The following is a 244,947-nucleotide window of genomic DNA, read 5'->3' on the forward strand; positions in this document are numbered from 1 at the left end:
TCTCACCTTATCTCTAAGGGAGAGCCCGGTCACCCTGCGCAGAAAACTTATTTCGGCCGCTTCGCCCATTTCGGTTTTCAGAAATGAGGTTTATATATTCTAGCCACATGTGATAAAAGGTGCTACACTATTTGTTTTACTCAGCTCATTAAAACCTTGTGATGATGCAATAGCATGCTATGCTAACTTTATAAGTTTTTTAATTAAACCTTATTTGTTAATTTTTTAATTTATTTTAATTATTATTTTCCTTTACTTGTTTAATGCTGCACTGCTGGAATGATTTCTGCTGCTAATTCTGACTCTTTTAACATCTGTTATGATGCCATGCCAGTCGGGAAGGTGTTTATATCTTTGATCAGCTGTGAGCGCTACAAAGCCAGAGAAATCCCACTGAATAAGAACTCAAATCTAGACAAGTTGAAAAGAAGTTGTCCTGGATAGGGATTTAAGATTTTCTTGATATTATTATTATCTGGGGTCTCCTGCTGCTGCCTTCCTGGGCGGGCGAGTGGTCGTCTCTGTGGACCGGTCGGGGTCTGTTGCCTGCGGGGGGGCTGGTGGCCTGGGTCTCGGGACCGCTGGCCTGACTCTGGCCTCTGTTCAAGTGAGGTGGCATCTGCATGATCACTCTGCATGGTCACTCCTTCCTGAACGTCTCCACACAGTCTTTGCGTCGCCGTGTGGCCGAGTTCTCCAACACATCCACACAGGTTTCTCTGCGCGTGTTCTTGAATACAGCAGTTTCACTTATATCTATTATCATATTTTGTTTCTTTTTTTAATTATTTCTGTTCTTATTATTATTATTACTCTTACTCTTATTATTATTATTGTTACTATTATCAACTAGTTGTGTAATGGCCTACTGGCTAGGATGATCGTAGCTATATATGTTGTAAGTAGTATGGATTACATGGTCTTCTGTATGATGTTTCAAGTCCCCACCCGCACTCCCCACACCCTTTCTGTCCCTCTCTCTCCCCTCCCTCTTCTCTCTACTTTCTTTTCTCTCTCTCTCTCTCTGTCCCCTCCGGTCGAGTCCAGCATTAAGAGTCTGATTTAATAAAGTTTTTCATCAAGAGGGACTTTATACATGTAGTATAAATCCCTGCTTGATAGAGTAAAATTGCCCAGCACCAGACAGCAGCCAGACAATCATTCTGTTTGCAACGATGCTGGACAAGACAGGTTAAAAAAAAAAAAAAAAAAAAAAAAAAATTATTATCAGTAAAATGATCAAGATTTCATGATTATCATTATTATTTAGTGTTAATTAGTGTCTGTACACTATGAATGTGAAAAATCACATGAATACTTTTTATCCCTTTATCGGACACTCGTTTAAATACTTGGAAATGAAAATTTTCACCTACAGAAAAAAGTTTTATCATAACAGAGTTAGAATGTTAGAAGACTTAAAAACTTGGATACTTTTTCCTTTAATATAACAAAAAATATACAGTAGTAAATGGCCAATACTAACAACATTTTCAAATTTTTATCCTGAAGACCAATCTCAATGTAGTAGCTGGGATGTAGCCTGATCTTTGGTGATTGGTGTGGAAAACTCAGTGTGATTTTATGTTTTCATGGACTAGCATGCAGATGCATTTTGTATGTCCAATGATGTGTACAAAAATGTTCATTTGCCTGACAAAGGGCTACAGGTCTTTAAGTTTTATTTATTTCTATCTTTTGATGCCTTCAACAACCATCAGTAAAGCAATGAAGACACAGAAAGTCATTTCAAAACTTGGTGTTTATCGTTCCAAAATAAATACCAAAATCCAAAAGAATGAATAAAGTAGCTGGCCCATAAAAGAGGTCAACTAAATATGACAAACCTCAAAAAGGGTAACTTACACACTGACCTGTGAGACATGAGGTTAACTTATCTAATGGTTTAGACAAAAAATAACACACACACAAAAAACGAAATGGCTAATAACTAAAAAAGACTAAAAACTAAATTTGATAACCCCACAATCTTTTGGCTAGGGCCTGACAAGCCGGCACCCAGATTTTATTATTTATTTTTGGTGGATATCCAACTCTGTAAAGTCCTGATGCTGTAAAACTTCATCCTTTACAGCCAGGTTTCATTAAAAGAAACAATGCATAACAACATGGCTAGTCATGCATTTTGTTGTATTAAATCTAAATAACTCTTTATCCCACACCTGCCTCTTTACCCAATAACTAGGCATAAACTATACAGGAGTAAATTCTTCCTTCATTATGGCTATAAATATGTGCTTTTTTCATTCCCTCTCCAATGTGCTTTCCATTAACCTAAAAGCAGCCACCCTCCAGATACCAGCTGGCATCTGGAACATGCTCTTCTGCTGATGTTGGCATCCAAACGAACAGGCTTTTGCTGTTAATTAGCCTGCTCACCAGCAGGCCAATGAGCAGCATCCATGGCTCGTCATTTACACACTCCACAGCCACAGTTCAAACTGGTCTATTTCATTTTATACTTCACACCCTCACAAGCCACACACACAAACAGACAAATGCATCCAAATTTTAAAGATGCCAATATTTTCAGTCTCAAAGTGGTAAAAAGAGGAAAGGAGGCAGTACATTAGCATAAATTGAGATTTTTATGCATGACTGTCACTTCAAAGATAATCAAACAAATTAGAAAATTCTTCTAGTGTTCAAGAATGTTTGAAAGAGTCACAGATAATCCACTTTGCTTTAATTTATTTATTTAATTTTTTTCTTTTTGTTTTTTTGCCAGTCAAGAACATTTGATGTGTTTATATAACTCAGTATGAGGTTTTAAGATGAAACTGTTGGAGTAAAAATAGATGAAGAGGGGGCAGCAGGGGAAAAGGGGAAAGGCAAAATCAGACAGAAGTCTAGACAAGGTAATGGATATGAGCAAAATCCAATAAGCAATGTACACCCACTATTATGTGGTCATTATTTGCTTTCCTGAGCAGGTCTCTTGATTGTGTGTGATATTGAAGATGAACAGGGTAGCTGCAAACTGAATATGTTATTGCCATGATTAGTGGGTATGACTGGTCAACACTGCTTCATGAATTATGAAGAGCTGCTGAGGAGGAAGTTGGTAAATCTATTAGTTAGCAGTTATTTTGTTAACATAGTCTTGTGTTTATATGTTTTTTCCAGCTAATCAGGTTGCACTCCATATTGATCTTTGTCCAGACTTCTAGTTGTGTTGTTGCTTCATTATTTCATCAAATTAGGCATGACTCTGGTATGAGTGTGCTGGAGAACAGCAGTGGCTGTGCAAAATAATTATAAGACCTGTTACTTAAAGCTGTTCTTCATTAGGTTTAGGCACCAAAAAATTGTATGACAAAGTTTAGGAAAAAAAAAAAACTACTAAGTTTAGACATAAAATACACTTGCTTAGGCTATGTAAAATGCATGTTCTTAACAGAAGAGTGTTGTACAGTACCCCTCAAAAGTGTGGATGCGCCTACCCATTAAAGTATGTTGTCCACATTTAGACTGTTACTGTATGTAATAAAAAATGTCACAAAATGAAAAAAAAAAAAAAAAATCACATCTCACATACAAAAAATAAAAGGAAAATTGCTTATTAATATAAAGGGGTTATTATTTGACTTGATAAAAGAATTCATCTTGGCTAGAAATACTGTTTTCACAGGGCAGGCTTAAGGTAAAAAATAAACTTTTTTGCCTATATGTGACCCATGGGGCGGCAGTGGCTCAGGCGGAGGAGAGGGTCATCTAATCATCGGTTCGATCAGGTCGTCAGTTCGATTCCCACTCCCCCAGTCATCTGTTGTTGTGTCCTTGGGCAAGACACTTCACCCTCCTTGCCTCCAGTGTTGGCATCGCTGGTGTATGAATGTGGATGAATGTTCGGTGATAGTCGGAGATGCCGTAGGCGCAGATTGGCTGCCATTTTTCCGTCAGTCTGCCCCAGGGCAGCTGTGGCTACATACGAAGCTTACCATCACCAGGTATGAGTGAGGAGTGAATGAATGGTGGATATAATGTAAAGAGCTTTGGATGCCCTGAAAAGCGCTATATAAATCTAATCCATTATATGTCCTTTTTTTTTAATGACAACAAAACAGTTCAAATCCAGTACAAATTCATTGATACCTTCAGGAATTTACACTCATACACCCTGAAACCAACCCTCTCACACACAGTTGAAAAATGCTAATTTACCCCCAGCTGACCTTCAAATCAATAATAGTTAACAGCATGCCTGTTTGCCCAATAAAACTATTAAGATTTTTGCCTCACTTTGTGTAACAACTTCCTTCAGGATGATACTGTTGTCAACTTGCCCAATTAAATGTCTACTATATAGTAACATGAAGAACTAAAACAACCTCCCCCTCCAAACTGAAAAGTAATCACGTCATACAGTATCTAAGCGCTCTAGGCCTCATCAAACAGCCATAAAGTTTAACAAAGCGCAAAGAAAGGTGAATTTCACATGGTGCAATTCATTTCCATAAGCCCTGCCTTTACTACCCTCCTGTGTCGCCATTGTGTCGTTGGGGTTGTAGAAGCTAGGGGCCTCATGCAGCAGTTTCACAGCTCCAGTTTCATTGAGTGTCATTAGAAATCCAATTCGCAGCAAATGACATTTTAGAATTTCACAGCAGTCCCCTAAGATGTTCTTGCATAACCTACTTTTGTCTCAAGAAGCACAAGCTTCTTTTCACCAACAGAGCACAAGATACATAAATATTTCTAAACTGCCCCATCTGAATCCATGTATTCTCGTCTATCTGTGTGAGTTTTTCATTCCATACCTCCGAGGTCAGCACACAGAAAAACTAGATGATCTCCCATGATAATTCAGGGATATTTTAGCAGCTGGTTATATATAACAGCATCTGCAACCTATGTCACTTTTTCATTCTTCCTAGAAACATAAAAAGAGAATATTATACAATGACACTTCTACCCTTGGAAAAAGGGTATCTTTAGCCTGGGGTCCAGCTTCTCTGTAAAACTGCTGATGTAAAGTTTTAACACCATTTCAAGTTTTTTTTAGTATGTTAAGCTTTCAACTTGGTTGAAAACTGATTTAATTATTTTGTTTTGATATTAAGATACAATTCTCAACATGATGAGTCAAAAAGTATTTTTTGGAAGTGTTTCAAATAATAGACTGAAATATCTTAATATAACTTAATTAGGAGTCTCCTACTTCAGTCAATGGTCTCAAGATGCTTCTAAAATTTTACTTGAGTATGTCTGTGTCCTACTGAGTTAAAACTAGGAATACAAGAAAAATGTTTATAGAGTTGCTAAGCGGTATTTTGTGTTAAGGCACCAATTATGAGTAAGGATATAAAAAAAAAAGTTTCTGTAGCATTTAAAATCTCCATGAGCATGGGGATGGTGGTCTCACTGTTTCTATTCACACTATACACCTTCAGTTACAACTTCACCATCTGTCATCTGCAGAAGTTCTCCAGTGTCAGCTGTGTGCCAGCACAGAGTAATCATCACTGGACAGAACCACCTACTCCTGAACGCCAGCAAGACCATGGAAATTATCATATACTTTTATAGGAAAATATTCCCTCTCACACATGACATCCTCCCTACATCCAACTCCACCCACCCAATGCATCCCATTGTGGAGACCTTGAGCATCTCTTTCAGCACAAGACTCTTACAACCTCAGTGGAGGAAAGAGTGCTACCAAAGGTCATTCTTGCCCTCAGCCATCAGGCTGCATAATAACTTCCTGTAATAATAAATACACTTAACCTTGCTCTACCTCAGGTACAATACATGTTAATTATTTTTTGTTCCAAATTTAAATTATATAAATATGTTATCATGTTAATAGTTATCTAAACAATGTTGTTGTTGTGTGCTGTCATTTTACTTTTTGCGGTGTCTAATGCAACTCACAAATTTACTGGCTGTGTGATCAATAAAGTCTTATCCTATCTACTCTTATTATATGTTTATCTCAAAGGAAATACTGCAATGTGGCTTTAGGGAAACTCTGGAATAGGCTTACAGTGAGTCAATAAGAGTCTGAACCCGAACATCCAATCTGGTTGAGCTTGAATATTTCAATTTATGAAGATGGGAGAACCTTCTGAAGTATAGATGTATCGAGCATGTAGGATGATTCCCAAGAAGATTTGAGGCTCTCATGATTGCAAACTATTCTATAAATAAATCAAGCTTATGTGTAAGTTAAATAAAAGAGCTCTATTCCCTCATGTCTGCCCTTATTCCCTGCCACTTGGGCTTTTCATCTAACTATTCCATTTTTCTCAGTTTCCAATTTTTCTCATTCTTAACTCCATTGTTATGACTCTGACCCAGTGGTCTCATTGCCTGTTATGTTTTAAACAAATTAGTCTGTTCACAATACTTTAAATCTTAAAAACTCTCTTCTACTCTGTCATTCCCCCCGTAGGCTGAATTTCATGCAACCTAACTTGTTTTCATCTTTACAGCTTTCTTAGACCAGAGGAGCCTCATCCAAAGTCACCTGCTCAATTAAAACCAGGGAACTCCAGCCCTCAAGGGCCACTATCCTGCAGCCTTTTTAATGTTTCCCTGCTTCAGCACACCTGACTCAAATTAATGGCTCATTATGCAGAACTTGCAGACGAGTGGACCTTAAGGGGTTTGAGATCCCTGGTCTAGATTCTGGGGATCCAATCCTGTTACTCTTTCTTTGCTCATGTTCTCCCTCCACTGTGATTATACACTGAAGTCTCACTAAGAAATAACTAGAGGATCTGAATGCTTTGGAAGTTGACAAAAAATTATATATTTAAACAAAATTTACATTAAAAACTGAAAAGGTTCTTAAAAGAAATTATAATCCTAAAATAAAAATTGAGTTGGATCACAGGGACATTTTAGTCCTCTGTGTCTCCTGTACATGAATCCTCTTTCATTCTGCTGACTGCTCACTTTAGGTGTAGCGCCATGTTGAGATTATGTTCTGTGATTATTTAATCTGTTCAAGTTGGATGATAAAACAACAGCTGATCTGTCTTGGCTACCCTTTAGAGATAAGTAGGATGTGGTTACAGCAAACACTTCAAACTTTAATCATGAAATGAACACACTGACTTTTCTGTCTGTACAAACAAGCCTTAATAAAGATGATGGGCTATAAACCTGGTGCTCCACCTTTTTCAATTTCCTGCTCCACTGAGCATCCTGTAGTAGCAGGGGACGACCTATCCCTTGGAAAATCCTGCTCAAAGTGGCATCACGTGTGCTGTAATGCGACATATATGAAATGTGTAGAGATAATGATTTCACGCTTGGGAATTTGGGACACTGACCAAAAGTAAATTAAGGCACATCAAAAAAAGCAGATATGGGCCATCAGCTAAAAAGAAAGTTGACAAGTTGAACCCCAGAGGAAATATCAGACACCAGGACATAAAATGAATGATGATTTCAACAGAAAATCACTCTACTCGGGTCAATTACGCTGTTACCCCTTGAAGATTTAGAGCTAATGTATCTAATGAATGCATCACAAGTGAGTTTATGAAGCATATATCCTTGACGTGAAGTCCACTGCCCCCACGTTGATCTTAAGTATCATCAGTTGTGAGCCTGCTGACTCTGACAGGTGGTCCTGTATTGCGGAGCAGGTGACCTCCCCTCTTTTCCCTAGATGCTGTCAGTCACAGTGAAAAAGGTGACATTAAGTGCAGATCCTGCCATGATGGAAAGGGCATCTGCACAGCATGCACATCTTTTAATAGCCCCAGCTCAGATCAGACATGCAGATACAGACACGCAAATGTACCCACATTTTACAAAAGTACACGCTCGGTCAAATGCAGGGTCTCTCTCTGGTTTGAATACACACACTCACGCATATCACACATCAGTAATTTATAAGAGTAAGGTGCCCTCCTGAGAGAAGAGGACAAATAGGTTGTAGTTAATGAGCAGAAGTAATAAAAGTAGCACATGTACCATAAAACAGTGTCTTTAAATCAGTGTGGTGGTTCAAAGAATAATGTAGCTTTATAAAATTAGAACCTTACTTCTATTTTTGGCTACGATTTCTTATATTTTGTTTAAAACAAAATAATCCCTAAGATCTGGCAATATGAATAAATTATTAGGGAGTCTCTTCATCCTTTCAACAAATCGATCAATTCGGACTTTGAACATTTTAAAGATTCATATAGTCCGCTGTAAGATTCTTAGTTCCTCCTAATGTCAGTGTTTAAATTATTCAATCCAAAATTATAGAAAAAAAGTTTATCAAATGACTTCATCAGACTTACAACGGTTAAAATAAACAAAGTAACCACAAAAGCTTGCAAACTGTCTTTGGTTGTGTTGCCTCTTGGGCTGTGTTTGAGTCATTCTCTATCTTTATGGAAATTTTGTGGTCATTTGCAACTTTTTTAGTGTTCCATTGCACCAGTTTTGTATTTTAATTGTTGCTATGGTCAGTTATTGTCTTGTAGAGATCAATATATGTCTTTATGTCATTTTGTTTTTAATTGTGATAATTTTGCTTGCATTTAGCGATCAATTTATTTATTTTTTTTTATCTTATTAGGGCAATTTTGGCTCTCTTTCTTGCCATTCTGCATTACTTCATTATTCTGTATTTTTTATAGCTGTATTTTTATTATTATTTTATTTTTTTCTGATAAGGTTTGGACATTAATTGGATCTGCGGGAGAGCACTATAACCTGGGTGTTCCTGTCAACACAAAATTGGACTTAAAAACACAAAACAAACACATCTAAAGCCTTCTCCATCTGCTGAGGAGACTTAAATCCTTCAGAGCAGGCAGGTCACTGTTTGCAGTATTTCATGGCACTGTGGCGTCATCTGCACTTCTCTTCACAGTGGTCTCCTACAGCAGTGGAAGCACTGAGAGGGACAGGAAGCAACTCTGTAAGCTGGTTAAGAGGGTTCCTTCTGTCCTGGAGTATCCTCTGGACTCTACTGAGGAAGCAGAGGATGTTAGCTAAGTAGACATCTGTCATGAACAATTCCTTTTACTTCCTGAATGATACTCTAGGTACATTAAGAAGCTCATTTAGCAGCAGATTGTTGCACAAAATGGTTCAAAAGAAGCACGATCACAGGTCCTTCATCCCATCAGATGGGAGAGTCAGTTAATATGGCAGCATGATTAATACTGTCTCTCAGTCAAGACATAATAACAACCACTTCTGTGTTGATATCCTATAATATAATATTAAAAAGAAATTAGGCAAGTTTGTTGAATTATATTTTTGTACTTCTCATGCCTGAGTCTGTTTGTTTTAGTTAAGCAATTTATATCTTTTCCTTATTTTGTTCCTATATTTCCATTTAATTTATTCATGCTGCTGTAACGTGTTAAGTTCCTTGGCACCAGTGTCAGAGGCATATACTAAAAAAGAAAATTAGCACATATACTGCTATGATAACCATGGTCACATTAGAGAGACATCAGATATAAAACATCTTTACATTTATAATCTGGATCACCAAGTAGAAATAACTGCAACAAGTTCAAAAAAGGTCCATAGAAAGGCAAGTTTGTAGTGAAGAATGTGGATGTGGTAGTAGGGGATCAATGGCTTCTCCTCCCAACAGTTCTGATTTACCGTGTAGTGGTGCTACACTGGATCCATGTGCAGCTAGCTCCACATTGGGAGCTGCTGATACTGGGGCTGGGGTCTGTCTTGGCCTGGGTTCGTTTGAAGTTAACCAGGTTAAGAAGTAAATGTGAATTTTGAAGCTCATGGCTGGGTGTTTGGTGGTTAAGTGTCAATCTACTGCATGATGCAAAGGCCGTATTTTTGTGCACATTCCTTTGTTCAAAGATCCCAAGAAACATAATAAATTTAATTCCGAAAGGTAAACTTTCATATATTATCTACATATACATTAGATATTATCTAATATTTACATATATGATAGTTTTCGGAATCAAACCGTTGAAAAATAAAAAGAAGATTTTCATGATGCTCTTTAATTTTTTAGATGTTAATTTAAACATTAAGAAACACAACCCTGAGATCTTTTATCAGATGTTAATATCCTACTATTCATTTTGATTCACAAAGTCTTGAAATTTAATGTTTTTTTTTGTTTGTTTTTTTCTGTAACTGATGTGTTTTGGTTAATGTTAGGTTTGGTATCTTTGGTATCTATACATTTCACTTGTGCCTCCATCAGACCAAAATCTACAAATGACTGCCCCCCGCTACCTGTATTCAAGTGCCTGGTTGCTTTATTAGATATTAAGGACAATAAACAGCTCCAAACTTGATTAACTTAGTTGATGTGAAGTCCCTGAATACACTCACTGAAAAGTAAATATGACACGGTTTCTCCACATTATTTTAAAACTAATATGGTGCTAACACATAACTAGATTAGCACTGCTACATAACATAAAGCTAACACATGTAGTTCCTTCACAATAGAAATCTATTGGGAAAATATTTTGACAGCTTGTGTCCTTGGTAACAACTCTATATATTTTCTTTTACATTTATTTTCATCTTGTTATGTTCATATATATCATATTATTTTCCATGGGCCCTGTCCCACTGTGCCCACTCAGTAATCTGTGCTTTGCTTCGCAATGATTACAGTTCATAAAATCAGTGGACTCATGATATCAGCAGCTTCATATGTGGTTGGTGTTTACAACAAACAGTTTATGCTTTAATTATAACATTCACCTTCATTTTCTCCCCTATTTTTTTTTTTTTTTTTTTTTTTTGCTGAGGGGGGGTGCTTTAATCTAGCTGTTTGTTTTAAATCCCATCAAATCCTCTGCCTGTCTGAGTGTTGGCCCTTAGAGGCTTATTTTTCAACTCTGTCAATATGTTCCAAGATATTACAAAATTATTGTATTAATTAAAAGGTTGAAGCAGCAAAATGCCCATGAGGCAACAAACTAATTTTACTTTTTTTTTTTTTTTTTTTTTTTTTTTTTTTTTTTTTTTTTAAACTTGTCTTGTCCAGCATCGTTGCAAACAGAATGATTGTCTGGCTGCTGTCTGGTGCTGGGCAATTTTACTCTATCAAGCAGGGATTTATACTACATGTATAAAGTCCCTCTTGATGACATGAAAAACTTTATTAAATCAGACTCTTAATGCTGGACTCGACCGGAGGGGACAGAGAGAGAGAGAGATAGAAAAGAAAGTAGAGAGAAGAGGGAGGGGAGAGAGAGGGACAGAAAGGGTGTGGGGAGTGCGGGTGGGGACTTAAAACATTATACAGAAAACCATGTAATCCATACTACTTGCAACATATATAGCTAAGATCATCCTGGCCAGTAGGTCATTACACAACTAGTTGATAATAGTAACAATAATAATAATCACAATAATAGTAATAATAATAATAGTAGTAGTAATAATAATAAGAGTAATAATAATAATAAGAACAGAAATAATAAAAAAAAAAGAAAAAAAAATATGATAATAGATATAAGTGAAACTGCTGTATTCAAGAACACGCGCAGAGAAACCTGTGTGGATATGCTGGAGAACTCGGCCACATGGCGACGCAAAGACTGTGTGGAGACGTTCAGGAAGGAGTGACCATGCAGAGTGATCATGCAGATGCCACCTCACTTGAACAGAGGCCAGAGTCAGGCCAGCGGTCCCGAGACCCAGGCCACCAGCCCCCCCGTAGGCTACAGATCCCGACCGGTCCACAGAGACGACCACTCGCCCGCCCAGGAAGGCAGCAGCAGGAGACCCCAGCAGGAGCCGCCCCGCGGACACAGGGCACCGGCCCCGGCAGGCCGAGGCCAGCAGTCCCCGACCCCCCCGGGCACCGGCCGCCCGGGACAGACGGGGCAGAGGGCCCGGGCCCAGGAGCGCAGGGACACCCCCCACCCCCCACAGGCCAAGGGCCAGCACGCCACCCGGGGGGACCCGGCCCGCCCAGACGGCCACCGCCAGAGGCCAGCCCCACACCCCAGCGCCCAGCCGCACACCCCGAGAACCAGTCCTGCCCCCCCCCCCCAGACCAACACACACAAACACACACACTCTCCTTCCACTCCTCCATTCATCCTCCCACACATACACCATCCAACCCTTACATACTCTGTCCTCCCACACACACACACCATCCTTCCACCATCCATCCTTCCACACACACACCATCCTTCCACCATCCATCCTCCCACACACTCACCATCCTTCCACCATACACTCTCCCACACCTACCCCATCCTCCCACACACACATCATCCCTCCACCACTCATCCTCCCACACATACACCATCCTCCACCTTCACACCTCCCACACACACACACACACACCATCCTTCCACTACCCATCCTCCCACACATACATCATTCTCCTACACATACACCGTCCTCCCTCTCCTACACCAAACATCCACCTTCACGTACCCCATCCTCCCACACACACACACACCACCCCTCCATCACCCACTCTCCCAAACATACACCACTCCCCCACACACACACCATCCTCCCTCCCATACACCATCCATCCTCCTGCACACACACCATTCTTCCACCATCCATCCTCCCACACACTCCCCCTCCCTGCACCATACATTCTCCCACACATACCCCATCCTCCCCCACATACATCATCCCTCCACCATTCATCCTCCCACACCCACACCACCCCCCCTCCCACACACCACACATCCACCGCCACACACCCCACCCTCCCACACACACACACCATCCCTCCACCACCCATCCCCCCACACACACACCACTCTTCCCCCCCCCCCCCCCCCCCCCCACATACACACACACACACAAACAAACACCATCCCCCCACCACCATCCTCCCGCCACCCCACGCCGCGGGGGGACAGCCCCAGCCAGGAGGCGAGGAGACACGAGCCAGGCCCCCACCCCCCCCACCCCGCCCCAGTCCCCCACTCCCCACCCCCAAAACAGCACCTTCCCCCCAGGGCCAGCAGCCAAACCCCCCGGGACAGCCCGCCCACGCCCCGGGCCAACGCGACAGGCCACCCGGCCCGCCCCGCCCCCGGGCCATCCATGGAGACAGGGGCGCTTGAAGACCCCATCGCCCCTCCCTCCCCCACTAGTGAGGGAATATATTATGTGCTGTTTGCAATTAAAAAAAGAGGGTTAAAATTGGGGGGCAGTAACTGCATTGAGGAGGGGGTGGGGCCACCTGAGCAGTCCCACCCACCTGACCTCGCATGTTCCACCCCCCAAAACGTGTTTGTATGTTGCAAATGTTATTTGTGCTCAGTGACTAAGTGGAATTAAAAGCTGGGAGGCATGCTGCCGCTCGGCGAAGCAACGGGGCCACTATGATGACCCCCCCTGCCCCGCCCAGCGCAACAAGCACACCCCCCACGGCCCTACCTGTGTATGTAGTGAAGAGTGGGGAGGGGAGGGGTCAGGAGATGTAGGTCCAGAGGGGGGTAAGCCTCCCCCCTGGAAGACGACCCGCCAGTGGCTTAGGGCGCCCCCGTCCCCCGCCGGCCCCGAAGGGCGTCACAGGCCCAGAGCAGGCACCCCAACCCAGGCAAACTAATTTTACTTTAAACAGAAAAGGAAAATGCATCTTCTGCTTTTTCTGTTGGTATTCAGACACCCTCCAGACCATCCATGGGAACAGAAATAGCACATTCGAGTCAAGATAAATTGCAAACATGCTGAATCTTTCACAACCTTGCTCTGAAAATAATGGCGAGCTTTGAAGAAATGAGAAACGGCTGATGTGTTGGAAAAAGCTCGAGCAGGGCTGCAGTGCAACTGTGAGCAGAACTAAATGGTCTCCCCTGAGCAGCACAACAGCAATCACCTCCTCCTCTTGTTCTTCCCACTGTCATACTTCACGGCCACTGTGGAAAATGTGCTGTGGGAGGAAATGGATGTCTTTTCATCATTTTCTCTTTGCTAATTGATACAGAATCTGTGGGTTAAAAGGTCCATTTGGTCAGACTAGGCTTTTAACTGCAGTTAATGCATAGAGATTTTTGCATGAGAATGTTAGTAACTCAGTGTGGTCTGCGACTCAAAAAGGAGGTTAGCTTGTTTCAGTCGGTCAGTCAGTCTTTTTTTTCATTTTAAGGCTTTATTTCCCAATATTTTGCCAGCAAAGGACAACAAAAACTAATAAGAAAAATATCTGATGTTCACCTTGTCAGTAATGTCAATTATGTATCAAGCTGTTTATCTAAATCTTTTCTTAATATACATAATAGTGGATAATATTGCAACAGTTCAGTTTAGCCAGATGCAATGTAAAGTAACCAGTGTAGCCCCCCTCTCAAACAAACAAGAAAGAAAAAAACTAAAAGATTATTTTCTATCATGTAAACAAACACCAAAATGGCTAAATGAAATATGATGTCATGCATAAAAGATTATATGTGCATTATTCACAGCAACTAATGGTTTACTCCAGGGGTCTGATGTTTGTCAAGAACACATAACAAATCTAGCAGATTTTTTATGAATACTTTATGAGAGCTGAGCTGTGTCAATTATTCATGAGTACTGGAATGACATCTTGACATTAAAACCTGGACAGTTTGTGAAGTTCTGTTTGTTAAAGAAGTTAAATCAAAGATGTACAACAAAATATCAGTAGATCAAAACAAAATAGATTTCTTGTAACTCAGAGAGAATATCTACACTTTGATAAAAATGAAAACATTTTCAAGACTTCAAATTTGACTGGATCATCAACAACAATTAGATCTAACTGCATTATATCTTCCTGCGAAAGAAAAACAAAAAGGTTTGTGCAGCATTCCTTCAACTGGACAGTGGACATCACCACACTACAAGAAAACTTTGGGAACAGCTCAAGCAACAACAGAAGAGATTCATCAACAGTAAAAAAAAAAAAACAAAGAAAAAAAAAAACGTAGGTCAAAGTGGAGATGGAGCATGGTGTTACATCTTCGTCTTTCCAACTGCTGGACAGCGTGATGGGCCATCAACCAGCAAACCAGGTAAAGGACACAGAATTCAGCCACCCCAGCAGCCCCAACTGAAGAAGAAAAGGACCGCGTTCCACCTCCCACCCCTGGATGGTCTTCCACAAATGGAGATTGTGTACACACAGAACATAAGATCTCAGACTGTCAGCGCAAATGGTCATCTTCCGCAATTACTTCCACAGTAAACTCCTCCCACTTTGGTTCTGGTTAAACTTGTTTTAACATGAACTGCATTGCCAGAAAACACCAAAGTTCTCAGACTCCAGAAAGGAGCCAGAGCTGGAGCCAGAACCAGAACCAGAACAATGTGTCACATGAATGTAATCACATGAATAAACAATGTTATTATAACTGAAACTCTGAGTTATATAAATGTTCAGGTTCCCCACAGTCAGAATAAATGTGGAAGTTAGTTGTAAACATTCCTCTTTTTTTAGAGATGATAAATTTCTTTTTTATATTGTGAATTTGGGGACTTTAGGGAACATAGAGATCTATGGGGTTAGACTAACATTTGGCTATTTAAGGAGCTGCAGTTTTTATATTTCATTCTTCTTTCATTGAGGTTGCAGCTGCAGCTTAGCCAGAGCAAATCTGGGAAGAGATGAGCAACATTTGCTACTCCTTAGTTTGATGGAAGTAACATACTTCAAGACAAAAGATCCCACAAATCCACAGACACCACTGGACACACGTAGAAGGTCCCTGAGGTTTCTGATGGATCATAGCTATGTTGTAAGCAAGAAGAGGACATGAGGTGGTTTATGAAGTAAAGACCTAATATGTGCTTAGTTCCTGAGCCTTATAGTATGTTATGCCTTTGCATACTGCTGCACTGTGTTGCTCCTCTGTCCTTGATTTTCTTTTAATATTATTCATCTTCCTTATTTTTATTTTTTGATGTGGGTTGATGTGTTTTATAAAGCTATACAATGAGCTGCAGATTACCATGTAATAGTTATCAACTGTTGTTGCCTTGTTATCTAAGTGGTCTCTACTGAAAGGCTGAGATTATTGTGCTGTCTGCAAGTAAATAAAAATCGCTGTTTTCAAAGAAATCATTTACCTCTACTATTGGTTTAATGGGTTGCAAGATGGTGTTCGCCACACAAAGAATGTGTTGTCAGTCCTTGTCTCACACAAGTAAACTGCTGAGCTCCTATTTTCCAGTTCGTTTATGCTACTCTCCTCTGCAACCAAACTTCAGCCTAGATGGATATGTTTCTTATTACATCTACATCACCTATAAATTTGTGTCAATATATGTTATATTGATAGTTCTGCTGTGTTGCTGCATGTAGCTATGAGATAATAACTCAATAACACTCAGGAGAGTTGTTCTCAGCAAAACATTTGCATATGATAGCTTGTTAGATGTCAAAGCAGCAGTTTACAGTATGATTAGGGGATGTTACAGTTGGGAAAAATTCCTGTGATAGCAATTTCATTGTCTTTCTGAAAGATTGTAAGTTAAAAAGCAGAATTCCCTCATTTACATTTTGAAGACGTTAACCAGAAATGCATGAGTGTGTGTTTTTGATTGGCTAGCTCCATGAGCATAGGTATGCAGGTGCAAAGGCACAGTGACCAAATAAGTCAGGAGTTCCTTTAGCTTAATGTGAAATAAATATCTTCTAAAAATAGACATACAACAGAGAAACTATACAGTAAAAGAGAGACACTGAATAATCAAAATAACAAATAAAATAAGCATGAAGAAATACAAAAATTGCAGTAAGAATGGCCACAAAGAGATGAAAACAAAAGCAGTAAAACACACAAAAAAGCCTCAAAATGATCTAAAACACATGCAAATGACACACAAAATGATCATGAAGATAACAATAATAATAACAATATTAACCATATGAGTGCAAATAACAGAACTGAAACTCAAAACAACCTAAATTAGATACAAAATACATAAGAAGGGACACAAACTAATCCAAAATGTGAAAAGTGGCATGTAAAACACAGCACCAGTCAGAAAAGAAAATGCAAAGGATCACAAAGAGAAACAAAATCATCTATAAACAATGAAATGAGGGGGAAAAATAGGCAAATATTGCGACATGAAATGACGCACAATAAGACAAAGCTTCAGCAGCGGACATGCAAAACAACCAAACTCCTTTTCTCATGGTTGGTGTTGGCGTCAGTAAAACGATCTGTGGACCTTCCACACATGCTGTTTCATAGTCCATGCCTGACCAACAGGGAGCTGGCAGATGATGAGCCTAGTTAAAGCCTTTTTTTCTTTTTCATTTTGCCGCCTTTTAATCTTCTGTAGGAGCCCTCTGTATGTGTCAGCGCAATGTCAAATTAAAATAAATTCTGTTTGCTGCTAAATGCTAACACAATACCCTGTTGCTACATATCAAAGGGCTGATGGCTTTAGAGAGGTTGCTGCCATTCTTTGAGCGTTCCTATTTGTCCACTGAACCGTGTCCCCAGAGGAGAGTTGTGTTGTAAATCAGCCTTAAATGTCTTGCACACAGCCCATGCACAAAATTCTCTCTCTATTGTCTAGGCTTCATGTGGGAACTCAATGCAGTATCACAACTACAATACCTTTTAAATGTCCAAAGATCTAGTATAGTATGAGCTGTCTTAAACAAGACAACATGTATATTTCCAAATGTCCAAAATCTGCAGCTTTCAATTGACAAAGCATGCAAAGTATTTCTCTAATTTCAACATGGATTAGATCAGCTTTGCAAGTTGTACAAATTATTTTGAGGGGTGCAATTTCAGATATACCATCAATAGTGGCAAGTGAAGGATCTGTTTATTGCCTCTGTTACACTGATATATGTCACAGCAAACACATCAGCGCATTAAAAAATAAAGCTGTGTAAATCATTTCCAACAATCTAGACGGTTGTACTGTTTAGGGGTAAATGTGACAGCCTTTTAATGATTTATTCAGATCATGTTTCTGCACAGTAAATACTCCGGATAGTATGAATTCATCAGGGAGAGAAGAGCATCCTGGCACATGAAGAGAGAACAATCATGGCCCTTAGCAAGAGCACTAGATGAAGCTGTTTTGATACTCTTTATTCACTAAACATTAAAAATCATAATGTACAAGTTCCTCTTGCTATGATCCTACATGAATGTTCAGACAAGCAATAAAAAGAGTAGAATTATGAAGCCGATGAGAAAGAATTCAGTGACACAAAGAGGTTATGTACTTGATGGCAAATATGACAGCATTGACTGGGTCATTTATAAATGTTGAGTTGAATTGTCAGCTTAATACATTAAGGCAGAAAGAATAGCATAATGTGATTCATCGAATGCTCAAAACCATGTACAAGCCACAAAATCCTCTTGCAGGTAAAGTGATTGACTGTTGTCTGTGTGGAGCAAGTGAGGAAATACAGAATTTATAAAGCCTTCACAGTTTTTATTGGTTCATATTTTATTCCCCAAACAAACCTGCATTTGGTGTTGACTTGAAATATCTAGGAAACACAAAGGCGATTTTTCTTGCTCTGCCTTATTGACTTGCTACAGAAAACAATCACCAGTTTGCTCTAAGTTAAGCAGTATTTATTCCTCAAGTGAGCAAACAAACTTTCTGACCACTTCTAAAAATGTTGTGGTTTGTGGCTATGAAAGTAACCAAGAAAATCTGACTCACACATCTGGGCCGTCCACAGCTGAACTGCAGAGGATCACAGCAACTGGTCTCATTGAGGCTAGTTCAAGCCGAAGCAAGGTTAAAGAATTTTATTTACTGCTAGAAAAAGAAAAAAGATGTGTACAAGTCCGCACATTTCCTATCTCTTTTGAAACAGTATTTTTAAAATCAGCAACAAGCTTGCATGCGGTGGTTGGAGAGGTCACACTGGAGTAAGGTACCTGATATTCATTCTGGTGGTCCAACTTTGAGTCCAGAGTGAGGTAGTTGTTGTGGTTTAATTTGGTTATTATTTTATTTGCCATGGACACAGTAGCTCCTGTAGTGTCTTAAATCAATCATGTCTACTAAAGAAACAAACTTTGGCCAAACTGCTAGTAGGGTTACTGAAATAACTGAAATAACAGTGTGACTGAAATAACAGAGCAAGACTTCAGGAGTTGTGGGAGTAGATTGTATCATCCATCATCCCATCGTACACTCAAAGCTTACCACAGATACGAAAATATAAATACTATATATGACAGTGCTGATGACTAAGATAACATTGTCAGTAACAAAGCATGTGATGCAAAGGCATACAACAAATGCAGACTGTAGTGTGCCGCAAAAACTCTGAAGACTTGCAAATATGCTCAAAAATGCTGAAAGACAGCACAGACTTTAACAGGAGCTGGACATGTAAAAGTTATGGACCAGATGGGAGCACACTTGTTTTTTACTTTGTGAGTTTCAAAGTTATTGAAACTTTAGTGGTGAGGGGAAATGAGCCAAAAGTAAGAAAGAGGAATTTAACATCTCTTTAGCTCTATTCCATGCGTATTACCTCGTCCCTAGAAATGCTTTTATATTTGTCTGTGCTATCTGCAGTGTTGCTAAACTTGTAATTCTCTGTCATTTTGCCACATACATGTTAAGTTGGGTCATCTATCTGAATGCATTTTTCTTCATTCAGCAGAGTACTGATGTTTGTTTTCTGACCCTGCTAAAATGATTCCTTTAAGCCCTCATTTGTATTGCTAACTGACAACAACAGAGGAAATGGTGTTTCCCTAATTACATTGAAATAGCGATATTGTTATCGATGTTGATAGGTTCTCTAAACACAACCAAGTCTTAACAACAGAGCAGTCACACTGACAGTTTGTTATTTTACAAGAGTTTTGAAACGTTGAAGGGTGCCAGCAAATGTGTTAGAAAACAGTTTGGTTAATCTAAAGAGCATCCACAGACAGCATACTCTGGCATTTATTTTTGAGATTTGTTGACAGTATCCTAATGCAGTCCCATGTAATTGCCCTGGTAATGTTTGTTTTGTTTCCATAAAGTGAAAATTGTAATTTGAATCCTGCAGAGGTGGCATGAACAATAGAATAGAAACTTAAATGCACAAAACAGCAAACTTAAGGTCATATAATGCAGAGTTTTTAATAAATAGAATGAAAATTAGTCTCTTAGACAATTTTAATCCTTGTCCCTGCTGCTGACCCTTCTGGCCTTGGTGGCTTTTTGGACAGGAATGTGCTCATTGCTTCCTGACAGATGGCCAAGTGTAACAGTCATTTCCTGACTTGGGCGAGGGGAGGTTGTATGTACACACAGGAAACATGCAGAATGCCCCATGATGTACCTTTCATACAATACCAATGCCACATTCATTTGAAAATAACTACAAGACTTGCACAGTAGCACAATATTAAAACTAAACTGACAAAGCAAAGTACTATAAAGATCATGCTGTTAGTGTTGCATCAGCCTATATTGCAGTAATCTGACCAATGAAGGTGGTAAAAAGGGAAAACTTAAAATTTTGAACTGTCACTATTTGATAATAAGATGTGACTCAGCATGTAAACAGTAATCAACAGCAGAACAAAAATCTGTCTGAAATACAAATGCAAAAAAACTCTTGAGAAATAATCCACCTTGCATGAATAAACAGCTGGAGACAATCAACCCCTTATTGAGAACCAATGAAAACATTCCCTGAAGTCATTTTTAAAAAATGATCCCCACCAGTATATTAATAGTTCTGGGGACAACAGCAGTGATAGAGACATAAGGTTAACAGCTACCAGCCCAGTTAGACTCCTGAGATGCAGAATGACCAATTATTGCATTTAATAGGGTCTAATTAAGTAGTATTACTCCGAAATATTGCCTGTAATGTTTTCAGTGTAATGCAGTTATAGAGAGATGTCGCTTGTTTTCCCATTTTATTACTCTCATGTTGTCCACGTATGTGAATCTCAGAGCTGTGGGTGGACTGCCTGTGCCTCTCATACTGAAGCACATTATCAGTACTTGCATGCAGACTGATGGGAGTGTGTTTGTGTATTTTTGTGTGTGCATGAGGTTGTTTATGCTGTGTTCCCTCATCTATCAGTAGGCTGCCCTTCTCTGATGACCACTGAAGCTCCATTAGTAGCCACAGTCCTGATTGATGTTGCACGGTACTGTGTTGGAAGGTTAGGAGTGCTGTTGTGAACCAACAACATGCTTATTACAGCAACAGTTCGCCACAGGAAAAAAAGGAAATTGCAATGCTGATGTCCTGAGGCTTAGATTTGAATCAGCAGTGAGCTCAGAAAATGCAAAAAAACTTCAGGTTTTGGAGATTTCGAAAATGTGTCACAGCGCTGGCTGAGTGTTTTTGAAAACAAGGCTGTCAAAATAACAGGGTAATTTATGAGTAAATGTAAATAACTATTAGTCATTTGTTGCAGAGTTGTTCAGGATTTTGGATGGCAGCTGCAAAAGCTCCCCTGATTAAGGTTATTTAGAGCTGATAAGTGGTTACACCTAAGACTCATGCAGGTTCAAATATCACAAACCTGCTAACTGAGATGTTATAAAAGTGGATGAAATCATCTTTATACCAAATAAAATTAAAACCACTTATCTGAATGACACAGCTTTAACAGAATGAAATAGATGTGTCAGACATCATAGATGAAATAGTAAATGCTCCCTGATGAAAAACATTTCCCTGTGATATTTCTCTACGTCTTTTCTCAACCTTTTCTATCTCTTTTTTCTGTCTATGCTTTCAAAATTGCCTGTCCTGAGAATAAAAGCCTTAGCTATGTTGCTACGTTTTAATGTGGCCTTTGAATTCATGTCTGCATTCATTAGCAAAAGGGAATGGCACCACGAGCACCAGGGCCAGCTGCCAAGACATCTATGCCGCGAGACAATGAGGGAGATTGCTGGCTCTGTAGCCTGCTGATGAGTACACAGTCTCTTTGATTTTGCATTTGAAACAGAGATGTAAAGCTTGTAGCCCATGGCCTGTCACAGTCAAGCTGAACAGAATCACTCAAGTTTGATTTTATTTGTGGCAGCTTTACTTTTGCTCCTTCTTCTTGACATTATTAAGGTCATAATGAGTCAGAAATTGAATTTAATATAATTTTCACTTAGTCTTCTCCGAGTGTCTGAGGAAGTTTCGTTAAGGATTATATGCCTGAAGTGGATGTTGTTAATGCTGATTAAGATGATGTTTGAGATTATTTATCTGTACAGAGATGGAGGCAAAATTAAAGAAAGGGGATGACATGCAGGAAAGGCTGAGTCAGATTCAGTCTGACATCCTTAACTAGCTGAGCTTCCCACACACAAACAATTCAGTTTTACTGTTGAATTCATGCTGTTTTGGCAGATAGCTTACTTTTTTCCCACCTTATTTTCTTGCCATTGCCTTTCGCACAATGACACAAGACAAAATGTATGATTACTTTGCTGCACACTGAAAGAACCATTTTGGTATTCCAGTGCTGCACATTATTACACCCATTTCCTCACATTAACCTTTCTCAAGCTCTTTTCTTACTGTTGTGCTCATGTGTGCCCAGACTATGATTAATATGCCTTTGGTCTCGTGTGATAAAATCTTGCCAATCTCCCTCCCTGCCTGCCAAGAACTGGAGCCACCTTATTATTTCAGAAAGGTTGTGTGGTCACTGAGCTTAGATTATTCCATTCCTTGCTCTGTATCGTATGCTCAACATGTCCCTTCCTCATTCAAATGTGTTTTGTCTCCAGGAATGGAATATGGAAATGTGTTTTAGCCTACGTGTGGGGGATGTTTCACTATATCGTGTAACCATTTCATCAACTTCCCACGAGGGAAACTTGTGTCAGATTCCTTGGTGTGCCAGTGTTTTCTCAGATGGTCTTTTATGGCTACATTGCAGATTATGACAAATGGAGGAATTGGAGCAAACTCTACACATATTGTAGACTTGAGTGAACATAAGTGCCACGAGTCTCATTTAATTTTCAATTTTACCTCACAGAGCTGACTAAAAGAGTCTTTCTTGGATTGCCAAGACAGATCATATTTCTTCTGTTTTAGCCACTAGCTCCCTGTTAAATTTAGAAGACAATGTAAAATTATTTTTAGTACATACAACACCCTAATAGTCAGGTCTCATATGACACTAAAGAGCTTATTGTTCCAAATCAGCCCACAATAACCCTTCATTCTCAAACTACTAGCCTGCTTGTGGTTCCCAGAACTCCCAAAACTAAAACAGCTTGGGTTTGATATATCAACACATTTAAAGACATATTTTAAAGGATAACTCTTTGAAAAAGCTTTATTTTATTTTATATAAACATTTCTCAGCCACATTATTTATCATCTTTTAAGGTTTGTTTGTGCCCAGATAATTTTAATGTGCTTCCTTTGTTTATTTCTAACGCTTCTGTTTTTATTTTTCCTATTTTTAACTTTTTGGATTTTAATATTATTTCAATTAAATTGATTTTATGAATGGTTTTAATCTTTCCCTTTTCTTTTTTTTCGAAGCATTTTGTGTTACACCTGTATTTGAAAGTAGCTAGATAAAGTCGAGTTACTGCACTCACCTCCAGAGCGACTGCCTTGTAGGTTTTAGATGTCCCCTGCTTGCACTTACCTGGCCAAAATTAATGACTAATAAATAGCCTTGTGGAGAACCTTAGAACAAAGTGTTTTGGAGATCTGTTTCATTTAAGGACAGTGTGTTGAATAAGGTAAATAACTAAAACCTGCAGGGCACTGGCTTCGGGGACCAGAGGTGAAAAACCCTGATTTACAGCATTAAGCTGCTATTATTCTCTTATAAATTGTCCAAAAATCCAAATAAACCATGCTCCAGTTGGTCTCTAAAGGTTTTCTGTTTTTGTATCATTTTGTTTGTTTTTCTTTACCCTGTTAATGCTGCTCTACATATTTTTTTATGGTTTGTTCTGCCAACAGTCTCTCATTCAACTGTTTTCAACTTTTTGTAAATATGATTTTTTATTTATTTACTTATTTATTTGGCAGGAATATAAAGCTTGCAATTTTGGGAGATTTTTGTGCATGAAATAAGCTTCAGGAAAGCTTATATCCCAACAAAAAATGAACTTGTGTCATTTCAGATGCTACAAATATGCTTCACTGGCATGATTTGTACTCATATCCAACCCAGCTGCAAACCAAGAAGAGTCATGAAAACTTAACCTATTGATTCTATTCACAGAAACAACTTTCAGTGTTTTTATGCAAGAATTGTTGCATGTGGAGGTCAACGGGGTTATCATTAGTAGGCTGAAAAAGCTGAGGGATGGAGTTATACACAATTGTCAAGGAAAACAAACAAACTCAAGTCAAAGTTATTTTAAGCCAACTTTACTTTTCAGAATGGGATGCGTCCCGCTCAGTACGAACGTATACCGTACCTACCCCTGTCCTGTTGTTTTTACCTCTGCCAAAGCGGAAGTTATGTTTTCAGCGGCACACACTTGTCTGTCTGTCTGTTAGGAACATAACTCACAAAATATTGGACTATCAATACCCCCTAGTACTGCTAGATGGGGTCATTTTGACACCATCCAATGCAGCATAAAAATGATATAGGTGGCGCTTAAAGAGGTCAATTTTTTCCCCCTTCGAATCTTTTTTATCATTCAGAAGCAGACAAAGCTTCAATAAATAAATAATTAATTGATTAGCATGTGGGATTACTTTGCTTGTATTTCAAATAGAAACTGTATCATAATACTTACGAGCTTACAGTTATCAGCTAAATTATAGCTAAATAAAATCATTTTTAATGTGTTTAGATTTTTATCAATTATTTGAGGGGAAAAAAAATCATCTTCCTTATGTTAAGGAAACAGAACGCTGATATTGATATACTGTATCGCACATCAACAGTTCAACAATGAACACACGCTGGATCATTGCAGCATTGATGAAGCTCCGGTAGAGGACCCTTGCATTCAGTGTAGCAATGCCCAAAAGATTGTTAAACACCACAACAGGCCATCTTCTAATTGTATCTCGAGATTAATACTGCTTCAGCATCTTGTTACGGATGTCTAAACTTGGGCCTATTGTAGAGAAGCTGATCATTTCTCCCACATCTGAGTCTTCCTCATTCATTTGTTTGGAGCATAACCAAAGCTTTTTCTGCACTCACTCTTCTGCTTCTGTTTATGTTTTGTTATTTTTTTATGCGGCATTACTTTGTCTGTCTGTCTGTTAGCAACATAAATCAAAAAGTTATGGATGGATTTTCATAAAATTCAGGAATAAAGGAATAAGGAACTAGTGTTAACATTTTGAGGGTGATCCAGATCACAGCCTGGATCCAGGAATCTTTTAAGGATTATTTCCTATTGGGCAATAGGGATGATGTTGCCATTACAGCTTCTCAGTCATCAGATAATGCAGAGAATTGTTGGCAAAAAAAACAAAAAACAAGTACCCACACCCAAAACACCCAAAATTTCATCTGGTTTCATGTTTTCCACATGTTCCTTTTTTTTTCCATTTTTGCTTTTGTTACCTCTGATTTAACCTTTTGGATTTAATTTTCTTTGATGAATTTTTTGGCAGTCATTCTCTTGGACTCCCCAGTTGCCTTTAGTTGGAATTTTGTTACAGCTCATAATCTGCAATTCTTCACTAAGTCTGATGATTAAAGCCTTTTGCTTCTGCACCTGCTTGTCTGCCTGGCTTTGTATGCATTTCAGTCCTCATCTTGCAAACCCACACAATATCTGCATTTACATCTTTAACCTAATTTAATTTTAAAAAAGCTTGATAAATAGCATTGCTCTCCACTGTTGCCTCCAAGTTTTTAAGAATTCATACATCTTCTTGTGGTTTTCAAAACAACTAAGTTCACAAGTCCTAATCACAAGCACTGCAGTTCCATTTGAAGGCAGCATGTATGCAGCCAGCTGTGACAAAGATGTGTGCAACTACAAAGTGCTATGCCAGAGAGAGATGTTACAACAACAATTTCAGAACTACAAAGCTAAAATAAGTTGTGGTAGAACAACCATGAAGCCATCAGATCAAACTTAATTGGCCACTTAAAACACCAGTGCCTGGCCATACATGTCTGATTTGAAGAAGATACCCACGCCTAAGCAAATGTAAAGCTAGACAGAACTTAAATGTTTCAGTAGATAAAGTTGGGTATACTGAAGTTTACTTTCAGATGAATTTTATTTGTATAAAAATGTTCTGTTCAGGAACTCTGAGCAGTATTTGAGATTTGGTTTACTTGGAGTGAGACTGTTACCGTCTACAGTTTTGGACAGTTAAAGTACCTATTAAAAGTTTGGACACAGCTACTCAATTAAAATGAATTGTATATGTGTCTAAACCTTTGTCCCATACTGCTCCAAAAACAGCATTTTCTTACACAGTTGAATTTGCATTAAAAGAGAAGTTATAAAAGTGTCAATCAAAGTTAGACAGAAAGAACAAAATGGTGTATGTGTAACTGACTCATGGTGACTTGAACTGAATTCAAATGAGAATATCTGAATAAGTTAAATGAGGAATATACAGTATTCCTCATCCCACCAATTTATTTCACTGATGCAGTCACACGTGTCTTTTAGATTCCACTTGATCAGATACAAAGTCAGGCAGATGCTGAATGAAATTCTGATACATTTCATTCAAACTGAAAACTGAAATACCTGTCTGTAGCTCGAAAAAATTGGTAAAAAATGCCCCAAGAAGTCAGATTTCCTTGTTGGTAACTCATGTAATGTTTATCAATCCAAACTTAAATATTCTATTGCATGTCATTCCTCCATATGGGCAAATGGGCAAGTGAATTTTGCATATTTACTGAGTATATGTGAAGTATTTCACATTATTCATTTCATGCAGGTATTCTCAGCAGGTATTCCTAGCTTAGAGTTATATATATATATAACCAGCCAAATAACAGATTTGCGTTGCCAGTGATCAGATACCAGATCCTGAATCCTGAGACTATAAACTAAGCACAAAGAAGAAGGCCGAGGACTAGTGAGCATTAGAGCCACTATCCAAGATGAAACATCCAAGTTCCACTTATACGTCGGGAAGATGGCCCCGAGGGATGAAGCACTTAGTGAATGTCTCAAGCATTGGAAACATGGGGAAAAGGAGCAGACGGAACCATCATGGGAGGAAAAACCTCTGCACGAAATGTACCCCCGACAGATAGCTGAAGTGGCAAATATGAACAAGTCCTACCAATGACTAGAGAGGGGTGGACTGAAGACAGCACACAGGCACTAATCATGGCAGCACAGGAGCAAGCCTTGAGTACCGGGACAACCGAGGCCCAGATCTACCACACCAGGCAGAATCCTGGGTGCAGGCTGTGCAAAGAGGCCCCTGAAACCAGCATCCAGGAATACAGAGCGGTGCAAGATACTAGGAATCACCTGACAGCTACACGCAGCTGTGAAGTTAAGTTGCATTTTAAAACATTGTTGTGGACTAATTTTACATGAATAACCCAAATGCTATGATCTCGGAGCAGAAAGAAATTTAACTTTTTAAATGTCCTGATGTAGACAGTTTCATTTAGTGGTCTCTCTAAATATTCTTAAAATTAAAATGACATATTAAGTCATAATACGTCTTAGAAATGACTACAACTACAATATGCACGTTCCTGTGACAGACGTGACGTTATCAGCATAACACCAGAGCAGGAGAAATACTCCACCTATGTTTGCTGAAGAGCTTTCCATCTTCACCTCAGTGGTGAGTGCATACACATGTCAAAAAAAAAAAAAAAAAAAAAAAAAACATGCTATTTATATATATACAAATCTTTTACTTTTTTTCCTTTCTTGAGTATTTTCACTCTGTTGCTGAATTCAAAGTTATAATTCAGGTTCCATGTATACAAAATGCAGCATCATAACAAGCTGAAATATGGCATAATAATATGTCAACTAAACAAATGTGTAAAATCATCTTCATATTCTCTTGAGTGAGTAAAGTAATGTGATATGAAACAAAGTGATTCTTTATTTTTGTTGTTATTTCCAATTAAAGTTGTAAAAATAAACCCCCCAAAAATAAACCAGCAATTGCAAAACAATCATATTTCATCTGATTCAGCTGAGGGAAGACAGCACAGCAGCACTTGCCAATGAAAGTTGAGCTTTTCTCTCCCTCACTTCCTAACTCGAATAACAGATTTCATTACCTTCATAACTATAGAGAGAGGCTGAGCTCATTATGGCCTATAATCCAATCTGTGAGCTCACTGAATTGGCAGTGCAGTGACATAACAGTATTGTCCTTGGTATAGCGAAGGTAAAAATGTTAACAAAAACCCTGAATAGGAGGGGAGAAAAACATGTCTGGCTGTAAGGCAGTATTAGATGTCATAAAGCCAGACAAGGTTGTAGCAGCTGAAAAATGACTCAAATATCCACACAGCCAGTTGTGATGCAAAAGACACAAAGGTTTTAAAGTACACTTAAATAACTTTTGAGAAAAGTTTATACAAAGACATTTTTAACATCGATACATATCTAGGAATACATGATGCATGCCATGCCAACTGAAGGACTGGTTTTCTTGGAAAAGGCATGGAGATATTCTGCCAAGCTGTAGCCGGTGCCAAAGACATGAACTTTTTATTGTTCTGTGACATTTATGCTTCTATATTCCTCTCAGAGCATATTAGTCAGAACAAGCAGTTAAACTATCAGGCATTATGCTGTAGTCTCATAACCAAGCCTAGCATGAGCTGACTGGATGCTGGCAAAATATGCTTTAAATCAGATTACATTTCATTACTAACACTGACACTCCCTTCATCCACCATTTTTCATGTTTGATTAAAAGCTGCCAGATGTGATAGCTGTCAAGTCTTTCCATTCACAGCACCTGCCAAACGGTAACAAATAGCCTTTCACTTTGTCAACTGACTTTTGTTGTTTTTTATCATCCAGAATTTAATTTTAATCCCAACTTTCATGCATTTCTTTTTAAACCCAAATCAATGAACAACACCCAGAGAGACATCCCATGTCAAGCAGTTAGCTAAAATTTCCTTTTATTTTATGTTATTTGAGCATTTATTTGCTAATAGGTGATTAAACTGCTCTAAACACCCAGTATCTTTGTGGAACACATTGCAGCCCTGCCCAGGACCCACATCCTTGAACAATAACAAGCTTCAGGAGAGGACAGAATTAAAATTCAAAGACAAGGCAGTTGATTTTAGTCTCATAAACTGCTATGCAAAAAAGAAAAATAAATAAAGAAATAAAAAAAAGGGGGAAAAAACACTTGACTGATTTTAATCACATTCTTATTTATTTAGCTCAGAGCTTGGCAGAACTGTTTAGACATCTGTGGTGGGTTTCAATGTGTTTTCACAGTGTAACAGCACCATCTAGCAGGTTTGCATAGGTATTAGAGACTCACAAAGTGTAGTCCCTGCAGTCACATCACTGCTTGTATAGCAAACATTCATTTGCAGACTAAACCTTGTACAACATACAGGTAAAGTATCTGTTTGTTACACACTCCATTCAGTCAGGATTGCTGTATACATGCGTCTGCACTATTCAGCTATAAGCCTGACAAAACAGGGGGAGTGAGTCATTAAATATGATCGTCAATTTAGCAAATACAAGAAAAGAGACAAAAAATAGTTTAGGTGCAATATATATATATAATATAATTGTATTGGCTGTGAATTAAAAGTGTAATTATACAATTTACAGTGACAAATTCCTAGGTTACTTTTACATGGAAAAGTTTTCTCCCATTAAAACAAAGTTGCATCTGGAAGTGATAATAAATAATTATTACTCTTTACTTTTCTGATATTGGAAAGTAAATTAAAATGCAAATGCATGCTGAAACAGTCTTTATGGAAAAAAAGCCCAGTTTACAAAATTCTGTTCTTCTTTGTTTCATCACATGTCCTGAGATCTTATTGTTCTCTTGTTAATGACAGATATAATTAGTGATCTCTTCTCTGTCTTCCTGTGTTTTCATCAACACCACTCGCAGATGGTGTTCAGTGTGTGTGTGTGACCAGCATTAAAAATGTATAACATCTTTCCAAACAGTGTCCTGACAAGCCTCTCATGCTCATTGGATATCAGTCATTAAAATTTAGCAAAGAGGGCAAAGCCAGGCCTGTAGGCAAGTATCAGGTTCCTCATTCAGGCTGTGGGTGAATTTTTCAAAGTCCTATGTCCTCAAGGCTGTTCGCTGTGACATCGCTGTTTGTGTGTCTGATGGAACTGCAGGTGAGGTGTGACAACAGCCAAATCCACAATAAAGCAAAAATGTGCCTCAGGGTGGCTATATTGACTCATTTACTACTGCTTGTTGACAAGGCCGATTCTAAAAAAGGTGAGTTTGTCATTTGTTATCTTAATAGAGCTCTGCTCAAATTTCACGAGTGGTTTATTTCTTGGCTACTGTATATTCAGAGAATGTTTGGCTTCAGTTTTTCAATGTCAGCGTGTAATATACATTCATGGGCTGTATTTGCTAAAAATAAAACAGTCAAATAAATCAAGGATGAGCAATAACCTTTACTCCAATTTCTTACTTCTGGGCTAAATAAAACTTTTTTTATTATAAGGTGTAAAATGGAGGAATCCTCTCTGCCCCATCTGGTAATATCTCCAGTCCAAACTTCCCGGGCCTATATCCTTACAACATTGACTGTTCCTGGCTAATAGTGGTGGCAGAGGGCTCCTCCGTCCTCCTCACCTTTCACCACTTTGAGCTGGAATACCACACAAGCTGTGCTTACGACTACATCAAAATATATAATGGCATATCTGAGGATCAGGGGAACCTCCTTGGGACATTTTGTGGTGACATCTCTCCACCTCAGTTCACCTCTTCTTGGAATGTCATGTCTATCATCTTCCATTCAGACCGTTATGTGGCCTACAGAGGCTTCAGCGTTGGCTACAGGAAAGGTAACTTGTTATATTTAATGTTATATGACAGGGAGAGGTTGGCTAACTGTTCTATGAACCTTTTGCTGACTTTGTCTGGCCTTTGGCAGCAAAATAACTCACAGCTTTGAGCTAAAACATTTTGGCTTCAACTTCGCCAAAATATTATGCTGAGAAAAAGACATTTTATTAGCAATGAATGGTAAACATGTTATTGACTGAGCATGTTACCAGGGTTACTTAATGCTTATAGGTAAAATGTTGAGGTCAAAACTATTAATTTCCTCTTTGAGATGTTTTTTTTTTTTTTTACAGATACTTGATTGTATTCAGGTCTGGACTTCAAAATGTTTTTCCCTGGTAACCATTCCTTGACTATGGCAGTAGTATGTTAATCTGAGAAATTCTGGTAACAGCTTCAGAAGACAGGGAACCCAGCAGATATTTAACGAAAGGTTTTTATATTTCTGATTGAAATCTAATCAAACATTCAACACATATTGTTGTAGGACCACCTTTGCTGTCACCAGTTTCCTGGATGCTTCTTAAGCTTTTTTTTTTTAAACCAATAACTGCCCTTCTCCAAAAGGAAACTAAAGGTGTGCTTCATATCCTCTCTAGATATGTGTGGTGGGGTCCTGACCGGACTATCAGGTGTAATATCCAGTCCAGGCTACCCTCAGGAGTATAACAACAATGCCGACTGTTCCTGGACCATTCATGTGTCTAACACGAGTGTCATCACCTTGGTCCTTTTGGACTTTCAGCTGGAAAACAATGAGGGATGCAATTTTGACTTTGTTGCCCTGTTTGATGGCCCGACAATAACGCACCGCCACATCGGCAAATACTGTGGGGCAGATAAACCCCCCAACATAGTCACAACTTCCAATCAACTTCTGGTAGTCTTCAAGTCAGATTTTACCATTGGAGGACGGGGTTTCAAGGCTTACTATTACTCAGGTAAGAATATTAATTTGTGGTTTTTCATACCAAATATCTATTCCCCTATAACTGTTTATGTTTCTATTTCACCTCTGAAAATGCTTTGTTCAGTTATCAATAAGGCTACTTACTGTTCAGATTTATAGGAGACTGTGTTCACCTAAAGTATACTCACTCACAAAATCAAAACCTGGTTTTAAGTCCAAAAACACATTGAGAATTCAGAGCTAAAAACTACCAAAGAAGTAAAGAAATGTTTAAATGAATAAAACATTGGGTTTTAGAAATATAAACAATGGGATCTATAATTTGCCTGATGTTAGAATAAAACTTCTTCATCATGTAATATTGGAGGTCTGAAAAAAGTGAAAGACCAAAATTCCTTAAATAAAAAAGCATTTTAGCTCCACTCCAAAACACTGTCTCTTACAAAAATTGGGCACACACACACACACATAGATACATTAACACAAAGTCCTTGAGCGGTCTAGCAAAAATTCATACCTGAAACCAATCGAAAGTCAGCAGGATAACTTTTAGACAGCAGTTCAAAGCCTCTCTGTGTTGAGAGGTAATATAGCGTGCATATCTATAACTTTAAAGTTCATGGATGAAAGTTATATCTAGCATGTCTAAATTATACACTATTTAAAAGGGAAAAAAAACATGCAATTTTGCCATGTCATGGTCTGGCCCAGTGAGCAGAACAGAAATTTGCTTTAATTTTCCATTTATATTGTAAGCTTATCTACCAGTAGGTAGCTTTATCTTCATACTGACCAACTAAACATGAGTGCAGAATATATTCATGCACGTTTTGCCAAGAAAACAATATAGTTTCCCAAAACTATACCTATGAACTGAGCAAGAGTTCCCATAAACCTAAATTACCAAATATAAACACTAGTTTTTTCTTTGGTAATGCTTGCTTGTTTTAAACAGCATCCTAAAAGAGAGTAATAAAGTGAACAAGCAGCAGAGCTAATATACTCAGTAAAGATGATTTATGGAATTTATTCTAATAGGTGAATGCCAGCAAGCCTTGTCAGCTGTAAGTGGCAACTTTAGCAGTCCACATTTCCCCAACATCTACCCAAACAACATCAACTGCCACTGGAGCATCACCCTAGCAGCTGGATACCGCATCAAACTCTTCTTCACTGTCATGGACTTGGAAGACCGCAACAGTCTATCAGATGAGTGTGACTATGACTCTGTGGCAGTTTACGATGGGAACAGCCAGACAGACACCCTGCTGGGACGCTGGTGTGGGAGGGAGCAGCCTCGGTCTCTCGTCTCAAAGGGAAACAAGCTGCTGGTAGTACTCACCTCAGACAGAAATGAAGCTCACAGAGGGTTCAGCGCTTATTATCTTGGAGGTAAACGTACAGACATCTGATTGATTTTCAGAATGCAGAACTTTATTTGTCTCACACTATTATAACAGGAGCTATTGGACTATTAAACGTAATCATCCTGTTGGGACTGCAGATTTGAGATGCATACACCCTACTGCTTACAGCATTTACAATCTAAATCTCAGCTAAACTTGTTCATGGCATAACTAAATGTACAGCATTCATCCATGCAAACAACTCTCACCCAAGTCATTCTTAACTGCTCCTTAAAAGGTTAAACTTTCTTTTTGCCAGTGGTGCCTGTAAATATTAATTCTAGATTGTGATTAAATTTGTACTAAACATGCATAACACTGATGATATCATGTACAAACAACTGCTACTAAATTTTATATAGATCAACTAAATTGCAACCTGGTGTAGTTTTATCACATGTGAAAGTTTTTAGGTCCTGTAAAAAGACAATAAATAGATCATCACAGATCTTGCTTGTTAAAAATATCAGATATATGAACAAATATATAAAGATGCAATGGCAATTCTCCATTATCTAATGTTTAATACAGACAAGACCAAATATTTATTTATTGGTGACTATAATGGAAATTCAGGGGTAATAATTCTAATTAATGTTTAATGATGACCACACTAGCATACTCCACATAAAATGCTAAATACAAGGAAGATATTTGGAAGTAAAGCTGTCCAGTTCAAGACCCATTTAACTATAATAAAGTAGCACTGTTAGCCTTTAAATACCAACAAAGCTACAAGATGTGGATTTCAAAAAGTTGAATTTGTTGACTGTGGAGTATTTCAAAGTGATTACTAAGTGGCCAATGAGCATTATTACATAGAAAAATATGGTGAAAGGAATGCGAGATTGGCAAGTTTTTAAAGTAAATTACTACATGGAGTGTTAACATTTTTAAAGGAACTAAAAAGTTTAATTATAAAATAATAAAATCATTTTCAGCTGCAAAACTTTCATTAGCAAACATTTTCTTTTCATTTTTATTTTAAAAGTTTGAAGGTACTTTCTATAAAATAAGTATCATTAATTTGTTTTTAAACTGGGCAGCTTTTGTCTCAGAAGGTAGAGTTGACCATCCACCACAGTGGTTTCAGTGGTTTAAATGCTAATTCCTACACTGAGCATTGCTTAAACACTGAACCATCACTGCCACTGATGTATGGTGGGAAAATGATTGTACATATGTAATCAAGAATTATGTCATATAAATGAGTGTATGAATTGATGAATGTCATGTTTAGTGTCAAGAGATAAGATAAGACAAGTACTAAAAAAGTTCTTGAACAAGAGCTTTAGCTTTCTGCATAACATCTCATTAAGTGAAAACTTCTATTAGTTTATTTGAAGATGTGAAGTTTTTGCACATTTTTATTTTTATTTAAATCCCAACAAGGACTGAGAGCAAGTGATTGTTGGGTATGGTCTGACCGAATCTATCAAAGAATGAAGTTCCAATGTTGAAATTATCACATTTTCCATTTTTAAATTATATTTTGTACAAAAATGTTCATCAAGATTATAAAAACAGAGCCTTTACTGGCAATAAACAACAACAAAAAATGTACAACACATTTCACATTGATTTATGTGTAGTTTACAGAAAGAATTGTGTGAAGGTATGTGCTGCAAAATGTAAGAGTTTTGCATATTTACAAAAAACAGAAATGATAGAAAAAAACTATTTTATAAAAGTTTACTTTAAAAACCAATGTGCAGCTCAGTCTAATATTGAGTTATTCTTTGTATTTAGACACCAGCTGGTTGACTGCCATTTTACTGCCCTTAACTTGACTTCTGATCTTAGGGTTGTGTTTGAAGGCAAACACCAGCGCTGTAACACGTCTGTATGAGCCGCTGACCAGTCGGGAGCTCCGATGGAATCTTCCCTTTCAATGTTGTCTGTAAGGCCAGAATCCTCCTGTGTGTCAGGAACAAACGGCAACCTCTGTCTGTAAAATGTGAAGCTATGTGGAAGTGCTAAAAAAATTGCAGTCAGCCCTCATCCACTAGGGGCTGCTCCAAATCCCCATAGACTCCCATGTTATAAAGACAAACTTCACAGCAGAAATAAACATTTTTAAAGCCTGGTACAAAAATCCATTTTAGGATTAATAGGTCAAGTTTACCTTCGTTGGCCACTGCAACAGAGGAAACTGTTGGTTTATTTTGTCATAATCAATGGTGAGTCTTTATTTTCTATTTGGATTCATGACTGGCCAACGAGGCACCGAATAGGTGCTATTGCACGGCCGGATGATACTTTTTTCCAAGAGATTATCAATAATTTCTTGGACAGGTTTGTATGATGCCAATGGAATTTTGTACTGGCGTGGGAGGGGTATTGGGTGGAGTTGGTATTCACACCAAGTGAACTGTAGTCAGACCATCCAGAGAATCTATGGAAAAAGCTTCTTTGTATTTGAGCAGTACTTTGTGCAGTTTCTCACACTCCTCATCGTTAGTAAGGGCATCAACTTTTGCTATGATTTCTTCAATCTGATCTGAAATTTTTGTAGCTGAAGGTTTTTCTTTAGCTTCTGTCTGCAGTTCAGATTTTTCAGAGGTCGAAGAAATTTATAGAGTGTAACGTCATTTGTTCGTTTAGGCTCAAATCGATATGACTCACTGCATCAGGGTCCAGATCCAAGACAGAGAAGAGTGTGATTGCCTTCGACAGTTTATTGTAGACCACTTGTGGTGTCTGGTCTTCAGGCAACAATGAAGGGGCGGATGCTGCAAATTGTTGTGATCTTCAGCCTAAAATCATGGAACTGTGAGCTGATGAGCCAGCCCAGAGGCGTGGCCTTGGGAATCAGGATAGTTTCAGGAGGAGGGTTACATGCTGCTAAGAACGTGACCTTGGAATCCAGGGCATGACCATAATGTTGCCTGTTTGTTGTGTTTTTGTCTCCTCTTTCTTCTTTCTGCTTTCCATTTTGCTTCTTTTAGCTGTCTTCCTCCTTTTTCTGACCCCTCTTGTCAGGTCCAACAAGGCAGCCTGTCAAGAATAAGCTTGGTTCGGCATCTGAAATGACCCATGGCCCCAGCTTTTTCCTAGTAAGAAGAGTTGACTCTGGTGTTGGAACACAGTAATTCCAGACTGATTCCCTCAATCAGAGCCTCCTTTTGTTCTTGCTTCCCTTTTTCTAAGTTTCTTCCTAGTATAGTTTTAGGTTACAGCAGACTTAACGCCATTGTCCAATCATCTGTATCTGACCTGTATCCAACCTACCATTTAAACCAAGTAAAATCATAGAAAAAGTTGTTTTTATTCAGTTAAATTACTTTTTGGATAAAAACAATATCTTGGAAAAATATCAATCTGGTTTTAGGACAAACCACAGTATCGAGCTCTTCTAAAGATTGTTAATGACCTCAGGTGTAACTTTGATGCACGGAAACTTTCAGTTCTGGTTCTACTGTCACCTTTGACATAGTAGATCACCAGATTTTATTAGACAGACTCAGAAGTCTGGTCAGCCTCTCATGTACTTCTCTTAATAGAAGTACCTGAGGTATGATAGGAGTACTTTACTCCTATCTCACAGATCGACAGCTTTATGTAAGTATGGATATATGCTTCACAAAGACCCATAACATTCAATGTGGGGTTCCCCAAGGATCAATTCTAGGCCCACTTCTTTTTAATTTGTACATGTTGCCTCTTGGGGATATCACTAGGAGGCACACCATCGATTTTCACAGCTATGCTGATGATATGCAGCTTTACACGGCAGTGTCTTCTGATGACCTGGAGCCAGTTAACACTCTTTTAAACTGTATTTTAGATATAAAGTCATGGATGGCTGAGAACTTCTTACAGCTTAATCAGGACAAATCTGAAGTTTTAATTATCGGTCCTGAAGACAAGAGAGATCATTTTACCAAAATAAACAAAACTTTAAATATTCTCAGTGTGTGAGAAATCTAGGTGTCTGAGCTTGATTTTATACCATACATTAGAAATGTTACAAAGACAAGATTTTATCATCTTAAAAACATCTCCAGAGTCCGCCCTTTTCTCTCCTTTTCTTTCTGCATGCTTTTATTTCTAGTAGAATATATTTTTGTAATGTCCTGCTCTCTGGTCTTCCCAAGAAACTATTTCTAACCTACAATTACTCCAGAACTCAGCAGCACGTGTTCTGACGAGGACCATAGGGTGGGAACAGATTGCACTAGTTTTAAAATAGCTGCATTGGCTCCCCATGCATTTCAGGATCGATTTTAAGGTTCTTTAGTTGTTTATGAATGTCGTAATGGTCTTGGACCTTCTTATTTATCAGACTTACTTTTAGATTATGAACCCTTGTGGACTCTGATATCCTCTGGTACTAGCCTCTTAGTTGTTCCCAAAGTCAGAATCAAGACTTAAGTGAGGCATTGTTCAACCACTACAGGCCTCGACTGTGAAGCAGCCTGCCAGAGAACATCAGGGCTGCAGGGACTGTTGATGTTATTAAAAACAGGCTCAAGATCTTTCTTTTTAGCTTAGCTTATAGCTCAATTTTATTTGATTTTGTTCATATTTTTAGTTTTTTAATCATATATTTTTTATTATCTTAAATACCACCTATTTATATGACTTTCTGTCTTATTGTTTCATTGTTCTATTTTTACCCAGTTACACAGTTTTTGTGAACTCCTCTTTTTTATTTTATTTTGTTTTTATTTTATTTTTCTGAACTCCTCTATCTGTATTTTTATTCTTGTCACTCTTATCAGTTCTTATTGTCTACAAGTTTTATTTAATCTTGGCTTTACTTTTTAACTCCAGTGTTTTCCTCCTGGGGTTCCAACACACAGGTAGCTTTACTTAATCTGTCTGCAGGGTTGTTGCCATAGTGACTGCCCTGATCTGGGTGGTTCCTGTGATGGCGCCCTCTGTGGTCACAGGTGGGCTTGCTTCTGGTGTGACTGGAGTCCCAAGATATTGTTTCCTCACAGCAGCGTCAATCCAGATGTTTTGATTCTATTCTTATTTTTATACTTACATCCAGTTAAGAGACAGTAACTTGGGATGGGAGTTCATGTTCGTATAGAATGGTGTATGGATGGGTGGGTGGAGTGTACATGTGCTTTGTTTTCATGTGTGTAAGTTTATGTGCGATTGTGTGTGAACTACTGTGAGGTGTGTTTTAATTTTTTGTTATAGGCTTTGGTTTGTGAAGGCTTTTAAATTTTGTTTTTACTATGCATAATTTGTTTTTATTATTTAAAGCACTTTGTGTTGCTTTGTGCATGAAAATTGCTCTATAAATAAAATTGATTTGATTTAAAGTACCCTTGACTTTAGCTGTAAGTAAAACAAACACATGGTTAACACTGAAGAGTTGACAGCAAAGATTAATTAGTTCATTAAACAAAAAAATAAAATTTTTGAATACTTTTCACGGATAAAAATATGCTGTCGTCCAGGGACCTGAAGAGAAATTAAGCACTTAAACTAGGATACTCTCAGTTTGTAGTTAGGATATTTCCGGATGTCAAAGGAATGCACATTTCCTTAAATCCATCTGCAAATAAAATACATTTATAAAAACCAAAACTCTTGAAGAATGTCCACTGGATGGCGTTCTAACTCCATGTCAGAACTTACCTATCTACAACTATGTGGTAAATTGTCCTAGAATTGTGAATGAAATTACTGTCTATGTTTCACTGGTAAATGGGATCCTTTTTAATCAATTACTGTGGGAGAAATCACAACATTTAGTACAGTCAGGGTGAAGTATATATTTCCCACCATTCAAAACAGCAGTTATCCTGACTGCAGGATGTCGAGCTTACAGCTACAGGAAGAATTAAATCGGAACAGACTAATCTTAAGGCACACATGTGTGGTGGTACTGCTCTACTCAAGATTTCACAACTGATAAGCTGAAATAAAGAGCTACAGATATGTTTAACTGTAAGTAATTTAGCTCTTCTATCTCAGCTTCTTGCATTAACAAACTCACTAAATCATACGTCAGAAGTCACTAAAAAGACTGGACAACAGGTGCATTTTAAAATAAATGAGTCCTCAAATATTTCCTACCCCTGTATCAAGCACTCTCTGTCAATCTGTCTCTTCTCTTTCTCTCTGAATCACTGAAGTGGCTGTTGAGGCTGTTTTTTTAAACAAATGATCTTGTCAGCTTCACCATTCAAAACAAGAAGAATAACAAGAGCTTTAGACACTGTGAAAGTAAGATGTATGCATTCTTAAATTTTGTGATATTTTTATTTGTTTTTTGTTTTTTTCTTGACTTAGTCATTTATATAATGACGCAGGAGGTCTTCTATTACAACCACCCTCTTAAGAAGAAGAAACACAAGAGTCGTCTAGCTCTATGTACATGTTATCTATCCAATTCAGTTACATAGATGTTCAATAGCTCACCCAAAGAGATTCAGTTGTTGTTTGTAAACTCTTTCATCATTCTTTGGTTGTGTTGATGTTTCACCCATAGATATCTACAATGAAGGCTATGCTTTATGGCGGAGATTTGAACATCCTCACCTGGTGACCATCTTGCCGCAGGCTTGCTTTCTCGTGGGATCTGTGGTATCTGAGGGAAGGTGAGTGAAAAATACTTTTATTTCACTGAAACCTTGACGGATTTACAAACAATTTGGTTTCTTATAAAAGTTATTAACGTGGCTATAATTCTGGATACCTGAACATGTTGAAATTGCAGCTTTTGTTTTTAAAAAAAAATTACTTAAATGTGCAGCATAGTTGTGTTCTCCACAGTAAAGATTATCAGAGCAGCAAAAGCAGCTCATTCGCCAGGTATTAGCAAGTTCCAGACAATCACAGCCCATCAGACTGCTGGAGGTTCTGTACATTGTACAGAAGAGGATTGGGTGGGTAGGATGTGCTTTTACTCGAGGAGCACACAGTATCTCATAGACAGTCACCACCATATGCTGTTGACACTAGTTGTGTCTGTTTTTTAAGCTAAGGCTGCACCACATTGCCAAGATGACTACACTTAATTTACAGAGAATCAACATGCACCAGAAGCTCAACAAAACAGTCCTATTCAAAGGAAATTAGCCAAGCCTTGTTTTTTGGGCTGTATTGGTCTAGTGAAATCCTAACTTGGGTCATTATTGGGTTATTATTGTATATCAGTGTAACTCAAAGGTGTTTTCAGTGTTAAATTTAATTCCACTGTTTTACTCACACATCTCTCTGCTTCTGTCTCTGTCCTCCATGTGTAAAACTCCACAATAGTCTAGTTCTCTGTACAGGGTGGGGGTTTCAACAAGCTGCATTCCTTTATATATATTTGTCACTTTTATGTCCAAAATGTTACATTGAATAATGAATTGAATAATAAGAATAATGTATTATAAATGTATTATAATGTGCTATAATATAAATATTAGTAATATAATAAAAGAATTTGAATTATTACATGTTTAAACTAAACATATAACAAACCAAATTATTTATATTGTTGATATTCATACATACACACACACTCACACACACACACACACACATACACACACATATGTCCATCTGTACGCTGAGTTTTAGTAGCCTAAATATTGATTTAACATAAATATTGTGTGTGTGTGTATTCATTGCCCTTATGTTTATTTTCATATGAAAGTCCATGTTTAAAGCTCCGCTCTAGAATCTTTGGCTATAATTATTTATTATCTTTATTCATAAGTATTATTCATAAGTATGCATTTTCATAACTACATCTCTGGTTTTTATAACCAACTAAACTCCAAAAAATCGCTATAAAACTGAGCAAGTTATGGTTATTTAAAAATAATGACTGGATGTGTCTGAACTTTCTTCAGTTAAACAAAAACAAAACTGAGATGATTGTCTTTGGCGCGAAAGAGAAACGATTAAAGGTCACCACAGAACAGTCTATACACCTAAAACCCACCGACCAGGCCAGAAATCTGGGTGTATTGATGGACTCAGACCTTAACTTTGAAAAACACATTAAGGGAATTACAAAATCAGCCTACTATCACCTTAAGAATATATCAAGAGTTAAAGATCTGATGTCTCAGCAGGACCTGGACAAACTAGTCCATGCTTTCATCTTTAGTCAGCTTGATTATTGTAACAGTTTTTACAGGTCTACCTAAAAAAATCAATTAGACACCTGCTCGAGTCCTCACTAAGACCAAGAAAGTGGACCAAATCAGTCCAGCTCTGAGGTCTTTACACTGGCTGCCTGTTCATCAGAGAATAGACTTTAAAGTTTTGCTGCAGGTCTATAAAGCTCTGAATGGTTTAGGACCAAAATACATCAGTGACCTCTTGACCCATTATGAACCTGCCAGAAGGTTCATAATGGGTCTCAGGTCATCTGGTTCCAGTTTATTATCAGTTCCCAGAGTCAGAACCAGACATGGAGAAGCTGCATTCAGCTTCTATGCTCCACATGTCTGGAACAAACTCCCAGAAAGCCTCAGATCAGCTGGAACACTCAATTTATTTAAATCCAGGTTAAAGACCCACCTGTTCTCTGCTGCATTTCAGTAGTTTTTATTTAAAGTCAAAATCTACATCTGGTTCTTTTAAGCTGGAATCATGTTTTAATATTGTCTTTCCCCACACTGAAATTTTATTTCTTGCTTTTTATCCATTTTATTTTAGCATATTCCTTCTGCTTTTATTTCATTAATTGCATTTCTTTTAATCTTTATTTTTAATTTTATTTCTTATATTTTTTAATGCACTTGTATTGCTTTCTGCACCCTGCTGTAATGATTTATGTAAAGCACTTTGAAATGTCTTGTACATGAAATGTGCTATACAAATAAATTTGCCTTGCCTTTGACAGTGTTTATTATTTAGTTATTATTCACTTACTTGTTTATATGCTGTTATGTAGTTGTTAAGTTTTCCAGCATAGCGTAGCTGTTTTATTATGTTTAAATGAAATTTTTACTCCCTGTCTCTTTAGTGGCTCACATCCATGTACTCATCAGACAACACAGCAGCCCTTCTCGCATGAAATGCCATGTCTTCTACTGGTACCAGTTGTGCACAGAGGCTTTGCCACAAAGAAGCAGCTTCCCACAGCCCTGCCTCAGTTAGATTCAGTCCTTGGTGGAAGGTAAGTTACATGAACAAATCAAGTCATTGGTGGAGTTTTATGTTATTTGATCATATTCAACTTGCTGACAGGTTGACTTGGAACTGTTTTCACACAGGTATGAAGCAGTCACCATCACTTGGGTGACGCAAACCACTTTGTGGTATTCCACAGACAAACTGGCACTTTTATGATGGCCTGAAATAAGCAAAAAAGCCAGATGTGGGAATACTCCCATCACAAACGCAAACATGGAAAAAACACTTGGGGAAAAAACCCATGTTGGCCATGTTCTCATGGTCAGAATAAGTATGGGCAGCAATTTACTAGGAAGGGGCAAAAGTTCTGAGGCTGCTTACCAGATAACATTAATAATTTATATTAAACCATTTTATTAAAAGAAAATGTGTTATTTTTCTACTTTAGGACAAAGCAGCTGAAACGAGGGAGGAAAGACAAAAGAAAAACAAAAAACTTGTCAAATTCATTCCTGATGATGAAGGTGTAATGGAAATGCTGAGGGTGAGCATGTATTTCATTTAATCTTATATAGCTGAAATCCTTTAGGACTTGCTCATTATACTAGCAAACTGTCCAGGATGTACAATACCTCTCACTAGACAGTAGCTAGGAACAAATTTTGACCAAACAGGATCATTCTATTGTCTATTTGAAAACTAGGCAATCTCTAGTTTTGCTATAAACTCGTCTGCTAGAGGGCAGACGGGTTTATCATATAATATAGAAAGCTTATGTTTAATGATTAATAACATGTGCCAGCTGTAGGCTACCATGCGTTTAAGATTCACTTATGTATTGACTTTGCTGGAAATCCTCCACTGAGTCTCACAGCAGGTGATGGCGGGTGTAGCTGTTTTCCCTTTTTTGGTCATTTTCATCGTGATTTCAGGGCTCACTAGGTGATGCCTTTCATAGTTTTTGCTTAACCACCACGGGGTTGTGATACCTAAGTCAATGTTTTGGAACCGACAATGCAGTTAAGACGTCAGAGGACTGGGCAACCTCGAGCACAGGTTTTATCACAGGATTTGTTAAACCTCCTTTCTGGAATACCCCCCAGTTGGACTAGCTGTCCCAGCTAAGATTCTGCAAATGACATTTCTTCCCTTGTTAATATTAAAATATAATTCAGAACAATGAAAAAGTTAGCTTTGTTCTGCTTAACAGGCCGAACCACAAGTCAAGCTTTTCTCCCAGACTGAACTGGAAAGAGATGTAAAAGAAGAGCCACAGAAGAGCTGTAAGCACTCCTCATTGTATTCTTTGTATTCATTGTTGTGCAAATTAGAAAAATAACCACACACATTTCAGTCAGTCTCAGGAAGGTATTTATTGTGTTGTAACTTAAAAATGATATTGTACACAAGCTCACAACAAGACTTAATACTGAGTAAAATAACACATTAGTATAAAAGATTATTGTGTTTGAAATCCTTTCATAATCATGGCTTTTCTTAGTGGCGTATGTCATTCACAGAGGAGCAGGCTTACGCTTTGGTCTTTTTCTCCTCAGGAGCCCTTGGCTGCCAGGGTGGATCCTAACCACGATCTTGATCCTGTCCATGTTGATCCTGATCTGGATCTGCTGGGCCACATTGGCAACTGCTGTGGATCAGTCTGTACCTGCTGAAGTAAGCAATGTAATATTCTTTATAGTTTAAATCAGTCAAACCTAAGATTCCTTCTAAATGTTTAAAGATTTTCTGAACATAAAACTGCAAACTTCTCGATTTTCTAGCCTCTGAAAAATAAAATTAAATCATTTGTAAAACTTTTTTGTGAATTGCTTACTTTGCCATTATGCATATGCATGTTTGGGGAGTTTTAAAGCAGGAATTTTCAACTCTGGACCTTTTTGGCCAGTGTCCAACATGTATTAGATGTTTCCCTGCTGCAACAGACTTGACTCATATTAATGGTTCACTAAAAGGTTTGTGCAGAACTTGACAAGCTGTTGGAGAACCATTAAGTTGAATCAGGTGTGTTACAGCAGGGAAACATCTAAAACATGCAGGACATTGGCCCAAGTGGTCCAGAGATGGAGATCCTGGTTGGTTGCTGTTTAATTTGTCGTTGACCTCAGGTTAAAATTTGCTCATTGTGAGAAAGGTTGCTGAACACAGCACAAAAAAATGGAAAATGACAGTGTTTACAAATTATTTTAAGTTTCACATCTATGCAGTAACTCAAGAGTTGCAGTCAACAGCTGATTTGCCTTGTTTTCACAAAAGCTATCCAAGTAACACGTTTTAGCTCGTGCAGAAACAAGAAACCAATTTAACTTGGAAGAGCCTATTTCTTGGCTGGAAGGAGTAACCTCTTGGGGAGCAATTCTATATTTGGTTTTGGTTCAGATTCAACACGTAACATATAATTAGCTCATTTTAAGCTGGTAGATAATTCAGCTTTTAGGACACAAGCGAATCATCCACCTGCATCTCTGGGTGAGAAGCTGACAACAATGCAGGCGGATGATTCTCTTGTGTTCTGAATTGTGGACTACCTGACCAGAAGACCACAGACACACAGTGCTGCAGGCATGTGTCGGACACAGTGTCGGACACAGTGGTCAGCAACACTGAAACACCACAAGGGACGGTCCTCTCCCCCTTTCTTTACACCCTCTACACATCTGACTTCAGCTACTGCACAGAGACCTGCCACCTTCAGACGTTTTCTGATGACTCTACTGTAGTTGGATGTATCGGTGGAGGAGATGAGGTTGAATATCAAGCTGCTGTGGACTCCTTTGTCACATGGTGTGAGCAGAATCATCTGCAGCTTAATGTGACAAAGCCTAAGGAACTGATTGTAGCTTTTAGAAGATCCAGAACACCAGCGACACCTGTTTCTATACAGGACGTCAATGCTTCAATTTTTATTTACAATATGTACAAAAAAACCAACATAACACAAAGAAAAGTGGCAGGTTCAGCATGACCCAACACAAAAGAGCAAAGAATCAAACAAATACAAATACCAACTATTACTCAGTTTACAAAAGAACAGAAAATACCCATGCACCAGGTAAATCCGGGGAGGTTTACTCAGAGGTTTCAGCCAAGGTAACAGGTAACCAGCACAAAATCACAGCTCCTGAGCTGGACAGCTGGGTAATACCCACACAAAGTAGCACACTACAATACTCACACAGAGTAGCCCACAAACACCTCTCTCAAAGAAATCAGTCCCAAAATGGCAAACTGTGTCCTGACACAGCTGCCCCAAATGAAGGTAATCCATGTTATTTCAAGGTGAGGAGGATTCCTGAGTGGCCAGTCTGAAAGGACCTGAAATGCCGGCGACCAATCCTGGTGGTGGAGGGTGGAGCCTGTCCTTTCAGCCAATCATCTCGATGCAGTGGCACAGCAGTATTTGCATATACGGCTGCAGGCAGATCAGCCTGGGGCCGTAACACCTTGGAGTGCATATTGACAATAAAATGGACTGGGTTAAGAACACTACTGCACTTTACAAGGACGGCCAGAGCCGTCTCTTTTTTTTGAGCTGGCTAAGGTCGTTTAATATCTGCAAAACACTGCTTAGGGTGTTTTATGAGTCTGGTATGGCCGGTGCTATCCTCTAAGCTGTTGCATGCTGGGGCAGCAGGCTGAGGGTTGCAGACACTAACAAACTGATCTGCAAAGCCAGTAACGTTGTGCGGATGGAGGTGGACTCTCTGACGGTGGTGTTGGAGAGGAGAATGTTGTCCATAATAAAGACAATACTGAACAATACCTCCCACCTGCTTCACAACCTGCTGATCAGTCACAGGAGTACGTTCAGTGAGAGACTGATAGCACCTAAATACTTCACTGAACAACACAGGAAATAATTCCTACCTGTGGCCATCAAACTGTACAACTCCTCCATATAGCAACAACATCCACTGTTATACATTTACATTAACACACTGCACTGCATTTACATTTTTACATTTTATCATATTAATACTGTAAATATTACTCACTGGCATGATTTATCCTTTGTCCTTTTATATAGATATCATAACTAATTTGTGATATTTCTTATTGTGATTTTTATCTTTATCTCATCCTTTATTTGGTATGGAGCAACTGTGTGCACACAATTTCCTCTGGAATTAATAAAGTATTCTGATTCTGATTTTAAATATTTAATATTTTATGACTAAATCCAAGCATTCACATCAGCAGTAGACAGAAAACAACTCTAAACATTTAGAGAAGAATGGCACTTACCTTTCACAGTAACCTGAGCTGTTGCTTCTATTATGCCAAGAGAAGACATGCCTATGCAGGTGTAGTTGGCTGATTCACGGATGTTAGTAACTTCCAGCACGTTGCGTCCCATTGGCATTTCGTCCTCCTTGGTCAGATCCTTCCCACCCATCATCCACTTGACATAGGGCATTGGCGAGCCCACTGCCACGCAGGTCAAGCTGACGCTACCGCCTGGCATCACTTCTTGGTTGGTGGGTGGAATGGCAAATCTTGGTGGGACTCTTCGTACTGATAGGATCAAGTGAAGAAGGGGAAAAAAGAGTCAACAGGTAGGACATATGAGGCGAATATGGCACCTTTTTTATTTCCTGAATGGTCTTTCTCCATGACAAAGTGCAAGGATAAAAGCTAACTCAGAAAAGCTAATTAAACTATATGAAGGGCTGATTGCTTTTGTCCAGATATACAGATGGGTACAAAGGAATAAATGGACTGTCCCAAAGTGGTTGTGGAAATTCACAAGAAATCTTAATGTGGTGAAATGGAAAAACACAAAAGCACCTTTTGAGATTCCAGTCAGGAAAAGGCTGGTTCTCTGGACCGCGCTACAATAAGGGGGACCAGGGGAATTTCTTTTACACAATTTCAGAGATAACACTAGGAGCAGGGAAAAGGTCAGGCAAGCATTTGGCAGAGTAAAGATGATTGTCCAGTATTAATGGTAATATCTTTTCAAATAGGTTTCCAACACAGCTACACCACAGGGCATTCATGCTAAAGAAGAAGAAGAAAAAAAAACAAAACAAACAAAAAAAAAAACAACATACATTAAATGCTAGGGCGAAACCTACAACCATCTGATCTCTTGAGGTTTCTAAGGACATGGGTGATTTTTACCTGTAAAGAGTGGACAGGGTCAGAAGTCTTAGCATCTTGGGAACAGGACAGGGGCGTCATTCTCAAGCAGAGCATGCACAGGAGTTGAGTAAAGATATGGGATGGGATAGGAAGTCTGAGTACACTCGGAGGAGAAGGGATACAGGAAGAACTTTGCCCAGTTTGCCCAGTGGTGGCCACCTGTGTCTTCTCATACAAGTCAAACATTCTTTAGGTGGAGTTATTTTTCACAACATATGCGTATGAAAAAGACCAGCCAGAAAGAAAGCCCAAATATAAACCTTTAAGCTCAAAGTAGCTGTTATTCTTTCATGATTCCATAGACTTAACAGTGCTAAGAGCAGTCTGTCAATGGGGGCTGTGTATATTGAACACTTAATGTTGTGGATAATTCATGACGATTAAGTTTGGAGAGGTGCCGTCGAACAAAATGATTAGAGGGTAGGTAATTGTTTATTTTTTTTTTGTGAGCAAACATTTTTATTCATATATGCTATATGCCAAAATAAAATATTTGGTTGCTTTGCATTTTGGGTTTGGCCTGTAGATATTTCCAAATAAATTATACCAAGAAAAGCCAAATGCCAATGTGACATATTGAGCTTATGTCGTGGTTTCCATCTCACTGCAGTTTTTTGCTGCTGTTAGACCAGCAAGTAGTATCTGTTTTTCACAGTGGGATGCATTTGTCATAGATAAATTGTTTAAATAAGTGTTTGAGGATTTACTGGAATATTTTGTGCTATCAAAGTTAGTGCAGCTGCAACTTCTTTCCAAAACCTGGCAACAGTTTTGTATTCCCAGACCATATATATGTAAGTCCCCCGTTTATTCTGAGAGCATAATGTACATAAAGAGTTATCCAGGACCTTTATGCGGTAAAGCTTGCAGGGTGTCAAATAAGTTCTAGGCACAAATTAATACTGAATAATCTGATAATCCGGATTTCTAGAAGATAAAATTATATTATTCTATACCTCGTTCCATCATAAATATCCCTAAGTAAATGAATCACCTGATCTCTCCATTGTGGGAATTGGATGGGACTACCCCCAAATCGTAAACTAAAATTATTAAAAACATGGGTGTTTAAGTGCCACTGAGTTAAAAGGTTACATAGCTTTTCCACACAATGCCAAGTTGATATCAGATCAAATAAAGTTTAACCAAATGTCAACTTGCACATTTTGATTGGCTTTAAAATTATATAATTATTTAAAAGGTAGAACTTTGTAAAATAAGATATCAAGGAGAGGTAAAGGTACATTATTGCTCTTGCAATCCCATTCACAATCCCTGCCCTTGCTCAGTCTTTTTCACCAAGAGCCCAACATGTAGCTTTCTCCCTGGCAAGTCACTTACGAACACCTTGAAGTCCAGCTTTCTCTTCTATCCAGCTTTTCTATTATATAGTATCTCCAATAATGTAATGCCATGTGTAATAGCATCACAATCATTATTTCTGGTGGCCTCCCACTATTGTTTTACTTAAAGGTGCTTTCAGTGATTTCACCAACAATGCCAAGGGAAATTGATTTGATTACCAATACTCCACGTCATTGTCTCCCTCATGTTGCAACACATGAAGTCAAATTTATCTCCAAATATGAAGGCATTTAGATTAGTGGGGGTGTTAGGGAAATGTCCCCAACACAAGCACTGCAAAGCTAAACCTTTCAACACAAGAAAAACACAGAGCATTAGAGTAGAACTGAATAGAATGGAATAGAATAGAATGGAACAGAATAGAATATAACAGAAATACTTTAATAATCCCTTCGGAGAGCCCTCATGGAAATTTGGGATTACTGGGTGGATTACTTCATGTATACAATTTTACTTGCAAGGAGTGTATGAACCATACAAATATGATACACACACTAAGTTGTTTCACACATTACAAAGCATTTATAAAGGATGTTCACAAAGTCCTTCCCCAGTACATGAAAAGGTACAGAGTTACACAATTTCAGGATTTACAGGCTTCAGCATTTTCTACTAAGATAAGATATAGGGAGTCAGAGGCACAGTGATTATCTTTTCTTCTTATCGTGGTTCGGTCTTGGTTCCCGAGCACACACATTAAGAATGCAGCTGAATACACTTTCTACTTCTTAGTGATTAAAATGCAAACTGGTACAAAGTAGATACAAAGTAAATTTCTAAAACTGATAAATGATTAGTTCAAAGTATTATGAATAATTATCAATCGTGATCAAGTATAATGAGGCAGGCAGGCATCTGCTTCGGCTGCTCTTGTGTCTGTTTGGAGCATGCGTGATGTTTTTAGCAGAGCAGCTTGCTAATCGTTTGCCTGCGTTGATTACTTGACTAAAACAGTGAAATGAATAAAATCCAGAGTTTTCTTCAGAAATATGAGCTAATATGAGGAGCAAAGTGAGCTAGCTTATATGAACAAAGTGTAGAAGAGACAAGCTGATGTTCCACAACTTTCCATCAGAAAACTAGCTGACCCACCTTGCCTCTGAAAGAACTGGGTGACATACTGTCAACCCCTCTGTTCTCTCTCCAGTCTCAGCTTTTTTATTTTCTTTTTAAACTTCTCGATTTTTGAGGCATCCTGCCGTCTTAACATCCACTCGCTGTCTGTTGCACCGTGCTCTGCAGCTGATGGAGCAGGTGGACTGGGGGGGCCTTCATCCACCCACTCTAACAACCGCAGCAGCTATTGTGTTTCATGTGCATCAGACATGGTGGTGTTATGTGCAGTAACTTACCTAGACTTCTCTCTCCCCTACAGTGGCTTTTTCCACAGAGTGTACAATCCTGCCCTTACCCTGCATTAGTCCGCTTACAGAGACAAAACAGCAAAAACAAACCCTGAAAACTCCAAACCCCTCTGGGTTGTGCTGGTAGAGGGGGAAGAGGAATAATGGACCCTTTCGATACAGTCAATATTAAAAAAAGAAAGGAGTCCTGGCACCAGTACCAGTGGAGGAAACGGTTTCAATGCAGCTGTTTTCTCAAGGGCTGCACCTGGTTGAGTTTACAGCCAAACAGGAAGTTGATGTTAGTTCAGCTCATTGGAATGGAAGAGATGGGATAGTAGTGATAGTGGTGAAGACAAAAGACAGAGAAACAGACAGAAATATTGGAATAACAGCTCAAATACAAGATATTACACAATATCTATTTTCTTGTTTTTAAGCTAGTAGAGCAGCATTGTGAATCACTACATTCATCAATAAGAATTATAAATCATTAAAATGGTGTTTTTGGTCTCATGATGTGCAACAAATTTAATCACACAGTCTGCACACCCAAACACTCCCACACACTCTTAAACTAGAGCTTGAATCATATGCCACAGGTGCAGAGTGTATTTTAAAAGAGACATATTGAAAGACTGCACATTTGCTTATAGCTTGCAAGTGCTTGAGACAACAGAAATGACACTTAGGATTGATTAACTCTACAACTGAGACAGACATTTGGCTTTACCTCTGACGTAGAGATTGGCAGGAGCAGAGTAGCGGGTTCCAGCGCTGTTCATGGCAACGCATTCATATTTCCCCTGGTCAGACTCCTCAGTGTTCTCAATTTGCAGGGCTCCTGCATGGAGGATTTCCAATTTTAGCAGTTTTGACATTTGACAGAAACCAAAGCACAAATCTATACTGTGACTCACCACAGAGCCTGCGGTCACTAGTCTAAAAAAGTTCCTGCAATGGATAAGAGTTATTAATGTGCAGGAATTTTGGCCCTTCAGCTCAGTGAGGGGCATTTGTTTATAGACTGCTGTCTTAGTCCTGCCACAGCACTTCAATCAGTTTAAGGTCTAGACTTTGACTGAGCCACTGAAACACCTTGATTCCTTTATCTTCTTGTAGCCATTACCCTTTTTTTTTTCTGCTATAGATTTGCTTTTGACCTTGAGATCATTGCCCTGTTGACTCAGTTCTTTAGCTGTCGGATAGATGCACATTTAACTCCAGCATACTTTGGTTTACAGAGGAGTTCAAGGCTGGCTCAAGAACTGCAAGGACACTGAGGTTTGTTTAGATGAAATTTGCAAACCTAAGTCACATTGCCATGTTAAATAAATAAATAAATGAATGAATGAATGAATGAATGAATGAATGAATGAATGAATGAATGAATGAATAAATAAATAAATAAATAAATGTCTTTGTCTTGGCAGCCAATCAAAACAAGCCATGTTTGTTCATACTTTTTTTTAATTGTACTGTGGGGTAAGTTGGTCAGGATTTTCATTCCTGAAAAAACTGGCATTGGCTCCAATGTTTTCCGCTTGTGAATAATGTCATGTTGCACAGTCTTGATGTAATGCTTCACGGTCTTATGGCTTGTGTTTGGGTTTTGCGATATTCAGTTTCTGTTATAACTTGGTTTTGATCCTTGTCTTAGTTTAGTTATGATCACAGTTTAGTTCTTGGTTTTTGTCATGTTTAGTTCATGTTAAGATTTTGTTTTAGGATCATGGGTTAATTCTTAAGATCACATTTTATGGGTTTTGTCATGTGTAGTTAGAATCTTGGGTTATAGTCTTGGGTTTTGTCATGTTTAGTTTATGTGTAGATCATGGTTCAGGTTTCTTTTCAGGGTTATTTTGTAAAGATCTTGGGTTTTGTTATGTGTATTCAGGTTCCTGGGTAATAGTCTCCCTTCATGTGCTCCATTTTCTGTTCCTGGCTGAGTACACCTGGTCTGATTTGTCATTTAAGTTACCTGCTGTTAATTATCGTTGCTGTGTGTATACAGTATTTACTCCTGGGTTTTTGTCATTTCTTGTCAGGTCCTTGTGGTTTCTACATGGTTTCACTGGGTTGCCCTGTTAAGGTTTGTCTAACCTGTGAGTTTTTCATGTTTATTTTTCAGTCTTAGTCTTAGTTTGAACTTTTGTTATGTCAAGTCTTATTTCGGTCTAAAATAAAATCACTCATCATCTGCACAATTCTACCTCCTGTCCTCAACTGTCTGCGAGTGGGTCCGCACTCCTCCTCACCCTGGAAATCATTACAAAAAAGCTTTCTAATCTTTTGTACTGTAGAAAAAAATGGACTCTACATGATTTGGACAATTTGGGTGATTTGTCCCCATAACCAGGATTAAAATTATGGGGGAGCTAAGGGGAGCTTGGCTCCCCTGAAAGGCAGAGGAGCTTCACTAAGAAGAATCAGCTGATACATTCGGGGGAGCTCTAAAAATCTTCCAAACGACGCGGATGATCCCTTCTCTTTTCTTAAGCACCATGGACAGCCAGCATTGTTTGTCCATTGGGTGCTGTGAGTGTCCACACAACCACTTGGTGTGCTTCTTTTTGTGGTTAAAGAACTCTGTCGCTGTTTTTTTCATTAAACAAGCTGTACACAGTTGTTTTGTTTTTTGTTTTTTCTTTTAAATAGTAACCATATTTTTGACCGTGTGAAGTCACGGTGCACATGCGAAAATAAGGCCCTCCCGAAAGCCCCAGTGTAATTCGAGCCCTGCCTATAACTGTTCTGAAATGAATGGGCTGCAACAGTTGCCTCTCTGAGATCATTGCTCATGTCTTTCCTCAAAGCTCCAAAGCAGCAAACTGACAAAATTTTTGCTTTTATAGCAGTGCTCACACATGCTGATTAGTAATAAAGTGCATTTATTAGCAGAACATTGTTGCAGCTCATCAGATTTGTGTTTATCATGTTGTATCATGAGGTAAAACCTTAGATCTGAAAGAGGGTATGCTTTATTTTTCTAGATTGTTACACACTGAAGTAGAGAATAAGTCATATTTTTATGTACAATGTGCATCCACAATCCAACAAAAGTATTACATAGAAGGTTAATGTAGTTGATGAGTTGTAACTGATGATTTGCTTGATGGCCTGAGTTTTGCAGCAAAACAATTGCCAGTGCAGTTAGCAGTGAGGAAATTATTTACCATGCTTCACCAAAGGGAGCTTCTCCACTGCCAGATGGCTGTGATTAGTATTCACAATTCTAAATTGTTGTAGGCAACAGAGAGAAGGCCAAGATGTTGTTTCAAACAAAGTATAAAAGCCCGGGGTGGTCATTTAGTCACTCCACTTCCATAGCCATCATGAAATCACCACTACTGACTTGCATATGGACGGCAGATGAAGCAAGTCAAGTTCTGACACTTTAAGAAGCACGACAGCAAACTTACCTTCACCATAATTTATAAAAATACAAAATGCATGGTTGAAAACAATGTTTTATCACTCACTACATGTATTCTTCTAACACTTATAACTTCTCCCAAAGAGCATGGCGCTAGCAGGAAAAACCACAGCCAGCCACCATGAAGTTTGAAAATGACAAAAATACTCAACATTAAAATGAGATTTTTCACACCATGCAGTATGAGATTCATTCATTCTCTCTGAGGTGTTTATTCGGTTTGCTCAGCTTATCGCTGTCTGATTCAGCACTGACATGCACCTACATACTAATGTCGATGTCACCAATCTGTCAGCTTTCTAATGGGAGAAAAGTGGGAGTACTACTAAAATTTAGTGACAGTTGTCAGAATTCAACACAAAACCACTTCAGTTTCTTCCAACTATTTCAAGACTTTCGGGATCTTCTACAGCTTCTATCTATGAGGCATTGCTGCCAACAAATATTGAATAAAATGCTGCAGATTCTCGTTTTTGCAGGCAACAACCACACTTATCCTCACTTCACAACAGCATGAAAGTACTATGGCATGAGAAAGTGCCATATAAATAAAGATTGACGACCTCGAAAAGTGAGGTCAGCTTAGCAGAGTGAAAGACAGAATTGAGTCAAAAGCCATTAATCTTTCCACCTTGCATGCTTTCCATCAGATCTCGGTCAGGAAGGCACTGTTAAGTTATGAATGGGACTGCTATGATCAACAAAGAGTACCTCATTAGTTTAAGTTTGAATCCTTGGTCATATTTAGTCATGTACACAAAGACCTCAAAGAAATCAACTCAGATTCTGTCAAGTTGTACCTGAGCGGAGCTGTTTGATGCGCCCGTTGCTGCTGCTGATGTCCACAGGAAGCATGTCCTTGAACCAGGAGATCTCTGGGTCTGGGTTTCCACTGGCCGCACACAGCATTGTGGCAGTCCTGGTCCTTTCAACCACTTTCAGCTGGGGGGCCATATCAATGGTGGGGAACCCCTGTGGGATCTGGTTCTCTGAAAATTTGCAAAAGTAAATTTTTAGAAACGCAACAGACACAATGAGTAAAAAAATAAAAAATCAATAAATACATGAAATCTACACTACTGTTCAAAAGTTTGGGGTCACTTCCCTATTGAATCCCATGGCAAAGTGACCCCAAACTTTTGAACGGTAGTGTAAATATTCTGATTCTGACATAAAATTAGTGTGAAAGAAGATACTACAGAGGAAAAACATATCTGGGGCTGATTTAGATTTGATAGGGACAAAATGAAGAATCCTGTTAGTAACTGATTATCATAGCAAGCTTATTAACCAGCACAGGGAGTCTCAGATTTTGACAGAGGAGGGATGGTTACAATCTGCTGCTGGGTACTCAAGCATACTATAACTGCCCTAGGATAAGAAAACAAAACAAACTTATTTTTATAATACAACTCATAATGCATGTTGGGTTTTTGTTTTTTTTTCTAAAGTATGAATTTCATATGCAAACGTTTCAAATATATGTTGACATGCGCTGTGTCAAGATAACCAAATGATGGCTAATGTATCGTCTTGTGATGCTTTCTTGCTTGATTCATTTGCTCTGAACTTTTCAACTTGGTCCAATGCAAAAAAAAAAAAAAAAAAAAAGAAAGTTTTAAACCTGCCCATAATCTGAATAGGCAATTGTTGGTCCAACAAAAAGAAGTAGCCCCTGTCTGGATTACATTAACTGATTTATTTGTGTTTCCAGTGTAAAAATGGTTTGTGACATGAAGTTAAACGAGGCCATGACCAGAACCAAAAACACAAAATAGCTTCAAACACATGGGATAATGCAGAGCCCAGGTTTTCAACTGAGATATGGTCCTTTGAGTCCTATATGGGAAAACATATGCAACACTCAAGGTGTTTTCACAAAGTATGAGGAAAAAGAGGGAGGCTCTGAGAGGACAGTTGCACTTGAAATTGGTGCTGCTATAGCTAAAGTCATCATAGCGTTTTTATAGTGACAACAAAATTAAGGTGTTTGTTTATTTTTCTCCATTCATCCAAATATAGACAGGCTGTCAACCAAACTGAATACACATCAGCGTCAGAGACATGCTCAGCTAGAATCCAATAAGTGTAGAGTAGAGAGACATGATGGACATTTATGACTATTATAAACTATTCGCTTTAGACACCGAAATCCAAGGGTTCTTGATGGACTGCTTTTTCCTGTTGGTTACCTGGAGGACTTCAGGGAGCCCCACCTGGATTCCTCCACGTGCGGCCTCACCGACCACCAGCTGCCGTTTCCCAATCTCTAGGTGCCGAAGTAAGGCCAGGACCAAACATTTTCATCCAGGATTCTAGCTGGTATGTTAAAAGAATTAAACTACGCCTTGCTTTTTCTTATTCTTAGAGTCCCATCTGACCTAAGTAAATACAATTTAAGTAATCGGCTACATCTAAATTCCTGGAATAAATTCTCTTACCTTCACATTAGTCATGATCGAAGTTAAGTAAATTCTACAGAATAATTTAGCTCAACTTTCCCATATTCTCCAACCTTATATTGTACAAGATACCAATTGTCTACAAAAAATTTTTTTACTTATGCCATATTGCTTCATATATTCACTTCATTAAGCTTTCATTTATCCCATTATTTCTTTCATTATTCATTTATTCATTGAGTTTTACTATATTATACTTTTATTACACTTTATACATTGTACATTTTACTCATGCTTTAATTCACTTTTAAGGTTTATTCTCTTCAAATACATATGCACTGTTACCCACTACGAGGGTAAGATGATCTTTATCTAGTCCTTCCTTATAACCTTAGTCACACTGGTTCTGGTGGAGACACAACTTTGTGAGGTTGCTTTGACGCCAGTCCTTTGAGTAGTGTGTCCAGCCAAGGTCTTCAGGAAGTCCGATTCTTTCAAAAGAAAAACTTTTTGTTTTCATCTTGCCTCCCCAGAGTCTCTTCCGATTTCATGAGAGTCGGAACGACCACTATCATTACTTACAAGTAATTTGTCTGTGTTCATTTCACTTTAATAAATTTTGTTATACTTTTACTCATTCAGGACTCTTGGTAAATTTTTCTACCACAACTGCCGTTGTAAGCAGGATTTTGCAAGTGACCAAAGGAGGACCCAGCGATGGTGTGATGGTGTGTCTGATCAACCTGAACTCCAGTATATGCCTCCGTTTTGAACGGGGGACCCCGCGTTTAGTTCTCTAGAAGTCACAGACGGAATCAACAAACTCAAATATAGAAAGTAAGTCTGGTGAGTTGAAGTGAATTTTCAATTGGGTCAATTTTAGATTGTGAGTGAGAAAGTTGAGGGCTTGTTGAGTCAATCCACTCAAGGCGGAGTGCTGTCAGAAACGACAGATAATTCCTCTACAGGCTACAGAGGTTGCCTCTGGATCAGAGTGGTCAGATAAAATTATCTGGATTCTGTGAAGATGTTCACAGTCTAGAAGCAGGAATCCCCACTTATCTATTGGCAAGATGGGTACCAGAGACTCCAAGCATCACCGCCCTCCTTAGGGGGAATTTTTTACAATACAAAACAAGTATGGGAAAAATTGTGTTGAATTTTGTGCAGATTGGATTTCTGCAGGTGTGTTTCCTGCTGAGGGAACTCTGAGTCCAACGGAACTCAAGAAGGTAAAGGACGGTTTATTTACAAAAGAAAAAAAAAAAGAAAAAGAAAAAGGAAGCTGAAGTGAGATCTAAAAAGACCATAAACGTGTCTTACTGGACTAGACTGGAAAGACACTGAGAAGCACCGAGTCTGTGGCAGACAGAACGTGACCGCAGAAAACAGCCGGAACCACTAAATAGTCTGATGGTTTCGGTTTGAGTAAGTTATTCAGGTTCAGTCATTTAATTAAATGTATGGTGTTGTAGATAAGTCTGCTCTACACAAGAGGTGTGTATGGAGAACCGACTTTGAGAACATGACAACATTTCTTGTTCTTACATTTTTCATCCTTCATGAGAAAATATAAAAGTTGTAAAATAATCTGATCTGGCTGAGGAAATGTTTTGCTCTGCTTCACAATGCTCAATACATGCACAAGGACACACTTTCTGAAGTTAAGTGACACTCAGCTTGCAATGAAGAACACTTTTTGCTTACACATACACACACATCAGATCTCTGAGAGAAAACACTTGAACTTTTTCTCAGAGACACATACACACACACACACACACACTCCAGGATTAATATTAACCATATTTTTTTCCCTCCTCCCTCCGTCCCTGTCTCTGTCTGAGACACCCTGTCCTGAAGCTCCTCAGAAGCTGTATCCGACCCATCTCAGCTTCTCCATCAGTACAGAGTTAGCAGAGACCCACTGATAAAAAAAGAAAAGACAGTCAATCACCACCATCTCCTACGAACTGAGACCGATACCCACACCTACCTGCTCCACCTGACGCTCTATATGATTCAAGAGAAGAAACAAAGACAGTTGATCTCCAGCAATTACCACCAGGGTTCCTCTGCTCCGAGTTTCAGAGACTTAAACCAGATGTTTGATGGACGAGTAAACATCTGCTTTGGATGGTAGAACACCATCCTCCAGAACGCTCCTGATTATGTGTTTATTCAGTGGACAAGACCAAAGCTCAAGGACAAACCAGAACAAGGCAAGGCAAGGCAAATTTATTTGTATAGCACATTTCATGTACAAGACAATTCAAAGTGCTTTACATTAACATTTCAGCAGGGTGCAGAAAGCAATACAAGTGCATTAATAAAATTATAAATAAATAAATAAAAATAAAAAGATTAAAAGAAATGCAATTGATGAAATAAAAACAGAACAAAGATGCTAAAATAAAATGGATAAAATGCAAGAAATAAAATTTCAGTGTGGGGAAAGACAATATTAAAACATGATTCCAGCTTAAAAGAACCAGATGTAGATTTTGATTTCTAAATGAAAACTCCATGCAGTTCCATGCAGTAGAGAACAGGTGGGTCTTTAACCTGGATTTAAATAAACTGAGGGTTTCAGCTGATCTGAGGCTTTCTAGGAGTTTGTTCCAGACATGTGGAGCATAGAAGCTGAATGCAGCTTCTCCATGTCTGGTTCTGACTCTGGGAACTGATAAAAAACTGGAACCAGATGACCTGAGGGTTCTGGCAGGTTCATAATGGGTCAAGAGATCACTGATGTATGTTGGTCCTAAACCATTCAGAGCTTTATAGACCAGCAGCAGAACTTTAAAATCTATTCTCTGACGAACAGACAGCCAGTGTAAAGACCTCAGAGCTGGACTGATGTGGTCCACTTTCTTGGTCTTAGTGAGGACTTGAGCAGCAGAGTTCTGAATAAGCTGCAGGTGTCTAATTGACCAACTGTGTGAGCTTTGCAGCCCACTTCCGTGGTGGCGTGGTCACTGGGCTCCACAGGGGCGAATAGAGAGGTGGTTGCTGGGGTCCTGAGGTTGGAAAACCATCCAGTTCTACTGACCAGAGACAGAACATCCATGTGGTGAAAAGGGTCATTGGGCATAAAATCTAAAGGCGGTTTGCCATCTGATTGATCCATGGCAGAGCTGACTCGGAGATGGAAGCAGTCATGTGACCACATGACACTGATGGTGAGACCGTTCTGATTTCATAGCACAAATAACCAATGACTTGATGCACAACTCTGTTAATACACTGTTTAAAAGAGCTACATCTTTTATGAAGAGAAGGTGCCAAGTCAACAGAAGAAAACTTCAGTTCTAGAGAAGGTCTGCATATTAAGACTAGTTCTCAGCTGGAACTAGAGACACACATATACATACATATTCACATGAACGAACACGCATGCTCACTGCAACAAAGTATGACATGATGTGCTACTGACCCTGTCTTGTTTTGTTTTCATGATATCCAACATTGATCAGCTCATTGCTTTTGAAAGAAAGAGAAATTAGTAAAAATGAGATGGGAAATAATATTTTCTTTTACTTGACCCTTCAAATGTATCCTAACGGTGACTCACTGACACATGCATTTATATTTTCTCCAGATTACCCCGTCTAATTGCTGCTCCAGGATCTGATAAGAGGGGTATTTCTCTCACTCATATGGCTGAAGCAATGAGAGTGAGTAAATCCTTTTCCTGCCAGAGGTTTAAATGCCAACATATTGATCCTTATGTGCATTTATGTAAATACCAAATGGCAGTTTCCCTGGTTGGGGTGAAATGCAGACTGCATGTCTCCTGTTTTCCTGAGAGCTTTAAGTGTGTGTGTGTGAGATTTGCGCTAAAACTGCTTGTGTGTTTCTGGGTCCTGATTATTTTATTTTTGCTCATATTGGCTTATGTTGAGGTTTTGATAATCTTGGTATCTATTGTTTATGATAAACCTGAAACAGCGTCCATTCTGCTCTCTAAAAGGCTGCACAATAACTTTGTGTGAACCATAATGTGCCTCATTTAGGGATCATTTGCAGTCACATCCAAATATACTGGAATGATTTTATTTGGTATTGATCTATTGTCATGGCTCATTGGTAAATTAAATGGATAACATGGCTCTTTGGGATCATGGTCTCAAACAAATATAAATGAAAGGAAAAGTATTTCTTTCTATACCTTTCCAAAGGTTTGACAAAGACATCAACTTCACCATTTTCCTTTGGCTGTCTGCATTTTTGCTCTGGGTGGATTAAGCAGAAGGCGTCACTGGAGATTGTAAGCTGAGAACATGAACCTACATTGTTTTGATTTGTTTGGTTGAAACAATGAGCTGAAAGCAGCTCAGGTGTTGACATGGAGAAGGACCATCAACACAAGCCACAATAAAGCAATTTTGCTGATGAGAACAGTTGCTCATCGTTGAGTATTACTATCCATATTCCTCATTTCACTAACAGAAGGAGTTCAACCCTGGTGTACTTTTTGTCCCTATAACACTGAAACTGATTAATCATATCACATTCTCACGATCTTCAGATCAAGTCAGTGCTGTTTGCTTGTGCATGCAACAATATTTTTCATGATACTGTGCAGGAGAGGGGTAAATAGAAAACCTCTCTTTACTGACGAGAAGTCCCTTCGGGAAGATTACGCAAGCCAAGGTGATGATATCATCAAACTGGTGTGGACGGAGGAAAAAAGAAAGGATGGGTGAAAGAAAGATGGGATTTGAACAGAGGATAGGAAGGCTGTGTGTGAATGAGAGGGGATCTGCTATAATGCAAGTGCAATGCTATGGACAGCATTTATCCTCCTTCTGGCTAAGTTTCTAATGAAATCAACTCCTGTGGTGACTAGTAGTCACATGACTAAATTATAATCAATTGAAGAAAAAAAATTGCCTTACTGCTCAGTGACATGGAAGACTGTTTAAAGAGATAAACATGTAAATCAAATAGATTAATTCTATGAGCAAGTAAAGGAAGGGGGGTCTGCGGAGGTCAAACATAGCCTGCAGTCATACATGTAGGAAATGCTCATATACCAAAATATTGTTTATATATTTTATGTGAAGCATCCATGGACAGGCAGGGGATTACTCATTTTTTTATGAATGTTCATATGCACCACATAAGGATTTTAATCGGTAAGCACAACTTATTGGTTGTAGCTTTGTTTCCTCATGACAGATGCATGACAAGGCTAAACAAAACTAGGAAAAAGGGTAAATACTGCTTTATAGCCAGCAAAGTGAAAGTAAGTCTAAAAATACAATTATATTCCAAGTCATACATTTGCTGAATTGGGGAGATTTTTCCTATCTTATTTAAAAACGCATTCCTTGCATTTTCTTGAACCTTGTGGAGTTTAGATTAAGGTATACCTGCTCCTCCGTGACACTGCCAATACCCGGAATCCACAGATTTAGCAAATGTTTACGCATGAATTATTTAGGCAAACACAGATATTTGCTTTTGGATGTATTGGAATAAAGGCTTCAAAAACCATTGGCAGGAGGTAAAGGGGGGAAACAGTTGAGAAGAGTGAGTGTCAAAGCAAAATAGAGAGAGAAAGCAAGTAAAAAAAATTAAAGACAGACTTATCTTACCTTCCAGCACTGTAAGCTTGGCACTGGTGTTGATCTCGCCAATGCTGTTAGTGGCTGTGCACTCGTAAATGGCTTCGTCTCTGTGGGTGCGCAGCGGCTGGATCCGCAGTACGGAGCCTGAGCCGTCATCAAATTCAATCACCTGTGAAAGCCACAGCAAAGCAAAAAGAGCAGGAATGTTATTTCTAGTGATCTCTTTTACTTTTCCAATTCATTTTAAATTGCAGATGACAGCTTTGTACTTTATTTCTGTTTTGTTCTCTTTTTCTGATGCAAAGTTCTATGTGACTCCTGAAAATATTTAGCAAATAGTTCTATTAATGAAGTAACATTAGAATATAGGAGACACTATACCCAAAAGAAACCCAGCAAACATTTTATTACATAATCTCAACTTGGAATGTAAATATAAAGTTACCAAAGTTACATTCCAGCAGATTTCATGCATTAATTCCACACAATGTTTTATATCAAGGAGCTTCCTGAGTAAACTTCTCACATGAAGCTCCTCCTGATCAGAAGGTGATGCTGAGAGACAGAGAAGGATGAAGGTAAGAAAAAATGAAAAGAAGAAAAGATGGAAGGAGATGAAGAGGACTGTAAGAACTAAGATGGAGTGAAGTTAGAGAGAAGATTTTTTTTTTTTTTGGTTTCAGGTGGATAGGAGAGGATTTGGTTTAATGCTAAATAACAGGGCGATTCAATGAATGTGCGTGTGTGAGTGCATCTTTCTTGAGACAAAAGCCGAAGCCTGTAACATTTTGTCACATGCAATATTTGTGTTCACCTGCATTTTGAGCATACATGTCTGTAAAAATCAATGACCAAGTACCCACCTCGAAGCGATGAGAGCTTAGTGTCTTGCCGTTTGTCATCCAGGTGATTCTGGGCTTGGGCTCTCCGGTGGCCTGGCACACAAACGATGCAACTCCGCCTGAAATGCCCATCTGGTCCTCAGGGGATTTGATAAAAGTTAGCAGGCCTGGGAAAGATGGAATAAAGAGGTAACGGAAGGGGTGGAGGGAGGGAAAGGAGTTAATGACAAATAAAAAGCCAGAGAGCAGAAGAAAGATGGAAAGGTGATATTAATAATTGATAATTTGCTCATTTGCACTGTTGTGAAACCGAGCATTTTTCCATTCTGACACAACGATGGACGTCTGACTGTTTGGAGGCATGTGTGGGTGTCAACCCGGGGACACTTGCATACAACGTGAAACACAAAGAGGGAAAAGACATTCTGAATATTAAATTATGTAATGATAGAAACATGGCACAACAATGAAATTCTGGCTTATCCATGTGCTACTTGTCACCTTCCTTTGTGGTTTGAAGCTGTGATAAGCTAAGGTTTTCTTTCAATGAAATGCAGGCATGAAAGTGACAAGAAAAGCATCTTAACAGGGGAGTAAACAAGTTTCACAACCAGCATTAAATAGTATTTATACACCATTATTTTTTTTAGGTCTACTTTACTTGAATTTAAAAGTATTTTTTGATATCCAGTTTGTTTTTCAATACCAGGATCTAATAGTTTCAGTCTTGTAGGAAAAACAAATAGATCTGAGTCGAACATGTCTGCAGAGGGATCCAGTTCAGTGGGTGCTGGATTAATATTTTAAGCACTACAGCTCCAGCCAGGCTTTGATTTGTTCTGATCAAATTACATGCGGAGCAAAGGAAGTCTTGCCAGACCACAAGATAAAACCTGGAAGGGTAAAGCATCTCACATACATGGAAAGAATCTCCACAGTCAGTTCTTAGCGCTCTGAGTTTTCTTTTACTTAGAAATAAGTGATTTTCTTTTCATTTACAAACAGCCCACCAATAGAGTGATTGTTCACAGCAGGCATCACCACAGCTAGTTTTAGCAGTGTCAGTTATTCAATCTGCGTCACATCTCATCCCCCTTGTCTTGCTTAGAGAGAAGGCAACAATGTCAGAGAATCAAAATATTATTTTGAGATTGTTTATCAACAGATCTGTTCTGAAGCACAAAAAAGGTTTTGTTTCTCGAGCTAAAGTAAAAGACAGATAGTTAAGGTATCTTAGTGGTTATTGGATGAAACTGATGCATGGAAATGCAGAACATGAAGCATTTGTCTTTCTACATTAAACTTTTTCTTTTCTTATAAGAGGATGAATGACTGTTTTGAAATCAAACAAAATAACAAAAATCAAGTAAATAACAAGCAGGTAAAGCAGACAAGAGAGAGAGAGACAGCGTGGGGGCAGAAATAGTGTACTTACTGGACTGAGCGGTACGGGCCTCGATGGGCTGGGTGTAGACACCTAAACCCATTTCAGAGCGAGCAGCCAGGGAGAAATGGTACAAGGTGTCAGGCTTTAAACCATCCACAGCGTAGGAGCCCGCTGGGTTGAATGTCACATGTATCTGGAGGGTTTAGAATTGGAACGAAAGAAATGAATAAAAACAGACTCAGATGCACAAATCTACTGATGTGTTTTGTTGTGACAATATTATTTAATCTTCCACTAAAATCCTCCCAGTCGTACATGCAGCAAAGAAGAGCTTGGAGCCAAATGTGAGAGCAGCTTGGTCCAAAAACAATTTGCCCTCAACTGGTGCTGTGGTTCAACAGAGTCAAATGAATGGCCTCAGCAGAATCCAACAACTGTCTGTGTGTGTCTACAGTAGATTCCTCTCGTCAGCTGGGGACGTGACTGCATTACTACAATAACACAGCCTCAGCTGACATCTCTCACTCAGAGAAATTGCATCATAAAGAGGAAGATTCATTCGTCTATGCTTTTTGCAGTCAAAGATGAGACAAACTCAGTGTAGGAGAGACTCTCTGGTCATAAATTAGTTATAACTTGTTGTTGGTATTCTAACCTTGTTATCTGAGCCAGCCTCCCAGTACTGCAGCTCATACTTGGTGATGGGGTCCTGTACTGGCCACAGCCAAGTTAGTACGATGCGTGTGTCCAGCACAGCTTCAGCCTCAAAGCTAGATGGCTGGGCAGGCACTGGCATGAGACAGGTGAGATGGCACAAGTTGAGGAATAGAAGGAACAAAATGAGGATTCTTCATGTTAAATGTTCCCCACATTACAATACAGAAATCAGATAACATTCCTTCAGCTAGCAATACATTCCTGATTTTTACACACATGAACAACCCTTAGAGCCACACACAGGGGCTGGCTGCTCACCTCCCTGCTGTGTTTTGACTTGCAGGATGTCAGAGGGTGGCCCGTCACCCACAGAGGTGAAGCCCAGCACCCTGAGGCTGTAGGTGGTATCAGGAATCAGCCCTGAGATGATTGTCAGGCTGCAAACATCTGTGTTGTGCTTCTGCCAGGCGCTAAGTGGAGCCGTCATGTCAGTGCTGTAGTAGACCCGGTAACCCCTAATTTGCCCGTTGGGCTCATCTGGTGGTGCCCACTGGACGAGCATTGTGCTGGCACTCAGCATGAGTGCTTGAATGTGCAGAGGCGGTGAGGAGGGGGCTTGTTCACCGGTATGAGTCTCCACTGGGTCACTGGGAGGCCCGCGGCCAATGTTGTTGACAGCCATGACGCGAAATTCATATTCAGAGTACGGACTGAGTCCACCGATGCTGTATCGTGTGGTAGCCACACGCTCCACTTCTTGGTAGCCGTTGTCTGAGGACTTGGCTCTGTATTGGATCATATAGTAGGATACCTGGTCAGGGTTCCCCGAATCCCATGTAAGAGTCACACTGGTAGCTGTGGTCTCAGTCACAGTTACTGAGGTGGGGGGCTTTGGTAAGGCTGAGGAAGAAAAACAGAGAAGCAACACATTTGAGCTTATTCGAACTTAGCTTTTTAGGTAATTTGAGGGAAATTGGACATTTAACCCTTTTAGACAACAATTCCCAAAATCTAGACAAAAAAGTAGAGAAAACAGAGAAAAACTCAAACGGAGAAAAGATGTGACACATCATGTGTAGCACCCAAGTAGCTAAATATTAACTCTATCCAGGGGCCATTTAAAGGTAGACAATTCAGCTTTTAGGACACAAGCGAATCATCCACCTGCATCGCTGGGTGAGAAGCTGACAATGATGCAGGTGGATGATTCTCTTGTGTTCTGAATTGTGGACTACCTGACCAGAAGACCACAGCGTGTGCGCCTGCGGCACTGTGTGTCGGACACAGTGGTCAGCAACACTGAAACACCACAAGGGACGGTCCTCTCCCCCTTTCTTTACACCCTCTACACATCTGATTTCAGCTACTGCACAGAGACCTGCCACCTTCAGACGTTTTCTGATGACTCTACTGTAGTTGGATGTATCGGTGGAGATGAGGTTGAATATCAAGCTACTGTGGACTCCTTTGTCACATGGTGTGAGCAGAATCATCTGCAGCTTAATGTGACAAAGACTAAGGAACTGATTATAGATTTTAGGAGATCCAGAACACCAGCAACACCTGTTTCTATACAGGGCGTCAATGTGGAAGTGGTGAAGGATTACAAATACTTCGTGTTACGAACCCCCTAAGTCCAGGGGAAGAAAGGTGGGTAACAAAACGAGACGGAATCAGGTTCTTACTAATATATATATATATATATATATATATATATATATATATATATATATATATATAGTATATGTAACAATTTTTATTTACAATATGTACAAAAAAAACAACATAACACAAAGACAAGTGGCAGGTTCAGTATAATCTAACACAAAAGATTCTAGAATCAAACAAATACAAATGCCAACTATTACTCAAAACTCACGTAAACGAAAATCAAGCTTCACTGAAGGTGTCCGATAACAAGTGTACGTCCTTACTGACAGTTTACTCACACAGAGTAGCCCACAATCAACACCTCTCTCAAAGAAATCAATCCCAAAATGGAAAACTGTGTCCTGACAGTACACAGCAGCCCCGAATGAAGGTAATCCGTGGTATTTCAAGGTGAGGAGGATTCCTGAGTGGCCAGCCTGAAAGGACCTGAACTGCTGGCGACCAATCCTGGTGGTGGAGGGTGGAGCCTGTCCTTTCAGCCAATCATCTCAATGCAGCAGCACAGCAGTATTTGCATATACGGCTGCAGGCAGAAAAGCCTGGGGGCGTAACACCTTGGAGTGCATATTGACAATAAACTGGACTGGGTTAAGAACACTACTGCACTTTACAAGGACGGCCAGAGCCGTCTCTATTTTTTGAGCTGGCTAAGGTCGTTTAACATCTCCCAAACACTGGTTAGGGTGTTTTATAAGTCTGTTATGGCCAGTGCTATCCTCTAAGCCAAGGGTAGCCAACGTTGATCCTCAATCCAATCCAGCAGGTTTTCCAGATTTCCATGCTCCAACACATCTGACTTAAACTAACGAGTCATTGTGGAGATCCTTATAGGCCATTTAATTTGAGTCAGGTGTGCTGGAGCAGCGAAATCTGGAAAACCTGCCGGATAGGGGCCTTCGAGCACCAACGTTGGCTACCCCTGCTCTAAGCTGTTGCATGCTGGGGCAGCAGGCTGAGGGTTGCAGACACTAACAAACTGATCTGCAAAGCCAGTAATGTTGTGCGGATGGAGCTGGACTCTCTGACGGTGGTGTTGGAGAGGAGAATGTTGTCCATAATAAAGACAATACTGAACAATACCTCCCACCTGCTTCACAACCTGCTGATCAGTCACAGGAGTACATTCAGTGAGAGACTGATACCACCTAAATACTCCACTGAACAACACAGGAAATCATTCCTACCTGTGGCCATCAAACTGTACAACTCCTCCATATAGCAACAACATTCACTGTTATACATTTACATTAACACTCTGCACTGCATTTACATTTTTACTGTTAATCATATGAATACTGTAAATATTACTCACTGGCAGGATTTATCCTTTGTCCGTTTATATAGATATCTTAACTAGTTTGTGATATTTCTTATTGTGATTTTTATCTTTATCTCATCCTTTATTTGGTATGGAGCAACTGTGTGCGCACAATTTCCTCCGGGATTAATAAAGTATTCTGATTCTGATTTTAAATATTTTATATTTTATGAATAAATCCAAGCATTCACATTAGCAGTAGACAGAAAACCGACTCTGAACATTTAGAGAAGAATGGCACTTACCTTTCACAGTAACCTGAGCTGTCGCTTCTATTATGCCAAGAGAAGACATGCCTATGCAGGTGTAGTTGGCTGATTCATGGATGTTAGTAACTTCCAGCACGTTGCGTCCTATTGGCATTTCGTCCTCCTGGGTCAGATCCTTCCCACCCATCATCCACTTGACATAGGGCATTGGCGAGCCCACTGCCACGCAGGTCAAGCTGACGCTACCGCCTGGCATCACTTCTTGGTCGGTGGGTTGAATGGCAAATCTTGGTGGGACTCTTCGTACTGATAGGATCAAGTGAAGAAGGGGAAAAAAGAGTCAACAGGTAGGACATATGAGGCGAATATGGCACCTTTTTTTATTTCCTGAATGGTCTTTCTCCATGACAAAGTGCAAGGATAAAAGCTAACTCAGAAAAGCTAATTAAACTATATGAAGGGCTGATTGCTTTTGTCCAAATATACAGATGGGTACAAAGGAATAAATGGACTGTCCCAAAGTGGTTGTGGAAATTCACAAGAAATCTTAATGTGGTGAAATGGAAAAACACAAAAGCACCTTTTGAGATTCCAGTCAGGAAAAGGTTGGTTCTCTGGACCGCGCTACAATAAGGGGGAACAGGGGAATTTCTTTTACACAATTTCAGAGATAACACTAGGAGCAGCGAAAAGGTCAGGCAAGCATTTGGGCAGAGTAAAGATGATTGTCCAGTATTAATGGTAATATCTTTTCAAATAGGTTTCCAACACAGCTACACCACAGGGCATGCTAAAGAAGAAGAAAAAACAAAAAAAAAAAAAAAAAAAAAACAGCATACATTAAATGCTAGGGCGAAACCTACAACCATCTGATCTCTTGAGGTTTCTAAGGACATGGGTAATTTTTACCTGTAAAGAGTGGACAGGGTCAGAAGTCTTAGCATCTTGGGAACAGGACAGGGGCGTCATTCTCAAGCAGAGCATGCACAGGAGTTGAGTAAAGATATGGGATGGGATAGGAAGTCTGAGTACACTCGGAGGAGAAGGGATACAGGAAGAACTTTGCCCAGTTTGCCCAGTGGTGGCCACCTGTGTCTTCTCATACAAGTCAAACATTCTTTAGGTGGAGTTATTATATATGCGTATGAAAAAGACCAGCCAGAAAGAAAGCCCAAATATAAACCTTTAAGCTCAAAGTAGCTGTTATTCTTTCATGATTCCATAGACTTAACAGTGCTAAGAGCAGTCTGTCAATGGGGGCTGTGTATATTGAACACTTAATGTTGTGGATAATTCATGACGATTAAGTTTGGAGAGGTGCCGTCGAACAAAATGATTAGAGGGTAGGTAATTGTTTATTTTTTTTTTGTGAGCAAACATTTTTATTCATATATGCTATATGCCAAAATAAAATATTTGGTTGCTTTGCATTATGGGTTTGGCCTGTAGATATTTCCAAATAAATTATACCAAGAAAAGCCAAATGCCAATGTGACATATTGAGCTTATGTCGTGGTTTCCATCTCACTGCAGTTTTTTGCTGCTGTTAGACCAGCAAGTAGTATCTGTTTTTCACATTGGGATGCATTTGTCATAGATAAATTGTTTAAATAAGTGTTTGAGGATTTACTGGAATATTTTGTGCTATCAAAGTTAGTGCAGCTGCAACTTCTTTCCAAAACCTGGCAACAGTTTTGTATTCCCAGACCATATATATGTAAGTCCCCCGTTTATTCTGAGAGCATAATGTACATAAAGAGTTATCCAGGACCTTTATGCGGTAAAGCTTGCAGGGTGTCAAATAAGTTCTAGGCACAAATTAATACTGAATAATCTGATAATCCGGATTTCTAGAAGATAAAATTATATTATTCTATACCTCGTTCCATCATAAATATCCCTAAGTAAATGAATCACCTGATCTCTCCATTGTGGGAATTGGATGGGACTACCCCCAAATCGTAAACTAAAATTATTAAAAACATGGGTGTTTAAGTGCCACTGAGTTAAAAGGTTACATAGCTTTTCCACACAATGCCAAGTTGATATCAGATCAAATAAAGTTTAACCAAATGTCAACTTGCACATTTTGATTGGCTTTAAAATTATATAATTATTTAAAAGGTAGAACTTTGTAAAATAAGATATCAAGGAGAGGTAAAGGTACATTATTGCTCTTGCAATCCCATTCACAATCCCTGCCCTTGCTCAGTCTTTTTCACCAAGAGCCCAACATGTAGCTTTCTCCCTGGCAAGTCACTTACGAACACCTTGAAGTCCAGCTTTCTCTTCTATCCAGCTATTCTATTATATAGTATCTCCAATAATGTAATGCCATGTGTAATAGCATCACAATCATTATTTCTGGTGGCCTCCCACTATTGTTTTACTTAAAGGTGCTTTCAGTGATTTCACCAACAATGCCAAGGGAAATTGATTTGATTACCAATACTCCACGTCATAGTCTCCCTCATGTTGCAACACATGAAGTCAAATTTATCTCCAAATATGAAGGCATTTAGATTAGTGGGGGTGTTAGGGAAATGTCCCCAACACAAGCACTGCAAAGCTAAACCTTTCAACACAAGAAAAACACAGAGCATTAGAGTAGAACTGAATAGAATGGAATAGAATAGAATGGAATAGAATAGAATATAACAGAAATACTTTATTAATCCCTTCGGAGAGCCCTCATGGAAATTTGGGATTACTGGGTGGATTACTTCATGTATACAATTTTACTTGCAAGGAGTGTATGAACCATACAAATATGATACACACACTAAGTTGTTTCACACATTACAAAGCATTTATAAAGGATGTTCACAAAGTCCTTCCCCAGTGCATGAAAAGGTACAGAGTTACACAATTTCAGGATTTACAGGCTTCAGCATTTTCTACTAAGATAAGATATAGGGAGTCAGAGGCACAGTGATTATCTTTTCTTCTTACCGTGGTTCGATCTTGGTTCCCGAGCACACACATTAAGAATGCAGCTGAATACATTTTCTACTTCTTAGTGATTAAAATGCAAACTGGTACAAAGTAGATACAAAGTAAATTTCTAAAACTGATAAATGATTAGTTCAAAGTATTATGAATAATTATCAATCGTGATCAAGTATAATGAGGCAGGCAGGCATCTGCTTCGGCTGCTCTTGTGTCTGTTTGGAGCATGCGTGATGTTTTTAGCAGAGCAGCTTGCTAATCGTTTGCCTGCATTGATTACTTGACTAAAACAGTGAAATGAATAAAATCCAGAGTTTTCTTCAGAAATATGAGCTAATATGAGGAGCAGAGTGAGCTAGCTTATATGAACAAAGTGTAGAAGAGACAAGCTGATGTTCCACAACTTTCCATCAGAAAACTAGCTGACCCATCTTGCCTCTGAAAGAACTGGGTGACATACTGTCAACCCCTGTGTTCTCTCTCCAGTCTCAGCTTTTTTATTTTCTTTTTAAACTTCTCGATTTTTGAGGCATCCTGCCATCTTAACATCCACTCGCTGTCTGTTGCGCTGTGCTCTGCAGCTGATGGAGCAGGTGGACTGGGGGGGCCTTCATCCACCCACTCTAACAACCGCAGCAGCTATTGTGTTTCATGTGCATCAGACATGGTGGTGTTATGTGCAGTAACTTACCTAGACTTCTCTCTCCCCTACAGTGGCTTTTTCCACAGAGTGTACAATCCTGCCCTTACCCTGCATTAGTCCGCTTACAGAGACAAAACAACAAAAACAAACCCTGAAAACTCCAAACCCCTCTGGGTTTTGCTGGTAGAGGGGGAAGAGGAATAATGGACCCTTTCGATACAGTCAATATTAAAAAAAGAAAGGAGTCCTGGCACCAGTACCAGTGGAGGAAACGGTTTCAATGCAGCTGTTTTCTCAAGGGCTGCACCTGGTTGAGTTTACAGCCAAACAGGAAGTTGATGTTAGTTCAGCTCATTGGAATGGAAGAGATGGGATAGTAGTGATAGTGGTGAAGACAAAAGACAGAGAAACAGACAGAAATATTGGAATAACAGCTCAAATACAAGATATTACACAATATCTATTTTCTTGTTTTTAAGCTAGTAGAGCAGCATTGTGAATCACTACATTCATCAATAAGAATTATAAATCATTAAAATGGTGTTTTTGGTCTCATGATGTGCAACAAATTTAATCACACAGTCTGCACACCCAAACACTCCCACACACTCTTAAACTAGAGCTTGAATCATATGCCACAGGTGCAGAGTGTATTTTAAAAGAGACATATTGAAAGACTGCACATTTGCTTATAGGGTGCAAGTGCTTGAGACAACAGAAATGACACTTAGGATTGATTAACTCTACAACTGAGACAGACATTTGGCTTTACCTCTGACGTAGAGATTGGCAGGAGCAGAGTAGAGGGTTCCAGCGCTGTTCATGGCAACGCATTCATATTTCCCCTGGTCAGACTCCTCAGTGTTCTCAATTTGCAGGGCTCCTGCATGGAGGATTTCCAATTTTAGCAGTTTTGACATTTGACAGAAACCAAAGCACAAATCTATACCGTGACTCACCACAGAGCCTGCGGTCACTAGTCTAAAAAAGTTCCTGCAATGGATAAGGGTTATTAATGTGGAGGAATTTTGGCCCTTCAGCTCAGTGAAGGGCATTTGTTTATAGACTGCTGTCTTAGTCCTGCCACAGCACTTCAATCAGTTTAAGGTCTAGACTTTGACTGAGCCACTGAAACACCTTGATTCCTTTATCTTCTTGTAGCCATTACCCTTTTTTCTTTCTGCTATAGATTTGCTTTTGACCTTGAGATCATTGCCCTGTTGACTCAGTTCTTTAGCTGTCGGATAGATGCACATTTAACTCCAGCATACTTTGGTTTACAGAGGAGTTCAAGGCTGGCTCAAGAACTGCAAGGACACTGAGGTTTGTTTAGATGAAATTTGCAAACCTAAGTCACATTGCCATGTTAAATAAATAAATAAATAAATAAATAAATAAATGAATGAATGAATGAATGAATGAATGAATGAATGAATGAATGAATGAATGAATGAATAAATAAATAAATAAATAAATAAATAAATAAATGTCTTTGTCTTGGCAGCCAATCAAAACAAGCCATGTTTGTTCATACTTTTTTTTAATTGTACTGTGGGGTAAGTTGGTCAGGATTTTCATTCCTGAAAAAACTGGCATTGGCTCCAATGTTTTCCGCTTGTGAATAATGTCATGTTGCACAGTCTTGATGTAATGCTTCACGGTCTTATGGCTTGTGTTTGGGTTTTGCGATATTCAGTTTCTGTTATAACTTGGTTTTGATCCTTGTCTTAGTTTAGTTATGATCACAGTTTAGTTCTTGGTTTTTGTCATGTTTAGTTCATGTTAAGATTTTGTTTTAGGATCATGGGTTAATTCTTAAGATCACATTTTATGGGTTTTGTCATGTGTAGTTAGAATCTTGGGTTATAGTCTTGGGTTTTGTCATGTTTAGTTTATGTGTAGATCATGGTTCAGGTTTCTTTTCAGGGTTATTTTGTAAAGATCTTGGGTTTTGTTATGTGTATTCAGGTTCCTGGGTCATAGTCTCCCTTCATGTGCTGCATTTTCTGTTCCTGGCTGAGGGCACCTGGTCTGATTTGTCATTTACGTTACCTGCTGTTAATTATCGTTGCTGTGTGTATACAGTATTTACTCCTGGGTTTTTGTCATTTCTTGTCAGGTCCTTGTGGTTTCTACATGGTTTCACCAGGTTTCCCTGTTAAGGTTTGTCTAACCTGTGAGTTTTTCATGTTTATTTTTCAGTCTTAGTCTTAGTTTGAACTTTTGTTATGTCAAGTCTTATTTCGGTCTAAAATAAAATCACTCATCATCTGCACAATTCTACCTCCTGTCCTCAACTGTCTGCGAGTAGGTCCGCACTCCTCCTCACCCTGGAAATCATTACAAATAAGCTTTCTAATCTTTTGTACTGTAGAAAAAAATGGACTCTACATGATTTGGGTGATTTGTCCCCATAACCAGGATTCAAATTATGGGGGAGCTAAGGGGAGCTTGGCTCCCCTGAAAGGCAGAGGAGCTTCACTAAGAAGATTCAGCTGATACATTCGGGGGAGCTCTAAAAATCTTCCAAACGACGCGGATGATCCCTTCTCTTTTCTTAAGCACCATGGACAGCCAGCATTGTTTGTCCACTGGGTGCTGTGAGTGTCCACACAACCACTTGGTGTGCTTCTTTTTGTGGTTAAAGAACTCTGTCACTGTTTTTTCATTAAACAAGCTGTACACAGTTGTTTTTTTTGTTTTTTTTTTGTTTTTTCTTTTAAATAGTAATCATATTTTTGACCGTATGAAGTCACGGTGCACATGCGAAAATAAGGCCCTCCCGAAAGCCCCAGTGTAATTCGAGCCCTGCCTATAACTGTTCTGAAATGAATGGGCTGCAACAGTTGCCTCTCTGAGATCATTGCTGATGTCTTTCCTCAAAGCTTCAAAGCATCAAACTGACAAAATCTTTGCTTTTATAGCAGTGCTCACACATGCTGATTAGTAATAAAGTGCATTTATTAGCAGAACATTGTTGCAGCTCATCAGATTTGTGTTTATCATGTTGTATCATGAGGTAAAACCTTAGATCTGAAAGAGGGTACACTTTATTTTTCTAGATTGTTACACACTGAAGTAGAGAATAAGTCATATTTTTATATACATGCATCCACAATCCAACAAAAGTTTTACATAGAAGGTTAATGTAGTTGATGAGTTGTAACTGATGATTTGCTTGATGGCCTGAGTTTTGCAGCAAAACAATTGCCAGTGCAGTTAGCAGTGAGGAAATTATTTACCATGCTTCACCAAAGGGAGCTTCTCCACTGCCAGATGGCTGTGATTAGTATTCACAATTCCAAGTTGTTGTAGGCAACAGAGAGAAGGCCAAGATGTTGTTTCAAACAAAGTATAAAAGCCCGGGGTGGTCATTTAGTCACTCCGCTTCCACAGCCATCATGAAATCACCGCTACTGACTTGCATATGGACAGCAGATGAAGCAAGTCAAGTTCTGACACTTTAAGAAGCACGACAGCAAACTTACCTTCATCATAATTTATAAAAATAAAAAATGCATGGTTAAAAACAATGTTTTATCACTCACTACTCTGCTAACACTTATAACTTCTCCCAAAGAGTATGGCGCTAGCAGGAAAAACCACAGCCAGCCACCATGAAGTTTGAAAATGACAAAAATACTCAACATTAAAATGAGATTTTTCACACCATGCAGTATGAGATTCATTCATTCTCTCTGAGGTGTTTATTCGGTTTGCTCAGCTTATCGCTGTCTGATTCAGCACTGACATGCACCTACATACTAATGTCGATGTCACCAATCTGTCAGCTTTCTAATGGGAGAAAAGTGGGAGTACTACTAAAATTTAGTGACAGTTGTCAGAGTTCAACACAAAACCACTTCAGTTTCTTCCAACTATTTCAAGACTTTCGGGATCTTCTACAGCTTCTATCTATGAGGCATTGCTGCCAACAAATACTGAATAAAATGCTGCAGATTCTCGTTTTTGCAGGCAACAACCACACTTATCCTCACTTCACAACAGCATGAAAGTACTATGGCATGAGAAAGTGCCATATAAATAAAGATTGACTACCTCGAAAAGTGAGGTCAGCTTAGCAGAGTGAAAGACAGAATTGAGTCAAAAGCCATTAATCTTTCCACCTTGCATGCTTTTCATCAGATCTCGGTCAGAAAGGCACTGTTAAGTTATGAATGGGACTGCTATGATCAACAAAGAGTACCTCATTAGTTTAAGTTTGAATCCTTGGTCATATTTTAGTCATGTACACAAAGACCTCAAAGAAATCAACTCAGATTCTGTCAAGTTGTACCTGAGCGGAGCTGTTTGATGCGTCCGTTGCTGCTGCTGATGTCCACAGGAAGCATGTCCTTGAACCAGGAGATCTCTGGGTCTGGGTTTCCACTGGCCGCACACAGCATTGTGGCAGTCCTGGTCCTTTCAACCACTTTCAGCTGGGGGCCCATATTAATGGTGGGGAACCCCTGTGGGATCTGGTTCTCTGAAAATTTGCAAAAGTAAATTTTTAGAAACGCAACAGACACAAGGAGTAAGAAAATAAAAAATCAATAAATACATGAAATCTACACTACCGTTCAAAAGTTTGGGGTCACTTCCCTATTGAATCCCATGGCAAAGTGACCCCAAACTTTTGAACGGTAGTGTAAATATTCTGATTCTGACATAAAATTAGTGTGAAAGAAGATACTACAGAGGAAAAACAGATCTGGGGCTGATTTATATTTGATAGAATCCTGTTAGTAACTGATTATCATAGCAAGCTTATTAACCAGCACAGGGAGTCTCAGATTTTGACAGAGGAGGGATGGTTACAATCTGCTGCTGGGTACTCAAGCATACTATAACTGCCCTAGGATAAGAAAACAAAACAAACTTATTTTTATAATACAACTCATAATGCATGTTGGTTTTTTGTATTTTTTTTCTAAAGTATGAATTTCAAATGCAAACGTTTCAAATATATGTTGACATGCGCTGTGTCAAGATAACCAAATGATGGCTAATGTATCGTCTTGTGATGCTTTCTTGCTTGATTCATTTGCTCTGAACTTTTCAACTTGGTCCAATGCAAAAAAAAAAAAAAGAAAAAAAAAGTTTTAAACCTGCCCATAATCTGAATAGGCAATTGTTGGTCCAACAAAAAGAAGTAGCCCCTGTCTGGATTACATTAACTGATTTATTTGTGTTTCCAGTGTAAAAATGGTTTGTGACATGAAGTTAAACGAGGCCATGACCAGAACCAAAAACACAAAATAGCTTCAAACACATGGGATAATGCAGAGCCCAAGTTTTCAACTGAGATACGGTCCTTTGAGTCCTATATGGGAAAACATATGCAACACTCAAGGTGTTTTCACAAAGTATGAGGAAAAAGAGGGAGGCTCTGAGAGGACAGTTGCACTTGAAATTGGTGCTGCTATAGCTAAAGTCATCACAGCATTTTTATAGTGACAACAAAATTAAGGTGTTTATTTTTCTCCATTCATCCAAATATAGACAGGCTGTCAACCAAACTGAAGACACATCAGCGTCAGAGACATGCTCAGCTAGAATCCAATAAGTGTAGAGTAGAGAGACATGATGGACATTTATGACTATTATAAACTATTCGCTTTAGACACCGAAATCCAAGGGTTCTTGATGGACTGCTTTTTCCTGTTGGTTACCTGGAGGACTTCAGGGAGCCCCACCTGGATTCCTCCACGTGCGGCCTCACCGACCACCAGCTGCCATTTCCCAATCTCTGGGTGCCGAAGTAAGGCCAGGACCAAACATTTTCATCCAGAGTTCTAGCTGATGTGTTAAAAGAATTAAACTACGCCTTGCTTTTTCTTATTCTTAGAGTCCCATCTGACCTAAGTAAATACAATTTAAGTAATCGGCTACATCTAAATTCCTGGAATAAATTCTCTTACCTTCACATTAGTCATGATCGAAGTTAAGTAAATTCTACAGAATAATTTAGCTCAACTTTCCCATATTCTCCAACCTTATATTGTACAAGATACCAATTGTCTACAAAAAAATTTTTTACTTATGCCATATTGCTTCATATATTCACTTCATTAAGTGTTCATTTATCCCATTATTTCTTTCATTATTCATTTATTCATTGAGTTTTACTATATTATACTTTTATTACACTTTTTACATTGTACATTTTACTCATGCTTTAATTCACTTTTAAGGTTTATTCTCTTCAAATACATATGCTCTGTTACCCACTACAAGGGTAAGATGATCTTTATCTAGTCCTTCCTTAGAACCTTAGTCAGACTGGTTCTGGTGGAGACACAACTTTGTGAGGTTGCTTTGACGCCAGTCCTGGGAGTAGTGTGTCCAGCCAAGGTCTTCAGGAAGTCCGATTCTTTCAAAAGAAAAACTTTTTGTTTTCATCTTGCCTCCCCAGAGTCTCTTCCGACTTCATGAGAGTCGGAACGACCACTATCATTACTTACAAGTAATTTGTCTGTGTTCATTTCACTTTAATAAATTTTGTTATACTTTTACTCATTCAGGACTCTTGGTAAATTTTTCTACCACAACTGCCGTTGTAAGCAGGATTTTGCAAGTGACCAAAGGAGGACCCAGCGATGGTGTGATGGTGTGTCTGATCAACCTGAACTCCAGTATATGCCTCCGTTTTGAACGGGGGACCCCGCATTTAGTTCTCTAGAAGTCACATACGGAATCAACAAACTCAAATATAGAAAGTAAGTCTGGTGAGTTGAAGTGAATTTTCAATTGGGTCAATTTTAGATTGTGAGTGAGAAAGTTGAGGGCTTGTTGAGTCAATCCACTCAAGGCGGAGTGCTGTCAGAAACGACAGATAATTCCTCTACAGGCTACAGAGGTTGGCTCTGGATCAGAGTGGTCAGATAAAATTAACTGGATTCTGTGAAGATGTTCACAGTCTAGAAGCAGGAATCCCCACTTATCTATTGGCAAGATGGGTACCAGAGACTCCAAGCATCACCACCCTCCTTAGGGGGAATTTTTTACAATACAAAACAAGTATGGGAAAAATTGTGTTGAATTTTGTGCAGATTGGATTTCTGCAGGTGTGTTTCCTGCTGAGGGAACTCTGAGTCCAACGGAACTCAAGAAGGTAAAGGACGGTTTATTTACAAAAGAAAAAAAAAAGAAAAAGAAAAAGGAAGCTGAACTGAGATCTAAAAAGACCATAAACGTGTCTTACTGGACTAGACTGGAAAGACACTGAGAAGCACCGAGTCTGTGGCAGACAGAACGTGACCGCAGAAAACAGCCGGAACCACTAAATAGTCTGATGGTTTTGGTTTGAGTAAGTTATTCAGGTTCAGTCATTTAATTAAATGTATGGTGTTGTAGATAAGTCTGCTCTACACAAGAGGTGTGTATGGAGAACCGACTTTAATAACATGACAACATTTCTTGTTCTTACATTTTTCATCCTTCATGAGAAAATATAAAAGTTGTAAAATAATCTGATCTGGCTGAGGAAATGTTTTGCTCTGCTTCACAATGCTCAATACATGCACAAGGACACACTTTCTGAAGTTAAGTGACACTCAGCTTGCAATGAAAAACACTTTTTGCTTACACACACACACACATCAGATCTCTGAGAGAAAACACTTGAACTTTTTCTCAGAGACACATACACACACACACACACACACACACACACACTCCAGGATTAATATTAACCATATTTTTTTCCTCCTCCCTCCGTCCCTGTCTCTGTCTGAGACACCCTGTCCTGAAGCTCCTCAGAAGCTGTATCCGACCCATCTCAGCTTCTCCATCAGTACAGAGTTAGCAGAGACCCACTGATAAAAAAAGAAAAGACAGTCAATCACCACCATCTCCTACGAACTGAGACCGATACCCACACCTACCTGCTCCACCTGATGCTCTATATGATTCAAGAGAAGAAACAAAGACAGTTGATCTCCAGCAATTACCACCAGGGTTCCTCTGCTCCGAGTTTCAGAGACTTAAACCAGATGTTTGATGGACGAGTAAACATCTGCTTTGGATGGTAGAACACCATCCTCCAGAACGCTCCTGATTATGTGTTTATTCAGTGGACAAGACCAAAGCTCAAGGACAAACCAGAACAAGGCAAGGCAAGGCAAATTTATTTGTATAGCACATTTCATGTACAAGACAATTCAAAGTGCTTTACATTAACATTTCAGCAGGGTGCAGAAAGCAATACAAGTGCATTAATAAAAAAATAAATAAATAAATAAAAATAAAAAGATTAAAAAGATTAAAAGAAATGCAATTGATGAAATAAAAACAGAACAAAGATGCTAAGATAAGAAACTGGAACCAGATGACCTGAGGGTTCTGGCAGGTTCATAATGGGTCAAGAGATCACTGATGTATGTTGGTCCTAAACCATTCAGAGCTTTATAGACCAGCAGCAGAACTTTAAAATCTATTCTCTGACGAACAGACAGCCAGTGTAAAGACCTCAGAGCTGGACTGATGTGGTCCACTTTCTTGGTCTTGGTGAGGCCTTGAGCAGCAGAGTTCTGAATAAGCTGCAGGTGTCTAATTGACCAACTGTGTGAGCTTTGCAGCCCACTTCCGTGGTGGCGTGGTCACTGGGCTCCACAGGGGCGAATAGAGAGGTGGTTGCTGGGGTCCTGAGGTTGGAAAACCATCCAGTTCTACTGACCAGAGACAGAACATCCATGTGGTGAAAAGGGTCATTGGGCATAAAATCTAAAGGCGGTTTGCCATCTGATTGATCCATGGCAGAGCTGACTCGGAGATGGAAGCAGTCATGTGACCACATGACACTGATGGTGAGACCGTTCTGATTTCATAGCACAAATAACCAATGACTTGATGCACAACTCTGTTAATACACTGAAGTTTAAAAGAGCTACATCTTTTATGAAGAGAAGGTGCCACGTCAACAGAAGAAAACTTCAGTTCTAGAGCAGGTCTGCACATTAAGACTAGTTCTCAGCTGGAACTAGAGACACACATATACATACATATTCACATGAACGAACACGCATGCTCACTGCAACAAAGTATGACATGATGTGCTACTAACCCTGTCTTGTTTTGTTTTCATGATATCCAACACTGATCAGCTCATTGCTTTTGAAAGAAAGAGAAATTAGTAAAAATGAGATGGGAAATAATATTTTCTTTTACTTGACTCTTCAGATGCATCCTAACGGTGACTCACTGACACATGCATTTATATTTTCTCCAGATTACCCCGTCTAATTGCTGCTCCAGGATCTGATAAGAGGGGTATTTCTCGCACTCATATGGCTGAAGCAATGAGAGTGAGTAAATCCTTTTCCTGCCAGAGGTTTAAATGCCAACATATTGATCCTTATGTGCATTTATGTAAATACCAAATGGCAGTTTCCCTGGTTGGGGTGAAATGCAGACTGCATGTCTCCTGTTTTCCTGAGAGCTTTAAGTGTGTGTGTGTGAGATTTGCGCTAAAACTGCTTGTGTGTTTCTGGGTCCTGATTATTTTATTTTTGCTCATATTGGCTTATGTTGAGGTTTTGATAATCTTGGTATCTATTGTTTATGATAAACCTGAAACAGCCTCCATTCTGCTCTCTAAAAGGCTGCACAATAACTTTGTGTGAACCATAATGTGCCTCATTTAGGGATCATTTGCAGTCACCTCCAAATATACTGGAATGATTTTATTTGGTATTGATCTATTGTCATGGCTCATTGGTAAATTAAATGGATAACATGGCTCTTTGGGATCATGGTCTCAAACAAATATAAATGAAAGGAAAAGTATTTCTTTCTATACCTTTCCAAAGGTTTGACAAAGACATCAACTTCACCATTTTCCTTTGGCTGTCTGCATTTTTGCTCTGGGTGGATTAAGCAGAAGGCGTCACTGGAGATTGTAAGCTGAGAACATGAACCTAGATTGTTTTGATTTGTTTGGTTGAAACATTGAGCTGAAAGCAGCTCAGGTGTTGACATGGAGAAGGACCATCAACACAAGCCACAATAAAGCAATTTTGCTGATGAGAACAGTTGCTCATCGTTGAGTATTACTATCCATATTCCTCATTTCACTAACAGAAGGAGTTCAACCCTGGTGTACTTTTTGTCCCTATAACACTGAAACTGATTAATCATATCACATTCTCACGATCTTCAGATCAAGTCAGTGCTGTTTGCTTGTGCATGCAACAATATTTTTCATGATACTGTGCAGAGAGGGGTAAATAGAAAACCTCTCTTTGTACTGATGAAAAGTCCCTTCGGGAAGATTACGCAAGCCAAGGTGATGATATCATCAAACTGGCGTGGACAGAGGAAAAAAGAAAGGATGGGTGAAAGAAAGATGGGATTTGAACAGAGAATGGGAAGGCTGTGTGTGAATGAGAGGGGATCTGCTATAATGCAAGTGCAATGCTATGGACAGCATTTATCCTCCTTCTGGCAAAGTTTCTAATGAAATCAACTCCTGTGGTGACTAGTAGTCACATGACTAAATTATAATCAATTGAAGAAAAAAAATTGCTTACTGCTCAGTGACATGGAAGACTGTTTAAAGAGATAAACATGTAAATCAGATAGATTAATTCTATGAGCAAGTAAAGGAAGGGGGGTCTGCGGAGGTCAAACATAGCCTGCAGTCATACATGTAGGAAATGCTCATATACCAAAATATTGTTTATATATTTTATGTGAAGCATCCATGGACAGGCAGGGGATTACTCATTTTTTTATGAATGTTCATATGCACCACATAAGGATTTTAATCGGTAAGCACGACTTATTGGTTGTAACTTTGTTTCCTTATGACAAATGCATGACAAGGCTAAACAAAACTAGGGAAAAGGGTAAATACTGCTTTATAACCAGCAATATGAAAGTAAGTCTAAAAATACAATTATATTCCAAGTCATACATTGGGGAGATTTTTCCTACCTTATTTAAAAACGCATTTCTTGCATTTTCTTGAACCTTGTGGAGTTTAGATTAAGGTATACCTGTTCCTCCGTGACACTGCCAATACCCGGAATCCACAGATTTAGCAAATGTTTACGCATGAATTATTTAGGCAAACACAGATATTTGCTTTTGGATGTATTGGAATAAAGGCTTCAAAAACCATTGGCAGGAGGTAAAGGGGGAAACAGCTGAGAAGAGTGAGTGTCAAAGCAAAATAGAGAGAGAAAGCAAGTAAAAAAATTAAAGACAGACTTATCTTACCTTCCAGCACTGTAAGCTTGGCACTGGTGTTGATCTCGCCAATGCTGTTAGTGGCTGTGCACTCGTAAATGGCTTCGTCTCTGTGGGTGCGCAGCGGCTGGATCCGCAGTACGGAGCCTGAGCCGTCATCAAATTCAATCACCTGTGAAAGCCACAGCAAAGCAAAAAGAGCAGGAATGTTATTTCTAGTGATCTCTTTTACTTTTCCAATTCATTTTAAATTGCAGATGACTGCTTTGTACTTTATTTCTGTTTTTTTCTCTTTTTCTGATGCAAAGGTTCTTTGCGACTCCTGAAAATATTTAGCAAATAGTTCTATTAATGAAGTAACATGAGAATATAGGAGACACTATACCCAAAAGAAACCCAGCAAACATTTTATTACATAATCTCAACTTGGAATGTAAATCTAAAGTTACCAAAGTTACATTCCAGCAGATTTCACGCATTAATTCCACACAATGTTTTATATCAAGGAGCTTCCTGAGTAAACTTCTCACATGAAGCTCCTCCTGATCAGAAGGTCTCGGGGCTACAGCGCATCGGTGAGAACGGCTCACTGTTACAGAAACAGGACTAGTCTGTAACAGTGAGATTTTCTACCTAAGGCATTTGCCTGTGTTCATTTGTGTTCAAAAGAGGAAGGAAAACACTTCAGGTAATACATTAAAGGAGTGTATAGGCAGAAATGGTGATGCTGAGAGACAGAGAAGGATGAAGGTAAGAAAAAATGAAAAGAAGAAAAGATGGAAGGAGATGAAGAGGACTGTAAGAACTAAGATGGAGTGAAGTTAGAGAGAAGATTTTTTTTTTTTTGGTTTCAGGTGGATAGGAGAGGATTTGGTTTAATGCTAAATAACAGGGCGATTCAATGAATGTATGTGTGAGTGCATCTTTCTTGAGACAAAAGCCGAAGCCTGTAATATTTTGTCACATGCAATATTTGTGTTCACCTGCATTTTGAGCATACATGTCTGTAAAAATCAATGGCCAAGTACCCACCTCGAAGCGATGAGAGCTTAGTGTCTTGCCGTTTGTCATCCAGGTGATTCTGGGCTTGGGCTCTCCGGTGGCCTGGCACACAAACGATGCAACTCCGCCTGAAATGCCCATCTGGTCCTCAGGGGATTTGATAAAAGTTAGCAGGCCTGGGAAAGATGGAATAAAGAGGTAACGGAAGGGGTGGAGGGAGGGAAAAGAGTTAATGACAAATAAAAAGCCAGAGAGCAGAAGAAAGATGGAAAGGTGATATTAATAATTGATAATTTGCTCATTTGCACTGTTGTGAAACCGAGCATTTTTCCATTCTGACACAACGATGGACGTCTGACTGTTAGGAGGCATGTGTGGGTGTCAACCCGGGGACACTTGCATACAACGTAAAACACAAAGAGGGAAAAGACATTCTGAATGAAATGAATGAGAAAATTAAATTATGTAATGATAGAAACATGGCACAACAATGAAATTCTGGCTTATCCATGTGCTACTTGTCACCTTCCTTTATGGTTTGAAGCTGTGATAAGCTAAGGTTTTCTTTCAATGAAGTGCAGGCATGAAAGAAAAGCATCTTTACAGGGAAGTAAACAAGTTTCACAACCAGCATTAAATAGTATTTATACACCATTAATTTTTTTAGGTCTACTTTACTTGAATTTAAAAGTATTTTTTGATATTCAGTTTGTTTTTCAATACCAGGATCTAATACTTTCAGTCTTGTAGGAAAAACAAATAGATCTGAGTCGAACAAGTCTGCAGAGGGATCCAGTTCAGTGGGTGCTGGATTAATATTTTAAGCACTACAGCTCCAGTCAGGCTTTGATTTGTTCTGATCAAATTACATGCGGAGCAAAGGAAGTCTTGCCAGACCACAAGATAAAACCTCGAAGCGTAAAGCATCTCACATACATGGAAAGAATATCCACAGTTAGTTCTTAGCGCTCTGAGTTTTCTTTTACTTAGAAATAAGTGATTTTCTTTTCATTTACAAACAGCCCACCAATAGAGTGATTGTTCACAGCAGGCATCACCACAGCTAGTTTTAGCAGTGTCAGTTATTCAATCTGCGTCACATCTCATCCCCCTTGTCTTGCTTAGAGAGAAGGCAACAATGTCAGAGAATCAAAATATTATTTTGAGATTGTTTATCAACAGATCTGTTCTGAAGCACAAAAAAGGTTTTGTTTCTCGAGCTAAAGTAAAAGACAGATAGTTAAGGTATCTTAGTGGTTATTGGATGAAACTGATGCATGGAAATGCAGAACATGAAGCATTTGTCTTTCTACATTAAACCTTTTCTTTTCCTATAAGAGGATGAATGACTGTTTTGAAATCAAACAAAATAACAAAAATCAAGTAAATAACAAGCAGGTAAAGCAGACAAGAGAGAGAGAGACAGCGTGGGGGACAGAAATGGTGTACTTACTGGACTGAGCGGTACGGGCCTCGATGGGCTGAGTGTAGACACCTAAACCCATTTCAGAGCGAGCAGCCAGGGAGAAATGGTACAAGGTGTCAGGCTTTAAACCATCCACAGCGTAGGAGCCCGCTGGGTTGAATGTCACATGTATCTGGAGGGTTTAGAATTGGAACGAAAGAAATGAATAAAAACAGACTCAGATGCACAAATCTACTCATGTGTTTTGTTGTGACAATATTATTTAATCTTCCACTAAAATCCTCCCAGTCGTACATGCAGCAAAGAAGAGCTTGGAGCCAAATGTGAGAGCAGCTTGTTCCAAAAACAATTTGCCCTCAACTGGTGCTGTGGTTCAACAGAGTCAAATGAATGGCCTCAACAGAATCCAACAACTGTCTGTGTGTGTCTACAGTAGATTCCTCTCGTCAGCTGGGGACGTGACTGCATTACTACAATAACACAGCCTCAGCTGACACCTCTCACTCAGAGAAATTGCATCATAAAGAGGAAGATTCATTCGTCTATGCTTTTTGCAGTCAAAGATGAGACAAACTCAGTGTAGGAGAGACTCTCTGGCCATAAATTAGTTATAACTTGTTGTTGGTATTCTAACCTTGTTATCTGAGCCAGCCTCCCAGTACTGCAGCTCATACTTGGTGATGGGGTCCTGTACTGGCCACAGCCAAGTTAGTACGATGCGTGTGTCCAGCACAGCTTCAGCCTCAAAGCTAGATGGCTGGGCAGGCACTGGCATGAGACAGGTGAGATGGCACAAGTTGAGGAATAGAAGGAACAAAATGAGGATTCTTCATGTTAAATGTTCCCCACATTACAATACAGAAATCAGATAACATTCCTTCAGCTAGCAATACATTCCTGATTTTTACACACATGAACAACCCTTAGAGCCACACACAGGGGCTGGCTGCTCACCTCCCTGCTGTGTTTTGACTTGCAGGATGTCAGAGGGTGGCCCGTCACCCACAGAGGTGAAGCCCAGCACCCTGAGGCTGTAGGTGGTATCAGGAATCAGCCCTGAGATGATTGTCAGGCTGCAAACATCTGTGTTGTGCTTCTGCCAGGCGCTAAGTGGAGCCGTCATGTCAGTGCTGTAGTAGACCCGGTAACCCCTAATTTGCCCGTTGGGCTCATCTGGTGGTGCCCACTGGACGAGCATTGTGCTGGCACTCAGCATGCGTGCTTGAATGTGCAGAGGCGGTGAGGAGGGGGCTTGTTCACCTGTACGGGTCTCCACTGGGTCACTGGGAGGCCCGCGGCCAATGTTGTTGACAGCCATGACGCGAAATTCATATTCAGAGTACGGACTGAGTCCACCGATGCTGTATCGTGTGGTAGCCACACGCTCCACTTCTTGGTAGCCGTTGTCTGAGGACTTGGCTCTGTATTGGATCATATAGTAGGATACCTGGTCAGGGTTCCCCGAATCCCATGTAAGAGTCACACTGGTAGCTGTGGTCTCAGTCACAGTTACTGAGGTGGGGGGCTTTGGTAAGGCTGAGGAAGAAAAACAGAGAAGCAACACATTTGAGCTTATTCGAACTTAGCTTTTTAGGTAATTTGAGGGAAATTGGACATTTAACACTTTTAGACAACAATTCCCAAAATTTAGACAAAAAAGTAGAGAAAACAGAGAAAAACTCAAACGGAGAAAAGATGTGACACATCATGTGTAGCACCCAAGTAGCTAAATATTAACTCTATCCAGGGGCCATTTAAAGGTAGACAATTCAGCTTTTAGGACACAAGCTAATCATCCACCTGCATCGCTGGGTGAGAAGCTGACAATGATGCAGGTGGATGATTCTCTTGTGTTCTGAATTGTGGACTACCTGACCAGAAGACCACAGCGTGTGCGCCTGCGGCACTGTGTGTCGGACACAGTGGTCAGCAACACTGAAACACCACAAGGGACGGTCCTCTCCCCCTTTCTTTACACCCTCTACACATCTGATTTCAGCTGCTGCACAGAGACCTGCCACCTTCAGACGTTTTCTGATGACTCTACTGTAGTTGGATGTATCGGTGGAGATGAGGTTGAATATCAAGCTACTGTGGACTCCTTTGTCACATGGTGTGAGCAGAATCATCTGCAGCTTAATGTGACAAAGACTAAGGAACTGATTATAGATTTTAGGAGATCCAGAACACCAGCAACACCTGTTTCTATACAGGGCGTCAATGTGGAAGTGGTGAAGGATTACAAATACTTCGTGTTACGAACCCCCTAAGTCCAGGGGAAGAAAGGTGGGTAACAAAACGAGACGGAATCAGGTTCTTACTAATATATATATATATATATATATATATATATATATATATATATATATATATATATATATAGTATATGTAACAATTTTTATTTACAATATGTACAAAAAAAACAACATAACACAAAGACAAGTGGCAGGTTCAGTATAATCCAACACAAAAGATTCTAGAATCAAACAAATACAAATGCCAACTATTACTCAAAACTCACGTAAACGAAAATCAAGCTTCACTGAAGGTGTCCGATAACAAGTGTACGTCCTTACTGACAGTTTACTCACACAGAGTAGCCCACAATCAACACCTCTCTCAAAGAAATCAATCCCAAAATGGAAAACTGTGTCCTGACAGTACACAGCAGCCCCGAATGAAGGTAATCCGTGGTATTTCAAGGTGAGGAGGATTCCTGAGTGGCCAGCCTGAAAGGACCTGAACTGCTGGCGACCAATCCTGGTGGTGGAGGGTGGAGCCTGTCCTTTCAGCCAATCATCTCAATGCAGCAGCACAGCAGTATTTGCATATACGGCTGCAGGCAGAAAAGCCTGGGGGCGTAACACCTTGGAGTGCATATTGACAATAAACTGGACTGGGTTAAGAACACTACTGCACTTTACAAGGACGGCCAGAGCCGTCTCTATTTTTTGAGCTGGCTAAGGTCGTTTAACATCTCCCAAACACTGGTTAGGGTGTTTTATAAGTCTGTTATGGCCAGTGCTATCCTCTAAGCCAAGGGTAGCCAACGTTGATCCTCAATCCAATCCAGCAGGTTTTCCAGATTTCCATGCTCCAACACATCTGACTTAAACTAACGAGTCATTGTGGAGATCCTTATAGGCCATTTAATTTGAGTCAGGTGTGCTGGAGCAGCGAAATCTGGAAAACCTGCCGGATAGGGGCCTTCGAGCACCAACGTTGGCTACCCCTGCTCTAAGCTGTTGCATGCTGGGGCAGCAGGCTGAGGGTTGCAGACACTAACAAACTGATCTGCAAAGCCAGTAATGTTGTGCGGATGGAGCTGGACTCTCTGACGGTGGTGTTGGAGAGGAGAATGTTGTCCATAATAAAGACAATACTGAACAATACCTCCCACCTGCTTCACAACCTGCTGATCAGTCACAGGAGTACATTCAGTGAGAGACTGATACCACCTAAATACTCCACTGAACAACACAGGAAATCATTCCTACCTGTGGCCATCAAACTGTACAACTCCTCCATATAGCAACAACATTCACTGTTATACATTTACATTAACACTCTGCACTGCATTTACATTTTTACTGTTAATCATATGAATACTGTAAATATTACTCACTGGCAGGATTTATCCTTTGTCCGTTTATATAGATATCTTAACTAGTTTGTGATATTTCTTATTGTGATTTTTATCTTTATCTCATCCTTTATTTGGTATGGAGCAACTGTGTGCGCACAATTTCCTCCGGGATTAATAAAGTATTCTGATTCTGATTTTAAATATTTTATATTTTATGAATAAATCCAAGCATTCACATTAGCAGTAGACAGAAAACCGACTCTGAACATTTAGAGAAGAATGGCACTTACCTTTCACAGTAACCTGAGCTGTCGCTTCTATTATGCCAAGAGAAGACATGCCTATGCAGGTGTAGTTGGCTGATTCATGGATGTTAGTAACTTCCAGCACGTTGCGTCCTATTGGCATTTCGTCCTCCTTGGTCAGATCCTTCCCACCCATCATCCACTTGACATAGGGCATTGGCGAGCCCACTGCCACGCAGGTCAAGCTGACGCTACCGCCTGGTATCACTTCTTGGTCGGTGGGTTGAATGGCAAATCTTGGTGGGACTCTTCGTACTGATAGGATCAAGTGAAGAAGGGGGAAAAAAGAGTCAACAGGTAGGACATATGAGGCGAATATGGCACCTTTTTTATTTCCTGAATGGTCTTTCTCCATGACAAAGTGCAAGGATAAAAGCTAACTCAGAAAAGCTAATTAAACTATATGAAGGGCTGATTGCTTTTGTCCAAATATACAGATGGGTACAAAGGAATAAATGGACTGTCCCAAAGTGGTTGTGGAAATTCACAAGAAATCTTAATGTGGTGAAATGGAAAAACACAAAAGCACCTTTTGAGATTCCAGTCAGGAAAAGGTTGGTTCTCTGGACCGCGCTACAATAAGGGGGACCAGGGGAATTTCTTTTACACAATTTCAGAGATAACACTAGGAGCAGGGAAAAGGTCAGGCAAGCATTTGGGCAGAGTAAAGATGATTGTCCAGTATTAATGGTAATATCTTTTCAAATAGGTTTCCAACACAGCTACACCACAGAGCATTCATGCTAAAGAAGAAGAAGAAAAAAAAAAAAAAAAAAAAAAAAGCAACATACATTAAATGCTAGGGCGAAACCTACAACCATCTGATCTCTTGAGGTTTCTAAGGACATGGGTGATTTTTACCTGTAAAGAGTGGACAGGGTCAGAAGTCTTAGCATCTTGGGAACAGGACAGGGGCGTCATTCTCAAGCAGAGCATGCACAGGAGTTGAGTAAAGATATGGGATGGGATAGGAAGTCTGAGTACACTCGGAGGAGAAGGGATACAGGAAGAACTTTGCCCAGTTCTCTCACATAATTAACTGAACAGCACACTTCCCATGAGTACTTTCAGAAACATTTTGAATTTATATTGGTGGCCACCTGTGTCTTCTCATACAAGTCAAACATTCTTCAAGTGGAGTTATTTTTCACAACATATGCGTATGAAAAAGACCAGCCAGAAAGAAAGCCCAAATATAAACCTTTAAGTTCAAAGTAGCTGTTATTCTTTCATGATTCCATAGACTTAACAGTGCTAAGAGCAGTCTGTCAATGGGGGCTGTGTATATTGAACACTTAATGTTGTGGATAATTCATGACGATTAAGTTTGGAGAGGTGCCGTGGAACAAAATGATTAGAGGGTAGGTAATTGTTTAGTTTTTTTTGTGAGCAAATATATTTATTCATATATATGCTATATGCCAAAATAAAATATTTGGTTGCTTTGCATTATGGGTTTGGCCTGTAGATATTTCCAAATAAATTATACCAAGAAAAGCCAAATGCCAATGTGACATATTGGGCTTATGTCGTGGTTTCCATCTCACTGCAGTTTTTTGCTGCTGTTAGACCAGCAAGTAGTATCTGTTTTTCACATTGGGATGCATTTGTCATAGATAAATTGTTTAAAATAAGTGTTTGAGGATTTACTGGAATATTTTGTGCTATTATCAAAGTTAGTGCAGCTGCAACTTCTTTCCAAAACCTGACAACAGTTTTGCATTCCCAGACCATATGTATGAAAGTCCCCCGTTTATTCTGAGAGCATAATGTACATAAAGAGTTATCCAGGACCTTTATGCGGTAAAGCTTGCAGGGTGTCAAATAAGTTCTAGGCACAAATTAATACTGAATAATCTGATAATCCGGATTTCTAGAAGATAAAATTATATTATTCTATACCTCATTCCAGTCAAAATTGGAGTCCCAATCTAATTTATCCCTTCTCTATAATGCATCTAGAACAGTAATAGTTTTTAAAAATATATTGAGATACAGTGGTCACCACACCCTTTGTTTTTAACTTATCTAAAAGCTCAAACAAGGGGTGTTCAGAGAGGTTTTCATTTGGTACGCTTTGCGTCTTAAGTTAAGCTCTAATCTGCAAGTAGAAAAAAATGATGTATTCTGTAAATTAAAGCTATTCTTAATATCTTAAAAAGTATGCAGGCCATTTCCATCATAAATATCCCTAAGTAAATGAATCACCTGCTCTCTCCATTGTGGGAATTGGATGGGTCAGCTCACTGAGTTGACACAGAATCAGCAGGCTCCAGGGCTTCCTGGCAGCAGCACAGGGCTGCCATGATGGCCGATTATCTCCCTGTCAGCACTCTGCTAGCTCATTCTTAAATATTCTGCAGGTCAGCTCTTTGCGTGGCAGAGTTGTGCAACTGGTACGTGATCCATTTGGACAACATCCATTTGAGTGATCATTTCCAAAGAATTCCTCCTGCCATGAACAAAGTGATCGTCAAAATTCATTAACTGTGAAGCAGAGTTCAGTCGGATTCTTATGTAGAGGACCAAGGACCAAAAATCATAAAATCTCTTTCATAAATTTGTTAATGATTATGTGTAAGACTGTAACTTAAGTGTGTCATGCTGTTTCTTAACAGCATGTAATTTCTTAAAAAGAACCCGATTAAATAATTTTTTTACCCTGCAGGGCCTTAAGCAACATCACTTGGATACTGGTGGATGTTTTGTCATCTCATTAGCCCAACAATTTTATGCCGTTTTCCTGCCTATAGGAAAAAAGCTCAATATTAATCTGAAAGAAAAAATCGGGTTCCACAAACCAGGGCCACTGCCAGAGATTTTGGAAAAGAAACTGAAAAGTGGGCCCCCTCTGAAAATTTTGATACTGTAAAACATACAATTAGCAATTTTAATGATATTTTGACCATCATACCTATATTTGTAAAAAGAAAAACGTGACAGTTAGGCTACTTGGTAGGGGAAGCATTAAAAATACAATGAAGTTCATTTAGATTCAGTTATTTGCTGCAAGACGGATACTTTATATTTTAAAACCTATCTTTTTTTAAATACTTAAACAATTAATTATCTCATGATCAATTACTTAAAATACAAAACCTAAATACAAAATAACCTCTCCTATGAAAATTAAATGCACTTATAATCTATAGAGAAACAAATCGAATCTCAGCTAAAACACCATCAAAAACAAAATGGCCACTCTTTTTTTATGATTTATAGTATTGTAAGCGTTATCACTAAATCAGAAGCAAATGGTGAAATACATTAGGTAGGCTCAGAAATAAAAAATAGCAGGACCTCACATGGTTTATTGTATTATATGAACTGAATGTAATACGGTCACAAGCAAACCCCTGTGGAGATTTACAGCCAAACAATGGCTGGGAGCCGTCTTTAAAATTAAATAATCACATTTTAAAAGGTAGAACTTTGTAAAATAAGATATCAAGGAGAGGTAAAGGTACACTGTTGCTGAGTCAAGCTCTTGCAATCCCATTCACAATCACTGCCCTTGCTCAGTCTTTTTCACCAAGAGCCCAACATGTAGCTTTCTCCCTGGCAAGATCACTTATGAACACCTTGAAGTCCAGCTTTCTCTTCTATCCAGCTATTCTATTATATAGTATCTCCAATAATGAAATGTCATGTGTAATAGCATCACAATCATTATTTCTGGTGGCCTCCCACTATTGTTTTACCTAAAGGTGCTTTCAGTGATTTCACCAAAAATGTCAAGGGAAATTGATTTGACTACCAATACTCCACGTCATTGTCTCCCTCATGTAGCAACACATAAAGTCTAATTTATCTCCAAATCTGAAGACTCACAGGTGAAGGTGAGATTAGTGGGGAGGGGGGGGGGACATATATGATACCATATGGTTGTTGCTAGTTAATCTTCTGATATCTAGAAAATTGAAATACTTCACTGACTGGGAAGGAGTAAAGGGAAGGAGTGGAGGGAGGGAAAGGAGTTAATGGCAAATAAAAAGCCAGAGAGCAGAAGAAAGATGGAAAGGTGATCTTAGTACCTTTTTCAAACCAGCATTTAAAACTTGGCTTTCTTTGGGTATCACTTTCTCCTCACATTAGGGCAGCTAGTAAAGACCTTATATGTTATATTATTTTTTTGGAGGCAGACACCACAACAACTATTTGTTCTGATTTAACACTTTTTGAAGTTAATCACATAAAACAAGCCAAACTGTATATTTCAAAACTTTGCTGGAGATTCATTGCCACCTGAAAACCACATAATGTTGATGATGCAAATTCAAACCACCCCCCACCCCCTTTCTTCCATGAATAAGCTTTATATGTATGTGGCTCTGACCTATAAGACAAGCCTGCTAATGTGGCAGCTGAACTGCACGGCTCATTTACACAACCCTAGAGCAATATCACCTCCGATGGTGAAATTTGCTCATTTGCACTGTTGTGAAACCGAGCGTTTTTCTATTCTGACACAACGAAGGACGTCTGACTGTTTGGAGGCATGTGGGGCTGAAACAGGCTTATGCTATATCTTATGTGATAACACAGTCAACAGAAATGTGACCACCACCGAGCTCACCCCACTTCCTCATCCATTCATCTAAAACACCTGTGAGTTGGTACCTTTCAAACTTCGTGACACACACACACGCCCACAGCACCACACCCACCACCCAGATGCCGATGCTGCATGTCACCTGTGCCACCTCATAAATATGCAAATACTAATATGGCTCCTACACATGTTTTTGATCACCTTGTTATTTGCTTGCCTAATTTACCGTATTTTTGCTCTGCTCAGAGATCCTGCCTGCCTGCCTGCCGAACAGGGGAGTAAACAAGATTCACAACCAGCATTAAATAGTATTTATACACCATTAATTTTTTTAGGTCTACTTTACTTAAATTCAAAAGTATTTTTTGACATTCAGAGTTTGTTTTTCAATAGCAGGATCTAATAGTTTCAGTGATGTAGGAAAAAACAAATAGATCTGAGTGGAACACATGTCTGCAGAGGGATCCAGTTCAGTGGGTGCTGGATAAATATCTTACTTAAGCACTACAGCTCCCAGGCTCACGTCCCCTGTGTCGCCTCCAGCTCCCAGGCTCACGTCCCCTGTGTCGCCTCCAGCTCCCAGGCTCACGTCCCCTGAGCCTGTTCCCCGGTCCTGTCTGGCTCCACAGCGTCCGACGCCACAGCCACGGTCAGTCCCGGCTCTACAGCGTCCGACGCCACAGCCACGATCAGCCCCGGTCCTACAGACTCCCATGTCTGCTTCCCAGTCCTGTTCAGCTCTGCAGCCTCCGACGCCTGCTCCCCGGTCAGTCCCGGCTCTACAGCGTCCGACGCCACAGCCACGAACAGCCCCGGTCCTACAGACTCCCATGTCTGCTTCCCAGTCCTGTTCAGCTCTGCAGCCTCCGACGCCTGCTCCCCGGTCAGTCCCGGCTCTACAGCGTCCGACGCCACAGCCACGAACAGCCCCGGTCCTACAGACTCCCATGTCTGCTTCCCAGTCCTGTTCAGCTCTGCAGCCTCCGACGCCTGCTCCCCGGTCAGTCCCGGCTCTACAGTGTCCGACACCAGCGCAACGGTCCTGTCCGGCGCTCACCCGTCCGAGGTCAGCACAAGTGTCCGAGGAGGTCGACGGATTTGACGCTCCTCTCCCGCCAGTGGGTCCAGTCTCCGAGGGGGTCTCAGAGCGAGACGCTCCTCTCCAGCCCCTGGTTCGGTCCAGCCTGTCAGTTCCTGTTTCCGAGGAGGTCGACGGGTTCGACGCTCCTTTCCCGCCAGTGGGTCCAGTTCCCGAGGGGGTCTCAGAGCGAGACGCTCCTCTCCAGCCCCTGGTTCTGTCCAGCCAGTCAGTTCCTGTTTCCGAGGAGGTGGATGGTTTCCGCGCTCCTCTCCCGCCAGTGGGTCCAGTCTCCGAGGGGGTCTTAGAGCAAGACGCTCCTCTCCAGCCCCTGGTTTTGTCCGGCCTGTCAGTTCCTGTTTCCGAGGAGGTCGACGGGTTCGACGCTCCTCTCCCGCCAGTGGGTCCAGTTCCCGAGGGGGTCTCAGAGCGAGACGCTCCTCTCCAGCCCCTGGTTCTGTCCAGCCTGTCAGTTCCTGTCTCCGAGGAGGTAGATGGTTGCTGCGCTCCTCTTCCGCCTGTGGCTCCGGTCTCCGAGGGGGTCCCCAAGTGGGACGCTCCTCTCCAGCCTCGGGGTCCTTCCAGTTTCCCGCTCCAGTCAGTGCGACCTTCCCGTCGCCCACCAGAGACTCAGCTCCAGTCAGCGCGACCTCCCGGTCGCCCACCAGAGACCCAGCTCCAGTCAGTGCGACCTTCCCGTCGCCCACCAGAGACTCAGCTCCAGTCAGTGCGACCTCCCGGTCGCCCACCAGAGACTCAGCTCCAGTCAGTGCGACCTCCCGGTCGCCCACCAGAGACTCAGCTCCAGTCAGAGCGACCTCCCGGTCGCCCGCCAGAGACTCAGTTCCTGTCTGTGCGACATCCTGGTCGCCCACCAGAGACTCAGCTCCAGTCAGAGCGACCTCCCGGTCGCCCGCCAGAGACTCAGTTCCTGTCTCTGCGACATCCTGGTCGCCCACCAGAGACTCAGCTCCAGTCAGTGCGACCTTCCCGTCGCCCACCAGAGACTCAGCTCCAGTCAGTGCGACCTCCCGGTCGCCCACCAGAGACTCAGCTCCAGTCAGTGCGACCTCCCGGTCGCCCACCAGAGACTCAGCTCCAGTCAGTGCGACCTCCCGGTCGCCCACCAGAGACTCAGCTCCAGTCAGTGCGACCTCCCGGTCGCCCACCAGAGACTCAGCTCCAGTCAGAGCGACCTCCCGGTCGCCCGCCAGAGACTCAGTTCCTGTCTGTGCGACATCCTGGTCGCCCACCAGAGACTCAGCTCCAGTCAGAGCGACCTCCCGGTCGCCCGCCAGAGACTCAGTTCCTGTCTCTGCGACATCCTGGTCGCCCACCAGAGACTCAGCTCCAGTCAGTGCGACCTTCCCGTCGCCCACCAGAGACTCAGCTCCAGTCAGTGCGACCTCCCGGTCGCCCACCAGAGACTCAGCTCCAGTCAGTGCGACCTCCCGGTCGCCCACCAGAGACTCAGCTCCAGTCAGTGCGACCTCCCGGTCGCCCGCCAGAGACTCAGTTCCTGTCTGTGCGACCTCCCGGTCGCCCGCCAGAGACGCAGTACCTGTCTGTGCGACCTCTCGGTCGCCCACCAGCAATATTACTAATACGTCTCTGTCTTCCAGAGCTCCTGTCTGCACCCCTCCCTGCATTCCAGCTTCAGTCGGTGTGCCTCCCAGAGCGCCAGGCAGCGCGCCTGCCAGAGATCCTGCTCCAGTCAGCGCGCCTGCCAGAGATCCTGCTCCAGTCAGCGCGCCTGCCAGAGATCCTGCTCCAGTCAGCGCGCCCGCCAGAGATCCTGCTCCAGTCAGCGCGCCTGCCAGAGACCCTGCTCCAGCCGGCGCATGCCTCAGGCCGTCCGCCTGAGCTCCAGCTCCAGCCCGTGCAGTCCTCGGGCCGTCCGCCTGAGCTCCAGCTCCAGCCCGTGCAGTCCTCGGGCCGTCCGCCTGAGCTCCAGCTCCAGCCCGTGCAGTCCTCGGGCCGTCCGCCTGAGCTCCAGCTCCAGCCCGTGCAGTCCTCGGGCCGTCCGCCTGAACTCCAGCCCGTGCAGTCCTCAGGCCGTCCGCCTGAGCTCCAGCTCCAGCCCGTGCAGTCCTCAGGCCGTCCGCCTGAACTCCAGCCCGTGCAGTCCTCGGGCCGTCCGCCTGAGCTCCAGCTCCAGCCCGTGCAGTCCTCAGGCCGTCCGCCTGAGCTCCAGCTCCAGCCCGTGCAGTCCTCAGGCCGTCCGCCTGAACTCCAGCCTGCGCAGTCCTCCGGCCGTCCGCAGGAGGTCCAGCTTGCTCAGCCGCCGGAAGTCCGGCCTGCCCAGCCGCCGGAGGTCCAGCCTGCTCCGCCGCTGCCAGAGATCCACCTAGCCGGGTCGCCAGAGCCCCGGTGCAAGCCAGCCTGTTCACCAGGGGTCAACCACAGGCCCACATGTCCTCCGGGTCGTCCTCCTTCCAAGACCCGGCCCTGGTCTGCTCGTCCCCCGGGTCGTCCTCCTTCCATGACCCGGCCCTGGTCCACTCATCCTCCGGGTCGTCCTCCCTCCAGGACCCGGCCCTGGTCTGCTCGACCTCCGGGTCGTCCTCCATCCATGCCCTGGTCTGTTCGTCCTCCGGGTCGTCCTCCGTCCATGACCCGGCCCTGGTCTGCTCGACCTCCGGGTCGTCCTCCATCCAAGCCCTGGTCTGCTCGTCCTCCGGGTCGTCCTCCCTCCATGACCCGGCCCTGGTCTGCTCGACCTCCGGGTAGTCCTCCATCCATGCCCTGGTCTGTTCGTCCTCCGGGTCGTCCTCCGTCCATGACCCGGCCCTGGTCTGCTCGACCTCCGGGTCGTCCTCCATCCAAGCCCTGGTCTGTTCGTCCTCCGGGCCGTCCTCCAGCAGTCCGGTCCAGGTTTTCCCGTCCTCCTGGACGCCCACCGAGGCGTTGGGGTGTTTTTGTCTCCCTCTTTTGGTCGTCCGCCAGGGCTCCGACTCCTGTCCTCACCGCCCTCCTGTCGTCCTCCCGGCCGTCTGGAATCCGGCCATCTGGAGGGGGGGGTACTGTTACAATCTGTCCGGCCACTCCCCTGATCCTACAGCACTCCCTGGTCTTCTGCTCCTCCATTCACTCCTCACCTCCCTCATCCTCCACACCTGTTCCTGATCCACTCATTACAATCCAGTCAACCTGCCACACCTGTGTTCCTCTGTTCCCCAGTCCTACATAAACACCAGCCCTTCAGTCACTCATTGTCGGACCTTAACCTACACTAGATGGACTCACTCCCACTCCGTTCCTGGCTTCAGCACCCCCAGTACCACTTCCAGCATTGGTATCTGTATGTTCGTTCCTCTGAGTTCTGGTTCACAATAAATCTGTTAACTTGCTCTTGTCTCCTGAGGGTCCTGTGTAACACAAGCGGCCGAAATGAGTTTTCTCCGCAGGTCAGTCGGGCTCTCCCTTAGAGGTAGGGTGAGAAGCTTGGTGATCCGGGGGGGGGGGGGGGCTAGCCGCTGCTCCTCCACATCGAGAGGAGCCAGATGAGGTGGCTCGGGCATCTGGTTAGGGTGCCTCCTGGACGCCTCCCTGGTGAGGTGTTCCGGGCACGTCCCACCGGAAAGAGGCCCCGGGGAAGACCTAGGACACGCTGGACGGACTTCATCTCTCGGCTGGCCTGGGAACGCCTCGGGATCCCTCCGGAAGAGCTAGTGAATGTGCCGGGGGAGAGGGAAATCTGGGTTTCCCTGCTTAGGCAGCTGCCCCCGCGACCCGACTCCGGATAAGTGGCAGAAAATGGATGGATGGATGGACATTAAAGCTCTATATGAGGAGATATGTAGACTGGTGTAGGGATGTAAATGTTATGGAACCCTCAAAATAGGAAAACAGTCAGCATTCTCGAAGGGTAAAGCATCTCACATATATGGACAGAATCTCCACAGTCAGTTCTTAGAGCTCTAAGTTTTCCTTTACTTAGAAATAAGTGATTTTCTTTTTATTTACAGCTCACCAATAGCGGGGTGGGTCACAGCAGGCATTACCAAAGTTATTTTCAGCAGTGTCATTTATTCAACCTGTGTCACATCTCTGCGACCACCCCCCCCCCCCCCCCCCCCCCCCCCCCCCCCCCCCCCCCCCCCCCCCCCCCCCCCCCCCCCCTTGTCACACCAACACACAGCACCTAAAAAATTATTGGTTGAACCATCCTACAAAAAGATGGTGTCACTCAAATTTCTAAATTCTACATACATTGTGACTAACTAAACTTAATATATAACAGAAAAACAAAAGTAACATTCACAGAAAACAAACTACTCAAAACCCCCATTCACTCCCATCCCTCTCTACTCTGACTCCTTGGTTCAGCCTAATCAGGTGATTATTGGACCATTTCCAGCAGCTTGGGTCGTTAGGTTGCCCTCATGTGTGTACTCCATGAATTCACGCCAGCAAGACCTCAGAGAGAGAGATGTTAGTGACTTTTCCCAAAATAAATCACAACTATAACTTAGGCAAAAAAAAAAAAACTGTCACAAAATATGGAACACATCCACGTTAGTGAGGGGGCTGTCACGCCACACCCTCACAACTGGAATCTGCTGAAAATAGAAAATATTTTCTATATTTTATTTTAAATGAGCAACAATGCTGTGAGGTCTATTCAGTGCACAATACTTGTACTATTTACTACTAATATATCAAAAGGAAGGCTAAAATTCTGTATCATGTGTTTTCACATTGCAAGGAAGCAAATGCAGGATGCCACAAGAGAATGAGAGAAACTTACTGTCTGCCAGAGAGGAGAACACCATGCAGCTGAGTAGAAGCAGGAATAATGATGCCCTTCTGGGCAGGAGAGGCCCTGACAGGTGAATATTAGGCACCATGTTTCAAGTTTGCACTGCTCCCTCTTCAGTCCTCTGCTAGCAACGTCCCACTCTGACAGGATCAAAGACTAACACCTGGGAGAATAAAAAAAAAGCAAAAGAAAGAAAAACATGTAGAACAGAGGTACAGAAACATTAGTATTCAAACTCACCAGACTGATCAGGAGGCATGCTTCAGCTCCTCTGCCTCTCTCCAACAACAAGGATCAGTTAAAAACCCAGAAGACCTCCTAAACAGCAGTCCCAAAGGAACAGCCCACTTAATGTTTCCCATTAGGAAATTGAAACTGTGTCATCCAGATGGTTTCAAATCACACAAAGTGCCATGATCTCATTAAATGACAGCATGTAGCCATTAATAAACATATAAAATACAACAAATCAAGAGGGGCTAGAGGGCATTGTTGGTTGGTTGAGAAAGCAGCAGCAGGTGTGCCACAAATGAACCAAACTGTTTAACAGACGGCATTGATCCATTGTTTTATGAAGGAGAAAGAGACACAAAACAAAGACTGTCCCTCAAATGAAACTGCAGAAGCACCGATGCTTTGTCTTTTGAGGAATTAGATTTAGTGTCGGAAATTACTCAGTCCATCGATTAAGATACGACCTTAAGTTTGTTATACCCTCCAGTTTCAATGTCTAATTCTATTATAAACAAAGTAACAGTGTATCCCCATAAATTGACCTAACAAAATTTCTAATCCATGTGTTCTTGCCCACGGCCATCTGTGATGAGTAACCATAATGCTGTAAAGAAGACCACAATATGGCATGTCCAGGATTTGAGGGAAAAAGAAACTACAATGAAAATGTGAGCCTACTGTTGTCTTCAAGGTCTCACTGTAGAGCAATTTTAAAAGAGGGCTGCTGGAATAATTTCTCAGTTCTTCTGCTCAAGCTCACTGCCCACTTTACAGCAATGATGAACAATACTCATTGCTCTTATATAAAGGGGAAGAGAGGAGCTCATAGTGTGGAATGTCTTTAGGTGTTAATTTGGCCAGCTTGGTGTATAATAAAAAAAGCTGGTTTTATTACAAAAAGTGACATCTTAAACAGATCTGGAGAATATGTGAGGTCTCTGGCCAATCTTTAGAAAACTCACTGGCTAACTGTATCAGCCTTTCTTATATGGTTGACACAAACAACATTCCAAAGCTCACATCTGGAAACAATCCTCAGAGTTCCTGAGACTCTGTACATGCTACACTCTATGAGGTTCGTGTGCTTCTTCGAATTTTAGGTATACATCCTTAATGACTAAGGATTAATCAACTATGTCCTGAATTTTCTTCTATAATGTGTAAATGTATTTCTGTGTAATTTCCAAGCAGCCTCAGAGGCCGAAAAAGCTAATTAAGAGTGCAAAAAAGCAGTTCTCCTAATGGCCACTTAAAATGCAGAAAGATACAGCTGAAATTAATATGTTTACGCCCCAGTACAAAGCATATTTTTCTTCTTCCTTCTCTTCTTATTCTTCTAATTTCTACAGTTGTATGGAAGGGTAAATGTTTACACATCACCCATTTTAATAATACTGAAAATGGTAGGTACCATGATTGGTGGTCACTGGATATGTATCTGACTTCACATTGCCAGTTAGATCCATTCATTACATGCAACCTCTCGCCCAAAAGAGCCAAGGAGGAGACTCTAAGACTTCTAAATGACCATCTTGAGGTAGAGGGACTTTTTTTTTATAAAACTAAAAAACACTTGCTTTCTTCATCATTAATACACATATAATTTGTTGCAGCCATAAATCCACTGAATGCTGACTGCTGCTTACTCACCAGAGGCAAAAATAAACAAGAATGAAATCAGGATGTTCCTTGGTTGTCTGTTGTGGTTACATTAGCTGGAAAGGTGGAGTCAGACCTTCTTTCCTCAACACCTGACCTCAGGCCACCTTTCAGGTAACGAGAAAGTATCTGGACACTGCATCTGTCGTCTGGAGGAAGAATCTGCTTCGTCCTCAATTTCTGTGTGGCAGGATGACAAGCAGGAGGAGTGTAGAACAACAGGCGGATGTGGTCGTGGGCAGTACAATCGATTGCCAGCTGACTGGCAAAAGTCAGGCCACAGTTTTATCACGCTGTGACTCACGAGAGCACATTTGTGACTTGCAGCAGCAGATTCAGGAAGTTGCAATCGCTAAGTTGAGGTTGTAAAACAAAATGAACACTTGAAAAAAATTTAATTACAAGTAAACTATGGAAGATAATTTGTCAGATGGACTATTTTTTCTCTGGAACTTCAAATTCAGTTCACGTGTGTGTGAGTTTCCTTTACAGCAGAAAATTTTGACATACAAGTTCAGATTTTTGATGCGCAACGTCTCACATTGTATTCTACAAGTTTTCACATCAAATCTACAAGTTTGTTCATTTTGGCACATTTTTACCTTCATATCACTCCCCTACCCCACCTTCCTTTGCACAGATAGGATTTACCTGCAGCTGAGACAGCCTCCAGACTATCAATTACCACCAGAGTAGAGTTGCTGTTCTGTAGCCTGACTAACAAGACATACATACACATCACATAAAAGCATGCACAAGCTCTGCTTTTACATACAGATCTTTTGAACCTATCAACTTAAGAGAAAATCTGGGTTGTCTGAGTCATCCAATTTTACTGATTAATGAAATTCTTGGACAATTCACTTAAATACAAAGACTTTCCAGCAAGAGCTCTGCTAGCGATTCAGTGCAAATATAAAATGTATTAAATCAAGCAAATTGATGCCAGAGATGTAATCATGACAACATTAATTACTGCTATTCATAGAAAAAAAAAGAAAAAAGTAAAACGGGGAAAAACAGGTTACTACAAATGTTACAAACGCCAGCTGAAAAATAGTCTAAAGCAGAATTAGAGCTATTACCAAACATTTGGCCCAGTATGATAAAAGAAGGGAAGGCTGAGACAAAAACTGTAATGTAGTAAAATAACCAAAACCACAAATTTGGGGTCTTCAATTAATTTGTGTGGTCATGATGTTTGACTGGTTCCCAGTGTTCTGAAAACAGACATCTCCTAAATTCTACCTGACATGGCATCTCGCTTTCTGACAACGATTAGACTGAACACCGGCCGCTTCACATACAGGAAGACATGCAGGAACAGATCCTGTCACTCACTTCCCCAGATCCACCCTGACGCCTAAAGTGCCTCTGTCAGGTCAACAAACGAAAAGCCATCACAGCCACTGTTGTAGTCATCAAGTTGAAGTCACTCAGCAGACTGGTTAAATGCTCCCTTCCCAGGTCCTGTTTAACCTGGTTGAGCTGTTTTTGAGCTGATGGCGTTAAGTTTTGTCTCTCAGACTTACAGCTTTGTCAATCACAACAGGAACCAAATTCAGCAGATGACCTAAACTCAGTCCCGGAGCCAGGACACAGTCACAGGTCTCGCAATTGATTGTTGTGGGCGGGTCCTGTTTATCAAGTGAACTTTGAATTTCTGAGATAATAAATTCTAGAATAAAATTTCAATATCTGGCCCACATCGAAGCAAATTAGGTACAGGACAACATTAAAAAACATGTACTTTCCTCTTCTATGAAAAATATATCTTATGTCAATATGTAAAATTGGATCCAGCGGAAATCAGCTGTGAACCAACAGATTTAACAGAAAATACAACATATAATTCATGAATAAGAAAGTCACTCTAGTAATTCCAACCAATAATCAGACTTTAGTCAACTAATAAACAACATATTGTCTAAGACCGAGTTCAGTTTATCAAAGAATCTAAACAGTGATATCATGAGAGATATATTCATCACCTCAACAAAACGTAGATATTTTCATTATGATCTTGCGACTCAACAAATTTCTACGTCTCAGTCAAAAAGGAACAGTGGAGGAATGCTCACTAACCTACACACAAGTTCATTTTAAAGAAAAGATAACATACTAAAATACTGTTAATGAAAATGTAATTGAGACTTACTACACTTTATAAGGAAGAGTCAGACTGTGTTTAATCCAGCTGCAGAAGTTACAAAAGCAGAGGAGAAGGTGGGACAGATTGTGATGTTTCATGTTTCACGTATATACAATGTTTTAGCACCACCCCGTGACTGTGTGGAAAAGCAGAGGGCTCATTTCAGTTTTTGCTGTTTCCCTATTGCTCAGTTTGGGTCACATGATTAGTCTTTTGTGAGAACTGACATTTTGAACCAAGGTCTGGCATAGCAGGAGGCTTCAGTTGGGCCTCTGCTAAATCTTTTGCAATCTGCCTGTGTTGAGCCTCAGAGAAGATTTGTAAGTAAATCTGCCATGTTTCAAGTTGTAAATAGATAATTTCGTGTATTTTGTCCTCATTTGGTATGAGGTAGGATTTATAATGGTTTTCTGCTTTCACATACAATATCTGAATAAGCAAGTGAGAAAACTGTGCATTGAATATTTCCTTGTGTTTGCTTTTAGTTTCACAAGAGAGTGGAAAAGCATGTAAAGAAAAAGAATGGATGAAGAAGACAAGTAAAACTATCAAACTTTACTTCAATGAGAGTGCCCAGTACACCTGTTGAGCTGTCTGTCACGGCATGGAGAGCTACGCACACAGGGGACAGAACACGGATGCATCATAGATATAAATACGTAGATGCCGCCTTTGACGCTGCTGTCCATTGGAATGATGTCTCAACGTGGCCGCCATCTTGGACGAGGGGACTTACTGCATTAGTCAACAGAAGCAGCGATTAAAATAACCATAACTAGCTGAATTTTCAACTGATTTTTTATCATACACTTAAACATACTCAGACACACACCAACATGCATACTGAATTTTTTCTGCAATACTCTTTACAACAAATACAAAGAAATATTAATGGTGATGCTCATATATAGAATTATATTTATGTTTTGAGTATAAATAATATTAAATATAAACAAATAAAAATAAAGGAATAATAATAAAATAAATAAATAAAAAAAAACACAACAGAAAAACAAACATTAAAAACAAATCCTCTGGTTGACGGCTGCAGACGACTGATCAGTCCTTCGGCACAAAGTCTCTTCTCCTGAGTGCTGCTACCCATTTATCTTTTGGAAACACACAAAACAACTCCATCTGAACATCACTCAGTTCTCAATTCTTCTGTAGCTACAGTTCAGCAGTTAAAGTTAAGGTTAGGGCCATGGAACTGATTTAATAGATAATGTTGGAATGACAAGACCTACTTAAATAAAGTAGCTGATTACTTAAATCATTTTACTGACGTCTTACGAACAAAAACATTTTTTATTTTATTTATGTTAGCTTAAGAAATACACCAAATTATAAAAATTCATAAAACCATTTCTTACTTGGGAAATGTTATCCCTTGTTTCTTGGTTTAGGTGTTTCTTTCCCAGGAATGAATGAATGAATGAAAAATACTTTATTAATCCCAAAGGGAAATTCAATGGAAAGGAACATACGTATGCAGCACAGAAGTCTGCCATTTTGGTTTCACACACAGTCTGATACAGTCCGACTGATCTGACCGGGTCTGAAATCCCAGCCCAAGATGGCGGCCGTCTTAAAGTGCCTAACAAGCCCAAATGCAGCATCTAGTGTATGTGTGCACCAGTGGCTGCAGCAGCAGTGGTTGTTTTCTTGCTAGGTCTTGTCACATTGTTAAAATAATCCAAGCTGCATCACCTGACTGATTCTTGTAGGGTGCTATTTCATGGATGTTCCTTTCTTCAGGTTATTCTGATAACTTTTTAATTGCGATAATTTAAAGAACGCATCATGTTACTGCAAGATTTTGTGATTACAAAGATTAAATATAAACTTGCAACTTGCAAATATCTGGAGATAGTTTTCTCTGTGCTGAAAAAGCACCTGCAGGAACTGATTCTAATTATGATGATTCAGTGCAATAAAATACAATACAATAAAATACAATAAAGATCATTGTAAAATAATTATAAATGACAATGATATTCAAAAGTATACAAATTAAAATAAAAAGACTAGTTCCTGGACGCAAGGGCCCGATTTACACATTGGGGATGGCCAATGCCCGGGTCTGCCTAAGCTAATATAAAAGTCTCGTATGGAATACAGACTACACTGGAGTTATGCTCAGTGTCTCTGTAGTCTATCCATAAGGCCCCCAACTTGTGAAGAAAGATCTGAGAAAGTGAACTTCTTTCAAGTGATGCATCCTGTCTAGTCATGGAAGTATCATGGTAATCATTAGTGTATTTTATTTGGGTCAAAAAGCTAATAAATGTGCATTAACAATGAATTGAAATCTCCTTGTAAACATCTGAGGCGTTTGCAGCTCACCATCAAACAATATATCCACTAACCTCGAGACACTGAGCTAGGGGATTTTATATTCTGTATCTAATAAGTGCAAAAATGTACGACCCATAATTTACCTCATACATTAAATTAAACTGTCTTATCAGCTATTTTTAAGGCATTTCCTTGGTATAAATGGGACATTTAAATTTAATCTTTAAACACGGCTGCCAAGGGGTTTCTGAAAATATAAAGAAGAAACTGGTTATCCTATTTCCCCCCCTGTCCTCAACCAGTTCTCCTGTTTTACTGTCAGCAAAGACAGCAGAGGCTCCCATGTTTACTAATGTAGAAGCAGCCACTTTATCAGGAAAGAGATTTGTAGGGAAGAGGTAGGGGATTAGCCATCAAATTACCAGGCAGACAGCATCCCTGCTCCAGGGTTGTGAAGCAGTAATCTCCAAGGCTGAAGGGGTGGGGTGGGGGTGGGGGGTCCAGATAAAGGTTTAGGGTTCATACATGAGAAACTCCAAACTGCACAAGTTAGTAAAAAGTGTGGTTTTTTTTTTTTTTTTGTTTGTTTGTTTTTTTTGTTTTGTTTTGTTTTTTTGCACTGCAAATTCTCCCTTGACTTTTTATGGAAAATACTTTCTATAAGACTAGCCCACATTATTTCTTTTCTTTCTTTTTTTTTTTTTATGTTGTTGGGTTATATTGTATCACTACACAGCCCAACAGTCAACAGAGCAAGACTGGATTTGGGGAAGTTTTTAAAAAGGAATGCTGGGCTGGTGGAATTAGATATCATCCCTGTGGTTCTTGTTATGCTTCAGGACCCCTAGGAGGCAGGAGAAGGTTTAACAAACTTCATTTAACAAAGAATAGCAGGAGGAATCTTCTTACTACTTGTAGTAGAGGAGTAGACTAATCATCCTGGTGCCACAGAGCCAGGAAGAGAAAGAGGACAAGTCCAAGCATGTGAAAACAAGGTCCGACAGGGAATGAGTGTGGTGCTGGGGTATATGTAGCTGGGTGAGTAGACTGAATACAGGTGTGCACAATCAGTAATCCGGAGAGTGACTGCGGTGGTGCATGGCTGGAAACGGTGTGAACATTGCAGAACTTGAGGTGTGTATAACAGTTCTTGTATTGACACCTCACTGTCTTCCCTTAAACAAGCAGTGGGACCTCCTCAGGTCCTATTTAGAAGGCCGGAGTTATTTTGATACGATCAGCAGCTATGAATCTGAGCAAGTGGACGTGACTTATGGAGTGCCCCAGGGGTCAGTCCCTGGACCTCTTCTGTTCAGCTTGTATATGCTCCCTTTGGGTCAAATATTATAGAACTTTAGCATTAATTATCAAAGTTATGCAGATGATACACAATTTTATGTGTCTCTGTCACCAGACAACTGCAGCCCAAAATACTTATTGTCAGTGTCTGGAGCAAATAAACACCTGGACGAGGGAGAATTTTCTACAATTAAATGAAGACAAAACTGAGATTTTTCTGTTTGGTAGCAAAGAGAAGAGGGTCAGCATTGGTAAACACCTGGAGGCTCGGGCTCTTAAAATCACTGACCAAGTTCGTAACCTTGGAGTGTTGATAGACTCAGATCTGACTTTCAGCAGCCACATCAACGCTTCACTAAGAAGCTTTTTACCAGCTCAGAAACATCAACAGAATTAAAACTTTAGTCTCCCAGAAAGACCAGGATAAACTCATCCATGTATTCATCTCCAGTAAGCTGGATTACTGTAATGGTCTTTTAACAGGACTTCCTGAAAACAGCATTAAACATCTGCAGCTCATCCAAATAGCTGCTGCTACAGTTTTAACCAGGATCTGATTTGAACACATCACAATGATTTTGAATTCTTTACACTGGCTTCCAGTCAGTCACAGAATAGATTTTAAAACCCTTCTGATCGTTTACAAATCCCAGAATGGTTTAGGCCCAGAATACATCTGTGATATGTTCAGAGAATATAAACCTAGCAGAGCTCTTAGATCCAAAGACTCTGGTCATCTAGTCCAGACTAAACATGGAGAAGCAGCATTTAGCTGTTATGCTGCAAACAAGTGGAACAAACTGCCAGTGGAGATTAAACTTTCACCAAATGTAGACATTATTAAATCCAGGTTAAAAACATTTCTTTTCTAATGCGCCTATGCATGAATTCTGCATGGTATCTTTTTAACTTATCTTGTTTTTAATCATTTTAATGTAATTCATGATTTTATCATGATCCTTGATATAGTCCATCCAGTGTGTCCTGGGTCTTCTCCGGGGCCTCTTACTGGTGGGAAGTGCCCGGAACACCTCACCAGGCAGCGAGGCATCCAGGAGGCCCCTGACCAGATGCCCAAGCCACCTCATCTGGCTCCTCTCAGTGTGGAGGAGCAGCAATTCTACTCTGAACCCCTCCCAGATCACCGAGCTTCTCACTCTATCTCTAAGGGAGAGCTCAGCCACCCTGTGGAGAAAACTCATTTCAGCCACTTGTATTCGCGATCTTGTTCTTTTGGTCACTACCCACAGCTCATGACCATAGGTGAGGGTAGGAACGTAGATTGACGGTAAATCGAGAGCCTTGCCTTTTGGCTCAGCTCCCTCTTCACCACGACAGACCGATGCAGAGTCTGCATCACTGCAGACACCACAGACAACGCTTCTAATGTCACACTGTCTCTCTCTCTCGTTCTCTCGATCGATCGATAGATCGATAGATAGATAGATAGATAGAAGTTCACATTAATAAAGTTAATAATGAATAAAAAAAAACAATACTGCAAAAGACATGAAGTGTTTTGAATGTGATCTAACCTGTGAGCACTCTGATCTACATCAATTTCTTGTAAAGAGACAATGAGCTAAAGCTGCATTGCCACAAATGAAAAAGCTTTTTACAGACCAATTTTTAGTCATTACTTACTAGCAACAAAAATAACATCACCTCCCCCAAAATAAACTTGTCTTCTAATTTAGATTTACTCTCATGTCAAATCTTAATATGTGTCTAGGAAGCTTGTGTAGAAGTCAAAGGACAGGCATAGACCTAGTTCAATCAAACAAGCTCTCTGCTTGGGGCAGCTGAAAAAAGTATTCTTGTCAAAACACTGATGATTGTAGTGGTAAAGATGCCCTTTTTTTCTAAACCTTCTCCTCAGCACCTGTCACAGTGAACGAGGCGCTGGATGGAAGAAAGAAGCATCACAACGAAAACCAGAAAGTGACTATCAGCACTGCCAACACATCACACGGCATTGGCCTCTGCTTGACATCACACTTTATGTAGGATTTATCTGGAACACTTATAAGCTAAATAAACATGTTATTTCGTTGGGGAAAGAAAGGACTGACAGTTAGGTGTTATTATAAAACAACTACCTATAACTTTGTCAAAATGAGGCAACAATTCCTGACAATCCCCGACATGTAAGAAGCTAAAAAAAATCCCCCGTCTGCATTTTAAAACCAACACTTCAGATTCTGCATCAAAGATGTGAACTCATTAATCATATGATAAAAGCTAACAGGTTTTTACTTACAGTATGTTTCATAGACCAATGTCTGGCTCAACCGACACCGTCACCATCACAGACATTGATCTGTGATTGTAAGCAAATTCTTTCATGTCCCAACTGGGATATAAGCGACTGAGCAGATCCATCATGTGTTAACAGGCCATTACACATCACCCAATTCACTGATGATGAGAAATCAAGTTCTATGGAAAATCCATATGCTCAGCCTATAATTACATGAGAAATTCAATCAGAGAGGAGGAAGTTAAGTGAGAGACAAAAGAGTAGTAAGAAAATACATGACCACTCAAGTGTAACACATCAACTTATTTTGTTTCTTTTATTATAAAAGGTAAGTTGTGAAAGGCATGTCGGGAGACAAAAAGAAAAAAAACAAAAAAACAACTTGGATATGTGGGGAATAAAGTTCAGACCAACTCAGAAAAGTCAAATGACTTACAAAAATGGCACCTGTGCCTCACTTGTTTTTAGAAAGAAAACAACTTTTATAATCTTAATAGCTTTTAATAAGTTCTGATAACTGAAACTTACCCATACATGCTAAGTAAGTCCACTTATAAAGAAATCCTTTTCATTCCTTTTGTACTGTGAGGCACTTATTCCAGAAAGAGAGAGTATCCAAATCCTAGAGAAGAAAATCCAGCAGTATCCACAAAAGATTATCCCTGAGTGATGTCTTATGAAAAAATGGGAGAGAAAGAAAGCAGTCCCCAGTCCCTCCTCCGTTATTCCATTCACAGCTTTTTATTAAACCAGCGGAACTGTCTTGGCTCTGCAATGATTGGTTTCCAGCTGTGGCTGTGGAGCTGTGCGGTGGCTTGGGGAGAGATCCTTCAGAGGCAACGCTTGTTCACACACTGAGTGTGGTGTTCAGGGACGGTCCAGGAGAAGCCAAACCCACCATGTGACATCACCAGTGACAAATTTCAACCTGAGGAGGAAAGAGGTTGTAGGGTTTTACCTTTTTAAACTGTGACACAAAATAACCATTTTTGTTTTGTTTTTTTTGTTTTTTTTTTTGTTTTGTTTGTTTCACATGTAAAAAGAAAAGAAAAGAAAGGTCAGAGGTACACGTGATGTTATGTGCACCTTAGAGACTCCATTATGTCTTATCTGCTGGCCAGCTTCCAGGGAGAGTCTGTGACCAGTGTTGGGAGAAACTCATTACAGTAACGATATTATTTTTGGGGGTAACGAAGTAAAGCAGTGCGTTACACTTAAAATATTGGTAACGACATTACTTTACTGGACTACAGTAACACGTTTTTCTGCGTTACTCGAGTCGTGTTTGCCTATGTGTAAAGTTCTGATCTGTTTTAATTGGTATGCGCATGCTGCTGCCTGTGTGTGTGCTAAGTAAAAATCACAGAATTTGAGTATTTCCAGATCAAATACAGGGCAGAAACCCCGGGTGAGGCACGGGCAAGCTGTGCCTCATCTCTGACTGCGTGATCCAATAAAAACGGGTTGCATGAGGCCTGCTCGTTTCTGTTCCTCAGCATATCACCAATATGAACTTTACAGAAATATTCATTTTACACCATGACTCTCTACAGTCTGTGTAGCGTCTTTAATGTATGTGTGGGAGAATTATTTCTGTTTATCAAACAATAAATTGCAGAGAAAAGTCAGCAGGTGAGGCAGGCAGTACTCTTCCTCACCTCAAGGGGGCACACTCACACACCAACACGTTGTGTGAGTGTAACTGAAAGAGGAATGTTGATGGGAAATGAAGCATTACCAGTAGTTACATGCTGTTAGATGAATATTTAAATAAGATGCTCTTTTCAGTTCTTACAATAGTAAATCTGACTCCAGAGGAGTCAGTGCCTCACCAGCCATGAACCTCACCACACATCATTGAGCTGGATTTATGACGGAGCTCAGAGGAACAGCCAAGTCAGCCTCTGGTGCTGTTTTTTTTTTCCACCCTACAAGGACAAGGGATGTCGCTGAGAGAGGATGTATACACAACAATTCTCCCCCCCACCCCACCTTCAAAACATTTCCCTAGCACCCTGAGATTCACCATCTGAGAATGCCCCGATTGTATGCGTCGTATGAGTAAACATTTCAGACAGTATTCTACTGTTTGTGTTGAGCATATTACAATAAGTGAATATTTCAGACGTTAGGTTTATTGTAACTCATGGTCTGTGAAGTGTCTTATTCTCACCATTTCATAATTAGAATTAATGAAAAATACATAAAAAGATTATTATTACATGTGGTTGCAGCTGTAAGCAGACTATTTGCTACGGGTAGGGAATTTTAGACTCCATGTATGAACAGGCCGACAGGCTTCTAGTAATATCTAAACATAGCATTATGTAAGACACTTTTAACGTAGACTGTTTTCTTATAAGGGTCTGTCTTTAAGGACTGTACTCTGAAACTTATAAAAGACTCCAGCACAGGATGTACATGAAATTCGGAGAAGCACATGAACATCTTAGAGAGTGTATGTTATCATATACAGAGTCTTGGGGGCTCTGAAGATTTGTTCCAGAGGTCCTTAGAAATGTTGTTTGAGAAGTATTTAAGAAAGGCTGATGCAGTCAATCAGCGGATTTTTTCTACGATTGGCCAGAGACCTCACAGATTCTCCAGATCTGTTTAAGATGTTTTTATTATCAAGCTGGCGTCCGGAGCTCTTCTTTTACCCGAAGGTATTTTTGTCATATCACATGCTTAAAGTAATTCACTATAAAGCAGCAGCAGAATGAATGAAGATCCCAGGACAGCTGTGGCTACACAAGTAGCTTACCATCCAGGTATGAGTGAGGAGTGAATGAACAATGGATACAATGTAAAGTGCTTTGAGTGTCTTGGAAAAACGCTATATAAATCTAACCTATTATTATTATTATATTTATTATTATTATTATTATTATTATTATTATTATTATTATATGATTAATTCACCATATCACAGAAATTACTAAGAAGACACCAAGGACACCAAAAGACTAAACGACAGTACGGCACTGAGAAGAGAGGAAGGCTGTCAACCATACGATGGCTTCACAACACTATAGAATGTTGTCAAGGACAATAAACAGCAAATGGCCTCACGAGCCAGAAAGAGGTTCACCACACAATGGAACCATCTCATCACCTGCCTCATCGGCGACTGTGCACTCCTGTAAAGATTCCTGTGTGTGTGGGATGTGTGGAGCTAGGGTGGTTAAGCTCTGTTTAAATTAAAAGGTTTATGTGTTGTTATCACACATAAACAGGGGGGAATGAGAGAATTAGAGAAATTTTAGGAAATTTAGAGAAAATAAAGGTAGAAAGAAGAAGAAAACAGGAAAAATTGTTCACATAACTTGAAGTAGAGATAATTATAAGGTAGGAAAATAAGGAAGCTTAATTAGTAACAGATAGTGGACTAAAGCAACCATGCAGATGTTGATAGAGGAAAAGGCCCATATACTCTCAAATCATAAGGCATGAGTTATTAGGGGCACACTAGTGAAAATTAGCTTTCATTTAGAGGATTAATGGAGAAAATTTAAGGAAGACTGGGGTACCTGCAGTAATAGAAATTTACTAACTGGTAGGAAGAGAGAAAGAAAAACAAGAGATTAAATGAAGAAACAAGGAAAATAAAAAACAGGATATTAGCACTGTATGAATGTTTATTGAAGTGTGTTTTAAACTATGTGAGATGATCATCTTCTCTGTCTGAGTGTGTGCAGCAGTGTGTGTGTGTGTGTCTGTAGGCATGTGTGTCTCTGTCTGTATGTTTCTATGTGTGTCGAACATCTGAGTGAAACCAGTTGTTTTATGTGTGTGTATGTGTGAATCAGCCTGTGCGTGTTTTGGTTTGAGCAGAAAGGACAGTGGAGCTGTATGTGTGTGTATGTCTCTATATATAAACATTTCAGAGCTGGATGTCTCTGTGTGTGTGTGTGTCTCTTTGTATATGTCTATGTGAGTGTGTGTGAAAAGTTCAGTGAAAGCAGATGTGTGTGCGTGTATGTTAGAGGGTTCTTCAGAGAGTGTGTGAGCCCATGGGTGAGACACTGAGGAGAGAGAGAGTGCTTATGTGCATGTGTATGTTGTAGGGGTACAGTGCCCACCAGGAGACACAGATTATTTTTTTCTTTTGCGTTCCCTCGCAATACTTTTGTGTTACCTTGCAAAAAAGGGATGATCCGAGAGCGAGCACAGCCTGTTAAAGCCGTTTTGCTCAGTTTCTTTATGTGTTTCTAGTCTGCATCTGTCCTTCTCGCCATCAAGTCAACATAACACGCACACCTGACAATATGTCCACGTTAATGGAGGAAGTGTGTTGTTGTTGTAACGCAATGCTTTAACTGATTAAACAAGTGCAGACAAAGAGAAATGTTGTTATCAGAAACATTAGCCCATGTTATCATCTGACCTGACCACCAAGCCCACGGGACACCATTGGTTGAAAGAGTCAAACACACTTGTATGGGCGTTACCAAACTAAAACTTCTGAAACTTAGAACAAAGACATCAGATTTTCACCAGACACGATTCAAACAGGATTACGTGACACTACGAGTCACACTTCAGACAGTTATGTTGCAGAATGGCTACAGAGAAATGAGGTGGAAGAATTAAGTTCTGCCGTGATGTAAGCTGCATTCCTTGAACTAAGTTTTTGAGCCCTTATCTTTAGTATGCATGATAAATAGAGGAAGATCTGCCTGCACCTGATTTTGTTCTTAACTAATTAACTCAGTTTTTATTTTGCTCCCTTTGATTTTATAGTCTATTTGATACTGAATTTTTAATTAAGTGGTTAAATCAGTCTTGCTTCAGAACCAATTTTACAGGGTCTTCCGTTTTTGGGTCATCAAAGCTGGACTCTTTTGATCTCTTGCCATACCACTGCAAAAAATTCATTGTCCGCCATCTGCGACAACCTGATTCTCTTGGAATGAGACCGAAAGAGCAGATCGAACCTTCATGATCCAAACCTTTGGACCGTCACGTGACAAATCTTCTGGGCATCCTGGGAGTCTGCCGGGATCCAAACCACCCGTAGAAACTTCCTAATTTGCCCCGAATCACCACAAAGATCAAAAGTCAGCTCAATCTGAACCAGACCGGATCATTCTCTGCTTGTATGCTCAAGAAACGGTTGGTTGTCCTACAGAATTGGTCTAAACGATTTGCTTCCTAGTTAAATTTCCAGCTTAAAGATACTTTTTTCCTTTTGTTTTTGTTTTTTGTTTTATTGCTTGTTTTTTTCTTGGGTATTTTCACTCTGTTGTTCAGTTTTAAGTTATAATTCAGGTTCCATGCATGCAAAAGGCAGCTTCAGAACAATCTGCAATATGGCATAATAATATAGCATCTAAACAAATGTATAAAATTTTCATATTCTCTTAAAAGCAATATGCTATTTCATATAAATATTACACTAAAGAGCTTATTAGATATACATTTCCTTTTTTATGGGTAAACAATGTGATAAGGTCAGAATGATTAATTTTTGTTTTATTTCCAATTAAAGTTGTAAAAATAAACCCCTAAAAATAAACCAGAAAACAATCATATTTCATCTGATTCAGCTGAGGGAAGACAGCACAGCAGCACTTGCCAATGAAAGTTGAGCTTTTCACTTCAGATTTCATTACCCTCATAACTATAGAGAGAGGCTGAGCTCATTATGGCCTATAATCCAATCTGTGAGCTCACTGAATTGGCAGTGCAGTGACATAACAGTATTGTCCTTGGTATAGCGAAGGTAAAAATGTTAACAAAAACCCTGAATGGGAGGGGAGAAAAACATGTCTGGCTGTAAGGCAGTATTAGATGTCATAAAGCCAGACAAGGTTGTAGCAGCTGAAAAATTACTCAAATATCCAAACAGCCAGCCACACAAAGGTTTTAAAGTATACTTAAACAACTTTTGCAACCGAATGACTGGATTGTCTTAGAAAAGACATGGAGATATTCTGCCTGACATGTGTCACAAGGTGGTTTATTTAGGGTATTTATTGTGCTTTTGGTTTTCTTTTATGGCATGTTTTACTGGTTTTACTTTGTTTTATTTTGAATTTAGTTGCATACTTTTTAAAAGTTGTACTGTGAAAATTACTTTTCTGGTTCCACCTGTGACATAATTGCAGTATTGACTGCAGGTGTTAGGCTGACAGCTCAGATAGCCAATGACACGCAAGAAGTTTCAAGCAGTGAGCCAATGTGCAGCAAGAGGAGGAGGGTCTTATGTTTTACCCGCAGATTTATGGTGACAAGGTGGAGGATTTAGAGGAGTGCCTAAGAAGGGTGTAAGAGTGCAGGGTGTGCAACAGAGGTGTGCCGAAATGTGTGTGTGAGGATTAGGCGTGTGTCGGCTAGCATGACAAAATCAGTGGCAATCCCAGGGCAGCATCCTACTTAGAGACAGAGGTGGACATAACCAGGTGCAGGAGAGAGCAGCAGCAGTAAGCAACAGCAGCCACGACAGTGGAAAAAGGGAGCAACATGCTGTGTACTCTGGCTCTATTACCTTACAGGAGCACCTCAAAGGAGACGCCTAGTGGAGCCAGGCCAAGGCACCGGTACCTGATTACCTGGTTGATGCGCCCGGGCTCAGTGACGACACGTGGATAGAAGGCTGTTGACAGTTCCAGCCATCTCCAAGAAGACGCGTTGTGGAGTCAGGTCAAGGCACCAATACCTGATTAACTGGTTGATTCTCTCGGCTTCAGTGACAGTGTGAGCGTAGAGGACTGTAATGGTTCTAGCTACTGTGGGACTTTTCTAGATTCTCTTGCACCAATAAACTTGGTCAAACTGTCTACTTGCCTTCTCTTGGTGTTACAGTGCTGCTCTCCACTCCATTTTTTTTTAAACCTATGTTTGCTTTTAATTCAAAGTTGGCATGACCCAGTCAGCCAAAGGTCACACATGAACTTATTATTCTGTAACATTTATGATTTTATATTCCTCTCGGAGCATATTCATTAGAACAAGCAGTTAAACCATCAGGCATTATGCTATAGTCTCATAGCCAAGCCTAGCATGACTGGATGCGGGAAAATATGTTTTAAAGCAGACATTTCATGAGTCTGTCCGTCTGGCGTCAGTCTGTCATGAAGGGACATTTTATTCAAATTGCATTGAGAATTAAAAAACAATGAGAAGCAAGAAGACTTGAGCTGGAAACTAATATCAGGAGGTTGGAGACAGAGCACAAAGCATCGAGAAGTAAGGCTATACTTGAATTGCTATAATGGGAGAAACAGAACCTGGATGAGTTACTTACCTATAAAGCAGAGGGAAGGCTTAGATTTATGAAAAGAAAATATTATGAAATTGGAAATTAAGCAAGCAGGCTATTAGCTTTTCAGCTATGACAAGCCCAATCAAGTCGTGTGATACCCAATATCAAACACCCAGATACAAATAAAATTACCTTCAATCAAAAGGAGATAGCAGAGGCGTTTGCTGCTTACTATAAAAAATTATATGAAGGCCAGGGGGAGAGAAAATAATAAGATTTCTGGATTCAATTTAATTAAATAAATTATCTCAAGATGAGGCTAAGACGCTGTGCTCCCCCAAAACAATACGAGGAATAACAGAAAGTATTACTAAGTTAAAGAACAGCAAATCCCCCCGGGGTTGATGGATACCTTGGAGAAAATTATTTATGCTTTGTTAATGAGCTTGCCCCAATTCTATGTCGGGTTTACAATTATGCATTGGATGAACGGGACCCCCCGAAAACGTGGTCTGAGGCAATTATTACGGTTATACACAAAGAAAGGAAAGACCCCACCCAATGTATGGGATATGTATGCTCCTAAGCCTAGATGCTGAGAAGGCTCTCGATAGGCTGGATTGAACCTTTTTGGAACAAACGATGGCCTATATGGGCTTCAATGAAACCTTTTTGAGCTGGATTGGAGTATTCTATATGAACCCGCAGTCAAGAGTCAGGGTCAATGGGCATTGTTCTGACTTCTTTAATTTAGGTAGGGGAACGAGGCAGGAGGAAGCACTCTCATCAGTCCTATTTGTGCTCAGTATTGAACCCCTTGCAGAATTGATCAGAAGAAATCCTCTTATTCGAGAAATAAGCAATGACTGCGAGAACCTGCATAAAATAGCTTTATATGCTGACGATATATTATTGTTAATTGAGAATCCCATCCACTCAGTCCCAGCCCTCCTTCAAAATCTTAATGAATTCAGTGAAGTCTCTGGGTATAAAGTCAACCATAGCAAATCAGAGGCGGTGATGTTGACAGGAACTCGCCCCAGCCAACTTGACAATATGGTGCTTCTGCAGATCTAAACAGGGCTTTAGATACCTAGGGATTATTCTCATTCCCCAGATAACACGATTATATCAGGCAAACTATAATAAAATATTCATGAAATTTAAGAATGAACTAGCGAGATGGGATGTGTTACCACTATCCCTTCTTGGCAGAATAAAAGCAGTTAAGGTGATCCTACTTCCCAGGCTTCTGTTCGTGTTTCAACGGGATTCCAACATTAGCTTATAATATGCTGGAAAAGCTCATATCGAGATTTATATGGCAGAATAAGTGACCAAGGGTGTGACTTAAAAAGCTCAGTCTTGGGAAGAATAGGGGTGAACTCAACCTTCCCAATATAAAATATTATTTTGGGGCAGCGCCACTAACAGCAGTGGTAACCTGGATTAACAATGATGTAGTCGGAATGGGTGAACAGAGTAGAATTCACTGCCAGATATAACGCTACCCTCTCTAGTGTTTCTGAGTAAACAATCCTAGAAGAAAGTTGAAATAAAAAATGTATGGGTAAAGCACACGCTGACAATCCGGTCTGCAGTTCAAAGGGGTATTAGAGTGACAGTGGCACTTTCGCAGGCAATGCAGATCACTGGAAATCCAGATTCCCCCCCTCAAAAACTGATGTTACCTTTAAGAGATGGGCTGACAGAGGCCTAAGAGTTTTCAATCAGCTGCTGTGTGATAAGGGCTTACAGTCCTTTTCATATCTTCTAAACAAATTTTTTCTACCCAAGGCGATATAATATTTTCAGATTAGGCATTATCCTACAAACCATGAGAATTGGAATATAATCAAAAACACCCCAACAAATTTAGAAAACTTTTTTATTAATATAATCAAACATCGTACACCTAGCAAAAAACACGTCTCCCATACAGGAACCTGTCACTGGACACACCAGGTAACACTTTTTATATCAAAAACAAATGGGAGATGGAGTCCAATATTATAATTGAGGATGATGAATGGGAAACATGCACAGGATGTCATAAGGGCATCAATAGCGCTATATGGAGGGAATTCAAATGGAAGATGAAGACAAGATTCTTTAGGACACCCCTAGCGATCTCTAAATTTGTAGACAATGCAGCCACAAAATACTGCTGGAAAGGTTGTGGAGAGGTCGGTGACCACTCACGTCTTTTGGGATTGCCCATTAAATGCTCCCTTTTTAGGGGTAAAAATGGCGATAGATGAAGTTTTAGGAATAGATGTATTATTTACACCAAGATAGTTTCTGCTTAATCTAACCCCCAAAAACATATATACTAGGGATCAGAAGTGTTTGTTACACATACAATTAATGACTGCAAGGAAAATAGTGACAATAAAATGGAGAAATCCACGGCCACCTACGGCCGAGCAGTGGAAACAGAAACTGAAGGAAGTGTATGGAATTGAGGTCTTCACTGCTAAATTACAAATGAAATGTCTTTGTAAAGAGATGGCTGCCTATAACAAGATACCTTTCTAACTGAGGGGAGGCCCAAATTATATTGTACTGTCTATAAAAGTCTAATTACCTATGCATATGTTATCTTGTGCCCTGATGTACTTATGTTAAGTTGTTGTCAAGGTTTGTCATTGTCGTTTTTTGTGTTTAATAAAAATATAGTAAAAAAAAAGAAAAGAAAAGAAAGCAGATTACATTTCATTACTAACACTGACACTCCCTTCATCCACTATTTTTCATGTTTGATTAAAAGCTGCCAGATGTGATAGCTGTCAAGTCTTTCCATTCACAGCACCTGCCAAACGGTAACAAATAGCCTTTCACTTTGTCAAGGAAAAAAATCACTTGACTGATTTTAATCACATTCTTATTTATTTAGCTCAGAGCTTGGCAGAACTGTTTAGACATCTGTGGTGAGTTTCAATGTGTTTTCACAGTGTAACAGCACCATCTAGCAGGTTTGCATAGGTATTAGAGACTCACAAAATGTAGTCCCTGCAGTCACATCACTGCTTGTATAGCAAACATTCATTTGCAGAATAAGTCTTGTACAACATACAGGTAAAGTATCTGTTTGTTACACACTCCATTCAGTCAAGATCGCTGTATACATGCGTCTGCACTATTCAGCTATAAGCCTGACAAAACAGGGGGAGTGAGTCAATAAATATGATTGGCAATTTTGCAAGTACAAGAAAAGAGACAAAAATGAGTTTAGGTGTAAAATATATATAATAATATATAAAATGCAAATGCATGCTGAAACAGTCTTTATGGAAAAAAAGCCCAGTTTACAAAATTCTGTTCTTCTTTGTTTCATCACATGTCCTGAGATCTTATTGTTCTCTTGTTAATGACAGATATAATTAGTGATTTCTTCTCTCCCTTCCTGTGTTTTCATCAACACCACTCACAGATGGTGTTCAGTGTGTGTGTGACCAGCATTAAAAATGTATAACATCTTTCCAAGCAGTGTCCTGACAAGCCTCTCATGCTCATTGGATATCAGTCATTAAAATTTAGCAAAGAGGGCAAAGCCCGGCCTGTTGGCAAGTATCAGGTTCCTCATTCAGGCTGTGGGTGAAAGCATTAAGTCCTATGTCCTCAAGGCTGTTCGCTGTGACATCGCTGTTTGTGTGTCTGATGGAACTGCAGGTGAGGTGTGACAACAGCCAAATCCACAATAAAGCAAAAATGTGCCTCAGGGTGGCTATATTGACTCATTTACTACTGCTTGTTGACAAGGCCGATTCTAAAAAAGGTGAGTTTGTCATTTGTTATCTTAATAGAGCTCTGCTCAAATTTCACGAGTGGTTTATTTCTTGGCTACTGTATATTCAGAGAATGTTTGGCTTCAGTTTTTCAATGTCAGCATGTAATATACATTCATGGGCTGTATTTGCTAAAAATAAAACAGTCAAATAAGTCAAGGATGAGCAATAACCTTTACTCCAATTTCTTACTTCTGGGCTAAATAAAACTTTTTTTATTATAAGGTGTAAAATGTGGAGGAATCCTCTCTGCTCCATCTGGTAATATCTCCAGTCCAAACTTCCCGGGCCTATATCCTTACAACATTGACTGTTCCTGGCTAATAGTGGTGGCAGAGGGCTCCTCCGTCCTCCTCACCTTTCACCACTTTGAGCTGGAATACCACACAAGCTGTGCTTACGACTACATCAAAATATACAATGGCATATCTGAGGATCAGGGGAACCTCCTCGGGACATTTTGTGGTGACAACTCTCCACCTCAGTTCACCTCTTCTTGGAATGTCATGTCTATCATCTTCCATTCAGACCGTTATGTGGCCTACAGAGGCTTCAGCGTTGGCTACAGGAAAGGTAACTTGTTATATTTAATGTTATATGACAGGGAGAGGTTGGCTAACTGTTCTATGAACCTTCTGCTGACTTTGTCTGGCCTTTGGCAGCAAAATAACTCACAGCTTTGAGCTAAAACATTTTGGCTTCATCTTCGCCAAAATATTATGCTGAGAGAGAATGAGATGTTTTTTTTTTTTTTTTTTTTCAGATACTTGATTGTATTCAGGTCTGGACTTCAAAATGTTGTTCCCTGGTAACCATTCCTTGACTATGGCAGTAGTATGTTAATCTGAGAAATTCTGGTAACAGCTTCAGAAGACAGGGAACCCAGCAGATATTTAACGAAAGGTTTTTATATTTCTGATTGAAATCTAATCAAACATTCAACACATATTGTTGCAGGACCACCTTTGCTGTCACCAGTTTCCTGGATGCTTCTTACGCTTTTTTTTTTTAAACCAATAACTGCCCTTCTTCAAAAGGAAACTAAAGGTGTGCTTCATATCCTCTCTAGATATGTGTGGTGGGGTCCTGACCGGACTATCAGGTGTAATATCCAGTCCAGGCTACCCTCAGGAGTATAACAACAATGCCGACTGTTCCTGGACCATTCATGTGTCTAACACGAGTGTCATCACCTTGGTCTTTTTGGACTTTCAGCTGGAAAACAATGAGGGATGCAATTTTGACTTTGTTGCCCTGTTTGATGGCCCGACAATAACGCACCGCCACATCGGCAAATACTGTGGGGCAGATAAACCCCCCAACATAGTCACAACTTCAAATCAACTTCTGGTAGGCTTCAAGTCAGACTTTAACATTGGAGGACGGGGTTTCAAGGCTTACTATTACTCAGGTAAGAATATTAATTTGTGGTTTTTCATACCAATATCTATTCCCCTATAACTGTTTATGTTTCTATTTCACCTCTGAAAATGCTTTGTTCAGTTATCAATAAGGCTACTTACTGTTCAGATTTATAGGAGACTGTGTTCACCTAAAGTATACTCACTCACAAAATCAAAACCTGGTTTTAAGTCCAAAAACACATTGAGAATTCAGAGCTAAAAACTACCAAAGAAGTAAAGAAATGTTTAAATGAATAAAACGTTGGGTTTTAGGAATATAAAACAATGGGATCTATAATTTGCCTGATGTTAGAATAAAACTTCTTCATCATGTAATATTGGAGGTCTGAAAAAAGTGAAAGACCAAAATTCCTTAAATAAAAAAGCATTTTAGCTGCACTCCAAAACACTGTTTCTTACAAAAATTGGGCACACACACACACACAGACACATTAACACAAAGTCCTTAAGCGGTCATGTCATGGTCTGGCCCAGTGAGCAGAACAGAAATTTGCTTTAATTTTCCATTTATATTGTAAGCTTATCTACCAGTAGGTAGCTTTATCTTCATACTGACCAACTAAACATGAGTGCAGGATGTGTTCATGCACTTTTTGCCAAGAAAACAATTCAGTTTCCCAAAACTATACCTAAAACTGAGCAAGAGTTCCCATAAACCTAAATTACCACCTAAAAAAACTGGTTGCTTGTTTTAAACAGCATCCTAAAAAGAGAGTAATAAAGTGAACAAGCAGCAGAGCTAATATACTAAGTAAAGATGATTTATGGAATTTATTCCAATAGGTGAATGCCAGCAAGCCTTGTCAGCTGTAAGTGGCAACTTTAGCAGTCCACATTTCCCCAACATCTACCCAAACAACATCAACTGCCACTGGAGCATCACCCTAGCAGCTGGATACCGCATCAAACTTTTCTTCACTGTCATGGACTTGGAAGACCGCAACAGTCTATCAGATGAGTGTGACTATGACTCTGTGGCAGTTTACGATGGGAACAGCCAGACAGACACCCTGCTGGGACGCTGGTGCGGGAGGGAGCAGCCTCCGTCTCTCGTCTCAAAGGGAAACAAGCTGCTGGTAGTACTCAGCTCAGACAGAAATGAAGCTCACAGAGGGTTCAGCGCTTCTTATCTTGGAGGTAAACGTACAGACATCTGATTCATTTTCAGAATGCAGAACTTTATTTGTCTCACACTATTATAACAGGAGCTATTGGGCTATTAAACGTAATCATCCTGTTGGGACTGCAGATTTGAGATACATACACCCTACTGCTTACAGCATTTACAATCTAAATCTCAGCTAAATTTGTTCATGGCATAACTAAATGTACAGCATTCATCCATACAAATAACTCTCACCCAAGTCATTCTTAACTGCTCTTTAAAAGGTTAAACTGTCTTTTTGCCAGTGGTGCCTGTAAACGTTAGCTGCACAAGATCAGAGTTTACCATTCTGATACCCCTGCAGTCCCTACCTCAGCTGGACCGTGAGAGGATCTACCTGGGAAACCCAACCTGTACAGCGCAGTTAACAACCACTTCATATAAAATACTTGCTCAGTTTGTCAACTGTGGTACTGCCAGCCAGGTGACTAGTTTACATGCTGATTTATTCTACTAGGCAATGACTTACAATGGCCTGTGGTTTGACTTGCTTCTGTTAACACTGTAACTAATGATCCCCTTCCAGAAACATCGGAACATCACAATGCTTGTAAACAAGCTCTACATTGATTTCTCTGATGGGAAAGAGCAAAATGTGCAAGAATACAAGGTGCAGTGTGATGCCCTGCGGAAAATAGCGTCAGTGTCAATCATTACGGCCGAGGAGCGTCGTCTGGAGGAGCAGGCCCAGCAGACGGACAACGACAGCAGCGGCCTTGCAGCTGATCCAGAGACTGAGCCTCATGACTTGAGTGATATTGTCTTTATTAGCATATGTGTTCTGGCTGTCATTCTCATGGTGATAGCAATTGTGTGGTTGGTGCTTCTGTAGGGATTTTGTTCCATTTGCATTTACCATGGGTGTCTGGGGTGTGGAAGAGGGCAGGGGCACCTCTTCTAAGTACTTGAATTGTTTTATATTCCTTAAACTGTTCATTAAATATTATTTTAGTAATGAATTTTTGGAGTTTTTCCTCTGAAAAACCTTAATTCTAGATTGCGATTAAATTTGTTCTAAACATGCATAACAACAATGATATCATGTACAAACTGTTACTGAATTTTATATAGTACTCAAATTAATAGAGATAATTTTTGTGCAGCTAAATTATAACCTGGTGTAGGTTTATCACATCTGAAAGTTATTAGGTCCTGTAAAAAGACACTAAATAGATCATCACAGATCTTGCTTGTTAAAAGTATCAGATATATGAACAAATATATAAAGATGCAATAATAATTCTCCATTATCTAATTTTTAATACAGACAAGACCAAATATGTATTTATTGGTGAATATAATGGAAATTCAGGGGTAATAATTCTAATTAATGTTTAATGATGACCACACTAGCATACTCCACATAAAATGCCACGTACAAGGAAGATGTTTGGAAGTAAAGCTCTCCAGTTCAAGACCCATTTAACTATAATAAAGTAGCACTGTTAGCCTTTAAATACCAACAAAACTACAAGATTTGGTTTTAAAAAAGTAGAATTTGTTGATTGTGGAGTATTTCAAAGTGATTACTAAGTGGCCAATGAGCATTATTACATAGAAAAATATGGTGAAATTAATGAGAGATTGGCTAGTTTTTAAAGTAAATTACTACATGGAGTGTTAACATTTTTAAAGGAACTAAAAAATTTAATTATAAAATAATAAAATCATTTTCAGCTGCAAAACTTTCATTAGCAAACATTTTCTTTTCATTTTTATTTTAAAAGTTTGCAGGTACTTTCTATAAAATAAGTATCATTAATTTGTTTTTAAACTGAGCAGCTTTTGTCTCAGAAGGTAGAGTTGACCATCCACCACAGTGGTTTCAGTGGTTTAAATGCTAATTCCTACACTGAGCATTGCTTAAACACTGAACCCATCACTGCCACTGATGTATGGTGGGAAAATGATTGTACATATGTAATCAAGAATTATGTCATATAAATGAGTGTATGAATTGATGAATGTCATATTTAGTGTCAAGAGCTAAAATAAGACAAGTACTAAAAAAGTATTTGAACAAGAGCTTTAGCTTTCTGCATAACATCTCATGAACTAAACTATTGTGGAAACTTCTATTAGTTCATGTGAAGATGTGAAGTTTTTGCACATTTTTCTTTAAATCCTGACAAGGACTGAGAGGGAGTGATCGTTGGGTATGGTCTTTAAAGTTAACTTTGTCAGTACATATCTTGTGAAACACACCAAAATTCATCCTTTTAACCCATCACTAGTTACACTAGGAGCAGATTCAGCCCCTGGGGAGCAGTCGGGGGCTAAGGGCCCTTCTCAGGGACCCACAGTGGATTTACCTTAGTTGCCAGCATGGGGATTCAAACCCAGGTTCTCCAGACCCAAGCCTCTGTAAGCACTAGGCTACCACTCCCCTCAGGAGGAGTATCTGTTAAAGAATGAACTCCAATGTTGAAATTATCACTTTTCCATCTTTAAATTATATTTTGTACATTATAAAAACAGAGCATTTACTGGCAATGAACCAAAAAACATACAACACATTTCATCATCATCATCATTTTCTTTACAATGATTGTGTGAAGGTACTGATGTGCTGCAAAATTTAAGAGTTTTGCATCTTTACAAAAAAGAAAATTATATAAAAACCATTTTAAAAAAGTATGCATTAAAAACCAATATGCAGCTCAGTCTAATACTGAGTTATTTTTTGTATTTAGACACTAGCTGGTTGACTGCCATTTTACCGTCCTTAACTTGACTTCTGATCTCAGGGTTGTGTTTGAAGGCAAACACCAGCGCTCTAACAGTACGTCTGTATGAGCTGCTGACCAGTCGGGAGCTCCGATGAAATACTTCCCTTTCGATGTTGTCTATGAGGCCAGAATCCTCCTGTGTGTCAGGAATAAAAAAAGAACACAAATTAAACAAATCTAGAAAAATAATATGTATGAATAAAGCAAATAATGAGAAAATCACATTGAGGAAAAAACATAAGTTTTCAAAAATAAATAATTTTTGCTAAGCATCTCCATGTGTGTAATCTATATAAATTCAAATTTTAAAAAAGCATTAAAAGTATTTATGCAGGTTGAATGTTCATTATATCTTTGAAAAAAGTCAATTCTAGAGCACCAAACACAAAAAGTTATTACACTTATAGAGTTCAAAATTCATATGTATTTAATGCTTTTAGATACTATATTATCTGATGCCACACAAAACAACATACCCTCTTATATTGTGCTTTTACCTTCAACATTTCTAGAATATAACAACCAGTGACAGATGTATCATATAAAATTGAAATGTACAGAAAGAGCGCAACACGGGGTTATCCTGTTATACTGAACCTCACTTAGATGCTCTTTCCCACCTTAACCTCCAGAGCTTCAGAGAGCAGTCTTCTTGCGTTGTTCCTGAGTCCTTCGGATTGCTTGTCGGAGCGCACTTCAATAGATGGCTTATTGGAATTCTCCTCCATGAATGTCCTCCAGTCAGTGTAAACCTTTGCTGCCATTGAACTCACCTCCGGGTCCCGGTGCTTTCGCATTTTGTTGACAGTGTGACCTGGAAAGAGAGATGTTTTTGTTAAATGTTGAGCTAATTTGAATAATATGAGTTTGATGACTGACTTGTCATCGATGAGATAAATGCAGCTGTAATAATGTAGTGCAGATCTACTCAAGACCCTCAGAAGACCTGTTACAGATCACTTTTAAATGCAGTCAGTTGCTACTATAAATGGCACAGCAATTTTGACCACTAGTGGCTTATCCAAGCCAAATTCTTTAGCAATAATGACAATCATGTACAAAATAATTACACTCAAAGCACAGAATATAAGCATAACCCTGTTATGCTAGCTTGAAAAGAGGGTTTTAGATTCCTTTAGAAATAACATATCCTGGATTTAGAATTTGAGTAAAAGCTCAGATCTAAGCTACGATTTAACTTGCATTATTTATATATTTTTACCATACCACTTTAACACTGAAAATGTCAATATAAATCTGAGCAAGCTTCCTTCAGTCACCATTCATTTTAATCCCCAACAGCAGCTTTCAGGATGCTTTAAATCAACTGATCACAACTTTGTATGAAGAAGTATATCTAGCTTAAGCTCAGTCAGAGTGAAGTACATATTTCCCCACCAATCAAAACAGCAGTTATCGTGACTGCAGGATGTTGAGCTTACAGCTACAGGAAGAATTAAATAGGAACAAACAAATCTTAAGGCACACATGTGTGGTGGTACTGCTCTACTCAAGATTTCACAACTGATACACTGAAATAAAGAGTTACAGATATGTTCAACTATATATAAGTAATTTAGCTGTTCTATCTCAGTTTCCTCCATTAAAAACTCACTAAATCATGGGTCACAAGTCACTAAAAAGACTGGACAACAGGTGCAGTTTAAAATAAATGAGTCATTTCCTACCCCTGTATCAATCTGTCTCTTCTCTTCCTCTCTGAGTCACTGAAGTGACTGTTGAGGTGATTATAGTCATTTTTATTTATTTTTAACGAATGCTTTGTCCAAAACAAGATGAATAACAAGAGCTTGAGACATTGTGAAAGTAAGATGTGTGCATTCTTAAGTTTTTTTTTTTTTTTACTGACATTTATTCATTCATTTACAATTGACATTCATTTACATAATTAAAACCAAGATGCACTTTTCTGTTGAAAATAACCTCAGCAATTAGAGATGAATTACACAACATACATAAAAACAGCTCATTTAAAACTTTTGGGTGTTTTTAGAAACAATGGGCCATAACCATGTGGACAATTGGGATAAGTAAAAAGGACACACCATATAATAGAAACCCATTTAGACCTGGTAGGGCAGCCACGCATTCATTTTAATATGCAGTACATAACAAGAGTTACTGATAAAGTTCCCTTTGTGTACCTATTTTTGTGGACTTGAGCACCTCTCTGGATGGGATCTTCTTTCCCAGCTCTGTTAGGGCACTAAGCAGGTTGTCCTTGCTCTGTTCTGGTAGCTCCAGCATGGACTTGTAACGCAGGATGTCTTCTATTACGACCACCCTCTTAAGAAGAAGAAACACAAGAGTCGTCTAGCTCTACATGTTATCTATCCAATTCAGTTACATAGATGTTCAATAGCTCACCCGAAGAGATTCAATTGTTGTTTGTTTGTAAACTCTATCGTGATTCTTTGGTGGTGTTGGTGTTTCGCCCTTGGGGAGCCGGACCACAAACTTGTCCATCATCAAACTCCAAACTCCTGATCACGTTTGAAAACCTGGTAACCAACCTAGCTGAAGAGCCTGAGCTTTCCAATGCTAACTGCTGCTTGCAGTTTCCTGGTTAAACCTAACCTGGCAAACTCCTACCAGTATTTGAAATGAGAAGATTAAACACATTGGCTAGCTCGAATCAAGTCATTCGCCCACACTCTGTGAATAAATATCTTGTCTGTGTGTTTTAAACGGTGACTAATTATATATTTGGTGAAGCTAACAGCTGTGTTGCAGCAATAGCAGTGTTGCCTTCAGGTTCGATAAGAAAAAAACAGCGAAAAGAACACTGCCAGAGAGATGAAAAATTAAAATTTTGGACGTGGCCTAAATTCAAAACCATAACATAATTTATGAATAAACATCTCGACATTGTGGTGTAATTTAATTAGTGTCATTTGCACAGCTAGTTTTTTAATACATAATTTGCTAGGTTGTATCTTATCTCTGTTTCACATAAAATGTGTTTATTTCCTGTTTCATCAGCAAAACATTCAATATTTTAAGTGTATATAAATTCTGTTAACAAAACTTGTTGTCATTGAGTAAAACTTCCCTCAGGAGATAGAGCTGTCTTGGAGACAGAGCTGTCTTGGAGAAGAATATGACTTACAAAACAATTTTGTTCAGGAATTTTAAAGTTTTTGTTTGTTTTGTTTGTTTTACTTTTATAACAAGACAGCTCAAGCTGTTAAAAAAAAACATCATTTGTATGAGCATGTTTTTCTCATACTGACACCCAAGCACTTTAATCAACATTTCTGTGACCTTGCCCAAAGGCAAAAAGGCTGCTTGCCTTGTAATTACAAAGCAAATGTTTACATCTAGACATAAACGGTTCATAGGAGGAGCTTTAAAAAACAACATGGCAATCTCACATGTTTTATACTGTGATCTCCTCAGCAACAATGTTTCACTCCAGTATGAGCTTCTAGTTAATATAGATAACATTTTTGTCATGGTATACCTCTTCTTTGTTATGTGAAAAAAATATTCTCCGGTGAAAAATAATCTTGTGTAATGCTACTTCACTGCAGATATATATCTATTTTATTTACTATAGAATACCCATGTATCTTTACATTTCACGTCACCAAACCTGGTTTCTGACATAAAACAAACAATATTTGTGATTTCATCTGTTTAATGGAAGGTTGCACATATCCCTGTTTTTAGGAGTACTTGAACGTGGCAAAGCATTCTGAGAAGATCTCGCGCGAGGCTCTGTTCCCACGAGAACACAACCCGATTAAGAAGGACAAGGAAAGGGAGCGTGTTGTTTGTTTAGGTTTTCACTGACAAAATGGGGACGCTCTCCTCTTGTGGTTGTATTTTTGGACTCTCTGTTTTACTTGCATGTACGTTAGCATCGTCAGATGTGTTTGACAGCGTTTTGGGAAACACAGCATCCTGTCACAAGTCATGTGAAATGACATACAGTCTGCACACGTATCCACGGGTGAGTACTCACCTAGCTCGGGCAAGTAATTTTGGCTAGCTTTAGCTGAGCGAAATTGTTTACCTCGGCACTTATCTTTTCTGCCATTTGGTATTTAATTTAGTCACTTAAGTATGTTTTGCATAAGATTGCTTGTAATTTGCTTTAAAGTCGAAAGTGCGTCATCTTTCACAGTTGCTACTTACCAAGGCATTCAACTGGTCCTTTTGTTTGTTTTCAGGAAGAAGAATTATATGCTTGCCAGAGAGGTTGTCGTCTGTTCTCCATTTGTCAGTTTGTTCGTGACAGCGAGGATTTGAATCAGACCAAATCCGAATGTGAATCAAGTAAGGCATACACTGAGCATTTTAACTGTTTAATCCCCCTGAACAATTCGCGGGCCTCGAGGACGAGACCTGTTATTGGCGTAATTGTCCAGGGCATAGTCATAAAGTTAGTTTGTGCGTGCGTTCAACCACCATTTCAGTAATAAGAAGGCCTGCGTTACAAGTCTTTGTCCCTTGCCTATAATCCTGTTTCACCAACTTGAAACTTTTGCAGCCTGTCGGGAAGCGTACACGCACTCTGATGAGCAGTATGCCTGCAACCTGGGCTGTCAAAATCAGCTGCCGTTTGCTGAGCACAGGCATGAGCAGGTATGACGGTCTCAACTGTCTTTGTGGATGGCGAGATCTAAAATGAAATTACAGTGTGCTTAGTTTTTGTTTTTTTCCTCCTCATAGTTAGAGGCCATGATGCCCAGGATTCATCTTCTGTACCCCCTGACACTTGTCAGAGGTTTTTGGGATGATGTAATGAGTCAGGCTCACTACTTCATCACTTCCACATGGACCTTCTACCTCCAGGCTGATGATGGAAAAGTAGTTATTTTTCAGGTATGATAAGGGTTTACCGGTTTAGCTGGCTGTGTTAACCTAGACAAACCGGTAATCTTGGGTTTTCCATTCCAAAATGGCTAATCTAGGCAAGTTAACATATGCAGTGAACATTTCCTGGTAGGGAGTAGGTTTTGTTCATGATACGCCCAACTAATCTCTAACATAATGATCTGAGGGAAGGTCACCATATGCATGTTCAAATCTTTTAATTGCTTTAATTTAAAGAAATAATTTAATTCCCCATTGCGTGCATTATTATCAGAAATGAGAAACGCTTTGTTACGGAAAGTCATCATTCACTGACATGGCTGTGAAATAGGAAATAAGGATACCCCTTTTGTGCTGATTCTACAGCAATATAGAAATTATTTGCTACCGGGGAATTTTTTTCTAAGGTGCAGATGAGACATTCTTACCAGCTTGAAGAATGTTTTTATAGTTTACTTTCACTTGAACCCAGGAATGCTAGAGTGCAGATGGGTTTATATAATATAATATATAAAAAGCTTATTATGTTTAGTAATTAGATAACATGTGCCAGCTGTATGCCACCATATGTTTAAGATTCAGTTATGCATTGAATTTGCTGGAAATCCTCCATCAAGCGTCACAGCGGGTGGTGGTGGATGCAGCTCTCCTTGTTAATATTCAAATATGATTAAGAATAAAAAACTTTTTGTTCTGCTTAACAGACTGAACCAGAAGTCAAGTTTTTCTCCCAGATTGAACTGGAAAGAGATGTAAAAGAAGAGCCACAGAAGAGCTGTAAGCACTCCTCATTGTATTAACTGTTGTGCAAATGAAAAAAGATAACTACACATTTTCAGTTAGTCTCATCAGGAAGGTATTTATTGTGTTGTAACATACAAATGATAGTGTACACAAGTTCAAAACAAGACTTTCACACATTTCTGGCCAATAAATTACAGGCAGAAATGGGTTTTAATGATTGGCATTATTAAATCATAATATTGAGTAAAATAACACATTAGTATAAAATATTAATGTGCTTGAAATGCTTTCATCATCATGGCTTCATATTTCTTGAAAACTTCAAAGGAAATGTAAACATGAAATGCACGATCAAATAAATATGCTTTTATTTCTTGTTTTTAAGTTCCGGGGCTGAGCAGCCCAATTTACAAAGAATACCATCGCACTTTAATCCAAGAGCGAGACAGAGATATGACTGGTGACAGCAGCTATGATGATGAGTACAACATCTTCAGCTGTCTTTCAAGGTTTGTTAGCAAATTTCTATTTATTTTCTCAAGAGTGGCTTATCTTAGGCCTGGTACACACATAAGGATTTTTTTAATCCTATGAGATTGTTTATCGGTTCGAGATCTCACACATGAAGATAAAAAATCAGGCATTAAACCGTTTTGATCGTACTGTGTGTGGAGTGTGTCGATAATCTAATCGCAGAACGACACACAACGATGCTGTCCCGCAATTGATCTAAAATCTAGTCCTCCGAGCCGGACATCCCACGTGACCTAACATGATCTAACAAAAACGTAGAAGATTCATAGCAATAACCAGAAAACACAACACCCAGCATGGAAGGGGATATATGGGAAGAGGAAATGATGGTGGTCTTGGGACTACTGTTAACAGAAAAAACCAGAACTAAAACAAACCTAACAGACTGGAGACAGCATGAACACAGACTTTATTTACTTCCTTCACACAGTCACAATTCATGAGTCGTTTCCTCACACATATGAAGAGGTCAGGTCGTAAATACTGAACATGTTCAATATTTCCGATTCTCGGCTATGACCCGTTTCGGAGCCAATTACCAGGGCAAATCTGCTCCTAACACACCTCAGACCGAATGATTATTGTACAGGAAAATCTTATAAGACTCGTGATAATTGGGTGTTTGCCGTCCTTGGTCGGGAAGAGGCAAAATCGGGACAAAAACAGCCTGAAAATCCTTTTGTGTACCAGGCCTTAGTGGAGTATGTCATTTACAGAGGAGCTACACAGGCTTACTCTTAGTGTGTTTTTATTTTTTAAATGTTTTTTTTGTTTGTTTTTTTCAGGAGCCCTTGGCTGCCAGGGTGGATCCTAACCACGACCTTAATCCTGTCCGTGTTGGTCCTGATCTGGATCTGCTGTGCCACAGTGGCAACTGCTGTGGATCAGTATGTACCTGCTGAAGTAAGCAATGTAATATTCTTTATAGTTTAATTCAAGATTCCTTTTAAATGCTCAAAGATTTTCTGAACAACATAAAACTGTCAAACTTCTTGATTTTCTAGCCTCTGAAAAATAAAGAGGCAATAAATTATTTGTAAAACTTTTCAATCTTGACCTTTTTTGTGAATTGCTTACTTTGCCATTATGCATATGCATGTTTTGGGAGTTTTAAAGCAGGAATTTTCAACTCCGGACCTTTTTGGCCAGTCTCCAGCATGTTCTAGATGTTTTCCTGCTGCAGCACACCTGCCTCAAATTATTAGTTTAATTAAAAGGTTTGTGCAGGACTTGACAAGCTGTTAAGAGAACCATTAAGTTAAATCAGGGGTGTTACAGCAGGGAAACATCTAAAACATGCAGGACACTGGCCCAAGTGGTCCAGAGATGGAGCTCCTGGTTGGTTGCTGTTTAATTTGTCGTTGACCTCAGGTTAAAATTTGCTCATCGTGAGAAAGGTTGAACACAGCACAAAAAATGGAAAATGACACTGTTTGCTTTGTTTACTCAAAATTATTTTAGTTTCACATCTATGCAGTAACTCAAGAGTTGCAGCCAAGAGCTGATTTGCCTTGTTTAGCACAAAAACTATCCAAGTAACACATTTTAGCTTGTGCAAAAACAAGAAACCAATTTAACTTGAAAGATGTTACTATTTTTTGGCTGGAAGGAGTAACCTCTTGGGGAGCAATTTCTATATTTGATTTTGGTTCAGATTCAACACATAAAATGTAATTAGCTCATTTTAAGCTGATTTTTTACTGAATTAACTACCCTGCAGGGAAGAAGGAATTTTTGGAAAGTCCTAGTCCTTAATCCTCTGCTTGTTCACTACAGGGATATGTGGCTGTTAGATCAAGTTGTCTGTCTCTCTTCAATAGCTTGTAAAAACCTGTAAAACCCGTTTATTACATTTAACAGATAATAATGTTTTGTTTGTTAACATGACATCAGCAAAAGTTAAGAGATTGCTTAGAGACAAGGCAGCAATTGTCAGAGAAATAAAATGTCATTTTCAGATTGTTTATTAACAGATCTGTTCTGAATTATGAAACTGATGCATGGAAATGCAGAACATAAAGCATTTCTCTTTCTATATAAAAAAAAGTTACCTGCTAATCAATGCCATGATTTCCTCTACCTACAGAAATTGAGCATCTATGGTGATGAGGAGTACATTAAAGAACAAAAACTGATTCCATACCCTGCATCCTCCCTGCTCATCATCACCTCCAACGGGCTGGAGGAGGAGGCAGGACCACTCCCTTCTAAAGTGAACCTGGGCCAGTCCAACATCTAGAAGCCAAAGCTGCACCACAGAAGGGATTTTTCTTCTTCATGCATAATCTGTAGTTAATTTCTGCCCTGTGGTTTCAGGCCTGTGCTGCTTGTGGTCTTTACAGGACTTTTGTATCGGGTGATAAAATGTCAATAATGCATTTGAAGTTTCTGAACTTTTGGATGAAAGAAAGAACTTTTTCTGTATATTGGTGTAATTGAGGCATTACAATATAGTTAAGAACGTACGAGTCAAAGTTTCAGGACTTTTTTTTCCTTTTTTGCTATTTTGTTGTGTGCATTAGAGCTCTGCTGGTGTGCTTTTTTTGATTTAATGTTTGAATGGATTCATTGTGCTTGAAGTGATATGGTCTCACCAAAACTCAATAACTGTTAAGATAGATGCTGATGCTGCAGACTCCCTATTTGTTCTCATGTTTCTATTGCAGTGATATCAAGAAATTAATTAATTTTACAGTAAAATTCTATGGTCTTAATTGATTTTGAGATTAGTTTTTTTTTTTCTGCTTCACTGTGTTCTTTTAACAATAAATTATAATTAACAAGAATTAACCTGTCCAATGTGTTTTATTTTCTCCAAGTCATTGTAAACAGACGCTGACTTTGTGGTTTGTTGGGAAAAATATGTGTACACAAGAATCTTAACTGTAGAAGAAGAAAGGGTTAACTTTTAGGGAGACTTCTGTATTTTCTACCCTAGTGTTGTGTTGCAGTGAGCACAGGTCCACCATTGTTTCAAACACAATCTGCTAGACATGGGCATTGATGTATCTTGATCAGATGTGGAAAAATTGTCTTTCAGGCAAAAACGTCTCTGGACGCTGACTTGAATAATAAAAAGAAGTTTATTACAAAAGTTCAGACATCAAAACAGATTTCTGCAGCAAAATCTGGAGGTCCCAAAACCAGAACGAAGACCTAAAGACTTGATGTGTCATTCTGTCTTATATAGGGTTTAAACAAAGAAAATTCCTCAGTCCTGTGTCCTCCAATCATAGAGTTTGCCTATAGGATGCTCATTTGCATGGAATGCATGTTCTTGTGTCAATCCAGTCTGTGGGACAGAGAACCTTATATGGTAAAGACTTAAGTGTGTACCATACAAATGCTATGCTTAGATACCTCAGCATCTTTTAGTTTTGTTAGAATTATTTAAATGTTCATGTTTTTTTCCTGCTGATTCTTGAAGCAAATGTTCATAGGGTGGACAGAAAAAACACTGGCTCTATTTGATGACTGTTTATTCTCCATTCCTTATCACTCTTCTACAACTATGCAAAATCAGATCTTAGCATAAACACACACAGTTATTTCTCATTTGAACAAAACATGCAAGATTTTCATCCTTTACTGTAGACATAACTAGCCTTTTGTTACATGCCCCTGCTGTTAAAGCTTAAATATCCTCAGCACTGGCTCTTTGTCAAATATTTCATGCCTTAAATGACTTTGGAGTACAATTACACAGCACTTACTAAATGCATTTGGAGACTGAATACTCTAGAGAGCCCTATTAGTCCTCTGAGTCCACCTTCTTGTACTCTGTTTTGGCACAGTACTAAGCCTTCAGGTTAGCTGTGTTGTAATTTGATTTTGAGAGGTACTTCATAGATTTTACACATCAAAGTCTGTTTTTAGGTCTTGTGGAGTGCTGCTGGAATTAGGTGGTTGTATGAAGTCTCAAAATAAGCTCTAAACGGTGCCTCAAGTTTGAAATATAAATATACAGTGAAAACTGTGCAGTGAGAAAGAAGGAAGATTAATAGACATCCCAGCACCTGCTACTGAATCTCTGGAGGTGACTTGTGTTGTCTCAGAACAAGCAAAAAATTAATACTCTCACCATGCTCCCAGATATGGTATAAATGTAATGCATGGAGCATTATGGGACAATGAGATTGCTGTCCAGTTAGAACATTGTGTTTATACTCATTCACATTTATTTTACTGTTTCCAAACTGCAAAACCATCTGAAAAAACATGTTAAGGCAAAACTTTACTTATAAAACGAAAATATAAACAGTGTCACAGGAAAAAGACTTTCTACAGAACACAAGTGTGAATCATCTGGAGATGATCCTGGTAATTAAGAAGCTAAATACTACCACACTTTCTCTTTTAGGGAATCCTGCTCTGGTGTGTGCCTTGGTAGCTGTTCAACAAGTCTATCTCCTCCTCAGTAAGAGCTAATGGAGATGGACGTTTTGTCGGGGGTGTTTGATTTGATGCATCACCCTTTTCAGGCTCCTGCTTTCTTTTTTTGACATTACAGCAGAGAGACTTCACGTGACCGTTTGTTGTTGAAGAAATTTGTTTCTCTGTTTCTTGGTTGGTTGTTGCAGGTCTGCAGAAATGGAGTTTCTCACTGCTAGCCTCCTCACCATCACCAACCAGGGGGGCTGCGTTCAGAACATCTCTGACAAACTTCTGCCTGCCAACTACAGATAAAAAAAAAAGCAATTATGTGTTTTTTTTTCTTCTTTTGTGTAGAAATAGCTGTCCATTAACATGATGCAAAATATAATGGACTTACAAAAGCGAAGAGCTGCTATCCTTGAGTCCTCAATTTTCTTCTGCTTTGGCATTTGTGAGCCATTTATTTCCCACTGATTTATAACCTTAAAATAGCTCAAATGTTAATATATATTACCAACTTTAAACAAATTGTATATACTTCTATTAGTCTGAAAATATTTACCTGCTCTGCCCAACCCTCCGTTTTGCATCCTGTGTGATCAAAGGTGTCCAATGGTTTCTCAGAATGAATTAGACCCAACAGGCTCCATATGGTTTCTTTTAATCTTGTGCCAAGCTACATGTACAAATAACAATGAATTAATAGGATCATAAAAATAAATTATAGCCAAATGTTGCATGCAGCCTTTACTGTCTTACCTTCATGTTGGTCTCAGACGCATCAAGCTTTTCAAGTTTTGGGAGGCATGTGAGGTATCTGAGAGCCCTGTCTGTGAGGGGATTGTCTGTGTATGAAAGAGATAAACAATTATAGATGTTTTAAATCTGGAGGCAGTAGCATCTGTGCCACATAGAAGCCACTAACGGGAAACATCCAGGAGCTGAAGATGGTCCAGTCCCTTCCGCATTATTCGGATAGGTGCTGTCAGTCTTTGCAGGCCAGCATCTGACAGACCGTTACCACCAATAAAAAGCTGGGTGAGGCTGCTGAGAAAGAAAGGCAGAACTGTGAGTAACATTTTCTGAATTTCTTCTAATCTTTTTTGGGGGACGAGATATCTCTTACCTTGCCAATGAGGTGGATGTCAGATGCTGGAAAAGCTCATGATTATCACCCAGTTTGCAGCCATACAAATCCAGAGACTTCAAACTATGAAAAGTTCTTATCTCCTCCATTCGCTCATGCAGGAGTGGAAACCTGCAGAAATTAGAGGGACAAAAGAAGCTGCAGTAATTGCAAATAAAAACAGAGAAGTTGACAGTTTTGGAGGAAGCATAACATTACCAACCTATTTCTTAAACAAAGAGATCCAAGCACCATCTCTCCATACGCATCATTGAATAACTTTAGAACTTTTGGAGAAATATCTGGGTTTAAAAATACACGACTTTCCTCTGCTGCTACAAAAAGTTTATCACCTATTTGCTCTGGGAAGCCAACCAGAGAGTCTACATGGTGGATGTTGTCAGCAACAAACAAGAGAGTGATATCAAAGAGAGATTTAGTGGTATATCTCAAACTTCCTTCTTCATTGTAGGTGAATATGTAATGCTCTTTCCTAAGCAAAAATGGATTTGTCCTTCTGCATGACGACGCCAGTTTAGGTTGTGCCAGGATTATGCCACCGACCCGACGAAGGCTACCCTTTTCTCGAACATAAATGGTGCTGTTATCCATTGCAAAAGTTTCATGAGCTTACATTTGAAACATAACACAAACGCACGAGAGCGCTGAATGAAATAGCTAGCTTAGCAGGACCTTGATTTTGAAAAATAATTAAATAAATAATAATAAAAAAAAAACATCCACAATTAACTCGTTTATATTTGGCTACACATTCACGCAATGTTGTCTATTTAAAAGTAGATATCTAAAAATCTAAATGTAGTTTTATTCCAAGTACATGAAGCTCCTCCTGGTAGCTCACAGTGCAATGCCGCTGTTTGCTAGCTAACTTCAAACGAAGAGTCCGTCAATAATTTAGGGTTTATAATTGATCAATACGTAACAGGTCCTTTTAAGTAACACATAGTTTAAATTAAAATTATCTTTTACAGACATTACAATTAACTTCACACAGCCCCGTTTTATATATACCAAATTTAAAATAATGAAGTCATTACTTTGAAGATTGTTCAATAACCGGAACATGGCTTGTTTACATGGCTGTCACATCCTACAGCTACCTGGCTAACCTAGCTTAAAGAAATCAAATACATTTAGGGTGTTTTGTTGGATAATTTGGTAAGGTTGCTATTTGATGTCGTTTGTAAATATGAGCAATGTTCTTGATCTTTTTACAACTGTCAATTTAAACTTAGTAAGTGCATTTTTTATATAAGATTTGAAGTAGGAACTTTTTAGCTAACTTAGCTAACTTTAAGCGAACGTTTCCTAAATGTTAGCATTAGCAAATGTTACACGTTAAATCAAATTACAGGTAAACTTTAAAAAGAAGAAGTTATTTAAGATTAAGTTGTTGCTTCTTTATGTGCCAACAGATTACTGTGGGACAAATATCGTTGAAGGGGAATGGCGTCAGACAGTGATCCATTTCAGTTTCGGGGTGAGTTGGCTTCCTCAGGCTTTTTTTGTTTTTTTGTTTTTTTTGTTTTTTTGTTTTTTTGTTTGTTTTTGCAAATTATATAGTTTAAACCCATCTTCCCAAAATCTACGCTTCCATTTAACAAAAATTTCAACGGTCAAACTAATTAAAATCAACTACACATAGCAAATGCTGGGAAGTAATTATATTTTAATCATTTGTTTGTTTTTAATTAAAACAATCCTCTTTTTCAATATGATGCCATCAAAACGTTTCAGGAAAGTCAAGACACAAGCATTTTTGGATCAACTTTGTTTTTTTTTTTACATTTTTTATAAATAAACGTACGTGAACGCAACACGTTATTTGTAATGTTGTTGTAATTCAAGTCCTATCTGCGTGACAGGATCTAAGCTTGTTCAACCTGCTCTGTTACTCTTTTTTCAGATGTTTCTATGCATAGGGCTTCAATTGTTTTCATAAAGTGACAAGTCAGCATTTTAGATTTAAAGCCTTAATTTGTGGATGCAAATAAAATAATTTCTCAATATTTGATATGCTGTCTTTGAATTGCTTTTATGTTGCTTTTTCTTTGTTTGTCTCACTTAACATTTTCCTTTCACCTGTTAAATTAGAATTTGAAGAAGCAGGCAATCTTTTGGAAGCCAATAAAGATGCAGTCACCATTAGCATTGGGGATGAGGACCAAAAGCCCCAGAGACAAAGAAATGCTGCTGGTTTTGTTCCATATGCTGCTAATGACGACCCACTCAGCACTGATGACAGAGCAGAGGTCAGGACAAGACTTGTTTCCATTGACAAAATTCATTATGTCATACTATAAAATCATTAGTTAGTACATCAAACACTGAGTCAGTTTAATTCACAATTTTTTTTCCTTTTAAAGCTCCTCCCCGGACAAAAGAAGAATGCCCCTTTCTGGACGTTTGAGTATTATCAAAGATTTTTTGACGTTGAGACGCACCATGTAATATATTTAAAAACTTATTTGCTAACCTTTCTTACAACTTGTATTTAAAAGTAGAATGATTAAAAACAAATTGGACTGTGATTTGCTCAAAATAATGTTTAATGGTTTCTCCCCAGGTGAAGGAGAGGATCATTGGATCAGTGCTACCATGGCCTGGAAAGAACTTTATTCAAATTTATCTTCGAAAAAATCCTGATATTTACGGTTAGCTCTCGTACTTTTTTTTATTCTTTTCTTTTTTTTTATTTTGTCAGACTGTTTCTGTTCTGTACTCTCGGTCAGTTTTGTAATATTTGTCAAAACGGCTGTTTTGTTGCCAGCAACATGGAGTTGTAATTCATATATTTGTTTTCAGGACCATTCTGGATTTGCACCACTCTTGTGTTTGCTGTTGCCATTAGTGGAAACGTATCCAACTTTGTGTTCAACTTTGGCAACCCAAATTATAGATACACCCCAGAGTTTGGAAAAGGTAAGCAAAATGGCATTAACACTGGCTTTTATTGAATGTGAGAGTGGGGGGAAGTGCTTTTAATTGTTTGTCTTTGAATTTGTTGTATTTTTCAGTGACCATGGCTGCTACAGCGATCTTCAGCTACGCCTGCTTGGTGCCTCTCGCTCTTTGGGGTTTGCTGCTGTGGAGAAGCAACAAGATCATGAACTTGGTGTCGTTCTCATTCATGGAGATCGTCTGTGTGTACGGATATTCTCTGTCAATTTACATACCTGCTGTGGTAAGCCCTTGGATTTAATCTCAAAATACAAGCAATAGCGCAAATTTGCATTCAAACTGCTCTGCTACAAAATGCATCTTTAGATTTACACTTCACCTTTTTAAAACATCAACAGCTTTTTAAAGGTTTAGTATTTGATGCTTTGCAGTGAAACAGATGACTTAATAAACAATTGTAAATCATTGAAAAAAACTGTTTAATGATGTGTGTATACAAAAACTTACATTATGTCATGGTGTAGTATAGCTGCTGTACATCACTAATAATCATGACTGTTGATAATATGTTAATGGAACTGGCATATTATCAACAGTATATATTGGTCAGAATTTGCAGTGACACAAGGGAAAAGAACAACTTTTTCTCTTGTTATAATAGTTTTAGCCAGTGTTGTGGACTATCCTAATTTGACAATCAAGTTAGTTAATCAAATCGATAATTTGACTAACCTAGATAATCCTGTAATTTGACTGTATGTTTGCTGGTTTAAGCTTCAGTTTCTGTATATTGGTGCCTGCTCAACCAATTAAACTTCACAACATGTTTTCATTTAAAAACTTTATCAGCAGATATCAGTGGCATTTCAATATTATTGTGCACCCCTAATTATTTCCTTGTAAAAAATAAAAACATGTATGTAACTATGTAACATTTACATTCCAGGTCTTGTGGATTCTCCCATATGAATGGTTCAGATGGTGCTCCATCGTGGTGGCGCTCTGCCTATCCGGCTCAGTCTTGGTGATAACCTTCTGGCCTGCGGTCAGGGACGACCACCCCAAAGTCATTGTGGCAGTCGTGTCAATCATTGTTTTGCTGAACATCCTTCTGGCTGTAGGTTGTAAGGTAATAATACTTCCTTAAGTTGCTGGCTTTACGTAATAATAATAACACTTATGGAAAAAAATCTAAATGAGAAATAGGATAGAATGTCCTGCTTTGGCAGTACATTATCTCTGTTAATTCATGCTGCCTCTCCATCTTTGTGTGGATAACAATGATTGACTCACTCTAATTTGTCCTCAGTGATCTCAGCATGGCTAAGGTTTGACCCAGCTTATCTATGTCAGTCACAGACTACATTACACTGCCATTTTTTGCGTGTCTCACCCTTTGTGTTTGTGGGAAATGAATGCACCCGATAGTATCAAGTTAATCCCTCTGCGGGAGAGCCTTCAATGGAAACTTTGCCCACATTTGCCAACTTGTGTTGGAACAGGCTGTTAGTGAAATTGTTTATGTGAATGTTATCAGACCCACAGGGGTATCACATGTTTTCAGATCTGTGTAATTAGTCTGCAAAGGATAGTTTGCCTGTATCTGAAGGGTGACCATGATTATTGGTCTTCTGTTACACTGAACAAATTCTGCACACTTACTGTTGTGTTAACTTTAGATCTCATTTGATTGGTTGTTTCTATTAACAGATATTGCTTCTTGTCAAATTATTTTGTCTTATTTGCTTGTTTTTTTTTTTCAGACCTATTTCTTTAGCAACCCACAGCCACCACTACGGAACAGCTCTCTGGCCACAGTGGCAGTCAAGCCAGCGCCATCGACTTGAAAGCCTTGCATTGTATGAAGGTAAAAAATGGACACAAAGAATACACATTTAATCTGATATATGTAAATCCAACTGTATTCACACCTCATACTTTCTAATGGCATTTACACTGGGAGAATAATATTTCTCCTTCAGCTGCAGGCCTACATTACTGGCCTATTTTTTTTCTGTGTCATGTTTACCTGCTAGAGTTGACCATTTGACACCAGACTTCCTCTGCATGATTTCTCTTTCCCAATCTAAGCATTATTCCTTTTTTTTTTAATTGCAGGTTCTCCTGTTGCCTTATTAGAGAGACTCAGGTTGCTGTGCTGATGAAGTCATGGGACGTCTGAATTTCACCCTCATTTGGACATTCCAGCTTAACGCCTGTAGAAGCCAGCTTGTACACTTGTTGAAGCAGCATGACCTCTGAAAATGAACACTGGTACCATGTATGTTATTTCTAATGGGATGGGCTTGAAACCTGCTTAAAGTTAAGCAGGGTATGGTATTACCCGGCACACAAGATCTGCTTGTAGTGTAGTAGTTTTAAGCATTGTAGTATCAAGATTATTTTTGGATTGCCAGTTCTTACATTAATGGTGGTGGCATCAGTGACGTTTTGTATATGCATTTCTTTTATATACCTATAAGAGGAACTGGCAGATCTATTTTGTGTAGATAATATGAACATTTACTGGTGATGGTGAGGATTAATTATTATGTACCCTTTAAAGAAAAAGGAATTTTTGTTTAAGGTTAAGTGCTGTCACTTAGTGCCAAAGTTCTGTCCTAAGTTTTTAGGGTATTCTGTAAATATTTTATACCTCATATGTTATGAAAAAGGCATATAATAAAATTCACTATCCATTCTTAATTCAAGTGTTTAATGGTGAGAACTAAAATGGTAATTGCAGCATGCTTTTATATTTTTCAAAAAACTCTTCTGTTTTGAATGTTTTCAATGAAATCTACATCAAACGTGGAAAGAAAATCCTAAATTTCAACTAAAGTAAAATATTTGATCAAATCTATTTGATTAATATCCAGTGTACGTCATTTGTTATATCAAATAGTTTCTCTCCAGATTGCTAATAAAAATATCCACTGACTTGACAATTGCATCTAACAGCAGATGATTAAAAAGATTTATGTAAAAACTTTTTTTTTTTCTTCACTACTTTTTCTTGCAGCACACATTTTTTGGCTGGACACCCTTCAATCACCTTAGCTCCCACACGTTGGCAATGTGACTCTTCCACATGCTCTTGTCAACATTAAAGGCTGCCAGTTTATTTCAACAGTTGGACTTTGTAAATATTTAAGGGAGAGATGGTAACCAAAACTCGCAACATTTCAGACACCGTCTGCGTTTAAAAGTGAGCTTTTGGCTCCCGTGGCTGCTTTTCCATCTCATTCATCTAAACTGTCCTGTGGCAAAGCGGACTGATAGAATCTACCATGTCACAGTTTGGGTATGCAGTTCACCTGCAGTGGAAAATGTTACATACTGTATGTGCCCACATGCAGACATGTGGCATGTGGTCTGCAACTTACATGTGAGAGTCCCACAATAAGGTTGGGTTTATTATATCCGCTTATTAACTAGAGCAACGTTTTTAGATTAATTAACAAATGAGGAAAAAATTGGGTTACTTGAAACTATGTCAAAGGGATGGTGGCACCCTAATTAATGGTCATTCTAGCCCCAGCTTTGAGTTACACTAGAGCAGTCTGTCTAACAGATAACCCTTAGGGAGGAATGTCTCCTGCCTCAGTCTCATGCAAGGAACAGCTCATGCTTAAGGACTTTTGGATTGCTCGTAAATCTTTTTTCTTTCTTTCTTTCTTTATAGGGAATGCATTTTAAATTTTTCCTTATATTAAGATTTCAACACATTTCCGTAGGATGGCCACCTCCAATGGCAAAAGTGAAAAAGCTTCCAAATTTGAGACGCTGAAACTTTTGGAGAAATGCAGAAAAGAAAGAGATGATACCTTGCACAGAGAAAATGTTCTTAGAGAGAAACTCAGGCAGTACGAGACAAGGGTTCGCTCAACCGAGGCTCTGAAACAGAAACTGAAGACCTTGACGATAGACAACAAGGATCTGAGAAAACAAGTGAAGACCCTCCGGACTGAAATTGGACTTGAGTCCAACCCTAAGTTTAATGGAAAAACCACCAAGGACATAATTAATGATTTGCATGAAAAGGAGCGTGAATGCATTTCCCTGGTAGAGAAAGCTGGAAAACTGAGTCTGACTATTGATGACTTGACTTCAGAGCTGGCAAACACAGTCACTTCTAAAACACTTTTAGAGGACCAAGTGCAGTCATTACAGCAAAATCTCAAGGACATGACCAATAATCAACGTCGCTTGTTGAAATTGTGGGAAGACAAGAAGAGCCAGAGGGAGCAACTTGCACTCCCTGCAATTGGGCAGAAACAATCCACCCATAAAGGAGTTCAAACTGACATGTCCATCAGCTCATCCCAAAAGCTTCCAGCAAATGCTTTTGAGACCAAGTCATTTTCTCAGGACAATGACAAGAAAAGTGTTATGGATAAACACAGTTTTCCATCTTATGGAAATGGTTTTCATCATGACAAAAAAGCTTTCCTCCATGACGAACCTAAAGGAATTCAGAATTGAGTCACTGAATTACAGTCAACAATACTCCACGCTGAAAAAGAAAAGCAGACTGCAGTATATTTTTTTTTTATTTATGTGTTCAGTAAATATAAAATTATATGCAACATAAGACACAACATAACCATTGTTGAGCTGATTTTTTAAAGAAATTTGTTTTATCTATTTTTATTTTATTTTATTTATTTATTTACTTTTTTTAGATTGTTGTTTTTTATTTATTTATTTTCATTGACAGTCACATTTAAACTGAACTTATATGCACCTGAACTGTTGGCCACAGGCGGGAAGATGGGCAGCTTTCTATCGGGGTCCTTCAGAGGTCCTTTGAATGCATGTGGCGCGATGAGGGAAATTGATGGTAAATAGTTGGACGGCTTTGGAGCTGAAGCCCGTACTATCGACAAGTGGGTCTCTATTGAAATAAAAATGTTTTCAACTGACACAAATTTTTGGTTTATTAGGAAGGTGAGTCTTTTTAATGTTTAAACCCAGTTAATAATTCACAGAATCAGAAAAATGTTTGGCATTAGCTAGCATGCTAAATATTTGTTTATGCTAGCTAAGGAGAGCAGCCAACTCCTGATTTTTTTTAAAATTGTGTTTGTATATTTAAGATCAAGTTTTCACAGAACGACCATATGAAACAAGGAACAACATGTAAATACTAAATGTTTAGATTAAAAGAATGCAAGTGAAGTAAAGACTAATTGAAAATCATAAGTGACTTTTATAAACAGAGTCTTAGCAAATATTCAGTCTTTTATTCTTTTTATGATGGATATGTCTTTGGACGTTTAAGCTATTTATGTCGAAATTGTAAAGATAGGAGCATTTATCCACATTTTGAAATTGAGCGTGTTGGATTTCATTTGCCCTAATTGTTGCAAATAAACAAAATAATACGTTCCTCTGAAACTAAAGATTGCGATGCAGATGCTCGGAGGAACAAGAACATCTCAGCAAAATAAGGCCATTACACGGTATCCGAAATTGTAAAAGTGTTCTTGATCAGTGTTTAATTTCCTCCATTTAAATCTGTCCCCTCACCATCGTTGTAATAACCAAAGAATTTAACTGGTCAGTTAATTAATTTACTAAATCTCCAACCTGCCGGGCAACATAATAGTATGTTTATAAAAGCTGATATAGTTTTCCCAGAAAGCAAAGTTGCTGTTCTGTAGATGATTGTGTATTTGTTGTGTATGTAATAATGACTTTTTAATTAGGTAATTTGCTGGAGGGCTGCAGCCAGCATTGCTTGGGCTGTCCTGTTGTTGCCTCCAACTACAGCTGTATTTGTGATCCTCAGCAAGTTCAGTTTTTTCCATCCCATCCGAACGACAACAGGTAAGCCATTACATTCATAGGGATATTTATCCTAATAAGACCTGTGTATAAAATGTTTATTTATTTTTTTATTTCAGAATGCCTGTCTTTGCTGACCAGTGCTAGTGCAATTTTCTCCTTAATTTTGCTTGGTGGAGTAATCATCATGGTTGGGTTCCTATTCTTGGAGTATCACACAGGTGAGGGACAGGATGCTGTGAAATTATTGATTAGTTTTCTTGTGACTGATATGTTACCTGGATGTCTTATGTGTATGACTAAAGCCCATCACTTACTGTCATGCATAACTAAAACTAGTTACAATCTATTTTGCAGTGATTTACCTTTAACAATCAGTCAATCACTTTGCTGTTGTTTGAGTGAGATCCAGTAATTAATATGAAACATATTGTGCTGAAAGTGTTCCATAATTCATAAATGATCAGTGTACCAGTGCTTTTCTTTTATAAAACGTTTAATTGTTGTTTTAACACTTTTTTTCTTTTTCCTGTGTCTGTAGTCATTCCCACTATTGCCTGCTCAAAAATTGCACTGTTTGGCCAGCTTTTCCACCCTCGCCAGTTAGTCATTTGCTTGGCCCATTGCTTCATGGGTATAATCGTAGGCTGGTGTTGTGCTGTCACTATCGGTTTCAGATATGAAACACTTGGCCACTCATGTGCACAGAGTGATGGGTAAGCAGCAATGACACATAACTCTCCTACAGAGCTCTATGCATTATATTCATAGTGTAACTTGCTGTGTTTTTAACCCGAACAGTTATCCTCAGATGTGTCTCAATGAGTACCATCTCGTGTTTCTGCTGGCGGGAGCCTTTGTTGGATTCTCACATAGTCTCCTGGGAGTGATCCACAACATGAACTATGTCTCATTTCATGCTGTTCAGGTATGTGATAGTTCACTCATTTATTAGACTAATAGAGATGAGGTGATTAGCGTGTATAGCCTTTTCTAAAATGCCATAGCAGCAAAGGGCTTCTATAAGAACATGCCTTGAATAGATGAGTCTAATTAATTAACTAAAATTTTAATTAGCAAAATTTCCAGATTCATACTTGTGGTTCATTGTTGTACATGTATTATTTTTCCCCAGCAATATAAATACCTTCGCTTCAAGGGATCCCTGCCTTTGGTGGTGAAATGCAGCATCACTCAAGCGTTTTACTCTGTCAGGAACTTCATAGTTTTGTATTTCTTTCTGGGTGAGAGACTTTTGTTTATGAATAAAGAATATGCTCAAGGAACTAAAATGCGTATTATTTTTATTCATTTAGTCAACCATTTACTTATTTATTGTTAATTACCATAATTTACACAACCTTTAGTCTTGCTTTTTTTCTTTTGTACCCAAAGTTACAAGAGTTACTGTAAGATATGTTATTTAATATTTACAGGATATATTCCAAGAACATGGATCTGCAAAACACTGAATCTACAGTTGGACAGGTTAGTGAGCTGGATTAACCTAAAAAGCATTTAAAAATTTTGTACCTATTGAACATATGAACATTTCTAAGCGTTGGACACATCTGTATGATCTCCCTCCCACCAGCTCTGTCCACCCACTCGATAGCATCGCTGGACTGTTGGACCTCTCTCTCCTCTACCACCTCTGGATCAGTGCTACCTACCTCCTCTTCATGTGGTACATCACACTGCTGCTCTTTAGGATCTTTGTCACTGAGGTATGTGCTTTTATAAATGCCAAAATGTTGACATTTCCACGTTTCCTTATATTAACGTTTGATCATATACTGTATTCTCATTTTTTTTTTTTAAATGTGTTTTTGTTTAAATAAAGCAGTTATGGAGTTTCTGCTTAACTTAGTATTGTTGGGAAGATGACCATGATGACCTTTTATAAAATAATTTCATAAGTAGTGATAATTGTTTCATAGCTCAGTGAGAACGCCTGTTGGCTATTTGAAAAGTTGCGGGCAGTAGGGGGCAGCAGTGCCATGGATCCAAATGTCAAAGGAGTTAAAGAATACCAATATGGCTGCAGTCTTTTAAGATAATGAAATTAGAAATGATGTATTTCTCTTCCAGGTCTACAGTTTTCCTGTGCAGTCATCTTTTACTGAAGATGCCCACCAGTGTCTTCCTAAAGTTCTTACTGACAAGCAGCCAATGATATTAAAGGTATGGAAAATCCACCTACAGATTTACTCTTTGTCTAATTTTTTTGTGCTTTCCAGATTTGATAAGTGACTCCTCTTTTCCCAAATGCCAGTTTCTAGCTCTGCAGGACTTGGCTTTGTTGTCTCAGCATTCTCCATCACGACGCAGTGAAGTTTTTAGTCTGAGTCAGCCAGGTCTGTTACCGTTTTTAGATTTTTTTTTTTTGTGGCATTAAATATTTTCCAATATATATTAAATTATTTGCATTAATATTTTTTGTCTTATTCCTGTCTCTACTAGGAAGACATCCTCATAACTGGAATGCAGTTAGTAAAGAGTGTCTGTCTCTGCTGGCTGATCTGACTCAAAGACTTGTGGCTTATCACGAAACTGTCGCAACCAATGGCAGGGCCAAATCTCTGTCGAGTGGGAGTGAAAGGAAGACTTCATCTGAAACATCAAGTACATTGCTGTATACCAGTGTCTTGATATATGTAAGGACTTGTGGATCACTATATTAAGCAGAATTAGTCATTTTTCCCTTTTTTGTAATCCTAAAGTAACCTCAGGTATTGAAGATGTGATGAGTCCAAAGCCTGCTTTCCTAATGAAAACTCCAGCTTCAGTCTTTGCCCGCTCCATTGCTGGTGACCTGCAGAGCCCCCTGACAGCACCATTCACGCCTGACTTGGACAGCCCTTTTGCTTCCCCCGCCATGCGACGTCTCACTGCTCCAGTGGAACAAGGTTCACCATGGTATGGCACAGTTCAGAGCCCCCACATCATGAGGAGAGCACCAAAACTCTGGTCCACCTCTACAGGTAGAGAGCTATAATAAAAGTGATTAGGTCAGCCAATAATAATTCAATTTAACTACATTTGTCTGAAAATAAAGCTGCACTGTAATAATGCTTCAAGTATATATTTTTTTATTTATTTTCTAAAAGGTAATATGTTCATCTCTCTTCATAGGATCTCAAGTCAATGGTAGCTCCCCACCCTCCCCAGCCTCAGTTCCTAGTCCAAAGCAGGAATCCTCAAAACCAAGTTTTCTTGCTCAGTTCCTTCAGAACAGAAAAGAACAGGTACTAAAACCTTGTCTCATGGTGAAGTTTTACTTTTTCTTAATCTGTCCATCACTTTAGGCATAAGGCTTTCCCCGCTTAACTTACTCTGGAGTAACCTATGGGAGTCAAACAAAGCAGTTTGTTTTATGTCTTTTGTTACTTTTTTGTTTGCTGTGTCTTTCCCTGATACCTTATTTAATATTGAAATTCTACCTGTTAACATCTGTCCTGAGTAAAGAAAGGCAAGGAGGCAAAGAAATGGCGCAGCAACTGAAATTTTGATCTTAGATTCTCAATGGTTGCTTTAAAAAAATATCTGATATGGAGAAGCCTGGCTACAGTTTTACCAAAGTCTCATTGTCTCATTCAGGTTAAAAATTTCTTGGCAAAGCGGGTGCTGATAATGTATTTGTTTAACAAGGTAAGAATGTGTGTTGAATGTGCATGAATGCATAGGGGGTCCCGCATGCTCTGGTCTGACCAAGTAGATTTTTTTTTTTTTTTTACATCTGATATCCTCACGTGGAGCCATCACTAATTTATCTCCTTTTGTGGGCCTGTTTGTGCAGGCATTACTAATGTAGCTTTTTTCCATCCATCTAGTTGTTACAATGAGCCTTACTAATTACCTTAACAGCTTGAATTGAGGAATCATGTAACACACACCTTGAAACTCTGGCAAAAAACAAGATTTCTCAGTATTTACTGTTTCCTAAATATTGAGAAATCTTGTTTATGTGATCACATCAGAACTTAATCAGGAACAGATCTCATATATTCACTAAATGCTTTATGTAGAAACTGGTTTAGTTGGTATGCTTTGCTTCTACTAATTACAAGTGCATGTTGTAGTGCATTCTTACTGATGTGTCTTATGATTTCTAAGTCAAAGCTAGACTGAATCTGTTTGTCTTTTTAAAGAGAACTCACATTAGCTAACATTGTGTTCTGCAGCTTCCAGAAGCCTCAAGTCAAGCTCTCTTTGCTGACAGCCAGGCTCATATCTGGGCTTTGGAAGGTAGGAACAGATGGTGCCTGTTTGCTTTTGAAGGGATGCAACTTCTTGCACCATCAAGTTAACTGTTTTCCCACCCCTATCTTATATCCACCATGCAGGGTTGTCTTACCTTGTTCAAGCGTCTTTCTCAGAAGACCAATTTGGGGTTGTCCAGACTGCATTACCCAGCATTCTCAGCACCATGTTGCTCTTACAAGAGGCAAGTTTCACATAAATGTATGAAATGATTGATGTTTGTGTGCCTGACCTTATGATCACTGTTGCTAAAATACTGTTTTATATGCTGAATTGTGCATCAGCATAACAGATTAGGCCGAATTTGAAATACAAATATGCAGCTGTAAGCAAGTAAAAAGTACTAAAAAATTTTGAATTGGACTAAAATATTGTGGGTTAGCTTGGCGTAGGGGTACATAGAGTTCTGTGCTCTCTAAATGCTGTAAAGCTGGAGTTGGAGTGGCTAGTTGGTGGGAAAATGGTCTTCTTTGACCATCATTATGCCAGTTAATCTTCTCAACCTTAACATGTCTTAGTTTCTACACTCCTGACTGCATACCATAAGGATTACATCAGATAAAATGGATCTACCACCTAAAGAAGTTCTCCTCCCCTATGTTGTCAGGGGTGGTACAGACCACACAGTCCACCTTCACAAGTTTTAAATCTATTTATTACAAACAAATTAATTGTGGTTTAAAAAGAAGAATGGTACAAAAAATAGCTGAAAAGCTTAGGTGTATTTAAAAAAAATAGAAAGAAAGGTGCTGGAGGTTGTCACAGACAAATCTTTTAGACTACTAAATTTTCCAAGACAAACAAGCACAGCTGGCTAATCAAAGTATGCAAACAGAAGACTGAGTCTGGTAATTAAGATGGAATGTGCTGTTGTTTGTATTCTGCCAAGAAAAATCTAAAATCACCAGCAAATGATAAGCAAATGTACTATTTGTGGATATATATATATATATATAATTTTATTTTATTTGTTTTTTTTAATCTGTGCATCATCATTTTATGTCTTACTATTTATATCTTTAGAGCTGACGTGTGGAAAAACCTTTTCTATAATAAAAACATTTAGAAAATTCCTTGTAGTGTAAGCTGAAACTTGGACAAACCACCATGTTGCTGATTAAGTTAAAACATGCCGTTCCGTGATTGGTATCAACACTATCGCCTTGCTTGTTAAGACAGGCAAAGACATCCAATGTACACGGATGATCATGTGATATATGTTTTCTGGCCAGAGGTGGGTTTTTTGTTTTTTTTTCTGATTGCCTGGCCATGATAGTAGATAAATTTTAGAGCTGTTTAGTGTAGACATAGCCCCAGTTTGAGCATAATTTCAATATTGATGCTAGAAGAAAATACCTGCTTTTTTGTTGTTTACATTTTAAAATACCTTCAGTCTGTATGTACATATTCAATGTTACATCTACATTTTTATAGTGTTAAAATAAAAAAGTACATACTAAATATCATTAATCTACAGCCAAAATGCTAGTTTTTAATTATGACTGCCTCATCTTTAGGCTGTCGATCGACACTTCAAGCTGCCTCATGCATCCAGTAAGCCAGTCAGGTCGACCAGCAGCATGGGAGACTCCACCTATAAAACACTGCGCTTCGCTCTGAGGGCCACAGTCAAAACTGCCATTTACAGGATAACAACCACTTTTGGCAATCACTTAAAGTAAGGCTGCCTGTGACTTCAAACTTCATAAATATCTTTTTAATTCTAATCCTGAAAATTTCTAACTCTGTTTTTCTTCAATGTTTAGTGCCGTTCAGATGTCTGCAGAGCACCGGAAAAGATTGCAGCAGTTCTTGGAGTACAAAGAATAACAGTCCTCACTTTGTATTCTGTGCCTTCTTATCAGAATGATAGGTGTGTGGGTGTGGGTGTGTGTGTGGGTGTGGACATGACAGCGTAAGAGAAACAAGTGAAAGTCTGTGGCAGTGCCTCTTTTAATATTTCTGTCTGCACTGTCGTGGATTGTAATCAACCGACTAGAGACATGGGAAGACTGGTCTTATGTTTAGGAAATAATTCAGCTAACTGTAAACACAGGTCTGTCCAAATACTTCGTTTTATTTCAAGAAAATTTGACTTTTGTGAACTGGGGTGAGCTGTAAAGGGCTCTTTGTGCTGCATTTTCCTCGTTTCATATTTCTGCTGCTGTCATGTCGTATCATGTACGATGACCCGAACAGTGTGAGTGTTGGCAAAGAAGGTGTTTTTGTTTAGAGTTTCATAGGTGTGTGAAGTGTGTTCTGAACATGTGTCCATGGATCTGGTTTAGTTCTGAACACAGGCCTGGTGAAATGATTTGCAGCTGTGTGTATCAGCTCAGTGAACACACTTCAGATCTACAGACTCAACATCTGTACATGCTGACTGTTTGTCAGATTTGTTTTTGAGAGAAAAGGCTGTCCTGTCAGATCAGACTCAGATCTTGTGCTACTTATTTCTAGTGAATAAATGCATTCGAGTTTCCACTCGAGACTTGTTGAATAAAAACTGTTTCTAGAAAGTCTGAGGATTATATGATTAGTTGGCCGAGTTGCACACAAAATGACCAACTTTAATACAACTTGCTCCAAATGATCTTACTTTTAACATTTACCCTGAAATTCTTTACCTCACAACTTTCCTCTAAGACCGTCAGAAAGCAAGTACTACACAAAATGATCTGAGCTTTCCCATAAAGTTGTCACTTTAATATGTTGTTTTACAAGTTTAACTTGCATTTTGTATACAAGATGCCAAAAATCTGGATAGAATTGTAAATGACTGACTAAGATCTTCAAAGTATTTTTTACATTTATCAAGAAAAAGGGCATCTCAGGACAAAAGTGCATTAAAAATGGTCTGAGGCAAAGTGGAAAACTGTTCTGTGGTCTGATTGTGAACCATGGATGCTGTGTCCTGCAGAGTAAAGAGGGACCATCCAGCTTATTATCAAAGGACAGTAAAATATCCTGCGTCTCTGATGGTATGGGGTCGCATTAGTGCCACAGCTTACACATCGGTGAAGGACCCCATCAATCCTGAAAAGTACTTGGAAGCTTTAGTCACATCTGCTCCTATCTTGATGTTCCTTACAGGGAAAGCCTTGCACATTTCAGTAGTGCTAAATCACATACCGCAACCCTTACAAAAGTATAGTTTCACAGGTATAAAGTCAAAATCCAGCACTGAAGGCCTGGGATTGACGAGCAGCTACAATCCTGCATCAGACAAGAAAGGGACAACATTCCTCTTCTAAAACTCCAGCAACTGGTCTCCTCACTTCCCAGATGTTTACAGATGGTTGCTAAAAGGCGAGATCTTACACAGCATCCAAACTGTTTTTGGGACATGGGTTGAAAAACATCATGAAGAGCAATCGGTAATATTGAGAATATTTTCAAATGAAATATATAGCAGGCTAAAGTTGTGTGGCTGAACTGTTAAAGACTAAGGTACATGAATCAGGACCATGTTGGTCATTTAATACTGAATCATAATTAGTGATGATTTTATTCTGGATATAAATGAATAGGAAAATGGCAGATCAGACATGAGTGACTGATCTGGTGGACCTGATCTTTTGGCATTGTGGGCCCATTTATCTAACAAAAAAAGAAAATGACCACACACATCTAAAGAAGCATAATTTATGTTTCAGTGCTCACCAGAGTTTGTCTTGGTAATCCCAGGATTCATCGTTTCTAAAATTTTAAATCTAGTATTTAATATATTTCAAGTCTAGATATTGTAAACTTGTGGACTTTATCGGTTCTTTACATCTTCCTCCAACTAATAAGGGGAGAGATATAAGAAACATAAAAATGTCATCCTCTCCCTACCCCAGTTATTAAAGATTAACTGAAAAACATTAGAACTCTTGGGGGCTTTTAAGTTAATCAAATTAATCCATATTTTCTGTTTAATTAAATACAACAAATAAAAATGACATCAAGAGCACTGTCTTATTGTTTATTGCACAAATAATACATATTTCCAACTGAAATAGTAGAATACAATATTAGGCGGTGATGGGAAAAGAATTGTTCATCAAAAGCCTCATTATGTATACAAGATGCCAAAAATAGCCAGTGGGAAAATCTGGATAGAACTGTGAATGACTGACTAAGATCTAAGTATTTTCTTTTCCTTTATGAAGAAAAAGAATCAAAACTGGAGTACTTTAAATGACTGTTTCTGTTCATCACAGAGGGATGTCAAAAAAAAAAGGAAAAAAAAAGTCATGTCAACTTTTTCTTTTCTGGATTTTAAAAGTACTTTGTGGTCATACAGTATAGAATATAAACCTCTGCATCAATACCAATCCAATGTTTTGACTATTTTTTTTTTTTAAGTCAAACAGCATTTGCTAAAGTTTTTTTTCCCCCATTTTAATATATATTTATATATGTACATATAAATTCAACTAACTACAGTTCTCATAGAAAATGAGAAAAGCTGGACTTTATCGCTCTCACACAACAAATGACTGGCAAGCACAATGACCCCATCCCTCCCTCCATCCTCGTTTTTGAGCCAGTGCTAATGCAGCACCCGACCTGGGTCAAAATGTGAAAATATGTCATTTTAGACGACTTCAGTTTTCAGATAAGTGGACTAATAGCACTCTTATATGAAACCACCACCAGCAGGCAGCCAGCTCAGTTTAACACAAAGACCTGAAAGAAGGGGCAGCTGTTAAAGGGACTACTAAGCATCCTGGAGTTTATGCTGGTTGCTGTAAAATAGTTTCTTTCTTTTTTTGTTTCTTTCTACTGATTACACCATCCCACGAAATACTGACCTCTGGAGACACTAGTTAGTGAGGTTTCTGACCTAACTAAACAGGGTCAGCTATTTCTCTTTCTTTTTAGTCTCATGGCAAGAAAACAAAAAAGTCAATTTTCTAATATTATTGTTTTTTTTTTTAAGAAACCACATCAACAGTACTCCAATCTCATTTGGCTCATAGGCAGTGTTTCAACTGTGATTGATCCAGGTCGGGTCTGGCACTCTTAAATAAAAAAAAAAAAATCTGAGTTCTCCAACAGAGTATGAAATATGTCCTTTCGGATGCACATGCTGAATACCATTTACCTCTCAATTTTCATGTTCACTAAGAAGTGAACTGAAGATGTCCTGTCAAAGATGAGTTTCTAAACGGAGAGGAGGAGGAAGAGGAAGAAGGAAGCAGAAGAAAGGATGGTGGAAGCAAAGGAAACCACCTCTCCTCAGTGCAAACTATCCCCCAACTCAAAAAAAGAAAAAAAAAAAGCATTTCACTGTGGAGTTTCCAACATGTACAGGACAACAGATCCTTCTCCAACATCACACACGGTGCACAATTAGTCTTTCACACACTAAAGCATCCCTGATTCATAGTGCACTCAGTAATGATGGAGGAGAGGTGATTTACGTGGAGGGGTACATGTAAAGTAATGCAGCATTTGGAGATTTAAAAATTCTCTGGGATCAAATGTGTAAAAAAAATGCAACTAGCTGCTTCAAATCAAAGAGGAAAAAAAAAACAGGAGACTGGGGCAAAGCAGTGAGGGCCACTGGGCGCTCCCTCACACAGTTCAAATTTTAAAGGGAATCACATTTTGGGGATTCTTTGAGGGTTTAAGCCGATGCCCTTTCTTCATTTGCACAGAAAGCAAGGGGAGAGGAGAGGGGGAACTGTGTGCTGGTGATGTAAAGCTCACTACAGGTTGCCTAAATTTGGAAGTACTTGTTGCAATCCATGCACAGTACATCTTTCTGAGTCTATGCAGGACACATCAACAATGCACAGACGAGCAGGAGCCTCCAAGTGAGGGATGTGGGTGCTCACTAAGCCTCTTCTATTCTCAAAATTCAGGATTCTGGGAGTGTGGCTGTCTGCAGTCACTATTTGCACACTCGTAGCTGCTGGGAAACCAGACGTTAAGCATCTCTGTCACTCTGCTTCAACAGTATGTTTATGTAAATGTGTTTTTCTGTTTGTATGTGTGTTAAGAAAAAAAAAAGATTCAAAGAAAGAACAGTCTGTGGTTTGTCAGTGTTTGAGTGTGCCAGTGTGTCAATAGTGCTTGCCTATGTGCATCAATTCAAGGGCAATAAAGAGTGTATAAATCTATGTTTGTGTGTGTAACTATGTATGTATGTATGTATGTATGTATGGCTCAAGATGACATGCACTGAACATGATCTGGACCTCCTTCCTCTTCATCTGAGGAATCTGGAGAACTCCAGGACTCATCTGTGTCTGCATCTGCTCCCTCACGGCGAGCCTGGAATGAGACAGACAAGTATTACATATTAACTGCAAGTCATATGGTCACTACCAAAAAACCAGCCATGATGGAGCATATTACACGCTTTCCCTATAATCGTGCAGCATCTTTCCATTCCATCTCAAAAACACATTTTCCATCAAAGATTGAGGGGGAAGTACTTGTCCCACAGGTAAGATTCTCTTCCTGCTTTTAAACTTCTCAGAGCAAGGAGCTCACCCTTGGGGGTCTTCTGTTCCTCATGTGTCTCATCAGGAACCACAACAGCTGGGTGTCATACTGGTCACCATGGCGCACACTGTCCTCATCCCGTTCCCGCTTGTTTTTCTTCATCACCTTCATGAACATAACAAATTGTTACAGAGTAAATGTGGTAATCATGTAATCTCAGCAAACATGTCTCAAGAATAATCAACAGTAAATCAGCCTGATCATCATCATCATCATCATCATCACTGCGACTTGCTTGTAGTTTGGATTCGAATGATTCTGAAAGCAAGGGAATTAAGATAAAAACTTATTTTGTGCTGCATTCCGTTATCTTTTAAAAGTCCGTAATAGTTGTCTATTAAGTTCAACTTGAGCATTTAATCAACAATAAGTATAAAGAGAAAGTAAAAGCTTTGACCAACTCTAATAAAATTATTTTTAAAAAGTTGCAGAGGGATCAGTGACGACGGTACCCTTTCTTTTGTCTCTGGATTAATGTATGTCTTTTCCCTGTATTTTTCTTTTAGCAACATGTTTTTAAATGCAACAACACGTGCTAAAATAAGCATATTAAATACTTTCCATCAAAAAAAAACTGAGGGATACAATATAGATTAAGTAGTACTCGCAAATAGGAAAAAAGTCTGTGACCAATTTCTAATTTTTGACTAATTGATTCATCATGTTTAATTAGATTTTTTTTTTAAGTTTTTTTAACAGCATCAGTTGGTTCTTTGTCCATAAGTTATAATGTTCCGAGCTTCCACATTAAATGCTGGGATCAGTAAATGTGTTCCAATTACGAAAAAGTGAGTTTTGCCCACTGTTGCAGCGCAAAGTGCAGCAGCCTCATTGAAAATGTGTGTGCAGCCTGGTACCCCCCTCATGGTATTTCCCACATTTGATGTGCAACAAAATGCTGAAAAAACACCATCTTATTGCACTTAAAAACTAGACATTTATTTTAATGCTCAGTGTAAAAAGTGAATCACAATACCAGTGAAATATCTTGGCAGACCAGATTATTCAAAATAATTGTGTAGGTGAATTTTAACTTTCCACTGGTAGGTAATTAATAAAGTATTTCTGACTCTACATTTTCTATTGAATCCATATGCAAACTCAAGGAAATCCACTTTTAAAAAAGTTGTTTAAATATTTGAATATGAATATATGACATGAAATTTAAAACTAAAAGTAAACAATCATGTTTGACACAATGGAGCAACCGTATGATATTGAACACATTCAGTCTCTCCTTTATTTTTCTTTTAAAGTTTTTAAAGCGTGTTTGTTCTTCCAGGATCTATACCTTTATGGTTGTACCCTCATTAACTATTATTCAGAATCATAACATTTTACAGTGATGGTTTTATACAACCCCAAACAGCCATTTTATACATCCAATGCTTGAATATGAGAGTCACCTCAACTTACTTCAAAATTAACTAAAATAAGCCACTTGCACTGCAATATCACAGACTGTTGTAAAGCTGCTTACATCATGTAGCATTTAAAGCTTGTTAGTAAAATATCACAAAAACAAGCAAGATTTTAAAAAGCATTTAATAAAGCTTGTATCAGTACCTCTTTCAGACCCTTCAATCCTGTGGGGTTTTCAGCTGTGGGTGCCCACAGTTTAATATCATGGTCCAACCCACTGGTGGCCATACCTGGCAGGTGGGGATGAGGCTCCAAACAATTCACCTGAAGTAGCCAAGAGTAATAAAAAAGTTTGTTGATGCAAATATATTGTAGACAATACTTTAATGTCATAAATCCAAAATACAAGATTCATTTTTAAACTGTCCAATTTTATATATATATATATATATATATATATATATATATATATATATATATATATATATATATATATATATATATATATATATATATATATATATATATATATAGTGCACTTTCCCACTCTGACTCACCACTCCCCCTTTGTCTCCTTCCATAAACTGGACAATACGAGCAGAGTACTTGTCCCACAGGTAAATGTGTCCACAGTCACTACCGCTGACCACAAACTCACTGCATGGTCCGTAGAAGTTCACCCCCTTCACTGTAAAACAACAGAGGTGATGAGGTTTGTGTGTGCGGTTTTCAGAGACTTAAAAAGACAGCTAGAATTACCTGCTGTCAGTTCAATGTTTGTAAAATGCAGCTCTACCCAAGAGCAGAAGTCATTTTCAAAACAACCACTTGACTGTTTAAATGGGAAGCTGAATTTAATACCCGTGGCATTATTGCGATGTCCCTTGTATCTCCTGCGATAGTCTGCCCCGTCACTGTGGTTGGAGTCGAACAGGTAGATGTCCTCATCATTGTAACTAGCCAGGAGTTCTGGACAGAGTTAAAACAGACTTTACAATTCCTTTGAATGAAGACAGAGGAAGGTCTGGACTTCTTATGATTTAGAAGGAAATTAGACATCTCTGGGGCAAAGAGCTGATAAATCCATGTTGCTGCCTTCAGGACACACATAAATTTATACTCAGATATACACGCTTAGGACATTATTACTATATTAGAGGATATTAGGACAACAGACCAAGTAAGCATAAACTGCAGATCTGACCATTTACAATCAATGTTTCTGAAAGATCTCCATGTATTCAAGAATCATTAAACTCAATTCAACATTTACCTAAAACTGCACTGAAAACTAAACGATTCCACTGAGATAAAATATCTTTAACATGGCTTGCTTTCTTTAGAGATTGTTTACATTGTTTAAATAAATTCACCTGTGCCGTCATGACTGTAGACAAGACAGGTTATGTTGGTTTTGGATTCGCTGGAAACCAAATGTGAGGGACAAAACTTTTTCAGTACACCATTGTTGTCATTTTCATTAATCTTCCTCTGGTCATAGATCCTACAGAGAGAGAGAGAGAAAAGTTAAATAGTGAAAAGAAAATAATTAATCATGAGAGTAAAATCTAACTGAACAGATCTAATAATATTGTATTCATAGTAATAAATTCATATTAGTAGAGTGATAAACACTGAAGCTACATCCAGGCTTACCTTACATACTGATCCCTCCCACCAACAGCAAATTGGTGTGTCTTGGCTGGGTTGACAAAGATAGTGTACAATCCCACTTTTTTATCACCCTCCTTTACCACCACCAGTTTACTACCACACAAAAATAAGAAGAAACATAAAAACAAGTGTTGGCTACAGCAGGCAGATTTAAAAATGATGCTATATGTAAACGCAAGAAAACTGCAATGACATTATGAAACCTTGCCAATGAGGAACTTAGATATTTTCATTACAACACTAAAGAGGACCTTGATGGCAATTTATTGTATCACACCTCTGTCTGTCCAGACAGAAACTAAAAGACCTGCAACCTATTTAGATGTGTTTTTTGTGTTTTGTTTTTTTTCTTTTGCCCAGATCTTACAAAAGACATTCATATTGAAATCTGCACAATCCTCTTATTTACTCATTGTATTTAAATTTACAATCACATACTTGGCAGGGCGATCCTGACGCAAGTCAATACCAAATACCACGGCGTCCTCTCCAGCTGACAGAAAGGAACACGGTGAATCCGGCTCCAGGGCCAGCTGATAAAAGAAAGAAAAAAATAAACAAACTCGCTAATAATCAACTGTTTCACCACATCAGAGTTTCATGACAGGGTTCCCATTTGTGTTCCTTGTTCTCACCTTGTGTGCTGCACCTTTATGCTGTGCTACCCGCTTTGTGTTCTTGCAGCGCTGCGTGGCAGAAAGCTCAGCCACTCTGATCTGACCATCACGAGCGCACATGGCCAAGGTGGAGTCTCCACTGTGAGGCAGGAACTTTGCCTGCATAAATGAAGAGCAAGAGCGTAGAGATGATTTATTAAGTTTCTGACCACAAGTTACTTTGATTAGACACAAATTTACCCGAGACGTTAACTACAAATTTACTCTGTAGTGCTAAAACAACTGCCCCAGTTTAAAAACACTGAGGTCAGTGAATACAAATAATAAACTTATTATGCCAGAGAGCAACATAAGATTCTTTAGGCTCAGCTTGTTGAATTTCAATCCTCCCTATAACTTCTTTCCTCCAAACTCTTGCCTGTGACCTGGATGTCATACAAATATGTGAAGGATGTTTAAATTCTATAAATGCAGGTAGAGAAGAGATAAGTAAAGGTGTCAGAGGAGGATTGCTAAAGCAGTTATATGCAAAGATAAGACAGTATATGCAGGGTTTTGTTTTCCATCTGTGGTGTTGGAAGGGGATTAATGTTGCACTGAAAATTAAAATCAAAAGTAAATATATGTGTTGTCACATATATCATTTTAATTCTGACTGAAATAATCAAATAAACCAGCAGGCTGCAACTAAACAGTAATTAGATGATGCTGCTCTGTCACACATATTTATCTAATTTTGGTATAAAAGGATTACTCAGAAGGATGGCTCATTTTCTTAAAATGCCAGTCACCATCTCTCTCTCATTGTGTCTGCTCTCGCCTCCCTTGCTTGCATGGTGGGAGAAACTAAGATGCAGCGAGTAAAGGAGTGGAGAGGACAAAACAAGTATATGGGAAATGGCACAGAGGGTTTGTATTAAGTTATACAGCATTTCTTCCATCTGCTTTCTCTATTTGAGAGTGCAAATAATATTATGGCCAAATGACTAAAGAAAAGAAAAAAAAAAGGAGATAAATATACAAATAATGAAAATCATCAGCCACAGCTTCACATTTCGTTCACCTGAAATACATTACTCTTGTGTCCACTGTCAAACTCCAGCTCAGCACGGCGGATGGCCCAGTCCCATATCACCACTCGCAGGTCATCACTACCTGATGCCAGGCGTGTGCCAGAGGGGTTGAAGTGCAATGTGTTGACGCAACCTGTATGCCTCTCTAAGCGACCCTGAAGCTCCAGCCTCTGCACGAGGCAGCGGGCTCCACACACGCGCCTCACAAACTGGTGCGAGTTCTGGCCGATTTCCCTGGAGCGCAGTGAGGGCACTGCTTGCCACACAGGGCCACGCATATCACGGACTTCTGCTCTTAGCCAGGCCTCCATGGCCTCCTCATCATCATCTTCATCCTCATCATCATCCTTCTGTTCTTCATCGTCGTCATCATCATCATCCTCATCTGAGCTGGAAGAGTGGTTGGTGCCGCCACCAGGTCTGTTTCTCTTTCTAGCTGCTCTTTTCCCACTATCTTTTTCCTTAGCTCTCTCTCGTCTCCCTCCCTCACTCTCCCGTTCACCGTCCTCCGTCAAGGAGTAGAGTCCACTGCCATCCATGCTGTCTGTATCTTCGTCCTCCTCTCCCTCTCTGTTTGCCCCAGTCTCCCCTTCCATGTCTGGCATAGGTTTGTCCCCTGATGCCTCTGTTGTTTCTTTGGGGGCTACAGAAAAAATTAAGGCCAAGATGTTAAAGTAACACGATCTTATTGGGATGTTAAAGAAAAGGTATGCAAATGATATTCCAAATTTTAATTAAAATTAATCATGCTAAAAGACTTTTTAAAAATTTACATAAAAATAACCAAATACATAGTTAAGCCATGTTAAGTTTTATGCCTTTTAATGTAAAATTATATCGGTTTTGACAACCTTAAATACTGGTGGCAACATTAACTTTCGAGGGAGTTTCCTCATAGTATTACCATCTTGAGAGGAAGACTCTGTTTGTTCCTCTTTGCTTCCAGAGGCATTCTCCTCCTTTTGTTGATCTTCTCCTGGATTCTTTTCTTCAGAGTCACCTAATAAAAACATACATTCTTTCAGATAAACTCACAAGTCTAATGAGCATGACAGCTTACATTGTTTTGGTCAATTTAAATAATTTTGCAGTTCTCATACTTTACCGTTAAGTGTAGCGGATTTGCCGTCAGTCTCAGCCATGCTGTCTCCCTGGTCCTGCGTCGTATCGAGGTACAACCTCTGAGTTTCAAACAAAAGAACAATAATATTACTTATTTGTAAACACACACGTGCGCAAAATAACAACGTATAGTTGGTATAGATAAACAACCTGACATTACAGCTCGTACTTTACAAAGTGTAATCACCGCAGACACTACATTGAATTGTGGAGGATACAAGTTACCTGTTAGCCCTGTACCTTTAAAACTAGCAGCCAGGCTAATATTGACAGCTACATACGCTGTTTCTAATGTCATAAATAAACTAACTCGATGGCTAGCCGACTCTGAGGCCCAACTAATGCCCCATTTGCTTTCTGGTGTTTAATAGTACACTGTCCTCCGCAAAACTGCGACTGAACGACGTGACACTATAAATAGCCACATCGAAAGCTACCTAGCATGTGTGACCCTAACGAAAGTCTAAAATACATCTGTCAGTTTTACTAGAAAGGCAGATTGTCTAAAATGAAACTAGCGGATAGCACTGCTTTAACTCGCTAACTAGCATAGCTGGCGTTACCTCCACTCGAAGGCCCGACGAGACGTACTTCTTAGTTTAGTCCTAATCTTTATTGCAGATTTGTTTTCTCCACCTCACTACTTAGCAAATAAGCTAAGTGTCTCTACCCAGAATTCGGTAACTGGAAGCACACAACATTAGGAGTGCATGGATAAAGCTTTGAGCTGAAATAAGAGTATAATACGAGCTAGCTGCGTTCACACAAGGTTGTCTCCTCTGTTTATGTTTTGACGGTTCAGCTTCTTTTTTGTTAACGTGTGTAGTTCTATATCCGGTGCCGTGGTCGCTTGTTTTATTTTCCACCGGAAGTCAAAAAGAAACGGCGAATTATAATACTATAATAATTATTATCATACAATATTATTTATGGACGCGTAGAGCTGTCACTTAAATGAATATATACTGGAACCTTATCACATTATAACGTGATAGTTTTATTGTAAAAATGTGAATCGTATCACGTTATAACGTAATAGTTTATTTAAAAAACATGAAACGCATCACGTTATAACGTCATAAGTTTTATAATAAAAATGGGAAACATATCACGTTAAAATGCGTTTTATTCTCAGAACTTTAAACGTGTATTGCATGCAGATGTTGCTGCGCGACCTAGAAATAATAACAGCGACATAATAAGAACAGCAAAATATTACGTGTTCCCCTGCAGAGTACCCAACTACAGGACGCCGCCATATCTCAACCCAACTCAATTCTGGAAGTTTGGTCGACTCGACTATGGAAAGTCTTCTTCGGCGCAGACATCGAACGCTTCAGCCCGTTGCTGGGATACGACTAACGCGTCCACCATATTGGTCAAGACAAGTGTGCGGTTGTTGCGCTTAATCTGGAATAAATATTAAGCGTAGGAGCGTTTTTTTTTTTTTTTTTTTTTTTTTTTTTTTGTATTGTCACAGGGTGGCGCTAAACTGGCGCACCAGGTGTGTTGAATTGCAATAATCACAGATGAAGAGTGTTTATTTGTTTGCAGCAAGTTAAAGAAAATAACAGGTGGGAAAATCGTCAAAGGAAAAGACAAAACCAGGTTTTACTTTAGAGTAAATGTTGTTCATTCTCCTCGTTTAACACTAAAAATTATGACTGGCACATTTCTCTGGTTTAAAAGACCCCCCAAAGTAATAAAACTTTATTAGTTCATCCATAAGTAGATCTGTTTTATAACTGGTAAGAAAAATCTTATTGTGTTTGCATTATTAGAAAATATGAATCGAATAGTACTCGAATACTAGTGAAATAGTCTAAACAAACTTTTACAAATAAAAATATAGAGTTAAAATATAATTTAAAAAATATCGAGTACAGAATATACAATGAATCAAAATGTGGAGTCGGACTTGAAACAGGCCGCACTGGCCATCATGACCTCAGCCAGAAGCTGGGTCACCCCTTCATCTTTCAACTTTGATCAAGTTTTGAAATATTGGATCAAAATACAATTTATGGAAATATTGTCCTGCAGAAACATTTCTGTTCTTCTTGTTAACAATTAATTGTTCTGCTATGACTTTTGTACACACTGGAATACGGGACAGTTATGAGCAGCACGGTAGCTTACGTCACCTACTTGCGCGCAGTGACACAGTGCGTGCGTGTGTCTTGAGTATGTGTGTTGCTCTTGATTAACATGTGGCCTGGTTACGTCTACTGCCTATAGCCAGTAGACGTTGTAAAAACTGAAATTATGCTATATGCAATGTCAGTGGAAGGTGCCAAATTGTCCTCCAAGCATCACCAGTAGTAGCCTACATTAGATATCGGATCCACTGCACGCACGGTTTCTTCATTCAAAGACGAATACGGTTATATTCCACGTTTTCGCCACAAAACGTGAAGTTTTTTTTTCAAGGGGTCCTTGAAAAATCTAAATCTTCTTTGCAAAAGCCAGACAGCCTATGCTATTGACTATTTTTTTTAACTTGGCCAGGTGCTGACAATTAGGTCCCTGAATAGCAGCCCCTGTGAGCATGGACCCTGCTGCAGCAGTCAGTTTGCGTCTATTTCAAGCATTTGTCACATTTGACTGATCTGGATCTGGACCTGTGCCATAGCAGGTTGTCTAAAGTTGGTCCTTGAGGGCCGATGTCTCGCAGGTTTTGAATGCTTCCTGCTGCAACACCTAAATCAAATTAATGTATCAACATACTTAGGCAGCACTTGGCAACAAGCTGTTGAGAAGAGCCATTTAATGTGATTCAGGAGTGTTGGAGAAGGGCAACATCTAAAACCCACAGGACTGTTCAGATGAACAAGGGCTTGTTGTTTTTAATCATAAAAATTATCTTCTGCCCAAAAATTTCAACATATCCTACACAAAAATTAAACCAAGTGTCCATATGTTTGTTATTATTTTGGATTTTTAGATAGACCAGTGGCAATTGTCTGTTTTCAGGGAAATAATCTGAGCCCCAAGGCAACATCAGTTAATAAATGCTCTTATATAAGATGATCAGGTTTGTTTTTTCTTGTTCTTGTTTTGGCTTTGTTTTTGTAAAATCTATTTATTGCACTGAAGTAATCAAGAGAACAAGTTTTCATGCTTAAGCTAAATGTTGAGCTTCATGAACTTGATCAGTGTCTTCAAAAACATCTGGCCTCCTCACTCAGGATGAGACGCGGTGGGATCCTGGGATTTCCTTCCTGTGTTTATGTCATAGACTTTAATAGAAGGGATCTACTGTAATTCCCATCGCAGGACGATGACTTTATCTCTGCCTCTGTTTGATCCCTTGATCCTTCTCCATTTACTTATAACTGGTCTGAAATGTAGAGATCACAACTTGCATACACATTTTATACAAACATTGAGACAAGAGAATCAACCACTGGCTGTAACTTTAATAAAAACGTAAAATCTAAATTTTATCTGCTGCCACCAGCGGTTATTTATGTATTTATTTATTTTTTTAAATGGTAACTTGAGTTACGACAACTTCTGGATATCACAGAGGAAGGAAGGGAACGTTCACGACGAGAGGGGGTGTTTACATCAACCACCCCCTGTGTGCAGCAGTTCTTATAAGCAGCTGAAGCTTTGGCGTCTTCCAGAGGCGATGCCGGAGTTTTTGAGAGGTTAGCGGATGGCTCATAGATAACTTTCTATAATGTCGTGCACATAGTTAAAGCAAGGGCAAAGTCTTTAAATTAGCTTTTGACCGGTTGTTTACACCGCTCGTCGCCAACAATGGAGTACTGGAGGCAATGTGCGATGTGGCTGATCAGTTGCAACGTGCTGCCGGCGAACCACCGGGTCACCGCGGACACGGCGCAAGTGTTCGACCTGGCACAGATCCTGCGGGACGGGGTGCTGCTGTGCCAGCTGCTCAACAACCTCAGAGCCCACACCATCAACCTGAAGGAGATCAATCTCAGGCCGCAAATGTCACAGGTACGCTGGCTATTGTCGTGCTGCTGTCAGAGCAACGTGGGGTCGTAACGCCTGCAGAGGAGCAAAATATCAATGAAACAAATGCTTTATTCTAATGCATACATTTAATGCTATATGTTTCCTCAGATGAGTCAATCTGGGTTAATTTACTCACGTAAGTACTCCAGAGTCAGAGTCCAGTGGAAGTGGACCCCTTATTCTGAATGCATACAGTGGACTTGATGTTCTTTAAGCAGCTGTTTAATAGATGAACAGAAGAGACCCACACAAAGTTTTATAATATAATGATTTTTTTTTAAATTGCCAAAGGAATAAGAATAGTTTGTGTATAGAAACCTAGTATTACTGTTTTTACTGAAGAGGTTTTGGGTTGACTACATGCCAGACTCATAAAACTCGTAAGGGCTTGCAGCTTAAGGCAGTGTATTATTTTTTACACACTGATTATTGAAACTATGGGGTGGATTCTGACAAATGTCAACACCAGCCTTCAGCTGTGTATCACGGTTAACTCAAATTTGGTTAATGCATCCTGTTTCAGTGTGTTTATCTGTTATTATCACCAGATTAATAGCTGGAAATCGTGCATATGTGAGATAGTGTTAAATGTTCCTTAGCCTACAAAACCCCCCTTTACTCACTGCCACCAGAGATGTCTGATAAAATCCCGTCTTTGATCCACCCGTTAGTTAGGAAACTCATCCAATTTGTGCAGCAGCAGCTTGTAGTTTGCTATTGACTGAGTTTGAAAACAACTTGTGTATGTAGTCATATATATATATATATATATATATATATATATATATATATATATATGTATATATGTGTGTGTGTGTGTGTATGTATTTTTTTAAAAGTAAAAATTAACAAAACATATTATAATATCTTTATATACTTGGGGCAGATGTGTAACAAGATAAGCTGTTAAGGTCTACATATTGTTCACTACGGCATACTTCGACAATGTCACAAGTCATTGGATTATCTTTTGCAATTTTTAACATATGATAACTTAGAACAGTCAATTAGGCACCATAATATACAGTATAAAATAATATAAATCACACACAAGGAAGTAAGAAGCCCTCATAATTTGTTGGTATACTGCATGTTGACCAAGTTTTTTTTTTTTAGTTTTTTTTCATTGAATTTAAAACACAAAAAGCTTATGCCTACTCTCTCTAATGAGCATCTAAAATAAATACCATGCTGTATCCGGGAGATGTTCTTTCTTTTTGTTTAGGTTTTTGAATGATCTGTCACCCCACACATGAAATAAATGAACTACCAAATAATGACACTAAATTTGCCATGACGATTTTATTTAAGTGGTACATGAAAAACAGTTATGTAGTATGTTAGTTTTACAAGATATTGTCTGTATATCTTCTGTCAGTGCACATCCACTTGGTCTTTTATCTCCTTGATAGCTAGTGAAAGTGCACCCGATGTTTCATGGGGCCAGACAATGGAGTCTCATGGCCTGCAGCTGTAGGCCATATGGGTATAGTCAAGAAAGGCATGTGTGTCAGGGGCTCCAGGTTTGTAAATGGCACTTTCATCGTGCCCTACTAACCTTTGATCTTAGTAATGGAAACAAGGGCTTGAAGGGATTGGACTACAGGACAAGAGAGCAGAGAGCAGAGAGCAGATGAAATGTTTGACCAGACATGTCGGCTTTGGTGCAGAGTCAAATCTGTGGTGTTGATACAAAGATAATATATGTTCAAAATAAATGATGTTCTTGTATATGTTGTAATGAAAACCTAGAGAACACAGATTAATGCTAAAGAAGACCTAAGTGTAGATAAGATAATGGGTCAAAATGAATGCAAACATGAAGCTTTATGAAGAAATTAAACTATCAAATGACCAGGAAAATGGAATTAAAAAAATAAAAAAACTAGCAGAGATCTTATAACCTTTTCTCATATATCACAATGATAGAAATTGAGAAGAAACACCACTTTTTAATAAGTAAAGTGCTACTGACTGATGATCTGCTTTGTTCTACTAAGATGCAGAGTTTGTGATCTGTCACTGCCTTCAGATGTATGAAACTTCTGGTGGCACAAAGCCATCACGTTCATGCACTTCCTCTGCAGACGAGCAGGGCCCCAGGGGGCGATGGAGTGATTACAGGCGTCTCCATGATCAGCTGACATGATAAAAGCAGTCTATCTAGTCTCAAAAATCTTCTGACGGCTCTGTTTTCACTGCAAATTGTCACATAATCACTTTCTGGTTTAGTCGTTACTTAATACATGCTTGACATGGCTAATTACATTGGAATGATTGTTTACAGCTTGTTTACTATTTGAATATTTTCGTTGTTGTTTTCACATGGAGTAAAAGGAGCAAATAGCCCATGTGTAACTCAGTAACTCAGAGCTTTCCCTATAATACTTAACTTAAACTGTAAGCTTATTGTCTTTTTGAGAGCTCTCTGAATGTGTCTTCTTCCCTCTGGGACAAACATACTAATAGGAAATGACACCAACATAGGTTGGTAATTTAATTTCATATTTCTAAAATTTCAGCTTTAACGTTAGGTTGGCAAGGCCTGTGGAATTAAATTACTGTTCTACTTAACCCCTTACGATGCAGACGTACCGGTCCCGGTACATGACTACTAATCAACAACATTGCAGCCATGTGTGCAAGCCCCTCCGTCATGAATGCCCACAATATACACATCAAATGAAAGCTCAAAGTCTCGTCTTTCCAATGATATAAACTATTTTGACACACAACAACCACAGCGCTAACACTAAAGCCTTTTTTACAGAAAAGCAGAAAGTTTAAATGTTGACTTTCCTTACTTTTGAGGGCTCTCTATAGGTCAAACATCAATATTTCCCATCAAGATTGCTCTCATTCTGTCCATACAGGTTAGGCAAGGACAAAAAAAATATTTTTTTCTGTGTGTTCTAAAGTGTATAACTTTTTATCATTAATACTTACAGTGATTCTGATTGTTGTGGGTGAAACTAGAGTGTTACCTTTACAAAGAGCCCAAGCCTGTACTTACAATCCAGAGGGTTCAAAACAACAGTAATTCTAAGTTGGAGAGGTCATATTACAGGCGTTTTTGCCAAAATGACCCTGCTTGATAAGGGGTTAAAGGACAAAACAACGGTAACATCTGTTTTCAGAAACAATGTCATCATTATTCATAGTAAAATGTTTACATGGAAGAGAAGAATCTGTTAGTTCATATCTCAGTGGTGACTGTGCCTGCATGCACATAAATGCTACATGCATAAAAACGCTAACTTTGGAAACACTAACTCCAGCCTCAGTCCACTCCTTGTGAAGCCCCCCCACATTTTTAAATGACCTTTTACTGATGATTCTCTCCAGACTGCGGTCATCCCTGCTGGTTGTTCACCTTTTTATTCCACACTTTTCCATTCTATTCAACTTTTTATTGATGTGCTTTGATGCAGCACTTTGAGAGCATCCAACTTCCTTTGCAATTACCTTTTGAGGCTTTCCCTCCTTGTGGAGGGTGTTAATGCTGGTTTTCTGCACAACGGTCAGGTCAGCAACCTTCCCCCATGTTTGTGAATTCTACTGAAATAGACTGAGAGACCATTTTAATGCTCAGACCTTTGCAGATGTTTTGGATTAATTAGTTGATTAGAGTGTGGCACTTAAACTCTACAACATTGAACCTTTTCACAGTATTCTAATTTTCTGAGATGGGTTTTCTTAAGCTGTAAGCCATAATCATCAAAATTATAACAAATACATGCTTGAAATATCTCACTTTGCATATAATGACTCTATATAATGTATTAGTTTAATTTTTTTCACGAAATTCAAATTTTTTAAATTTCACCTGTATATTTAAACCTGCTTTCAGAAACTTGGTTAGGTCTTACTGTAGTCTTAAGAAGCCTGTATAAGTTCCCTTCAGTGTGCCCATCAAAACCAGGATAGTGGTGCATGTAAACACCTTAAGCACTTGTTTTTTTAAGATTAAGATGTGTTTATTAAAATAAGAGTGAAGTAAAAGATTAAACAGAAAACATGTTTGATCACATTATCATTTATACAGGAAGGTGAATAATACTGTTATTTCTCTACTTAAAAGACGCTAGTGAACTTTGGCAGATTTCTGCTCTTTGACGCCCCCTCCTAAAGGCTAATTCAGCATCCATCTTGTATTCTGTCTTTTATGTGAGTAAAAGCCAGTCCAATGTTGACACTTGTTTTATTTCTAGCAGTTTGTCTATTTCTTTTCCTTCGATAATGTCCTTTTTGGGTTTCTTTGCTGAATCAGCGTCCAAAACGACCAGTGTTTTGATATCCATTTGCTGACGTGAGGTTCAGCAGATTTAAGCAAAATAGAGCTGACACATGATGCTCCAGGCTGGAACACAAAGTTGTAAAGTGCAGTTTCTCAACCTTGGGATGCTGCAGGACTATGATGGCCTCAGGACTGTGCATAACGAATGCCAGTGTGTCATCAAAACAGAGTTTGTAAGGTCAGAAACCTATGTGGTTTTGCTTTAAATACCACATCTGGAATAAAATCTAAAACCCGAACCTGGATACTAATTCACATCAGAACATACTGATGGAGACCATGATTCTTCTCAAGATAAATACAGTTAGAGCAACTTCTTATAAAAAAATGGAGATTAAAATATGTAGATGTAGATAGAACAGAACATGTAAAATAACAGATATACATATTGTATTTTTTATCATAATAAAAACAAAGAATTAGGAAAAATGTTCTTTTGCTGACACATGGTAGATTTAATTGTGATTAACGCATCCTTTAAACTCATCTATCCATCCATCTGCTTCAAGTACTGATAACACTACCACTTTGTTGTTTACAAAGAAAATTTAACATCTGAATAGACAAAATCTATCCACAAGGCTAGATATCTTCATATATATATATATATATATATATATATATATATATATATATATATATATATGTGTGTGTGATAATATGCAATGTTAAACTATTATTATTATTATTATTATTATTAATTATTATTATTATTATTATTATTATTATTATTATTTGTACATTATATAAAACTGTTTTTATGTTTAGGCTAGGAAATTTATTTGAACCTGTTTTGTATTCAACTGTAGCAATAATTATCTTCATTTTGGATTATTCTCTGTATTATATTCTTTATTAAGCAGTCGATTGGTTTGTAAAGGTTCAGACAGTAAACAGAAATAATGTCTTCTATTTGTACCAAATTTGAACTTTTAAAGTTAGCGTTAGCTGTCTATATACATATGATTCAAAACTCAGCTCTATATTGTGTTTGAGAAGAACTGGAAGAATTTCACATTTACTTGTGAGGGCCTTGAGTGAATATAATTAGTTTATTTTTTTCCATCACTGGTGAATAGACTGATGTTTTTTAGTTTATCACAACAGGGATAAATAAAATAATATAGATAAGTGAGTATATGTGATATTACAAGCAGTAAAGAGATACCATATTAACAAGTGTTAAATTTTCCTTTTGCAGTTCTTGTGCTTGAAAAACATTCGGACATTCCTGACTTCCTGCTGTGATGTTTTTGAAATGAAGAAAAGTGACTTATTTGATGCCTTTGACCTCTTTGATGTTCGAGACTTTGGAAAGGTAAGTCACACATTAATCATTGTGGTTTCTGCCTCTCCGACATGGAGCCTATCTGAATTTCATATATGATTATTCTGTTAAAAAAAGTCCACATTTTTCCGGTTCTATTAATTTCTGTTCTTTTCTTCATTCAGCTGCTCTAGTCTCCATAATTTATAAATATGTCAACACTGTGGGGTTTTGCACCTTTACAAGCTATTTTGCAGATTAATCAATATTAAAGAGCACAAGAAAGGTTGCATGTCATTAGAGCTGAATGATAATAATGATTTATCTGGTTTTCTGTTCAGTCAATAATGCATTGTCTAGTTTTATGGTCATGGATTTACACTGCTCATAAAAATAAAGGGAACACTTCTGTGAAATCAAACTGTCCACTTAGGAAGCAACATGGATTGACAATCAATTTCACATGCTGTTGTGCAAAATGAATAGACAACAGATGGAAATTATAGGTAATTAGCAAGACACCCCCATTAAAGGAGTGGTTCTGCAGGTGGTGACCACTTCTCAGTTCCTGCTTTCTAGCTGATGTTTTGGTCACTTTTGAATGCTGGCGGTGCTTTCTTTCTAGTGGTAGCATGAGATGGAGTATGTAACCCACACAAGTGGCTCAGGTTGTGCAGCTCATCCAGGATGGCACATCAATGCGAGCTGTGGCAAGAAGGTTGGCTGTGTCTGTCAGCGTAGTGTTCAGAGCATGGAGGCGCTACCAGGAGACAGGCCAGTACATCGGGAGACGTGGAGGAGGCCGTAGGAGGGCTACAACCCAGCAGCAGGACCGCTACCTCCGCCTTTGGGCAAGGAGGAACAGGAAGGAATACTGCCAGAGCCCTGCAACATGACCTCCAGCAGGCCACAAATGTGCATGTGTCTGCTCAAACGGTCAGAAACTGACTCCATGAGGGTGGTATGAGGGCCCAACGTCCACAGGTGGGGGTTGTGCTTACAGCCCAACATCGTGCAGGACTTTTGGCATTTGCCAGAGAACACCAAGATTGGCAACTTCGCCACTGGCACTCTGTGCTCTATACAGATGAAAGCAGGTTCACACTGAGCACATGTGACAGACGTGACAGTCTGGAGACGCTGTGGAGAACGTTCTGCTGCCTGCAACATCCTCCAGCATGACCGGTTTGGCAGTGGGTCAGTAATGGTGTGGAGTGGCATTTCTTTGGGGGGCCGCACAGCCCTCCATGTGCTCGCCAGAGGTAGCCTGACTGCCATTAGGTACCGAGATGAGGTCCTCAGACCCCTTGTGAGACCATATGCTGGTGCAGTTGGCCCTGGGTTCCTCCCAATGCAAGACAATGCTAGACCTCATGTGGCTGGAGTGTGTCAGCAGTTCCTTCAAGACGAAGGCATTGATGCTATGGACTGACCCGCCCGTTCCCCAGACCTGAATCCAATTGAGCACATCTGGGATATCATGTCTCGCTCCATCCACCAACGCCACATTGCATCACAGACTGTCCAGGAGTTGGCAGATGCTTTCGTCCAGGTCTGGGAGGAGATCCTTCAGAAGACCATCTGCCACCTCATCAGGAGCACGCCCAGGCGTTGTAGGGAGGTCATACAGGCACATGGAGGCCACACACAGTACTGAGCCTCATTTTGACTTGTTTTAATGAAATTACATCAAAGTTGGATCAGCCTGTAGTGTGTTTTTCCACTTTAATTTTGAGTGTGACTCCAAATCCAGACCTCCATGAGTTAATAAATTTGATATGATTGATAATTTTTTATTTTGTTGTCAGCACATTCAACTATGTAAAGAACAAAGTGTTTAATAAGAATATTTCATTCATTCAGATCTAGGCTGTTATTTTAGTGTTCCCTTTATTTTTTTGAGCAGTGTATATTTTAGGTGTAGTATGTTGAAGTTACTTATCTTGTGTGTTCTTAATAGCCTTGGTCTTCTTTGGCATTAAGAACCAATGTTTGTTTTTCCCACAATCATGTTCAGAGAACTTTGTTTCTGCACAAAGTTTATATGTGGCTTCTATTTAGTTTAGTTTCAGGTTACTTTTTCGGATACATCATCAAGCTGTGCTGAGTGACGAGGGTTTTTTTAAAAAATACATCTAAGCACACATGGCCATATTGATCATTGTGGCATAACTGTTTCGCATGCTGTGCTGATGAGTGGTTTCTGACTTTGGTCTTTATTCACTGAGATTTCTCTAGAATCATAGTCTTTTCATAACACTATAAAAGCTGAAATGTTTTCTTCGAGCTGATTGAAAATTGTCTGACAGAGTTTTACACAAAGAAGTGAGCTGTTACCCATCCTTTTTGGAAAAGACAAAACATTTGGTGGATGCCCCTTTTATACCTAACCCTGACACCCAAACCTGTCACCACTTAATCTAAAAGTTGTATTAAATATTTTCTGGTATATTTGATAAAATTGTCCATCTTTCTTTGCCCATCTTCCAACTCTTTTTTCTTTGTTTGATATTGAAATGGATTACTAGATGTTAAAATTTTTTATTAAGAGGAGCTGGACAACAACGGTTGTAATGTTCAAACTCATGAACAAATGACACATTTAAGTTTTTGTTGTATCTTAGAAAATGCCCTAGTGTTTCTGTACATGAGGTTTGTAGAAATCAAACCACAGAAGCTGCTGGAGTTAATTAATCACCATATAAGCAAATGTCGAGCATATTTGAAAACCTGAGATGCAGCTGGCGGTTCTACAATCACAAATTGACTTTAAATGAAGTCACTCATTCAAATTTCTGATTTGAAGACCAGTTTCTTATTGAGCCAGCAACAGATAGGATTGCCTTAGTCCTGGTGGATGTTGTGTGCTTGTGTGTTGACATTCAGACACTGTATACATGTTGCCTGGTATTGAATTTGTATGGTAAACTTCTGAAGATATTGACTGCTTTTTATTGCTGGATTATTGTATTATGGTTTCAGTGTGTATATACACAGTAATACCAGGTCAGTGGGTTTGTAGTGCGCTCTGTCTTGTTACTCTGTGGACTGTCGCTCGCAGCACAGGAGCCTGCTATAACCTTGTTAAAGAAAGCATAGTCTCTCAGAGCAGCCTTGTTCCCACTTTTTCTTAGCCGAGTGCATAACTTTGCCTCAAAGGCTGATGCATGAGTTTTCTGAGCATTTGGAGATAATTCACAAGGAAATGCAATATTATTTGTTTAATCACAGAACTGCATGTGCTGAATTTATTTATTAATTTAGTAGTTTAAGCTTAATTTGGATTTTTTAAAGTATTTATTTAACACTGTTTATTGCACTTTCATAAATGAGTTTAGAAAATAACAGGTAGTTTGATGCAGTGATTGAAAGTAAATTTTACTGAAAAGAAATGACCTCTGCAGTAAGAAAAGGTCTTGTTGAATAGACTTCCCTACAGAGAACAGAGAGGGGTCACAAGTGTATGATAACTGCTAGTGAGTGTATACACAGCTGTACATGCATTTCTCTTGCAGACTCTCTTTTCTTTCAGTTCAGTGCGTTGTGCTCTAAAGAAGCTTCCAGTTAATCTGCCTGCTGATAATCCCATAGGGGAGGTGCTGCCTGCAAATATGTACAGTACATCCAAGCTGGGCTGCATAATCTCGGTCATGTTCAAGGGTTGTCCATCAAACAAACAAGCTTCTGGAAGGGAGGAAAATTACACTTCATCATTGCGTTTTTATTTATTTATTTATTTTTTTCCATCATTAACCATTGCACTATTGGTGTCTGCAGGTTCAGTGATTAGGTTGGATTGGTCCCAAAGAGGACTGTAGAACTAAACAAGAAATGCTCAATCTCTACCTTATTTTGCATAAACATCCACAAGAGAACATCTCAAATCTTAGTCAGTCTAATCCACTTGTGGTTAAGTTGTGCCAACTCTGCCTTTAGACTGAGCATTAGTCTGCTGAATATCTATTGAGAGATCTCTAACCTACATTACTCTCTGACTTACTTCAGGCTTCACTGCAGGCGGCCACTCTGACTGCATGCAGTTGCCTGGTGGCCAAATAAGTGAAAGGAGGCAAGAAATGTTTATTTCTTCCTTCAAATTAAAATAAACCAACTTCTTTTTCTGCTTTTGACAAATAAAAATTTTGTTTTTTATGGGATCATTTGTTGTTTCTTTTTAGATTGATATTTTGAAGACATTAGTATACCGACATGTTTTTACAGTAAATATTGGGTTACTATTGACTCATTTTGTTAGTTTGGCTCGGCCAAGGCCTTTTGCCTCCATTTCTGTTGGTTAAACCAAGATACAACTGGGTTTTACCAACATACAACTCTGCTAATTTAACATTTTGGTCTTTGTGCAGGATAACACAAAGGTGTTATCCTGTACAAAGACAAAGGTGATACAGGCTTTTTGAGGTTTTATGAGGTGTCTGTATTAACAATATGAATAAAACCTTGGTAACCGCTTCATTATTTTTAGTTATTGCCTAAACTGAGCTAAAATAAATAAAGCTAAATTAAGCTAAGTGAAGTTAGTTCTGCACTTAGCTTAACTCTTCTACTCAACAGAATGAGTTAGAAAGATTTGTCCAGCAAGTACTGAATAAGCTGTGTGCACCTATGCCCAAGATGATATTGTTTGATGAATATGTGATCTTGTATTTAAACAAAATGACTTACAAAAAACTATAAAAAAAATAATTGAAATTATATGCACTGTCTCCAGCACTACATGACAGCACCTGGGTCCAACTGGACTCACAGCAGTCTGACTACCACTTAATTATAATGTCCCATCTTGTTTGAATTCTTGCTTGTGTTGTTCTTGACTGCAACACTTTAGGATCGTTTGTCGTGTGTTATAATAAAAACAAAGTACATTACATTGCAGCGTAAGAGATTTTATTTAGCAATCGCAAACATTTATCTTATCACACACATACAACTCTGCCATTTGTCACAATTCTTGTGGGATTGAAGCTTGTATAGGGGACATACTAACCAAGGTGGTTGGACTTTAGCTTAGCTTGTGGCTTTAGCTTTTAAAGTTGCATGTGGCTTAACCTAAGTTTCATAAGACAAGTTAGGTGTGTGAATGACTTGTTTTTCAGACAAACATTTACACTTACAGTAATTACAGTCAGTGTACCTCGATTGTTTAAAGACTTTTGTCATTTTTATTTGTGACCTTAACTATCCTTTGAGTGGTGGTTGAATTATGTGAATTAAAAATTATATCTAACATTTAGGAAAACACTGATGAAGATATCCATGACATGCTGTCCTCAGAATGGAGGTCTCCAATGCTAAATCATTTACAACAATTCAAAGATTATTTTTTAATCAGAAGACATTTCAAACTTTAGGAAGTGAGACTGTTTAAAGTTAAGTTTTTTGTAGTAAAATAATACAGATGAATAATATGGCTGAACGTACATGACATCATATTACACACATCAACAACAAATATACATTTTTTTTAGAAAAATTAAACATAAAATAAAAAATGTCATTGCTGTAAATAACTTGTTGTGATGTAAAGGCTTTTTGTAGCTTTAAAGTTGGTCTTTCAGATTACAGATGAGACTCTTTCGAGTCACATGCACACCTGGGTTCCTCCGAAGCCACAGTACTCTTTCACACAGGATGTGGAGATGAAGTGAAGATAGACAAACATTTATTTCTAACCCCATCAACTATCTTTTTTTTTTAAAACCATGCCTGCAAATCCTTGTTTATAGAGGACTAGAATTCTGACACCATGTAGAGAAATGGTGAAGTAAAAGAATTGATCCTTAGCTGTACTCTTCTAATTTTGGCGTTCACTATTTCTCCAACTGTGTCTTCTGACTGGATTTTAGGGAATGTTCGCTCTTACATTGGCTACAACAAAGACTGGACACTAAGGACCTAAGTAAATTCTTTGATTTGTAGGATCCCTTTGAAGAAAGGGAGCAAATGAAAACTCGTATAGCAAAGTTTGTCAACTCTGCTCTTCATTCCTCTATGTGCATAAATAACTACATGTTTACAGCTTTTACATTACTGTAGCAGTGACAGTTGAGACCTATCAACTTTAACTTTAACTCTCAATTTCAAAATCCCACTCAGTCATGCGCCCCTTTCTCTTATATCTTTTTCATATCTGACACACATACCAACACAAACACACACAGTCTGATGCAAAGCTGTGAATTTGTGGTTACGTGACCATTTCCTGAATGCCATTTTTGTTGCTACCTGCATCTGCTACTGTCACCCGGACTGGATTAGATTTGCATTCAGTTATTGACTATATACGGTAATAATAATTTATTATATCTGATTTATCATTTTAACATAAAAAGATTTCACAGAAACAGTAGAATACCAGTAAAAAACATAAATGATGGTTGTCAGCAGGTGGAGGCTGAATAGTGTATAAACTGTCCTAAGTGTTGTTGCATGGCTTCTATCATTACAGTGGCTGTTTATGTGCAAATTTTTGAGGCCATTATGGTTTTCGATACATTGCAATGGTATAATCAGTGTGTTTAAATTACACAATTGCTGTGGTTTCTAATGCTTTTCTATGATTTAGCTCAACTGTTTATGATTTGGCTGTGAGACAGAAGTGATTGTATATCCTTCTGAAACCCAGCAGTAAAAAAACTTAAGCTTTTTTATGTTTCTATGATGATTTAAGTACTGTGGTTAAAGGAAACATGTTGCACGATTTCTTTTCCAAAAACATTGTTTATTTTCTTTTTTCATGGACTGTCCCATGTGGTGATCATCGAGTCCTGCTTGACACAGAATGTAATAATATACTTTTATAATAGTGAGTTCATTTTCATGTGGATTTCTTTTAAAAATTAAGCTCAGTTTACGAAAGTTAAAACAGACGAAGACGCTTGCATGTAGAAAATACAGTACATCTGAATGCTTTGGTTATTTCTGTGGATATTGTTTTTTACTGTCACAATTTGTCAGTGTTCTTTTCGGCATGTAGGATTTCAGTTAATAAAGCCTTTGGGTTTAGTCTTTCAGTGGAAGATTTAGTTTGTGTCGTTTTCCCTGTCTATTTAGACCACTGTTAACAATTCTCAGACAGGTGTGATATTTAGTTTCCCAGGTGAGCTTGAGTATACATAAACTTATTAAGGAGGGTGTTCCTCACAGTTTGCATTCAGTATGGGGAAAAAGAAGGGTCTGCAAATAAAACGTGTAAAATAGTGCAATGCCTTGTAAAAGGAATTGAAACATTGGATCATAGCTCACAACTCTGGACCTCCAAGGCCACTTTCCTGCTGGTTTTAGATGTTTCCCTGCTGCAACACACCTGAATCGACAGGCTTGTGCAGAACTTAATATCAAGCTGAATCAGGCGTGTTGCAGCAGGAAAACATTTAAAAGCAGCAGGTCAGTGGCCCATGCGGTTTTGAGGTGATGATCCCAGCATGGGACATTTCATGAAAACTTAAACTGGATCAGTTAATAAGCAAGTTACTGTTAAAAGAAAATTGTGACTCAGAGAAAAATGGGTTCATTCAGATAAAAACATATCAAAGAAAGTCTCTGATAGCCAAATGCAGTTTTTAAGAGAGCAGCAGTTAAAAAGCCACTGATGGGCAGCAAGAAGTTATTTGAAGCTGCTGGTGGTCTTCTCCTTGCCAGATACTCCAGACGAATGCTCACAAAAAGAAACATTTCCAGCGGGCTCAGTAATACATTTTTTTTCTCTGATGAATGCTGTGCTACACTGGATGATCTGTGAACGGTTGATGGATGGCTACCATGTCCTTATAAGGCTGCCAAGTCAGCAAGGTGGTGGTGAAGTGATGTTTTGTATGTTGTAAATAACTATTTTCCCATCTAAAGAGAGCCCAGAATGTCTTCTTTAGATGCTCTACATAGAGCTTTCAGACTCATGTTCTGCACAGAGGACAAAAATAAATTGACAGGTCTTAGCAGTAGGCTACGACCTCATTCCCAATTAATTGTGGCAATGATTTTTTTCTTAATTAGTAGAGATTGCAATGACTTAAAAGACTATAATTGCAAGTAGTTCTAAGGAGTTTGGAGATATTTAGTCCTGTGCAAACCAGAGAAGCTGGAAATCAGGTAGAACTGTTACTGTTTTGGTCCAAATAAAAAGTGGGGAAACTGTCCTACGGTTTGACAGATCTTTGTTTTTTTTTTTTAAATTTGGAAATCTGAGATTGTAGAAGAGGAGGTAATAGAGAACAAACATTCAGCTTTTAATCAGCTCACAATTAAAAGGCTAACATCTTGTATGGTACAGGGACAACAGAGTATGTGTAACTACATTCTGTACACAAATGTGGCTCTTTGGTACATTATAAAAGGGGGCAGGAGCATATTGACCTCCCTTTGTCAAAACCAGTCAGCCGTTAAAAAGATTTGGTGCTCTGTGAAGCAGAAATTATGACAAATGAGGGTCTGAGTTGAGTATTTGAAATCATCGGTTTCTTCAGTTCCCAAACACTTTGTGTTGTTAAAGGAGCTGATGCAACACAATGGTAACATGCCCTTGTTGAAACTTATTTGAAACTCAAAATAAGCTAACATTCTTAGAAAAGACAGCATCTTTCATGTTTTGACATTGTCTTTGTATTATTTTCATTTAAATAAAAGATTAGAATGATTTGCAAATCATTGCATCATGGTTGTAATTGACATTTTGCAAGTCATTCGAGCTTTGAAAACAAATAAAATAAAAAAAACTAACCGTAAATCAACATTTTTGATATGACATTAGCAAGCAGAAGGCTCTCTCTTACATACTGTATGTCTGGCTGATTGTCTCTGAGGCATTTGGCAAAATAATTTAATGCAACTTTCTTTCACCAGGTTATGGACACGCTTTCCAAGCTCTCTTACACAGCAGTCGCTCAGCAAGGAGGATTCAAGTAAGTAGATCCTCCTGCCCTCATCTACTTCCACCTCCTCCTCTTGATAACACTGCAATGCAATTATAACCACACGTTCCACAACAGTTTCCAGTTTAACTGAAGGTTTTACTGTTATCAGAAATGACAACAATGTTTTTTTTCTAAAACTATTTGTTTATTGAAGTTTTCCTCCATGTATTCAAGATGATCACAAACAGCTGCAGTTTTAAACTTCATAAAGCTTCTTACATTCATATATCTTGGTGGTAATTTATAAAGTTATATCTCCTTATTCAGACATGTAAACACATAAAGACACATAAAAAGTTAAAGACTTTATTTTCCTTCTCAACACTTGTTATGCTACTTTTTTTCTTTTTTTGGGTCACTTTTAGGCCATTTCCACTGGAAGAGAGCCTAAAAGATGAGGACATTTACAACAATCTGGAAGACTTGATTGAGTATGTATGAGGCTCCTCTCTGTGGAGACTTTTCTGATTTTGGTAGAATGTGACTATTTCATTCAAAAACAGAGCCAGCTCTCACAGCTCATCATTCATGCTCTTCAAGAGTCTGAACACCCACGTGTTTTGGTAAAAGTCTTGGCTCTGTTTCTGTGTTACTGTCAGAGTAAACGAATGAGTAATTCTGAGTAGTGCTTGCATACCACCCACATCAAGTTCTGGACGGATGATGCTGACAGTGTGATTGATAGTGCAGAATAAAACTTATGCAATGTTAGATTTTTTTTTTTTTTTGCAACAGCAACTTTTTCTTTCATGATTTGATTTGAGAGTTGTCTTTGGAAGCATTTCATTTTTTGAAGTGTACATGGAGTAATCAGCAGGTTTTAATTAGCAGCAAAATGGATTTTCTATGAACTCGGCTCATTTTCCATTCTAGACTAATTACATATAATTACAGCACTCCATTTGAGAGTTTTCTTTTTTTTTTGTGTGTGTGTGTGTGTGTGTGTGTAATAGTGAGAATGTTCCTGAAGACGAGGATGACTTGTATGCAGCAGTCTACAGTCTGGAAGAAGAGTATGCAGGAGGAGAAATTTATGAAGACCTCATGAGGACGGAGCAGCATCCCCCACTGGTACCACAATGAGTCAGCCTTGCTCACATACAAGCATGTACATACTCACCACAAACCCAACGGAATATTTGCACCTGCCTTGTTGAACATTTAAGTGTTTTGGGATGGAGCCTGTTATGACTAAGACTATAACTTGGACTATATACTGCCACTTCGCAGTGTATATAATCTAGTGTTACACAGCTTATATACTGTGTATTATTTAGGACATTATGAGGGCAGCAACCTCTAACTATGTTGCAGCAAATCAAAACTTTGTGCAGTACAAAGCTCACACAGTCCAACTACATTATGTAGAGACAAAGTCCTGCTGGGCATAGTGATATTTTCCTTTTGCATGAACATACTTTTGAAATTGCCCTTTTTTAATTTGAATTTGAAACACAGAAGCTTATGAAACTCAGAAAAGAATGGCTGTAAGTCCCAGACACCCCATGCCCATAACTTGTATTCCAGTGCCCATATTGTTGCACAGCTTAGTAACAAGCCACAGTTTTGTTAGCACCAAATTCAGTTTGTTTAAATCGTGATACAGTGTTATTTTAATAAAAAAAAGTCAGAATCACACATATTTTGCATTGCTACTGATAATTTTTAAAACATCTGCCTTTTCCTTATTATTTGGAAGATACTAAACTCAGTAAATTACTTATTAATTGCACCATGTCACACCTTTGGTATCATACTTAAGCAAATCATTTATTAACTTATCATTGAGTAATCTTGCTTAAAAAAAATCAAACAAAACACATAACCTCCCTTTCAGGGTAACGATGTCAAAGCTAATGCGAGAAGTTCTTCCTTCAGTAATCTAAAAGTAGAACAGGAGTAGTTCAAAAAAACAAAACACCTCTTATGGTAGGTGCACTAATGTCGGTAACAGTACTGAAGTTACCAAAGCAAAAGACAAAAGCCACAAACACACACACACAGAGCCACCAAACTCGGTGGAGAATTGCAAGATGATATCATATTGCAAAGCTCAACATGCGAGTCGGGTGGTTGGTTTGACACCTCTTGCAGCTCCCTCATATAACGCTGCGTTTGCCCTCAGCTAAACAATAAGAACGGACTGGAACTTTTGGGATGGATTAGTCCTCAAGAAACAGGAGCTCACACAGTATTTTAAATCACAGAAGCAATTAGTATTAGCATTGTACAGAATGAAAAAAAGATTTTTTGATTGTTAAAGCTTAAAAACCTGTTAGAAGACATTTGAAATAAAATGTAAATCATTATATGGGCTGCACATATAAAAAAGAATTAGAATTGGAAGCTTTATTGTCATTGTCCAGACAATAAGAAACTATTTAGCATTCGCTCTCTTAGCAATTACATATAAGAAAAATGCACATAGAAAACCTGTTGTTAATGTGTAAAAACTATAAAAACTAAAGCTATCTATACAAACTATTGCTGTGGTTGTTGAATTTAGGTGCATGTTGACTATTTTGTTATGTTTGGATGTTTTATGGAGGTGGATGCGCACAACACCTCACTGCCTTAGGTTGAAAGCATTTGCTCAGTCTTAGTGTGTGCTCTCAGTGTTCAGGGGGGGCGGGGGTTGTGAACAGTTTGTGTCTAGGGTATGTTGGATCCTTAGAGGTGCAGCAGACTTTCTTGTGAAGTCAGTGAACATAAATTTAAGACAGAGGGGTTAAATCCAAATGACCTTCTCTGCTGTCCTCACTACCACAAAAGTAGATATAAAAATTAAAAAAGTAATCAAATTCAGGTTAATAACTATAGTTTAGAAGAAAAATATCTAGAAATACCATGATTTTTATTGAAAATGGAGCTGCAGAGGCCATCTTTCCATCAACATCTGCTTTACCTGAAAGTCTGCCATACATGCTAGAGGAATAGTTCCATAGCTTGCAAACTGTTTTTTATTTTGCAGATAAACTATTTTAATTAATTTCTCTTTCAGATGATGACATTAAAACAGCTTTTTGTTTGGTGTATGTGTCTTTCCAGAGGCAGGCAGAGGTGGATGTGCGGAGCTGCTGCCTTACAGAGATCAAACAGACGGAGGAGAAATACACTGAGACCCTGGAGTCTATTGAGAAGGTACCGAACCTGTCCTGCACTCATAACATGTTGTACATGCCAAATGACTCTAAAATCGTAATCTGACCACTTGTAGTTTATGCTATCATCTTTATAAAGCAACGCTCTATTATCTGAGTGTTTCATTGGTAATTCTTAGGGGGATTTGAGGGAAATTCTTAGTTCTAATTCTCCTTGTTGTCACTATTGTCTGACTAAATGTGATGTCTGTGAATGGTTTCAGTATGTCACTGTTTAATACAAATAAGAAAAAAAAAGAAAAAGACAGGATTAATTCATGTTTATTTTGATTTTGTTGTAGTATTTCCTGAATCCACTGAAGAGGAAATTCTTCTCTGATGCTGAAATTGATAAAGTTTTTGTCAACATTCCAGTAAGTCCACAGTTTTCACCCCATGACATGAAAGCTAAATCCATTTGTTCAGATACTGATATCTTCCCTTTTTTCATGCAGGACCTGGTTAAAGTTCACAAGAGCCTGATGGTGGATGTACAGGATTCCATCACAAACAAAAATGCCTTGAATCTCTACCAGATCTTCATCAGCTACAAAGAAAGGTAACAGAGAGACACTGGAAAATTTTATCTGAATCTATGGGATATTTTATGTTCGTGTTGAAGCTGATTAATGTGATTGTTTTTCACTTTCTTTCATTTTAGATCATGTTTTTCTAATTTATATTCTGTAGTTGTGATATAGAAGTTCTAGTACTGTAATAAAGCACTAAATGAAACTGTTTCTATTTTCTACAGAGAGAGATCAGCTCAAGGCAGACAGATTTACACTATGATGGTTTTCAAGATGTTTTGAAAGCGTGGTGGCAGTTTCACATTCTTTATCAACAATTCTCATCATGGTCTCACTTCCTTTCCTTTGACTCGCAGATTACTCATTTATGGGATCTATTGCAGTCAGGTGGAGATCGCCATAGCTGTTTTAGATCTCATCTGCAAAGAGAAAGAGGATGTTCGCTTGAAACTGGAGGTGAAACTTATGAAATAACTGCTTTTCTGTTACCCACTGCGACACCCTCTATTAAATATTTCAGGGTTTTTGGTGACATCTAGTGTATAGTTTGTGCACTACACATACATTTAAAGACTTGTTTTTTTTTTTTTTCTTTTTTTTTTTTTAGCAAAAATGTGTTTTTTCCTCTGTTAAATGTATTAAAAAATAGAAAATAAATAAGACCGATTAATTGAAATAAATGATTTTATGTCAGAAATGAAATAGAATAAAATCAAATTAATTAATAAATAAGGCATTCATTGACATTCACAACTGACATAGTAACTGAGAAAATTGAACATATTGAACAGTTATGGGCCCTGACACTGTCAAAATTATTATAAAACCAGCATCTAAAGTTTCTGCAGTGATGCACTAGTATTTCAGGCTTAATTAAATATGCATGTTGTTTTTGTTTTACTCTAGGAATGCTCCAAAAGAGCCAACAATGGGAAGTTCACGCTGAGGGATCTACTGGTTGTCCCAATGCAGAGGGTCCTAAAGTATCATCTCCTTCTGCAGGTACAGAGATGCTTGTCTCACTGATTGAAAAAAAACCCCCAAAAGTCAAAACCTAAAGTCTGTATATATATATATATATATATATATATATATATATATATATATATATATATATATATATATATATATATATATATATATCCAACAGTTCCAGTGGAACAGGGGGTTTGTGTGTAGAGTGGCATTGTTATATTTATATATATGATTTTTTTCTCAACTTCAGCTGTTATTTTGAAACATAAAAATATCTTTTATTTTTATTTGAATGCTTATACATAAATAGCAAACATATACAAACATACACATATTCATACATTCATAAAGACATCCAGCAGTAATTGTACTTCCTATCTCAGGTGGCAACAGTGTGCATTTCAGGTGACATGAGAGGCTAATTCAAGAATAATTTAGTTAAATCAGCTCAATGCAATTTAGATAACGTGCTGTTCAGCATTTTCCAATAAGACATCATGTACCCCTGGAAAATTAAAGTACTGGTTTAATAAGGAACAAAGAACACAGCTCAGAGTTAGTAGATGAAATGAGCTTTGTTAAATGTAAATAGTTTCTCAGGAGTGAGATCCATTCTGTGTAGGAATTTAGAATGCATCAACTCATGACTGGTGTTTCTGCAGATATTGTGTTAATTGCTTCTTGTTTTTTTGCTAGCTGATTTCTGATGCAGGACAACCAATATCCGCACTCGGTTGACTGATTCGTAAGGATTTTCAAACATAGGCAAAATTCAGTAGGACTTGGAATCTAAGCATTTGTATGATCCCTCACATCTTGTAAGGAGTGCAGCAAATATGAATGCCCCACAGGAGCCCATATGTCTGTCAGCATTACAAACCTAAGAACTTAAGATATAGAATAAGAACTTGTAAGAACATCATACATAAACCACCAAAGATTTTATTCCTTACTTGACCCATAAACTTGATAAAATGTTTATTTACATGTTGCAGACTATTATAAGAAGAGGTACTGGAACAGAGCAACTCTCTATTATGTTGGCTTCTTTTAAGGTTTTATTTATTTTTTATTTTAGAATGTGGTAAATTGAAAGTAATTTGTTCTGTCAAAAAAACCCAAAAGAAAACAACAACAAAAAAAAAGAAAAACAAACAAACAAACAAACAAAAAAAACAGACAAAAAAACTTTATCATGATGTTTAGTCTAGGTCTAGGGAAAGTGGGAAGACATCATCTTCACCATGCCTGTACAGCTGATGCTGGAATGAAAAGCTGAATTCCTTTACTGTTAATGTTGGTCTTAATATTTATTGAATTTAGATGGGTGCTTTATTTTTTTGTTATATGTACAGTGCACAAATGCATGTAAAGCTTGGAAGTTTTGTTAACTTTATCCCAGGTAATCTAACTTTTTTTTGGGTTCAGTGAACACCAGGAACCACTAGAGGGCGACATCCTCCACATATTTGCTCAGTGTTTTCTTTTTCACAATGTCTCAAAATCTCCTCTGTAAAAACAATAATTAGATATATACATAAATAAATAAGGAAAAGTTAAAAAAAATATAATTAGAAAATACAATAAATATTTAATTTTTTATTAAAATATTCCACTTTCCAGAGATTTCGAAAGGGAAAATTTTTAACTCAAAAAATATTTCCTCATTTGACATGATTTGAAATCATCAACTAATATATCAACTAATTAGATGACTGATTGCACTTCATAAATGTAAATTGTTTTGCAGGTAAGTTTTGTGTCATATCATCATCCCTCTTTTTCCCTGTTAAAGTCACATTTGCAGTCTTTAAAATTCCCACTAGTTTCACGTCTACTGACAAACTGTGTCATGAAGTTTCACCCAGTTTGTATGAATCAAAGGATTATAGCTGGTATGACAGGAGAACAATAACTACAGAGCTGTTTTAAATCAATGGTAAAGATAAAGGCCTTCTTAGTAAATGGTGTCAATCCTTGGGAGTTCCTCATCAACCCCTGTGGAGAATCTATGTGGCAGGGACAAAAAGAAGAAGAAAGGGAAGAGGTAGAGATAATATCACTGACACAATAGTTCAAAGAATATTTGATCTCTTAATTTTAGAATTTATTAGAGCATCACACCTAAAATAATTCCATACTTTTCAATTTAAACAAGATAATACATAGTATATAGTATATATTGCTATGAGAATAATTGGAATTTGAGTGTCATTTTTACTTAGGATGAGCAAGCACACATTAAATACAGTGGCAGCTGGTGTGATTAACAAACAACATCTGTCTAGAATTAAAAATCATATGTCAGCAACAAGATTAATTTAAGCACAATGCTGGGAAATTCTAAACAACTTTCATGTAATGGTATGCAATGATATTTATGGTGGAAGCCAACCTTTTCTATCAGATATTCCACACGGGTTTCATCAACAGATTGTTTATGCAGTGGAGTTTGCACAACAGCAGCAACTTCCAAGTGTTAATTAAATAAATATATGTCTATGGTTATGTGGACAGGATGTGCATTTTTTTCTGACCGTAAAATTGTATTTGATAGCGTTTGTATTTCAGTTGCACGGCTTCATGATGTATTCATGCATGGTTTGTTTACTGGTTATAGAAAAAGCTGATCTATTTATTGGAGTATTTCAGTTGGAGATGCAGATTATGGTGATAGTAGATGGGCTAATAAACAACACATCATACTGATATATATGTTTTTTTCTTTTTCAATAATATGTGAGACTGATTATTAAAATGACATACATAATTGCATAACATTGCTGTCGGGCACAAACCTCCTATGTCCAAAATTTGTGATTTTCTTTTTTCCTTCATAAATCAGTACTATTGGTCACCCTTTATGACCGTCTGTAGTTTTACAAATATTTAACCAAAGAAGTATGATGTAAAAGACAATACCAAGTTTGATGACATTATGTCCATTATTTAAAAAAACCATACAGTTTTATTAATTTCTTGAAAAATAACAGTTTTGGACACAGGAGATTTGCAACCGACAGCAGCGATAAGTTAAACATTTCTCATAGCATTTTGTTTGTATTGTCTCTGATTACTCAAGTGCAGTGCAGTTTAAATAAATAAAGTACCAAGTAAATAAATGTCCGCAGGTAATCAAAAGCATTGCTGTGTAGCATAAACAATGTCAAGGCTACTTGCACTGCAGATATGTCAGCAGACATTATTTAGACTTGTGGAAAAATTGGAGACAGATGCCATGAAAATATTATAGAATGCTGATTATCTACAAAATATCAATATAAATGACAAATAATCGGTTTGATTATTTTAAGGACTGATTAATGGTGATTACAGTGTAGTATTAAAGTAGTTGAAGCTAATGCAAAAATGCCATGATCCTGTGAACATGTTGCTTTTAAAATTATGTTATAGAACTGAAGACATCCTGCTCATATATATATATTTTTCTTTTTCAAAACAATAATTTGATAAATGTTTATAGCCTTCTGTATTCCTAAATGTGTATATATATATATATATATATATAATTTTTATTTGAAATATTATGGTGGGAAAACTAAGTTAAATCATTTTCCTGTGTTTTTTCATTTTTAAAAAATGTGTAAAATCATTATATTATGTGTCATATTAGAATAGAAACCTTTTACTGCCTTCATGTTAGAGCAAATAAACAGACACAACAGATACATGTATCTTTTACATATTAAGGGGTAAAAAGGTGATTTTTGCCATTTTTTTGTCATATCAAGGATACTGGTACTGATGCTGAAGTATTGCATTTGTGTGTGAGAGTACATATCTTTCTGTTCTTTCTCTCTAACAGGAACTAGTCAAACATACTCATGATGCTGCTGATAAAAGCAACTTGAAAATTGCTCTTGATGCCATGAAAGTAAGTGCAGTGCTTCACTGTGTGGTCATTGTGATGGCAGATAATTCCTGTTTACAGAAGCCATTTTGCTATTAACCTTTATTTTTTTAAGAAAAACAAGTCAAATCGTTCATACGTTTGCCGCCTCTTTTCATCAGGGTTAACATATGATTTCATTAGACAGTGATGAGTGCTGAGGTTAATTTGTACACCTGGAAATCAAAATACAGAAAATGATCTAAACCACTAAACAACAACTTAACAACTTAATTTACATTTTAAAACATTACTTTATTAGTAAATTCAGATTTTATGGGGGGATAATTAGAGTGCTCTCTTCAGATTTTAGCATAAAATGACTTCAATTTAAATATAAATGTATACAGTTTAAAGAATAGCTTGGTAAATATGTATGCGTAAGCATTAGATAGTATGGTGGGAAAATGCTTAACAGCTTTCTTTACAGGAGCAGATTGATATCACTCATAGCTGTGTTAAAAATCCACAAGATTAGCATAAACTGGGAATGAGTAACAGCTAGCTTTACTCCATCTAAATGTAATAAAATCAGTATTTAAGAACCTATGGGGCATTAATTGTGTTCTTATTTTAACTTATTTTAATTAGCACCACAATTTAAGTTTTTTTTTTTTTTTTTATTTAACTATATAAACCTGCAACATAAGCTACACCATGCTAGCCCGCCTTATTGCCTATATGCCTGCCTATATTTTTTTTTTACAAAATATAGGCCTAAAAAGATTACAATACAGAAAATCATCTTTACAAACTGAATTCTTTGGCATATTTCACTATGTCCAGATTGAAATATCTCCAGAGAATATGAATATTTGTGTCTCTTGTCTGTTGCCCAGGACCTTGCTCAGTACGTCAACGAAGTGAAGAGAGATAATGAGACTCTGAGGGAGATCGACCAGTACCAGAGGTCTATCGAAAACCTGGTAAACCAAAATGCATTTTTCTGCAATTATCAGCAACTGTTAGTGTAAACTTTGTGGGAGCAAAAATGATTAGAGAAGCTTTTATTTCTGTGGTTGATGCAATTTTTCTTTCAAATTTGGACACTAGAAGACGAAGCCTGCAATCTAAACTAAAAATATGTATTAATGTACAAGACAGTTCAACACTTTACACTCAAATGGCATGTAGACAAGTTAACTTACTTTACTGACTTCACCCCAATTAACCTTTTCAGTGATAAAATTACACTCCTATTAATAAAAATATTAAACATTATTTAATTTTTTTATAGCCATACACTTCAAGAACTGCAGTGATTAATAGATTTTCAAGCAGCTGATCCACATAAAAAAGTGCAAATGATAGAAACTTGATCTTATCTGTAACCTTTCTTTTGTTTCCTAAGGTTTTGAATATCTCATGCACTTCACTTTCTGATTCAGTTTTTTATTTATGAGTTTTTAAAGTTTTATGGATAAAATATTAAGTAAATTATCAAATTGTTTGATGATGAAAATAGTCATTAATTGTAGATTCTTAACAACTTAAATATTTTCTTTACAGTAACTCCACCATTCAGTGTACATTTAGTAAAGATAAATACAATGTAATAAATTATAAATAGAACATGTGTATATGTGTATGCAAAAATAAATAGAACATTTATGTCTAGAAATTATTAAAAGAAAGTAAGCTGTAAGTGTTAAGTGCAGTTAATAGATCCTACCACAAGTAAATGACATGTTACACATATATCAACAAATGTCAAGTTATTCATTATATTTGTGCAGATAACTAAACAGAAGAAGAGATAAGCTGGCCAAGGACAACAGCCAGTCAAAAGAGCCACTATTAGGTTATAAAAAATGTTTAATATGAACAAAAGAGGAAAACGTAACGTTTAGTTGCAGTTTATTATTGACAAATATTCAGAAAAATAATGCAGGAACGGTTTAAAGTTGCCTTCTATGTAATTCTAATCAAATCACAGGGGAGAGATCAGACAGATGGGACACAATTAAGCCTCCACCATGTTTCCTTTTTTGTTTCTTTTTGTGACAAAAAGTTCGACTTTTTTAATTTAAATCTTAATGCAAGACACGTTGAGAATGCCAGTATGTTATGGTAAACAACACACTGGATATTTAGCTTAAACAGCTAAGCTCATATTCTGAATGAAAATGTGCTGAATGGAAATATTTACAGAATATAACAGAACTTTTCACTTTGGCATGGATAACACATAAAAAGTTATCAGGTCTCACCTATTATCACTGGAACTGATGATTAATATTTCTGAAATGAAACAAGAATTGTTATTTATTACAAACAAAAGAAGCATTTTCTGAAGTATAACACTAATCGCACACACAAGAACGTATACAGTGTCTTCTGACACATGAACCACTGACATTGTAAAAAGAAAATAAATCTGAAAATACATCAATATGTCACTCACTCATATTTTGCTTGCAGAATCAGCCACTTGTCACTTTTGGTCGGCCAAAGGGAGACGGAGAGGTGCGCCTGATCTCCTCTGTTGACAAGAGGAAACAAGACAGGTTGTTTTACTTCCAACATCCTTTTCCTGAGACAGAAAGTAGCATTTCACTCAATCAAACCAAACCTGAATGGCCCATTGAAGGTTTATTTACTAAAATATAAATATTTAAAAATTCTAATTCAAGTGTCAGGCAGATTGTTTCTGCATTGGGGAATGATTTCTTTACTGTATAATGCTGATAACAGAGCAGTATTGGTCTTTACAGACACATCTTTTTATTTGATGTGGCTGCCATTGTTTGCAAACGAAGAGGAGACAACTATGAGATGAAGGACATACTGGATCTCAACTACTTCAAAGTCACCAACAACCCCACATCTGACAAAGAAGGCAAAAAGGTCAGTCGGATGTGAAACTGCACTTTTACTCGCATGGCTAAGTGAATCTTTATGAAACTCAGATTTTGGAGTTGAGTGTACTCAGTCACAAATTATACAACAGCAAAGTGTCTGTGTAATGTCTGCTCAGCTGCTGATTTGGTTGCAAAAATAAACACAGTATCCTCCCATGACCTGTCAGTGGTACTTTCACGCTTGTGAAAAACCCTGATTCAGAAACCTGCAAAGGTTCCTTTTATCCATCTCCCCGAACATGTCATACAGAAAGCTGTTTTTCGCCTTGTGGGAGCGTTCGAAGGCCATATTGTTGTGGAAAGGACTTGTTGATGTCTTGTTGATGGATGCCCACAGATGGTGTCTTCTCACTTCGGTGCTGATTGCTAGTGTGAAACTGACAGCTTGCCAGAATGGGACGTGGTTTTTATGAAAGGGATCTATTATCATCATCATTTACTTTATTGTCCAGTTATGACGTGTGTGTATTTTGTGGGGTTATGACAGCAATGGGTATTTAACATTTTTAGTCTTGGTCTTTATGTGGTTTTCGGGGGGGATGAATTTACAGTTTTGGCTTGAGCAAATCTTGTGAATAACTTTGTTCTGCCGAACATGATTGTGCATGTCTGTACAGTTTATTTTATTTTACACATTTCCAACATAATGCTCCATCAGTCACACATAACCTTTACTTAATGTTACACAGAATGACACATCTATTGCTGTTGTTTGTAGGTGCACATAGATATTTGGTAGTCCTGTGTACTTACACCCAGAAACGCACACACCACAGGACAGAGATGCTAATATTAGGTAATGAATGTGTGAAGTCCTCCAAGGCTACGTAACACCATATATCATTTTTTGCTAAATGAAACTTCAGATGTGGCCCCACAAAGCGGCACCTGCACAGTAATCAATGACAGAACACACAGCAGAGCTCCTAAAACTCTCTGGATTATCAGGGCTGCTCTTTCACTGACAGGTAAATCCAACCACTTTTCTCATTATCAAATATGACAGATCAAACTAGAGCAGATTGTGGTGGCAACAGCAGAGAGGCTTGGGAATTAATTTTAGAAAATGCCCCTCAATATCAACATGAGTGATGCATTAAACCTAAAGTTGCTCCAGTGGTGGAATTTGGTGATCGAGAGTTAAAAACAAGGCTGTTCTGATTAGCTGCTTCCCTAAATTTGTAGCTAGAGAGAACAAGCAAGCAAACTCGTATGTTAATCCCACATTTGTCTTAATAGATGTAACTCCTGTAAGACATGGTCAAAATCTTAGGCAGGGATTTGGCTTAGAAGAAAAATTCCTTTATTTATAACTTTAAAAGCAATTTGGTTTCTCTAAGGAAGATTAGCAGACACTGTCTCAATGTTTTCACATCCTTCAGTGTATTTCCTTCTGTGCTCTTTGAGCTGAACTCTGGTTAAACTCCCATTGCAGCTGGTGCTCTGTTGATGTTGACAAAACCCAGCAGCCAGCACTCTTTGGTTGATCTCTGAAGTTTGTGACATCCATGGCACTAAAGCCAGGGAGGATTGATGACAGCATTAATGGCTGTATGTCAGGAGAGCAGTGACTTATGCATCCTTTTTGTCATTATTAGAACTGAGCAAACTAGATGATTGGCAAGGTTGCAACTTTAGGGTTGGCTTAGAGTGATTTGTGTGAGCACCGTGTGGAATAACCCACATTTTTAAATCAGCATATTTAAAGCTAATTAAAGTCCCTATGAAGTCAAGTTTGATGTTCATGACTATTGTAATTTCTGTTGGCCAAAATGTGTGGCAAAATACTTAAAATTATTGTATGCATATTGTAAGATAACAATAAACAAAAGCTTTGGGATTAAATGTCCATCTTGACTCTGAGCATGCATCAGAGGTAGTCACAGACATAAATGAACTGTTTAGGTAGAGCAAGATGGTGTGGAGCCAACTAATCATGGAAGATTCCCTGGATGGATATGGCATTCCTGGTTTCTGTTCCTGCAGGACAGTTTCAGTAGGTGTGGATGAAGTTTAAAAAAATACAATAGAAAAGTGTATGTCTATGAATATATTCATTCCTATATACATGCATGCATGTTAAACCAAAGCAAAATAAAAGTTATCACTAACTACTGGACAAAGTAAAGCTACAAGGACAACAAGGACAGGATAGATGAGGAATTGACTTTTGTACTGGTTTATTAAGTCTGAAGAAACAAACCATATTGGTAATTTAGTTATTTATTAATTTAGCCAATAAGGGTCATTTCTCTGTTGGTCAGTGGTCTCAGTGGCCATACCACTCTCTGTGTCCTCTCTACAATTTGACATGTTTTATGTTTTTTTTTTCTTTGAATATTTCTTATTTAGCTGTTCATCAGATATTATAAACCAACTGAGACTTGAACCTACAAATACATGATGGTGAATGGCTGTATTATTAGAGAACTGAGAAACAAGAGTTTACATCAGTAAAACATTCAGTTGATTTCTGTCTTCTTCCTGAAATCCACAGTGGTTCTACAGCTTTTATGTGATGCATCAGCAAGGGCACACAGGCTTTGAACTCTTCTTTAAGACCGGAGAACTGAAGAAGAAGTGGCTGGATCAGTTTGAAATGGCCATGTAAGTACAAGGAGGCAAGAACTACAGTTGTGACAGTTTGTTAGCAGCACAGGAGGCCAGCGATCACACTGTGTATTTGCATGCTGTTTATTTGTCTTTGTTCGCATTGTGTGTTGTTCCAAGGCCGAGAGAGATGTTGACTCTTGTATGTGAACTGTTTGATCAGGCTTTAGCTGTAATCGAGCACACACTGCTGACAATGGCACGATAACACACTCAAACATACACACACATAGACACAGAGCTATGGGTTAACATAAACTATTCTAAAGAGCTAGAAAGAATTTTCTCTGTGTTGATGATTCATCAAGCCGTTGCTATATTGAGATAAACTATTGTTTGTATTTTTCTGAGACATTTGGAGGATTTTACAGGCAGACATACTTCATGTATCCTTTCTTACGTTGATGAGGGAGAATACTGTGCTGGTTTTACTGTTTTACTTTGTGATTGACTGAACAAATGCCTTTGTTTGGGCTGCAGATGTATGAAAGGGAGAAAAACTGTGGATGCCAACTTCAGCCTTCTTGAATACTCATCACCTCTAATATATTCTTGCTATGCTTTTGCTGTAGCATCATTACAGAGTGCGTGAATGTACATTAAAAGGTTTGTGCCTTTTCTGCGTTTCTTTCTCTCCCTTGAGCTGAAAGCTTATGTAGTAACATGAGTTCCACAGTTCTATTACCACTAAACCCCTGACACCTGCCCAAAATGTAAAATGCAATTTCCAAACTTTACAAAAGCAAATAAACATTTTTACTCTAGGCTCAAACTTTTTTTTTTTTTCCTCACAGAGAGCCTACATGGTTTCTGACTGAAATAAGCTATGTGTGCTTCTGTGCATTGGGTAATGACACCAAAAGGGGCCAATTCAGAAAGTGAAAATTGTTCCTACCAAAGAGGATGTTAGCTTCTGATGAAAGACTCACTGATGGAAGCACTCAGTTTAAGTGGCGTCTGAATGGTGTGTTTGATTCAGGATTAATTTGCCAAGTTCACTCATGTTCCAACCAGGCTGTTTTACCCATCTTATAATGCTGGGTTGTGCATCTTGTTTAAGTATTGATTGGGGGTAAAATTTAAAGAGGTGAGACCTACAAGATTGATCATAGAGCACTCTCAAATGTTCAATTGTTTCAGGGCATACGGTGAAATGGTGGTGAGTAGAAACCCTTAGGAGCCAACATCCAACCACCATATCACTTTTATTAAAGTTGGGTTATCTGTGTTTAGCCATGGCACCATATTGTTGGTGAAAGCTTTAGAGCATACAAACACCAGATGTTTGCACTTTGCTTTGGCAGCACACCTTCAATTCACTTCTAATAATTGAAGTACCTTATAATCAGTGATAGGAGTTTCCTGTTATGTGTTGGCTATAAGAGAACATGGTTTGTAGCAGGCAGGAGAAGAGACATGGTACCTTCACAATGCATTGAAAAATAGAAAATAGAATATTAATTTACTACTGTAAAAAGGGCCCATTTCACAGTAGAATTACAAGTTTAGATGTAGATTGTTTTAAAAAATATTTCTGTTGTCAATTGCTCCATTCAGACTCATAAAATTCCTCATATTCCTTTGACAAAAACAGCAATTTTACTAGAGAGACCTTTGTCCATGATCTAATACACTTTATACACTAAACCATTTGTATATTTATATAAAGCAGGAACACAACCAAAAAGGAATTTTAGGGCACTTTACAAAGGTGGAAACAAGATGGCAGATAACTTGCTTAGAATTGTATTAGTTCTCATTTTATCTATTGGTTTCTCATGATTTTTCTACTGACTGGAGACAAGGTTATGAGTCTACTTGTAAAAATGAAAGCAAATTCTGAAAGATTATTTTGCCCCAAAGTCTCTAAAAGAAATATAACATCTATTTTACCCAAATGTGGCTCATGAACATTTTAGGACTTAAGTTTTTGAGCTTGGCAAATCTGACTATTCTATAGTCATTGAGCAGATACTTTTCGTTAGGCAGTAGCATGAAGGGTCCTGCCTAAGGACCCAACTGGAAGGTGTTCCAGTTGGCCAGTGTGGGATTCAAACTCGGGTTTCCCACATGACAGACAGATGCCCTGCTAAATGAGCTATCCAGCTGCTTTTGCAGTTATCCCACAGGCAACTATAAGAATAGAATACATAAAACCCTTCGAAATTTACTTTACACCGTATGATGCACACAATACTTAAACTACACCCAGTTAGAACAGAAATTTATAAAGAGAAGTTGTTTTTGAGATAATTTTTAGACTGATTTTCAGTTACCGTTAAATGATGCCATGAAATGACAAACTTTTCACCACAGACACTACCTACTCAGTGTGGGCAGGATCAGCTGATTAAAAATGCGAGTCTGAGGTTGCAGTGATACAGAGAGAAGACAGCCCACCTGCCAGCGTTTATTATATTGCAATGATTTAATAGATGCTTTTATCTAAACTGAGGACTACATAAAAGTAGAGAGTAGTTATTGCACAGAGTTTGCAACATGCTTTTAGTTCAGAAGTCTCTGAATATACGAAGAGATTATATCTACTTAGTGATAAAGCTCAACTCTGTTTTCTTTAAAGAGCAAAATATTGATCTGTGAATCTAGTAATTAAACCCTTAAATACCTAAATTTATTTAAATTTATAAAAAAAAAAAAAAAAAACAATAAAAAACGAGGAAAAAAATAACAAAAAGAAAAAAGATTATTTTTATTTTATTTAAAGGACAAATTTGTGACAATAGGGGTTAAAAACATGCTCATGTATTCACCAGCAATGCCCACTTTATGCTTTTTAATGTGATTCCTATGATTTATGTTATATGCTGTGCAGTGGAAACCATCATAGAACACAGTGAAAGTGTGTTGTTTTGTTCTCTGCTGGACAGACATTATTTTTGTGCCCATAAGTGATGATTTGTTCTGATTCTCTCTCCAAGGTCTGCAGTGTTTCTATGTCACCAAGTACACTGTTTAAAAAAGATAAAGGGAACACATACTCATTAGCATGTAAATCAAAGTCAGTCATACTTCTGGATATCAATCTGTCCAGCTAGGAAGTAACACTGATTGTGAATCAATTTCACCAGCTGTTGTACAAATGGAACTGACAACAGGTGGAAATGTGAGGCAAATAGCAAGACAGCCTATGTAAAGGAATGGTTCTGCCACTAGAGGTAACTTGAGGTGGTGTCTGCAACTCACAAAAGTTGTTCAGGTAGTGCAGCTTATCCGGGATGGCACATCAGTCTGGGCTGTGGCAGGGTTTGCTGTGCCAGCACTGTGTGGAGAGCATGGAGGAGATACCAGGAGACGTAGAGGCGAGCTGTAGCAGGACAACAACCTAGCAGCAATGGTATGAGGGCCCAACGTCCACAAGGGGGACCCCTGCTCACAGCCCAACATGTAGCCCAATTTGTCAGAGAACATCAGGATTGGCAGATTGTCCATTGGCTCCCAGAGTTCACAGATGAGAGCAGGTTCACAGTGAGCACATTTGACAGACATGAGAGATTCTGGAGATGGAGAACGTCCTGCATCATCCTCCAGCATTACCAGTTGTAGTAGTTGGCCAGCAATGGTCTGGGGAGGCATATCCTTGGAGGGCCTTCACAGACCTCCATGTGCTAGCCTGAGGTACCTTGAGAGCCTTTAGGTACCGAGATGAGACCCTCAGACCCTTTGCAGATCATATGCTGCTACAGCAGGACTTGGGTTCCTTCTGTTACGGGATAATGCTCAGCCTCATGTGACTGGAGTGTGTCAGCAGTTCCTGCATGACGAAGGCATTAATGGTATGGACACATGAATCCAATCAATCACCTCTGGGACATCATGTTTCGTTCCATCCATTGCACCACAGACTGTCCAGGGGTTGACTGATACCCTGATCCTGGTCTGGGAGGAGATCCCTCGGGAAAGCATCCGTTGTCTCATCAGGAGCATGCCCAGATGTTCTAGGGAGTGCATATAGGCATGTGGAGGCCACACGTACTACTGAACCTCATTTTGAATTATCTTGAGTAATTTCCACAGAAGTTGGGTCAGTCTGTGCTCTGATCTTTCTGCTTTTATTTTGAGCATAATTCTGAATCCAGACCTTCATGGGTTACTGATTTTGATTTCTATTGATCACTCTTATGTTATTTTGTCCTCAACACATTCCACTATGTATGAATAAAGATTATCAACTGAAATGTTTCATTCATTAATATCTAAAATGTGGTGTTTAGGTGTTCCCTTTATTGTTTTAAGCAGTGTAATATCAGATCAGCTGCTTTTGGACGTCTGCTGGTAAAGTATCAGTTAGAATCCCTTTGAAGGTACTACCTACAAAAACAGTGTGCCTCAGCCTACTATTGTACTAACCTTTTCTTCTACCATTATCATCAGGTTAAATATTCTGATTTTATTTTACCCGCTAATTCATATCTAACTACTTTATTCTCCTTTCTTTCCAATCAAAGATCAAATATCAGACCAGAGAACGCCAACTACAATTCCCACCAGTTCAAGATGCACACATTTGAAAGGATCACTTCCTGTAACTACTGTCACCTTTTACTCAGGTGAGATTCAGACTCATTGCAGAGCAGACTGATCTATACTGACTAATAATGTGCATGAAGTATGATGAAGTACCAGTAACCTAAAAATACTGAATTGTACCTTCACATCCCACTTTAGGATGGCAAACATGCATGTTATTCCACTAGTAGTATCCCTTATATCTGCAAACACACTATTAAATCTTTTTTATATTTAAAGAGGAACAAATGACACTCTATACACAGTCCTCGGTCACCTTTCCTTAAGTTTTTAAAGGAAAACAAGATAATGTTACTTTAGTCCTCAGCTTGAATAAAAAAAAACTTACTGAGATTTAGTTGAAGTAAATATCCACCAGTTTGATATAGACTGTTACTGTCGCTGTCTCTGTTTTCAGCTCATAGTGTTAGTTTTATGGTTTTGGAAAGCTGAAGGACATTTGCTGTGTCATTTCACTTATCTTGACAGTGTGACAGAAGCCAGAAAATTCTAAATGTCAAGGTGTTTCTGGTCTGGATGCTGTCGTACATGAAATATATCCAGTATTTTACTGTCTCTAGGGGCATCTTTAACCAGGGTTATCTCTGTCAAAAATGTGGCCTGGGGGCTCATAAGGAGTGTTTGGGTCGACTGGGAGTCTGTGGGAGAACAGGTGAGACAAAAAAAAACCTTCCCAAATTATTATTAGTCCAATTTTTTATTTTTTTTGGATGACCTTTCCTTACCAGGTCTCAGTATACACATATACATACAAAAAGATCAAAATTTAAAAGGCAGATTCTCATGAAATTTACTTTTCACACTCATGCTCCTTAGAGGAGGACCTTACATGTCGGCCATCCTGTGAGCTTTTCCCTAATTCCACACTTGTTTGATATCTGATTTTTGATATGCTGAGAAGTCTTTTAAGTATTAGGGTCCTCATGTTGAAATCTGCAGATGCTTTAACTACTTAACTTTGACTAACATTTTACCGTCAGGGTAAAATGTCCCATTTTAATGTGTACATATTTTCCCAAAACAGCAACTAAACTAAATTCTGCATTAGGAAAGTGATAAATAAAGCATAATATGTTTTCAATTTTTACATTTTTTTCAGTCGTATAGAACTTCAGTAGTCGTTGAATCTTAATGCTTTGTCTATTTTAATGTCTGTGTCTCAGGTTGAGGTAGGTTTCTCTCAGAATTCAGACAGCTGAAGCCAGCCCAGGCCTTTGACAAGCATTTTTAGCAGAAGTGCTGTGGTCTTTATGCATTCAGAGGCGCAATGAGGGCCAGCAGAGGTTGACAGCTGAGGTTGTATGTCAAGAAGCCACCACACTCTCATATTGTATTCCACTCACTGTATCTGTTTCTCACCTGCCTGCAGATCCTGTCAAGCCGAGGCCCAAGGTAAGACCTGAACTGTTTCTCTTCTTTGACTTAGACATCTAAGCTAACATAATTGGTGAGGCGTAACATAGCAGCTGCACTCCTAATCACACGCGCTCTTATCGGATAAAAAAAAAACAAGGAAGGATTTTGTCATCCACATCAACAATCAAAGTTTTTGTTATTTTAATAAGTTGGTTGTGCTGGTGAGCAATTTATACTTAAACATTCTGAAGGGAAGGAACATACTAATACGAGGCGTGGTTATTAGATAATGCTGTAGATAAGATTATTTAATGTTGTGTTCTCTTTATGATGTCTTAGATGCATGGTCACTGTCTTCTTTACTTGTGGAGCAGATGCACAGCAGATGTTTTTGGGTGCAGGTTTGATTTTAGGGATCAGAAAAAATGGTTTATAATGCTAGATTAGGGGCCTTATTATGAGTGCAGAGTGGCCATGTGCTGCTATGATTGTGCTGATATGTTGTCCTGCCTTTGCACCCCTTAAGACAGCGGATAAAGAATGCAGTTGTCTTTATTCCCACAACTGTGGACTCTTTCCCTAACTGACTCTCACAAAGTGAAAACACTTGGTGCATCATGATACACAAAACAGGACAAAGAAAACTGAGGCCCAAGCAAACCACTTTGCAAATCATCACATTTTATTCTATTATTTTCCACTCCAGCCACCTTTCTCTGTAAGCAATAGTGGGTTTAACTGTAACATTGCTTTCAACATGTTGTATTAAAAATGTAACAAACAAAAATATGTTTAGTATCTACGTTTAAAATTACAGTTTAGTGAGTGATTGACAAAATTTGTCTCGGGGCAAACAGGTGGACCAGCAAATAATCTGGGTATTAGGTATTTAGACTTGATGACAACAGTCTAGTGCAAATCTTTGTGTAGTTTTTTCTGGTTCTGTGCCACTATAATGAAAATAGGTCCTGATAAGAATCAAGGAAAAGTCACCCGCTTTACCCCGGAGCTCACTGTCAGTTCCTTGTGATAATGAAAGCAGTAGAAAGTAACTGGTACTATTTTGTTGTGGAAGCACTAACCTGACTTGTTAGACGATCTTAATGACCCAAGTCATAAATGGAAACTGATTAGAAAATTAATCTCACATAGAATATAAAATAGTTAAAAAAAAAGCTTTAGAACTTTTGTTAAAATGTCTGTATAATACACCTATTGTAGTCCACTTTTTAATTAGTTTGTCTCCTCCAAGACTGTAATGGAAAAACTTGTCCAAAGTTTGCTAACTACATTTTTAATGAGGCTGGCGGCTGAGCAGCATCAGGAGCTCTGTTTGGCCAGACTTCTGTCAGCGTGTAACAGCTGGCAAATCACAGCTCCCGGTGATGCTGTAGTTTTAGAACATGTAGGTGGAGCACTACTTAAAATTCCCAGAACTGAAGGAAAGCTTTAACTGAGCTCTGTAAAAGTCAGCCATCCATTCATGCAAAAACAGTTGTGTCTTTGGAAATTGTAATGATACAAATAATTTTCACTTCCCAGACATTCTTAATTTGGCAGCTTGTTCCACTTTTTTTGTGGCAGGTTTTTATTGCTATCAGATGATGGCTGAAAGGATGATGAGTTTTTAGATTTTCCCCAAAACATTTTTTAATAAGCCAATTACCATTTATTACTTTTAAATTGGTTAGATCAAAACATTTGAAGGATATAAAACATTGAAATGATTGCAGTATGACTCATTTTTCAGGTCAGCCTGATCCTGAACTGCAGCCAAGAATTTCTATCTCTATATTTATCTATCTTTCTTGATTTCATATTTTTTCCCCCTTCCCTCTGTTTTCTTTTCTTTCTTTCTCTATTTACAGGACAGCACGATACCGCCAAGCCCAGGTCAGCATGGTTTGACTGCTTGAATACTTTTCTGACCCTGCAGAGGGTTTTATGTGGTACCTTTTATCCTTCTTCGATTTCTAGTCTGTGGCAAAACCCAGCACAGACAAAATGGAAAGGATGTGTTTAGTCTAACTAAAGCTGTTCTTTATACCAGGGTTACTCTTATCCACATCTGATCCAGATGATGACTTTAAGTGAACTTGTAGATATTTTGATAATTTTCACGTTGACATGAAACAAAACCTTTTTTTTTTTCTTAGAAATTTGCTGACATGAATAACCTTGTTCACACACACACATTAGAAAATCATGGCATATATTTGAGTAAGAAGATGCAGAAAGAATCCTTTAACTAGAGCACAAAAGCCTCCTTCTCTCCCCACATGCTGTGATTCCTAAACCCTAGACGGCATTGAGATGAATTGGTGTGGGTGGAATCATTACGTGAACCACGCAAGAGAAATGCTGGCAGAAAAGCACTTCCAGCAGTCTATGTTCCCCCGTCTCAACTGCTGAGCTGTGCCTTTGTGATAAATCAATTTCCATAAGGGGTTTATGAGAAAGACAGCCGTGCTTATTGTTCTTATTAAAAACATGAATGTGAGATATTCCATTCATCTGAGGTCACAGTCAGCTAATAGTTTCCTCGGGCTGGTTTGCAGGGGAGCTGGAAGGGTGCTCTGTCTGAGGGAGACTAGATATGTGAGTCAAGGGAGAGTAAGCGCCTGTGTCTTTAAAGTTGGCAGGGGTGTTTAGTCTTTGCTTTAGCCCCATGCTAGTGGCTGTATTTGTCTACCATGCTGAGGAATGTTTGGTGCTACACTGTTCTGGTATCAAAGAGATGGATTTCCTGCACTGGCAAATTGCCGCTTTTAGGATACTGCCGTTTAGTGGTTAAGATCTCTATTGGAAAAGAGTGTTTGCAAAAGCATTTATGAATTGTATTAGAGGTCAAGTTTGATAAAAAAAAAACAAACAAAAAAAAACAATGGGATAATGGCAATAGGAGATTTTTTTCTATTAATATTAGTGCTGTATAAGTCTTTCAATATATTTGTATATAATACTTGAAAAAAAAAAACAAACAAAAACACACATTTTTCTATGTATTCTGCATAGAGTATGTATACTCTATGTATTTTTGTCTACAAAGGTTTTTAAATATGTCTGTGTAACAAATACTTGCGAATTGCGAAAAAAAATTGAATGATTCTTAAATGCTAATCCCATAACCAGTTTAAAATGGTAAATAAAAAAAGGCTCCTTAAAAATGCTAAACCTGACAGTAACATGTTTGAGTTGAAAAACAGGAACCCTGAGAAACTGAGTTAGAGAGGGGTATACAACTCTATGAAAGCCTGATCATATACCAACATAAAGAAAAACATATATTTTGAAGATTCAAAGAATCCTGAGGTTGTATGTTAAGAATCCAGAGGGATCGCTGCATTACAAACACATAGTTGTGCAGTGGAAAACTGCTTTGACTACATCCATTATTAAACATCAGTATGCTGCTGCTTTCACACTGTTTAAACTATGTCAGACAAAGAAAAAACACAGTATAGGCAGATCTGACGACCGTTTTGTGCGTTTAGCTATCTTGCAGCGCCGCCATTTTTGCAGTGGCAACCTCGTATCTGGTGCAGACATTGACAGCAGAGTGAATATCTGATGTTAGGCAGTGGCCCACAGTTACTGATGGAGGTATCTTATCTGCCATATTGAAGTTGTTTTGTTTTTCGTGTTAGGCATTGGTTAAAACAATAACCAGAATAAAGAAAGGAGAAACACACAGAAAAAAGTCTGCTAGACATTCCTTCCCATCTCAGTTTAATTACTGAAAACTACTTTACTGTTCATCCAAACTGTAACAGCAGAATCTCTCCATGTCTCACCCCTGCATGAAGTATAACTTAATAAAGTTTTGTAAATTAGACATTTTTCTGATCTGCTGTATGCAAGACAATTTTATTTGTATAGCACAATTCAACAACAGGGTCATTCAAAGTGCTTTATAGAAACACTGAAACATCAGAAAAGAAGAAGCATAATTTAACATTAAAAATAAAAGAGAAAGGAAAAAAGAACATTGGATTAAAAACTATTAAGACATGATCAAGATTAAAAATTCCAGCTTAAAAGAAACAGATGCAGATTTGGACTTTTAAAGGCCAAATAAGTAACAATGACACCCAGTGTTTCAAATCAGAACTGCAGTTGAAAGAGAAAAACACGAGAGCGTTCTTCCTCCCTTTCCCCCCTCCTCCTCGGAGAGTTTCATGCAGGTTTGTTTTTGGAACTTATCAACACTGGATATTCTGGGTTAGAGTGAGGAGGTGGGGGGGGGGTCCAACTTTATCAAGAGCCAGCATCAGTAATGATACATAGATGCATTAGTGCATTTGGCACTGGTAACTCCCACATCTGTGAAGGCACCATTTATGCTCAGTGGTATCTACAGATTTTAGGGCCGCAGATGCCTCAATCTGTATGATGTCTTCATCAGGCAAGGTCGTGTTCATTTCAGCATTCTGGTGGTGTACAGCCCCCTATCCCTAGTGCCATTACACATTTGTCAAGGGGCATCATCTTGTTGATTTTTATTCTATTTTCAATTTTATATCCAGTAGAAATCATTGCATTATGTTTTGTTTTAAATGGCATACATACACTTTTAGAAACAGGTTTGTAGGTCATGAGCACACAACAGTGAAGCTGTGTTGCAGAATTTTGTTTATGGTGTTGAAAGGACTAAAAAAGATTAGTTTTAAGCAGCAACTTTTCTGCAGACAAAAGTTTTGTTTTTGCTGACTTACAGGGGTTTAATTTGTCACTTTTCTGAAGTAAGAGTAATCTCCAGAGTGTGTGACTTAAGTGCCATGTGTGAGATTAGCTGGCTGTTTTCAGGCACAACACTCTTTGTTTATTATTTATCAGTCATCTCCAACTGCTAAAAAGTTCGTTATACCCATGTTTTCCTGGTTTAATGAACAAATTTTGAACAGTACTTAAAAAATTTAAATGTATTGTTTTGCCATGTTCTGCATATACTCTGTGTTACTTAGGGTGTAATAAGACCTCCAGATAAATGCAGAGAATTTGAATATGAATATGTTTGTTTTCCCTGTGCGCAGGTTTAGCCAGGATGGTTGTGATCAGAGACTACAGTGGTAACCCCAGTCCCCAGTGTGGGACCCCACTAAGCATTCATGTGGGGGATGTCATTGAGCTGATGTTTGCTGACCTGAACAGCTCCTGGTGGCAGGTGTGTGTCATTCAGCTCATTCTTGTTTTATGTCTATATCAGTGACCCTATGAAGAAACATCATGTTAGGGCTCACTCTGCTGGTGTGGTTATCTCCTGAAAATCCCACAGTGTGACAAAGAAAATAAACCTGTCAAAAAAACACAAGTGTAATGACATCAACAATTTATCTCCCCATGATCATTATCACTGATAAATTACTTATTGTCCTGTGGCTGTTCATCATGTTATGTCTCCTGTCAGGTGAGTCACAAATGTATTAGGACGAGGTCAGCTGCAATTAGAAATATCAGTTGAAGATCTATATGAACTCCACTGGACCCTGGTTACATTACAAATAGGGTATCTGTCATTTCTTTCTGTCTTTAGATTGGATTCAAACCTACATTAGATGATCTAACCAATTAGTGGCTTGACTTGATTAATTAAGTGCAACAACGAAACAATAAACAGCAGACGCTTCAGCCTCTGAAGGATGTTATAATGGTGGTGCACATCCTCTTGTTCTGGCACATTTTGCACCCCTCTCACGATGTCAACCAGCGGTTGAGGGTGTTTGACCTTATCTATTTTTGAAAGGATGGCGATTTATCTGTGGTCTTCTGGCAGCCTCCCTTAGTGTTTCTCAACCTGTTTTTTATGGCGGAATTGGAGCCTCATCCTCCTTCTGGTGCTGCTCCAATCAGACTGCAGACTCTTGCCAGTGGCACGGCTGGGAGTGGGCAGTTAGCCCAATTTCCGGTGCTGCGTGTTTCTCTCTCTGTTGTGACATAGCACAAGGTGGAGGGTGAGGACATGAATGCCAGGAGACTTCGTGTAAGCGAGTAGAATAGCAACCAGAATGTCATGCTCAGTACATGGCACTGCATTGTTTGCTACCATGGTAACAATGCATGCTGGAAGGGGGATAATCAGAGGAATAATGTGATGACACATATTAGTGTATTCCTGCCTGCTACATAATGATACTGTAAACAGCTTAACTAAAAGCTATGCTGTTGAATTTATAATCAATCAGAAGTGCAGTGCAGTGCATTTTGATATTGTTTATACTACCAGTTTCATCAAAGTACATAAGGCGATGTGCAGGCATACATATGTTGACAAAACTGTAAGTTGTTTAAATATAATTGCTTGCTATTTCTCTCCCTTCCTGTCTGCAATAATTATTATTAGTGATTAGTCTACCTAAAAAGGTCATTTTATGTTTATTTAAATCAGCATGTCAGATTTAAATTGACACTATATATATATATATATATATATATATATATATATATATATATATATATATATATATATATATATATTTATATTTTAATAATTATTTATTTATTTGTTTTTAGTGTACAATTGTTTGGAAAAAAGTGGTTTTACTACTGCTAAACAAGTCATTTATGTCCACAGACACACCGGATCTTCCTATGTCTAGTTGCACTGCCATGCCACCATCTTATTAGACAGACAAAATACTGTTTTCATCTTGGCTGAACTTTGTAATGTCTGCAGTTAAATGCCAGAACACCCAAAAGATTGAATATTAAATGGTTCACATTCAGGCTGAATAGAATGAGCTTAAAGACCTTATTGCTCACAAAACAATAGTTTTTCATATCTTTTTACCTTTTCAATAAGGCTCTGTCTTTTAAAGCCTCCTTCTAAGAAGCCTGACTGGTGAGTTTAATCAGGTGAAAAAAATAAATAAAAACTTAAACTGGCTTATGCAGTTCTCTGTGTGAGCTGAGTCGGCTCCAACAAATTCTTGAAACTCTGTTGGAAAAGTTAATAAATCTCTCTTTGTCTGACACTGGCACATTCACAATGAAGTTGATTAATGTTCTCTTTCCATGATAAGGTTAAGTAAATTAATAAATGAATAACAAGCTACAGTTGGGGGAGAGACAACTTTAAAAATGACTACTTTCCACAATGTAAGCTGTTATAGTTTTTTTTCTTACTTGCAAAGTAAATACCTTTTATAAAATGTTCTAAGAGGAAATGTTGAGCAAGCAACACTTAAAGTAACACAACCCCTGATTTTGTTTATTTAATCCAAATTAGTCCTAAAGTTCCCACAGACTGACTGTCCCGCTATTATTTTCAGTCAATTTTTTTTTTTTTTTTTTTTTTGCTTTGACAAGATGTGGCGGCCACTCAGGTAAAACAACTGTTAGCTACATTAGCTGTGCAACATACTAATACAATTTATTTTAGGTTAGTTTATTTATAAAGCTCCAATTCACAGCATGTGTCATCTCAGGATACTTGAAGGAAAGAACAAACAAGTCCAATTAAATCCAGTTATAATCTAATTAATTCTAAGTCAATCCAGTCCAGTTTTTTGCAGTCCAATTCAATCCAATCAATCAGAGAATTATAGCTGTGTTTATAAAATGCCAAATAATAATAATCAAAAAAAGCCCAGCTGAACAAACCAGCAGATTGCATTGAATTTTCACTTCGAATCCACTCCCCGCCCTGAACGCACATGGTCTATTGGGCCACAGTGGAGAACAGAACTCCCTTTTAAACGTGGAAGAGACCTTCATCAGACCAGCATCAGGAAGGACAGCCATCTGCCTCGATCATTTGGCTGGTGAGAGAACTGGAGAGAGACACAAACAAACACTAAAACACTAGACTAGGGATATCTGCTATGGGAAAGAGAGATGACAATAAATGTCATTGTGTAGAACCTGATTGGCTGTTAGAGTCACCTAATTTGACTCAGGTGTGTTGGTGCAGGGATACATGGAAAACCTGCTGGATTGCGGCCCTCGTAGGACCGAATTGAGTAGCCCTGGTCTATACTATACTACACAGAGATTTAAAAGCAAAGATAGCAAGGTGAGAAAGTATGGAGCACTGAAAATGCCATAATAAATACATAGATTAATGAAAATAAAATAAATACAGAAATAAATATATTTATTGCATTATTAAATAATGATTTATATATATATTATTTTGCTTTTATGCATAGATATGTTTATTTATTTCTACATTAGTTATGCATTTCTTTGCTGTATGGTGGGTATTTTTATTACATTCCAGATATTTAACAGACAGATAAAAGCCTTGTTAAACCCTGTAAGGATGGAAAAAGCCCGGAAGCATAGAATATGCTCAACTTTAGCTTAACCCTACCAAATCACATCAATGTCACTAGAGTCAAAAACTGAGATCCCACTCACCAGAGACATTCTCATCCATTTTTGAGCATCTTCAGTTTATGCATATAAATAGATGATTTGGAAAATCCTCAAAATAAAGCACAAGCTTTTACACTTGCAACAAGACCAGGTTGGCAAATGAGGAAATGCAGAAATCCTGACAATCCTGAAATGCACACAAGGGTGTTACTAGAACTCCACAAACAGCACATGCGAGATATTATTTACAAAGATAACACCTGCACATTTTATTAAAAACCATAAATATAGTTAGCGTCAGGCTGTATCAATCATAATTGGAGCATTGTTTATAAATTTATTTCATGGTGTTGCGCTGATTACAGTGATGCACATGAACAGCTGGTGGCAGTAATGAGCTGTAAAGTGTTGCATAATTTAATAAAAGAGAAGATAAATAGTTTCTATTTTGATATGACAGATAAAGTTTCAAAACATTTAATAAAAGGTTTTGTTTTCAACAAGTTTGTCGGGCCTTATAGTTACACACAATGCGATTTGGTGAGAAACACTGAATCTTAACAAAACTATGTTTGTTTGCAATGAAAACTCCACAGGGCACCTTTAATCTTCAGCGTCCCCAGTGGCGCCAGAGGATGGAATTACAGAACATTGAGAATTCATATCCCCTGTTACCCAGAAGGCAATTATCCCCCATCCCCCTGGCAGAACAATACAATCAATCACTGTAATTTCATTTGATCCTCTGGCTGCTGCCTGTTTATGCCAACAGAGTAATAAGTTTAATCTTTATCATACGCTTATCGAAAGCATAACAAATAGAGAAGGGCTCTCAAAAAAGCTTTGATGAAATGTTATTACACAGAATGAATCATAGAGATGGGTAAAGATTCGCTTTCCAATCTAGTTACTGCCAGGCCTTGAACGGCCCCAAAAAGCATTTCATACCCTAACAAAGAGCACTGAGGAGGGAAACATAAACAGGGCAGGAAGCTGCATGAAGAGCTCTCATCATTGCTTCTCGTCTTCTCAAATTCCCTGAATGGACTTTAAATTAACCTCAAATTCAGAGCTGGAAGCTTAGACTATCTCGAGCTTAATGCTGATATATATTCTTATTTCTGTCAACAAGTCCATGTACATGATGGGTAATTAAGGTTATAAAATAAACTGTCTGTATTGAAAATAAGTGATTATTTCATAATCGGTTTATTTTGCTGCAGACAGACGTTTGTCTTTTCTATGTTTGTTGAATGAATGAATGAATGATTTTCATGTAAAGCCTCTTGTTTGCTTCGGGCATGTTTGCTAAAAAGCAGTTTTGTGTCTTTTGTGGCATCCAGAGAGCTCACACTGTTTGGATATTCAAAGACCAGAATGAGATCCATTATTTAGTGTTAAACGAGGCTCTTGTTTTGATGCAGTACAAATCTAACTGCCGGCAGAGTTTGAACCATAATTAACTTGGGCTGCAAATTAGATGCACTGCTTGTTGTGTGCTAATTGCTGAGGATTTACTGGAGCGAGGGTGGGAGGCGAAGAGAAAAAGGAAGAGAAGGAGAGAGGGAGAAGTGTGGTTGCTCCCAGACAAATATAATGTGATTAACAAGCGGTTGCTATTGCAGGGCAAAATTCTGGCGACAAGCAAGATTGGCTTCTTTCCAAGTGATGCTGTGAGGCCTTGCCCATGTGTAAGTGTGCATATTTATCAAAATCAATAAGACAAAATTTAGTGTGATTACAGTGCATTCAGTGGATAATGGCCACTATTGATGTCTTGGCAAAGGGATTTAGTGCTTTGAATTGCATTTTTTTCTGCTGTTGAAGACTTATTTTAGCCATTAGAGGTGCCTTGAATATCACATTACCACAAATGACCTCCGCCCTGTGTATCGACTCCATTAAGACACAAAATAACCACAATTCTTTTCTATGCCAGGTTCCGAAACCCGTCAATTACTCTAACCAGCTATGGTAAGTGTCCAAAAAAACCTGGAGATTGTGTAAAATAAGGACAGTTTATTATTTTGCCATCTTATTGATTGCATTGAATGTTGTTATTCTCATGTTTAGAATGATTGATTGCAGTGTAAGTGCAGTAGTTGTTCATGGATGGTTCAGGTTTGCAGGGCCTATGGAGAGAAACCAGGCTGAGGTGGAGCTCTTGGACCGAGGAAACAGTACCTACCTAGTTCGACACAGGAGTAAAGAATGCAATGAATACGCCATCAGTATAAAGTAAGTGACACCAAGGAGTTCAGAGTGTTAATTTCCACATTAAATCAAGTACAATTCTCAATGCCATTTATCACAAGTTGAAGGAAAAGCAAAAAACATGCAGTAGACAGCAGTCTTGTGGGCAAAAACACCTTGTTGTGAGAAGTGAGAGACAAATGGCAAGAATAATTCTTGCAACAAAATGCCCACATGCAAATACCATTTCAGAAAAACACTTGATCTGAAAACAAATAGCACCATATATGTAAATAAGAAGGGCTGCAGCAGAAAGGGATCATGCTGTGATTCACTCACATTGATGAAAACTGAGAAGTTATGGTGGCTGTTTTATTATCGCCATCCTAGATGGGAAAAAGTGCTAATTATTAAAAAAAATAGACCATGTAAAGTGAATTATTAGAAAAATACCACCATTTTAATGAATGTTAGTATTTTTATTATTTATATGCACTTTTCAAGAACAAATGTCATAAAATTCTTTGTAGATATGAAACAACAAGGATAAAACAAAGTGATGTAATAGATACTACAGATTCCTGCCTTCATGTTACATTTACAGATATGTAGTCAAGAATTAAACTCAAATGTTTTTTTTTAATGGTCAGAAGATTAAAAACAATCCCTATCAATTTTTTATTTATTTATTTATTTTTTACTCTCCCCTTGAATGTACTCAGTAACCACATTAAAACCACTGATTTTTTTAAGCTGAAATCATCTTATTTCAAACAGTCTTGTCAGTGGTGGGATACAAAAAGCACAAATGGTAAGACTCAGTCCTCAAAGTAGATGTGCTTAGAGCAGGAAAAAAGATAAAGTGTAAGAATCTGAAACACTGTCGAGGGCCAAATCGCCACAGCTAGCTGACAGAGTATTTCCAGAACAGCAGGTCTTGTGGATTGTACGCAGGTGTTTGCACCTGCAAGATGTGATCCAAGGAAGGACAACCGGTGAACCAGCTCCATGGGATTAGGAGCGAAGATGTTCAGATCCTACACATCCCAACAAAGAGCGAGTAAATAGTTGAAAACCTTGATCCTGTCTATTACAGAGAGGTTCAGATCACACTGCTTAAAGGGCTGAACAGCTCCATACTGGTCCTAATATCCATGCTGTGCCTTATTCACCACTGAAACCACCTATAATGGACATGTGAGTGTCAGAACTGGATCAAGCAATGGAGCAATGGAAAAAAAGTGGACTGGTCTGATTGATCACTATTTCTTTTACATTATGTGGAGGCTGGGAAAGAGATGGCAGCAGGCAGCGCTGTGGGAAGACGACAAGCTGGCAGAGGCAGTGTGGTGCTCTCTCGGGAAACTTTCCCACCTGGCATTTATGATGTTACTTTGACATATACCCTCCACCTAAACATTGTTACACTGCATGTATTTAATGGCAAAATTGTTCTCTGATATCAGTGACCTCTTTCAGCAGGATAATGCACTCTGCCATACTGCAAAAATTGAGTTCGGGTTGATGGCCTGGTCTCTCAGTTCCCTAGATGTTAGTAGAAATGAGCAGATATGTAAGAAAAGGGTCTCCTGCTAATATCACATGACGATGAGGGAAATTTAGCAAGGCATATGGTTTAGCTTATTTGAGGTTTAAATTTGATAATTATGGTTTAATTTTATCACCAACCCTTATTTAAGTGACTCTGCCTTTGATCAGTGTTATGGTTATTTAATCATTCATTTTCTGTACCGCTTAGTCCAGTTAAGGGTCACGTGGAAGCTGGAGCCTATCCAGCAATTAACAGGCGAGAGGCAAGGTGCACCCTGGACAGGTCGCCAGAGTCAAAGAATCCTTGATGGTCTATTTTCTGTCTTTTTGTCTGTGTTGCACATGTTTAAGGAGTGCTAGTCAGGTTGGCGTCACATTATTGATGCACTTTGGTTTATCACTCTTAGAAACGTATTTCAAGAGAAGACTAGCAGCATACCTGAATTGTAGTTATCACTTACATCCCTTAAAGCCCCAGCAAACGGTAGCTTCATATGCAAGTTGAGTTCTTATGTGTTCCTTTTTTTCAAATATAACTCAGGCTATTTAACTAGTGAATATCTTTCAGGCTACATCAAAGCTTGTTCACTCTTTATTAAAAAAAAATAAATAAAAAGGGCTTCTGAGTCTCTGTGACCTGGAATGACAGCTGCAAGAGATTATAAAGATGGACAGATCCCTCTGAAATACTGTTTGGATGTTAAGACTGTTTAGCGAGTGACATACCATTTCAGCCTATTTAGTCGGGTAGACTTATATCGTTACTCATTCATAGCTTTGATCTACAGGGCCAGTTTCTGAACACTCCAATCCTAATTGCCTGTCTTAGCGCTTACGATCATTATCAGCATGGCTGTTTGAGATAATGGAGCTTTATACAGAGAGCCCTTACTAATCAGCCGGAACTGTCTAATGTCAAACTCTACGAGCGGTCAGTTTTTAGTGTGTGTTTATGTTGAATGATGTTTGCGCGTATAAACAGCCGTGTGAGCCTATGGGAGGAAAGTAGGACTGTACCTTCGTGAAACTGTCTCCATGTGTTATCCTGCTTATAACCCAGCACACATCAATAATGTATTATTCCCCATATATTCATAATGTATTAGTGAATTTGCAGCAAGACTGTATTCTTCCCATCAGTCATACACTGCACAAAGATATTTATGATACATCTCTAGAGTAACCAAACTGGAGATGGGTTATACTATACTTGCAACTGGGTTGACAACAAACCTTTTTTCCATATTGATACTGTATTGATTCTGAGGTGGACATTATTGCTGTAGTGCAATGCATGCATGCCCTGAGCAGTGTGATTGTAATTTCAAGGTTAGCCCCAAAGAAGATGGTCCAATCAGAGGGCAGATTGTTTTGTTGCCTTGAAGTCTGAGTGAGGAGATCTGTTTGGTACAACACAGAAAAATTTGTTATTAACTCTGCCAAACATTAATGATTAAAACAATGAGTAAATAATGTTAGGTCTCCAAAAAAAAGTGGTATTTGCTTTTATATGTAGAGTCCACTGAAGACAAATCTTAAGTCAGCTCAACTGACACTAGACTTACACCAAGAGTCAAAAAAGACACATTTAATCAAAGCAAACTGCTTAGATGTGAAATCACAAACACATACTGCAGTTATTAAATATTTCAGCTTCACCTCCCACCTGCGGTCTACGTTGTCAACATTATAAAAATTTGAACCTACATTTTTTATGATTGGTTTGTCCCATGAGGCTTCGACCACTGAGCTGCTTAGTTCCGGCTCCAGCGTGCCAGCAGGAAACTTGTGTCGCAGTGTGTATCAGTGGACCTGTTGATTCCAGCTGTCCACAGTAAACATTTAGAAAACTACCAAGTGAAAATTGAGGCGGATAATTCTCAACTCTATCAAAAAAAAACAAAAAAACAAAAGAAAAGAAAAGAAATCAATGAAAAGCTGTTTAACAGTCCAACTCCGCTGTTCAGTAGAACATACATCTCAGCCTTTTAGCATGTTTTAAGCAGCTACCCTCTAACATACAGGATGTGTCCATGTAAATCTGCTTCACTCACACTTTAAACTCAGGCTCTGAAGATACTTTTTAAAGACTGAAAAAGCCAGCGTTCAAACTTCCTATATGTGCGAGTGAATTTAAAAGCATACATTTTTACCCTGTTTTTTCTTTTTGTATTTGTCAACAGATATTAAAAAAAGGACTTTAATTATTTATCCTTCTGTGTATATTTCACATATGTTTTTATACAAATACAAATTCTTTCTACACATGCACAAACTCTTTATAGGCAGATTTATTGCAAAGAGTCAAAAAGCCTGATTTACAATGAAAACTCAAATCATTTCGGACAAGCTCAGTATCTTTTTTTTTTTTTTTACTTCATTTTAAACCCATAGTAGTACAATATATGGAATATTTACAATAGCTATCTTCTGGTCATTAGCCTGGTTGTGCTGCAGTTGGGTAAATTAATAAACTAGATTAAGTGAAAATGTGAAAAATCTGTCATCTGTATTTTTGTGTAAAACATTGATAGGTCCATAATCTTTGTTTTCTGACTTGAATGAGAGCGCTGTGACCAGCCACTACCAAACAGCTGCAGTGTAATAAAACAGATCAATTAAAAACAGCAGAGCAAAAGTCTTTCTGTTTGCAGCTGACAGGTTGCAAACACAAGCACAAATTGTTGTTGTAAGTCTTTGACAACATTATGGAAATGATTTCTACAGATACAGTTAGTGTCTTCTGGTCTCACTTGTGTCATCTCGTTCAGTGCCTGTTTGCACAGAAGAGCATTATATGCCATGTTTACAAAAGAATTCAAATCGTACTGTTTATTTTTATACAGTCTTAGAATAACTGTTAGCAACAATTCATTTCTACATGCCAGGTCTCGATATTTAGCAGATTTCTTAGCTGTTTAAATTTGATTGCTACCTCTGTTAGATCTAGAAAATATAGAAGAGATACTTCCAAGAAATTATTGATAGGAAATGGAGAGAGAGAATAGCAACAGCTACATACTAAGATTATCTTCAAACAAACGGCAGTATGTCTATCCACTTATGGAACAGCATTTTTCTGTAGGAAACGATGTGCTGGTGTTGGTTTTCCTTCTTTGTTTGGCACTAGTCACTGTGGTGTAAATATTCACTGCAAACACAATGAACTGTATGGCCCAGTTTACCCACAAAGGTGTTGACCTCTTTAGGTAGGACAAGTCACAGATATATAGTGACCCAAATGGTGTCTATGAAAGCTTTGGTGTAGCTTTTCTCGCCTCTGTGAGGATAATCACAAATGACTCTAATTAGGCTGTTGTTTAATATGGATTGTATCTTGTGCCATGATGTTTTACAGCAAAAAATTAGGAAAAATAAGGAACAGGTTGAAAATTCCTGGCATTTTCTTAAATTAGGATGAGGTTTAATTCAAACTTTGTTTTGAATATACACTATTTTGACACTTGGGTAAAAATTTCTCAACGAGTGTAATCAGACATATTTATTTTATTTTTTACTAAGCTTTACTTTTATGCGAGTTATGAGAGTGGTGAACGTGATCCCACAACACTCACACTGCAACTTCACAGCATTAACATCACACTACCTAATGATGATCTTAGTCTGTTCTCAGTTTAGCCAGGGCCCCTGTTGGCTTACCAAGTGTTCTTTTTCATTAAGTGCTTTCCTGCTATGACAAGTTCAAATGTCAGATGTGACAAAGCCATATTGTTCATTATGTGACAACTCTCGGTGACCAAGAAAGTATTGCAACAAATTTTAAGAAAATATTCTATTTATTAAACTGATGTAACAGTGTCCAGGATCACTTTTTTGAGGTAATTCAAGATAATGATGGCGAATAAATCTTTGGTTGATTAATTAATGACATAAATATGTTTTCATACATTTAATGTTTTTTGAATACTTTTACTTATTTTCTTACCTATTTTTTAAACTATTATGTTCTTATTTAAAAAAAAATAGGTAAATTGCTGAAACCTACATCAAACTGTAAGTGTGTACAAGTCAGAACATTTTAGGCACGTATATGTAAAAATATATGTAATTATACTAGTTAATTATGGTGTTCCACAGGAAGCTGGATTTTAGTTCTATTGTATTCTCTCTATAAATGCCTCAATTAGGCAATATCGTCAGGACATATGACATACATTGTTATTGTTATGCTGATGACACCCAGTTCTAACTGTCCATGAGGAAACTCTCTGAGGAAACAAGTTATTGAAGCTTCAGGCTTGTGTTGAAGACATGAAAGGCTCGGATGTCTTGCCAGTTTTCTGCTTTAATCGTTTTTGGTCTTAAGAACCTCTGCGATGCTCATTTCAATTATATTGTCACGCTGTGTGGCATTAGCTTGGTTCCCCATACTGTTGTAAGGGATGTTAGAGTCATTTTTGTTTTTTAGCACACATATTAAACAGATCTCTAGCAGCTTTCTTTCAACTGCAGCATACTACCAAAATCAGAAGCATGTTGTCCCAAAGCAATGCTGAAAAAAATCAATTTATACATTCATCACATTTAGGCTGGAGTGCTGTGAGGCAATTTTAGCTGGATGCCCAAACAACTCACAGACAATCCTCCAGTTGATCCAAAACACTGCTGGCACAGTGCTGACAGGTATTACCGAGAGAGTTTTCTCAATTTCTCCTGTTTCAGCTTCCCTACATTGTCTCCCCATTAAATTTAGAACAGGAAAACTATTTTTGCAACATACAAGCCCCTTAATGACCAGGCAACCTCCTATTTGACACATCTTATTGTTTCCTATAACCCAGATAAAGCTCATAGTGCAGGTTTTTAAGAAAAATCTAAAAATCTAAAAGTTCAGTTTTAGTTTAACAGTTTGTTTGTGCCTTAGCTGTGCTCCTTTTGGTTATTGTCATGTGTTTTTATTTCTTCTATTTCTTCATAATTCATTATTTAACTTAAACTACTGTTAAATAGTAATTATTTTTAGAAGTGTTTTAATTGATCTGTCTTGTAAAGTACTTTGTGTTTCAAATTTGCTTCATGAATTTAGCTAATATTAGGAAACTGCTCATATATACTGAATCGAAAGTCCAGAGCCAGAGCAGACAAAACCAGTCTCATCAAACAAAATTGCTTGCCACTGCATGACAACCAACTCGTCCGCTCAGACAGACCTCCATGACAGTTCACCATAGAGACCAGATGCAGAAGCATGTATAGTTGATTAGCAACCCATGTCTTATTCATCCTCCACAGGTTCAACGATAAAGTCAAGCACATTAAGATTCTGACCAAGGATGGAGGCTTTTACATTGCTGAGAGTCGGCTGTTCAAGACTGTTCTGGTAAAGGATTTGACTTTGTATGGATTTTTTTCCTGCCCCACAGACTGCTGCAGCATTAATGAGCATAATCATTTTGACATTACTTTTGCAGCACTGTTGAGATAAACACGAATTTCATACAAGTAAAATTCTTTTGTGTAGAAATAAAACATCTGTCAGTGGTTTATTTTATCATTTCTACACACACTCAGAAAACCACTGCAGCTTGCAATTGGCAGCTGCCCGTTGTATTGTAAAACAACAGAAATTATTATTAGCCCATCTCCAGTACTTGAAATGAGCAGATGGAAAAATAGATTGTGATATGTTGCCCTCCTCCAGAACACTTTCATAGTTCTGGCTCATGTAATGTAAAGATCAAACAAGCAGCATCTAGCTAAGTAAGCTTTACACATATCTTTGTATTTATTTCTATACATTTGTTCACAGTACTCTAGTTTTACCCCTGCTTACAGGTGTTAAGGTTATGTTTTTTTCCTCTTGTGCTCGTTTTACACAGGACTTGGTTGAGTACTACAAACATCATTCTCTAAAGGAGGGTTTCAGCAGTCTTGACACCACCCTGCAGGTTCCCTACAGGGAACTGCCCAATGGAAACATGCCCAGGGCTATTACCGAGGCTGGCAGCGGTGAGTCTGTTTCACAAACATCCAGGTTCCTTCCGTGACAGTATCTACCTGACAGACGGAAATGGTGCAAGTTCAGAGCAGATCTAGAGCTGGTTGGGGTTGAAAGACATTCAAAGCATTTATTTTGACCTGTTTTGAGGACTAGCTTTTGTAGCTTTTGTTCCCAAACACAGATTTTTTTTTTTTTTTTGAAGAGAGGAAAGTCTACCTATATGACAGGAACATTCAGTGTTTTTATATTTTCATGTCAACACATAGGAACAATTGAACAAACTGAAGTCAGAAACAAATAGTTGGAATCAGTATCTCACCAGCTATACAGCATTTTGTTGTTAAAGGCAAGCCCATGTTCACTGCAGTCCACTTTGCAAAATAATGCTGGGTATTTGCTTGATTTTTAGATAAGCAGGATAAAAAACAATGATATATTTATATATTTATATGACACGACTGTTTTACAAATGTACACCTGATCCAAATCCTTTGGCATCAGTTTTTAATGCCCAGAATTCTGACATCATTAATGTTTTTATAGATATTTTAAAATAAAAAAGAATATAAACTTGAATGTTTGATCATTTTAGGTGCAATATTTTTGTGTACTGAGGAAGGGTATTAACTAGATATTAGCACCACTTATTAAGGCTTGCATATTTTCTACAGTCATTTTAGTCATTTAGCAGACTTTTTTTTTCTCTAAAACTTACATCTGAAGGTGGTCAGGCAGTAGCCAGTAGTAGCATTAAAAAGTGAGTCGTGATCAGTCAGTATGGTTGCAAATTAGCAAATGGATTAGAAAAGTAACAAATTAACAGCAAAATAAATAAAAAGTTTAACATAAATTTTAAGAACTACAGCCTACCTGGAATGTCCATAAGATATCAAGTATGGTGAGTGTTAAAGTCCCTGGTAATGCAGGGTTAAACACAACAGTCAAAGAGATTCACTCTTTTTAGGGCTTAAAGAAGCACAAAAAATACCTCGATGAATTTCAAAAGTTTAATGATCAGATTAAATAATATGGGTACTTGAGCTGATGGATGGACACTTTATAATCACAGTTTAATAATAAGTACTAGTTTAAATCAGGTACCTGCATGGTGAAGAAGTAGTACAGATACAGTATATGCTACAGTTGTTCTGACTGGACTACTTGCGGTACATGAAAAAAAATCTGCATCGTGAAAAAACTACAGTGCTCCATTATTTGAATGTAATTACTCAGAGGCTTAGGTTGGGAGCAAGGGCTTCAGAAATGCTATGACACACTTTTATACATATACTTAAATGCACATTTTTATAATCCTTTGTGACAAATAAAAACTTTCTTTTGTTGAAACTCACTTTTGTAAAATGAAAGATATTTCAGAAATTACTTTAGATGCACATCAACTTTTGAAATAGACAGCATGATAACACAAAATGTCATCATTGTAATCCAGAAAACTGAGCGAGACATGGCTACAGAAAGAGAATACACTCATGTCTCATGACTCATGGAAACTGAGCACCTTGTTCCCTTCTACCTCTCCAACCCCCACCTGCACGTGCCATCTCTCAGGAAGATGCAGATTTAGTTATTACCCTGTACAGTAAAAGGATGATGCTAATGGCTCCTGACTAAGTGCTGCATTTTCACGATGTGGAAGTGAGAATATGTAGGTTGGAAATATTTAGCACGGCACAATGACCTAATGTGAATTTTTTGTTTCCTGGGTTCCTGGAAAGATATGATTCATTCAAACTGTAATCAATACAAAATAATAGTTATAAACTAGACTGTGTCTGGGTAGACATTAAATGAAAAGGAATATGATAAATGAACTGCATCAAAAGATGGGGCCAGTTCACTAGAGAATATTTTTTCTGTTATTTTGCATTGAACATATATGAAACTACACAAAACCTTTGCAATTATTTTGTTTTCCGATAGATGAGAAAAATGTAGTTAAACTCTCATGTCAGAGGCTCTCTCACAAACAGAATGAAACACGTTACTGGTGCTGTATTGCTGAACTATTGCGTGGTAAAGCAGTAATGCTTGGCCATGAACAGCATAAAACATGATCTTTGAACACAACCTGTCGGCATTGACAGGCAGGAATTCTTGCGATGCCGTGCTTAAAGTCAACAATTCCACTTGCTGTGTGTCATTTCTTGCCTTCAGAGACAGAGGCAGTTGGTCATTCACTCTGTGTAAGCATGTGGAAGACAACGAGACAGGGCTTTTGAGGAAGGAGGAGATTAGAAGAAGAGACAAATTAGGAATGGAGAGCTCAAGAGAGAAAGAAAATGCAAATAGAGTGAAATGGACAAGAGGGGGAAGAAGCAGAGATGAGAGAAATGCAACACAGTAGAGAAACATGCTACCCTGTACTAAATACACCTTTAGATAAGCAAAGATAGACAAACATGCAAACAAAGAACATTATGCTACATTACACTGAGCTGAGCTCCAATAGAAAATCATACTAAACGTCTCCAGATGTCATCTTGCTAATGTAGTTTTATTGTAATTGTAATGTATTTTGTATTGTCACATATATTCTTTAAATAGATAGAAAACAACAAGGAGATGTGGTGCATGAGTAACAGAAAGTAAGCAAAAGACAACACAGAGAAAGTGAGAAAAACTGTGGCTGTCGGAAATAAAAAGGAGCCTCAGCAGCTCACCAGTCTTGGCAGGGAGGTCCCAGTTAGGGCTCAGCGCCTCAGGCAAGCACCAGGAGCCTGCTACTCCAAAACGTCACACTCCACAATCTGCTCAGCTCTGAGATGGCTTCACAATTTTCCTGACAGGACATGACATTTCACTTGGGCTGGTTGTATAAAAAAAAAAAAAAAAAAAAAAGAAAATAGTGACAGCCGCCTGCTGACACACACCTGAGGGAATACCCCTGGTCCAACTCAGGGACCATGAGTTCTTCCACAAAACTGGAGAAGTTTGCAAATATGATCTAATCTAAAAGAGCAGGAAGCAGCTGGAGGTAAACTATCTTAACTTAAAGGGAGGCGTATATATAAACAACCAGCAGCCGAGGCGAGCATATGAACACTGGAACAAAGTCAGAGTTAGCCCTTTGTGTCTGTTGGATGTAAAATTCTGCTGCATCCTCGTCCCCCTGCCTGTTTTGGCAACGTTGGTCTCCTTGCACATCAGGCTTCAAAGCAGCTCTCTAAGAGGTGCTTTTGTGTATTGCTGCCAATTCAGTGCACTGCCTTCTCTCATGAAGCCTTGACAGACCCACCGATGCCTCAGTACATTCAGAGATAGATTATTATTGCCTTAAGTCGTCCACCCCCATAGACAGACTTAGTGTAGGCACCATATTCTGTCTGGTAAACAGCCTGTGTAGAAAGACAGATGTCATGCAAAAGCAAAATATAAAGGATTGGATCTCAAAACACACACCACATAACAAGTAAAATAGAATGCAAAGCTGAGCAAACATTCGCAAGATGCACAACAACTGAACAGCCATCAAAACTCTGAAGTAATGTGTTTGGAGAAACCCCAGAAAGCAGCTTTAATTAAGTCTGGCTTGGTACTTTTTTCATGAATATGTGTGACTGTTTAAGCCAGAAAATGATTTGCAATGCAATGATCTTTTAATGTCTGTCAGGAAAACCATTCTGCTATTAAAGATTTATATTACTGATGTTGCTGAGATTCACAGGTTTGTTTTCTTTAATAATGATAATGGATGCAACTGGAAGTCTCTATGAATGAGATCTGAAACGATTGTGTGAAATACACAACTAAGTGCTGTTTATTATTGCAATACTTTTATGGTGCTTTAAACTGAGGGTGTTGAATCAGCTTGATGATTAGTTTCTAGGATGCTGCTGTTTGGTATTAGGAGACTCATAATGATATAGATGGGCTGCAAAAAAAGAGACAATCCCCCTTCAGTGTGGTCAGCTTGTTCACTAATATGTTTATGAAATAAAATTCTGTTTGCGTAAACTATTCATACTTCCCAAAGACATGTCTATGGTTGAATGTGTGTAGTTTATTCAACCATTGGCATGCAGTGGCTTCAGTCTGTAGGGGGGAAGAAGAAGGCATGGAATCATATTGTTGTGTTAACAGAAGGGGGTGTTTTCTCAGTGTGCAATTCACAATAGATTTTATATGGGAACAGTCGGTGCCGTCTGCGGTCTGGAATCCTTGATATCTCCTTGTCAAGGCACCATGCTGTGCTCAGACATACACTTACCCACATGCTGTTGCTTTGGCTCACCTGGTCTGAAGCTGGAAAGGTTGCTAATGCAGTTTGACCTGGGGGGAAGTTTTACAAGCAGAAAAAAAATTAACAGCTTTATGTTATTACAGCTTAATCCAAAAACAATGTCTTCACATAAAGTTGGAAAGACGATGGTGAAGATGAGAAGTAATAGCCAAACTGAAGGGGGGGGGGGGGGGGGGGGGGGCTCCTAAAAAGAATTGTTTTAAATGTGTACATATACCAGGTGAAATGATGATCATTTGTCTGATGGTTTCGCTGTTTTACCCTTGTCTCTTACTGAGATCCCACCAGTTTTTCCTCTTCCTTATTTTTTTGACTTTGACAACTTTTCCGTTTTTTCTCTCTCTCCTTTACCCTCTCACTCACTTTCTTTCTGTCAAACTTGTGTTTATTTTGCTTATGTTCTCTTTTTGCTCCCACTATGGCCTGAACCCCGCCGCCCCTCCCGCCCCTCCCATCCCCATACCTTGCTACGTTTCTCTGTAGTTCCTCCTGGCGGCTGCAGCTTTGTTCCTCCCTCATCCTCGCCTTTCTGGTCAGGTACAAGTGCTGCTTTTTTTCTCTTTGTCTTTCCCTCACTGTATGCCCACATTTCCAGGTTTTAGAAGACGCACTGTTTTTTTTTTCTATCTCTGTTCAAATTTGTAGTTCAATGATGCTGCTTTTTTCATATTGCAGATTACATATAAGTTGTAATGTAGAGAAATCTATTCACATTGGCATCTTGTGATTAAAAACAAGTAATTCTGAATAACTGGCAGACATGATACACTCACATTTAGAAAACACATTATGCAGAAATATTTAACAAGAGGGAACAAGGTGTAAATCTACCATCACTGATATTTTCATTTTAACACATCCAGCAATAGTGCTATCAATTCAGCTAATTAAAAAGAGGGCTTTTGTTGGTTTCATTTAATGAGCCGTGACAAATATGTTGCATAATGAGTATACTTAATTTAACCTTAGGTTCCATTAAAAGTTGAGACTGGAAAGTCAGCAGTATTGGCAACTATCCTAAAATAATGAGTAAATGCCCGAAAGGCAAGATATGGGAAGGTTTTTATTTTTTTTCTATTTTCATTCTGCTGACATAAAGTGAAAGCAGGATAATAGTCTAATGCGATTATTTTATTTGTGTTGTTTTGTGTGTACTTTGGTGCATGAGCATATACTGACTATGCATACATGTATTGGTGAGGCTGAGCATCTTTCTTTGCATGATGTGCCTCTGTGCATGGGGGAGGAATACATTCCTTTCATCCAGCATATCTGCATGGTTGTGTCAACTGTATTTCCACAGATAAGCTGAGCAAACCTTTGCACACCTGTGTTTACATGTGATGTGAGCCCAATCTTGTATAACTTGATAAGTGAGGATGCACTGGCTGAGATGACTTCAAAATGAGCTTTTAATAAGTTTAAAACACAGCTAAGATAACCCTTGACCTCTCATCTTTAGTGCCCACTAGGTCCCAACAAGCCAGATTGTTGAATGTTTTCTCTTTTTTACTAACAAACGTGATTCCTTTTCTACTTCTTTCTCTTTTTATTTGTGTCCACAGGTAGTATGACTCAGGTGCATGAGTCAAGGTCCTTTGCTGCTTTATTATCCATTGCTATATACACTTTACTGTGTGTCGTGTCAGTTAGACATGCAGTTCACACCATGTAAACCTTTTTGCAGACAAAATGAAAACTCAAGGAAGTATAATGATGTAACATATCTGAAAATGAAATGTGTAAAGACTGAGTTTAGCTGAGCTAAAATTTCACCATAGTCATCCAATTCCATTTCAGTAAAAAAACATGCATGTCTAATCTCATCTCTCAAAACAGCTGATTTATTATAATTATTATTATTATTTGCAGTTAAAAGTGACCATTTGTAGCTCAAGATATGTCCCACATACTTCTCCATATCATCCCAAAATGTCTGAGAGTTTTGTCAGAACATTTGTGAACTTTTGTTAGTGGCAGTGTTAAGATAAGATCTCTCTCTGTCTCAGTATTTTCTCCTAGAGTAGTCGGTATTGCAGTGGCGCGCTATGACTTCAGCTCCAGAGACACAAGAGAGCTATCTCTCTTCCAGGGAGACATTATCAAGATCTACACAAAGATGTCCAATGGGTGGTGGAGGGGAGAAGTTGATGGCAGGGTAAGTATCTGATAAATTTTCATGCTGCTATTTGCAGCTTAAGTCAGTGGTTTTAATTAAGGATCTTAGTCAGGATTAATAGCTGATAAATATGACAAAAAATGCTTATAGTGTTAAAAACAATAGAGTGAATTGATTACAGCCTCTTTGACTTAGTTAAAAGCAACATCAAACATAATTGGGAGTTTGTTTGGTGGCAAGATGATGAGTATTTTGTAGTTTAGACTGGTCATGATGGAAAAGGCCTGGTATGTGTGTGTGTGTGTGAACCTCGCTGTTCTACACACCACTATGGTAAAACTATTGATAGAAAAAAATCATTTAATGAAGGAGTTAGGGGTTACTGAATTTTAGAGAAGTCCCTACGGGACCAAAATGTCAAGCTAGGTGTTTTACTGTTGATGTAGAAAAAACATGAAAAGCTTTATTTTAGTATTTGGTGTGACCAAGCAGCAACACCCAGAGGTGAAAAATGACTCCAGAGCAGAAATAAAAAAAAAAAACAAAAACTGCAGTTCCACAAATATCTACTTAAGGTGGTTCCAAAATTAGTCCATAGACTATATGAAACCACATGTTAAATACTCAGCTTTACTGCAGAAATATACACATTTACCGGTACAAAATATGCTTTTGGACTATAATTTCCCCTTCTAGACTTATAAATAACTATATGGTTGAGGCCACTGTGACAGATGAGTGGCCACTGTCCAGTAGACTTATATGGTGTTGTGAGGTTCTCAGTCATATCTTTCCTTTTGTGTCATTTCTGGCTGCAAAAATCCAAGTTGGTGACAGCTAAATGACAGATATGACTGCTGGATGATATCACACTGGGTTTGCCCATATCTTTTATGTAGTTTATAGGCACTATTCCAATGTTTAGCAATTACTCCAACTTAACATTTGGCTTGGAGGAATTTTTGGCTACTCCTCCCATGAAAACATTTTCAGCTCAGTGACTTTCCTCACATGAACTTAACAATCTACCATAGCATTTCTATTGGACTGAGATCAGGCCTTACACTTAGCCACCCCAAAACATTAACTTAGTTCTTCGTTGACAGTGCAAATGGTTGTTATCTTGATTCATAACTAGGGATGTACAGAATCAGGAAAATATGCGATATGTGATAACACTGATGAAAGTTGCGATGAATATACGATCTGCGATAAATAAAATTATGCTGCTTTAATGTTTTCTCATATGGAGCTTCACTCGCAGAACTCTCATGCACAGATGTCTGCTGAACTTTATAGCTTGTGCTATAACAACGCTGGTAACGTTGTTTTAGCTAACTCTAGATTTTAGTAACTCTTCTTCATAATAGGCAAGGCAAAGCAACTTTATTTGTTAAGCACATTTCATGTACAAGACAATTCAAAGTGCTTTACATAAAACATTACAGCAGGGTGCAGAAAGCAATACAAGTGCATTAAAAAAAAAAAAAAAAAACAAAGATTAAAAGAAATGCAACTAATGAAAAAAAAAACAGAGGGAAGAAGCTAAAATAAAATAGATAAAATGCAAGAAATAAAGTTCCAGTGTGGGGAAAGACAATATTAAAACATAATTCCAGTTTAAAAGAACCAGATGTAGATTTTGACTTCTAAATAAAAACTATTGAAATGCAGCAGAGAACAGGTGGGGCTCCAACCTGGATTTCAGCTGATCTGAGGCTTTCTGGGAGTTTGACATGTGGAGCATAGAAGCTGAATGCAGCTTCTCCATGTCTGGTTCTGACTCTGGGAACTGATAAGAAACTGGATCCAGATGACCTGAGGGTTCTGGCAGGTTCATAAACACAATTTGGTCAGCAACACAAACAGATCATGTACAGTGGTGTCCTCAAACTAGACATAACATAGAAAATTGCAGCCTTTGCAAAAGCTTTAAGACTTTCTTTACCATCTTTTGAGAAATTATAATTAGATTTTTGTTTTATATTCCAATGTGGCTTGTCAGTTATTAAAAGAAGTTTCTGGCAGATCAAGCATTAATGCACTGATGCCTAACTAACATGAAAAACAGAATACCTTTGAGATTGGCATATCCTCATCTATAACTGTAAACCACTTTCTAATGTTGTCAGCCCAGATATCCATGTCGGCAGATAGGTAGGACTCGCAGTAATGGCGGCTCTTTAAGATGGCCCAGGACACAAAATGTCTGCTGGATTCATCCTTGTGGTTATACTGTGGGTGGCAACAGAGGTTAAACGTGTGTCTTGCAGAGTACCTGTGTTTGTAGTGTGTTACCTCTCTTTTAAATTAGTTCCTTATAGCCGGTAGGGTGCTTTGTTTAGCCACAAATTTTTCTGCATTCACATTTTCCTCGCTCCTCTTGTTAGCTTCCACCACCACAACACTCATTTTAAGGGCTCTACATGGAGCAGGCATCCAGGACACTATGAGTTCATTTGAGTTGCCATTGATACACACAAAGCATGAACGAACAGCAGCGTTTGGAATTTCACATCACTTCCTTAAAATATGCAAATAGGGACTATTTATCGCAGTTTACTCTGCTGTTGTTGCATTATGTATATCGCACATGCTAATTTTGCAATGAAGGTGCATTTTTTTATATATTGTGCAGCCCTATGCAAAACCCACTTGTGATTCAGGTCTGATATCCTGACATTTCTCATGTTTTTTTTATTAAGTTCTATGTAACTTCTTGTAGGATTTATGGAAAAATCTAATGATTTATGTCGTGTATGTGCAGAGATATAGAAAGTTTAGAAAGATTCTGAATCTTTCAAGCCTTATTGTGCTAATACCAAGTCTAATATTTGGGTTGATCAGAGCTGTTTTCTGTTGCTCTGCTACTTCTCAGGTGGGCTGGTTTCCCTCTACCTATGTGGATGAAGAGGACTGACTGTGCTTTGTAGATAATGTCTATTCAGCATCCAATATAAGAAGACCACCTCCAGTGTGTGGAAGTTTGCTCTACCACTCCCAGTCTTGACAAAACTCTTGGACTTGGACATGGGAGGAGGTGGCAGTGCCCTTAAAAACCTTTCTCCTGCCCTCTGATGAACTCTCACACAAGGGTGAAGGTTGTCAAACCAAAGACTCGAGGAGTGTCACACCATATCTTACCCCTCTGCAGCACTGTCTACCCTCACAGCCCACTGGGAAGAACATGTGCTGCACCTAGATTACCCTCCCCACCTCACTCCCCTCTCACCTTCTCTTATTATTGATGACTCCATTGGCTGGTTTCAGACTGGCCTTCACTGTCATCATGTTTCGACACCAGGACAGCTCAGTCATCCAGCTGGAACACAGATCCTGCTGACAGTGCGCCGCCCAGGTACTCTACCAATTTGAAATGCTGAGGAGGTTTGAGTGTTGCTGGAAAACTGAAATCTTTTATTTTCCATTTTCTTTTTCTTTTTTTTTTTAAAGGAAACTAAAACAAGCTAAACACAAATATTTTGGATTATATATTTAAAAAAAAAAACAGAATCAAACTGAATGGATATACACTTTCTTTAAATGCAACTATGAAAAAAAAGGATGAGAAGTTTTCAGGATTACAGCATTATGGACTGATTTATCTGTACATGTAATGTTCATTGACTGCTCATTGACTTTGGGGGCTTTACATTGTTCCTAAAAAATGTGGGAAAAACCCACATTTGGATTCAAGCAGTTGACAGATTACTGAAATTTGTCACTGATTAAGCTATATGACCAAAATCCAATACCTGTTCTTATAACTTTTATTTTATTTGAATTATCGTCTCAGTTTGTTGTCCCTCAAAAATGAATGGTTTAGTGGGCTGTCCTTAATCTAGTGTCTTTTAATTCAGTGGTTGCTATTTGAAATAACTTGGGATCCGGTGAAGGACACTTGGACACTTTAAAAGGACGGATGGATAATTGCTCTTGCACCAGAGCCTTTTCTTGTTGGAGAAAAATTAAGAATAATTTTTAATGTATTATGTAATTATGTGATGTTTTGAGAAATACACTTAGATACAACATTCAAAGATAAAACAAAACACAGCCAAAGAAGTGCATGTGTGGTGTGTATTGTATTAAAGGTATTGGTCGATACCTTTCTACAAGCACTTTCATCTTTTCAGCATTCACTGTGGAAACCAGCCCTTTTGCATTCCACGGATTTTGTTTACCTCAACTCTTTTTAGTTTCACAATAAGTGATTCAAGGGTGATGTAACAGCTGTTCATTGTAGAGCAAGAAAGCAAGTTAAATGAGCTCTTTTCTTCAAACGTTCAAACCCTGCTAACCCAGTGTATGATATCAATATTTAATAAAAGCTTATTCTTTGAATTGTACTTTTAAAATTCCATTGACTATTTTTCCTCCTTCAGACAAATGAAATATTGCATTAACAAAGGCACTACAGTTGCATCACAAATCGCTGCCGTGTCTGACACGGTTGTGGAGGTGCAGTGGAGAACTGGCAGTGCTCAAATAATGGCTAAACAAACAGAAAAGGAAAGACAGACACCTGAAGGCGATTACATTGCAGGAACATATAAGCACTGAAATGTCTTTCTTTTCTTTCTAAAGAAAGACATTTTCTAACATTAGAAAAAATCTTGGGTACCATTCCTTTCAATAAATTTGTATAGCACTCTGTGATTTGCAACACAAATCCCTCAGTGGATGGTTGCAAGAAACACCATATTTATGTTTTATACACAGTTTTTAGGGGGCAGAGACATTTTTGCCATTTTTCATCAGTACAAAAGCAATAGTTGCATAGACCTTTGTAAAACAGACTTCCACCACTTTCCTTCTGATCCTTTGCTATAGCATAGGAAGAATGGCTCAACTAAAGCAAAAAATAAAAGTCTGAATGTAATAAAAAGGGGTTTGAATCCTAGCATGTGCCAGAGATCTCAGAAGTTCTTAAACTCAATAAAATAGAAAAGGTTAGTCAACAAACAACCTTTATTTGTCTATTATTTTATTTAATCTAAATCGCTGCTACCCAAGCTGTCTTATTATTATCTATTCATCATGACTCACCAGAGCCCTTTTCAGACATTAGATTCCTGGGGCGGTGTGTAGCTCAACTGGTTGAGCAGCGTACAGGGGCTGCAGCTCCTTTTTGAATCCGGCCTGGAGCCCTTTCGTTGCATGTAATTTCCTGTGCTCTCTCCGACCTCTTTCTTGTTAAGCTACTATCAAATAAATGCCACTATGACTCAAATATCCTTTAAGAAAAAGAATACATTAGATGCTTAACATGAGAGCTTCATTTATCTGTTGAAACAATGACATTTAGCCATTCTGTCATTATTTGCTTTTGCGCTGATGGTCCTCATTCTCTCACCCACAATTTGCATGTAATCGTTACAATTCGTGTGAGACAGGAAGGTGCATCAAGTAGGATTCTCATAGTCACTTTTCTACATTGTACATGTATAGGCTTAGCGTAAGCAGTTCATGTTTTACTTGTGTGGTTTTAATTGTCTAACTAGAGGCCAAGGTAATGTTTATTTTAGGTGAGGATGCTGTTTCCAATGTTGGTGCCTTTGAAGGGATGAGAAGCTGCACCGTTATCGTCCCTATAGTGTCACAGTTTTCTCTAAACAAAGTTTTGCTTAAAAAAAAATGAAACTATTGATACATAATCAGACAGATTTGCAGTGCAAACGTTTCTCCACTGCAGCTAATTATCTAATGTAAAACCAAGAAGGAAGAACGTTTGGACAGTGTTGTTATATATCTAAAAACCCAATATGTTGAACTCCTCTGAACAGCTGACTAGAAGTTAAATGAACTCACTGTTGCTGTGTGTGCGCCTCTATTACTGCTGCAGTTTTGGCTTGTGCCATGTTGAAAGTAATAAGTATATGTTTCTAGGTAACCAAAGCAGCAGGGGGATCATTCAGACGTGACACTGATGCATTAAGTCAATGCCCAATTAATAGAAAGCATGTCTAAAAAGGGATTTTTTCTTTTTCCACTACAGTGTTACTAGTCTCCACAGACCTTTGGTTTTCCATGGTAGCAAGTATCTTGTACCTGGTGATCACCTACCCTGACAGAGTTGCCCACTGAGCTGAGTCTGTTTTAAACCATATTAACTAAGGATTTTAATAACATCCTTGCAGCAGTGAGTGAGTCCTGCATGCACTGGCACCATTTATTGATTTCAGAGGAAGCAGCCAGCAAATTTGTGCACATGGTTTACATATCTGTGTACACACACTTCAAAACCACCGACAAAGATCTGTGATTGGTGCACATGGACAGTCAATCTGCATGACTTGCAAATCTAACAGCACTGTTGTATGCCTGTTTATTTGTTTGTTTATTTTTCTACCAACTCTAATTTAGCTTTGTAACAGTTATGTTTATACTCAAAAGATAATTAACATGTCTGTACTCTGAACCAGTTGCAGGCTTTTGACTCTACATACTACTTCTGTCCCCTCTCTCTCCCTCCTTCTCAAAGTTCAACAGGGTGCTGCTATGATAATGAGTTCATCACTCCTGTGTTAATTGGACACTGGGGAAGAAAAATTGAGACCAGTCTATAGTCAACTAGAATCAAGTTCAGTCTATCCATTTTCTTCTGCTTATCGGAGGTTGGGTTGTGGAGGCAACAGGTCCAGGAGGGAAACTCAGACATGCTGTTCCTCAGTGAAACTCTTCAACTCCTCCAGGGGGATCCAGAGGTGTTCCCAGGCCAGCAGTGTTATATAATTCCTTCAATGAGTTCTAGGTCTGCCTCAGATTTTCCTCCCAATTGGACATGCCTGAAAAACCTCCAAAAGGGAGGCAGCCAAAGGGTATCTTAACAAAGTGCCCAAACCACCTCCGCTGAATCTTTTCAATGTGAAGGAACATCGGCTCTACTATGCGCTCCCCCTGGGTGCATGAGCTCCTCATCCTATAGCTAGAGCTGAGCTCAGTCCCCATCACATCTCATTTCAGCTGCTTGGTTTCCCACTCTCTATTATCAAATCTAGATACGTGCATATACGTGCTTCTCCCAGGATTTAGACATTTTTTGTTTAGGTTTGTTCCTCCTGAAGTCAACAATCCTATCTTATTTTGTTTTCTGCTCCATCTCACTAACTGACTGATCAATTGTCTGTACTCAGCTTCTTGTCCATCACTGATACACCCCACAACTGTAGAGTCATCAGAGTATCATCAATTCTGTCTCTGGGCGTTGTGCATGGCCCAATGCGCAGAAAGCATGTCACAAAATACGCTCTCCATAACTGTTTCAACACACTTCACTCTCAGAATGGATTTTATTATTACAGAGGGCTGTAACAAAAGAAAAAGAGGGTTCATCATGATTTTTATCTTTGTGAATGATCTCCTTAACAACAGCCTCTGCCAGTCATGCCCTCTGGTTCTCAGGACATGGGGTTAAATGGAGATTTAGCAAAAACTGAAGCAACCTTTAAATACTCCCAGTCCCTCTTTAAAGAGTTTGGGTCTTAATGTGTCCAACTAAAGTCTACTAAAGTCTCCATAAGGCACATACATACACCTACACGTGAGCTAATTGCTTAATTAACAAGCTGCTAACAGCATCCAGACAGAAATATAGCAGGAATATTTCACAAATGTGAGGAAAGCTCAGTTTGTCAGTGATAAACTCTCCGGCATCTAGACAAAGCAGGAAAGTACTCTATTAATTTGATAACTGGATTGAATTAAAAGAAAATAAAAATATAGCTGCACATCAGGCAGACCTCCAGCGAGCACTCCACTTATGTAAGGAGAGCAGAGTAGCAATTTGGTTGCAGACTCCTCCACGCAAGGATATGCAGTAGATCTGTTATTTTTATCTGTTACTATTCTAGTACAGACATTAGAGCTTGTACCATTGTAATGTTTCTCAATGAAATGTAGCCACAATCTCGATCATCTCTTCTGGCAAGAAACAGACGTGCAGTTTTGTAATTGCAATTTCTCTTTGGCAATAAGAATATTTTTAATTTCATATGTTAGATGGTGTAAGGCAGATTCTGATCCGGCTGTTGCCTGCTGTCTGGACACATCCATGGGATTCTATCGTTCCAGATTTTATAACGACAAACTCAGCAGTTTTTGGCAAAACTTCTGTGTGTCCTGTTGTTCTGTCGAAACGATGCACAAAAGGCATAGGTAGCATCTCTTGATGGATATGATGAAATGTTAGAACACTGGTTGACTTAGAGAAGTCGTCCAATGCAGGCCATGGCCAGCAGACCTCCATGCTGCAGAAAGATGCAGCAGGTGTAACACCCAGAGAACAAAAACCCTAGCTGTCCACAAGCAAGAGATGGCACTTACATTAGATGATTGGAGTCACTGGGCAGAACCAGCCGGACGCCAGTAACAGATCAAGCCAGTGCAGAATAGATCAAGGATGCATGCTGAGGAGCAGACCCCTTCCCAAATATAAGGCTGTTTGCTCCGCAATTACCACTGAAGGGTCACACCTGATGAGTGCAAATTGAGGAGGAAGAGGAAAAGAATGAAAGCCTTTTCCACCACATATAGATGGTAGCCATATTCTAATTATTGCACCAGAAAATATTCTGGGAACTACTACAATTGCCAAGGATGGCATCTAATTGCTCTGTAAGTAGTGGGGGATGGAAAAGAACTCTTTTGGGATGTATGCATCACTCAACACATTCACACAACTAAGAGTTTAAAGTATCTAATGCAGTAATTGTAACACATTCACTGTCAGCAACCTTACTCTCCAAACTTTAAAGTAAAACATTTAGAACCTTGTGTGACTGTTGTTCTAGAAAAGGAATAATAAGCATGCTGCTCTGTGCACATACCAGGACATTAACAGCTCTTCTGTGTTATCTTATTGATTGATTGTGACAACTTTTTTCAAATTCTGTTCAAGACAAATATTAAATAGATTTGTTAGTATTCTTGTAGGTACTTTTACAATGTAAACAGTCCCCCATGCTTACTTTTGCCTACACTGCTCTGCAGCCTCTCTAATGACCAAACTCAGCAAAGGGAGGGCTCTGTTGAGCTAACAGTTAAACTCCCGTCACAGAGAGGCTGAAAGAATGGCTCCCCTAATACTCTTCCTCTCCTTAATCTGGCTGTTCCTGTCTTAGCCAAAGAGATGAAAGGCATCAACAGGGAAGTTGGACAGCAGCCAGAGAGACTGGAGCAAATGTACAAGGTTGCATGGAGTAGATAAAGTATATGGAAAAGAAGATATGTGTGGGAGAGGTGGTGGGGGAGAGGAGGGGGTATTCAGAAGGCTGTACAGAAGAGAAAGAGGGTCCATCATCATTTTCATCTGTCTGAATGATCTCCTTAACACCAGCCTTTGCCAGTCATCCCCTCTGGATCTCTGGACTGGGGGTTAAATGGAGATTTAGCAAAAACTGAAGCAGACTTTAAATACTCTCAGTCCCTCTTAAAAGAACCTGGCTCTCCAAAAGATTTTGTCTGTCAAATTTATATTCAGCTGCTGACTCATGACCATCAACAGCTGTACAATATATAAAACAAAAAACAAAAAAACTGAACTTTGTGTCAGTATAATAGGAAACTGTTGTGCACCTTGCCTTTATGCAGGCAAAGTACACAAAAGGCTGTCAATTGCAATAGGAAAGAAGAAAGTAAAACTATGCTCTATTTAATTTATGACAGGATTTCATATAACTAGGGTTTGACAAAACTTGTCAACTCATTGGCCATAATTCTTCCTTTCATAGTTAAGGCATTTAAACGTTAGCACACTGTCAATGATATTAAATAAAAATAATGATAATGATAATAATATATATATGTATATATATATATATATATATATATGTATATATATAAAATGCCAATGCAGCTATCAGTAATGGGTTGGTATATCCTGTGTACTCTTAAACAGCTCTCTGTGGCCTCAGTTTCCATCCATCATTAAGGGGAAGGACAGTTGAAATTGTCTGAATAACTGCTTGTAAAGAGGATGGTTACACCCCTGGTTAAAATACCTACCTGCTGGACCTATTGGTGTGGTCTAGCACTGTGACCATAAACTTAAATGAGCTATTTCCCAAGGTTATTTTGGTAGCATGATATATCCACAGCAATAAACACTCCTATAGAATTAATTACTGTGATTTTCCATGTTGAGGAAACATTTGATGGTTGCTTCTATGAGAGAAAGCTTGCATGAGTTGTTTTTCTCTCCTTTTGAATGTAGGGGTAGACTGCATCTGCAGCAAGAGCCCTTATTAATGCTGGAGGGAGAAGAATGTTATTGTATTGTGAAATGATTTAACTTTCTCACAGTAAAAACGACGCATACAAGTTTTTTCTCATAGAAGCAACCATTGTTCTCAAATGTTTCCTAAATGTAGAAAATCACAAACTACTCTTAAAGAGGAAGAAGAGAGGGTGGATGGTTTGATTAGGTGCAGTGCTTTGACACCCAGATACAAAAACGTATTTTGTCTGTTTGTTTCATAACTTATGATTGAGTTCATACAATATTAATTTTACTTGTTTAGGGTTAGAAAGCGGTCATGGTTATGACTAAAATTGATGCTGATGCACACTAGACATAATTTTCACTCTTTAGGACCAAATGCGTACTCCTTAAGCATAACTTTGGGTCATTATTGCCTTCATAGACCAACAAGCTCACAACCCATGGGATCCATTGGAGGTTTCATTATAGCTAAACAAAAATATTTATACTAATGCAAACAAGTGTTCAAATAAGTCCACGAGAAGAAATTAAACATAAAAAAGTCACTAACATCTAACCTTATAAGATAATCAAATATAATCATATCATATTTAGAGACAGTAGTCCTGTTGTTAAGCATTGCTGTGTTTTTACGTGAAGTCAGAAACATAGATCAACATCAACACTGTCTGTTTTAGTGAACTGAGAATATTTTTCTGAGTTCTGTTAAAGCAATGGAGAATATTTAAAAACAAGACCACCCCCTCCCTCTTCGCCTGGATGGTGTTGCCAAGTCTTATTGAGGACTCTATCATTGCTACCCAGCAATTAAGATCTCGCAGATCAAAGTAGTCTAAATGAGCTAATCCTCAGAGAACCGCCGGTCTCTCCTCCCTCTATCTCTTTTTTCCCCCCTGTCTGTCTCTTTCTCACCCTAGTTACTTCCTCTTGACTCATGGCACCATGTGCTGACTGCGCTTTGATGCTTGCCAGCAGTGGGTCTTCTAAATGTAAAATGGTGCATAAACGTGCATTAATGGGTTACACTTTCATATCCTTAACACCAATTTGCATAGTCTGGGGAGCATATTTTCAAAGGCTTTAAGATGTAATTGATGATCACTAATCTGTAGCCATTTTATGGGATGCTCATATATAGTGCAGCTGAATAAAAAGTCCTCACACAAACCTATGAAGGCTGTATCAGCACAGGTATTTAATGCAATGTTTGGTATACAAATAAGTACAGGCCTGTATTAAAACATATGGTGCAACAAGTCCCTTATGAGTGTAGTGACTCGGAACTGGCGATGGCGTGAAAGCGAGTGACAGCTTTGAGGTCAGTAGTTGTTCAAAGGAGCGTGACGCTGCTAGCTGCTTAGCAGGTCGGTCATTATCATAGAAAAAGCAGAGCATCTGCCTGTGACTCCTGGGGACAGGTTTAACGAGGTGGTACTGCATGTCATGAGGGTCTCTTTGGCAGGACCTGTCTTTCTCTCATCCCTCCTGCTCCATCTTTCTTTCCAAATCTCTCTCTTTCTCCATTCCCTTCCTTCGGGTCTGCCAAACAAGGATGTCCATGTTTTCTGCTGCCGCTTTCCATCAGGGAACCATTGTTTTATGGAAGCCCTTTGTGATGAAGGCTTCTCCCATTTTTTATTTTCTCCCCACTGTAACTTGATTCTCTTTGTTTCTTTGTGCCCCTTGTCTACCTCTTCACAGTCTCTGCTTGTGTTCCTGTCAGTCTCACTCTCCAGCTTTATGCCTGTTTACTTTCAATTGCTTTGTACCTGCTATTGTTTGAAGACTTTGTAGCACCATCACCTGTGCCTTTCCTTTATCCAGTCCTTGGATTCAAAAGTGCATCAGTGAACACTATTTTGTGTCAAATGTAAAGCAAAAATGTTAGATTAAAGATAAAAGTTAGGGACATGGGGAGAGTTTTTTTTTAGATTTAGTTGGTAACTAAATACTGCATGATTTTAAACAGCATAGCTATCTTTGGTGACTCTATGGGAGACTGTAACTATAGGGAATACAACCTATGCAAACAGCAATCAAATAAATGTTGTTGGTAGTCATTACTCCAGCTCTGCACAAACTCATCCTTCGCTGATGTAGATATACTCTTGAAAATTTGTTTTTTAGGGTTGACACACAGATGGAGTTTTAATTTTTAAAGATAATTCTCAGAGCTTGTGTGATGCTAAATCTGTGGTGGTATCACATGACATTTCTGCTTTGTTCTTAGCACCCGGTGTTTTGCAAATTGAGCATCCAGGAGAGACAAACTTCTAGATAGAAGGCAGAGAGGTTAGATAGTTGTCAGATATACGGCTAGATGGCATGGTTGGCTAGTTCAAGGCTACAATATTAAGGGTAGGTTCAGGTTTTGCTCTCTCAAAATCAGGGACCCATGAACCAAAAATCCACTCTCATGATTGAGAATAACACAGTTAAGCAATTTTTTTTTAGCAACTTTTAAACAACTATTGTCAAATACATATATCATGTTTTAATGCAAATCTCTGAATTTGTTTTACTTGGAACTAGATGGGTGTTAACATTTTTAATAGTCCAACGAGTCTCACGCTGCAAAGGGCACAATACTATATTCTGCACCTGATGCAAAACATGATTATCCATGAACACTTTTATTAGCTAGTACTGCATGGACATGCTTTTCATAGTCGTAGTTACAAATCAACAGCAGCTCCACAGTCATTTGTTTGAATGTAAGTAATGACTATCATAATCTAACTTTTCTGGATAATGAAGCAATCTTGACACATTCTCCTGATATTATAGGTAATATGTCTTGTTCATCAGTATAATCCAGGTCCAGGACCACAAAAAGACCAACATTCAAGTACAATGATCAGGATGAACCATTTTCTTCCAAAAGTTTTAAAAATTAAAGACTTGTCAATGCTATTCCAATATTTTTTTCTTTTTTCCCTATGGATAGTGTGATGCCATTCTAATTTGCAATTTAGGTGTGGCACTGAAGGCCAGAAGTGCTGCACTTGGCATTGGGGGGGGGGGGGGGGGGGCGAGAGCTGTGATCATGTGTGACATTGACCGGGATTACCATCTGTAGCTGGAGAGCCGATTGCTGCCTCAGAATGTATTGAAATGAGGGGACATCAGATTGGTTTGTTGACGTGACAAGCAAGCAAAATTTTCTTTAAAGCATTCATTTGGCTACAAAATAAAAACTGCCCTGCTTGAAGCTGCCTTTTTCAAAAAAGTATTTCTGTACCACTACAATAGTAGTTTTACAAAAGCAGATGACTAAGATTTAAACAACATTTTTAACATCCTGCATTGGGGTGAGAACAGAGTGGAAATATGGCTCCCCTGATGAGTCTGTGGTAAAAGCAGCGTAATCGAGAGAGAGGGAGAAACCATTTCAATCATGTTCCAGCAGAGGCAGCTTAACTTTGTCTTTGTTCTGTCTATTGATTCAAGTGTACTCAGGCTCTGTGTGCCAAGCCAGCAAGCCACCCACCAGCTGCCCTTGCAATGTCAGAGATGTGAATAGCAGCATAAAGCCACATATGACGTGCCCTCTCTAGAAGTGCAACTCTTTGTCACAGAAATGTAGCTGATACACTTTTAAGACTGGAGCTGAAAAGGTATTTTGGATAAAGTGGATATACAGTTGTGTACAGCAGTTAAATTGGAGAGAATAGGAAGTAACAACAGTAATTAACAATATATGTAATAAAATATATTGTAGATAGAAAAAATAGTTGTTCAGTAAAATATATACAATATTTACATTTTTAAATACATAATAACCTACTAAATATAAATTACTGATGTTTGAGTTGCAGTTGCAAGCTCCTATGACAGACCAAAACATCATGGAGTGGGTGTTAGTCCTAGTCCAGTTGTCTAGTCTTGTCCTTTCCTGCAGATGTCACTGGCATTCTTGTTCTAGTCCAATTTGTTGCCAATGTGAGCACCAAGATATTTGTAGTCCTAGATCGGTGGTAAGTGAGTTTGGTCCTAGAGAGCCACAGTCCTGCAGGTTTTAGATGTTTCGCTGCACCAACACATCAGATTTAAATTAAATGAATACAAAAGCTTATCAAGTTCTGCTTAGTAAATCATTTATTTATGTCAGGTGTGTTGAAGCCGGAAAACATCCATAACTTGCAGGACTGTGGCTCTCTATGACCAAACTTACCTACCCCTGTCCTAGACCATCTCCAAATTGACACCTTAGATTAAAACAAGAGTCACAGACACACATAATGTGGTCTGTCTGTCAGGTAATCCACAATCCAGGACACAAAATGACCCACTATCTGCATTGGTATCAACTTCTCACATAATTAAACATGACTTACAGCACTTGCTAGCTGGTCCAGGAAGGTACAGAAGTGTTTTAGCAGGAATTTGACTGCAACATTAATTATAAATCTGGAATGGTACATAAATTGAAGTGGACACAGAAGTGGTCTGACCGTGTCTCTAGGATAGAGGACACTCGGGCACCATCAGGGTCTTTAGACTTCCCTGAATGGATTTTATCACCTGTCTTCAAAAATGGTCAGTGGTGAAGGACACAGTGGAAGGGGCAGATGAGGAATTGGCAGGTGGGGGATGAGCAGAGGTGTCAGGTTGAAGAGTGAAAAGAGAGAGGTCAGAGGTGTAAATAAGAATCTGACTGGAGGTTGTGAGGTCATAAGAAGAAGGGAGGAGGGTAGACAATGCTATCTCCATACGCCTCACAAAATGCCTGCCTATCTGTCACTTCAAAACATCCCTGCAGTGCCTCACAAGCTGCCTTGGACCATTTCCTCATTCTCCCTGTGGTCCCTGGCTGTCTTTTCACATGAAGCACATGTCCAGGTCCAAATGGGGGAGGGGAGAGCAGGTGTATGCATCCTCATTGTTTGCATACAGAATATCTAAAGTCCTCTCCTCTCTGGTGGGACAGCTCACGTAATAGGGTTAGTTGAAGAGTGTCCATGGTGATGTGCTTGAAGTCACCCAACATAGAAAGAAATGTGCTTGGGTGTTGTGTATGTAACAAGTCTAGGGGAATGTCACACGCAGAGGTTGGCAGAGGGAGGAACATAAACACCTTATGACATGAGAGAACGCTCATGGCTGATGAGTATGGGCTTGGTCCAATAGCAGACAGTTCCATATTCAGGCAACAAACGTGGTCTTTGATAGGGATGTGATCCAGAGTGCACCACTATTTGTTAACTGGTATGGCAAGCCTTTGTGCTTTCCGCTTAACACGGACAGTGCTGCTTCTGTCGGGCTGAACAGTCTGGAAGCCCTTGCTCAAAAAATTGTCATTGTGAATATCCTAGTGCAGTCACACTCCCATAAAGCATGTTAAGCTACACTCCTGATACTCCTTCTGGTTTTGGCAAGGCAAGTTTTGTAGGTTCAAACTGCTTTACAGAGTTGTTTGGTTGTGCTCTGGTCCCTAGGGTGTATGACGTTGTCATTGGGGTTAGTGCTAACCCATGGTGGGTGGCTGTCCGGGGGGACCTGGTCCTCCTGGGCATTGAGGGGGGCTTTGCCTTGGCAGGGGCAGGCCCTGCACTCTGTCCGCCTCTGGGGAGCTAGTGCCTGGGAGGGCTAACAGCTACCGTCCCTGGCCTCCTGGGGCCTGTGGATGCATGGTCGAAGTCTGTGGCGGGCTGGCTGGGATTCATGCTCTAGGGTGGCAGCTGGTCTCCCACGCCCTCGGGTTCCCCCGGTCTGCCTCTGATCTTTGCAGTGATCTGGTTGCATTTGTACAATCACTGATCACTGTCAGGGTTGGTGGTATGGATCCAAGGAGATGAGCACTTGGAGAATGATTAAAGAATACTTTATTCGGAGTGAACAGTGAAATGTGCAGGATTCGCTGGACGGCGGGCTGGAGCGGGCAGACAGGATTTCCTCGTGGCACAGATGAGGTTCAGGTACGTTTCTTTGGAGAGAGATGGTACAGGTTAGGTTGACTCAAACACAATAAGACCAGGATAATGTGCGCGACTGGTTACCAGGATGAGTAGTATAATCCAGCGATGACTGGAGGTCCGGGTGAGGTTTATATGGGGATGAGAATGATGATTTGATGTTCTCCAGCTGCGCCGTCCAAACAGCGGTGATGATTGGCAATCCAAATATGGTCAGCAGGAAGCGGTAATGAGCATGGGCCATGACAATCACTATTTATACCTGTTATTTAGCCCCAACAATTATAACCTGTATGATGATACATTCACTGGGGTGTCTTGTGGGTTTAATCACCAACAACTACAGTTATGTTAATGTTTTTTCTTTGTGTTGCTGATGTTTTTGTTGTGATTTATGATTTCTTTTTTATTCAGCTGTCTTTTGAAGGTGCTCCTGATGATTGTCAGCTTTGATTTCTTGCAGATGTTGCAGGTGGTTTTCTGTTTCCTTACAAGTGTAGCAGCTGGTTGTATTTTTTCCTGTCTAGGTTGAACAGCTGATGCTATTACGTTCTATCTAGTGTATTTGTGTTTTTTGTTTTTTCTTCTGTATCTTTTTCTCTCCTGTTTACTCTCCCCTGTCTCTTCTCCCCACCCCCCTTGTCAGGTCTGGTGTTAATAAGTAATTTCAGCAATAGACAAATCTCATAATATAGAATAATACTTAAATTATCAAGCAGTGCATTATATACATCTCATCTCATCTCATCTCATCTCAACTCAACTCAACTTTATTTATAGAGCACTTTAAAAAATCAGTTGAGCAAATTGCTGAACACGGCATAGAAGCAAAAAATTGAAAAGTATAATAAAATGCAACGTAAAAACAGATATAATTGCAGTAAAACCATAAAACACAAAAAACAAGAAAAAAAGAGTCTCACGCTAGATTGAAGGCCAGGTCATAAAAATGGGTCTTCAGATGGGTTTTAAAAATGAACAGTTATGGGGCATCTCTAACCTGTAGCAGCAAGGAGTTCCACTGTTTAGGAGCAGTGACTGCAAAGGCTCTTTCCCCTCTGAGCTTCCCCCTAGATCTCGGTACTTCCATAAGGAGCTGATTAACTTATCTAAGGCATGGGGCTGGCGAATATGGAAAAAGCAGCTCAGAGAGGTACAACTGGGCCAGAACATTTAAGGATTTTAAAACAATTAAAAATATATTAAAATGAGTTCTGAAATGCACAAGCAGCCAGTGAAGCGATGCTAAAATTAGGTGTCATGGGGACACACCAACCACGAGATGAGCAGCTGGATTTTAGACACGTTGGAGACGTGAAAGAGATGACTGGCTGACTCCAAGATAAAGTGTGTTGCAGTAATGCAAGCAGGAAGTGATGAAGGCATGAATTACTGTCTCAGTACGGAGCAGTTTAAAATGTCTTAGCAAGTTGATAAAGATTAAAAAAGCTAGACTTTGCCACTTATTTAATCTGGCAATCTAGTTTAAAATCACTGTCCAATTTAAAACCCAAATTAGTGACAAATGGTTTTGAAAAGCTGGACAAAGGGCTCAGATTAACTGGGGAGGGGCCACTGGAGCCATTCGGCCCAAACACTATAGTCTGTTTTTTTTTCTCATCTCTTCTTGTTTAGCACAACACAGCAGCCAAGCCATCATTCTGCTGGCTATGATGTTAGACAGGATAAGGTAAAATAAATAAATAAATAAATAAATCTACATTGTTCTGGGCCATAGGTTAGCCAGCCTATTGGGTGAACAGCTGATCTCTGGAGTGAACAATAAGAGCAGCTGTCATGAATGGCGGGCGTCGGAGGAGGTGAGGACCCAATTGCAGGTAGACAGGAGGCAGAATCGGTGCAGGTACAAGAAGGTTTATTTCCAGGATCCAAAACAGGACAAAACAGAATACTTAAACCAGAGGGAACAGGCAAACTTGAAGAGTGAACGATGAGGATCCGACAAGGAACAACAGAAAACCAGGGGTACTTATACACTGAGGGAGTAACAAGACACAGGTGAAGTGGATGACTAATCAGACCAGATGAACTAACGAGGCAGGAACAGAAAACCACAGCACACAAGGGAAAACTAACTAAACATGACCAGAAACCCAAAAACATGAACATAACACACACCAACACCCAGAAACCATGATAGCAGCAAGTAGTGCTGCAGTCCCATGACTAAATGAGAATAACACCCCCAGAACTAACCTAATAGCAAAACCTCTCTTAATCACAAGAGGGAATAGCTTCAATAATTATAAAGACTAAAATGGAAAAAGCAGTAATTATGAAAAAAATAAAATAAAAATGTAACTGCAACGTACGTTTTCACTTGGCAAACCTATAGTCTTTCTCATTGAAACTGACTGTACTCAAATGTCTGATCTGTGCTGACAACCTGAACAGGACAGTGTGCAAAATGATCAGTTGATGACCGCACACAAAAGATTAATTGAAACCAATAAGTCCAACAGATGGTTGTTATGCGCAGGGTCGGTTGGGTCTCTCACAGCAGTTGTCTTTCTGGCAGTTTAGGAGCTACTTCCTGATGTCTCAGCTGATGTGGAGATCCCTTACACATGTGGAATGAATCTTATGCAGTTGCACAAAGAACACACACTCGGAACAGGGTCCAAAACATCTTTGACCCTGTTAGTGTAAATTTATGTCTAAATCAAAAAATTCAAAACACACATTGATCACCTATATTATACCCAGCTTTTACCCATGTTTTTGTCTAGTATATAAACTTTTGGATGGCAGCAGCTAAATGTTGAAACAGAGGCTTCAAAATTATGTCACTAATGGATGACTCAATGATGGTTTTTATGTATAGCTGATGACAATTAAAACTGCACCTTGCAGTGTCAGATGTTAGTGTTAAGCTTCCTCTGAAATATTCTCTGGATAATGAGTTATGAGTTAATTAATATGCACTGCCCAATATTTTTCACAACAGAGGTAAAACCAGACATTTAACACATTTTTTATTTTTTTTTTATTTTAGATAAATATGTATACAGATGTTGTTATTAGTAGAATATTACCAAGCTGTCTGTAAGAAAGAAGCAGTTAGCTTGATGTAATAGCCTTTTTTAAGTAAGGTCACATCTTATCAAGACTTATTCTGCTCAGCTGGAGCATCAGATCAGTTTAAATTCGGTTTTAAACCTTAAAATGTTTGTCATTCTTCCACCTATCTATGCCAGGGCTATTCAATTCGGTCCTACGAGGGCCGCAATCCAGCATGTATCCCTGTTTCAACACACCTGACTCAAATTAATTAGTCATTGTGCAGAACTTGATTGGCTGTTAGATCCATTAATTTGATGCAGGTGTGTTGAAACAGAGATATATGGAAAACCTGCTGGATTGCGGCCCTCGTAAGACCAAATTGAATAGCACTATGCACTCCATCTGAATGACCAAAGAGGGCGTTTATCTCTTGTAGCTTGTAGCAGAAAACTTTATGAATACTATTTAATGTCATGCATGTCTTGTCATATTGTATTACTTTTTTTGTGCACAATTAAGTTGCTGCTTGTGTTTTGATTTTATTATCCTTAAGTTCGATCATGGCTGAGGAAGCTCAGTGGCTCATTAATAAAAAGTAAAGACTGATCAGATAAAGAGAAACTGTTCTATTGTTTACTAACGATAAGAGATCATTGCTTGTCTGTGTCCTATACACAGGAGACATGCTTTTGCATACATGCATGCTCTAGGGTTGCAAATGATGTTCAGTCCCTTTTAATAGTTTCGAATAGAGTACACACCAATTTACAG

At 38.8% G+C, this 244,947-nt stretch overlaps 11 protein-coding genes across 22 annotated transcripts; 7 read left to right on the forward strand and 4 right to left on the reverse strand.

Annotated features, from left to right (window-relative positions):
* Positions 1-30,177: 30,177 nt before the first annotated feature.
* On the forward strand, positions 30,178-33,433 carry LOC121644978 (CUB domain-containing protein 2-like). Its single transcript, XM_041993250.1, has 5 exons — positions 30,178-30,244; positions 30,493-30,825; positions 31,426-31,767; positions 32,775-33,128; positions 33,402-33,433. Exons 1-5 carry the CDS (start codon positions 30,178-30,180, stop codon positions 33,431-33,433), a joined length of 1,128 nt encoding a protein of 375 aa, XP_041849184.1.
* A 10,105-nt stretch (positions 33,434-43,538) lies between these two features.
* Positions 43,539-109,715, reverse strand: LOC121645245 (receptor-type tyrosine-protein phosphatase F-like). Of its 3 annotated transcripts, none has more exons than XM_041993641.1 (20): positions 109,477-109,715; positions 99,035-99,209; positions 88,640-88,909; positions 85,718-86,299; positions 85,398-85,531; positions 84,791-84,935; positions 83,368-83,513; positions 82,366-82,507; positions 75,443-75,631; positions 71,918-72,028; positions 67,590-67,859; positions 64,674-65,255; positions 64,354-64,487; positions 63,747-63,891; positions 62,333-62,478; positions 61,497-61,638; positions 54,292-54,480; positions 50,789-50,899; positions 46,448-46,717; positions 43,539-43,850 (listed from the first exon to the last, which is right to left on the reverse strand). In XM_041993641.1, exons 2-20 carry the CDS (start codon positions 99,132-99,134, stop codon positions 43,840-43,842), a joined length of 3,819 nt encoding a protein of 1,272 aa, XP_041849575.1. In that variant the 5' UTR covers positions 99,135-99,209; positions 109,477-109,715; the 3' UTR covers positions 43,539-43,839. The 3 variants fall into 3 exon arrangements, with proteins under 3 accessions (XP_041849575.1, XP_041849571.1, XP_041849572.1); XM_041993637.1 differs by having other exon boundaries at positions 43,539-43,853; XM_041993638.1 differs by lacking the exon at positions 109,477-109,715 and adding an exon at positions 103,098-103,196 and having other exon boundaries at positions 43,539-43,853.
* Positions 109,716-117,624: 7,909 nt separating this feature from the next.
* On the forward strand, positions 117,625-123,364 carry LOC121644979 (CUB domain-containing protein 2-like). Its single transcript, XM_041993251.1, has 7 exons — positions 117,625-117,628; positions 119,696-119,827; positions 120,169-120,516; positions 121,013-121,354; positions 122,151-122,504; positions 122,778-122,956; positions 123,059-123,364. The coding sequence occupies exons 1-7, from the start codon at positions 117,625-117,627 to the stop codon at positions 123,362-123,364; spliced, it is 1,665 nt and encodes a 554-aa protein (XP_041849185.1).
* Positions 123,365-123,410: 46 nt separating this feature from the next.
* tceanc2 (transcription elongation factor A (SII) N-terminal and central domain containing 2) lies at positions 123,411-128,048 on the reverse strand. The gene is made up of 4 exons (XM_041993760.1): positions 127,650-128,048; positions 127,427-127,568; positions 125,882-126,075; positions 123,411-125,397 (listed from the first exon to the last, which is right to left on the reverse strand). The coding sequence occupies exons 1-4, from the start codon at positions 127,749-127,751 to the stop codon at positions 125,209-125,211; spliced, it is 627 nt and encodes a 208-aa protein (XP_041849694.1). The 5' UTR covers positions 127,752-128,048; the 3' UTR covers positions 123,411-125,208.
* Positions 128,049-129,013: 965 nt separating this feature from the next.
* Positions 129,014-133,881, forward strand: tmem59 (transmembrane protein 59). Its single transcript, XM_041993108.1, has 8 exons — positions 129,014-129,237; positions 129,458-129,563; positions 129,778-129,872; positions 129,960-130,112; positions 130,808-130,880; positions 131,233-131,356; positions 132,167-132,284; positions 133,468-133,881. Exons 1-8 carry the CDS (start codon positions 129,082-129,084, stop codon positions 133,618-133,620), a joined length of 978 nt encoding a protein of 325 aa, XP_041849042.1. The 5' UTR covers positions 129,014-129,081; the 3' UTR covers positions 133,621-133,881.
* A 968-nt stretch (positions 133,882-134,849) lies between these two features.
* lrrc42 (leucine rich repeat containing 42) lies at positions 134,850-137,732 on the reverse strand. 2 transcript variants are annotated; one of them, XM_041993075.1, is made up of 7 exons: positions 137,105-137,732; positions 136,882-137,013; positions 136,681-136,799; positions 136,515-136,600; positions 136,318-136,431; positions 136,153-136,237; positions 134,850-136,057 (listed from the first exon to the last, which is right to left on the reverse strand). In XM_041993075.1, exons 1-7 carry the CDS (start codon positions 137,491-137,493, stop codon positions 135,738-135,740), a joined length of 1,245 nt encoding a protein of 414 aa, XP_041849009.1. In that variant the 5' UTR covers positions 137,494-137,732; the 3' UTR covers positions 134,850-135,737. The 2 variants fall into 2 exon arrangements, with proteins under 2 accessions (XP_041849009.1, XP_041849008.1); XM_041993074.1 differs by having other exon boundaries at positions 136,681-136,802.
* A 103-nt stretch (positions 137,733-137,835) lies between these two features.
* On the forward strand, positions 137,836-142,795 carry yipf1 (Yip1 domain family, member 1). Of its 3 annotated transcripts, none has more exons than XM_041993077.1 (10): positions 137,836-138,060; positions 138,309-138,382; positions 138,997-139,154; positions 139,269-139,349; positions 139,469-139,556; positions 139,708-139,824; positions 139,920-140,086; positions 140,750-140,932; positions 141,567-141,670; positions 141,922-142,795. In XM_041993077.1, the coding sequence occupies exons 2-9, from the start codon at positions 138,349-138,351 to the stop codon at positions 141,648-141,650; spliced, it is 912 nt and encodes a 303-aa protein (XP_041849011.1). In that variant the 5' UTR covers positions 137,836-138,060; positions 138,309-138,348; the 3' UTR covers positions 141,651-141,670; positions 141,922-142,795. The 3 variants fall into 3 exon arrangements, with proteins under 3 accessions (XP_041849011.1, XP_041849010.1, XP_041849012.1); XM_041993076.1 differs by having other exon boundaries at positions 138,318-138,382; XM_041993078.1 differs by lacking the exon at positions 137,836-138,060 and adding an exon at positions 138,118-138,136 and having other exon boundaries at positions 138,318-138,382.
* Positions 142,796-143,541: 746 nt separating this feature from the next.
* zgc:113691 (uncharacterized protein LOC503529 homolog) lies at positions 143,542-144,288 on the forward strand. The gene has a single exon (XM_041993252.1). The coding sequence runs from the start codon at positions 143,542-143,544 to the stop codon at positions 144,286-144,288; it is 747 nt and encodes a 248-aa protein (XP_041849186.1).
* Positions 144,289-144,602: 314 nt separating this feature from the next.
* On the forward strand, positions 144,603-152,378 carry ndc1 (NDC1 transmembrane nucleoporin). 2 transcript variants are annotated; one of them, XM_041993234.1, is made up of 18 exons: positions 144,603-144,753; positions 145,515-145,635; positions 145,713-145,814; positions 146,135-146,309; positions 146,395-146,521; positions 146,729-146,837; positions 147,030-147,081; positions 147,188-147,320; positions 147,685-147,777; positions 147,869-147,950; positions 148,057-148,218; positions 148,317-148,577; positions 148,729-148,841; positions 149,194-149,244; positions 149,778-149,841; positions 149,940-150,040; positions 151,374-151,534; positions 151,623-152,378. In XM_041993234.1, the coding sequence occupies exons 1-18, from the start codon at positions 144,715-144,717 to the stop codon at positions 151,684-151,686; spliced, it is 2,010 nt and encodes a 669-aa protein (XP_041849168.1). In that variant the 5' UTR covers positions 144,603-144,714; the 3' UTR covers positions 151,687-152,378. The 2 variants fall into 2 exon arrangements, with proteins under 2 accessions (XP_041849168.1, XP_041849169.1); XM_041993235.1 differs by lacking the exon at positions 149,194-149,244.
* A 1,431-nt stretch (positions 152,379-153,809) lies between these two features.
* dcaf8 (DDB1 and CUL4 associated factor 8) lies at positions 153,810-163,497 on the reverse strand. Of its 6 annotated transcripts, none has more exons than XM_041992567.1 (13): positions 163,425-163,497; positions 162,189-162,264; positions 161,988-162,083; positions 161,074-161,726; positions 160,029-160,169; positions 159,832-159,926; positions 159,376-159,486; positions 159,093-159,223; positions 158,581-158,688; positions 158,277-158,407; positions 157,924-158,043; positions 156,346-156,462; positions 153,810-156,123 (listed from the first exon to the last, which is right to left on the reverse strand). In XM_041992567.1, the coding sequence occupies exons 2-13, from the start codon at positions 162,223-162,225 to the stop codon at positions 156,016-156,018; spliced, it is 1,848 nt and encodes a 615-aa protein (XP_041848501.1). In that variant the 5' UTR covers positions 162,226-162,264; positions 163,425-163,497; the 3' UTR covers positions 153,810-156,015. The 6 variants fall into 6 exon arrangements, with proteins under 6 accessions (XP_041848501.1, XP_041848497.1, XP_041848500.1 ...); XM_041992563.1 differs by having other exon boundaries at positions 163,444-163,479; XM_041992566.1 differs by lacking the exon at positions 163,425-163,497 and adding an exon at positions 162,797-163,026.
* A 2,290-nt stretch (positions 163,498-165,787) lies between these two features.
* On the forward strand, positions 165,788-229,364 carry LOC121644955 (guanine nucleotide exchange factor VAV3-like). The gene is made up of 27 exons (XM_041993219.1): positions 165,788-166,174; positions 171,691-171,807; positions 180,613-180,671; positions 181,049-181,114; positions 181,637-181,754; positions 183,732-183,824; positions 184,126-184,197; positions 184,279-184,382; positions 184,710-184,809; positions 185,260-185,355; positions 189,155-189,223; positions 190,078-190,164; positions 191,660-191,745; positions 191,953-192,085; positions 194,597-194,706; positions 199,176-199,277; positions 199,818-199,909; positions 200,627-200,649; positions 202,482-202,506; positions 205,647-205,777; positions 210,555-210,620; positions 210,869-210,903; positions 211,051-211,167; positions 217,927-218,014; positions 218,514-218,643; positions 224,906-225,054; positions 227,894-229,364. The coding sequence occupies exons 1-27, from the start codon at positions 165,971-165,973 to the stop codon at positions 227,933-227,935; spliced, it is 2,514 nt and encodes an 837-aa protein (XP_041849153.1). The 5' UTR covers positions 165,788-165,970; the 3' UTR covers positions 227,936-229,364.
* Positions 229,365-244,947: the final 15,583 nt, after the last annotated feature.

The sequence above is a fragment of the Melanotaenia boesemani genome, chromosome 8, assembly GCF_017639745.1.
Source record: "Melanotaenia boesemani isolate fMelBoe1 chromosome 8, fMelBoe1.pri, whole genome shotgun sequence".
NCBI lineage: Eukaryota > Metazoa > Chordata > Actinopteri > Atheriniformes > Melanotaeniidae > Melanotaenia > Melanotaenia boesemani.

Excerpts from the sequence above, each read along its gene's own strand:
- LOC121645245 (XM_041993637.1), bottom strand. The coding sequence starts at position 99,134 with ATGGTGCCTAATATTCACCTGTCAGGGCCTCTCCTGCCCAGAAGGGCA. Across the intron at positions 84,936-85,397 it reads AGGCTGGCTCAGATAACAAG|ATACATGTGACATTCAACCC; the intron begins GTTAGAATACCA and ends TAAACCCTCCAG. Across the intron at positions 67,860-71,917 it reads TGCCAATCTCTACGTCAGAG|TACGAAGAGTCCCACCAAGA; the intron begins GTAAAGCCAAAT and ends TGATCCTATCAG.
- ndc1 (XM_041993234.1), top strand. The coding sequence starts at position 144,715 with ATGTTTTCAACTGACACAAATTTTTGGTTTATTAGGAAG. Across the intron at positions 145,815-146,134 it reads ATTCTTGGAGTATCACACAG|TCATTCCCACTATTGCCTGC; the intron begins GTGAGGGACAGG and ends CTGTGTCTGTAG. Across the intron at positions 147,951-148,056 it reads TTTTAGTCTGAGTCAGCCAG|GAAGACATCCTCATAACTGG; the intron begins GTCTGTTACCGT and ends TGTCTCTACTAG.
- dcaf8 (XM_041992563.1), bottom strand. The coding sequence starts at position 163,464 with ATGGCGGCGTCCTGTAGTTGG. Across the intron at positions 161,727-161,987 it reads AGAGTCTTCCTCTCAAGATG|CCCCCAAAGAAACAACAGAG; the intron begins GTAATACTATGA and ends TTTTTTCTGTAG. Across the intron at positions 159,224-159,375 it reads GGGAGGGATCAGTATGTAAG|GATCTATGACCAGAGGAAGA; the intron begins GTAAGCCTGGAT and ends CTCTCTCTGTAG.
- LOC121644955 (XM_041993219.1), top strand. The coding sequence starts at position 165,971 with ATGGAGTACTGGAGGCAATGTGCGATGTGGCTGATCAGTTGCAACGTG. Across the intron at positions 184,198-184,278 it reads AAGTTTTTGTCAACATTCCA|GACCTGGTTAAAGTTCACAA; the intron begins GTAAGTCCACAG and ends TTTTTCATGCAG. Across the intron at positions 199,278-199,817 it reads TACTGTCACCTTTTACTCAG|GGGCATCTTTAACCAGGGTT; the intron begins GTGAGATTCAGA and ends TACTGTCTCTAG.
- zgc:113691 (XM_041993252.1), top strand. The coding sequence starts at position 143,542 with ATGGCCACCTCCAATGGCAAAAGTGAAAAAGCTTCCAAATTTGAGACG.
- lrrc42 (XM_041993074.1), bottom strand. The coding sequence starts at position 137,493 with ATGGATAACAGCACCATTTATGTTCGAGAAAAGGGTAGCCTTCGTCGG. Across the intron at positions 136,238-136,317 it reads CGGAGGGTTGGGCAGAGCAG|GTTATAAATCAGTGGGAAAT; the intron begins GTAAATATTTTC and ends AGCTATTTTAAG. Across the intron at positions 136,058-136,152 it reads GATAGCAGCTCTTCGCTTTT|TTGGCAGGCAGAAGTTTGTC; the intron begins GTAAGTCCATTA and ends TTTTATCTGTAG.
- LOC121644979 (XM_041993251.1), top strand. Across the intron at positions 119,828-120,168 it reads TGTGTCTGATGGAACTGCAG|GTGTAAAATGTGGAGGAATC; the intron begins GTGAGGTGTGAC and ends TTTTATTATAAG. Across the intron at positions 122,505-122,777 it reads CAGCGCTTCTTATCTTGGAG|TGGTGCCTGTAAACGTTAGC; the intron begins GTAAACGTACAG and ends TCTTTTTGCCAG.
- yipf1 (XM_041993077.1), top strand. The coding sequence starts at position 138,349 with ATGGCGTCAGACAGTGATCCATTTCAGTTTCGGG. Across the intron at positions 139,557-139,707 it reads AAAAAATCCTGATATTTACG|GACCATTCTGGATTTGCACC; the intron begins GTTAGCTCTCGT and ends ATTTGTTTTCAG. Across the intron at positions 140,933-141,566 it reads TTCTGGCTGTAGGTTGTAAG|ACCTATTTCTTTAGCAACCC; the intron begins GTAATAATACTT and ends TTTTTTTTTCAG.
- tceanc2 (XM_041993760.1), bottom strand. The coding sequence starts at position 127,751 with ATGATGGACAAGTTTGTGGTCCGGCTCCCCAAGGGCGAAACACCAACA. Across the intron at positions 127,569-127,649 it reads CAACAATTGAATCTCTTCGG|AGGGTGGTCGTAATAGAAGA; the intron begins GTGAGCTATTGA and ends CTTCTTCTTAAG. Across the intron at positions 126,076-127,426 it reads GCTCAAGTCCACAAAAATAG|GTCACACTGTCAACAAAATG; the intron begins GTACACAAAGGG and ends CTCTCTTTCCAG.
- LOC121644978 (XM_041993250.1), top strand. The coding sequence starts at position 30,178 with ATGTGCCTCAGGGTGGCTATATTGACTCATTTACTACTGCTTGTTGAC. Across the intron at positions 30,826-31,425 it reads CAGCGTTGGCTACAGGAAAG|ATATGTGTGGTGGGGTCCTG; the intron begins GTAACTTGTTAT and ends TATCCTCTCTAG. Across the intron at positions 31,768-32,774 it reads CAAGGCTTACTATTACTCAG|GTGAATGCCAGCAAGCCTTG; the intron begins GTAAGAATATTA and ends TTATTCTAATAG.
- tmem59 (XM_041993108.1), top strand. The coding sequence starts at position 129,082 with ATGGGGACGCTCTCCTCTTGTGGTTGTATTTTTGGACTCTCTGTTTTA. Across the intron at positions 129,564-129,777 it reads CAAATCCGAATGTGAATCAA|CCTGTCGGGAAGCGTACACG; the intron begins GTAAGGCATACA and ends AAACTTTTGCAG. Across the intron at positions 132,285-133,467 it reads ATCAGTATGTACCTGCTGAA|AAATTGAGCATCTATGGTGA; the intron begins GTAAGCAATGTA and ends CTCTACCTACAG.